The sequence below is a fragment of the Ochlerotatus camptorhynchus genome, unplaced genomic scaffold (genome assembly GCF_037179485.1).
Source record: "Ochlerotatus camptorhynchus isolate MF236.1 unplaced genomic scaffold, CSIRO-AGI_Acam_v1.1 ptg000247l, whole genome shotgun sequence".
Lineage (NCBI taxonomy): Eukaryota > Metazoa > Arthropoda > Insecta > Diptera > Culicidae > Ochlerotatus > Ochlerotatus camptorhynchus.
The window spans coordinates 488,035-735,162 of record NW_027040737.1 but is presented as its reverse complement, the minus strand read 5'-3'; the positions used below and the strand labels follow the sequence as shown (position 1 = coordinate 735,162).

Genomic DNA, 247,128 nt, shown 5'->3' with positions numbered 1-247,128 from the left:
TCCTCTCTTATACTAGACCCTCTCTAATCCAAACAATTTGAGGAATAATTCAATAATTTGGGTTATCATTCGTTTGTGGTATTTTTTTTATTAGGGAAGAAACTGACTTGGCACAATCCATTTAAAGTTAATATGTAAATTTCAGCTCTTGATCAGGGATGACTTTCAAGTTAATTTTGAATAACTCTGAGTAGCTCGTGTTGCTCAATATTCGTAACTTGCAGCAAGCTGAGCTTTATTGTTCAATCCTTAACTGACAGTGTAAAAACTGCAGTTTTGAACGGATAATTATTTTTACCTAATAGCTACAGCATCGTAATTCATGAGTCGTCCCAGAATATCCGTTCCGTACTGAATCATAGTGATTGGATAACGATATATCGACAGATCAATTTACATAAAGTCTTGTTTTTTTGCATCTGCAGCTGCAAGTATCAAACATTGGACATTGAAACAAAAGACACGTTAAAGCAGCATTGAAAATCGTCACAAATCACATTGAATTCTTAGGTCTACTTATAACATTTTTGTAAAATTGCTTCTAGATTGGATGTCAACTTGAAAATCACCTAACAGTGCTGCTCAGGCCTCAGGTCCTTCTATCATTTCCTGGGAGTGAATGACACTAGTGAATAGGGATGAATATCTTGTGCAATACTATATGTTCGTGGTGGCTGTATTATATTCAATTTATTGAATAGAAAACCTGCCTAAATTAGAACCTCTATATACGAGAATTTTTTATGATCGTAGATTTGAGGTTGTAAAGGACCGTTCCGTTGATAATCAGAAATAAGTTACAACCTGTAAATTACCAATGAATACGTACCTGATTTTGTAAGCAATCACTTCAATCGATGATTTGGCTTAACTTTGCTGTCAATAGTGAGGCTACTTTGATCAGTTTTGAGCAACTATGAGCTACTCAAATCAAGAGCCACATGTGAAAAGGGCATACAAGCTTTTTGTAAACAAAGCTTTGTAGGCCCTTTTCTCGCCAACCAAGGGTCGCCTACGCAAAGCAACAACATCATCGGGAAGAAGAAAGGTGTCATGTGGGTGGTGAGAAAAGGGCATAAGAAGGTTTGTTTACAAAAAGCTTGTATGCCCTTTTCACATGTTGTTCTTGAAATCTACTCTCTGTAGAAATATTTACTCTGAGTACAGCCATAGAGGTAGAGGTACAGCTGTCTTGCCCCTTGGGAAAATCCTAACTTTTTTTCCATGACCTTCCTTCCTTTTTTCTTATTGCACTTTTAAAATATACTACCCAAGTAACATTGAAAGTTTAATAGAGGTTTTAAAGCATGCTACAAGTCTAAATCATGGTCTACAGAATCCTTATAAAATCAAAATTGTTACTTGGACTATATTTATTCTCAGCTACAACTTTGCACAATATAGTTTTTATGCCAAAAGTCAATTTAAATAGTTATTAATTGTTTAAGAGACTGAAAATCTTATGGTATGATCAAGCAGCTGTTTTGTGGGCAACACTGTATTCTGCAGTGTGACATGGTAGCCATGATTTTTGTACTTTATTCTTCACGCCAGAAATACCGATGTTGCCTGCTGAACAGTTGATTAAGCAAACATTAACATTGACATTAGTGGCTCGAATCATAAATAACTTTTGATGCTTACATTCTATTAAAAAGTAGACTCTGTTTGTTTATTTACTTATTGTTTTGTGGTTAACAATTATTGTACATTTCAAATGATTTAGCCCGAAAGCTCTTCATCTTTGGTGATAATGTCTGTAACAAGTTACTGTTTGATTTTAGTTCTACATTGTAATAGTTTACATTTTGCTTTTAAAGAAAGCATGTTTGTTGATTTTAATTTGAAAATTTGATATTTTACCTATTTAATCTAGTTGCCTAACCTAACGTGTCAGAACCCTAATGATCTGTTGATAGGATCGCATGCAACCATCTCTGAACCTTTCACTGGTAGCAGTTCTCCGTAACGCCAAGGTCTGAAGACCAGTTTGGCGGTGAACCTCAGAATTTCTAGTACGCGGTGGCATCTTGAAGACTCAAACGCAATGACAGCGGACGCGGAACGGCAGCGGCAGCGGAAAAGCCCGATCTGAGTAAGCCTAATTGTCGGATTGAAAACTAGTTAGAACCCAATCGACTTCGATTAGGCATCTTGATGTCATTTGTGACAACTGTCAAACTTTTCGTTTCCGTTCCGCTTCCATCCACATTGCGTTTGGGCCTTGAGGATCATTCTCAGGATCTTTTTCTGGATCCTTTGTAGTTTAAGGTGATGAGAATTTGCGCTACTCTCCCAGATTGGTAACCCGTAATCTATGACGGGAAGGATTATTTGCTTGCAGACAGCAAGCTTGTTTTTCAGGTTTCAGCTGTTAATTACCGGGTACAGCGACCTTGTCAAGATGTTGCATTTTGTTTTTGTTTTGTTTTTTGTACCCTGAGAGAAGGCTGATGGGTCGGGAACTTGAAGAAGAGGAAGGATCCTTCCCAGGTTCCCAAATGGGGATGAACCTGGTGGAGATTGGTTACATTTTCAGTAACCTCACCTTCACCTTCGCGGCAGCCTTCTCTTCAGGTGTTATCAGGTGAACCACTGAACCGTCGGGACGATTCAGTGGAACCAGCGGTGAATTAGGCCTCGGTTTAGTTTCAAGGACTTTTGTTAGTTTCCAAAAGGGTTTTGCAAAATCTGGGAGGGAACGGATGCTATTGGCAAAATTCTCATTTCTGAGTTCCACCATTTTGGCTTTGTTAAGTTTGGTTAGACGGTTGGAATGGGTCTTCAAAGTAGGCAGTCCAGTTCTCTGGTACTGCCTACGCATGGCGTTACGGAGTCTGATTAGGCTTTTAGTATTCTGAAAGTTCAGAGAATTACTCACCCGTCAGGAACCGATCCCAGCTTTCCCGATGGTAATTCCGACGGGAAGCATGAAATCGATTAACGGAGGAGCCCTCCTCGGCCACCACCGGAAAGTGGTCCGAGCTTAACTCTTGGTGGGCTACTGGTTGTGAGATGTTCTCTATGTTGCTGACGAAGATGTCGACGATGGAGTGCACGCCAAACCGGCTTAACCGGGTGGGAGCGCCCCAAGCTTGATGTTCGGTGTTCAGGTCGCCAGCGATGATGAACTTTCCACGGCATCGTGTTATCTTGACAATATCCCTCCGCAGGTCTGTCCCTGGCGTTGGCTTGTTTCGGGCAATAGGCCGCAGTGATGGTGATGGGGCCGACGGGTGTGAATAATTCCACTCCCATCTTCTTCTTCTTCTACTTCTTCGCATTTCAAGCTTATTGCACATCGCATATTAGCTTATCGCGTGCTCTCAACTTAGTGTTCTAGATGCACTTCCACAGTTATTAATTGAGAGCTTTCGATGACCCATTTTTGCATCGGTATAATTGTGTGGCAAGTCCAATCATACTTCTATGCCCAGGGAAGTCGAGAAATTTTCCAACCCGAAAAATTCCTAGACCGAACCGGGAATTGAACCCAGCCACCTCCAGCATGATCTTGCTTTGTAGCTGCGCCTTTACCGACTGAGCTAAGGGAGGCCCCTCCCATGCTTCAATCATTTACAGCTGAAAACTGGGTGTGCATGTGTTGTTCCTGGTAGCGATGGCCACTCCACCATAGAGGCAACTCTAAGACCAGCAGGTCCCGAAGAAACGTGCTCAACTTTTTGGCTCAGCTCTGGTACTCTCTTTGGTCCCAAACTAATCGATGCACCCCTCGAAACATAGGAAAATTCACGAACCTCTCATTTTATCTGTCAAACTTTCATAGCGAATCAAAATAAACATAGTGTAGTACTAGAATTTCTACTAGAATGGGGTACGTTAAACGATTTGCTTGGGACCAATAGGCTAGTCAAGTAGTGAGCCAATTGAAAATCGTTAGTTTCCACTGGTTGACTCCACCACCCCCCGAGTTTGTCCGCTCCAGCAGCACGAGCCGGAATCCAGGAAGAAAAACTCCGGTTTCAGGTGAGTTTCGGTGATGATGGCGATGTCGATGCTATGTTCGTTGAGGAAGTCAACGAACTCGATAATTTTACTCTTGAGCGAGCAAGCGTTCCAGTTTGCGATTTTGATGAGCTCACTGTCCATAACTGAGCATGAAGGTAGCCACAGCTTGGAGGAAGATGACCCTTAGTTCCGCTGCGGTGAACCACGAACCATCGTTGATTTCGGGCTGTGGTAGGGACGGTCAATCCTGCCGCCAGTTTAGCCCAGGAGCTGTGGGGAGATCCTGCGGCTGAGGAGTAGCAGTTGTCTCTTGACCTTAGTTTGCAAGGGCTCCGGCAGTTTGAACTTGAGCGGTGGCGGCCGCCGCAGCAGTAGTAACGGCACAAGCAGCAGCCAATCGTTGAATGAGTGGCAGTTTTGGCACCACTGTAATCGGTCGTCGTGTTACCGGTGGGAAGTTCTGGTCATTAATTTCCGGTACTTTCTTGCAACCGGGCTGGTTTCTCGTCGATGCTTTCTTCCGGATCTCGATGTACTCGGTGCGCTTCGGGCAGACCTTGCTTGTAGCTTTGTGAGCAGCACCGCAGTTGGCGCAAATGGGATCGGCTTCATCGAGTCTGTCACAGGCGTCGGTTTTGTGTTGCTTGCCACACTTGGTGCAGCGGCTTCTTTGTTCCATGCCCGAACAGCAGGCAGTTCGAACATTGGGTAACTCCGCGGTTGTCCGGCTTATACCGCTCCCACTTCACCACGATGTTGAACTGGACAAACTTGTTGAGCAGCTGGACAACAGGTATAGCTGGTCTCGGTACTTGACGGCCTTGTTGTGGCGGACCATCATGTGAATTTGGACCGCCTTCAGTCCATTAGCCACCAGCTCTTCCAAGAAGACGCTTGTGTCCATGTCGTATAGTCCTCGTAGGACCGCCTCGATGTCGTGGGAGAAGTACTCCACCTTTGGTTGGTCCAGCATGGTCTGAACCGCCTTGTAATGGTTCAACGCCGGAAACATCAATTTGTATCCTTGCGTGTAGATTGTACAACTTTTCTATCCGGATAATTTTACTCGGATATTATCCGTTTTAAAATTATCCCGAGAGGGATAGGGATAAGATCATGCGATAGATTGGATAATGGATAATGGATAGGGATAATTTGGATGCCTGATCAGCTCAGTGCTGCACGACCTGATCAAAGTCTTCCCTGCGATCAAAGGCACCCCGTTTTACGGTAACTTTTTCTAACAACCGTTGAAAAAGCAAAATCCTTCAGGTGATATTAATCAATGAAATATACTTTTTTCTTCAGTTTCTTTGTAGGAAGGCCACAAAATTTGTGCGCTAGAACCGGAGGCTACTATTGACGAATCCAACTTAAACTAATGCGCGCCTGGTGACAGGAATAAGCACTATCCGAAGGTGATCAGATAGTGACAGCTCTTGGAAATTTCATTTTTTTTATGGAAATTTGTTAAATTACAGTGCTAGTTCGTGTAAATATGCTAATAAAATGAATGAATCTTGTACAAAACCTAAAAAACTATTGTGATATGTGTCTATCCTAAAATAAAAATTATTTGTTTTCAAATTAAATTGAAAAAACATGCTAATGTTATGGACATGGTTATGCTAACAGCCATACCACATAGATTAATGTTGACATGGAGACACCCTAATTAAAATGTTATGCTTAATTTGCTTTACGACGTGTTCAAGGTATCATCCAAACCATTTGTGGAATAGTTCAATGATTTGGATTATCGTTTGTTTATGGTAATTTTTTATTAGGGCGAGACCAACCAAATTAAATAAAAATAGAAGAGCCCCTTTGTAAAAAAATATACCACCCGATGCTGGTTGTTGGTTTAATACGGTAGGATTGTATTCGGATACGATTTGCAACCGTCGATCGAAGCATGCAGGGATTTAGTTGGTTTTATCATGTTTGTTCTACGATTTTTTTTTATTTCAATGCTATTTCAATAATTTAGCACTTAAATACCTAATTCTACTTACCAGAGAAGAAAGGGTTTCCGTTCGGCTATATTCCTTCAGCTATAGGAAAGATTCTGGTTCAGCTATAGGAAAGAATATGTTCCTGTTGTTTTGATTGCTTCAATATGTAAAATTGTTCTAACAACTCACCTCAAACAGCAAAACTAATTGATTTAATTCAATCTCCGATGGGATGATCCTGCAGGATTGCATTCTCAGTTTGAATCCTGTAAAAATATTGTTAACATTATTTGTTGATGTTTTGCTGTGAGCAACATATTTTTCATTTTGAAGAAATCTCAATAATTTTGCATATAAGTGAAGGAAATATAGGAAAGGAAAAGTGAATATCACGATTATCATCAATGATAGGTAAACGAATGTCAACAATACTGATTGATATAAAAATTGCTACTGAGATGACACTGACTACAAAGAAGAGTGTAAACAGCACGACTGATTGAGTGCGGTGAGTGACCAACTTTCATTGTCTACTGTCAAAAGCAAACAGGTACGTTGCTTGAGTTAGAGTCGGTGTATAGACGAGTGCACGGATGGATTTGAGTTCACTCACTCGACAAAAAGTGACACAACAGCGGGACTCTGTTTACTAAAAATGAACACATATGTGTTCATTTTTAGTAAACAGGGCCCCGCTGTTATGTCACTTTTTGTCGAGTGAGTGAACTCAAATCCATCCGTGCACTCGTCTATAATGAGTCACGCCAAGAGTGAAGCCAAGTCTACCTATTGAACTGTCAATCCGGTTACGTAAAAAGTAAACAAACATTACGATGCTATGAAAGGTCTACGAAAGGTATGGCAATAAAATATAAAATATAATTGAAGAAATAATCGTAAACACGCTGTGAGCATTAAATTGTCATGGGATACGTTTGATAATGATCAGAGATGAGAATTTCTACTATTTTTTGATAATATAATTTGACAAAATCACTGATTTAATGATTCACTACAGCCGCTATTTTTTTTTTCTCACTAGAAGTCATTTGAAGTTGATGTAGAAGTCCTTTGTGACCAAGTGAAAAGAAAGGGAATCTTTCGAAGACCGTGATGAGAGTTCAACTGTTTTTCGCTTGGCGTGACTCATTATACACCGACTCTACACAGAAACAAAATCCATTGGCAAAAATACTATATTGATGGTTTAAATTAAATACTCCCACCAATAGATTTGTGCAGAAACGAAATTCATTTAATTTTACTATTGTTTCTATCAAAACTACTATGCCGCTTGAGTAAGCATAGTAGTTTTGACAGAATGGCAGTAAATTTGATTATATTTTTAGTCAACTATACTGAAATCATGGTAGATTTAACGGCATTAAGCGTAGTTATACTGAAAATAAGTGTTTTCTGCAAAATAGTATTCCTAACTATGGTCTTTGTTTCAGTGTAGTTTGAGTGAGCGTCCGATTCGAGAGTGATAAAATCAGGAGACTGGCAACCCCATATCAATCCTATACACGGAACCGAAAAATTACCCAAAATTAAGTTCTTTTCACTCATCTCCCATGTTCCGTTCAATAAGCTAATTTTTAGTAAACCGCTTATAGTAGTTTACATTTGACTACGGCAAAAATAATTACTTACTCGTGAGTATTATCTACCCAAAATTAAGTTCAATTGACTCAAATTTGAGAATATCTCATAAACTCACTAGTAGATTATTGAACGATACACACCAAAAAAAAAATGTAATATCGATCAACGTTATTCAAGCTGATGTATGAAATAATGATGAAATAGCAAAAAGTAGATACAATATTACATCAATGGATGTAATTTTGTTCGCAAAATCGATGTACATCGTATAATATGATATTACACAACCGATGGATTGACCTGGTTGCAGCAGTTTCGATGTAATATTCAACAACTTTTTTGTTGTGTAGTCATAAGAAAGTCGAATCTCTCGTACCGTTTTTGACAACAACAAAAAGTAAGAGTGGGATGCAAAACTCAAAATTACCCTACATGAAGTAAAAAGATCTTAAATTAAGGGTAATTTTTTTTCTATGTGTACATTTGACAGTAGGCAAGATCGAGGGCCTTATTTAAATACGACCCGCCTGACGTATACATGAAGGAAAGGGACGCAAAATCGTGTTGTAAGCAGAAAGATAAGAGCAGATGAAAGCATCAAAACATGGCCACCAGCCAGGCCCTTGGCAATCATTTCGTGACTTCTACAGTGATAGTTTTCAAGACTTCTTATAACCGATAATGAACTATCGTCGGTCGTAGCTTGTTGTGATGTAAGGGGCACGATGGCCTTAGAGCGACCGTTTTTGCTTACTGAGCAGAAGATCGTGGGTTAGAACCCAAGCTTCTTTACATCTAAGGGAAGAGGTGACAATACGGGGGCGAAAATGAACCACTTTTCTGTCAAACGTGAACCTGCTTCTGATTGGCCGATTTCATGTGCGTAAGATAGAGATAGAGATAGATAAAGATAGAGATAGAGATAGAAATAAAAGAGGAAGAAGCCAATTGTCACCTCTTTCTTCTTAGCTTTACATTACTGAGTTGATAGGGTCGCGTCATTTGCTTAACAGGCTTTAAAAGATCGCATCACTTCCCAATGTGAATCCAGATCTAACTTACCCTCTCCATTAGCCAAGGGGTGCGACCAGGCATACCAAAAGTACCGCCTCATGACAGTATTCCAACGGCTGTCGCATTCTTTTTTCTACGACAGCCTTGAGATTGAGCTATAAGCGACAGCCCACAGTGAGGCTGTTATACGACATGCAACGTTGCCGTCTTGTGCAGTACACGACAGCTCGTTCTTAGTCATATATTTTGTTCGTTCGGCTATGACAGCCTCGGATGGTCATTCGTAACGTTCCTCGTACATACAACAAGCAGTCCGTCAAACTGCCGATTCGTTGCTGCTGTCTTTGAAATTTTGTTTGTATGTCGTAAGACTGCTACTACACTACCAGTGTGGCGCCGGAGCTCGTTCGGTTGCTATCACGTTCGTGCTGCCCATTGCAACATTTTCATCCGATATTTTTTTTAAAACGCGTGGTCTCCGGCGAAAAATATAAGCCTACCCGACACCAACCTGACTTCTACCAAACCCCAACCCGATGTTGGCCTGACATTGACCCGACATAAACACAGAATTTACCCGACATCGACCCAACATTTGGCCGACGTCGACCATAAATTGACCTTACATTGATCCAACATCGGGCCGACATATCTGTTCGGGATCATTATTCTGGGTTTCTTCCATACTCCACTGCCGTATATCAATTGTATATAACGTCTCGTGACAGCCTGTTCGTGACAGCCACTTGGGTAAGCTGAGGGATGTCGTCGGTTTGTGAAGGCTGTTATGACGACAGAAACATTGAGAACCTGGAACCTGGAAATGTATAAATACAGCCCATTCGGTTCACTACGCTCCAAGCACGATGATTTTAGCAAAGCGGGTATAGATGCGACTGTTCTAATACAGCTTTCATTCGTTCGTGCGTGCGCTGTTGCCAATACACTTCGAATTCAGATCTGAACGTACGGTAGCAAGCGGTAGTAAAGCACACAAAGCAACAGTCAATTCATGTATAAACCAGCTGTCGCGAGGAGGCTGTACTATTTGGAAGCCTGGGTGCGACACATCTATTCATTCATTCATTCATTAGATTCATTTACCTAGCATACGCTGCATCTACTTTTTCAACGCTGCCTATGGACGAGTGCACCGATGAATTTGAGTTCATTCACACGAGAAAAAATGTTTACTAATCATGAACGCTAAATGTTCATTATTCATTATTCATGAACATTTAGTGTTCATGATTAGTAAACATTGCCAGCAGCTTGTGTCACTTTTTTCGAGGGAGTGAATTAAAATCCTTCGGTGCACTCGTCCATGCTGGTGAAGATGGAAGAAGATTCGAGCAGGCTTGCTGAAACTCCTCAAACTCACTGCAGGTTTTAAAACAGTCTTGTCCTGCGAGTTTAGCTAGCCCTCACCTCGAGTGAGTGGCGGTAGAAATATGGAAGAAGTATACAAAAACTCCTCGAGAGAGAGGGAGAGTGAACTTCAGCGAGAGGATGATTTGACGTGAGGTGCGCTTTTCGAGACTCCGGATGGCTTTTTTGTTCGACGCAAGAAGCGCAGAATTCACCCAGAGTGAGAGTAAGAGCAACAATCAATACGAAACTAACGATTTAAAATTGGCTCACTACTTGACTAGCCTATTGGTCCCAAGCAAATCGATTAAAGTACCCCATTCTTGTATAAATTTCAGTACTACACTATGTTTGTTTTGATTCGCTATGAAAGTTTGACAGATAAAATGAGGGGTTAGTGGATTTTCCTATGTTTCGAGGGGTTAATCAATTAGCTTAATTAGTACCAGAGCTGAGCCAAAAAGTTGAGCACGTTTCTTCGGGACTTACTAGTCTTAGAGTTACCTCTATGGTAAGAGCGTGTGATAGAAAACATGAACATGAATGGCAGCAAACCTCACTCTCATTTTAGCTGAAGCTCAGTGGAATGATTTGGCAGTAGGCATGGACGAGTGCACCGATGGATTTGAGTTCACTCACTCGAGAAAAAGTGACACAAGCTGCAGGCAATGTTTACTAATCATGAACACTAAATCTAGATAAACATTTCAAAAGGTCCTATCTGCATTGATCGATTATCTTGATCGACTTTCTCTTTCGTCAATAACTCAGCTGCAAAACTTTCCCTGTTGTATTTGACGTTTTGGACGCTAGAGCCTTCTTATTAACAGGAAATCCAAACTTTGCCTGACGAATAAACTTCTAATATTTAAACAAGTTTTTAGACCGGCCATGCTTTACGCTGTGCCAATATGGTCTAGTTGTTGCACTACCAGGAAAAAAGCACTTCAAAGGATTCAGAACAAAATTCTGAAGATGATTTTGAAGTTGCCTCCCTGGTACAGTACTACCGAAGTACATAGAATTTCGAATGTTGAGACTTTAGCACAAATGTCCAACAAAATAATTAATAATTTCCGGCAAAAATCGTTACAATCCTCAATTGCAACGATTAATTCCCTTTATACTTAGATAAGATTTAGTTTTAGTTATTTAGTTTTAAGCTATCAATTGTTATACTGACATGCAGGTTTAAAAAACCTGTTTAAAATACATAATTGCCAAGACAGGAACAATGTAAAAACACTTAGATATATATCATAACAATTAAGGCTGGTAAGTTGCTGTAGTAACTGGAGCACCTAGGTTAAAAATGATATGTAATTTATTTTGAATTTGGAACAAATAAAGAGTTAAAAAAAAAAAAAAAAAAATACAAAAACTCCTCGAGAGAGAGGGAGAGTGAACTTCAGCGAGAGGATGATTTAACGTGAGGTGCGCTTTTCGAGACTCCGGATGACTTTTTTGTTCGACGCAAGAAGCTCAGAGTTCACCCAGAGTGAGAGTAAGAGCGTGTGATAGAAAACATGAACATGAATGGCAGCAAACCTCACTCTTATTTTATCTGAAGCTCAGTGGAATGATTTGGCAGTAGGCATTCTACTCCTCAGAAAAATGCTACGCTCGGCTCATTTCAAATTCGCGAGTGAATCTCCATCAAGCCTGGAGCAGCGAGCAAGGATATGGAAAGATGCTATGTGAATGACCAAATAAAAGCAAGAAGGAAAGGCAGCAGGCGAGACAATGAAGTTGAGTTTGACTGCAAATGAGGTGCAAACGTTTGTTTTAGATTCAATTTTCGAGGATTATTAAAAAAGGTATTAAGTAATCGGCTTCGATTTTTATAGTGCAGTTAGTAAGTGAATGCAAGTGAGGAAGTGAATGCTATTGTGAAGTCGATTTCTGATGCAGTCTTATCTCACTGGAGGAATACAGCGGCAGCGTGCGAAGTCCGGATGGCTCAGGTGCCATCTACTTAGACGAATTTACTAATGACCAACCAAAGGCCTTTGTGGTTACCGAAATAGCCGAACAGTTGTATGTTGCTGAACCGTGCCTGCACACAATGCTGCTTCATGGAAAACGTGTATACCTGATTGTGTATGTGGACGATATTTTGGTTGGTTGCGAAGATGAAGCGAAGATCGAAGCGGTATATAAAGTGCTGAAGCAGTATTTCGAAATCACCAATCTTGGAGAGCTCAATTACTTCTTGGGACTAGAGATTCGGAAGGAACATGGAAAGTACAGTGTTTCAGTGGAAGGGTACATCGATCGTGTTGCGGAGAAGTTTGGGCTCCGTGATGCAAAGCGGGCGAAGACGCCAATGGAAGAGGGTTTCCAGAGCACGGAAGATAAAAGTCCTCAACTGTCGGACGGGATGGATTATCCAAGTATTGTTGGAGCGCTTCTCTACATTTCCGTGTGTGCTAGGCGGGATGTAGCAGCTTGCGTAGCGATATTGGGTCGTAAAGTGAGTGCGCCTACGTAGGCGGATTGGATAGCGGCAAAACGTGTTGTCCGCTATTTAAAGGCAACGAAAGAGTGGAGATTGAAGTACAGCGATGCGGCTGGAAAGCTAATCGGATATTCGGATGCCGATTGGGCTGGTGACGTTGGTACAAGAAGATCAACAACAGGATTCGTCTTCCACTATGCCGGTGGAGCAGTATCGTGGGCTAGTCGAAGGCAAAGTTGCGTCACACTGTCTTCGATGGAATCCGAATATGTGGCGCTGAGTGATGCTAGTCAGGAACTGATCTGGCTTCGGAGCTTGCTGAAGGACATGGGTGAACAGCTGAGCGATCCTGTCAAAGTGATGGAGGATAACCAAAGCTGTATACAGTTCGTAACCTCAGAACGCAAGAGTCGTCGGTCCAAGCACATTGAGGTGCGGGGACATTTCGTGAAACAACTGTGTGATGACGGATGCATCGAGTTGCAGTACTGTCCAACTGAAGACATGGTGGCTGATGTACTCACTAAACCGGTGGGTTCAGTGAAACAGATGAAGTTTGCACGGATGCTGGGATTGTCGTCATAGGATGGCAGTGTTCGTTGAGGAGGAGTGTTGGTGTAACAACGGTCATGCCACCTTTAACTACACACCTTGATGCAAAGAGCTATCCTGTAGTGACAGTGATAGCGAAAGAGACGGTAGCAGAGCGAGAGCGCAGCATCAGCCTTCTGCTGTGTGCGCCATTTTGTATCATTCGCAAAAGTAAACTCGATGTGTGTACATCTCGTGTAAATAAAGTTTATAGCATCAAACATTAAAAAAAACTCGGCCTTTCATTCCGCTGGAACTTCAGTCCAAGACCCCCGCCATTAACAAAAACGTCCTTCCCGTGACAACCGTGGAGATGCAGAGGTATACTCGGTCTCTAGTAGCAACGGCCGTTAAAATAACAATCCTGTCCCTCCCCGATGACCGTAAGGACGTGGCCGACGCCGTTATTGACCTCAAAAATAAGGATTCTCCGGATTTTGTACACTGAGAATGGATTGCTAGTCCCAAACCCCATTCATATGGTTCTTTGTGCAAATTTCGCTTAATCTGATAAATCACGGAGTAGCAACTACTGAAATGTATGATCGTTAATGCTCATGCTCAGCTCTGCTTGTTCTTTCTTATAACCTCTGGTTAAATCCTTTGGAACAGTATTCTTATTGAATGAACTTTATTATATATTTTTTACAAGCTGATGTTGAATCAATCGGTGGAAAAGTTTATTCAGATTGTATAGTTCTTTTGCTATTTCCATGTGTAGACACTGAAAGCTAGGATTAGTCATTTAATATTTAACGTAACGGTCATTACGTCTGTCAAGTATTCTTTCCACTATTTGGCTTCACAACTAGATGTACCACCATTTGACCTTATGTCCCTCTTTGAATCATTCGACGTTTTATCCTTTCGACGTTTTGTCACTCGACCTTTTTTTCCTTCCGTCGATCTTGTTTTCCGTGCTGACCACCAATGCTGCCGACGTCAGGGAGGCAGCTCCCACACCTGGATCCTACCTATCGACCTATCATTCATGAACCGGGGACCAACGGCGTTACTTCCCTTCCGTAGGAAGGCGTGATCGGAGATGTTATGTCTCAGAACATCCCGGCGGCGCCGAGATTAAACCCAGGCCTGCTGGGGTGAGAGGTAATCACGCTTACCACTACACCACCGGCGCCGCTGTCTCGACCTTTTGTCATACAATCGTTAAAAGAAACGCACAATCAGTACACATTACAAGACATAAGATCATATTTTATTCACTATTTTAGAGAGAGTTTATTTTAGAGGAGTTTAGGAGAGTTTATTATAGGTTTTGCATTGTTCATATTTATTAGTATCGTTTATGTCATACTCGGTGTAACTTTCCAACAATCATTTTTCTAATGAATTTCCCAACCAATTGTCCACACCTTCTCATTCCCAATTCAAATTTTAAGCATTCAAACAGGTCGAAACGACACAGGAGATCTGTTTGCAAATACATCATCAATATGTTCGATATCACACAATTTGCTGTTAACCATCACACACACTCAGCGTGCTCCGCTGTGTCACTTTAGACCAAATAGTTCGCCTCATTCGAATCGAACAGAATGTGCTTCAGGCCCCCGTCACTCAGGTGCATATTCTCCTTGCGGAAATGGTACGGAATTTGCTTCGATCCCGGCGACGGGCACGGAATGGCCACCACGGCCACTTCGCGCAGCTTCGTCATGTGCACCAGATTCTTGTAGAACATCCGCACCACCATCCAAATGACGACATTGAATACCGTCATAACGGCGCAGAAGCCCCCTGAAAAAAATAAATTGTCGCAATCACACTCATGTGCCATTATTAATGTTCTGAAATTAGATTTTCTTACAATACTGCCACTTTCCAATGACGGAATAGGCCATCTTGTTGTAGCCGAATGCGATCATGACGGATGCCGAGATCAACGTTCCGAAAAAGTCCACCACCATCCACGGGATGAAGAACTCGTGCCGGTTGCGGAGCGTTCCGATCAACAGACCCAGACAGCTCAGAACGTAGATCGTCGCCAAGGTGGTCCCAATGTACAGCATACAAAGTGTGACTGAAAAAGTTGAAAATTAATAAATATCTCGGCATGCAAATCGCCTTCAGGGTAGACATCACGCAATGCACAACAAACAGCACGCATTTGAAGGGTTGCCAAAAAGTGGAAAATAGGGCAACTCACCCGACGCAAGGTTGGCAGCCGACTTGAAGCGCAGCTGGTTCATGGTCTCGCCTTTGGCATTGGTGGGAATGTAAACATACTCCTCCCGCTCCTTCTGATCGGCAATGTCCGCTCCGAGGATGGCACTCATCTCCTCTGCGTGGGCCAAACCCAGCAGCATGATGAAGAGCAAGACATGGGCAACTAGCTGTGGAAAACATTTTCAAAATTATCATTATTGTCTTTCGCTTGTACTTTTCCCTTCTAATTGAAGCAAAACCGTACCACTTTGTAAATTGCAATCAGAATGGTCGAGATTCGTAGGTACTTGGGCGACACGGGGACCGTGACGATTTCCCTGACTTTATCGATCAAACGCATTTTCAAAGCTTCTTCCTCGGGCGAGTTTCTAAACCTGCGAGCAGTCTTTTGTGCGATATGACAAAGGAAACGACACTTGTGCTGGCGATTCGCACTGGATTCGAGTTTTCACGAGGCTCTTACACAATGATTTACACTATTTTTCACACCGAAATGTAAGACAATATTCCGACCGTCGAACGTGGACTACATTCTGGCGTAATGGGAAACACGAGAATGAAAATTTCCTTCCGTCGTGTCGTGCGTTGTTTGTGCTACACACACGGAGGAAAACGTTCATAAAGGAATGGAAGAGGATTCTGCGCGATACGGGGAAATGGGATGTAAATAGAGAGCAAATAAGGGTGCTTTGGGCCATATTGGACTGTTGGGAACAACTGACACGGCCGTTGAAAACAACTCAAAAACTAAATAATGAACTTCATACATTTTAGAAAACGAAAATTGGGATTTTGATCTAAGTTTCGTCCTACTAAGTACAACCCGTGCTTAACCTCCCTTTTTCGAACGCCTTCGCTCCATGTTGTAAATATTAATTAGCCATAAATAAAACTAGGATGAAATAGATCTAATACATACGCAAAAAGCTATGCCTAAGGCTGATTTACTATAAAAATGGAATGCCTCGCGAGTAATGCTACTCGACCTTCTGCAATTTCTCCAATTTCTGAAGTGAAACCTTCGGGAAAAATGGGAAAAGAGATTAACCTCCTTAAATATGGCTCTAATCAGGATTTGGGAGGTGTTCAGATGCTCGAAATTTTCATACCAAAATTTCTGAGTATGAAATATTTCAAAATCCTTTATTTGTCGGCCGGGGGGCTTCCCAAACCTTTAAATCGATTTATCTCCTTAAATATGGCTCTAATCGCGATTTGGGGGGTGTTCAGATGCTCGCAATTTTCATACCAAAATTTCCCAGTATAAAATATTTCAGAATCCTTTATTTGTCGGCCGGGGAGCTGTCCAAACCTTTAAATCGATTTATCTTCTTAAATATGGTTCCAATCGCGATTTGGGGGGTGTTCAGGTGCTCGAAATTTTCATACCCAAATTTCCCAGTATAAAATATTTGAAAAACCTTTATTTGTCGGCCGGGGGGCTTCCCAAACCTTTAAATCGATTTATCTCCTTAAATATGGCTCTAATCGCGATTTGGAGGGTGTTCAGATGCTCGAAATTTTCATACCAAAATTTCCCAGTATAAAATATTTCAGAATCCTTTATTTGTCGGCCGGGGAGCTGTCCAAACCTTTAAATCGATTTATCTTCTTAAATATGGCTCCAATCGCGATTTGGGGGGTGTTCAGGTGCTCTAAATTTTCATACCCAAATTTCCCAGTATAAAATATTTGAAAAACCTTTATTTGTCAGCCGGGGGGCTTCCCAAACCTTTAAATCGATTTATCTTCTTAAATATGGCTCTAATCGCGATTTGGGGGGTGTTCGGATGCTCGAAATTTTCATACCAAAATTTCCCAGTATAAAATATTTGAATAACCTTTATTTATCGGCTGGTGGACTTCCCAAACCTTTAAATCGATTTATCTCCTTAAATATGGCTCCAATCGCGATTTGGGGGGTGTTCAGATGCTCGAAATTTTCATATCAAAATTTCCCAGTATAAAATATTTGAAAATCCTTTATTTGTCGGCCGGGGAGCTTTCCAAACCTTTAAATCGATTTATCTCCTTAAATATGGCTCTAATCGTGATTTGGGGGGTGTTCAGATGCTCGAAATTTTCATATCAAAATTTCCCAGTATAAAATATTTGAAAATCCTTTATTTGTCGGCCGGGGAGCTTTCCAAACCTTTAAATCGATTTATCTCCTTAAATATGGATCCAATCGCGATTTGGGGGGTGTTCAGATGCTCGAAATTTTCATATCAAAATTTCCCAGTATAAAATATTTCAAAATCCTTTATTTGTCGGCCGGGGAGCTTTCCAAACCTTTAAATCGATTTATCTCCTTAAATATGGCTCTAATCGCGATTTGGGGGGTGTTCAGATGCTCGAAATTTTCATATCAAAATTTCTCTGAATAAAATATTTCAAAAACCTTTATTTGGCGGCCAGTGCGCTTTCCAAACCTTTAAATCGATTTATCTCCTTAAATATGGCTCTAATCGCGATTTGGGGGGGTGTTCAGATGCTCGAAATTTGCATACCCAAATTTACCAGGATAAAATATTTTAAAAACCTTTATTTGTCGGCCGGGGAGCTTTCCAAACCATTAAATCGATTTATCTCCTTAAATATGGCTCTAATCGCGATATGGGGGGTGTTCAGATGCTCGAAATTTTCATACCAAAGTTTCCCAATGTTAACTATTTCAAAAATCTTTATTTGTCGGCCGAGGGGCTTCCCAAACCTTTAAATCGATTTATCTCCTTAAATATGGCTCTAATCGCGATTTGGGGGTTATTCAGATGCTCGAAATTTTCATACCAAAATTTCCCAGTATAAAATATTTGAAAAACCTTTATTTATCGGCTGGTGGGCTTCCCAAACCTTTAAATCGATTTATCTCCTTAAATATGGCTCTAATCGCGATTTGGGGGGTGTTCAGATGCTCGAAATTTTCATACCAAAATTTCCCAGTATAAAATATTTCAAAAACCTTTATTTGTCGGCCGGGGGGCTTCCCAAAACTTTAAATCGATTTATCTCCTTAAATATGGCTCTAATCGTGATTTGGGGGGTGTTCAGATGCTCAAAATTTTCATACCAAAATTTCCCAGTATAAAATATTTGAAAAACCTTTATTTATCGGCTGGTGGGCTTCCCAAACCTTTAAATAGATTTATCTCCTTAAATATGGCTCTAATCGCGATTTGGGGGGTGTTCAGATGCTCGAAATTTTCATACCAAAATTTCCCAGTATAAAATATTTGAAAAACCTTTATTTATCGGCTGGTGGACTTCCCAAACCTTTAAATCGATTTATCTCCTTAAATATGGCTCTAATCGCGATTTGGGGGGCGTTCAGATGCTCGAAATTTTCATACCAAAATTTCCCAGTATAAAATATTTGAAAAACCTTTATTTATCGGCTGGTGGACTTCTCAAACCTTTAAATCGATTTATCTCCTTAAATATGGCTCTAATCGCGATTTGGGGGGCGTTCAGATGCTCGAAATTTTCATACCAAAATTTCCCAGTATAAAATATTTGAAAAACCTTTATTTATCGGCTGGTGGACTTCTCAAACCTTTAAATCGATTTATCTCCTTAAATATGGCTCTAATCGCGATTTGGGGGGTGTTCAGATGCTCGAAATTTTCATACCAAAATTTCCCAGTATAAAATATTTGAAAAACCTTTATTTATCGGCTGGTGGACTTCCCAAACCTTTAAATCGATTTATCTCCTTAAATATGGCTCTAATCGCGATTTGGGGGGTGTTCAGATGCTCGAAATTTTCATACCAAAATTTACCAGGATAAAATATTTTAAAAACCTTTATTTGTCGGCCGGGGAGCTTTCCAAACCATTAAATCGATTTATCTCCTTAAATATGGCTCTAATCGCGATTTGGGGGGCGTTCAGATGCTCGAAATTTTCATACCAAAATTTCCCAGTATAAAATATTTGAAAAACCTTTATTTATCGGCTGGTGGACTTCTCAAACCTTTAAATCGATTTATCTCCTTAAATATGGCTCTAATCGCGATTTGGGGGGTGTTGGCGGACTTGAAATATTATTAAATGAAAAATTGGAAAATATGACTAGTTCATTTTCGAGAATTATTGCGGACAAAAATTTAGTTGCAATGAATAATAGCAGTGGATCTGGGCCGATTCCCTCTGAAGCGGGTCGAATCCCCGATGGTAATAGTAATAGTCATGACGAAGAGAATTCTACTAATGATAAAGTTAAATGTAGTTTCGCTGATGCTTTGAAAAATGGACAAGGGGACAGTAAAAGTAAGGATATCAGTAAAAATAAAGTTGAAAATGATAAAAGTAAGTTTTAAAGTAAAAAACTGAACAACCGTAAGGCTCGCCCGGTCATTGTGATTAAACCTAAAGAGTCCAAACAAGACTGCGAGGAAACTCGCAAGTTTTTGAAAACAAACCTGGATCCAAAAACACACAAAATCAGTAACTTTAGAAACGGGAAAGATGGCTCCATTATTGTTGAGTGTGCAACAGGATACAATGTAAATGAGGTGAAAAAGGGCATTGAAAGCAATTTGGGTGAAAACTACAACGCTGTTGTTCCCACATCGGTGCCAATGTTAAAAGTGGTGGGCATGAGCGATCAGTATTCCTCCGATGTCTTCAATGACTTCTTAAAAAGTCAAAATGAAGACATCGCAATTAATGATGTAAAAGTAGTTAACATGTTTGAAAATCCACGCTTCACTTACAACAAGTTTAGTGTTGTGATTGAAGTCGATATCGAGACGTATAAATGTTTGTTATGTGCGAAAAAAGTAAATGTAGGGTTTGATCGGTGCTCGATAGTTCCCGCGATTAATGTTTTGCGATGCTTCAGATGTGGAGAATTTGGGCACAAAAGCACGGATTGCAAAAATTGCGAACGATGCTCTAGATGCAGCAAACAACATAGCACCTCTAAGTGTACGTCAACTGTATTGAAATGCGTTAATTGTTTAAAAACTAATAAGGAGCGTAAATTAAATTTGGACGTCAACCACGCAGCATTTAGTTCTAATTGTTTTGTGTATAAAAAACTATATGATCAGAAAAAAAGCAGCTTACATTTCAATAAATAGCAACCAAGTTCCAGTAGTAATGTGAGTAAATTAGAGATTTTATATTTAAATATTGCGGGGTTATCTACAAACTACGTAACATTACGTCAGATTGTAGAAGAAAATCGTCCACTTTTGGTTTTGTTAGCAGAAACACATATTGTAGAAATTGAATCTTTTGATCAGTATAGCATTCCGGGATATAAAGCTGCTGCTTGTTTGTCACATTCGAGGCACACTGGCGGTGTTGCTATTTATGTCAAAGAATCAGTTCAATTCAATATTCGCCAAAACGAAGTTATTGATGGCAATTGGTTCTTAGGCATTACAGTTGAACGTGGCATGAAGATGGGTAATTATGGTGTTTTGTATCATTCTCCCAGTTCAAGTAATCAGCGTTTTATTGAAATTTTAGAGAACTGGTTCGAGACATTTTTAGATTCTAGTAAATTAAATATACTTGCGGGTGATTTTAACATTAATTGGCACGATACTAGCAATTCGAACCATCTGAAGCAATTAGCTGATTTCTTTAATTTAAAACAATTAGTAAGTGAATGTACGCGTATTTCCCGGCACAGTAGAACTTTGATTGACCATGTTTATTCTAATTTTGATTCTGTCAGTTCAGTTACTCAAGCTGATTTGAAAATAACCGATCATGAAACTTTAGTAATTAATTTCTTAGACAGTGTTAACGATAACGATAATTTTGTAAAATTGAAGTGCTGGAGGAAATATTCGAAGCAAGCTGTTTCGAATCTTGTTGAGAGAAGCGTGGATTTTCCATTAGTTACCGAAACTTTAGATGAAGATGCAGCTGTTCTTACTAACGTTTTGAAAACTTGTACCAATAAATTAGTTGAACAAAAGTTTGTTTCTTTGAAAAACTCGAACAGCTGGTACAATTTGGATCTTTTGCGTCTTAAACGTAAGAGGGACAAATGGTACAAAAAGTTTTGTAGATCTAATAGTGATAATCATTGGAATAGGTACACGGTCGTGCGTAATAAATATTCACAATCGATTAAGAAAACTCGATGTGAATATATTCAGAGGAAAATTGATCAGCATCAAAACAACAGCAAAGAGTTATGGAAAATTTTGAAATCTTTGATGAAGCCTAGTAATTGTAAATCGCGGACCATAACTTTTGATGGCATATTAGAACAGTCAGAACAAGTAATTGCTTCTAAGTTTAATGACTATTTCGTCGAGAGCGTTTCACTGATCAATCAATCTATTGAACTGATCAATGAACCGGACGAAATAAAACAGCCGATTAATAGTAATTGTAGATTTAATGGTTTTCACCCAATTACATTAGATGAACTTAAAAATATTTGCTTTTCATTAGGAAAAACGGCTGGAGTAGATAATGTTAATGCTAGAGTTATTCAAGATTGCTTTCATGTCATTCGACACACTCTGCGGGACCTTATTAATCAATCATTGCAATCTGGGCACGTGCCGCATATTTGGAAAGAATCTTTAGTTGTTCCTATACAAAAAGTTGCTGGGACGATTAAAGCCGAAGAGTTTCGTCCCATCAACATGTTGCACACATTAGAGAAAATTTTGGAACTTGTTGTAAAAGGCCAGCTGTTAGAATATTTAAATAGTAACTGTTTGTTGATACCGGAACAATCGGGATACCGGGAAGGCCATTCTTGTGAAACCGCGTTAAACTTAGTGTTAGCTAAATGGAAAGAAAATTTGGAGCATAAAGATACGATTGTTGCTGTGTTTTTGGATCTAAAACGCGCTTTTGAGACAATTTCTAGGCCCTTATTGTTGAGAACAATCAAGCGCTTTGGAATTTCGGGTTCTGCATACAAATGGTTTGAAAGCTATTTATCTGACAGAACACAAAGGACTGTTTTTAATGATTTTGTATCTTGTCCCGTGGACAATGACCTTGGAGTGCCTCAGGGAAGTGTATTAGGGCCCCTTTTATTTATTATGTATATTAATGACATGCGACGAGTTTTACGGTTTTGTGATATTAATCTTTTTGCTGACGATACTGTGTTATTCATTGCAGCTAAAGATTTAGAAGAAGCCGTTTCACGCTTGAATGAAGATTTGCGTTCTCTAAGTAGATGGTTGAAGTATAAACAATTGAAATTGAATATAAGTAAAACTAAATTCATGGTAATTTCGCGGAATCGTGTAGATGATGATGTCTCTGTTGTTATTGATGATGAGACACTTGATCGCGTTCAGGAAATTAAATATCTTGGCGTGATTATTGATGACAAACTCAAGTTCAATTCTCATATTGACAATGTCATCAAGAAAATTGCCAAGAAGTATGGAATTCTATGTCGCTTGAAAAACGATTTAACTATTGGTAGTAAAATACAGTTATACAAATCAATCATCTCCCCTCATCTAGACTTTTGCTCTTCCATTTTATTTTTGGCCAATGAAACACAAATATCGAGATTACAGCGTTTGCAGAATAAAGTAATGCGTTTGATTTTAAGATGTAATAGATTCACTTCCTCAACTTTTATGCTGGACGCTTTGCAATGGCTGTCAGTGAAGCAAAGAATTGTGTTTTTGACTATGGTGTTCATTTTTAAAGTAGTTAACGGTTTGCTGCCTCGATATTTGTGTGATCGGATTGAAAGAGGAAGTGATTTTCATAGATATAACACTAGAAACGCGGATGAAGTAAGAACACCACATCTTTTGAATAATGCTTCACAAAATTCATTATTTTTCAAAGGTATAAATGTTTTCAATTCGATGCCTAGACACATCAAGCGTGCAACTACACTTACAGAATTCAAGAGACGCTGCATTTCACATGTAAAAGCTGTTTATTGAGCAGTTAAATTTTTATGAATGGATAAATCATGTATCTTGACAAAGTTATCTCTAACGGATTATTTTGTATGGAGACTGTCATATAGACATTTTAGTAATTGGTGTAGCATATACAAAAAACTACATTGTTTGCCTCGATGGTGATGATGGATTTTTAGTTTTTTGATTTTGTAGTAGTAATAGTAAAAATAGCTTTGAGTAGTCTACGATGGTTTGAGCCTCGCGCGCGGAATACAGGTATAAATGACTAATACGTGGAAATTGTGGCAAAAGCCTTGAATTAGTAAAGGGTTGGCTGGAAGTCGTTTCCTTGGATATAGTCCTGGCACTGCGGAAGCTTAAACGTGTAAATCCCAGGTCACGTGTAAATGGAAGTATTGTCGAGGACTATACTTGGACTTTTGATAACTAGTTACACCTTTGAATGTTTTTGGTTGATGCCTATAGCATATTTAACAGGACATTTATATCTGTAATTGTAACCAGCTCGATTTTGTTTGCAAACCTGGTTAAAATGTTTATATTTAATTATCTTAAAGATAACTCGTCCAGCTCAAACCTTTGTAGGGGTAAGAGGTGGGACCATCATCATCATCATCATCATCATCCCTAGGAGTCGTTTGATAACGCGGCTTCACGTTGGTCGTTTCGAATTGTCTTAGACACAGAACGGAGTCCCACAACAACCGAAGTTACTGTATTTCCCAAAGGGCGCATCTATATATTTCTGTTCCTTGTGTATCCTTGATAGGCCATCCCAGCCAAAGACTGCCCAACTGCGGACATCTAGTCTACATATAGTGTGTGTGTGTGTGTGTAGGCTACATATAGTAGGCTGTTGTTGCTTGTTTCTGCTTCCATCCATTCGACTGTGTTCAAAATTGTTCAGGTGAGTTATGTCGGTTTCCATGCTGCCAGCAAAACCTATAGGTCCTATGGTCTACACTAGATAATTGTACGGTAAAATTGCTACCACCACACAGGAGTTGAGTAATTATTGTTGTTGTTGTTGTTGCTGTTGTTGTTGTTGTTGTTAAATGTGTTGGTAGATCTCTTAAAAAGCAAAGGGTATCTTTAGAAAGCCGTTGTTGTGTAAACCGCCCTTTCGGCGACCGCCTTTACTTCAAAACGTCAAAAACTGACGGTTGACCGTCTGTTGTAAGTATTGCTTGTTTTCCGACTTTTGGTTTTGCTAAATTTTGTTTGTTTGCATGTATAATGTGTATTGTTTTTTTTTTTATTATTATTTAAAGGTGCAGTCTATGTTTGGTTTCTTAGATTTTTTTTTCTGTGTTTTATAATACTTTATTGAACGGTATCTACGGTACTTGATTGATCAGTGATGTGTGTGCTATGCGCGTACATGTGCCAGTGTGTGGTTGTGTTTATATGTTGGATGCTTTGTCCATTTGGGCTTCCCAAACCTTTAAATCGATTTATCTCCTTAAATATGGCTCTAATCGCGATTTGGGGGGCGTTCAGATGCTCGATATTTTCATACCAAAATTTCCCAGTGTGAATTATTTGAAAAACCTTTATTTGTCGGCCGGGGGGCTTCCCAAACCTTTAAATTGATTTATCTCCTTAAATATGGCTCCAATGGCGATTTGGGGGGTGTTCAGATGCTCGATATTTTCATACCAAAATTTCCCAGTATAAAATATTTCAAAAACCTTTATTTATCTCCTTAAATATGGCTCTAATCGCAATTTGGGGGGTGTTCAGATGCTCGAAATTTTCATACCAAAATTTCCCAGTATAATATATTTCAAAAACCTTCATTTGTCGGCCGGGGGACTTCCCAAACCTTTAAATCGATTTATCTCCTTAAATATGGCTCTTATCGCGATTTGGGGGGTGTTCAGATGCTCGATATTTTCATACCAAAATTTCCCAGTATAAAATATTTCAAAAACCTTTATTTATCTCCTTAAATATGGCTCTAATCGCAATTTGGGGGGTGTTCAGATGCTCGAAATTTTCATACCAAAATTTCCCAGTATAATATATTTCAAAAACCTTCATTTGTCGGCCGGGGGACTTCCCAAACCTTTAAATCGATTTATCTCCTTAAATATGACTCCAATCGCGATTTGGGGGGTGTTCAGATGCTCGAAATTTTCATACCCAAATTTCCCAATGTACTCTATTTCAAAAATCTTTATTTGTCGGCCGAGGGGCTTCCCAAACCTTTAAATCGATTTATCTCCTTAAATATGGCTCTAATCGCGAATTGGGGGGTGAAATTTTCATACCCAAATTTCCCAGTATAAAAAATTTCAAAAACCTTTATTTGTCGGCCGGTGGGTTTCGCAAACCTTTAAGTCGATTTATCTTCTTAAATATGGCTCTAATCGCGATTTGGGGGGTGTTCAGATGCTCGAAATTTTCATACCAAAATTTCCCAGTATAAAATATTTCAAAAACCTTTATTTATCTCCTTAAATATGGCTCTAATCGCAATTTGGGGGGTGTTCAGATGCTCGAAATTTTCATACCAAAATTTCCCAGTGTGAATTATTTGAAAAACCTTTATTTGTCGGCCGGGGGGCTTCCCAAACCTTTAAATTGATTTATCTCCTTAAATATGGCTCCAATGGCGATTTGGGGGGTGTTCAGATGCTCGATATTTTCATACCAAAATTTCCCAGTATAAAATATTTCAAAAACCTTTATTTATCTCCTTAAATATGGCTCTAATCGCAATTTGGGGGGTGTTCAGATGCTCGAAATTTTCATACCAAAATTTCCCAGTATAATATATTTCAAAAACCTTCATTTGTCGGCCGGGGGACTTCCCAAACCTTTAAATCGATTTATCTCCTTAAATATGGCTCTTATCGCGATTTGGGGGGTGTTCAGATGCTCGAAATTTTCATACCAAAATTTACCAGGATAAAATATTTTAAAAACCTTTTTTGTCGGCCGGGGAGCTTTCCAAACCTTTAAATCGATTTATCTCCTTAAATATGACTCCAATCGCGATTTGGGGGGTGTTCAGATGCTCGAAATTTTCATACCCAAATTTCCCAATGTACTCTATTTCAAAAATCTTTATTTGTCGGCCGAGGGGCTTCCCAAACCTTTAAATCGATTTATCTCCTTAAATATGGCTCTAATCGCGAATTGGGGGGTGAAATTTTCATACCGAAATTTCCCAGTATAAAATATTTGAAAAACCTTTATTTGTCGACCGGTGGGCTTCCAAAACCTTTAAATCGTTTTATCTCCTTAAATATGGCTCTAATCGCCATTTGGGGGGTGTTCAGATGCTGAAATCCGCCACGCAAATGCTACGTCATTCATGTATGCTCCCTACGAGTCGTTTGATAACGCGGCTTCACGTTGGTCGTTTCGAATTGTCTTAGACACAGAACGGAGTCCCACAACAACCGAAGTTACTGTATTTCCCAAAGGGCGCATCTATATATTTCTGTTCCTTGTGTATCCTTGATAGGCCATCCCAGCCAAAGACTGCCCAACTGCAGACATCTAGTCTACATATAGTGTGTGTGTGTGTGTGTAGGCTACATATAGTAGGCTGTTGTTGCTTGTTTCTGCTTCCATCCATTCGACTGTGTTCAAAATTGTTCAGGTGAGTTATGTCGGTTTCCATGCTGCCAGCAAAACCTATAGGTCCTATGGTCTACACTAGATAATTGTACGGTAAAATTGCTACCACCACACAGGAGTTGAGTAATTATTGTTGTTGTTGTTGTTGCTGTTGTTGTTGTTGTTAAATGTGTTGGTAGATCTCTTAAAAAGCAAAGGGTATCTTTAGAAAGCCGTTGTTGTGTAAACCGCCCTTTCGGCGACCGCCTTTACTTCAAAACGTCAAAAACTGACGGTTGACCGTCTGTTGTAAGTATTGCTTGTTTTCCGACTTTTGGTTTTGCTAAATTTTGTTTGTTTGCATGTATAATGTGTATTGTTTTTTTTTTATTATTATTTAAAGGTGCAGTCTATGTTTGGTTTCTTAGATTTTTTTTTCTGTGTTTTATAATACTTTATTGAACGGTATCTACGGTACTTGATTGATCAGTGATGTGTGTGCTATGCGCGTACATGTGCCAGTGTGTGGTTGTGTTTATATGTTGGATGCTTTGTCCATACCCGACTTATACTAACAGGTTGTCGACGATAAGTTTATGCATGTATGTACTGACGGTTACGGTGTAACAATAAAGCGCAAAAGTGTTAATAGTAGTACACACGGCAACCAGTATCTAAAGGATTTTGTTCGTTTCGTTTAGAATTATTGTTTTTCCTTGGATGTTTGTGTATTTGTATTTACGAGTGTAACCTACATACTAAACAGAATGTGTGTAAGTGTGGCTTAGATTATATTCTGTTAACATTTGGTTAGTGTTCTACTTTTAGGTAGCAGTTTTTCCAACAGGCTTTTATAGTTTTACTAGCAAGTGTCTCCTAACGGACGAGTATCACTAAATATCCTACCATGGTGTGTTTTTATGTGTGTTTGTAAATATACATCTGGAAGACTATATAACAATAGATTCATTGTAGATGAAACGGCGTAGATTATTTAGGTAACACACAAAATTCGAACAGATTTCGTTTCGTTCAACAAAGAGGCGCTAGAAATGAAGGCTTTCCTAGTGGTTATGTGTAATTTTACACTTGTTTTGGCACATCTTACTTGTGTTGTTTAAAAGCATCTTCGACGCTTCTTGCAGTGATCTGATCAAGCAAAACATGTCCAATTCGGGTGTGTCATTCAGAATGATGACGCTACACTAGTCCTAATGAGATCAACATCAAAATCTGCTTGGTAAAATATTCCCCTAAAGATAGGCAACAACAGGTCGATAGATAAATCGATGAATGTGCTACTTATCTAGATAAGTGTTTTCCTCTTACTTATCAGTACTGATTCGTTTGTTTACAGGCTACATATTACGAGTGGTAATGATTGTTCAGCGCGTGATGAAAAACTGCAAAAACTTCAACAACAAAACAAAATTGGCAACCTTAAGGCTTTCTGGAGAAACGAAAATAAAACAACTAAAACGTCAACTCAATAAATGATATTTTCATGCTTATAACCTTCCAATAAGAACCACCCGAAAGCGGCGGCGGTGGTGTCATCGCCGTTTGTGTTCCGCACAGCACAGACGATTCACCTTTAGTACTGTTTAACAACATGTTTACCTCGTACAAACTTAACCACAATTCTGAAATCATCAATCATCTGAGCTAACACTACGACTCCACAAAGAAGCTCTTATACACTAAAATTATGCCTATCAACTCAACGAACGAGAATAGCCTAGCTTTCTGCAGTGGAAACAGAAAATTTCCCTACCAACATACGCTCCTTCCTTACACATCCCTGGCATTGGCACCGTTCTAAAAGCAAAACAAAAACAAAGCTTTGAGACAAAGAAAACACTTAATCCCAGTTCCTTAAACCTGCACTGCTCTAAGCCGACTTTTGATTGGTGTTTAAAGCGCTTCCGCTTCCTGCTGCTTGAAGGTGTGTTTACCACCGCTTGTCACCTGTCATTAATTGTTAACATACGCGCAGCTTGCTTCTGCTTCTGGTTTGTTTGTTTGTTAGTGTGTATGTGTGTGTGTGTGTGTTTGTGATTGTAATGATTCTTAATGCTCTTGATCCTAACCTCTCACTTGCTATTTTATAGTTTATAGAAAAAGTATGTTCCTAAATTCTAGGTAAAAATCAAAGGCGCGAGTGACTAAGTTCATTCCTTTTCTTGCTTCGTTCGACTCCGACCGCTTGTGTATGCAACTCTTACCTAACTGATGCAGGGGGTCTCGCTAAGGACCCCCCCTCCGATCTTCGCTACTGTTCGTCTTCTTAACTGTGTAGACTTTTCTTTGTTTTAGTACTGTTGCTGCTGCTGCTGCTGCTGCTGCTGACCCATCTAAATAAATAATAACTTTTTCAACAGAAAAAATAAACATTCAAATGCAATTTGGGTTTCACGTGTGATAGATGCTCTTAAATAAAACAAACTATTCTTCTTCCCGTCTCCCGCTGCGGGGATGTAGCACTTTTCCACTTTGACTTATCATTTGTAAAGTTTTTGTTTTTGTTTACCTTCTCCTTACTTGTTTCCGAACAGTCTGTTTTGCTTATAAACACTTAAAAAAATTGACTATAAATAAAGCAGAATTAACTAGAGCTTTGATTTTAGGACTTATCCGACGAACGAAAAAAATAAACGAAACACTATCCACAAATGTAGCTATCAAAAAAGAATTAAACTAGATAAACTAGATCTGCTAGCTTGACTGACAGTTGGCAGCTGTCATCGTCGTCCTCGTCCACAAAGTCGACGCCTACTTGGAGTCCTTGGTGCTGCCCTGCTCGGCACGATATTACCGTACCCAGGAGGCCTTCTTCTTGTACTTTTTGAGCATCTTCACCGAAGAGGACGAAGACGAGGACGAGGAGGTGGTTTTGCTCTTCTTCGGCGGTGATGGCGACGAGTACTGACTCAGATCGTCCGGCGTGTAATAGCTGCGGTACGGTTGTGGCGGGGGTTGAACTACCACGCTGTATCCGGAGGGTGGCGTGCTTTCCAACTGTTGCTGTGACGGCTGCTGATGGTACGGAGACCGTTGGCCGGCCGGTGAGTCCTCGTACGGTTCGGCAGGTCTTTTCAACGAGGACGCAGGCATGGGCGAGTAGTTGGTGATGCCGGCCAGGTTCAGCAGGGCGTCCACGCCGGTCAGGCGCCGTTGCTCCTCCTGGTCGTCGATCACCAGGTTTTGGGTATGGCTGTGTTGGGAGGGAACCAGCGTTAGACGAGGCAGTTTTTTGGAATGTGACGGTCGTGGGACTTACCTTTCCTCACTGCTTTCGTACGCCGCATCGGACGAAGTTCCGTTGCTGTTGTTGTCGCTGTTGTTCTGACTGGAGCGTTCGCTCAGGCCGGGAGGTGGAATGCTGCCTCCTGCAGAGTACGTGTGGTCCTCGCTCGGCGAGGTCGTGATAACCGGAGGTGTTCTGAAACGGGTTTAATTTAAGGTTAGCTTTCTGGTTCAACGGGCAATTACAGGCGCATGACTTCGGAAGGGCTTCAGGAGAATTTTGGAGGGAATTTGAAGGAAAATGTTAGAAGATTTTCGTGGAACATCTCAAAACCCTTGGAACTAATATTTTCAGAAGTCACATTTCAAAAATAAAGATTGAAAATAGTCCAACATTATTGAGTGCGTCGATCTACGAACCGCTTCGAATATGGTGCCTCCACGGTACGCCATTTTAAAAAATTGGACGTGGGTCAAAAATGGCCGAAATCCCTGCACAAACTTGGTTCACTACCCTTAACAAGGGATAAGTCAGTCTGCCACGTTGTGTAAACACACTTCGACACACTTAAAACACCCACAAACACCATTACGTTGCATGATAAGGATTTTTTTTAAATCCATTCTGGCACCACTGCAAATACTGTTTACATTCGATTGTTAATTAGGTGTTGAGAAAAAAAACGAGCAAAAAACCGTGGTACCATCCTGCCGGGAAAGAAAAAAATTCTGGATCTGGATTGAAATCCAGAGAAAAGAAAATCCGAAACCAGTTGGGATCCACGAAAGCAGCAGCATCAGGAGGAACAGATGCTGAAAAAAGGTAAATGTCTCGCAAGAAAACCAAGACAAACGCGACGGAACAGTTTCTCATTGAAAATCGTAGGTTCTCACCAGCAGTGGGGCTGATCACGGCCCCACCATTTAATTGCAAATTGCACCAATTGCTTGGTCCTTGTTCCTGGGTGGCACGTGCCCATTCGTCTACCACCTGGTCGTATTAGCTCCAAATAACCTTCCCGTCGGTTTTGCTTTTTTATTAAACAAATAACAGCAAAGGAGTCGCAGGAGGCTCTCGGCTCTAGTCATTTTCAGCGTTATGTTATGGTTGAGGATATGGTTGCCAGAAAGTATATTTTTTCGGTTGAAGTTTTGACAGCCCGGTCATCACAATGAAACACCCAGAAACACCTTCCGGCACTCAAAAACACACATGAAACACAGTAAGCACAGACACAAGGTGGCAGAGTGACTTAAACCCTGATCCCTAACGAACAATGAAGCGAAGTTTCATGGAATTCTGAGAGGTAAAATCTGAAATTCGTTTAATTTTCCGTGTGGATTTGCTCAATTGCAGGATTATTTGGAAACTACACGGATTTGGAAACGGACCCGGACACGAAATTCGGGCGCATTTTCAGTTGAAACGACAAACGGAATTCCTACATGACAAATGCGTAACAAGTGTCAAGCAAAAATCTAATGGGATATCAAGCGAAGCTTTAACTAAGAACTGTAATATTCCTAAGCAAATTCAAGCGAGTTTCAACACAAACTCTAACAGAACTTGAGAATACGATTTGAGAGATTTTAAAAAGAAGTTCCAAAGGAATTTTAGAAGAAACTTCAAGGGAATTCAAGAATGGAATTCCAACGAGAGTTCAAGATAAATTCGATTCCCTTCAGGTGAAACTCAATGGGAATTCAAGACCAATTTATACGGGAATCTTTAAACAAAATAAGGTAATTTTAGGTAAAGAAAAAACAAGGATTTCAGTTGACAACGGAAGGTACCGCACAATATGTCCACGTTTCATCCTTAAATCTTTGTTATATACATGCCCGATGTTTCTAAATCATCTTGCCCCTTAAATACTACATTGCAGCCGATTTGATATATGTTGCGCATCTCTGGTGTGCAAGATGTACCAAATAGAGATGAAAATTTATGGAGGTATATCAATCATTTCCCAGGATACTTTCATGATCAGGTTGTGTTGATGTTCCTAGAGAATTTAAGATAAAATTCACATGAAATTCCAGAAGAATAACCAAGATCAATTCTAACAAATTTCACGGTTATCTCTGAAATAGTTCCAACAAAGCTAAAAATAAATTCCATTGATATTAAAGCACAAATTCCGATAGTTCCTACAAAGTCCCTACACAACTAAAGTAGCAATTCCACATTGGGAGGGAACATCAGGGAACGAACCAACATAATTCACCAACAACACCTACCCATTATGGAATCCCTCGGTGAAAATTTTTGGTCCATGCTTCAGAGCCAACATGGCGGTCGCCGCGTTCACGTCGTCGATCGTATCCGCGCTCCAGTCCCGTCCGATGATCTCCCCGGTGGTCCCGTTCGGCAGGATCACAGCACCGCCGGGAAAACCCCCATTCGACAGACCATTTGGTCCGGCGGCGGGTGGTCCCACCGACGACGGCGGTGGCGGTGGATGGTGGTACGCCACGTGGTAAGCTCCTCCACCGCCGGCAGGTGCATGGTGATGCTGTTGATGGTGAGGATGAGCATGCTGCTGGTGGGGAAGATCTCCGTCGTAGTCGATCGGAGTGGACGACCGGCTGAAATCGTCCCCATCCAGATCGGACGGATGTTGCTGCCCGTGTAGGTGGTGCTGCAGGTGAACACCGTTTTGTGCGTCACCCGGTGCCAAACGACTAGCAAGGTACGGAAAGTTGTCCTACGAAATCAAAACGCCATAAGTAAACTGTTGCCAGATTGAAGCGAATGGGCATCGACCTACCTTGGAATAACTACTGCCAACACTGCTAGTGGGGCTGTCAGTTGAGCGTTGATGCTGTTGCGCTTGCTGCTGGGCCTGCTGTTGCATTGCTTTGTAGGTGGTCTTATCGATTCCGGACCCGGAATGGAACGGCGATCGCGACAGTGCCTGGATCAGATTGGGCCGGTACTGCGGTTCGACCATCCACAGTGAACCTTTGCCGAGATTCTGCGGAAGAGGCGTACCCTCATCAAGCCCTGGTTGCGAAGACATCAACTGCCCACTAGTTGTACTTACCGCTGCCTTCTCCACCTTCTGGAAGCATTTGTTCAGCGACAAGTTATGCCGGACGCTGTTCTTCCATCCGGCCGGAGCGGTCTTAAAGTACGGAAAGTGCTGCACAATCCAAGCGTAGATCTCCTTCACCGGCAGGGCCTTTTGCTGGGCGTTCTCGATCGCCATGAAGATCAACGAGCTGACGGGGAAAACGAAAACCGGTTAGATTGATCATTGCTACGAATTATCCAGAGCTAGGAAACTTACCTAAAGCTGAACGGCGGTTTGCTGTGGACGTGAACTTGGGGATCGTATGGCACATTGGTCGGATGCTTTGCCTTCGGAGGCGATAGTTTTGCTTGCTGCTGTTGCTGAGGCTGCGGTGACGATGGAGGGTGCTGTGGAAGCACGTGAACTCCACCGTTCATCGATGGCCCCTGCTGGTGGTGCTGCGGCGATGGAGGTCTCATGTTGCTGCCACCGCCACCGTAGGTACTGCTGTATTCGTCACTGCTGACGTTTGGTGAGGTGGCCATCGACGGGTACCCGTTCTTCATCGGTGCCGACGGATACTGACGCTCGTCGATGACTTCCCCTTCCTCGTACTTCATTGTACTGTTGGCGAAATTTCTGAATTTTAAAAATCGGGATTGAAGCGCAACTCTCATGAGAGGGAACTCACCTGGACTGCTGTTTGATCGGTGTCTCGTAGGAGCTGCTGACCTGTTTCAACTGCTTCACGTGCTCCTCTCGCAGGTACTTTTTGTGGAAGTGCTGATGCGGCGTGCTGGCTCCACTGATATTTCCATTCTGTGCCGATCCGGTTGGATTCGGCGACGGCGCGGAATTGTACAGCGAAGAAGTGGACGAAGCGGACGAGGCGCAGGAAACTGTGGACGAAGGCGACTTCAGTTCCTTGTCGTCGGCGGTGATCAGCGGGTACTCGATGATAGTGTTCCCGTTGATGGTGGTGATCGTTTTGTGGCCGCCTCCGTTGCTAAGCTGGAACGTGTGATGAGTTGGACCACCGACCGTCAGATGGCGCCCATTGGACTGGATCGTTTCCGTACAGTAGACACCGATGCTCTGTTGGTTCAAAGAAAGCAGTTAGATGGGCTGTATAAATTGAAAGATGAATGTTGGCCTTACATGATCCGAGGATGAATTGGCGGAGGACGTGTTGTCCTCCGACACGCTGGAATCCTCCACAAAGTCACTGGTTGGCGATAGGTGACCGCCTGCTTGCCGAGGACTGTCCGGCGATGACACTGGGACCTTGGACAGATTTATTCCTGGAAAGCGAAAAAGGAAAGAATCGAATTTAGCATGGAGTAGTGTCAACCCTCGACGCCGACGACACCCGGATCGCTAACATGTGCATCATCCCACTTAAGTGTTCGCTTTTGTTCGCTGATTTTCGCCACAATAAACGACGATCGTAAAATAAATCGCAACCACTACACACCGCCAGCCGTACACCCATAGCATGCCATTTCGCTAATAGATCAATAATAACACACTGCTACTGCGATGCGTCTCTTTTTCCCTCATCTCCATCCGCATCGAAGCATGCTTGCTTTGTACCGTTCAGATCCTTGACAACAGCGAATTTTTCCGTCGAGTCATTGACTGTTGAGTTATTGGGCGCTTCCCAAACAGACAACGCATTCTACAGTATACACGCCAAGAAGGAATCAGGACCATTCGGGCCAATAACCTTTGTCTATTTCGGTTGATACCGAAGCCGACAACATCTCGTAATGGTTGCTACGGAAAAGAAAACAATTCGCACAGAAACTATTTTTGCATCGCGCGATGCATGGTGGCACGCATCATGCCGCCCGTCGACGACGATGGACCGTGCCAAAAAGTGATCCACCCACCGTGCTCTCGCCATTCTTCCTGCTCACAGCGGGCATGAGAAGATGCTTCACCTCCACCGAAAGCGAAAACTATTTCAACCAACCGACTCCCCCCCCCCCCCCTCCCATCTGTCACTTCGGGAAAAACGCAAAGCACGCTGCGATCACCACCGCCATCTTGTAAATAAAAATAAATCAAAAGAGAACGCTCCGTTGTTTACACTAACCTTTCAGCAGGTTCTTATCGTGCAGCCAAGTGAGCGGGGTCAGTTCCTCATCGTTGGTGTTGACTACGATGCTGGTCCCGGCACCATTGGTTGCCAGCACGGTTCCATTGCGGATCGAGTGCTGCAGATGATGATGGGCGGGATGATTATTGTTGTGACTATTATGGCTGCCGGTGCTGTGGTGACTGTGACTGCCACCGCTGGTGGTAATGACCACGTTGTTGTTGTTGAGGAAGTCGTGCTCCGCACTGCTCATATCCATCTGTTCCGTGGCGAGCAGCACAATGTTGCCGACGCCGTTCATGCCGTCCGTGGTGGCTGCGAAGGGGGGAAGACGGTGCAAAGTTAGTTCATGTTTGTTTCGATTCTAGGATATGGCATTTTTAGGACTTGAAGGACTTCGGAAGGTTTGTGGACTTGGCAGCGGTATAGGCAGAGTAGTGCAAGAAAAGATCGAATTTTTATTAATCTATGCAGGGCCACTGAGGTTCTTCAGATTTGGATAAATGGACAGTGAGTCAAATGGATGGCTGACCAATGGCAGTACTACCAACAATCAATACGAAACTAACGATTTTAAATTGGCTCACCACTTTAGTAGCCTATTGGTCCCAAGCAAACGATTAACGTACCCTATTCTAGTTGAAATTCTATTACTACACTATGTTTGTTTTGATTCGCTATGAAAGTTTGACAGATAACATCAGGGGTGTGTGGATTCATGCAGAACATGCAGGGGTGAGTGAAATAGCTTGGGACTGCTTGGGACCGTTGTTCTGGTACTGAGTGAGCCAAAAATAATAATGATTTTCTTCGGGACCCAGTGGTCTTAGAGTTACCTCTATGGTACTACCATAGAGGTAACTCTAAGACCACTGGGTCCCGAAGAAAATCATTATTATTTTTGGCTCACTCAGTACCAGAACAACCGTCCCAAGCAGTCCCAAGCTGTTTCACTCACCCCTGCATGTTCTGCATGAATCCACACACCCCTGATGTTAGCTGTCAAACTTTCATAGCGAATCAAAACAAACATAGTGTAGTAATAGAATTTCAACTAGAATAGGGTACGTTAATCGTTTGCTTGGGACCAATAGGCTACTAAAGTGGTGAGCCAATTTAAAATCGTTAGTTTCGTATTGATTGTTGGTACTACCAACAATCAATACAAAACCACATACGAAGTGTCAGACGACTAACTGGCGAAGAAATCAATTACAATAATGTGGTTCGCTGTAATAGAATTTTCTTAGAAGCTTGTGCCATCAGCCACCAGATGGGCTAGTATTTTTGTTTTGATTTAAACATAGTTGATTTTGTGTGCAATATGATCTTTGACAGCGTGCAAAGAGTGTATCATTTTGTCATTTTTTTATGTATTTCAGTTTGGAGTAGAGTGAAAGAGATAGAACCAAAACATTCTAGTACATTTAGTGTTGCCATGTGGTACAATCCAGTAGTAGTGGTGTTGCCATGCGGTACACTGAAAAATTGCAATAGCAGGTGCGTCACCAAAGTTTTCGAGCCGCTCCGTCTGTCACTTCGTTTGTGGTTGAATCATAGAAGTAACTCTAAGACCAGAAGGTCCTGAAGAAACGTGCTAAACTTTTTGGCTCAGCTCTGGTACTATCTTTGGTCCCAAGCTAATCGATGCACCCCTCGAAACATAGGAAAATCCACTAACCCCTCATTTTATCTGTCAAACTTTCATAGCGAATCAAAATAAACATAGTGTAGTAAAAGAATTTCGACTAGAATGGGGTACGTTAATCGATTTGCTTGGGACCAATAGGCTAGTCAAGTAGTGAGCCAATTTAAAATCGTTAGTTTCGAATTGATTGTTGGTACTACTCTAATTGAGAACGGATTGTAATCCTATAAACAACGAAACATACGAATAATCAACCGGTCAAACGTAAAATTGACTAAATGGACATGTGTGGTCAATTGACAATAATCTCGATGGATGGTCACACAAAATGCAGATCTACCCAAATTGATGTCAGAATGACCACTTGACCAGTACCAGCCGAAACTAAACGACGACTGACAAATTGGACAACTAATAGACGAGTGCACAAATGGATTTGAGTTCACTCACTCGACAAAAAGTGACACAACAGCGGGGCCCTGTTTACTAAAAATGAACACATATGTGTTCACTTTTAGTAAACAGGGCCCCGCTGTTGTGTCACTTTTTGTCGAGTGAGTGAACTCAAATCCATCCGTGCACTCGTCTATGGACATGAGTTACTAAACAAATGGATACGACTGAATCGAGTGGACAATTGACTTAACTGAACAAACTGGCTGAATTGGCCAAATACAGAGCTGATGTTTCATTAGATAGAAACTTACCAAATCAAGCTGAACATTGGATTAGGTCCTAAGTAACATTGATCGATTCTCTTCGTCGACTTTCTCTTTAGTTAATAACTTGAGCACCTAACCGTTTCTTGTTATGTGTGTCGCATTAGATGCTGCACGCTATTTCAAAATTACCCAAATTTGAAGGTTGACAACTATCCATTTAAAAAAATTTGTATGGACAATTGTCTACGCAAGGGGAGGGGGGGTCAAGAATACAAAAAAAAAACTTTCTACGTAGTTTATGAACAGGCCCTTACATGACCATGGGGATACAAAGAGAAAGTCGACCAAGGAAATCTGTCCATGTTACTTAGGACCTAATGCAATGTTCAGCTTGAAATGTCTATTAGGTTCTACAGCGTGACGTCACAAATGAACTTAGTGTTAATCGGCTGAACCTTTTTGACAGTTCAGTGGTACTGTTTACAAGCACTTAGTCGTTTTTTTCGAAAAACAATATTCCAAAATTTCCGAATTTCAACTTGAAAATTGTCAAGGAACAGCGCGTTGAAAGGATGTTGGTCGTGGACATTGCAGAAGTGTGGTTTACATCTCACTGCAGAATGAAAAATTATCGAGACAATCCACCCAAGAAAAAATCAACTAAGTTCACGTAAACAGTACCACTGAACTGTCATCAGATTGAGGTTAACCCCGACGGTGCAAAACCTAATATATACCAAAGCAGAAAGAGACTTTTAAGCGGTGCCGTGTTTACTAAAAATGAACACATGATGTAATACTCGCGTAACTTTAGAAAAGGTCCTATCAACTTTTATAAACAACTTGTTAGGCCCTTTTCTCACGAGCCAAAGAACACCCACGCAAACCAAACCACTATCGGAAAGGGGAGAATTGTTGGTTTGCATGGGCGTACTTCGGTTCGCGCGAAAAATGTCTAACAAGTTTTGTGTACATAAGTTGATAGGCCATTTTTAAATGTTACGCGAGTATTATTCATGTGTTCATTTTTAGTAAACACGGCACCGCTCAAACGTCAAATTTGTTTATGCAGTTCATCCCGTGCATTGGTCAATAGGTGAAGGATGGACATCAATGATGACGCAATAGATAATTTCTGACAACTGGACAACTCTCGCGTAACATTTGAAAAGAGCCTATCCTCGTTGATCGATTATCTTCATCGACTTTCTCTTTGGTTTATCACGGCAACATAAACGAATTTTTTGCTATGCTCGCAGCACAGTTCGACAGAAGATGATGTTAACTTGTGCCTGAAACAACACAAATTTCATATGCAGTCGGGTTATTCGCGAAAGAGAAAATCGATGAAGAGAATCGATCAACAATTACAGGCTCTTTTCACGGTTGTAGGAAAAAAGGTCGTGGGACACGTGGTCAAAGTACAAAACGTCGATTGAACTCAGAGGACAAAACGTCGAATGAACAAAAGGTCAAACGGACAAAATCTCAAAATGGACAAGAGGTCGAAATTGAGAAACTGAATTGAGGTTTAAAGCAAAATATTAACTTCACTGTTTTTTTTTTTTCAATTTCGTGCGGAGTGTGAGGTGAGAAAATTCGCTGTCACTAGTGAGGTGACAGTAGTCACCGCGAGTGAGGTGACTCTCCGTGCAAATTAAATTGTGACTATTGTCACCTCACTAATGACAGCGAGTCACCTCATCTCATACGCCTCACAGAATAGGGGCCTTATTACGGGTGTCACTACACGGTGATAAGCAAGTGATACTCAGAATAAGAGCCGTGATTGCCATACAAATCAAATGGGAATCACTTCATCGTGACAAGTGACAAGTTTTCACCGTGAAGTGACATCCGTAATAAGCCCCTAGACCTAAATTACTAGAAATTATAATTTAAAATCCATTCAGCTGACACTGGTTCTAGGTCAACAAGGGCTTCGTAAATTCTAGTCTCAATGGCATTTGCGGAGTTTAAACTACCTCAGAAAAGCAAACGTATTAAGTCTGTGCTGTCCCACAATTCTTCCGGTGTCCACATACATTCCTAAGCCACCTCATCAAAAATCAATATCCCTAGCTCCCTCCCCTTGTAAATACTCCCAGCACAGTTGCACTCTAAAATGCGATTTCCCATCAAGATTATGCCTCGAACTATGCACTTCAACATGGCAGCAACAATTACCAGGTCTCCTCCACCTGCAAACCCCTTCCGAAGACGTTTCGTAGTTGACAAGCTATGCCAGCATTTTTCCTTCCTTCAACCACCACAACCACACGTCACAATGTGCCCAAGTCCTCAAGCCCTAAAATTAGCGAAAGAAAACAGCAGAGAAAGCAGGAAAAGCGGCCTCACTCACTTATATAATTCTCGCCGAGATGTCCTTGCTGCAGTACCACCAATTTGGACGTCGCCGACGACGCCGACGAGGACAAGGACGGGGGTGGCGCCACGACCGTCGCCGTCGATGACGCTGTCGCAGCGTTGCTATGGCCCGCCGTTGCTATGCTACCCGAATTCATGATTGTAGCACTGTTTGGCGCAGCGTAAAATTGCTGCTGCCCTAGGTGACCATGATGGCTGTGATTACCGCCGCCGCCTACTCCGCCGTTCAGTGCAGTACTAGAGCTGATGCTGCCATTGTTTACGGAGGTGGTGGTAGCGGCATAGCTGTGGATTGGAACCATCGCGTGACCGTTGTGACTACCACCACCACCGCCACTACTCAGGTTAATCGTGTAGGTTTGATGATTGTTACTGTTTCCACCGCCGACACCACTACCACTAATTATGATATTGTTGTTGTGATTCTTAAAGCTAGTGTTGTTGTTGATTATTATGCTATGATTACTGCCTGCGCCACCACCGTTGGTGGCGCTGCTGATTGCACTACTGTTCTGATTGGTGTTGCCGGTTGTAGCAATAATGTGATGCTGCTGCTGCTGCTGCTGCTGGTGCTGTTGAGCCAGGTGCTGCTGCAGGATAAGCTGATGATTAGCTTCCATGGGAATCGACGAGAGCACCATGCTGGAGCCGATGGACGCTGAGGTTGCGTCTACTGAATGTCCCGGACCAGGACTCGAAACGGGTGACGAAGTTTCTACTGTAACGTGACCACCGATAATTGTACTTATTCCGCCTCCACCGCCGCCACCATCACCATCGTCGTGCGAAGGATGCCGCTCTGGAGACATTCTGAAAAAGGGGAAAAGAGACGAACGAAACGGATCAGTCAAACAGGAATGCAATTTAAAAGCAATTCGTAGCGACAAAAACCCCAAGCAGAGTGTAATTAAACGCACAGATTCTACAGCCGTCATGCCACTCGACGACGTGTATTCCGCAAGACAGACAAGACAGGACAGGACGCTGCAGCTAAATGGGAGCTGCAAAAATCCCAATCGATTTAATAACAACAAGAATCTCTTTCTCCTTTCACTCTCTCGCACACTCTCTTTTCCCGTGCCCTTTTCCCCTGTCCAGCGCGGTTGTGGCTTCGTTTCCTTCGTCTTTGAGGCAGAATTTTCTACCTGATTTTGATTTGTTTGTTTTTTTTTTTCCACCCCTGCTACCGCATTTGACGTGTCGAGTCCAGATGCAAATTTCCTTACACCCGTGCCCCGAAATGGACCCCAATAAACAAATACAGGTAGAAGGTTGCCCAGGCAACGACCCTAGCGGTAAACAAAAGCCATCAGCATAAACCGTACGCTACTTGACCTTGACCTTCTTTGAAATAGCCCTTGTTTTCCATTTGTTCGTTGCCTAGGATAAGCCAAAATATTTTCGCTATTTAGCTACATAGCTTCCGTTTTGATGCATTGGTAGGAACGGCTGCAGGACTTGTTTACGTTGGCAACCGCGCGCACGCCGCCCGCTTCGGTCTGAACAAATTCGTAAAGTTTTTTTTTCTCTCTCAAGAGGCCCAATAATGGCTTCTGATTTGTGCGCGTGTGTTCGTCAAACCGGTTCACGCGTCCAATGGGTATTTCTTCGCAATTTTTTATGCTTCGCTTGCCACTCTCTGCCTCGACGAACGTCAAAAAAAGTAAACAAGTTGGTGAGTTTTTGTGGCTCCCTGAAACATCATGTGCGTGCCTCACTTTCTCATTCAAAGGGTGCGTCCTCTCGAGGATTCTCTGAACCATGGTGGGTATATAAATGGTGATACAGCTTTGTCAATATATAGGCGAGGAGGTCGCGGGGGGGAAAAGTGCGGTTTTAGAGCAAATTGTAAACAAACTCGGTCGCTGTCCCATACAAAAATCCAACATGGCTGAATCATGAATTTGACACATTAGAACACCTATATGTAGTCACCTTGCTCTGAACTGAACACAGAGAGAAGGTTGCCAAAATACTTGCACCTCCCAATTCTCCATTAATGTAATGATGCCGTGTCCCACATCTAACCGTTTTATATCCCATGTCAAATCCCCGCACAAGTTATTCCCAACCCTGGCCATGATAACATTCCACGAAACCCTATTATAGATACGTCAAAGCTTGTTTGCCATACCGACGGCCGACGAACGTTCAATTATAGGAACGTCAAGTCAAGGCCTGCCTTGTTGAGCATGGGACAGCGCAGAAGAGGAAGATAAGCTATTAATCCCCGGTGACAAATTCCGCTTGATTAAACTCACATATCGAAAACCGAGCAAAAGAAGACAGAGGCAAAGTCAGGAAGCATTAAAAAAATTGGGCAACTTATGACATAATTGGTGTCACCCCTTGATTCGCACCCATGGGCGCCGACTTTGGGGGAGCACAACATCTTGTGTGCCATCGATTGAACAGCTTAAACAGCAGTTACCCACTGAGTTCTACCAACAATCAATACGAAACTAACGATTTTAAATTGGCTTACTACTTGACTACCCTATTGGTCCCAAGCAAACGATTAACGTATCCCATTCTAGTCGAAATTCTAGTACTACGCAATGTTTGTTTTGATTCGGTATGAAAGTTTGACAGATAAAATGAGGGGTGATTGGTTTTTCCTATGTTTCGAGAGGTGAATCGAATAGCTTGGGACCGAAGATAGTACCAGAGCTGAGCCAAAAAGTTGAGCACGTTATTTCGGGACCTTCTAGTCTTAGAGTTACATCTATGGTTCTATGGTAAGGAAGTCTTCGCACCCGTGGCCCGACAAGCAACTCTGCGAACCTTTTTCGCGATTACCTCGAAGCGGAAGTTGATCGTTCGTCATCTGGACGTCAAGACGGCGTACCTCTACGGTAGCCTTGAGGAAGAAATTTTTATGCGGCAGCCGCCGGGATACATGAAGACTTAGTGTGCCGTTTAAAACGGAGCATCTATGGTCTTCGGCAGTCCGCTCGATGTTGGTGTAAGAGGCTCCAGGACGTCCTACTGAGAAACGGATTCAAGAGATCTAGCGCGGATCCGTGCCTGTACATTAAGCTGGTAGGAAAAGTCAAAGTGTTCTTCATAGTCTATGTCGACGACATTCTTCTGGCGTCGTCTGCAGAAGGGGAACTGGAGAAATGCATCGAATACACAGTTCGAAAAGTAGTGTAAATTTCTGTTCAATATGATGCACACAAATGGAGCGTCATATTTCATATAAGTTTACATTATATATCATGTAAAGTTCTAGCACAATTCATGCAATGTAGCAAATATTGTATACAAACCCCATCTTTGTAAACAATATTGTTTACAAGTTGCTCGGTTGTGTGAAATTAAATTTAAGTTTACGTGAATGAATGTTTACATCACAATTAAAATTCAGAATTTTTATCTGTGTACCTAAGCGCGGAGTTTGAGCTAACGTCCCTGGGTCAACCACGACATTTTCTGGGGATAGAGATAGTTATGAAGAGAGGCGTCTATCACGTGCGCCTGATGAACTATGTCGACAAGCTGATTGAACGGAACGGAATATCTGAAGCCAAGGAAGCAAAAACACCTATGGATGTTGGATATACGAAAACGAAAGATACAAGCGCACCGTTGAAGGACCCTACCGTGTACCGTAGTCTCGTTGGTGGGCTGCTGTACTTAGCAGTCATAGCCAGGCCGGATATTGCTGCAGCTGCGGCCATCCTTGGTCGAAAATTTGCAGAGCCAACAGAGAACGATTGGACCGCAGCCAAACGGGTCCTGCGGTTCTTGAAAGGGACGAGGTGGAGAACCCAATCAAGAGTTGGTTGGCTATTCTGATGCCGACTGGGCTGGAGACCTGGCCACCAGGAAGTCAACAACCGGATTTGTGTTTGCATACTGTGGTGGCGTAGTTTCTTGGACCAGCCGTCGTCAATCGAGTGTCACGTTATCATCAATGGAGGCCGAATACTACGCCCTCAGCGAAGCCTGCCAAGAAACAATATGGATTCGGCAACTACTCAACGACTTCGGTGAAAGGCAGGAACATCCGACCGTGGTTAAGGAGGACAACCAAGGTTGTCTCGCCTTTGTGAGATCAGAAAGAAGCAACAGACGCTCGAAGCATATCAACACTGGGGAGCATTTCGTGCAGGAGTTGTGCCTTAAAGGAGAGGTGGTGCTGGAATACTGCCCCACAGATCAAATGTTGGCAGACATCTTTACGAAGCCACTTGGACCACAGAAACATCAGACCTTTCGTGAGATGCTCGGGCTTGGCGTCGAGCAGTGAGGACATCGCATTGAGGGGGAGTGTGGAACGGGAGCACTGCTTGTTCCTCACCTGGTAAGCACACACCATGCACCCTACTACCGTGAGCGCACCTATCGAATATGCACATCTGGCATCCCGCCACTGAGTTTGACATCTATCCATGGCCATCTTTAATCGCAAACGTGTTTTTCCGACTATCAAGCAGCTAAATAAAGTTATGCTTTTAAATCGTATTTTCGCGTAATAAAACCGATTATTTCTTGTCCGAATCGACCATTCCAGCTTCCAATAGTCCACCTGAACTCTTGTCGTCACTCAGACGAGATTCGTTCCTACAGAGATACGTACTGCAAACGTGCTTAAACTGATGGTTTGTTTTTGAACTCCATGTACTTACAAAAACCTGTTTACACTCAACGATTTCGTCGATCGCATTCCGAACCAGATCTTCTAGCCATATGACCAACTCTCGTTGGAGGTAACCCGTTACGGCCGTCTTGACAAAACCACAAGCTGAAGGGGTTTTCTTTGCGTATCAAATTATATGGACTGAGTATTGTTAGTTTGATTGGATTCATGATGCAGAAAATACTTACAGATTTTCTAAATGAGACATGTCACAATCCACGAACTTATTAGGCTTTACATTGGAGTAAACAAAGGATTCATTCTTAGCAACGATTAACAAAACGTCAAAACTTGACAGTGATGCCATTTTATATTATATTTTTTGTGTGGTACTTGTCAACGTATGCCCTAACGTGCCGAAAAGTGTGCCATGATGTGTTTCGGCACAGTGTGCAGAGTTGATTACCCCTTGTTTCCGCCGGACAAGACATCAGTCTTGACAGACACGTTCTCGATAATCGGCCGATCAACAACAGAGGGATTTTCGAACATTTTAATTTATTCTCGAAGTGTGAAATTTAAGGGCAAATTCACCAAATGGACCCCTCTTTATTCTCAAAAATTCGGCGTCTCTGCTTTCTACGACATCTTTCCAAATTTGCTTTCGTTCCACGCCGAACTTTGCTGCTGCCATGTTGGTATCTCAGATGTGCCGAAAGCGAAAAACGATGGACTTGTAAAAAAAAGAATAACACACGACCTCCACAACGAGACCCCGCCTGCTGCACTCTCCTCCCTCCCCGGAGACAAAAAGGAGAAAGGCGTCCACTGCAAATTTCGATCAAACTGGTTAAGCACAATGTTGTCCTTTTTTTCCGCCACAACCGGAGTGGTTCAATAACCTCCCTCCTGAATTGCTGCGGGGAGTAATAATATTTTTTGGAATACAGCCCTGAATGGAGTGACGAGCACGAAAGCATATAAGCAAACTCCTATCGCGAGTCAGAGTAGAGAACTGTACCGCCTTATTAAAATATCAAAGGAACCCGTTCAAGTGCTGCACACTTTGTCAAGTGCACCGCGGGGCTGCTCCCCATTTTTTTTTTTGTAAGCTATGTTCACACATCTATACAGCAACAGCAAGCACTTATTCGGTCCTGCTGTCATTTGTTCCTGCAAGGTATGCTACGCTCGATGAACGGACACTCAAACTCACACCCGCGTCCGCTCCGCAAGGGATCAGCATTCAAGCTACATGTGCACTCCAAGTTTACCGTCTCTAAGCACATTGATATGCTAGCTTCCTAGCCTTGGTAGGTATTTCCTTGTTTCTTTTTTTTTCTAAAAAGTGGGAGGCTACTATGCCACTGCTGCCTGTATCCACGTGATGGGAAAACTATAAACAAAAATAGCTGTTTTTTCCTGTCCTTCAAATGGCAACGCTTTTCCCGGTATGTATCTACTGCCGTCGTCAGCATTGAAGACATTCAAAAGGTATCCAGAGTACACGTGTAAAGTAGGTATGTGGCATTTTGAAAAATCCATTATTCAACAGAACCTTGCAGGCGAAATGTGAGCTTCAATCAAGCACAAATTCAGCGCACCGCATTCTTTTCATTTCCCATGCGGCTTGGATATTATCCTTTCAATCCAAGATAAGCCAAAAACAAGGTTTCTAATTTACAATAACACCATTTCGATAACAAGCGTCATTCTGACAGTTCTTTACTGTTAAAATGCCAGTATGTTGCATGCAATCGGCCGGCAGTGCTGGTTTTGGGATGAAAATAGCAATACACCCGACCTCATTCTTCTCGCACGAGGCACGACGAACACACAAACACACACACACACGCCCATTCAATATGGCAACACGGTTCAGTGATCATGTAGGTTTTACTGAAAATTTCAATAAAACAAAAACACACAGAAAACTCCCCCATCGGTTCGCGGAGCCACCGTGCGTTGCGATTTCTGATTGTTTATAATTGGAAATCAATCGGACCAAACTACGCATCTGTTTATTGCTCTCTGTCGCTCTTTCTGTGCTCCCATTTTCCTCTTCCCCCCAAGAAGTAGACGCCATGCACTCACCGACCGACACTCACCCACTCGTTCGTAGGTCGGTAGCTGAGAACTACCTTCACAGTAGGCTTGGCAGCAGGTATTTACATGTTTCCATTTGTTTGCGGCGGCACACGGATTTTCCTTTCGGTTTATTTTTTTTTTTATCTGTTTCGATTTTTCCTAGTTGTTCGGAGGGAAGGCGGATGGGATTATTTGTCCGCATTTGCTACCGCTCGACTTGCGACTCACACAGCGCACGGTTGTTGATGTGTTGCCATAGCCGTCTAGTGACCTTCAGGCCGCCAAACAACATCGGGGGAAAAATCAACCCGACGGAAGTAGGCACCGAGTTGGTTTATTTCTTTTTCTTTTGTTTTTAATTTTCTAGGTCATTTGGTTACGATAGCATAACGCCCCCTATGGACTGAAGGATTCCAGAGGCAACGCGCTGGTGAAAGGAAAGGGCGTAATGGAACCGTAGTCAAGGGATACAGCCAAGTCGTTGTTGCACAATCGATTGAGGTTCTGGAGGAAAATGTGACAGGTGATGGAATTTGGTTGAAATTTTTAGCAGCTACCGGGATGGTGAGTTATTCCGCGTACTTAACGCGAGAGTTAAATTTTTATCTCTTAAGAAACTTGGGAAAAAAGAGAAAAGTTACCGTCAAATGTATCATTTGATAGGCTTTCCGTTAAGAAATATAAGATTTGTTAAAATCAGTACAGGAATTTACGTATTCCGGTCAATTTTAGCAGCTTCCGCACTTCTATAGTCAATTTCTCAGCATCACGCACACATGTGACGTGTTTGTTTGTTTACATTTATCTGCTGCTTGCTATTTTATTCATTCCAATCAATAAAATCATCAAAAACGGGTTGAAAACGTTTTAACAACGCTCCAAACTTCACAGGTAAGTGCAGCTATTGTCGGCAGCCTCTTCTCTTTTTCTTCGGCAACCTATCCCTTTGAACTGCCAGTTTGCCATTTTAAAGCCAGTTTGGAAAGTCTTGACCAATTTTACTTGTTTAATTTATTTTTGAAATCTCTAGGACCATTTTGACGTTTCAATAATAATTGTAGTAATCTGTTGCGAAAGAGAAAGTCGATGGAGAGAATCGATCAAAGCAGATAGGAGCATTTGAAATGTTCATCGAGAAATAATTGAAGCAATGCTCTTTATCTCTAATCTCTGTACAGTTGAAATTCACATCCGGAAAAACAGTGGAATTTTCAAGCTGTGCGACCTTAGCGTCCGAAGATCGCGAATTTTTCAAAACAACAACAATCTAATGTAAACATTATTAGCAGTGGTGCCAGAATTGATTAAAACATTTGCTTATCATGCGGCGGAAGGCTGTTTGTGGGTGTTTGAAGTGTGCCTAAGTGTGTTTTTGTGGGTGTTAGCACAATGTGCATTTCATCGTTTTGTGGCTCTTATTTAGATTTTAAGGTCATTTTGACGTTGCAAGTTGACACGGAGTGGCATTTTTGTAAAATATTTAATCGTTTTAAGGTGCGTTTCTAATTATATCGTTTTGATACTACCCATGTGGTTTCAATGCCTCTTTCAATGTTTGGCATTATTTTATTCTTTACTATTTTGGCATTGTTCGCATTGGGCTCGGACCAATTTACAAAACAAATTTCCACAGCGGCGTAGTATCAACAATCAATACGAAACTAACGATTTTAAATTGGCTCACTACTTGACTAACCGATTGGTCCCAAGCAAACGATTAACGTACCCCATTCTAGTCGAAATTCTAGTACTACGCAACGTTTGTTTTGATTCGCTATGAAAGTTTGGCAGATAAAATTAGGGGTTATTCGATTTTCCTATGTTTCGAGGCGTGAATCGATTAGCTTGGGACCGAAGAGAGTACCAGAGCTGAGGCAAAAAGTTGAGCACGTTATTTCGGGACCTTTTAGTCTTAGAGTTACCTCTATGGTAGTATTCTACAGCAGCTTGAAATTAAATTTATTGTTATTAATTTTAGTTCATTTTTATAATTAATTTCATCTAACATTTATTGTTTCCTAATTCCACTTCTATCTTTACAGGTTAAGTTCACCGTAGCTCAATCTTTCCACGATCCACTACTGCATAAACCCAAATGTTCATTTATTTTCTACCGAATAATCTGTTTAACTTACATCCGAATGTGTATTTATCAAACCAAGATGTTTTGCACCACGGACCAAACCATCTCTCGAATAACTAACTCGAAAACTATTCCAATTATTTGTTGAATTTCTTTACACTGCTTACAATCGATTTGCTAGTTACTGTTTATTTTTATTTATGCTACTCTCTCGCACTCTCATTCGCTTCATTTCCACCCGGTCCGTCATTGACGTTTAGGCGCAACGTTCATTGTGCTCCGCAGGTACGGCACGGCGCAAGGTTTGTGAACAGTGCTCGGCGGTGCGCACAGGCGTTTTCAACCAATGCCAAATTTTGCAGTTTGAATGTTTTATTTTTGGTGTTTAAAAGCCTTTTTTATTAAGTTTTTACGATCATTTTGGCCTTACAATATCCGTATTCAATATTGGTGGGTCGCGATCATATAAAAAAATATTAAAGTGAGTCGCAAACGACAAGAGTTTGAGAACCACTGAATTAAGATGCTAGAAGTTCTCTCTGTTATTGATCCGCCGATTTTCGAGAAGGTGTCTGTCATAATTGATTCCTTGTCTGTCAGAAATAAGTCTGCTGGAATCAAGGTTGTTCTATAGCTGTCAAACCCTTTACATTCAGGCTGTCTTCTGGTGTCTGGCGAATTTTCACTTAAGTTTGACACTTCGAAAATATACTTAAATTTTCTAAAATCCCTCTTTCGTTGATCGGCCGATTTTCGAGAAGGTGATAGATTCCTGGTGTGTCAGAAATAAGTCTGGTACAATGGCAGGTTTATTTGATTATTTTCCATCCGTCAAATTTAAGTGAAAATTCATCACCAATTTAATGAGCGCCGGGCGAGTTCGAGAGGAAACTTCAATTAAACCGTTTGTTTACATCAGAATAAGATTTTTTCACAACTCAAATTAAAGCATTTTTCATTGAACATCTTGCCAATTTCCATCGGTAGGGGAAAAATCTATTTCGGCCTAATGGCCCATTCCCGGCGCATCGAGCACAAAACATCAAATATGTGATTTCTTCGTGAACGTGTCAAACAAACGTTTGGTACAATGCTTCTATTCAATAACTGCAAGACGAAGTGTTGAAGAACGCAAAATAAGATCTCGAAAACAAAAGGCGCACTTGAAGTGTACAAAAGGCGCATGCGAATTCATTTTTATTTCCATTCGATAGGCCAAGGAGAATCCTAATGGCGTTTCAATGGCTAATAGGCCCAAGTAAACCCGTAGGCCGCCAGAAGCAGTTTTACATTTTCACCATGATCCCTTATCAGAACTAACGGTACACATGGAAAGGTAAATAAATTTGGAAACCATCTTTAATAATAACATTCCGTTTGAAGCTAAACTCCGCTAGATTAAGAAAGACTCAAGGCCGGCGCACAATGCATACGTTTTCGGGTTTTTTGACAGATAATGCATGGGCTAACTGTCAAAAAACCTGAAAACATATCCATTGTGCGCCGGTCTTCAGTGCAACTTGTGCTAAATAGGCCGGGAATGGGGTAGTTAACCCTAATTGCCTTATTTTAGGTTTTTTCACTGAACTGATTCGTACCTTAACTATTCACACACAAGAAATCCGGAAGATCATAACCACTAAGGCACTATTCTAATTTTCTATTTTTCTCAACAAAAATATTCTTGAGCACCAACAACACCAAAACAATTGGCAAATCAAAGTTGGCGCTCGTGGAGAATAGAAGAACTATGAAAGTGATGATGGTTTCAAAATTTTCTACGGGGAAGTATACGAGTGCAGCCTTAAAATGCTTGTATTTTGAAAATGGAGCATTTCATTTAAATCTAGTTGCTGCTACAGTGGTAGAAAAGCTTAAGTCTATGTCTACACCTAAAAATCTGAAAAGAAATTATGTTTTCTGTATTATATGTCTATTGAGTAGTCCTGAAGTTTTCTACTAACGTAGCACTAATCAGATTTAAATAAAATGCTCCATTCACAAAATAAAAGCATTTTAAGATTACACTCGTATACTTCCCCGTGGAAAATTTTTAAACCATCATCACTTTCTTAGTTCTTCTATTCTCCACGAGTGCCAACTTTGATTTGCCAATACAGAATTAAATTTTTCAACTATAGATCAAGTTTTGGAGCTTCTCAGATAAATCAATTTATCAGGAAAAGTGAAAAAGGGGTCCGCTTCCTATGTCTCACGGCAAACATTTCTGCACACAGCACTCTTTTTGACGTTCTCCCATTCACCACCAGAGGCTGAATCGATCGCTTAGTTTCTACTAAAAAGGCGTATGGAACACAGCCTCAGTTTAACCACAGCAAACAGACGTCCATCTTCGGTCAGAAACTTGTGTAAAGATAAGTGGGAACCCGCCACACTTAGTTTTTGGGTCAGCCACACTTAGTTTTCAGGTCCGCAATTACAAAAATGATAATGTACTGAAAAAAAATTCATGCAATTTGACAGATATCAAAACGTCATTACCATTTTCACCCAGAGCTTCCGCCGTTGGATGAATATAATTTCCTCTCTAATCTCATCGTCGACAGCGCACTTCAAGCTCAAACACGACCGGTGCCGCGATCGTCTATAGAGATCTCCAAGCACAATCTCACGAATACTAAAATCCAACATCCATATATAAAAATTAAAAAGAAGAAGATTCAAAAAGGTATTGCGATATCACAACTACTTAAAAAGGTAGCGCGCGGTCTCACGCACACTTTTGTGCATCTGGAGAACTCTATTCGTAAGAAAACACCATCGCTCTGGTAGGATCAACAATGCACGGAGGTTTACCGTAAAAAGTCTGACGCGTTTAAACTTTTTCGGAAACGCGGAACACGCGAGTATTTCAACGCATACACATCTCTTGAACGCGAACTCAAGAGCCTCATCAAGGTTAAAAAACGGGGTTACTGGCGGCAGTTTGTAGACGGATTGTCGCGCGAAACGTCTATGAATACGCTTTGGAGTACGGCGCGAAGAATGCGTAACCGGTCTACTAATAACGAAAGCGAGGAATGCTCGGATCAATGGATTCTTAAATTCGCGCAAAAAGTGTGTCCGGATTCCGTGCCGTCGCAGTTGATTCCTCGCGAAACCGCGAATTCGGTAGACGAAATCAGTCAGATATTTTCAATGGTCGAACTTTCACTCGCTCTCCTTTCGTGTGGCAATTCTGCCCCGGGATCTGATAGAATCAAGTTCAACTTGCTGAAAAACCTCCCAGACGTCGCTAAGAGGCGCATGTTGAACTTGTATAATCAGTTCTTGGAGCTCAATATTGTTCCCGACGATTGGAGACGAGTAAGGGTGATAGCCATTAAAAAGCCTGATAAACCCGCGTCGGATCACAATTCGTATCGGCCCATCGCGATGCTGTCGTGTATTCGGAAATTGATGGAGAAAATGATCCTTTTTCACCTCGACAAATGGGTTGAGACAAACCACCTTCTTTCAGATACTCAATTTGGTTTCCGTAGGGGTAAGGGAACGAACGACTGTCTCGCGTTGTTTTCCTCGGAAATTCAGTTGGCTTTTGCTAAGAAAGAGCAAATGGCTTCTGTGTTCTTGGATATCAAGGGGGCTTTTGATTCAGTATCCGTTGAAGTTCTTTCAGAGAAACTCCACGCTTGTGGATTGTCTCCATTAATGAATAATTTTTTGTACAATTTGCTGTCAGAAAAACATATGAGCTTTTCTCATGGAAACTCTACAGCTTTTCGATTTAGGCCGATGACATAGTAACGCGTTTAGCGAAGCGTGCGCGTGCGCGTGTGCGTGTGCGTCTGAGCTGCTTTGATGAACGTCCATGCAAAATGCTTCGTGAAACGCTTACACATGTCATAGTACACGCGTTGCGATGCGTCAGCAATAGCGTCAAAGCACTCCTTGAAGTGTTTTCACGCGCGTGCACGCAAAAGACTATTGTAGTGCCATCGAATTTAAATGGTGATCGACTAGGAAATTGTGATTACGTATAAAAAGCATCGGTAGATCGGACGTTTTAAATATAGCCGTTGTTGTTTTGTTTAATAATACATGTTAAATGTTAAATAAACTGTTAATAAGAAATTGTTAAATGTAAAATGTTAAATATTAAATGGTGATCGTTAAATGTTAATTTTTATATGTTAAATGCTACTCAATAAATTCTAAATTTCAAATGTAAAATTAAAAATGCCTAATGTTAATTGCTAAATGATGAATTCTAAATGCTGAATGTTAAATGTTACATGTTAAAATTTACATGATAAATGTTACATGTTAAATTTTAAATGTTAAATGTTACATGATAAATGTTGCATGTCAAATGTTTATTGTTTAATGTTAAATATTAATTGTTAAATGTTAAATGTAAAATTTTAAATATTTTTTGTTAATTGTTTAATGCTTAATGTTGAATGCTCAATGCTTAAGGTTAAATGCTAAATACTAAATGTAATATGTTAGATTTTAGATGTAAATTTTCAATGTTAAATGTTAAATGTTAATTGTTACATTTTACACGTAACACTTTAAATGATTTATTTTAAATGTGAAAAGTTAAATGTTAAATGTTAAATTTTAAATGTTAAATGATAAATGTTAAGTGTTTAATATATAAATTGGTTATTGTTAAATGTTTAATGCCAAATGATAGATGGTAATTGTATAAATGTAAGATGATAATTGTTAAATGTTAAATGAGCATGTCAAAGTTTATTTGCTAATGCTTGCTGTGCAATTACAAACAGAGAGTAACAATTTCAAATTTGTATGTTTTGTGGGAGCTGACATTTGTGCCTTTGAAGTTTCACGCTAAGGCTTCCTTAGAGTATCACCTTGATGTTAGACGTTAAATGCTGAATATTAAATGTTACATGTTAAATGTAAATTGTTAATTGTCAAATGTTACATGTTCATTTGTCATCTTGTTAGTATCAATTTTGAGTAGCCCTAGTTTCGACGGAATTTGAGTAGATCGAAACTAGAGCTACTCAAAATTGAGTGCTAAAAGTTGGTACTAACAAGAAGACAAATGAACGTGTAACATGTAACAATTTAACATGTATCATTTAACATTAAGCATTTACCATTTGACATACACATTCAGCATTTAACATCTAACATTAAACATTTAACATCTCTACTCAATCTCCTTTACTGAAAATTGGGTAGTTTAGGATTAGCGTAAAGACCAGTTATTTTAACTGACAACAATGCGAGCTGCGCTTTCAAAAACGCGTTGAGTATATCATAGCACGCATCACTCGACGCTTTATTGAAATTCAGAAAACGCGAACAACACGCGTTGCTCGACGCTCCGCGTTACTATGTCATCGGCCTTAGCTACATGGGTCTCCCCCAAGGCTCATGTTTAAGCCCCCTTTTGTACAATTTCTACGTTAGAGAAATTGACAATTGTCTTAGTGACAATTGCTCGTTGAGACAACTTGCAGATGATGGCGTAGTGTCTATCACAGGGCCAAAAGAGGTTGACCTGCAAGGACCCTTACAGGATACCTTGGACAATTTGTCTACTTTGGCTATTCAGCTAGGTATCGAATTTTCTAGGAAGCATAGCCCAGCACAACCGAAGCTTCAACTTTTGGGTAAGCCGATCACTCATTCCATGTCTTTCAAATATCTCGGGGTCTGGTTCGATTCCAAATGCACCTGGAGATCCCACATTGAGTATCTGAGACGAAAATGCCAACTAAGGATCAATTTCCTTCGATCAATTACCGGAACGTGGTGGGGAGCCCATCCACGGTACGGTAGTTTTTGCTTCCAGTCGGCAGCTAAAACGCACATCATCAAGCTGGAACGGATCCAGTATCGTTGTCTTCGTATCGCGTTAGGATGCATGCACTCGACTCATACTATGAGTCTCGAAGTGCTGGCGGGCATGTTGCCACTATCCGTCCGTTTTTCAGAGTTATCTCTGAGGCTCCTCACCCGTTGCGAAGTAATGAACCCACTGGTGATCGAAAATTTTGAGAAGCTTCAGTAATTACAAAAAAAACCATTTTCACCCACTCGCCATTTGTGAGTCAATCGTCACTTTGATTCTTCAATAGGCATATTCTAATTCTGTGGAAAAAATTTATAGGTTGCTTCGATAGTCCATCAACATGAATGTTTCAAAATGTGCCCCCTGGCTGGAAAAACAGGTTTATTTGAAAGTTTTCCTTCTGTCAAATTAACGTGAAAATTCTTCAGATGGAATACAGCCTTAGGCCGTTCGCAATGCTGAGTTTCAAATTTGTTTCAAACTACTCGACAGTTCTAAAATTTTAAACTGTCAAAAATTAAACTGCAACACGATCAGTAACGCTAAATTTTAATCGGTGTTTACTACACGGTAAGAAAAAAACTCAGGTTATCATGACAGATCCTGGTGCAGTAGGTCTCTTTTTCTCATGCGCATTGTTTTCAAAGATCGTAATGTCATGATTACCTGAGATTTGTCCATCATGTAAATATTTACACGTCGTGTATTGAAGAATATACAAATTCATGCATTGGTATTGGCATCGAAAGCTCTCAATTAATAACTGTGGAAGTGCATTTTAGAACACTAAGTTGATAGCACGCAATAAGCTAATATGAAGAAGATATAAAATACAACAGCATTGCGAACGGCCTCAGTCTAGAGAGCAACAATTCCTTGTCTAGAGGGCGATATCCCCTCCATTATGCATTATGCCTTCCTCAAGAGTCAAGAGCTAAAGGGGGACAACACTTTGGTTATACCATAGAGGTAACTCTAAGACTAGTAGGTCCCGAAGAAACGTGCTCAACTTTTTGGCTCAGCTCTGGTACTATCTTCGGTCCCAAGCTGATCGATGCACCCCTTGAAACATAGGATAATCTACGAACCCCTCATTTTATCTGTCAAACTTTCATAGAGAATCAAAACAAACATTGTGTAGGACTAGAATTTTGACTAGAATGGGGTACGTTAATCGATTTGCTTGGGACCAATAGGCTAGTCAAGTAGTGAGCAAATTTGAAATCGTTAATTTCCACCGGCTCTTCTTCTTCTTCTTCGCATTTCAAGCTTATTGCATATCGCATATTAGCTTATTGCGTGCTCTCAACTTAGTGTTCTAGATGCACTTCCACAGTTATTAATTGATCGTTTGATTTTGTAACCTGGCAACCTAAATAATAAACAAATTCGCTAAGAGCAGTAATGTAAGGTACCACAGTCATCTCAACTAAGTACTGACATGTTTTCTACATCAAATGGCCAAGATTATTCTCAAATCACATAGAAGGCTCACTCTACCCATAAACAAGACGGAAGACCTGCCAGAGCCTGCTGAAAGCAAAAGCATTACATTATTTGCCGAGCAGTGTTGCCATCAATCAAGCTGTCATCAATCATCATTCCTCCTCCCCATTGGGATCCAGTTTCCCGCGAACGAAGGAAATCCTTCAAGTTCAAGTGAATATGAATGCCCAATGACATTGTGTCCATTTCCTTCTCCCGCCATCGGTCGTAACAGCACAATTGGATTACGTAACCTACTCGAAGGGAATTATTCACATTCGGGTGAAGAAGAATAAGAAAAAGAAGCAACTCATGGCAAAATGGTGCAGAAAGCCAACACAGACACAGTAAAAATAGACAGAAACCATTAATCTTTAACGAGCTAAACAAGCTGGCTCGCTGGAAGTAATGCGATGTGTAGGTTGGAAATATAGCTAAACATCCCATCGCATTGTACTGCTCCGTTAATATCGTTAGCAAAATGAAATTTCGCGCTATCATTATGCAGTCAGTCGGAGATGTGACACACACGTTGGTGTGTATGCATATGGCATTAGCGCCGCAGTTTTGTTACCATGGCGGCGCACTAATAACAACCAAACAGTCAGTGTGGAGCAATAGTAAAAGGAGCAACAAATCACAAACTAGTTAAGTGGTGCGGCTATTTTTAAAACACAGTAGCATTATTTTTTTATGACAGCTCACTGCGGCGACGCTGACAGCGATGCCATTCCTGTAGTTATGTCATCACAGGTGGCGCTGCATTCTATTTCTTGTCGTTTTCTTACTGGGGATATTCTCCCGACTTGCTGCTTCGGTTGTTGCCAAAGCGACGCTTTCATGTTAAACAAATAGTAAATTGGTTCCGAACCTCTGCTACCGATGAACTAATTAGGGTGGGGAATGGAAATTGTGTCGCATTGTTGTTGTTGTTGTTATGGGATACGCTCTTGATGATTGAAGTTTTTTTAAGGGGTGTGTGTGTATGCGTGTGGTCGCGTGATGAAAGGTAGTAAAAGGCATCGAAATTTACCCTCCGCATGGGGGAATGGGGTTGAATTTTGATGTGCAAAGCCTGCCCCAACCGAGTTTATGACTTTGCGCTACATTTCCCTAAAGGGTCTAAAACCCGAGCAAGCAAACACCCAGTTTCGGTAACATGTGTCGGTTGTAGCAGATTGATGTTAACTAGCGATAAACGGAGGAAGGAATTTTCAGTTCGACACTCCACTATCAACAACAAAGAAGAACGGTAGGGAATGGTGTACTGTACACACATTAAAATGTGATAAGAGTGTGAAGGCATCGTTAAAAAGGCATGGAAGAGTGTCGCCTTCCCACCGAGATAAGCTAATAATAATACGTGTATACGTACGATGCTACCAACACGTGTGACATCCATAAGTACCGTGCTGTAGGACTCTTGCACGACTTAACCTATATTTGAGTTTAAAAAAAAAAGACAAGAGACACCTCGGTAATAAAAAGAAGCTTCTCTCGTTGCACTCGCCTACTCTAATGAAGTCATAAACGACACATACACCGATGATTTCATACACACAACAGCAGCGTGACACGTCCTCTCATCGTAGTTGCCTTCGTCATCGACATGGCAACCAGCGTGACTCGAAGCAGTCCTTTTACCCCATCAGTGTAATGACGCTCTGTTGATGCAAACACAACAACATGTATATTCGCTTCGCGTTAGGTAGCTTGAATTCGGCTCAGGCTGTTTTTGGGAATTTGTTTAATTATTGACAATTTTAAGAATCGGATACCCAAGGTTGAGTTTTTTTTTCCCGGAACTAGAAATTGATAAGATCTACTGAGGGCGGGACACCTTGGATATTTTCATTGCTTGACTTAAACTTAACAAAAGTATCCGTAGAAAGGCATGGACGATCATTTGTAAATTGTTTTGCCTAATCTCGGCAATTTTTAACCGGGATTCGCACAGCCGAGTGCTCGGCAATCTGTTTTACTGAGATCTCAACAACGTCATGTTTGATGAGATCTCAGTAAAATTGATTGCCTAACACTCGGCTTTTTAAAATCTCTTCCTGATGTAAGCAAAAAAAACTAAATTTGATACACGGCGAATGAGAACGACTCAAATTTGAGTTTAGTTCACTCATAATCGCCAAAAGTGCAGGAACTCAGCGATGAGTAAATTTGCCTCATGTTTTCCCAGGTTTTTCTAGGATTTTCCAGGGAATAATTCCCGAATTTGAGAAATGTAAAGATTGCATTCACTCAGTCTATTGGTACTACTCCGAGACTGAATAAAATTTTCGTCAATTTCCTCATTTTCCGGCAGATTTTTTAGGTTTTCCACAGGAAACCATGAGACAAATTTTACTCATCGCTGAGTTCCTGCACTTTTTAGGATTATGAGTGAACTAAACTCAAATTTGGGTCGTTCTCATTCGCCGTGTACAACTTGATAGAATGAACGAAATGAATGCAAATGATTTTCCATGCCTGTCTGTAGAACAAACATTGTTCAGGACAAAAAGCTCTATCTTTTACATATCTACGTTACGGTCGGCCAGCAGATGGAAATGATGTGAAAATGATAATGACGTTTTTCTAGCTGTCAAATCGTATGGAATATTTTTTAGTACATCATCACTTTTGTGGTTTTGGATTTCAAACCTAGGTGTCGCATGCACTGGTGCAGTTTCGCGTAGATTAATCAATTAGTTTTTGAAAATACTTAAATATTTTCGATGATATTTAGATTTTTTTGCTGATATGTTCAGTTGTCTTGCCCCTTGAAAATCTACCAATATTTCGGTAAACTTTACTCCAACCTCCAGAAAAAAGTAACTCAAATATGAATTAAGCTTCCCCAAAAGTGGGTGGGATCACTAACTAATTTTTCTGACCATCCATTTCATCCATATTCCAAATATTACCCTATTTTTTCGATTCTTTCATAAGCAATACTAATCTTAGCGTGCAGATGACGAAAGCCAAAATCAACAGGGAATTTTCAAATAGCCGTATCTGCTTCTGAAAACAAAGGTTCAAACGTCAGTATGTCAAAACTCTTTGTTTACGAAAACAGATAGGACTATTTGAAAATTCACTCTTGAAATGCTCTCGTTTTGCCACCCGCGTGCGAGCACAGCTTAATCCATCCAGAGCCAGTGCAAGGTGGGAGTATTCGGCATCCGGCACCGGCCGTCCCTCTATCACACCCCGCCTATATGCATCCATTGCCGCCAGCCGCCACCGATACACAGGGGTTATTTTTGGCTCACCCTGGTTGATTCATAACTCTGACGAACGGTTTCTCCTAGACACACGGATTGCTTTCTTCTTCGGATCTCTTCCTTTTTCGCCACACATTCTCTTCTGCGCCTACTTTGATCCAAGCTGGCTAGTCACTACACCTCTGCAACCGTTCCGCAACGCTTGGACGCGTCGCGATCGCGTATTGTTTATCTTTTGTGCGGAGCAGAACCAAATCGCCATATCTCTAGCCTAGCAAGACGCATCGTCCAATCCGCACCTGTTGGCCATAAACAACCCCGGGGCCGAGAACCATGCATCAGAAGCGCAGGGTTGCCAATTTCGTAACGAGGTTATGTCATTCAAGTACGGTCGGTGACAAGAACGTATGCCTCCATAAGGCTGCTTGAAGCCAAACAACGCAGAAGAAAAAGCAAATCAATGATGTCACATACCCGCCAAGCTAAAGCTCAAGAGTTATGGCCGCGGGCGGTTTGTCAAACCGTGCGCTGATGTAAGTCTAATATGGAAGGTTGTTTGCATACATTTTCCCCCGAGTGTGTGGAATCCACGTGTTCCACCACCGTAAAGTGTAACGTTTTTCTGCCAGGTAATTTGTAGATTAAACGTCGCAAATCATTACGTCGTAGCCGCCGTCGCTCAGCGTGTTTACATACAACAACAACATAGCAAGCCATCGAACCTTGCGCGTACCACAAAGCCAACGACGAGACTGCGTCAGTGGCGACGAGGGGTGATAAGCCAATGCTTGCTTCGCGCAGTAAGCCATGAACGCCTGCCATTTTGTGCAAACAATACAGTACAGCCAGAGAAAAGCTTGCTCGATTAGAGACGATACGGATAGTCAGTGGTAAGCCACATCGTGCTCATCATAATCCCCCGGGATTGATGAATGCATTCCTGACGTAGTCGGGTAAATCCACCACCGCCACGTTTTCATCACTGCTCTGTAGGTGGTTCGCCACACGGTTGTAAATTGTTAGTTTAGATTCTATTAAATTAGGGCGTACGCCGCCCTTCCCACCTCTCGAAACACCCAATTTTCGACCCAACCGTGTTTGGGGGGACAACGGAAGGACACGAACGCAAAAACCGGAAAGTGAAATGTCGATTATCATCATTATCACCATAGAGTGAAAACGATATCCAATAAACAAAAACCAACACATTGAACCGGCGAGTGAGTGAGTGAGTGAACGAAAAGGGAGCACACCAATACAGCGCAAGTACGGAGAGCGAAGTGAAGCGCTCACCACTACATATCTCCGTAGACGATATTTGCGGATGCGGGTGATTGGATTGCTGAAAATAGAGCCCTACTTCGGGGGAGAATAGAGAAGTAAACAACAGATTCCACCACTACAATAGGCTAATTGAAAGAGTTATATCTGGTTCTTCGTTCGTTTCATCCGTCCGTCCCTGTGCTTCACGCTTCGTGTCATCCCTGTGTTCTTCATACGTACTCACATTCTTGGAGTTTCCTTGGGCGGCGGAATTGCCACTGCGGAGTTTTCATCATCTTTACCGTTCTCTGATTCCGGCTGTTGGTGAGTGTATTTGTTTACAGAAATATGTACGGCGCTGAGCAGACGCCGACTTAACGCCGTAGGGACGGACATGGAGAAGAAGCAGGAAAGACGCTGCGGCCGTGATTCAATCCGAGTTTGACCCAGTGATGCCACTTTTTATTTCACGTCTTCTGTGTTTTGAGTTTCAAACATCTGTAAATGCTCAATAATCTCTTAAATCTGTGTAAATCTTTGTGCTTTTCCAAAAATCTGTATCTGTATTTTCAGATTTATGCATCGAAAATTTTCCAAAAAAAAGTCTGTATATCTGTATGTTTGACATCACTGGTTTGACCGTTGTTTACATGCTTGATATTAGCTTCTGGAGCCGACTGCTTGCTTGAATGATGATAATGGACCGAGCATGTGTTGGCTTGTGATGGATCAATGAAGTTTTATCAATTGACTTTTTTTCTGCTTTCGGCGGATGAGCAGAGTCGGACTAGTTCAGCCGTCAGTCCACTTCAATCAAAGACGGCTATGCCCATTTGGGCAAATCATATGCATTACATCATACATGTCACCTTCGCCAACCGTTCTGACACAAATAGACACGCACACAGACAGCAGGCCGATTGAAAATTTGCAAGAAATCAGTATGACGTGTTTGTTTTTTTCTTGCCTGTGCACCGAGCACCAACACCTACATGCGCCGCTGGCGGCGAGCTCTAATCGTGCACCGTGCTTAAACTAGTGAGCAATTGGTTATCGAAAAAAATATGCCTGCGAAAAAAATGGTGATGGTTTTCAGGTTGCATTTTGCTTCTCTACTCATACTGCAGTTATGAGCAGTGGGTACTCGATAGTGCTCACACCGCAGGAGAGTGTGTCAAAATTAGCATAAATGACACAAGTAGCAACGACTGCGATCTAGGTCACACTTGTCGACTGCACCTTACCGGACCGGGGCAGCGCACAGGTAGAGAGGTTGCGGTAGCTGAGGCTTCTCGATAGTTGCTAATTAATAACTGGCTACTCGCTCAATCTCCCTCCCCCCTCCTCACGAATGGTTGCCATGAGCTATGAGCTCTATGGAACAACAACAACAACCAAACATGCAAACACGTGCCACGTTTCAGCTTTTACCATCCATCCCTATCTCCACTTGGTTCTCAAAAGCCGAGTGTTGTTTATTTGCTCGCTAGCAGCACCGTAGCTCAACCATAACTTGTCTTGGGAAAACACGTTTTTCGGATAGACTAGTACCACTAAGTGGAAAATCGTTGAATTTTTTCATACACTGATAATTACCGTTGTCATACTGGGGATCCACGGGGAAATCGTTTATCGCGATATAATCCTGTCTGGCGGAGACTCCGTTTAAGCAAACTTTCCAAACTGCGTCACAATATTAATCACCAAACATTCACACACAGAGTCACAAACGAACGAAAGTACAACAGACAACAATGTGTAACGAAAACAAATGTCTATTTCAATCAATTAGAAACGAGAAACTGTAACGCACTCCACACAAACCGAAGTAGGCGATTCACAGACACTGAAAACACCCAGACACGGCTTGCTTAGTCGCCACGGCTAGTATTCCCTATATGGCGTCGCCGTCGTCGTCGTTGTTGTTAGCCACCACCGATGGAACAGAAGGAAAAAAATGTAACACGTACTCTGGCTCGAAAAATAGGTCTTTGACAGCGTACTTCTTTCCGTTTTTGTTTTTCTCGACTGGTAGCGCTGCTCTGCTTTTCAATTATCTAAATATGGCCGAGCCGAAGGCACCTCTTCCTCCTGCTGGAGCTTGTCTGGCTTGTGTGCCTTCTAATTTTCACTGGACACGATAGCTCCTGGTTTGCGTGCTTCCTTCTTTTTCCTGCTTCACTCTTTCTTCTCACACTCCGATGTGACAAGTGTACATATCATAAACCACTCTCTCTCTCTCTCTCTCTCTCTCCCGTTCAGTAAAAGGTTTCATGGGAAAAAAAAACCTTGAACTGCGTCGCCAACACCTCCTGCAAAGTTTCGATTACTCAACACTCTTCGAACAATTCCTTCAAATTGGCACGACTTCCGTTCTGCCTTGTGTAAGGTCTGGCTTGCAAAGAAAATACTCTCACAATCGGGGAACAAACTTAACCGTAGCGATGCGTAACACTTAAAATTTCTAATAACATTAACGGAAACTCATTAAATCTTCTCCTCTTCGTCTCACTGCGAGGAAGCACCTTCCTCTGTACTCTGAACCGAACGGCAGCTTCTTCTTCTCACATATTGATTCCCTCCCTGCTCCCTTCTTGCGGCCGTCAAACCACCGCACCAAAAAATGCCTATTCAATGAGTCTAACGGAGCGCGCAGATATATCGCACGGATGCACTCGCACTCGGGTACGGCCAAAACTGAAATGAATTGAAAAATTTATGTTTACCCTCGACTAGCTCGCAAAGATCCAGCTCGTTCTACACCACTACCAACGCCAGAACACACCAAGGTAACTCACGTCCGCTCTCTCGCCAAAGAGAGCGCGTTGCTTCGTAGTGGTGGTGATGAGTGCCAACCGGCACACAGCTGACAATCGTCAGTCATGTGAAAATCAGCTGTTGCTATAGCTACCGGCTTGTTTACACTCTTTGTCGCACTGATATTGGTGCGATGCTGTGCCGGACTGCTGGCTGTGCGGGGAAGTAAACAAATTTTTGGCTTACACGTATGCACTTCCGAATCGGCAGCAGCGCCGCCGTGCTAGTGTTTGTGTGAGTTCGTCCATCCGTCCGTCTGCTCCGAGTACATAGCACCTGTGCCGAATCCTTCCTAAGCTACGCAACGTGACCTCGAAAAATGGAAGCTTTTTCCATTCCTTGCTGCGCTGCTACCACCGCGTCCTCTCACCACCACGCACACAGAGAAGCAGAATGTAAACAAACCAGCTTTTATTTACCATGGTTACGAAATACTTGCACCGGACAGCGCCTACTACAGCTTTCCCGATCTGGTGACTACTCACTGCTCATCGGACACCGTTTTGCACGCGAGTTCTTACCGCATGGTTGATGTTTTTATTTTTTCTTTAACGTACCTACTATATTTTATCTCAGATGAATGTAGTGGTGAATTTTCGTTCGGAATCTCATTTGCAAACGATTAGCAGGCAGACTTTCTCCCCCTGCATGCGCGTCTGAGCCGCCGGACTAATAAACTCGGACAACAACGAACAAGAACGAAAGTCAATAAAAGATAACGGAAGAGAGAACCGAACCGAACCAAACCGACCTCATGCTCAAACTCAAGCAATGATGGTGGATGATGCTCGAGTGTGAACAGCACTTGATCCGAGGAAAAAGAAAAAAAAAACGTGTCCGGGAGATTTGTCAGCTTCCCGGTGGGGTAATTAAAACCAGGTAGCGTGCTTCGCTCATTTGCGGTTGAATATTTTGTTGTTGTTACTAAACATCTTCCCTCAAAGTGCCACATTCCACATTGCGTAGCTTGATGGCTGTCATCTTGGTAGGTACCTAGTTGTGAAATTCGAAACTTTATTGTACCACCCCAGTAGATTTCCCTAACCGTCGGATTACTCCCAAACGACTAAACTGCCGAGATGAACAATGATTGATGAGGTTTTAAGCGAGCACAAACAATCACAGGAGGCGTGGAGCTTCTGTTCCGATCGAGGGAGGAAAATTCTTCACATCACCATCATCGTTTCCAAGGAGCCTAGGCCTACTACGCTACGTAGGATGATTGTGTATGTTTTTTTGGATTGAGTGTTTTACACACTCACGCCAGCTCATGTTTGTGATGCTACCCGGCTGGTTTGTATATATCGCTGAGTCATCCACATGGTTGCGTTATATAACCTTTGCTTACTTTTGCAGCAGGGACCTGCACTTCGGAGCTAATTTCATCCCAGTCTCGATAGTCGGCGTTGCTCTACAACCGATTTTTTCCGAGTTTCATTATCACATTCTCACTTAATCGGTACGCTAAAAATTATAACCTACACACACACACACTCACATGAATCAAAACACAATAACGATGATGACGGCAGCAGTAAGTAATAATGCAAGCAATCTCTCGCCCGCGATATAGACGCGAATTCTAACCTTGAGATAAAAATTTGATGTTTTCGTATGGGTTGTTGTTCAGTTTTAAAAAGCACACCGCACCCTCGTGTTGTTCATGCGAAGGTGAATTTCTGATCGGCAAATGACTTCCTATTTCTATACGCGGATGATTACCTTTTCTACGGTCCACAATGCCAACCTGTCAAATCGGCTTTGATTGGTTTATCTGTAAATAGATAGAGAAGCAATTCAGTTGGTTAGTTTTTTTTTACAAACAGATATTTAAGATCATCGGTAAATGTTTACTCATCATTATGAGCTCAAAGCACTACAGAGGCAAACAGACCACGCCGCCTGTTGGCCGCACTGCCTACTACACGCTTAACTTTTTTTTGCTGAGATTCCAACAGCCGAGTAGTTCTGCAATTCAATTTGGCTAAGATTTAATAAAACAATTGCCTTGAGTATTAGATTTTTGCAGAGATCCCAGCTAACAAACAGATATTTTTCAGAGATATCAGCAAAAGTAAATGCCGAGGCGAACGATTTTTATTGCAGTTAAAAATACTCACATTGTTATGTCTATGGCACGATTCTACCGTAAGTAAACAAAAAACCAATCCACAAAAGCCTACTTCGTTCGCCTTGATGACCTAACAATGAGATAGAGGATCTGTCATATCCATACCGAAAACCCGTAAGCATATCATGGCATGCTGAGTCGTTCGTCGGTCGTCTGCCCATCAAACCACTCTCACATGAGGAACGAGCGCGTCAAACAAGCTGTTGTTAATCATAATGATATGATAACTCATATCACCGACCTTCCAGGCAATAGTCACCAGCCAGAGGGTGTGCTGCTTTGTTCGTATTGGGGCGGATGCTTTAGCTTACCGACGGCGTTTAAGTCCGGTTTAGATGCCTCCAGTCGGAGTTCAACTCACTTGAATCGGTATCCAACTTTGTCATTAATTCAAATTTTGAACGTCGACCACCAGATCGGGAGTGAGTTGGATCGAAATTCCCCTGCCCCGTGTAAACCGGGCTTAAGGCAAAGGGAGCGTATACGACAAAAATGTGTGAAATCAAATCATGAATACTCGCTCGGAACGTCGCTCAGCACGCGCACTCACACAAATGCGCGTACTACACCAAGCAAAACAAAAACATAACCGATCCGTTTCGAACCGAGTTCAATTAGCGGTGTGTTGTTTCTCCGAATTTAACGGCAGAGAAATCGAACCGAATCGATCGATCAAATCTAGATTAAAATTTGAAAAGGGCAGAATTCCAATATTAGCATACCGAGAAAACCGCTTCCAAATTTTGATGACCTAAAAATTATTTCCATTTCACTACTTGCCATTTTCTGGAAGATGTTATTAGCTTGACATATTCAGGCATAACATTTGATAACGGCACAAAAGCATTTGTAAACAAACTTTCTAAGGCCCACGCAAACCAAAGTACGCCCACGGGGGTCCGCACCTTTCAAATGTTAGTCTAGCCCGAGGGGGACGACTCTATCTACGATGCAAAAAAGAATGTGTTTTGCTGTAGCTAGCTGGGCGCACGCTGAGTAGATAGAAAGAAGATTTATGACGATTCTGAAGATTTCCTGCAAAAAATTGATGAGCGGTGCAAGTAGATGCGACAAATGAAAGAAGATTGTTCGAAGATTAATTCGCTAGTGTGAGATTTGTTGACCATCTAAACTTGAGATTTAGATGTGTCGCCCCCCTCGGTCTAGCCAAGGGGTGGTTACTCTACATAGAGTCGGTGTATAATGAGTCACGCCAAGAGTGAAGCCAAGTCTAGGGGAGAATGGTATACAACGCACCCCCTGGGCAGAACGCACCAGCTGACTTTCATTTCAGTGCCAACATTTCAAAGGGGCGTAATTGCTTTTGTAAACAATGACTTTAACCGTAAATTTCTCGCGAATGAAATCTTACCTCTACAAAATTACATTGCTTGCTGATAGAGGAAACATTCCTCTACCTGCTGGTGTAATTATTTTTCATGAGAGAGATTTTATTCGCGAGAAATCGACGACTAAAGCCATTGTTTACAAATGCAATTACGCCCCTTTGAAATGTTGGCACTGATTTGTGTTTTTCATGGCTTTTGCGTATCTTTTTTGTTGTCTTATCAAGCAGCACTTCTAGCATAGCATCTGAACTCAAAATCCTGCATGATAAATCCTAGAATTAGATTAAAACTTCCAAGAAAAACTCAAAATAAAATGAAAAAGTGCGTCTTACCCCGGGGGTGCGTTATGTACTGTTCTCCCCTACCTATCGAACTGTCAAACCAGCTACCTATCGTGCAAAGCAAACAAACATTACGATGCTATGAAAGATCCACGAAAGGTATTGCAATAAAATATAAAATAAAATCGAAGAAATTATAATAAACACGCAGTGAGCATTCAATTGTTACGTACGTACGGAAAGGTAAATAAATTTGGAAGCCATCAGTAATAATAACATTCCGTTTGGTGCTAAACTGCGCTAGATTAAGAAAGACTAAGTGCGGGTTGTGCTTAATAGGTCGAAAATGGGGTAGTTAACCCTACTTATCTACTGCTTGCTTCTCTATCCATTTAATTTAGACAAAAATATGGCATAAGGGGATTGCTCTGTCGTAAAACTGAAATCAGATCGAAAGACTAAGGAATAGTGTGAATACATTCAGCGAAGTGTTTTGACGGGAAAATACGGTGAAATTAACGTTTAAATTTTGGTGTCCGAAAATACTCAATGGGTGGCGAAGCCGACATTTATCATACCTATCTCAAAATGTCCTTGTCCGATTTGTCATTTTTCAAAGAAAAAAAAACTGCAAATATTTAAAATTATGAACACATAAAAATTGTCAACTTTTGGTCAAGTTTTTAAAGATTTTTATAAGAACGTTTTCGATGTTATTTCAGGAAAACAATGTTTGAGACATTCTTAATCATTTTCTGTGAAAAAAATACCCAAAAATGTGTACAAAAAGAAAGTTCAAAAATTTGACCAATAGTTCTTGTTGTACGATTTTTGACAGTTTTCAAATGTCCATGGTATTGAACATTCCAAAATTTTGAAGATTTCATAAGCTTTTTTCTTTGATAAGAAAGAATCAACAACCAGCAAGGACATTTTTAGATATTTCGGATCATTTTTTGAATTTTTCTTAAAATAAATTAAAATATTTTTTTTATTTTGTTCCACAACGACATTATTTTTCACTACAACTTTGTCTCAGACGTAATGTGTATCAGAAATGCCATTTCCTTGCTACATTTTTTTTTTAAATTTCAAGGACGCCAGAGATCTAAAATGGCCGAATTTAAGCAAAAATTTGCCCACAACAAACAACTATGAAAAGTTTCACACAAATCGGAAAAGGTCGATTCAAAAAAAAATGTTGCTTTTTGCTGTAACTACTTTATTTTTTCGAGAAAACCATTATTTGTCTACAACTTTGTCTCGGACGTCAATTTGATCAGAAGTGCCATCTCCGTGCTTAATTTTTTTGAAAAAAAAAATCAAAGTTTGTTGTTTGAAAATATTACATGATCCAAAATAGCCGAATTTTAGCGAATTATGGCTGTGTTGCATTTGACTTAAATTTGACAGATGAAAATTTTTCAAATAAACAATTTTGATAAGGGGCTGTCCATTAACTACGTAGACAATTTTTTTTTTATTCTTGACCCCCCCCCCCTCCCCATGCGTAGACAATTGTCCATACAAAAATCAAGCTGAACATTGCATTAGGTCCTAAGTAACATTGATCGATTCTCTTCGTCGACTTTCTCTTTCGTTAATAACTTGATCAGATAACCGTTTCTTGTTGTCATTGTTCTATTACTTGCTAGATAAAAGCTTGTTTTATCGATCTGTGTGCTGAAAATACCTGGGAATGCCTTTACATGGCCATGGCGATTCAAAGAGAAAGTCGACGAAGAGAATCTGTCAATGTTACTTAGGACCTAATGCAATGTTCAGCTTGAAATGTTAAAATTTGTATGGGCCGTGGCACAAAATAAGTGTGTAGAGTTAGAGTCGGTGTATAATGAGTCACGCCAAGAGAAAAACAGTTGAACTCGCATCACGGTTTTCGAAAGATTCCCTTTCTTTTAACTTGGCAACAGAGGACTTCTACATCAACTTCAAATGACTTCTAGCGAGAAAAAATAATAGTGGGTGTAGTAAATCATTATATCAGTGATTTTTTTCAAATTATCTTAACAAAAATAGTAGAAATTCTCATTACTGATCATGACCAAACGTATCCCACGTATCCCACAATTGAGATATTGTCAAAAGTCTAACACTGCTTCTTGACGCCAAACTCGGCCTACGGATTCTAAACTCGGCCTAACGCATTGAAACGCCATTGAAACGCCAAAGAATTCACTTCGGCCTATCACGTGATATACGCTGTAATGTGAACGGTGTATAAGTGATTCTACTTTAAAAACCCTTCAACATGGACGGTCAAGAATACTCAAATCTTGTTTGGTTGTGGCGTAATCTCAAATAATAAAAGGCATAATATCTAAAAATCTCATAAGTTCAGGGTTGTATCCCACAGGGAACCAAGCACTTTAGAACAAACTCCCCAATCTAATCTTGTCTAATCTTATCTAATCTAATGCAAACGCAGCTAGTATGTAAAAACATCCTGGAAAATGATTAGGTTAGATAACGCATAATAATTTTTCTTGTCAACATTTTTTTTTTAATCTTTATTTAAGAGATTTTTAGCCATAGGCCAGTTCATCTCTAATCTTGTCAACATTGATGTTTGCAGCATATTGTCAGTTTATTAGCATTTGGTGTCAGATTTGACAACCAAAATTGACAATCGTCACTGACAGCTCCTTTTGGGATTTTCGAACACTGAAACAAAATCGTTCCTTGAAGACGGAATTGGAGACCTTGTTCGCATGACAACACATACAACATTCAAGACAACATATAAAACAACAAGTCAGATGACCGCTATCATGGCGTGATCTTGGGCATTGATGATATTTGATTTTTTGATATTTTCAACATCGCCACGAAGCTTATATGCAGGATGAAAAGAAACGTCATGATGTCATTAAGAAGGGCTAAGATTGTCCCCAACTGCCACCAATCGAATATCTCCGGGTACAATCTGAGCAAGGCCTCGGTGCAGTAAATCTATGAGCTATCTTCAGCAACACAAAGATAAATCTTACTAGGACCGCTTAAGATGGGAACAATGGCGTTGCGAATATATCTCAGAAAAACTACGACCATGGCCCTTATTACCGATAAAACTTCACGGTGAAGTGACAACTTATCACTCACGGTGAAGTGATTCCCATTCGATTTACACGGCCATGACTTCACAACAGCAGTCCCCGAGGAGAATTAAAACCTGTCTGAGCGATCACTTCAAGTTCCAGGTGTTCAAAAGGCTACTATCGATGAGATGTTTGTCTCTTTCAAAAAACTGCCCACCAACAATTCGTCCGAAGCGATTTCCAGGTTAGAAGAGCGCTTCAAGTCACACTTTCTATGGCTTATGGGATATCGTCAGAGTGGAATCGCGTGCGCCTATGTAGCTCAATCTAACAGTAAAGTACAGGAAATCAAGACATAATTTCTAAAGTTTTTTTAATTGAAGTATTTAATAAAGTTAAAGGCACAGTTAGGTTAATAATTGTTTGAATGTTAGTATTTGTTTATATAGTACAACAATTAGTTCTGCCGCACACCCGTTCTGGTCTAAATATTGTACGTATTCTACCACTTCTAGCACAAGATTACACTTCCTTCCAATCTCCTTTCAACGACTTCTCGCCAACCCATTCTTGATGGCGTCCCCGGTCTTGTTCTTCCAATGGTCGCGACTAGTTTTGGATCGCCACTGATCATATTTACGATCAGATAACATTCTTTCCCACTTATTACTTTCTAGATATAAAGAACTTTCTCGCCGCATACGTCGTCCTGTCGTGGTAACCAGCCCTTTGATATAACGTTTCAGTAGATATCGTATGGTTTATACTGGAGAGGGTCTAGTATAAGAGAGGAGCAGATTCAACACAAACTGCCTTGGCAACCTATGTCAAGGTTAATTCTAGCAACACTGCTAATGCAATCAAGATACTAAACCCTCTCTAGTTTATACGCTCTGGTTATGCATCCAAACAGAAACTAATACACCAGCTGAAGTTCACGAGTCGAGGGTAGATTACTCCGTCATCACCTAGAAAAAAAATGCTTTAGCTACGATAAATCCTGTTTTATAAGAATCAAATCCCTGTTCACGATACCTTGGCAACTAATGTGGATAGATGTCACATAGCACCGATCAATCTGTTATCAGATATGAGCGTGATCTCATAAAATTTTATCGGTTACTAAATTTAACAAATGCATGATTTCAACTCATATAAATAAAATCTCGAGAAGGTAAGTTTCGACTTTTCATTGAAGGTTTGTAAATGCTGAACAAAGCGAGACTACTTTGATCAGTTTTGAGTAATTGTGAGTTGCTCAAATCTACTCGCTGCGAAACTATTTGCTCCGAGTACAGCTGACTTGCCCCTTGGAATTTCCCTTATGCTGGGTTTAGACTAGGCAAGTCAAATGATCAACTCAGTTGAATTCAATTGGCTTGCAAAGTTGAGCCTGGTTCAACTTTTTTCAATTCAAGTGAGTTGATCAAGTCAGTTGAATGGCATGGTTTACACGTTCAATTCGCGTTCAAGTCAGTTGAATTCAACTGACTTGATCAATTGACTTGCCCTATCTAAACCCAGCTTTAGAGTGATTTCCTTTCACGGAGTTTATTTCTGAATTATGCTAAAATAAGTTTGAGATTCTCTTTGCGAGATCCTTGAAAATTTAATGATAGGGTAATTATGCCATTTTTAATTGGCCCTATTTAAAGTTGATCTTTTAAAATTTATTTTGATTCAGAGTTAGAACACAGATTTTGCCATATATAACCTATAAAAACTATTAAATAAATGTGTTTAATTCCTAGGCCAGAAAACTCGAACACTAGAGCCAAAACTGCTACACTTACTCTAACAGTCTTGAAAAATCAGAAATGTTCAGGTAGTTGTCCTAGAACGCTGCGATTTGTTTCTAAATCAATTGGGATTGATGTACAAGAGCAGAGATGCATTATATCATGACACTCACTCGACACTCGTCAACGAATCAACCGACTATCGCTCAAGGAACGTTTTGTCAAGCAGTGAGAGGTAGAGCCGTGGCAAACAACAATCACCAGTAATGGTCGCTGCTCACACGCAAAATGTGACACTTGCTTCTGATGATATAAAGCATAACGAAAACAGTGAAGACTTCTGCAGTACGATGATGAGAAAAAGGGAAACGACAGAGGAAAATGAAAACAATGCCGACGCATTCCAAGTTCACTTGGACACGCGGAACTGTGTGAGTTACAAACAAAGCTGGCAAAATTAAACGTAAGCTGTTGGTCTCTTTCACCAACACATTCACATAAGCAAGCAAAGCAGCAACTGCTTCAAAACGAGCACAAATGAGTGTCGTGATTGTCGGGAATGACCAGATCGGTGATGGATCACCACCGAAGATGCCATTCACCAGTTGCTTTTTACTTCTTTCGTCAACTTGAAGGATGGTAATGGAGAGTGCTTCGACAAGCACATGGATAGGAATGTACTAAGCGTTACTACCATCAGCTGTTTCACGATCGTGATTGTGATAGGTCGCAACTCTGTACAAGAGCTTACAATAAAGGAAGAGTTGGATCACAAGTGGTCGTAGGCTGGCTTTTTCCTAATATTAAATAGCGGAAACAAAAATCCATTTCAAGGAAATCGTTCAAAAATCCTATGATTTGTTTTGTTTAACCATGCATATGCCTAAATCGAGCTGTGGACAGTCGTCAGAACAAAACGAAAAGTAACCATTTCACGCATGTCTTCCTGAGGACCATATTTCTCCGGGTTTTTGAGGTGGCTAAAAATTTACAAAGTCCCATATCTTTACAAATGTCCATTAAAGGGATCTTAGGAATTTATGAGGGGCCTCCCTTAGCTCAGTCGGTAAAGGCGCAGCTACAAGCAAGACCATGCTGGAGGTGACTGGGTTCGATTCCCGGTCCGGTCTAGGAATTTTTCGGGTTGGAAAATTTCTCGACTCCCTGGGCATAGAGTATGATTGTACTTGCCACACAATTATACTAATGCAAAAATGGTAGCAGGCATCGAAAGCTCTCAATTAATAACTGTGGAAGTGCATCTAGAACACTAAGTTGTGAGCACGCAATAAGCTAATATGCCATAAACAATAAGCTTGAAATGCGAAGAAGAAGAAGAAGAAGAAAAAGTAGGAATTTATGAAAACTTTTGTTAATTTGTTTTAAAAACTTATTTCATAAACTAGAGAAAATGTTAAAGTTCAAAGTCAAATAATACTTACAAAACTCATCGGAAATTCTATACAGAATATTTATAGAATCTCCCATGGGTTCTGTAAATATTTATTGACATTGAAATTTCTTATGTACAGCAAGTACAGCACACTTGATAAGTTTCAAGTTATTAAATCGAAAGAAGGCAGCTGAAATCCCCTTCGAAGTGTATATTTTACGTAATCTACTGATCTGAAACCCTCCCAATGCACCATGTACACCTAAAAGACGATCGTCAAATCATTGTCTCACTTCTCATATTCCCAAACAATGTTCACATCATTCATGCGATCCAAAAAAAAATCTTCAGGACTTCACAAAAATTGTCAAAATTTGGACTTCTGAACCTATGGAAAGGTTACTCCAATCATCATCAGCCCTCGATAACTAATACAATATCGAGACGCCCATCAATCCATCACTCACATTCGTACACCGCTGCTGCTGCTGCTGCTGCTGAAGTTGTTTATGCGTGACCAGCTTCAGTTCGATCGACCAACGACGACGTTTAGTTTTATTTTTAACTATCTAGATCACATGTTTTGAGATGTCGCGGAAAGCGCTTCACTGCGCTGCGTTGCAAGCAACTCCAACCGTCGTCGTCGTCGTCGGTCTTCAGTGCAACGAAGATCGAAGTAAGCTGCAGCTTCCCAACCGACCGACCCACAATAGTTTAGCGGACTAGGTATGCCGTGCCAAAATTCCTCGGCTCTAGTTTTTGACTGCTGACTGGCTTGGTGACGAAGAGCAAGCCATGGATGTGGACGATGGTCGGCCGCTCGCTGTATAGGAAGCCCACCGCACAGAAGTCGACATGGTTCAGATGGTCAAAAAGCAGAAGAGCGTTGGGAATTTATTTACACACGGACGGGCTGCGGACAGTAGACGCCCTAATGTCTTTTTATTTTCGAAAATAAATCTCCACCCGTTGTTGTTGGCGAGGGGCCGGCGAAAGGGCGATGGGTGATCTCGACCCAAACGACTGAACTACTGCCATGTGAAGGTGAAAAGAAGGAAGACTAGACTCTTATTGAATGACAAATCGTTTGCGGGAGGGAGAAATGTTACAAACAACCATGCGTCTCCACCGAGACGGCAGCGGAACAGGGGGTCCCGTGGTCGTTTAGAAAAAAAATTGACAGAATGCTATAGATTTCGTCATCGGCTGCCAACGATTTCCAGTTATAAACGGTCGCACTGTACCGCCGCGCGGTACAAGACGGCAGGGAGCCGAAAATTTAGCGAATGAATTTGCCACCGATACGTGCCAAATTAATTGCCTCGCATATGGGGAAGCAACGTGGCCGCCGCCACCGCTGCCGCCGCACATCGTGCCGGAATGGTGTGAGGAATTTGTCTAATCGCGCGCACCGCAGTGCCCAGTAGTGCCGCTCATTTGAAATGATTGATTGTTTGCAGGGTGTTTTTCGGGGTTTGGCTTAATAGTGCAGGCAGTTTTAATGGGCGAAATGGGTGCAAAGACTTCATCGCCATCTGAGATCGCACATTCGGAACCGTTGTCGTCGTTGCCCGACATCACCGCCTACTGCTGCGGGGCAGAATGGGACAAATCTGCGATCTCTCTATGGGCCGACTATGTAACATGTAGATTAAAATGTTGTTTAATTTTAGAAAAAGCAGTTCAGCTGTAAAAGTGTCATCCGCCTGCTTTGCTCAGCCTTTATTTCAGCAGCAACGTGACTACGTGTGGCGAGTGGACAGTAGCAGTCACCATCGCTGGTTGGGACGCAACCATGTAGAATGCCATTCGATGGTTGGGGCGATTTTGAAGTTGTCAAACTGAAGTTTCTTCATGAAAAATAACTCGAGAATGATCGTTCAAGCATCAACAATGAAATTTCATGGCAGGTTTGACGCAATTTCTGACAGATATCTGAACACTCCTATCAGCAGCACTCAAATGAGCAAATGATTACTGTAGGGGACAAATATCTGCTAGACATGGTGAGCAATGCCCTTTCAATATTGTCGTGCTACCATTAAACTGAAGGAGGTGTCAAAATACCAGGTTGCCAAACATGCCATGCGACAGCCCAATTACTGACACTTTCGGCACTGCCGGCCAGGGATGCCAGGTGTTTTTAATAAATATTCACGTGTCTTCACCGCTACTTTCCTAATTTGAAAGTGTGGGAGAGTTTGCAATATGTCAGATGTATATAACTGAGTCTTTACAGACGTCCAGGCAGCTTCTTAGAAGTCAAGTGTAATTTGTAGAAGATAAGACAAAATCATTTGATTTTGGAGAAATTCGTAAAAATTCAAGCAACTTCGTAGATGTTCATGAAACTTTCTTAGAAACTTCAAAAAAAAATTCAAGAAACTTTTCCGAATATCAGAAAACATTCTAGAAGTGCAGTCCCGAGCAAGAACCAATAACTAACCGATAACATATGAATATCTTAATGTGGTATGATACCTTATTTTGGTATGCTTGTGGTATAAAACCTTGTTTTGATATTATTCAGTTATCGAAATACTTTGTAAAATATCAAATAAATATCAAAATAACAAAATGTGATCTCTCAGTTTTTCAACAATAACACCTCAAAGAGTTATTGTATTGGTATTAGAAGACCTTTCAAATAGCAATTTATGGTATTCTGGCATAAAAAAGCGTCTGTTATCCGTCAGTTATTATAATAACTAAATTAATTATTAGTTCGTTAGTCGTAGAACATTTTTGAGGTATTATTTCTGGTATTTTACCTAGCTCTTATGTCAGCCTCGTCAATACCATATTTAGGTTGCCAGTTATGCTATTTTCATACCTGAATTTGGTATCCATAAGGTACTTTCTCCTGCTCGGGGTGAAGTGTGAAGTTTGTAGAAGTTTAGATGGCTTTATAGAACCGCATCAAGCTTTGCAGTAATTTAACGAACTTTATGAAAGTTTGCCGATTTTCGTAGAAATTCGAGGAACTTCGATGATGATCAGGGACTTTTTTTTACTTCAGGAATCTTTGTAAAACTTTAAGGTCTTCGTAGATGTTCAGAAAACTTCGTTGAACTTCAGAGAACTTCGTAGAAATTCAGAGTAAAAAGTCGGGAAAAGCAGCAACTTTGTAGCTTGGGGAACTTCTTAGAAGTCAATGGAACTTTGTTTCATTTCAGGGAACTTCAGAAAAGATAATGAACTTGGAATAGGTCAGTGAATTCTGTAGAAGTTCACGAAATTTCGCAGAACTTCAGGGAACTTCACAGAAAATCATTTGCACAATTCATCAGTACTTGCCGCATCCACCGATCATGATCATCCGAAAACGTAGATAAATGTACAGAATGTCTGAACAACTGGCCCAACTAGCAGCGCATCGTTGAGACAATGCCCGGTACTAGTTTTTGCTGAACAATCGTACATAACTCGAATCGTGGTCGTCGTGCTCGATTGCTTTACCACGGAAGATGGCAACTGGTTGAACTATTCTCGTCGTCATCGGGAACCATATGGCAGAGACTGATATACTCGTCCATGAAAGCGTGATACTGAGACTTTAGTTCTTCATCCTTCTTCAGTCTCTTGTCCAACCACTTCAAACATCGCATCGACATAAGGAGACTAACGACCTTTGATTCACCGATCATCTGATCGCATTCGGGATGCTTGGGCATACGAACATCATATCGTCCGGAGGAATCACGGAAAACAGTTGCCTGGTAGAAATCTTCACATTTTTGCTCGTCGACCGAGTAGTTTGAGCCGCTTACTTCTTCGATCTGCCAAAATCGCTGCAGCAGCGGCGCCGATGGTTTAGTGGTAAGCGTGACTGCCTCTCACCCCAAAAGGGCTGCGTTCAATCCCAGTCGGCGCCGCTGGGGGTTTTCTGAGGCATAACAACGCATGATCGAACTTCGGTAGACACTTCGTGCTTGGCGCTCATGGCGGTGCCATCTACGCCGGCGATTAGCACGTTGACGGACCTAAGGCTCAGGTGAAGTTGCTGACAAAGACGTTCGTTCTTTGGATTCGGCTGGGATCCAGTATCCAACAAGAAACTGGAGACGTGCTCTTGACCGTAGGCGTCTACTACGATCAATACTACCCAAGTAACCATAGGCACGTTATTTCGCCACTAGCTGATTGTAATACTTCTTTCATGGACGGGACGCCGTCGGTGGGACTAGTGGAAACGACAGTGAGAACATTCGAAGGACCTGAATCGGCATACGGATGATCGTAATGCTGCATTATCTTCGATGATCGTCGAATTGAGTTCGTATGGTCCGGGGTAAATCATAGAGTGGTGACGTTTCGTGCACTTCTTGCAGCTGTACTTCGATCGACACGCGCAAGCGAAATGATCGCTTCGAAAGCAGTTGCTACAAACCTTCTTCTCTGTTAAACATGGCCTTCAAACGAAAGTTCGGATTCATGCTGCAGAAGGTGGGACGGCGAGGCTTCAGTGGCTGCGTTGGTACTCACGCTCAACCTCGCGTGGAACGCTTTGAGGCAGAAGTATGATTCACCGACTTCATCTGGTTGTGGTGTGGACGGTTGATCGAGATCGTCTCCAATATTCGCGCTCGCCTTTGGAGGAAACCAATCATCTTTCTGAAGGTGGGTTCATTATCAGTTGCAATAGATTCTTCCCACGCAGTGAGACAGGCATCGTCTAGTTTGTCCTAGAATGAAATGCTCGACGGGCTCCGAAATCTTGGTGTGTCGTTGGAATTGATCCACGATTTCCACGAGGGTTTCGACGGACTGGTTCGAAATCTTTGGGTACTTCAGTAAAGCACGGATGTGCTTCTTTCACAAAAGGGGTTTGTTTGAATAAGGTTGCACCAACGTGTCCCAGTTGTTGTAGTTGTTCGCAGTAATCGCAATCGATTGGATTAGGTTGGCAGCTTCTCCCTTCAGTAGTCGAACAAGATCTCCGTGGATGAGTGGATCGTCGACAGGAAGGTCAACCAGTTGTTGAAGTCTCCATCAAACTCAGGGAGAGTGATCGTGGGAAGCTTCACGTTAGTTAAAGCTGGTCATTCACGAACTACCGTAGAAGCTCGTGGCACAATGGAAGCAGCTGGTGGTGGTCCGACACCAAACCTGCCTTTGCTTGAAAATACTTATCCTCCATCTGGGCTCTGCATCGCAAACTCTTCGCTTCAAGTTCTTCACTGTCGTTCTATTTTGAAGGTGGCCCAAATCTTCTCCCAGGTGTTCCAGTCGATGAGAAACTTCAGTTTGATGTACGGGATCATAATTCTGATGGAACACGATCATCCTGTTCATGGCGTCGACCACATTTTTTCGCTTCTGCTCCTCCTTTGTTTTGTGCTTCTTATCGTACGGCATCTCTACGTGACGATTTTACCTGCGACTAAACAAGCCCGACAAAAATGGCCTGGAAATGATAACGATAGAGGAAAAATTCCCCTATCTGAGGGTAGTGTTAGAATGCGTGGGCGAGCAACCAGTTACGCCAAATTGTCGATCAAATGCATTGTTTACAAAACCTGATACGTCCTTCGGAAAAGTAATCGAGAATTCTTCCTTCTATGGGTCCTGTACATAAGGCGCCTAGACCCTGAGTGATGCCTCATAGCTTCGTCCAGCTCGACTGTCTGGCGGAGCAAGTGGAAGCGATTTGACAGACGTGATGAAGATTTTCGTTACTCTTCCTCTCTCTACCCCCACCGCCCCTTTGTTAAATGTTATGACGGAGCTCCAACTTGCTCCACTGTCGGGCTGGGACTGATGGTAGCGGTGGATGCGATTTGACAAAAGCATTTTGGAAACGACATCGCTTTCCGCTGCTCTTCCTTTCCCTCCGACCAGCTCAACTATTTGGCAGCAACTGATAGTGGATGCGAGACCCTTTTGTAGAAATTTCGGCTACTCTACCTCTTTCACTATTCTAACGTAATCAGTTTTCACCTCGCTCCGATCAGATCGATCGCAACGTTAAATGATTGTGTGGCTTCGGCTTGTGTCGTTAGGGATCACCTTTCTGAAGGCTGTGTTAGGGGTGAGCACCTTGAGGGCGAAGAAAATGTATGGGAAATTTGAATATTCCATATTTCTTCATTGTTATCTATTTAAATATTTAACAATTATAATGTGTGACATACCACACAAATTTTATAATACTGGTGAATCGATCTAAATACAAATCATCAAAATCCATTGATTATTGGCCAAGCTATTAGCATTTAAAGTCTGACCAATTTTCGTTGCATTTCTCTGAATTGGCACCCTTCCCGAAAGACGTCAAAAGAAATACGGAGGATTTGGACAGATTTGGATTTGTGTCATACGACCGGAAGGTGTATGCTGGTCACAAATGCCTCGACAAATGCCGTGCCAAATTGATTTCACGCGAGGTGGATTGATTATAGCAAAACTTACCATATACAATCGTCATAGTTCATTTTAGTAAACAAACTAACACTTCTTCCTTCTGTGGCACCTGTACATAAGGCGCCTAGCCCTTAGATGCAATGGGTCAGGATTCGGTTAAGCACGACTATGCGACCATAGTAATTGTTTTGTTTTGAAAGAGCTTGGGAGTAAACTCACGATCTTCTATTCAGTAAGCAAAAGCGGCGCCATTAAGCTAGCCGAGCTCCTCAATTTAGATTCCAATCCTGTTCAAAACAAAATCAAACCAACAAAAAAGAACGCGTCAAACCCGAATGATCCAATTATAACTCCAGCCATGTGCGATAAAAACACTTGAACACTTTGGGGGCGGTCGATCGTCGTGAAGATTAATTCGCACTCGTGACGATTTATATCCTTCTACAGTTAAACAAAGACTATTTCAAGAAGCTCCACTATTAAAAATATGCATAAAGGGTGATACGGTCAAAATTTGGTCAAGGGAAAACGCGTGTAAATCGGTGAAATCGTTTATTTAAAAAATCAAATTAAATTTCTTTTTCAAGTTCAATTAGTATAAAATTCAGGAAAAATATTCAGTTAGGCTTCCGCTTTTCCAAATCCGAATTGCCGGGCCTTACGCTTGACCCCTGCCATCAGATTTTGTACAGCCACCTTGTCCACCTTCTTCGCCGCAGAAAGCCAGTTTGCCTTGAACTGCTGCTCGCCCTTAGCAGTTTTTTTGGTCTTCTTTAGGTTCCGCTTGACAATAGCCCAGTATTTCTCAATTGGGCGGAGCTCTGGCGTGTTGGGAGGGTTCTTGTCGTTGGGAACCACCTGCACGTTGTTGGCGGCGTACCACTCCATGGCCTTTTTACCGTAATGGCAAGATGCCAAATCCGGCCAAAACAGTACGGAACAACCGTGTTTCTTCAGGAAAGGCAGCAGACGTTTATTCAAACACTCTTTCACGTAAATTTCTTGGTTGACAGTCCCGGAAGCTATGAAAATGCTGCTTTTCAAGCCACAGGTACAGATGGCTTGCCAAACCAGATATTTCTTTGCGAACTTTGACAGTTTCATGTGCTTGAAAACATCTGCTACCTTTCCCCTTCCTTTTGCCGTATAAAACTCCTGTCCCGGAAGCTGCTTGTAGTCGGCTTTGACGTAGGTTTCGTCGTCCATTACCACGCAGTCAAACTACCGGCAACTCTCTTTGTCGTCTCAGCGGCTTCCGGTTTTCGATTTCCCCCCGATCCAGACTTCCTGGCTGTCGACAAACGTTCCCCAAACACTTTAATTACATTTGTAACGGTTGATTTGGCAACTTTTAGCGATTTTGCCAACTTTGCGTGCGAGTAGCTCGGATTTTCGCGATGCGCGAGCAAAATTTTGATACGCTGCTCTTCTTGCTTGGACGGCATTTTGACAACTGAAGAGTGAATTCCAAAATCAAAATAGGAGCAACATTCTACACACACACACCTTCAAAATGAGGGGTGTTCAGGTTTTTTAAATGCAAAATTGAAAGAAATACGTCAAGTTGATATTGACCAAATTTTGACCGTATCACCCTTTAGTGGCAGTACGAGCGAAAAAAAAATACGACCGGGAAAACAAACATGTCCGCGAGCATATCACACATATAGATATTTCAAAAGATAGTTCCAATTAGGGAACCTTTTGGGCCAATAACTGGTTCAAAGAAATTATTTTTCCCTCCAACTTTGTCTCAGACGTCATTTCGATTGAAAGTGACGTTTTCGAGTTATGATGTATTGAAAAATCTCAAATGCGCTATTTTAAAAGTTTTGACGTAGGACTACCGGGAAAGGTTCCAATTCATGGAAATGCAACGAAAATTGGTCAGATTTTAAATGCTAATAACTTGGCCAATAATCAATGGATTTTGATGATTTGTATGTCAATCAATTTTGCAGTTTTATAAGATTTGTATGATATGTCACACATTATATTTAAATAGTTAATAATGAAGGAATATGGAAATATTCAAATTTCCCATACATTTTCTTCGACCACAAAGTGCTCACCCCTAACACAGCCATTAGACAGTTGATCCCTAACAACACAAGCCGAAGCCGCACAATCATTCAACGTTGTACGTTGGACGGTTCAACCTCGGATTTGTTCGTTACAGCGTGGACACGTTACAGCAATGAAAAACAACCAGACGCAGACTCAAGTCGGTCCAGGGAAATAGAAAAGCTGTACTTACCGTCGTGAGATAAAATTCCTTCGAACATCCAGCTCATCGGAGTAACTGTGATCCTTCGATATCAGAAGAATTTGAACATTGAAATCAGTAGGAATTGTTCAATTCATCAGTCACCCATAAAATGTAGTGAAAACAAACGGCCTTTTTCAAGGCCAGCAATAAATCTTTACATAAGAGCTCTAGTTTATTGTAAATAAACCTGAACCGTTGTCAAAAGTGCAAAACTTGTGTTATATTGCGCGATTAGCTTGTATTGTTTTGATGCGCTCTGTAAGCAAGGAATAAGCTTCGTGCGACCCTTAAACGATTTTGACAGAATTTACACCTACCAGAACGTGCTCCGGCTGGAATCCAATTTATTTATTTATTTCATCAACCGATGTAGACTAGTACAAATACATATACAAATTTGTTTTTCTTAAGAATATTAAAAAATATATTGTCAGCTATTATATTTTTACTTCCTACGAGTTATGATTCCGTATGGAGTTAAAATATTGTTTTAGTTTATGCCGAGACATTGAAAAGTCAATGGTTTCGCAGTATTGATTGTAAGACGCCATCATGCGATTTAATGGCCCAAATTTTGCATAATTTGTGCGATGATGGGTTACGGCAAATAAATTTCGACTCTATTTGTATTCTGTGAGCGCTTGTGATTTGTTTGATACAAAGATGCTAGTTGGTTATTAATGGTTAATTATTGAAAATTGATCAAAGTGCTTAGCCGTAATCAACCAATCACGTGCTCGCTCGCTATGATTATCGAGAGAATAGAGAGACGAGCTAGTACCACTCAATACTCAATATAATCTTTTGCCTGCTTTTTTCTATTCATTCACCTACATCACCAAAATACAGAAAAAAGGAGGGGCATAGAATACTAATCTAAATGCTTAAGTAAGGGAAACGTTGAAAGTATAACTGCAGTCATCGTTTGAATGCCGAGTGATAAACAGGAGTGTTCAATTTTTCAATAGTTAATCATTGATAAACAACTTTCTTATTTATACCAAACAAATCTTATAATCAATCCGAATAAAATTATGTAACTAAAATAGAATTTCATTCATAAATGACCACGTTATAAGCAACAATCAATAAAAACTAACGATTTTAAATTGGCTCACCACTTTAGTAGCCTATTGGTCCCAAGCAAACGATTAACGTACCCTATTCTAGTTGAAATTCTATTACTACACTATGTTTGTTTTGATTCGCTATGAAAGTTTGACAGATAACATCAGGGGTGTGTGGATTCATGCAGAACATGCAGGGGTGAGTGAAATAGCTTGGGACTGCTTGGGACCGTTGTTCTGGTACTGAGTGAGCCAAAAATAATAATGATTTTCTTCGGGACCCAGTGGTCTTAGAGTTACCTCTATGGTAGAACTGGCAGTTTAGTCTCATATAAATTTCTGCTTTGTTTATGTTTACATTCAGCGCCATTAACACCAGATCACTCACACACTCTAGATTTATAGCTGTGTCAGTTTCACTGAGAAACGTCCCTTGGATCACCTTATGCGGTCGTGTCTTGTACACTAAGGAGCCTGGATTTATGAAGAGACGACTTGTCAAAATTGGAACAATCGATTATCTGTCAAAGTCATAGGAAAAGTTATTCCAATCGAGCAGAAGACCTGTCAAATGGATAAGATGTTGTCTCTTGATAAATTCAGGCTCTTTATTGTACATTTCAGCTTACTCACCGGGTGAGTCGACCGTACTCACTTTCGTCCGATGTATCGAGTTGTCAAAAACTGAGTAAACGAGAAATGTCAAACTGAGTATAAGCCACTCAGTCAGCAAAATCCTGGACTTAGAAAAAATGTCAACCATGTTGGAGGAAATTTCCTAGGAAAAGTTACTCAAAACCGGCTGAAATGCCTTCGGGTAAGAAGGAATTGCTTAGGGAAACGGTGTTGAAGCATTTTCTGCTCCGGTAGAATTAATCCGGAGCAGGAAATTTCCATTTCCTTGAATAAAAATCAAAACAAAAACACTCCCTGCAACTGAAAATATCGCTGAGTGGATTTGACTCAGTCTACGTGAGAACATAGTTTACTCAAAAGTGAGTCAACATAAGGCTACTCAATTTTGAGTAGCCTTGCTTGCCGCTGAGATGAGTACATTCGACTCAATTTTGAGTTGACCAGAATAAGCGTGTACACCACCCTCTAATTGTTGTTTTGCTAGATTCAAAATGGCCGAATTAAAGCAAAAAATGTGAATGATTTACCATAACAACCAATTATGCGAAGATGCATGCAAATCCGAGACGGTCACATCAGAACGCATCGTCATTTGGCGTGGAACTGCTCTCTGGCTCGACACCACCTAAGTTTTCCTCGGCAAAAAGGTTATAAATAACATTAGATCGATATTCTAGGATAGTTTTACTTGTTTTGAAAGTTTTTACGACATTTTACAGTTCTCCTATCTAAACAACAATTGGTTTTGTCAAATTCAAAATAGATGGACTATAAAGATATATAATGAATGCACACGGCTATTTTAACACCAATACTAATTCAGCCGACTCAATCTTTCACCCATCATTTGTCATCCGGCGAGAGAGCGGAAAGCCGGGGTTAGGACAGGACACGCAGTGCGTCCCCCTAGTCGGATCATTAACGACTTCTTTTCAAACTGTGTTTACAATGTTCTTCAAACTTGGATGTCCGCGGAGAAAAACCAAGAAAATTAAGACATCAATGAGGCAGAACTAATTTCAAAGCAAACAAGGAAAAGTTAGCTTCATTTTTCCGACCAGCCACAGAACGTCGCAACCGGCGGACGACATCCAAGGAGTTCGTAAATGGGTCCTCTGTGGATGCCCGGTAGCGTCACCAGCAGATTGTACCTCTCTTTTTTGTCTGCCCACTGTCGCTTGTTGTGTTGTGTCAAACCTGCGCACGCTTGACACCACTTGGCCTCCACTACTGTCGGTTAGGGACGTGATGCATTGTATAGAATCGCCTCTAGCGGGAGGAAACCTCTTCAATGGGTTGGGTTGGGTGGAAAATATTAAAATTTGAAAACGGAAAACGAGCAGAACGAACGGTGATGAGCTGATGAAGGATGTTGACTGTAATGAACCGGTGGGAGGTGGTAGCTCATCTTTCGGCATCTTAGTAGGCGGCTGGGATGCGTTGTTCTGTATAAATTTCGACAAACTGAACTAAGTAGGCCAGAAATAGGGTCATTCATAACTTTTCCGAATGACCCAGTCGAATAATGCGTTTGTCGTTTGGTTAGGAAATCGGAATCACGCAGAGTGTTTCAAGGCTAACTGTCTGTGGAAGCGGAGACGATACGCCTGGTTAAATTTACTGTTTTGAAAATAAAATCCCATAGAATAAACAAGAGAGTTAAACAAATTCACATGCACATGGCCGGGTAGTGGAAACGTGCAAAAGAGGCGATGGCGTCGTCGGCCATTATTGAAGCGACGCTAAATTTACTGTGAGACAGAATGCGAAAAGTAGCAATTATGCCGGTCCGTGGCGTGTTGTCTAGAGGCCGGTATTTCGGGGACACACGGGCGGCAAACAAAAATTGAAACGTATTTCGCACTGTGATTACACTCGCTACGATTTTGGCCGGTGGTTCGAAAGGTAGTTTTCTTTGTTGATAGGTGTTGTTTGCCGTCAGTTTTGTGTGAATCTGTTTTTTCGGTACGGAGTTCGAAGGTACTGCTAATAGGTTAGTCATCGTTTGACGTATTGGAAAGTTATGAAACTGGGAACACCGCCAACAATTTCCAACTAAATAAAGTGCACATGAACGAAGGGAACAGACTTCCCTGCAGGAAAATGTTCAAACATCGTGAGAGTATCGAATTTGTTGTATTTTTTTTCGTGTCAACTGAATCCCACGAAACGGTTGGAAATTCTCCATTTGAATAGGTTTAATGGACGATGCTTGGCAGCTCCACGAGCAGATTTTGAAGGGAAGTTCTCGGGAAAGTTGTCGAAGTGGTGAAGAAAAAAGAAGAGTATAAGTGGAACAAACCGCAGTAGCAGCGAAGTACATACACGTAACCATGGCAATTTCGGCTTCAATTCGAATACTCTATATTTTTAGATTCATTTGCCGTTGTGCCGCAGCACATGCCGTTGAATTTTTTCTCTGCCACTCGGGGCTAGGCTGCTACGATAGATGAAAGCCACATCAACTCTTTACCAAAAGCCACTATCGGCAACGGAGAGCACGAAAAGAAGCAGTAGCCGTGTGTTTGACTTCACATGGCATATGCTTTTTGATTTGTGTGTTTTGCTTCGTACACACACACACAATCAAAACAGAACCGCAAACATCACGAATCGGAATAGATTTCAATAAAAGTGGAACTTTCCCGAGGGATCGAAACCCGTGCCCAGAGAAGTGGCAGTGAAAGTGTGAAATAGCGTCCCCACGGCAATTGTCAGTACTGTCAATCTGTCAACAACTGACCAACATACTTCCAATATGACCTGTTTGTCAGTTTGAAGTATAATCTAATTAGCCTCCACACATTTAATATTTGTGCTCTACTTCGGCTTTGGAGGTTTCTGTTCTACTGCAGCCTTCATCGGCCATTATCGTCGACTGCAGAGTGTGTGACGGCAACTTGCTAATTTGTAGAAACTATTCCACTCCATTTCGTAATTCTCATCTGCTCCATGTCGCTAATCAAAACTCGCACAGTATTGACGGTTTCAATTTTAGCCTCCACACCCAGTCGAACGAGATGCACGGCATTTCCTCTCGTTCCCTGTACTTATATGTTTAACCTTGTACCGGTAGACGGCGGCCGGTGAGCTCCCCGTTGTCAAGCTTCGTGAAAGCGATGGGTTTCTACAATCCCCTTTCGCCGTTGTTGCCCAGAATATCCCTGCTATCTCGCAAATAAAGTCACTTAGTTATATTTAATCCGTAGCCCATCATCATCGCCATCATCATTATCACCGCAAGAGGTTGCCATGACAACCCGTATTGACTTAATCCTACCGTCTGTCGTCGTGTGAGGAATCGTTTTCCTCCCTCACAGCCTGCTTCGCTCGATCGACGGCGGCCAAAACGAAGCGCAACAATTTTTTGTTTTCGCTCGCTTCCCTCACTTCCGAATCGACGCATAAAACTTTCGCAAACGACGGAGCATGAAAAATGGCAGTAAATCGCTTGCTAACAAATTCTTGACAGTGGTAATAAAAGTTAAAACGCTAATCGTCGAAGAGTCTGCTGCTGCGGAGGCCTCGTCGCTTCTGTTCGAGAGTTAGGGCGCTTAAAGAGGTCGGCGGACTAGAATGTCGTAGAGACGAGAATTGATCCGATTGGGTTGTAAACAACAGCGACCAAATAGCGTTCGTTCTGTCGAAGAAGCGGCTGAACGGGGAAAGGCATTTTAATGCTTTTGGTTTAAAAATGGGAGTACGATGTTTGGTTATGTCTGTGAATTTTCAGCGGTATAGTTGAAAAGTATGATACATTATTTGACGAAAACCTTACTTGTTTAACTTTTCTTAAATTTATTCAAAAGAAACCCATATTTCAATGCATTTAGCTATTTTAAAGATCACAATCGCAATCACAAGCAAATGCATTCATGCAGACATACCAGATGTATTTATTAAAACTCGCTTCAATCGAGTATCTAGAATTACCTCTAAATGACAGACAGGAGCGGCTCGAAAATGGCAACACTACTACTCGATTGTACTAGCATTTTTTTTTTCAAATGTATACTATACTCTACACTGTATACTCTATAGAGTGTTTTGGTTCTATCTCTTTCAATCTAGTCAAAACTGAATGCATAAAATAAATTGATCACTGCACACAAAACCAACTTTGAATAAAGCGCTGTACAGACTGAGCAGTTATAACGTGTTATAACGGTTGTCAAATAATTGCAAAACAGAAACCACCACCAAGATAGCGCTATAACATCAAGGGGTAAGTCACTCTCACTCAGCACAGTGTGCCGAAAGAAGATTCGCCACAGCTTGGGCACATCCATCGGTACACCTTCCACACAATCTCGCAGGCATTGGATTGTTCATTAAATAAAATGGGAGCACTGCTGGACAGCTGTCATTGAAGTTGTTCACAACATTACGTGCTATTTGACTGTGTATTTCAGAAACATACTCTAATTGAATATACTAGAGGAACTCAGACCAGCAATTCACTTCTCGGTTCACATTTAAATTCAAAATGTATGCTTCCGAGGGCTGTCGATTGCTATCGATGCCGGTCACAAATCTTTTAGCTACTAAGCAAATGGAGTGTACTACGAACCGGAATGCAAGAACAATTTGGATGGATGGGATCATGCAGTGGTGGCGGTTGGATACGGAAAACTCAACTGGTCCAACTACTAGGGCAACGATGGATATGCTTTAATGGCGGTGAAGGGTAACAACTGTGGCCTTACCACCGAGGCGACGCATGTACGTAGGACGTAATTTGTCAATTTCTTGCGAATTAAAGCTCAATCTAAAAAACTAACAACACTAGCAGGTAGAGGCATGGTTCCTGTATCATTTGGTATAGTTTGTTCGTGAGATTTCTCTTTTATACGCGAGAAATCGGCGATTCACGTGTTTGTTTACAAAACCAGGCAGGCCTCTTGATGGTGATAACCTCGGAGTCCTCCTTGGAGCACAAGATGTACCCGATTGGGATGCTGATGTCCACCGTGTCGAATCTTTTGCCCTTGACGAAGGCTCGCCACGATCCACAGAATTCACCCTGGAAGTTGTCCTTGGAGAATACGCCCAACGTTTTGCCATCCTTGGATTTCTTGATTTCCTCCAGCAGCTTTTCAAAATTGGCCTTGTCTTTGTCGTTTTTATCTCGAACCAACAGCTTCACCGACGGAATGTCCTCCTCACCGTCCTTCTCGATCTGCTTCCAGAAGTCGATCTTCTTGCTGGTGAGGAAAAAGATGGACTTTTCGCACAGCACCGCAATCATATCGGTCACTCGTATCCCAGCAGCCAGTTCTGCAGCGAGGTTGATTTACTGTAGATGGTTTCCTTGTCTACGCTAACTGCCGTCAGAATGCAATCTACCTTCTGCAGCGAATCATCATGGGAAAACTCTGGTTTTTCCAGTTGGCGTAAAGACGTTTTATTCGCCGGTAGAAGGAATCCTTGCTGAGCACGATATTTGACATTTTCGGGGCCGTTGCGAATGCAAACCAAAACATTCAAGCTGTCAGAAATACCGGGTTGCCAAATATACCATAATATTCGTATTTTACAAAAAAATCACAGCTTGCTCTATTTCCGGCACACTTGAGGCACCCTGAGGAAAATGTTGACCCAAGATTGGTGTGCAGAGTGACCTACTCCTTGTATAACATGTCATTACTCTGTAGTCTGAACGTACTACAAATCAAAACAAAAATACTAGCGCATCTGGTGGCCTCTACACACTTATTTTGCGCCAAAATTATGCTCAGTGTGGCTCAAGTGTGCCGAGAGCACCGATGAACCGACATGCCACACAATTCGAATTGCCAAACGAGCGATTCGAACTTTCAAACGGGCGATCAGATCTGTCAAACGAGGTGAGACGCAAACCAAGGCAATATACATTATTCGTAGGTTCGTGTCCTTGCTCATGGTATGACGCGATCAGATGAGTAGATGTCGGTAGTGTTTAAAGTATTTTAAATATAGCGTATTGGGCACGAATTTGAAAGTAGTTTGTATGAGCTCCGTAATAAAATAGTTATGGTTATTTTGCTTAACGACGTGTTATGGATATAATCCAAACCATTTGTGGAATGGTTCAATCATTTGGGTTATCATTCGTTTATGGTACTTTTTATTAGGGCTGGCACGTCGGTTCGTCGGTGCCGAGAGTTCCAATCATTGAATTGACTTCGTTTGTGAATAGATCTAGATAGAGCTGGAATTAGGGCGTAACAGCCTTTGTAAGCAATGACTTCACTCGATGATTTCTAGGAATTCAAGGCACGCCTACATAGAGCAACATATCCATCGAGTAGGGGAAGTCTTCCCCTACTTGATGGAGATGTCGATTTTCCATGGAGAGCCATGACTTTCGAGAAATCATCGAGAGAAGTCATTGTTTACAAAAGCTGTTTCGCCCTAATTTCAGCTCTATCTACAATTATTGTATGTTTGGCAACCCGGTATTTTGATAATTCAAATGTTTTATTTCCCTTAATGCAATGTTGCAAACTGAAAGCGAGCGTATAGGAATATCGAGAGTACACCGATCGAAACTAATACATGGAACTGGAAAGAATTGTTTATGTCAATTGTGACCGACGCCGCTAGAGAATACTGTTCATTCATTTACATTTAGAGCAATTCATGGTGTGCATCCATCAGCATCGAAAAGTTGTGGGAACCAATAAGCCGAGGGCAATTAAGAAGTTGATCTGGTGCATTCCGCCATAGCTGACAAATCACTCAACCTGGTCCCTGAACCAAACGAACCAGTGGCCTATTCAGTTTGATCATCAGAAGTTCCGTGACGGAAAACCTGCTCTACCTGGAAAGCAACAGCGAGGACAACCGAAATTACGCCAACGGCCAGTTGCAATGCGTTGAAATCGGTCACCTCGGCAGGTGCCAAGGAAAATCCCCATTGGAAGATTGCCTGAACATTGTCGATTGTGACCTTCTAACATCCGTTAACGAATGCTTGAATCTGTTCAGTGGCAAAAATAATATAGCTTAAAGTCCATCGACCTTGGAAGCCCTCTTCTATCTTGTTCAAGAAAGCCAGTTCAAATTGAAGAAAAACAATCCGGCTTGCAGTGTTTTCAGTGGATTGTGATTCTGACAAAGCAGCACTGTTCCAGTGGGAGATGCTCTATAAATGACCTAGATTGAGCATGTATGCCAAGATCCTCAAGCCCTCCCGGAACATCAGACTCCCGACATTTACCGTCATCTATAGGGCATCTCCGTCTTATAATTTGAACAGGCTTGCATTGGCAGGTGGCGTCTCTCAGCGATTTTCCAACTAGTCTAAAATACTCACCCTTAAATCAATAACAACACAGATAAACATTCTGAATTATAATTGTGATGTAAACATTCATTCACGTAGACTTGAATTTCATTTCACGCAACCAAGCAACTTGCAAACAATGTTGTTTACAATGATGGGCTTTTGTATACAATATTTGCTACATTGCATGAAATGTGTCAGAACTTTACATGATATATAATGTATACGTATATGATATGTGACGCTCCATTTATGTGCATCATATTGAACAGAAATTTACACTACTTTTTCGAACCGTGAAGTCCTCGCCCTTAAGTCAATCACAAGTCCGATATCACCCAACTACTCCCTATCGTCTCCAAGCTATTCATCGTCGCAAAACATATTTTCCAACATTTTCATATCGACTCTTAAGCTACAACCTTCCCCAACTATACACCAACTTTCCTCTGCATGTCAAGTAACAAAACATACTTCCTTCATAAGTTTAATCGTTCAATCCATTTCTCCAGCTTCTCATTATTCACCAATCTGCCATAAGCAGAAAAATTTGACAAATTTCATAGAAGTTATGGACAACTCAGATGAGCTTAACGAACTTCAAATAGCTTCAGTTGAGTTTTCTAAATTACATATAACATCTGTAATTAGATGCTGCATGGGTGCATTGCTTGACAGCCACCGTACACCGCTAATTATTTTGCACACAAAAGCTGCTGAATATCATCCGTCACATTGGCTTCCGCTAAAAGCGAATGACAGGAGAAAGCAAGCAATCGCGCAGATTGGCAAAACGTTTGCTTGTCCCGTACCGTGCGCGGGTGTTTTCGTCTCGTGCGGGGAAACAATCGGTCGGTGGTCCCAAAAGCGGGCAAAGTGGAATCGGATTTGTACCTTGACCGTTCGCCGGACAGTGGCGCAGGCAGAAAAAGTGACACCAACTTCGCACGGGCAGAGCCATATTGGGGCTACCTGATTGAGGTGCAGTACAGGCACGAGAACGATCAAAATCGGATCGGATTAGTTCGATCTATCGGAACTTACGGAGCGAACACGGGCGGAGCCGAGAGGGTGAGTGACATACAACCACTTGAAAAGGCTAGACGATGAACCAGTGCTTTTCTCTAACCTTGCAGTGATTCGGAAGTTTTCCCCATTGTTTTGCGAATTCACGAGATTGGCACTAGCACACGCTCAAAGACACGCAGCGCATTGTCAGTGCGCAGGCTTAACGCGCCGCTTGAATTCCGAGAGAAACTAGCAACCAGAAAGGCCTTCGGAAGAAGTAAGTCACCATTGCTCTTGAGGAGATGAACCTGATTCTAACCCCGATGGGCCACAGGGCCTTTCTTTTGATCTCTTCTGATTTTCCAGCGCGCCGGAGAACGGTTTGCACAGAACGAGGATCGAGGATCCGCGCGTGTGAGCAGAAAAACGGCTTACGGCTGCGAGTGGGACAAGCATCGGGCACAACCGGGACAGAGCATCGTGCACTGGCCAAGCGGACGGAAGTGACGTGTGTAATTCACGGAAGGACGGCAAAGGCAAAAGCGTGTTGGCTACGAGTACCTACGTACACGGTCGAGACGAAGAACCGTGCGCACGTGATCCAAACGGGAAGCCAGCGGTAGAATCCAACCTGGAACCCAGCAGTTCTCTGGTCGAGCCCATGCATCGAAGTCGATAGAGCCCCGTAGAGAACAACCCGCTCTCATATGCAGCAGCAAGGTTACCCTCGGCAGCTTCAGCAGTAGATAGATGGGCCCATCGTGAGTAGAACTTTCATAAACGTAACGTTAAGAGTACAAGGACGAAACAGAGTAGAGAAGATGAACAGATAAGGAAGCGGTATGAGGCAAGGAAGAATGAATAGGGGAATGTGGGGTCAAGAGGAGGTGTGAATAAATAAGTTAAATAAAGTTCAATACCTCTTTATAATTTGTTGGTGCAAAAGCCTTTTATGTTCTAGTTTTGGATATCCTAGGTAGTCACGCTCTATCGTCACTTGGGAAATCTGCACAGCTAAAAAAAAGTAGTGTAAAGTTCCGTTACTATGATGCACATAAATGGAGCGTCATAAATCATACAAATTTACATGCAATATTCCATATATTGTATGCAACTTTCCACCTTTGTTTGCAACATTTCTTGCAAGCTGCTAGTTTACGTGAAAAGGAAGTTTACATGCATGGATGTTTGCATGCATCGATGTTTACTTCACCAGTAAAATTCAGATTTTTTTAGTGTGTGGAACACATCCCAAAACTGTTCTGCACACATCAAAGAAGTTCAGATAACATCAAAGAAGTTCAGATAACATCAAAGAAGTTCTGCGAACTTCAGCTAAGAAAAGTCCTATGCGTTCTGTTGTATGTTGTATGCTTCTACATATATTTTAACTTCAGGTCTATTCTGGTTATGTTGCACGTCACCTCAACCTGAAGATCACTAGATTAAACTTGAAGTTCGCAAAATTCGGAGAAGTTGTCAGAAATGTTTGAAGTTCGAAGAATTTCTCTGAAGTGAAGTGCGCTGAACTTCTTTAGGGTTTACAATACTTCCTTGAAGATCGCAGAACTGCTCCGAAGGAGCTTTATGGAGTTCCTATGCAATTTATGAATGATTTGATAAGGTCAAAGGAAGTTCTCTGGACTTTAAGCGAATTTCTCTGAACTTCAAGCGAATTTCTCTGAAGTTCAAGCAAAATTATATGAGCTTAAAGGTAAGTTCACAGAATACCCAACGAAAAGATCACAGAATTTTATTCGAAAAATTCTCATAATTTCGGAACAAATGTTCCCTGAAGTTTATACCTCGTTCACATTACAGCCTATATCACGTAATATAGGCTGTCTTGCAATGAGCACTCATACATCTAGTTTTCACTGGAAATCCTATGTATGAGTGCTCATTGCAAGACAGCCTATATTACGTGATATAGGCTGTAATGTGAACGGGGTATAAAGCTCCCTGAAGTTCCGACGAGAAGTTTTAAAGAACTTCCAACAAGAAGTTCGGATAACTTCCGACAAGAAGTTCACAGAACTTCCTTGAAGTTTCGTGAAAAAGTGTACAGAACTTCCGACGAGTAGTTCACAGAACTTCCGAAGAGGAGTTTAGAGATCTTCCTACAAGCAGTTCAGAGAACTTTTGATGAGATGTTCAGAGATCGTCCAACTATCAGTTCGGAGAATTTTCGACGAGAAGCTCAGTGAACTTCTGATGAGAGGTTCAGAGAACTCCCAACAAGAAGTTTACAGAACTTCCTTGAATTTCCTACGGAAATTTTACAGAGCTTCCGACGAATGTTTCAGAGAACTTCCGATTTTACAGAACATCCCTGAAGTCCACAAAACTTCAGTAGAGTTCCTTGAAGTTCCGACGAGAACTAAATTTCCGACAAGCAGTTTAGAGAACTTCCGAGGAGAAAGATGCCTAACCGAAGTCGATTTGGTTCTAACTAGTTTTCAATCCGACAAGTAGGCTTACTCGGGTCGGGCTTTTCCGCTGCCGCAGCCGTTCCGCTTGCGCTGTCATTGCACTTGGGCCCTTAAGAAGCTCGATTGTCGGGTCACAACAAAAGAGCAGTTTATCCATCGGAAAATTGTGTCTTACTAGTCTTGATACTTGAAAATGATCTAGTGAGCTGTTTTGCATGAAAAACAACACTTTGACAGCTTCAAAACCGCCCCGACTAACGAATGGCATTCGGTAGATGGGATGAGGTTGCGTCCCAATCAACGAATGATGAATGTACATCCTCTTATTTTAATATTTTCATTGTCTTGACCTAGACTTAAAAACAAAAGTGTCCGTAGAACAAACATTATTTAGCACAAAAAGCACTATTGTGTACATGTCTTACTTTTTGCAAATACTTACATATTTTCGTCTATATTAAGAAAATTTTGACGATATTTTCAAATATATCTAAGTTGTCCTGCCCCTTGGTCTACATACAAACAAAACTTTGTTTGGAAAATTCGTTTCGATCAAATTGGGGAATATGATTGTTAGGATCATGCCTACCGCCACCCGGTCTCGATTCGGTGAAATGGTACAATTTCCATTGCAGAAACGTACACCAAATTGCTGCACTCTCTAGACTTCATAAAATGATCCCGAATGCGTCGTGCGAAAACATTTACTCACTGGAATGACAAAATAAACAACCAGAAGCAAATTCTACACTGCAGCAGCCGGCCATGCCTGCAGTTCTGCGGCATGGTAGAAATATGAAGATGCCAAGCGGTAAATGTCGGTGAATGCACCTACCAACAAACATTCACGCCCAGTCCAAACAAAAACAAAACCGAGAAGAGGAAAGCACAAAACTGACAGCGGAAAATGCGAACCGTGCGTGCGTAGGTGGGAAAAGCGGCATTTAACGGATGAACTGACGTGGGATGATTGTGTGTGTCGTGGGTTTTCCACTGGAGTAAATTAAGATTTCTATTGAAAACGTCACCTCCTCGTAGACAACCGGCTGTTTCTCCCCTCCCGGTTTGGTTGAGAAAAGGTATAGTAGGCCGTCATTGAGCGGTAGCCGTGGCGACTGAGTGGGAGGAAATAATTAAGAGACTTGGCTTGACTTGGGTCGCCCAATGACATTTCTGCACACAAAGCAACCCTTTGTTGAAATCTCCACGCTCTTGTGGTCTAATTATAAATTTGATAGAATATTTATAGGATACGACTCAAAATGACGCTTTTTGAGATTATAAAGAAATGTCATTGAGTTTTCGACCCATACCAGTATAGTTGTAGATCAAAGAAGTGGAATTCTATCTACAACTGCGTTCCGCAGAAGTTCAGAACAACTTGTGAATCATCACAGATCAATCCGTGTAATTCACTTGAAATCAATTGTCACTACAATGTTTACATCATCTCACGCGTACATTGAAAATTGCACCACAGTCAATTGAGTCATCGATGGAGATTACTTACTTTTGATTGGTAGATTGTGTTCCGAAGAAGCAAAAACACATCCCAATGGCCATTATTGAAATTGCATCCACTCTGATGGTGGTGGCGAAGGCAATAATAATTTGTTTTTATGCCATTCCTCTGCGCGTGTCATACTAAGTAGGCCGTTTTTGGAAAGGTTGTATTGGTGGCAACCGGTGTGCCATAGTGTCATAGTAAGCTGTGTTGCGATCGCGCTGAGGACCCAAAAAGGTCAAACCCATATGATCGCTCTCATTGAAGCGCTTCGTTTGACAGAACACACATCTTGATATCTCGCTAAACTCACCAATTTATGCAACCATTCTACCGTCCCGGCCCGGCCGGTGCAAGGGTCTGTCTTGCGCCGGCCGGTTTTTGCATATATTTTTATATGACACACGAAAAAATTCCTTCGCCAAGAAACGCAATCTCACTTATTCATACTCCTCGGGCGCTCAGAGTCTTTCGAATATTGCAAGGTAATAGTACAGCCAAGAGAAAGAGAGGATATTCATTTTTCAAGTGAGTGTGAGTTTAAGTACGGGTACATTTTATACCCGGTGCATATTTGAAGCGTAAAATGTAATCATCATAAAATTAACCCGTTTTTAAAAGCGTCGTCGTCGTCGTCGTCGTGATGTCGTTCTCGACCGGCTTGTAGAACCTCGCATCGCACTGAGCACAGAGGCAGGAGAAGCATTACTGGGGTCGTTATATATCTATCTGAAACGGTTTCGGAATCGAATGACGATGATGACGATGGCGGAATATATGGGGAATTCTCGCTATGTTAGGAACGAGAATTTTTTCAAGAAAAACAGATGCTATTAACACTCGGTAGTTAATCTGTTAATTGCTTCTGTTTGCTAACAGTTCAATTAAGTGCTATTTTGTTGTGATTTTAGAGGGAGAAGATGTTGAATGGGAAGAGGAAGTGTAACAGAAAAATAAGCACTATCTATTAAGTCTTCTCAAAAATGTTAAATGGAACAATCAAGGCATAAGGAATTAATTAGCAGCACTAAAAGTAAGACCACATTATTTTACAACGTGACGATATTTCACTTTCGAGCTTTTGTTTGGTGAACCAGCTCAAGGCCATGGTTTTAAAACCTTATGAAAAGAGTGCCAAAGTCTCTTTAATAAAGAAAACTAACTCACTTTCGTCCGTTTGTGTTTTCGATTAAATAGTCTTAACTAGAGAGGGTCTAGGATAAGAGAGGAGCGGATTCAAAACAAACTGCAGGCCACCTATGCCTATGCCTAGCAACACGGCCGATGCAACCCTCCCTGAACCTCCCATAGCGCAGTCGGTAAAGGCGCAGCTACAAAGTAAGACCAAAAATCAATACGAAACTAACGATTTTAAATTGGCTCACTACTTGACTAGCCTATTGGTCCCAAGCAAACGATTAACGTACCCCATTCTAGTCGAAATTCTAGTACTTGTTTTGATTCGCTATGAAAGTTTGACAGATAAAATGAGGGGTTAGTGGTTTTTCTTATGTTTCTAGGGGTGAATCGATTAGCTTGGGACCGAAGAGAGTACCAGAGCTGAGCCAAAAATTGAGCACGTTATTTCGGGACCTTCTAGTCTTAGAGCTACCTCTATGGTAAGACCATGCTGGAGGTGGCTGTGTTCGATTCCCGGTCCGGTCTACAAGAAGAAAAAGTCAATGTAACCAAGATAGACGTAGATCGATTGGCTCTAGCGTTAACAGTTCGTTTGGCTAAAAATCAGTCTGCTCCTGTCTTATACTACACCCGCTCTAGTCTTAACATTCCTCGGGTGTTAACTTTCAACGTAGGACTACGTCTGTAATATCTATATGGGAATACACTTTGTGAAAACCAAAAATGGAACAAGTAACGAAATTATGAAAGATTTTGAACGTTAATAACTCAGCTTCCCCTGGGCCAATTTCAATAATTTTATCACCAATCGATCAGAAATATTTCTACGCATCGATAACAATTTTCAACAAAAAACTATTGAAAAAGTTATAAATGTCAAGTTGGACAAAGCGTCGAAATAACTAACAAATCCACCAATTACGTACATGCATATGCTGCTTCCCCAACACTGTCATCAGAAAGTCGCTAGTAGTCGAAGTGCCATTCGCCTCCGATCGGGCGTATACGAATAGGGAGGATGCAATTGCGTAACATTTTGCACACTCACTGCCATATTCAGCCCCCAACGACCACACAAAATACTTTCCAGAGTTGTAATCTTGTAACCAAATTTGGAAGCTGTGTTTCAAGTAATTTTGATCGATTCTCTTCATCGACTTTCTATTTCGTTAATAACTCGACGGCAAACACATGCATTGATACGTTTGTTGTTCTGGATGATAGAAGAGCATAGCAGAAATAGTGCGAAATAGGTTAGTGAAGCCATGGTCTTCAAAAGAGGAAATCGATGAAGAGAATTGACTTTCGCCCCTCTACTTCTAGGCCCCTTTTTATTTTTTTTTTTTTTTTTTTTTTTTTTTTTTAACTTTTTATTTGTTCCAAATTCAAAATAAATTACATTTCATTTTTAACCTAGGTGCTCCAGTTACTACAGTAACTTACCAGCCTTAATTGTTATGATATATATCTAAGTGTTTTTACATTGTTCCTGTCTTGGCAATTCAGTATTTTAAACAGGTTTTTTTAAACCTGCATGTCAGTATAACAATTGATAGCTTAAAACTAAATAACTAAAACTAAATCTTATCTAAGTATAAAGGGAATTAATCGTTGCAATTGAGGATTGTAACGATTTTTGCCGGAAATTATTAATTATTTTGTTGGACATTTGTGCTAAAGTCTCAACATTCGAAATTCTATGTACTTCGGTAGTACTGTACCAGGGAGGCAACTTCAAAATCATCTTCAGAATTTTGTTCTGAATCCTTTGAAGTGCTTTTTTCCTGGTAGTGCAACAACTAGACCATATTGGCACAGCGTAAAGCATGGCCGGTCTAAAAACTTGTTTAAATATTAGAAGTTTATTCGTCAGGCAAAGTTTGGATTTCCTGTTTATAAGAGGATACAAACATTTTATATATTTGTTACATTTGGCTTGAATGCCCTCAATGTGATCTTTAAAAGTTAATTTTTGGTCAAGTATTAATCCAAGATATTTCACTTGGTTTGACCAGGAAATAGGAACTCCGTTCATAGTGACTATGTGACTACTACTAGGTTTCAAAAAGGAAGCCCTGGGCTTATGTGGAAATATTATAAGTTGAGTTTTGGAAGCGTTGGGAGAAATCTTCCATTTTTGTAAATAAGAAGAGAAAATATCTAAACTTTTCTGAAGTCTGCTGCAAATAACACGAAGACTTCTTCCTTTAGCGGAAATGCCTGTGTCATCAGCGAACAAAGATTTGTGGCAACCCTGAGGCAAATCAGGGAGGTCCGAAGTGAAAATGTTATACAATATAGGCCCAAGAATGCTACCCTGAGGAACTCCTGCTCTAACAGGTAGTCGATTAGATTTGGAATTTTGATAATTTACCTGCAGAGTTCTGTCAGTTAAATAATTTTGAACTAATTTCATAATGTAAAGTGGAAAATTAAACTTTTTCAATTTAGCAATCAAACCTTCATGCCAAACACTGTCGAATGCTTTTTCTATGTCTAGAAGAGCAACTCCAGTTGAGTGGCCTTCAGATTTGTTTGAACGAATTAAATTGGTAACTCTCAAGAGTTGATGAGTAGTTGAATGCCCATGGCGAAATCCAAACTGCTCATCTGCAAAAATTGAGTTCGTATTGATGTGAAGCATCATTCTATTCAAAATTATTTTTTCAAAAAGTTTACTTATTGAAGAAAGCAAACTTATTGGACGGTAGCTAGAAGCTTCAGCTGGATTTTTATCCGGCTTCAAAATTGGAACAACTTTTGCATTTTTCCATTTATCAGGAAAGTAAGCCAAATGGAAACATCTGTTAAATAATTTTACCAGGAAAGACAAGGTACTCTCTGGGAGTTTTTTGATGAGGATATAGAAAATTCCATCATCACCTGGAGCTTTCATATTTTGAAATTTTTTAGTTATAGACCTTACTTCGTCCAAATCAGTCCCCCAGGAATCATCAAAAATATTTTCCCGAGAGAAAATATTCCGAGAATCCCGAGCAACCTGATTCTCAATAGGACTAGTAAGACCCAAACTGAAATTATGGGAACTCTCGAATTGCTTAGCAAGTTTCTGAGCTTTTTCCAAATTTGTGATCAAAATTTTACCACCTTCTTTAAGCGCTGGAATTGGCTTTTGAGGTTTTTTCAAAATTTTTGTGAGTTTCCAAAAGGGTTTGGAACTCGGGTCTAATTTAGAAACATTATTTTCAAAAGTTTTGTTCCTCAGGGCAGAGAATCGCTTTTTAATTTGTTTTTGCAAATCCCGCCAGATAACTTTCATGGCAGGATCGCGTGTTCTTTGATATTGTCTCCTACGGACATTTTTAAGACGGATCAAGAGCTGAAGATCATCGTCTATTATAATTGAATCGAATTTAACCTCGCATTTTGGTACTGAGGCAGCTCTTGCTTCAACTATAGAAGTAGTCAGAGATTCAAGAGCATAATTAATTTCATCTTTGGTTTGCAAAGGAATGTTTGGATCGAAGTTATATTCCATAAATGTTCGATATTGCTCCCAATCAGCCCTATGGTAATTGAAAGTAAAGCTGTTGGGATTAGAAATTATTTCTTGGGATATTTCAAAAGTTACTGGAAGGTGATCAGAATCGAAGTCAGCATGGGTAACCAATTGGCTACAAAGATGACATGAATCAGTTAAGACCAAATCAATAGTTGAGGGATTTCTTGCAGAAGAAAAGCATGTTGGGCTGTTTGGATATTGAATAGTGTAATAACCTGCAGAACAATCATCAAACAGAATTTTACCATTGGAATTGCTTTGAGCATTATTCCATGAGCGGTGTTTTGCATTAGAATCACCAATAATGAAGAATTTAGACCTATGACGGGTAAGTTTCTGGAGGTCACCCTTGAGAAAATTCTTTTGCTGGCCTACGCATTGGAATGGCAAATAGGCAGCTATAAACGTAAGTTGTCCAAATTTTGTTTCAACAGAAACTCCCAAAGTTTCGAAAACTTTGGTTTCAAATGAAGAAAGAATTTTATGCTTGATTCGTCTATGAATAATGATGGCAACGCCACCACAGGGTCCATCAAGACGATCATTTCTATAAATCAAGTAATTTGCGTCCTTCTTAACCTTATGGTCAGGTTTAAGGAACGTTTCAGTTATAACGGCAATATGCACGTTATGAACTCTCAAAAAATTAAATAGCTCGTCTTCATTATCTTTAAGAGATCGAGCATTCCAATTTAAAATGTTTAATGCTTTAAAATCCATTACTGAATTTTAAAGTCATGACAATATTATTAGCAAATTTTACTCCAGTTTGAATAGCATCAAACATGGAGTTAGATTTAAGCATATCAGAAATCATGTCAATTAAGGAATTCTGTAAAAATTCCATTTTAGGAGCAGTAATGCTTCCTAAGTCAAAATTGTCAAAATTTCCGTTAGAACGTTGGTTAGTATTTTGATTTCTACCCGCTGCAATAGCAGCATAGGTAGCTCCATTAACTCGCTGAACATTGTTAGCAGCGAGGGGAGTAGGTACAGATGAAACATTTGAAGCAGGGGTGATATTTGTACCTACGGGTACGAATGTAGAATTTGTTCCTCGCTGACCGTTGTTAACAGCAGAGGAATTTGTACCTGGTCGGAAACGTGGAGCGTTTCCTACCTGTCGGTTAGAACGAGATTGTAGGATCGCTTTGCGAGTCTTACATTCCCAAAAATTGGATTTGTGGTTTTCACCACAATTTGAACATTTAAATTTCTTAGGATCTTCCTTCACAGGACAGTCGTCCTTTGCGTGAGAGGAATCACCACAATTCATGCATTTAGCTGGCATGTAGCAATTTTTAGTTCCGTGACCCCATCCCTGGCACTTACGGCACTGAGTGAGGTTTTGGAAATTTCCTCCAGTCTTCCTGAAGTGTTCCCACTTCACTCGGACATGGAGCATAAGGCTAGCTTTTTCTAAGGCCTTAAGGTTGTTTAGTTCACTAGACTTGAAGTGAACTAAATAAAAATCATTAGAAATCCCGTTGCGCGAATCGCCAGGACGGGATTTCATTTTCATTTTGATTACTTGGAGTGGCACAACTCCAAGTAATTTTGCCAGTTCATCTTTGATCTGATCCAGGGATTCACCACTGGGCAGTCCTTTCATGACAACCTTGAACACACGTTCAGTTTTGGTGTCGTAAGTAAAAAATTTGTGCTTCTTCTCAGTAAGATACTTGAGAAGACATTTAAATCCGTCCAAGGTTTCAGCCAATACACGGCATTCACCCCGACGTCCAATTTGTAGTGAAAACTTAACTTTCACGAAATTCAAAAGTTCCATGCGCAGAGCATGGAAATCGGTAGTGGTTATCACAATAGGGGGAATCTTTTCCTTCTTGGCATTAAGCCGGGAAAGTTTACTAGAATTTTTCTTGGATGATGGATCATTCTCATCATCCGTGAGCAAATCAAATTGATTACTCAAATTAATTTCTTCAGAAGGGGGGTCAAGAGTTTGCCCCTTTCTTTTGCGTTTAGGCGCCATGGCGGCAGTAAATTTTTTATCCAAATCGACTTCCAAGCAGATTACTATAAGAATCTGAAGGATCGAAGAGGAATTTTCCAAATCGATATCCAAGAAGGATTACCTCGGGTAGGGTCCAAACAAGGATCGAAGAGGAATAAGAGGAGTTGAACAAGGTAGAAAATTTTTACAGGTTGAGCACTGAAAAGTGCGATTATGCGATTATCCAAATCGACTTCCAAGCAGATTACTATAAGAATCTGAAGGATCGAAGAGGAATTTTCCAAATCGATATCCAAGAAGGATTACCTCGGGTAGGGTCCAAACAAGGATCGAAGAGGAATAAGAGGAGTTGAACAAGGTAGAAAATTTTTACAGGTTGAGCACTGAAAAGTGCTGTTTAAATTTGTTGTAGCTTTAGGTAGTAGTAACACTTCCTTAAGCAAAAAGCAAATAGATCCGCACGGCAAGAGAGCACGATGCGGACTGACTTCTAGGCCCCTTAATTCAGTCGTCGTCATAGCAATGAAAACTAGCATCGCACCGCTTGTGGTTCTTGGGATACACTTGCTGGTTGCTATTCTGCTGTTCGACATTTTCGAAGGACCACCAAAAAACATGAAATTGCACTATTTTCTAGGGATTCCTTAAAGATGGTAAAGATTTTTCAAATTTTCAATTATTCGAGCGCGTAGCTTATTTCTACTCGTTTGATTCAGCGCAGTAGAGAAAATAAATAAAAGTACTAATTTATCTGAACTGGCATAGAGAAGAACCATTTCTGCTAAAGGCTTAGATTTACCAACTAGTTGAGAGAAGGAGTTTAACGAGAAAAACTAAAAAGGGAAGGAGCTTTAGCTGGGTGGACACTGATATTCTACCGGCTGTTTCTATACAACGCATAATTCTCGCGTAACATTTGGAAAGGGCATATCCTCGTTGATCGATTCTCTTCATCGACTTTATCTTTGGCTTACCACGGCAACATAAACGAATTTCTCGCTAAGCTCGCAGCACAGTTCCACAGAAGATGATGTTAGCTTGCGCCTGAAACAACACACTCAATGGGACATTCATTTGCAGTCAGGTTATTCACGAAAGAGAAAATCGATAAAGAGAATCGATCAACAATGATAGGCCCTTTACTCAACAATCAATACGAAACTAACGATTTTAAATTGGCTCACTACTTGACTAGCCTATTGGTCCCAAGCAAACGATTAACGTATCCCATTCTAGTCGAAATTCTAGTACTACGCAATGTTTGTTTTGATTCACTATGAAAGTTTGACAGATAAAATGAGGGGTTATTGGTTTTTCTTATGTTTCGAGGGGTGAATCGATTAGCTTGGGACCGAAGAGAGTACCAGAGCTGAGCCAAAAAGTTGAACACGTTATTTCGGAACCTTCTAGTCTTACCTCTATGCTTTTCTCGTGTTGCGCGAGAATTTAGTGTAGAAAAAGGCGCAGCAGATGGAGTGTATGATAAAATACCCAAAATGGGTGGGGCATGATTTTCTAGCTCAAATTGTATCTAACGTCAGCTCCTGCTGCAGTTATCAAATAACATTTATTATATAAGACCACGTAGTCCTACGTCACCATTACGTGAAACCATAGAGGTAACTCTAAGACTAGAAGGTCCCGAAGAAACGTGCTCAACTTTTTGGCTCAGCTCTGGTCCTTTCTTCGGTCCCAAGCTAATCGATTCACCCCTCGAAACATAGGAAAATCTACTAACCCCTCATTTTATGTGTCAAACTTTCATAGCAAATCAAAACAAACATAGTGTAGTACTAGAATTTCGACTAGAATGGGGTACGTTAATCGTTTGCTTGGGACCAATAGGCTAGTCAAGTAGTGAGCCAATTTACAATCGTTAGTTTCGTATTCATTGTTGGTACAACCCCATAGGACTGCCCCTGGTAGTTTTTCTTTGAGTTTGGGTAAAACGTAAGTATTGTGACGTACTTCTGATTAGCGTATTGTTTTTGTTGTCACTTTTTCTTCACAGTCTGAAACCAGTTTTGTCAACTTGCACCTTGTTATTGTTTTTACCCGGTGAAAATGGACGAGTAAAGGCTCAAGTTTGCACTTGGCAGCGGGAGCGAAACGGCAGTGGCAGCCGCACAAGACTTAGCTTGTTGCGGACATTTTCCAGCCATAATCGTAGTAACAACAGGAACATTATACTTAGGGGAGGAAAAGCCATCGTCAACAGTAAAATCTTCTACGGAATTGAGATTTTCTGTACGGCTAGTAACCTCTTCGTTGCGCGGCTAGGTCCCACTTATAATCAAGCCATCCGTATTGCAGCTGGGCTCCTACCGTCCACTCCTGCGGACTCGGCATGTGTTGAATTCGGTGTCCTGCCTTTCCGGTACCAAGTTGCCGAGACCCTGATAAGCAGAACAATAAGCTATTTGGAGAAGAATGTTGGAAACGAAGAAGTCTGTCTCCTCAGAGAGGGGAACAGAACTCTTGAGCTCTAAAGAACCTGGCCCATCAGGAGCTCCCCCCAGTGTCGAGACTACATTGGACCGGAACCAGAGGATGGGCAGAACCAAGCCTTCACGTTGACCTCTCGGTTGCTAGACGATTCCAGGCTGGTAACAACTCGCGAGAAATGCACGCATACGTGACAGAACTGCTTCGTACGAAATTGAAATACTCCGACCACCACCACAGATATACGGATGGCTCTAAGACCTTGGAATTGCAGATCCCACTGCCAGTTTTTTCTTCCGACTCCTGGACCAGTGCTCTGTGTTCTCTGCGGAAAGTGCGACAATCTTCCACGCCATTACCATGCACGCCAGCAAACCGCTCTGAATCCTTTCGGACTCTGCAAGTGTTCTAACAGCTTTGGATTCCCAGACATCCAGACATCCTTGGATCCAAAGGATCCAACTGGAAGCTCCGTCGAACACTACATTCCTATGGATCCCCGGGCATTGCGACATCCGGGGGAATTGTGAAGCAGATCATCTTGCGGCTACGGGCCGATCTGGAAAGCTCGCTACTAAAACCGTTCCAGAACCTGATATCAAGACTTGGATGAAGTTCAAACTTCGGAATGTTTGGGCCCAGGAGTGGGCCAGCAAAAGGGATCCGTTTCGAACTTCGTTCCGAAAACACTGTGATATTTGCAACACAACGATGACGGTAGAGCACCTTTTAGTAAATTGCCCAGGTTTTCAGGCGATTAGGGATCTTTATGGGATCCCGACGAACATTAGAAACGCCTTTGCCAATGACCCTTCAACCGAAGCAGCTGTTATATGTTTCATCAAAGACGCCAACATGTATAAGAACATCTGACCTAACTCACTGACAAGAACCGACCCACTGCATCGAACCAGTACCAACTACCAACCTCTATAACGGATCCTGAATACACCACCATAAAAATTAGCCGACCAAATGCACCAAACCAGGAACATCTACTAACTACGACAGCACCGCGACAGCCAACTCTGATAAACAAATACTCTGTTACTAGGGAGGTCTCTTCTGGACTGTCCACTCCTCTTAATTAGTGGGTCCCTTCTGGATACCCCACTTCATTAGCTCTATAACTAGGGGTCTCTTCTGGCTCCCCACCGCTATTTTAAACTCTGTCACTAGGGGGGACCCCTTCTGAATTCCCCAATATTCGTCAAGAGATGAACCAGCCTCTGGCTGAAAGTCTCGCTAATAAAGATAACCTAACCTAACGGCAGTGGCAGCGGAAACACCCGATCTGAGTAAGGCTACTTGTCGGATTGAAAACTAGTTAGAATCATGATCTTGATGTCATTTGTGACAACTGTCAAACTTTCCGTTTCCGTTCCCCTTACGCCCACATTGCGCTGGGGCCTTAAGTTTGTTAATAATTGCCTATTCAATTTCAGACAATTAGCTTATCGTAATGTAGGGTTTATTTTCACAGTTCGTACGGACCGGAACAATACCTTGAGGAAGTAGACGGTTATCAAGAAGGGCGACCCATGTCGAGGGCAATGTTGCGCGAGATATTGAGGATATGGACATGCCATCAGTTGATCAGACAAAGATCCACACACTCGAAGGTATCAGCAACATCGAATCCAGTGCTGGTGGAAGTGTTGACGATACGAGCATGGCATCAGTACATCGGACAACGAGTCAGGAAGTGAACTTTGACCTGGAGTTTTCTGGATCGGATGATGAAGGAGTTTATATAAGCCAGCTGCGGCCAAAGGAAGTAACACTTGTGAATGGGAATCTCTCGAGGAGATACTGCAATGCGTTTGAAAACAAGCTTGCAAACTGGTACGTCGCCAAGTGATCTTCGAACAAGAAGAAGTTCCCGACTGGTCGGAAAAACTAGATTCAGGATTTAAGGTATCGATAAATTCGTTTCGCTACAAGATACGGCTGCTGACGTCATAGAGGAGCAAATCTATTAAGAAATACGTGTGTGATTATTCAACGAATATTGAATCATTAGGTCAGTATCAACTAGTAATGCGAAGATTTATTGCACCTCAAAACCCTGATCGCTCAGGGGCGATGACTCAGTATTAGCTAGTGAGCTACGAAGCAATCATTCCCAAATTGAGGGACACTTCAATTCCTGGATGCTGTGGGCAAACTCGATCAATTCAGCTCCAGCCCACAACCGTGGTCGAATGCTGCAAGCTGAATCTCCTCCTATTGAGTTGTCAAAATACTTTAGCTTGACTGGTGTCTCGGAAGCGGCTGGAGAAATCTATTCATCGGAGTATGGTTGCTGCCCAAACAAATAATGATGCACGGTGCCGTGCTATGACTGATCTTTCGAATGACCTAAACAAGGACTGAAACAGAAAATATCCGCCAGAGGATCGGTGAACTCAGAATTATTTACAGCGACGGAATAAGTCACGCAACTGGAAGAATCAAACCTTAGTCGTGATAAAGCCGAGAAGGTGACTGATTGCGAGGATGTGGATCATGCGGGATGATTAAAATAATAAGTTCGTTTTGTAGAATTATCACACGTGCTCTTTTTTATCTAAATATAACAAATATATTTTTTTAATTCATCAAATCTACGACTTCTGATGACATTGAAATCCATATATTTAGGGTCTTCGTCAAACATAAGAAAGAAACCCTAGCATAGGGGTAACGCTAAGACCAGAAGGTCCCGAAGAAACGTGCTCAACTTTTTGGCTCAGCTCTGGTACTATCTTCGGTCCCAAGATAATCGATGCACCCCTCGAAACATAGGAAAATCCACGTGTAGTACTAGAATTTAGACTAGAATGGGGTACGCTTATAGATATACTTGAGACCAATAGGCTAGTCAAGCAGTTTCCACCGATTGACCGTAGGCTTTCTACAGAATTCCCCGCGATAAATAAGATTCTGACCAAAAACGCCGTAGCCTTTTTTGCGCAGCATATTCTTACTGTCAACACTAACCTCGTCCAGGAAAACCAGGATAAACAAGTCCCATGGAACTGCAAGCATTTCCTTAACAAACCTGACTATCTCATCCTCTATGATTTGGATGGTCTTCCAGGTCAGTTCAGATTCATGCAATATTGTGCAAATAGATGACACACTTATCAATGGCAAAAATCGCTGTTAGAATCGCTGTTTCGCTTCGTCCAAGACCACGAATGGCTCGTTTTGATATAGGTTGACAAGCCAATCACGCATATCGGTGCTGAATTTCTTCTTCTTAGATATCCCGAGAGAATAATAGCCGTGAAGCGCATGACAACAGTAGTCCCATTGTAATCGCCTAACAAAAACCGTCCAAGCTAGGATGGTGGACCTCAGAAATCAGAACTTTGCTAACAGGATCCGCTCTCTCCCAGATTGTGCAAAATCCTTTTGGAAACTAACGAAAATCCTTAAAAATAAGCCAAGACCCATTCCACCTCTAACCCCACTGGATAGTCCCGGCGACCCAGTGCACTATGGGCAAAAATGGGTCCAAAATTACCCAAAATTCAATATCTCAACAGCACGCTGAATTCCGGCCATGAAAAACGACTTTTCCGAAGGGAAATCGTCCGGGAAATCGATTGCACGTAGTCCCATAGACCGGAGAGCCTTTTATGTATGTGTTTTGGACCATTTTACCCCATTTTCCCCTACTTTTTGGAGGAAATTTTTTTTCACAGCTCTATTTTTCGTAAAACATAAGCACTTTATGCATGGTTTTAGAATACTATGTCTTTAAACAACAGTTCATGATATATTAGGGGAATACGGGGTACACTTTATAGGGGAGTAAGGGGTAAAAGTGAAAAAAAAAACAATCAATGTTTTTTAACACATTATCCTTTTTTTTTAATATCTTAATATTTTTTTCTTAAATTTTTTTTTAATTAACTTTCATTTGGTATTTTGAGTTCCGTCATCGGCCAAACAGTTCAAAAGTTATAAATTTTTGAAAAAAATCGAAGGAAAAAAAATTTTTTTTGAGCGCTCTAATATATAAATAGTCACCCTAATGACAAAATAAAAAATAAGGGTCTAATGTGTTGCGATTAGGAACAAAACTACCAATTTTTACAAAATTCTGAGAACCACTATATCGTTTTGCTGTATACAGACAAAAAAAGTGAAAACTCTTTTAAAACAGATAGCAGCAAATTAAAACTTATTTAACCCCAATTAACCTTAAAATTTCAAAAAAAATCTTATTGTTGCAGGCAACCTTTGGGTTCATTCAAACAATCGCATCGTTCAACATTTTTATGAATTAAAATAAATTTAGCGAGGGTTCACTTTAACCCCTTACTCCCCTATAAAGTGTACCCCGTATTCCCCTAATATCTCATGAACTGTTGTTTAAAGACATAGCATTCTAAAACCATGCATAAAGTGCTTATGTTTTACGAAAAATAGAGCTGTGAAAAAAAATTTCCTCCAAATAGTAGGGGAAAATGGGGTAAAATGGTCCAAAACACATACATACAAGGCTCTCCGGTCTATGGGACTACGTGCAATCGATTTCCCGAACGATTTCCCTTCGGAAAAGTCGTTTTTCATTCCCGGAATTCAGCGTGCTGTTGAGATATTGAATTTTGGGTAATTTTGGACCCATTTTTGCCCATAGTGGCAGTGGTTCATCTGATAACTCCTGAAGAGAAGGCCGCCGCGATAGGTCAGCACTTCGTCAGGTCCCATAATCTCGAACAAAACATCGTCAGCCCTCACGAAGCTGAGGTTGCTGTAAACGCAACCAACCTCCATCTGATTCATAATACTTTTCCCGAGGAATCCGAGATTACGGTTGACGAACTATTGGCCTATATCAAATCATCTAAAAACACGAAGGCCCCAGGTTTCGACAACATGCTGAATCTGGAAGTCAAATACTGGCACTGATTTTTAATCTGTGCCTCAGACTTGGCTACTTCCTCTCGTGTTGGCAGTCAACTAAAGTCATACCCATCCGGAAACCTGGGAATGATCCGTCCTCTCCTTCAAGTTATCGATCAATCAGCCTTCTCTCAGGGTCATCAAAACTGTTCGAAAGAGCAGTCTACCACCGGCTCCTAACATGTGCCGAAGAAAACAACTTGTTACTCGAGGAACAGTTTGGTTTTCGTTCGACCGTCCACCAGCTGGTGGACTCGAGTAACAAACATTCTCAGACGGAACAAGTCTGTGTCGAAAATGTCTGCCATGGCGTTTTTGGACGTTGAAACAGTGTTCGACAATGTCTAGCATGATGGCCTGGTGTTCAAATTGCAGCAGTACGGTCTTCCAATCTTCCTAGTGAAGATAATAAATAACTATCTATCGGACAAGACGTTCCGAGTATCTCTGAATGGCATCACATCGGATGCTTTCAACATCGGTGCCGGGGTTCCGCAAGGAAGCATCCTTAGCCCCATGTTATTCAACCTGTTCACCTCCGATATGCCGGCTCTCCCTGATGGTGGATCGTTGTCTCTGTTCGCAGATGACACATCCATCGTCTACAAGGGTTGGGTCATCGGAGCTCTGACTTCCAAACTTTAGAGAGGCCTGGACGTCCTGTCTGAATAATTCAACAGCTGGAAGATCCGTATCAACGCGGCATAGACCCAGGTCATCATCTTTCCACACTCAAAATCTCCCAGACTTGTTCCGTTGGACAATAATAACATCTGCCTGAATGGTACAGTGGTGGGTCGAAAGAGGTAGTCTACCTCGGGTTAACACTAGACAGCAAGCTGATTTTCAGGGAGCACGTAGATAAAACGAAAACCAAGTGTAACATCATGATAAGATCCCTGTATCCACTAAGGGAGGTCTACCTGTCCCTGAAAAATAAGCTCTACCCTGTCCCTGATAAGTCTACCCAGTCCCTGAAAAATAAGCTTGCTAAACAGTCGCGAACTGAGATCCACCTCCTGGTGGAATTCAGACATTAAAAGAACGAAGAGTTTATCCTGGAAAGGTTCAGAGACACTTGTCTGAGATCAACTCATCAGATCATACACGGTTAGAAAATAGTACCCAAAATTAAGTTCTTTTCACTCATCTCGGCACTATAGTGCAGGAACCCAAAAGTAGGTAAAGCGGGTCAAAGTAAATTTCATTTACTTGTGTGCAGGTCGTATGGAATTTTCCACTGGCTTTTTAACCAAAAGTAAGTTAGTTGTACCCAACAGTAGGTAAATATGATTATACTCAACGTTGGGTTCCCACACTTTACTACCCCTGTTGGGTGGTTTTGCCCCTCCGTTTTTGACAACATTAGAAGGAGAAAAGGAGACAAACTAGTCAAAAGTAGGTAAAAGTGAACTGGCCGTTGGGTACTTTTTTCTTACCGTGTACGTGATCTAGCACGTTAGGCTAAGTTATACTCGTAGTTAGGTAGGTTATCACTTTTTTCAATTCAAAAATAACACACCCCCCACAGTAATGACAGAGCTTTGACATTAAGACGTCAAACCGCATTGTCGTGACTGAACGTCGGGTCACAAGTCGCGCTAGCGCGGTCCGGTTTAGTTGTAGCCCAACAATATACATCCATGTTGACGAAATACACATATTTGAATCATCTCGTCCTGTTATTTTGGCAACCCTGGCTAGTAAAGCTGTCAGTTGAGATTACATATTCTTGAACACCTTTAACGACCCCGTATTTGTCAATAAGTGGCAACGTAGATCAACGCTTTACAGCATGATTTATCTCCCCTCGGTATACGGAACGAACTGTTGTGCGTTGCGCTATTCACGAGACGAGAGTACGGTGAACTGTCAGAATGTCTCGCCAGTCGGCGTCACAGCTTACGTCTGTGACAGATGGTGGGGGGACGGACATTTTTCATCTTTTTTTTTCTGACCTATTTATGTTTTATGACTGCCGGTGTTGTCTTTCCTGGTGGTGGCACGAAAAAAAAGTAAAAATGGCGAGGAAGCGTTTATTTTGGCGTCCCGGGTAAACCCACGCATTTTCCCCGATGCGACGACAAGTAGTATGCAATGTATATACTAATGACAACAACAATCGCGGATGCATCGCGCGGGCCGGGAACCCAAAATGAATCCGCTTGCTGATAGATGTTTGCCGCATATTTCAACCAACACACTCGCGGCTCGTCCCTGAGTTGGTAAATTGGTGGACGAATTTCGTCGCTGCCAAAGATCGCGTCATACAAAAACATTTATGACAAACCAAAATGGCCACGACCGAGCACAGCAAGCGGCGAGATTGTTCAACAATAAAATAATCGTGCTCGGTAGTATAATGGAGGAATACACCCGATTCACAGCTGCGTGCGCTTCTCCCGTTTCAATTCCGAGGTGCGATAAATTTATCAAACAATGCCATAAATTTAAAAACAGTTTATTTAGTCCGCTGGCAAGCGAGCGAGCGAGTCACACAGCAAGTGGCAAAGACAGTTTGTGCGCCAGAGCAAGCGCTTGACTCAGTCAGATCGTGTTGCATATACATGGCTGACAACACAACAGAAATGAGCCGCTAAATGTTTCAGGATTTTATCCCGGGTCGCCTTAATTATTTGGCCGGCTAGTGACGTGTGACATAACTGGGTGTAAATTTATGCTACCTGTAGTTATTATCCGCACCTTGACGCTATCTCACATAAACACGTGTTTACTACCTAATATGTCACTTGACGCATCAAACCACGCGCAAACAAAGCCATCTTGGATCGGCACGGAAAGAAGGCGCATGGTTGTTTACTCAGCGGCAGATGCGGTGGGGGCCTCGGTCGGTCGAAGGTGGCATTGGGAAACGGTGCGCTGTGATGGTTGATAATTGGAGCGTTGTCATGGCTTCTACTGCCATCCCGTGACAAGCACGAGAAAAGATTTGAGCGATTGCGAAATGGCGTCCGGTTGGGAGAGAAGCGGGCACCAAGCACTCATACAAATATCATATCAACTGATTGGCAACGAATAAAATTGACACCGCACCATTCAATGATCAAACGTGGAAGCCCTCGTCTGGCTTACTGCGGAGGTGATAACGAAAGTATTTCGTTGGACGTCAGCGCCTGCTTGGAAGGGGCATTACGAAAACACAGGCTGAAGTCTCCTGTTATTCTTATCCCTATCGAAACTGTGCGAAACCGCAAACTTATTTCCGCCAACTCTCAATGTTGTCGCGGGAAAGTTGAACGATCGCTGCTGAATTTATTTAGTTTCACTTTTCTTATTTGGTGACCGAGGCTGTGCAAGTTGTTTCTAGAGTCTATTTGTGCCGAATGGGATGCATGCTTGCAGTGGACCCAAGCCAAAAGTGCGTAACGACGGCAAATGAAGACAATCAACATGGCAGCAACAGCGTGTGGGCAAGCAAAACATACAGAACAGACATTCGTCGGGTTTTATTTTTCATCAATCTACCGAGAGTTGTTTGTTCCCAATTTGCTATAAATAGTCATCAGAATGCGTTTGCTTGCTCTATCTATAAACTTTGATTCGCGCAAACAAACGCCAAGTGGTTTTTTAGATTTTCGATGGTGCTTCTTTGGACACCCGATGAGGGCCCACTAGTTTAGGTTGCAACCGCGCGAGGCGCTGCCAATCGGATTGCATTTTTCTACAGTTGAGTTGCAGTTTTGACGGATTGTAATCAAATATGGCGTCCATTCGATGAAGGTCGAGTGGCGTCGCATGGGCTTTCTTATCTTGGGGTATAATACGAAACAAATTTGAGAAGTGATGCAAACGCTGCTGCTGCTGATGATGATAATGATGATGATGGCGTCCAAACAATTTAACCACGGCGTGGTGTGGTCGTCGTCGCCTTGATAAGCAAACGAACTCGTGAGTTCACAATCACAGGGAATACTTTATGAAATGGTGAAGAAGAGTAAGGAAGTCGAAGAAACCTCAACTACCCAGCGCCTCCGCCGCCATTGTCGACGTCGTCAGGAAGATAAGGGGTATATTATATTCCTCGCAATGTATAGCTGCGGCAGCATCATTCATTGAGAAATAAGAAGCAGCGGCAGTAGTCCTATAGACAAGTTAAACGACAAAACACCTTGTACACTTGTTGATTGTGTGTGCTCCTCTGGGCGTGTGTTGTAAATAACGCGGACATTGCTGATATTTTCGTGCGCTTTCATATGTTTTGGACAAAAATAGGCTTCGAAGGAGGAGAAAGATTGTTTGAAAATGATAAGTCATTCATTACCTCCTTTATCGTGATTGAATAAGGCTGTCCACGAGTTCTCCCTTTTTATGGCACAGACCTGTTGGTCCATATTAAATGCTGTCCACGAGTTGTGATCAGCTGACTTTTTGTTTACCAAGAACTTTTGACAAGTAGAACTGGCAGTTTATTCTCATATGAATTTCTGCTTTGTTTATGTTTACATTCAGCACCATTAGCACCAGATCACTCACACACTCTAGATTTCTAGCTGTCAGTTCCACTCAGAAACATCTCTTGGATCACCTTATACTCAAACCAACCAATATCCTGAAGACCGTGCTTTTCTTCTTTTTGTTCAAACTTTTGCATACAGATCAAAACCAATTTAAATAAGCTGAATTTTTATAGATTACAGGCATTTTCCTAATCTTAGACATTGATAATTCCGGAGTAATTCGAGATTTGCGCACAATTGCTTTATTGTAAACAAGCACGTCCATTGCCGATTTCTTGAGAATGAAGGCTCAGTCTCGAAAACATAATCAGGTAAAGGAAAGATTCCGCTATTATCTGGTTTCCAGCTTTTCACGCTCGCCATAATTTTACCGAGGGGTGATTCATCTATGAGATTAGACGCTTACCATTTTTATGGCATAGTTGTACTCGGGCTTAGTTGTCCTTACAAAATATGTTTCGGCCTCCCTTAGCTCAGTCGGTAAAGGCCCAGCTACAAAGCAAGACCATGCTATGCTGGAGGTGGCTGGTTCCAGGTGCGGTCTTTTCCAGTTTGGAAAATTTCTCGACCGCTCTCGAAAGCTCTCAGTTATAATTGTGGAAGTGCATCTAGACAGGGTTACTTCCACTGATTGCTATAAAAATTATTTTTCGGAATTATGAAATCATTAGATGAGATAGCCATAGAGGTAACTCTACACAGAAAAAAATTCAGAATTTTAACTATAGCGTAAAACCTCCCTTCGTTTAATTTTGACTTATACTATGCATAAACAGCGAAATCTTTTTCAAGCTTGCATACAATATTGCTAATTTATGCGATATTGCGCTTAAATTTACACGAAATATCGCGTAAATTTATGCCAAATCTAGCGTTAATTTTATATGCGCTATATCTCGCAGAAATTTACATGAATTTTTCAAACGGTGTAAGACTAGAAGGTACCGAAAAAACATCCTCAACTTTTTGGCTCAGCTCTGGTACTCTCTTCGGTCCCAAGCTAATCGATGCATCCCTCGAAACATAGGAAAATCCACGAGCCCCTCATTTTATCTGTCAAACTTTCATAGCGAATCAAAACAAACATAGTGTAGTACTAGAATTTCGACTAAAATGGCGTACGTTAATCGATTTGCTTGGGACCAATTGATGAATCTACGTTAAGGTCGACCAGCAGATGGAAATGATGATAAAATGAAAATGACGTTTTGCTACCTGTCAAATCGTATGGAATATTTTTTAGTACATCATCACTTTTGTGGTTTTGGATTTCAAACCTAGGTGTCGCATGCACTGGTGCAGTTTCGCGTAGATTCATCAATAGGCTAGTCAAATAGGGAGCCAATTTAAAATCGTTACCGGTTGATATAACGATATGTTGTACTCAGTCAGTGAGATATACATACAGGAGTGGTACATGATAGTGTTTGTTTGTGTTTGAGAGCAATACTACGAAACATTTTCGGAGATGAAAAGTGGTGACGACACAAGAACCAACTCTCCGATCAAAAATCGTGATTGTGGCGTCGCAACTTTATTGTCTCCGGTGCCTGATGCTGCCTCACCTATAGGTAAAGCACATAGGTACTCAGTGTTGGCAAAATCATCAATCAAATGATATTTTTCCGCTCTCATACGCTCTCAATATCACGCGTGATATTAGAGCAAAATATCATGCTTGATATTGATTTTACAAGCTCCTGATATTGCGAGAATAATCACAACGTGCAAAAATCAAGCTTAGAGTTGACTCGACACAAAAATGATTCCGTTGCACATCGTTTTCTTAGAAAGAGAATGTATAGTTTACTATCGCTTTTTATTCTACACCGATCGCAGACACGAAGTGACTGCTGCCAGCCGTTGTGGAAGTTTCCCCAAATAGTACCCCAAAATATAGTTTCCACATTAAATACGCTTTGATCTCTTGATTCTGAACAATATCGAAAAAATCACATGGTTCTAGGATCATTTTTTATAATGTGGCCACTTTATCGGTCAATCCAGATTATCCGGAAAACCAGAATATGGCCACTAAACCCCAAAACATAGTTTTCATATAAAATACGCTTTGATCTCTTGATTCTGAACATCGCAGAGAAAATCGCAAGGTTCTAGGTCAATTTTTATAATGTGGCCACTTAATCGGTCGTTCCGGATCCTTTTTTAGGCCAGTAGATTTTACCTGAGGGCGTATTTGGTGTCTTTACACCATATATACTTAGTACTATCAATTTCCAGTAATATACGTTAAGTAAAGTCTAAAATTATGTCGATAGATAGTGGCATTTCTCTATCTCTATTTCCGGTCAATGAGACCACCACCAATCGATTCAGCTGAATTTTTGCTTTGAGAATATGTATAACATGTTGACTGAAACCGTTTGGCAGCCGAGATATTCAATTTAGTCGCGGTTTTGTCAATTTTTGCCCACTGTGCACTGGTTGTACATGTAAGTAACAAGCAGAAGGTGTAAAGTATGTGTTTGACTCATAAAACCGTCAGTTTCTCTTTCAGTGCGTCACAATCAGCGATCTTATTATTCGTGAGCGTTCACTCAGAGTGAGCGCTCACGAATCGTAAAATTGCTGATTGCGACGCACTGAAAGCAATATTGACAGGTTTTATGTGTCAAACACATACTTCACGACCTCTTCATGTAACTTACAAGTACTAATTATCATTATAACATCTAATGATTTCATAATTCTGAAAAACATTTTTTTTTTATAGCAAGTGAGTGGAAGTAACACGCAATAAGCTTGAAACGCGTAGAAGAAGAAGAAGCACAAAATATCTTTAACTCTGAAAATATCCTGACGTTCAGATCTTGATGATCTTTAGACTCAACGAGCAATTGTACTATGTCTCAACCTTATTTTTGTACCCCAAGAGCTTCATGGAGCCCTATTTCAAAACAGTGGCTTCATTCCTTTTTTCAATCAATGTTTTTGTCAAGTGGACCCTACACGATTGCTTTTATTGACAATAATCGTATTGTCAATACATTCTATATTGACGTCAATATATCGAGATTGACTATATTTCTGAATTCACATCATCAATATTATTGTCAATAATTCCCCTTCGCGTCAATATATTGATGCGTTGTGGAGTTTGCTTCACGGGTCAATAGAGTTAACTTTGCGGATGTGAACTCTGGCAACACTGAACACAAGATAAAAAAGACACTGTGGTAAAAACTCAAATCAAGAACAACATGCGAAAAGGGCATACAAGCTTTTTTTAAACAAACCTTCATATGCCCTTTTCTCGCCACCCATATGTCACCAACGTACAGTGGGACAAAATCAAAAATAGTGGGACATGGCTATTTGCGACGAAACCATTGAGTGTAGCATTTTAATGTCTTTTAGAATGTTTTTACATACTTTAAATTTGAAAAGTGAACATTTTTGAATAAGGGAGGTATACACTAAGATAAAAAATAACTTTTGACGTAGGACTAGGTCTGTGATTTCTATATGGGGTTACACATTGTAAAAATCAAAAATGGAACATGTAACAAAATTATGAATGATTTTGAACGTTAATAACTCAGCTTCCTCTGAGCTTGAGCTTGAGCTTGAGCTTGAGCTTGAGCTTGATTGACCGCCCACGGTTGCTACTCTGTTATTGCCAGATCAGCTGTAATTACACAGAGAACCAATAGACGATGCTTGGGACTAGCAATCATCCTCAATGTGTAAAAACTGGTGATCTTAAATTAGGCAATACCAGCGCCGGCCGCGCCCGAACACAGGTCAAGAAAGGAATGGGAAGGATTGTGTTGACATGACACTCGCTTTGATGGAAGCCGAGAACACCTCTGCACTTCCACGAGGAATCACTGGGATGTTGGATAAGAGGGTTGGGTTTGCAGCAGGGTTCGTTTTGGTAAACGATAAGCTGAATTGATGTCCTAACGATCATATAACGCGAAGGAGCTTGGGACTAAACCCACGGTCTTCTGCTCAGTAAGCAAAAACGTTTGCCACTAGGCAGACGAGCACCTTTTTAATCACCGAGTTGCTGTTATTACCATGTAGTCATATTAACAAATAAAACGATTGACGAATCTTGATTGTGGATGGGCCTGAGAATAGACTCATGATGTTCTGCTCAGTAAGCAAAAACGGTTGCTCTAAGGCCACCGAGCCCCTCATATCACATAATACCGTTGCTCAAATTTGTGTATCCATTCAAACCCGGAACCAACGACAACAACGAGTTTCGCAAAATACACAATGCTCAGTAAGCAGGCTACTGTAACCGACGATCTTTCAAATCCGAAAACTAAAAACTACGAAAAAGTACTTAGGCCTTCATTAAGTTCCACTTTCACGCGACGTACAATGTTTCAATTTGCTCTTTACGTATTGTTCAGGCTAGGCCCTTTTAAAAAATTTACGTGAGAAATACGCACAATCGTCACCTACCTCGCAAAACTGGTTCCAAACGACAACAAAGGCATAAGCAACGATGGATTGTTGAACTTTGCTGGCTCCGGTGGTGTAGCGCACAGCAAAAAAAAAAAAAAAAAAAAAAAAAAAAAAAAAAAAAAAAAAAAAAAAAAAAAAGTGTAATATCGATTAACGCAATTCAAGCTGATGTATGAAATAATGATGTAATTGTAATTTTGTAATTTATCAGCACACACCCTGGTCGACCACTGTAAACCAATCTGCCGTTCAGCGTTTTCGGTTTTTGTTCCTGGATCTTTAGTTGCCTCTGTGATATACTTACTTGCGGCATACTATTTTGGGAGTGTATATGAGCGTGTACCATGTACGGTAGCTCATCTCTCATCGTGATGGTGGGACATAGTAGACAAATTAGAGAGAAAACAAGGAGGTATTAGTATTAGTTATATGTAAACAAACAAAACAAAAGTTAGATAATGCGGCACTGTAACTACTACTATTTTAGAGGTATGATTCGTCATGTTTAACTCAATGTTTCAATTGAGGCAAACTATCTATCTTACAATTACAAAAGCAAACCTAAACTTACAATTATATGCAAATGCAAAATGAAACTTGACAAATCATCGTCAATTCCCTTATTCCAGGGCAGGGCCTGACGATTTGAATCTAATTTTGATCAGTGAACGGGCACCATATGGTACATTTTCTCACCATGAACCTATCATTTCCAGCCTATCTGAACTATTTAATAAATGGAAGCCATAACATGGGTTACGCTCCCCCTAAGCGGGCCCTCCGCATCCTGTCTCTGTCTTATCTCAAATACAAAATGCCAATGGTATGAATGTATCTATGTAACTTGGAAATGACGTACAATCAAATAAACCCGTAACCCACTCACTTGGTCAGGCTTCAGAATCGTCCAGTGGGCAGTGCACTCTACACTCCAAGTTCCCTTTTTTCAAATTTACCGCAAATTTGATATTTTACCCATTGAGTGTTGATTAGTCACAATGAAACATTGTGACAGAAGTTGAGGTTACTAGTGTATTAAATAATCTAGGTCCTATTTAGGATTATCACCCCTATTCTGTATTTCGTTTCGAACGAAACTCTCATACAAAAAAATATTTTTTTGTATGAGAATCTCGTTCGAAACGAAATACAGAATAGGGGTGTATATCTGAAAAATCCAAATCTGGCCAACGCCCACCCTAAACCTAAACCTGTTCTAATCCACCTGAAATGACTAACGAATGGAAGACTTTGACTACCCAGCCATGCAATAGTCTCATTCCGTGCCTTATGGCAACTTGATGATTCTATTGCGCTCATCTTCTGGCACCACCCAGGGGAGACTTGGTCCTGTACCCAATGCTTAACTTATCTCCATTCCACTCATCTACTCGCAATTTCTTGTGATATAGTGGGCGGAATATTATTATATGAGACAATTCAATGCAGACGTCTTTCCAAATTTGGCAGATCGACAGGTAATCGGTGAGTTACCACGATAGTTGCTATTCAACAACTCGACAACGTCCCATCGTCAACGCCTGCTATGAGAATTTCCCATAGCAGACGCCAACGAAATGACGTCATCGAGCTATCGATCAACTACCCTGGTTATCGCCTGGTACCTTATAGCACGATGCTAGGAGGCGAACCGGAAGAATCGATGAGCTACCTCCCCCCGTTAATAACTCAGCTTCCTCTGAACCAATTACAATAATTTTATCACCAGTCGATCAGAAATATTTCGACGCATCTTTTAAATTTAGGACTTTATCATTTTGTCGCTATAATAATTAATTTTATCACGGATTACCTACGAAAAGCGATTTCCCTAACACAGATTTCAAAGTTGAATTCCATCCGTATTTATTCAATCACCGCGTGGTGAGTGGTGGTGTTCTCCAGTACACAACGAGAGGCTCCCCGCAAGCAGCTAGCTATCAAGGATGGCCTCCAACGCTGATAGGATTCAGTTCCAATCACCGTGTGTGGTGGTGTCAGGTCGTCGGCATCATCAGCAGCAGCAGCAGTGTTTTCGGCGCGTGTTCTCCAGTACACAACGAAACGCTGCCTGCAAACAGCAAACTGCAGCCCACATGAGCATCCATAGAAGGAGGAAGAAGCCGTACTACTATTGATCGGAATCAGTAGCTCTTGGTGAGTTTCTGTGGGCCATCTATGTCAAGCGCGTCATACTAAAGACTGTACACATACAGAACCCCGCTCATATTCCTATTCCTACACAAGACACATGCTCCTGCTGCAGTCAACAAATAACATTTATTATAAAAGACCACTCAGTCCTACGTCACCATTGCGTACAAAAAAAAACAGTTAAAAATGGAATACTAACGCTAGTACCCCCTTAAAAACCTTTTTTTACGATAAATTTTTAGTTTGAATTTTTAAATTTTTCAAGTATTGTACAAAGTAATAAGTGCTCTAAAAATGCATATTTTTGCTCAATGAAGCAAATCGCTATCTCTTCATGTAAAGGATTTACATACGTAATTAGAATTTTTCAACACTAACTTTAATTGGGTTTATCTTGCAGGTTAGCAAGTACTAGAAGCTAAACACGACGTAATTTCGTTCACCAACTTATACCCTACTGTTACATATACAATTCCTAGGGGGATCCAAGGGAATGCCTAATGAATTTTCTACTTCAATGTTTTGTTACGTTCTGGTGTTTTCATGACCATTTTTCCAAGTATGTACATTAGAGTGGGTTGTATATAGCTTTGAAAAAGTTGTTCGGTAGAGTATTCTCAATCTAAGTCCGAGTTTTGGGTGAAATTTGAGCAATATTTAGATTTTTGGTAAGCAAATGAATAGGATCGTTCCGTTTTCCATACAAAATTAAAATTCTCCCGCAAATCGAGATTATAACCAATTTCGTTCAAATTTTGCCCAGCTATTGGAGACCAGCATAAGAGCAGTGGGAAACCCACTCTAATGTAAACACTTGAAAAAATGGTCATGAAAACAGCAAAACGTAACAAAACATTGAGGTACTTTTTAGAAGATTCATTACGCATCCCCTATGAATTTTATTTGTAACAGTGGATGATCATCAATTTTAACAAGACATAAAAAAGTTATTTTTTTTATCTTAGTGGATACCCCCCTTAAGCAAAAAATTTCACCACTGCAATAAAGTATTTAAAAATTGAAGAAACATTACAATACTCCACTTAAAAATTTCGTCTCAAATGGCTATGTCCCTCTTTTTTTCATTTCATCCCACTGTGCAACGTAAACCATCAACATCGTTAGGTAAGGGGAAGCTTTCTCCTTCTCGATGATGTTGTTGGTTTGCGTGGATGATCATCGGTTGGCGAGAAAACGGCCTACAAAGATTTGTTTACAAAAAGCGTGTATGCCCTTTTCACACGTGGCTCTTGAAATATAGTGTTGTTTTTTGCTAATATCCGGAAAAGTTGTGGACGGTTGTTTTAAAACGTTCCTGTTTTCATTAGAAGTGTTGGCCGTATTCTACGCCGTGGAAAAACAGATGTTTCATTGTTTTTCATCTGCTTACTAGCGAAGTAGATCCTACGTGCTAGTTTGTGTGTTGAAATGTCAGCGTGTATGTGTATCACTGTTTCCAAATCATGGTTGACATTTGCGGAATCTGCAATGGTGGATGCCCACCGTGCAAAAGCAAGACGAAGAAGAAGAAGACAACGCAGATCAAATAGATCGGCTGCGATTCTTGCCTGACTTAGTTTCATGCTGTCAGCATATGAATCACGTATGCGTCTAACTCCCAGTACTACTGCGGAAGCTGTTGTATTCGTGGATCCCTAGTGCAAAAATGGTCGTCACCAGTTGCATCCACCTGCGATTAAGCTGTCATGCTAAAAACAACTGTCCAGGATCTCGCATCACAATGGAGAGTTGACAACCTGGAAGGAGCGGAATACCTAGCTCTGGTCCTCACAAGTTCCTACTTCACGCCTCCCCGAGTCATATGATAACCAAAGACTACCAGCTGAAACATGGACAGAGCTGGGTGGCGTCGCCTGGGCAATGTTGCCAGTCCGGCAATAGCAAAGTGAAGAGGTGCGACGCGAACACTGGCGCGGTAACCATAGTACCATAGAGGTAACTCTAAGACCACTGGGTCCCGAAGAAAATCACTCAGTACCAGAACAACGGTCCCAAACAGTCCCAAGCTATTTCACTCACCCCTGCATGTTCTGCATGAATCCACACACCCCTGATGTTATCTGTCAAACTTTCATAGCGAATCAAAACAAACATAGTGTAGTAATAGAATTTCAACTAGAATAGGGTACGTTAATCGTTTGCTTGGGACCAATAGGCTACTAAAGTGGTGAGCCAATTTAAAATCGTTAGTTTCGTATTGATTGTTGATAGTACGGTGATAGAGGAAATGCTTCACCAAACCCGAGCGTCTGTCCACCATGGAGGTGCGGTTCAAAACGGCGTCTGTTCTTCATGTTAGGAGCGGCTGATCACCGTCCTAGTGCCAGCGTGGGACTCTAAACAGAGCAGTGCACGATGGTCCCCCGGCGAGACAGGGGGTTGGGGCTGGCCCAACAAGCCACCCTAGAAAAAAACATAAAGTTGCAAATACTGAAGAAAGAAATACGGATCGCAACAATCGTCACAGACCTACGCGACGAAATAAGGACTACGATTGCAAACTCAGAACATGGAACTGCAAATCGCTCGGCTTCCAGGGCTGCGATAGGATACGGACCCTTCGCAGACTACGAGGCTGGCGAAGTGTGGCCATGGATCGAGTAGAGTGGATACGACTTCTTCGGACATCAGAGGACAACAAGGCCTTATCCTGATTGGTAAGGTAAGGTAAGGATCTCGCATCGCAAATTTCAAAGCTGCAGGTTAAGCTCCAAGCAATCGTATCGCAGATTTCTAAGCTACAGACGGAGCTGGACGCAGTTAAAACCACTAATAAAAACAGCTGGACCGGTTACAGAGCAATATTCATAACATTGACCACGGCAATAATCAAAACGTTGCATAGAATCGCCTTGTCAACCTAGGTGAGAAACTCAAGATCATCGAATCAGGAGCAAAATTGTAAATGTCAGAGGTCTGGAACATCACATGAATGGTGTTAAACTTTTACTAGAGACCAACCAGTATCACCTTTTTGCCGTTAGTGATACAAAATTGAAGGGACCAGTGCGCGTCCCAGGCTACAACTTCATCAAGTACTCGCTGCCTGCTGGCCGCGGTTGAGGAAAAAAGTCCTGTGGTAGCATCGGGATCTATGTCAGGAAGGGAATCAAAGCCACCCCAATCATAAAATCCACCCATGACAACAGTCAACCTATCGCTTCGAGGGTTGAATATTTAGCTATCCAGATCAATATTGGAGAGCTGAACATCGGAGTGGTTGTCCTCTACAATCCTTCGTGTGCAAATCAATCTTTCAGTCTGCACTACGAAAAAGTTTTACTCGAACTGCTTGATTTTGGCTTTTATAAGACTTACATCATAGGTGACTTCAACGCTAATGTTGCTGCTAGCCCACCTTCCGCTAATCTTACCTCGTTAAGACGAATGAACGCAACTTTCAACCTAATAGGCCTACCCACCGGCCCTACCAGAGTTACTGACACATCTTCATCAAGGATCGACCTATTAATCACCGATTGTCCTCAATACATCAAGAATGATCATGACGTGGTATACCTACTAGCAGATATCAGAGTGCAAAAACAAAGGAAGCGGAAGATTCGCGCAAGAAACTTCCGGACATTGACTCGTTGCAACTACAAGCAGCCTTTCAAGCCAGAGATATACAGCAGTTCTTCAACTCGGATGATATTATTTAACGCTAAAACCACCATTCTGACCTCTGAGTTGAAAAACCTTGATGGATGAACCATGTCCGTCCGCGATGAACGGACCCCATGGATCACACAACCGATCAAGCAAGCTATTGCGTTAAGAGATCTTTCCTTCAAGCTCTATTCACGCAATACAAATAAGAGGAAAGGCGATAATCAACGACTCGGCTACACACGGAAGCGCGATCGCGGGAGTTCACTCATCTTCGCTGCCAAAAAAAAGTTACGCGGAGCGGCATTTCGGTCGAGATCTTCCAGCGAAGAAATTATGGTACAACCTTAAGAAGGAAGGCATCCACAACTCGTCGAAACAAATCCCACCAGCAGACGGGGTCAACGAAAATGAACTCAACCATTTCTTTTGTGATGGCCACCGACAACGCGGCACGCCTGGTGAGCCGAACCACAGATCAGCTGTAGACCATGGTGCAGACGAATTCAATTTTCGTCACATTAACGTTGATGAAGTCTGCCGAAAACTCTTCAACGTACACACAAATGCTACTGGCTCCGACGGTATCCCGATTTCGTTCTTCAAACTACTATGTCCTGTGATCTCACCGTCACTCGCCCATCCCTTCAATGCCATAATCGATTGTCGAACATTCCCAGCTAAATGGAAGACCGCCATCATCACACCTATCCCTAAAACATCCAGCCCTACTCTACACTCGTCTCTTGGCACAACATCATTATGGATATAGGAAAGGATTCGGAACGACGACGGCTCTGGCAAAAGTGGTTCACAACATCTATGACAGTATCGACAATGACCGCTGTACCGTAATGCTGTTGGTTGACTTCTCGCTGGCATTCAACTGTGTCAACCATCGCCTACTCGCGGTCGAACTCAACGAGAAGTTCCGGTTCTCTGAAGCTGCTTGTGGATTGGTCTCGTCGTTCCTCAGACAGAGGTTCCAGTCAGTTCAACATGGAAATGTAACATCCACTATGCGTGGAGTTACTGACGGCACTCCCCAAGGCTCTTGCCTTACTGCATTCTTGTTCAGTTTTCCAGCGGCCCTAAAATGCAACTGTCAGCTGTATGCGGACGATCTGCAGATCTATATATCGGGACCCATTGCCAAGATCAACGGATTGATCCGGAACAGCAATGAAGACCTTGACACGATCACACGTTGGGCCACCAGAAACTATCTACACCCGAGTCCGAAGCTATCGTCTTTAACAAGACTGGTACTGTGGTACCGTAAACGGAGATTGTCTTCAGCGGAGAGGTTGAGCCACTCTCAATTTTCGTAAATCTGAGACTTAAAACTAGTTGCGATATTCCAAACTAAGCAAAAATTTAATCATATATTTTAATCAAACGGACCGTTTTTATTGGGATTGTGTTTGTAGGACGCCTCCCAAGTAACATTTTAAGTTTTATGAAATACTACAAAGCAACTATAAAACAACATTCATAAAACCCTGGTCAAGGCTATTTTGTCATTAATGCATCCACCAAAACCTCATTAAAACTAGAATATGTCTAGTTGACCCACCCTGGAGAAGGTTCTGAAGGGTGTATTCTCGAAGCTCTTCAAGATTGATTTACTGCAAAAGGTATGACGAACGCTATTTAGCAACAATAAAAAAACCCTTTCCGAGTCAGTTAAATTCACTAGGAAAGCATCAATCAAGATAGAAAAGGATCCGATCTTATCAAAATAATTAAAATAGAAACTGATGGTATAAAAATCTTGTTGAATATCCAAATTTATTACAATTGTTCTCATTGAGTGACCTAGTTTTAAGTGCCTTATTAAATGTTATGTGAAATGTACGTGAAAACATCGAAAAAAAAATAAGTCCGCCCTCGTAAAATGTCGATTTGACCAATTATTTTACATTGAAAAAAAAACTATTCTTCAGATCGAGCAAGGCCGAGATTTTTTAAATGATTTTCACATTTAAATGTTTGCTCATTGCTAAATTTACCAAAACATAGTTGTATCCAAGGAAATATAGATTGCAATTCGAAGATTGTAAAAAACAAGTAAACTAATTGTAACATGGCGGTGGCAAAAAAGTTGATTTTCATGGGTCATTTTTGAAAAAGTTGTTTTGCTTTCAAAAAAATTCTTAACAAATTCATAAGGTGGGTGGCTTTTATGAAGAAAAATTGCAGGCTGAATTGTATTTATCTAAAGCAATTTTGCTTGATCCTAACCCGTTCAGATTTATGGCAGCATTTATGGAGGCCAAGTAGCCTGCAAAAAGTTAAACTCAAACTTTGTTTATCTTTCGAAAGTTGCGCTGTGGGATCCAAGATTCTTCCAGGCGGTTTTCTCTCGATGGATTGGGAGCAGTTACTCAGATAGTTTGCGATACTGTTTTACAACATTTCGCATTTCGAAGAGCTGGAAACGCAATTGTTCCCGAAAAAGATCCCTCTCTTCCGGATGGTAACAGAAGTGCACCATCCAACGATGCAGGGATGTACGCTTGAATGAAATTTTCAGAGTTGATTCTTTCGCCGAATAAAATTGCTGCTATGGATCGGAAACCAGCTGATCTCAACTAACTATCAGTTTCAGTGGTTTGCTGTGGGTTATTTTGACTGTCATTTATTCGCAAGATCTGGAGGAGGCTGGTATGTTTTTAAACTTCGACAATGTTTTATGAATTCGAGGGCCACGCTCACTTTAATCTTCTCCACCAGATGGTCAGTAGGGTGCTTCATTCTGAAAAAAGTGATGAATTTCTGATGGGCCACCCTCCAGTTCGATTCATAGCCCCAAAATATGAACCTGTGCAAAAATTGGTAAAGATTGATGAAGGTTTAGAGGTCGCGCCAATGATTTGAAATTTGTATGGGAATTACTATGGAAGAATTTAAAAAATCGCTTATATCGCTATAACTTTGCTTCTACTTGTCCAAGTGTCGAAAAAATTTAGTATGTTATTGCTATGGCAATAAACAAAAAGCCTACAGTTGCTACGCTCAGTTTTGCAGCGTATCAAGAATTATAAAAATGTGAAAAAATGGCAAAATAGGGTAAATTGACAGATGAATATGTACAAGGCAACAACGCCAATTTCATCGCAACAACAACAGGCTTGTTGATCATTGTCATGACAACCACATATTTTTTTTTTTCAACGTTTGGACAACTACAACCAAAGTTAGAGCAATGTAAACGAAAATCAATAATTTCCCATACTAATTCACCAAAATCTCCATACAAAATCCAAATCATTGGCGCGACCTCTAAACCTTCATCAATCTTTACCATTTTTTGCACAGGTTCATATTTTGGGGCTATGAATCGAACTGGAGGGTGGCCTATCAAAAATTCATGACTTTTTTCAAAATGAAACACCCTAATGGTCAGTCGTTGATGGTGTGCTGGTTCTGCTAAAGAAGTAAATTTTGTTGAAATCGACTTGAATTTTTTATCCTAGACGAATCCTTCGAGATTTCCTTATCATAAATTTGGCTTTTATTGACTATAAGAACCATCTTTTAAGCTCAATTTGTAAACAAAGTAAAGTTGTGGAGTTTATGATGCCTCAAAAGAAATAATAAATGCTTTTTTCTCTAATGCAAAACCTAATGGTTTTATGGTTGCTTTTATAATGATATAATACGTTTATAAAGAATTTTATCAAGACATTAATAAAAAATTGCTAATGACGTTTATGCTTGAATAACAGCAAAAACCTGAATTATTGGAAGGAATGTTTTACACTTTGAAATACTGCTCAATTGATTTTTCATTGCCGTTCCATAATAAATCAGAGTGGATGCCAAATGGTTACTGAATTGTTATTTGGGCTGGTGCACCCTGTGCAAGTCAAATAAAATTTAAAATTAGATTACATTCGAATGAATTTCAAAAATGACACGAGAGTTAAAATGGACAAATTACAGTACATATATATCGAACAATGATGCTAAGATTGATGAAAACCGGAAGAGGTTCTATAGATCCTAGACTTAGAAAAACATTTCTGAAGACTATGAAATTGACAATGTCAAGATCAAGGATGTGATCATTTCCAGTCTTGGTAAAATTTATCTGATCGGATTGACAAGATAGTCAGAATTAATGGACACATAAATGCCGTATGATAAAGTATAAATGAATAATTAAATTTCAACCTAGCGCCATTTTCAACAATCGGTATAGTGTTCCATTCTGCCTGATAGCGATATTTTGAAAAGTGACAACTTTATATCTGCTTGTTTTTCGATCCCTGCAAACGATACCGGACGCTTTAAGGAGAAATATGCAAGAGCTTTAACATACCAACAAACGCTACCATTTACGGGTGCAAATATAGTCAAAGCGTCAATCACTATCGTTGTAATCGTCTACAATGATGTTGAAGTCATGTGTTTCGTGAAATTCCAATTGTCACCAAAGCTTATGCGCAGTAGCACGACGGTGATATAACTTGTTTATACCACCTATAGTTAAACAAAGATCAAAATGGCGTCCATCAACGGTGAAACCAAATCGCTCAGTACTTCCTTGCTTTTGCAGTGAGATTCCGCTATCTGTTCTAATCAACTGGGCCACAAAAACTATTCTCCTAGCACCAACCTTGGCCTCAATACGAGCCGTCCGCATTGTCGCTAGTTGATCTCCGGTGTACTCCAACCGTCTCTCAAGCCCGTATACATCGAAGCACGTAACGTGACTTCCCAATGCAATCCCAACACATGACAACCAGTAGCAGCGTGGTCGCCCCGCGTTCCGGTTGCGCAACCTCCAAATAAGAAGATAAATATCTGCTGTGCCACTCAACGAATCTTAATTGTTTACACAACAGACAATGATCTGTTCTGGACGGACGGCGGCATTTCCTTCCACTAGATGCCGCCCGGATTCATGTGTTTGTGTTTGTTGTGTTCCCAATCGAAGCAACTCACAGTTGCACAATTTTTTTTTCGTCTTGGATTGCTTTGATTACCAATCTCACAACTTTTCACTCGCCTACTTCAACGCGAGATCTGTAGCTAGAAATAACAATGGCCTACACTACGTTGTTTGCTTCATGTCGCTTCCCTCAATCTAATAATTCTTTTCCTCCACCGTCGTCGGTGGTTCGTTCGTTCAGAGCAGCATCGCTTCCACACATTCACATGACTGGTATCAACTTTTCGCCGCTTTCGTGTCGATCGTCGTTGTCATCGTCGTCTCATATAAACTATACAAGCTAAACCCCCCCGAGAGTCCGAAGGCCACCTCGAACAACAACCTAACTCGATTATTGATTCATATTTAGGTGTTTCGTTCCGTGTTAAAAACACACGCCAAATGGCAGTAACACAGAAAGCAAAAAAGAAACATGTGCTCGCTTACCTCGAAGAGCCAAAGTCCGGATAACGCTCGTCGGCCGGTAACGGCCTAACGCCTTTCGCTTCCCCCGTCCGGTAATCTGATATCAGCGATAGTCCTCCGCTCCGTTAAATCGAGTGTCACAACAACACACCGGAATGCTTCCACCTTAATTGGATAATCGCAACACTAAACGCACACACAATGGGCCGCGACAACGACGACGACGATACTTATCTGACCCTACCAGCTAACTACACAAAACGATAGATCACCGTTAAGAACCAAGCGGACTAAATAGTTTAACAACACCTCATCAGTGCGAGCTCGAGTCAGTGGCGTCCATCGAAATGAACCGAAAAAAATCCTGATGGACGCGGTTTGCCATCCATATGTAGATATTTAAATCTAGCGTTTACCCCGACCGAACCAATATTAATCAGAACAACAAACGCGACGACGACGACGACAATACAAAACCGTGCACATATACGCGACACGGACGGGGAATGACGACGACGACGACGACGACGCTAAAATACCGTCGTCGTTGTCGCGGCGATGATGTTTGACTCGAGTGGGCACCGACAGCGTCCTATGTGGAGGTTTTGGTTTGTTGATGTAGAACGGTGTGGACGTGCAATGCACTGTATACTACCTACCCACTGACTGCGGTGCGAATGGAGCTTCTTCGATTTGCTGAGTGAATCAGCGAAAGGGTTGCAGTGGACTTTGCTTAATGGGGTGTTTACATCTGTGCGGATTTACTCGCGCTAGTGTACTCGCCAACTACTAGCATGAATTTCAGTTGCTCCTGATATTTCATGCTGGTAGACGCTGATGCCCTGTTTACATTATTCTGGTGAGCGTTTTTGCTAGCAGCGAGCTCATTGGCGCTAGTGAACCAGCCTAAGTGTAAACACCACATAAGTGTAAACACCACATAATGGATTGAATGACTTTCAGCACTGCTTAATGGATCTGCTGGGCATGGTCTTCTGAGCACGCGTTGGGTATGGTTCAAAAGTGTTTTCAGGAGGGATGCCGCGTGAATTTTTGAAAAATCTGATTTGAGAATATTAAATAGCTATTCCAATAAGGGGCAGATTCCATCCGACTAGAGGGGGTCTAGGATAAGAGAGGAGCGAATTCAAAACAAACAGCCTTGTCAACTGGGTGCTTTCTAGCAACACTGCCAATGCAACCAAGATAGGCACTGCTCGATTGGCTCTGGCATTGACAGTTTGTTTGGCTCACAACCAGCCAGTCCTCTCCTCTCTTATACTAGACCCTCTCTACTTCCGGATATAGATACTATAGCTTCTATAGAATCTATACTTCCGACTACTCCATCGTCTCATAACCGCATCGGAACTCCATTTTAATTCGGCCTATCGCGTCAAGAATCGTACATATGATACGCACCATGGACCGATGGCTATTGGACGAATGTATCTTTCTCACCAATGCTTGGTAGTAACGAAGGACTACCATATTAGAGAAAGAGATCCACCCTACAGCCATCGGATAATTGATCCTATTGTGGTAGTTTACGGCAAATCAGTCAGTTAACTCATGGGTTGTCTGTAAAATTTGCGTAAAGTATCACAACCGGATCAATTGTACGTGGCATTTGACACTCTTGACATGGAGCATCCACAAATTCGCTTTCAAAATACACAGATAGCTCGTTTGGTTTAAAATTGCCAAGTTGTAATTATACCGAGAATACGACAATTTGGAATAACAAGTTTGAATTAGTTGGAAAAATCCTTAGAAACATTGAGAGTTCCGTAATTAGTAAAAAAAACGTAAAACAGGCGCATGATCTATGAAATATCCAGAACTTCCGATGGACTTTTCGGAGGTTCCGTGTACTTGTCGTAAAATCCTTGAGCGTGTCGGAAGAACAAATCGGAAAAGCTATATTTTTTCTGAACTTCTCTGAACAAAAGGCTTGGTCAAACTTGCCATATGTTTCGACTTATTCCTTGAGCTGCCAGGGAATTGCGGAGATGTTGTTTGAGATGTTGGAAATGGAAGCTCTGTTAATTTTTATTTTGAAACTTGCGAAGTCCGAATAAAGTTCGAGAAGTTCATAGGACGTCCGGCAAGTCTGTAGAATATCCGAAAAATCCGTAGAATTTCCGAGAAGTTTGTAGATTGTAATCGAGCCTTCAGGTAAATTAATAAACGGATTCTTCAAACGATGTTTTTAAAAAGAAGGTACAATTGAGACTAAGCTTTATTAATTGATCCAAATTAATTGAAACCTACCAAGTGGCTCTAAAAGTCCTAACGTTGAATTTCTCTACCCAGGTAGCGGGGGCCATAGTCCGTGTCGTTGTCCTATGTCGTTGTCGTGTGCTGCGTCTGCAAGTCCGAGGTTCACTCGAGGCTAGTTGCTGTTGTTGTCAGGTGTCCACGATGGTTCGATAGTGCCGATGTTGAATATGCTTAAGCCGGCAATTTGTTTATGATGCTGATGAGCTGTTCCTTGGTCACCGGTGTTTGTGTTGTTGGAAAATGTAGGCTACCGCTGTTTACTGGTATATTCAAACTATAGCAGTGAAACCTACTGGGCAAACGAAACGGCCATGCTTAACGGACGATTTCTGAATTAAGCGTGCATGTCCGTAGTAAAACGGTAAAACGGTGACACGGAGTCACGGGGTGATGGGCTGAAGGGTTCTACGATACTCATCAAACGACCATCGTTCACTTTTAAACAGGCCAGCGTGTATAAGTGGAATAAAATTAATACCTAGGGAATGTTGAACACCGATTTCACCGATTCAGGAACCGATCACCCATCCGATCCACCGATCCGAATGTTTTTCAAACCGGTTTCTGGTTGGCGAGTCTTGGACCGCCATTGTACGCTACTGTAGAGGTGACTTTCTAGTCACGGATATCTAATTACCAAGGACCATTGTTCCTCGTGAAGGAGGACACCACTCTCGGGCAGACGGCCCTAATCGCTAACGAGAGATTCTCTTCCCGGTTTGACAGAGGACGGTCTTGCCGTCGTCGACCGACTTCGTCTGAAGGAAGCACCTGTGCAATAGCACCAGCTCCACAATCTGTCAAACCAACCTACCACCAAAACACCACACCGCTAATGTGGTGTTTAAATCTGTGCTAATTTGCTAGCACTAGTGTACTAGAACTGCATAATACAAACAAGGCGTCAGCATTTACCAGCATGATATTTAAGAAAAAACTGAAATTCGTGCTAGTTGGTTGAGCTAGTTGAGCTAATGAACTAGCGTAAGCGTAAACAGCCCATAAACCAAACCACCATCGCACGATAGACGCGCTAGTCAGACCGCCATCGCTGTAGTTGTCGGTAGACCAGTCGGTGGTATTGCCATCTTGCTGACAAGGTCGGCCTTTGATCGTCTGCCATCGCCAATATCGTTGCGAAATTTCAGCGAGCGCTCGCTGGACTGCATTCGTCGTCCAGGTACGTGCCAGAATATCCGACACACCACACTCCTGAGTGTATCGAAGAATCTTTGGACAATAGTGGTTAAGTTGATCCGCTTCGTGTTGTAATTCATATGAAAGCTTGAGTGCTCTTTTTGTACGCGTAGCCTCACCAGTTTACCCGGTAGTGCGCCGGCTTTGAGACACAGTTCGCAAAGTCTCGTGCTGTTCAGTTGTTGTCGAGAAGTCCGGAAAACTACCTAAGTCCCTAAAACTTGTGAGAAGTCTGTTAGATGTCCGTAGAATATCCGAGACGTCAATAGAGCTTCCGAAAAGTCAATAAAGCTTTCGCGAAGTCCATAGAATATCCGATAAGTTCGTAGCCCATCCAAGCAGACCGTGTAACTTCCGAAAAGAGGTCTACGGATCTTCCGAAAAAAAACCTTGAGCTTCCGATAAATCCGTTGAATTTTTCTGTAGTCCGTAGAATATCCTAGATGTCCGAAGCACTTCCGAGAAGTCGGTATAACATCCAAGAAGTCTATAAGACTTTCACAGACAAACAGACGTAACACTTCATTCTGGATCATCGGTCACACATTTAACGACTGGCATCGGATCACTTTGACGTTTCTATATATTCTGCTTACCTTTCATGAAACATTGTTTGCGACTTACATGGTAAGAAAAAAGTACCCAACGGCCAGTTCACTTTTACCGAAGACATCATATCGAGAAGACTGGCTACTTTGCCAGAATCCAAGCGACAGATACAATAGCGCTGCGCTTGAGTGAAAGTGGAAGCAACGCATAGAAAAATGAGCAAAACCACTCAACAGGGGTAGTAAAGTGTGGGAACCCAACGTTGAGTATAATCATATTTACCTACTTTTGGGTACAACTAACTTACTTTTGGGCTAGCTAGTGGAAAATTCCATACGAATGGCACACAAGTAAATGAAAACTACTTTGACCCGCTTTATCTACTTTTTGGGTTCTTGCATTAAAGTGCCGATATGAGTGAAAAGTACTTACTTTTGGGTAGTTTTTTCTTACCGTGTAGCTTATTTTCCGCGAGAAGCTCGAGAGATGTCGTTACTGAGGTCCTGTTTTTGACGTACAATGAATTCAAGAAAAACTTATTCAAAGCGTTACGTGTGTTTGTCAGTGGAACTTCAGTCGTTTCGATTGGTTCAATTCACTTTTTGTCTTTCGTCGAAGAGGTGGAGAGATTGCGTGATGTAAGATTGTCGAGGAAAATGTGACAATCTTTAACAAGGGGGAAAGGGGGCTAGTTTTTGACAATTTTCACGTGACGTAATTAATTAATGCACCCTAAGAGCTATTCATAAATTACGTAGGCAGCTTAAGCACACGGCGATTTTAGCGACGAACTTGTGTTGCCCAAAAATAATCAATATGTGATCTTTCCAACCTGTTCACACGGGAGACAATTACCGGCAACAAATCGCTTGTGTCGCTCATAAAATATTATGTTATAATAATTCTCATTTGGTGGCGGTCGAATCGCACCGCTCGTAAGTGCACTGCAACCCCACCCATAGGGATTCATGTTCGTAGCTTAGATAGTATTTTATGGTAGCGGCTTGAGGTGCGAATCCTGGATAAAGAGCATTTTGAGAAATTATCCTGCCACACACAATATTCACGTAGAATTGGCGTTGACATGGTGGCCTTTGAAATATCTCTATACTCCACCGAAAATTCACATAAGAAACTGTAAATTTTTGCTAGAAGAGACGATTTTTCAACGGTGCCGTCAACGCCAATATTTTGAAGCGACTTTTTTATAGTGGTGTTTGTCTTGGCTTGCTGTTGTAATTCCACCGACGAACCGACATCCCACTGGAGCATTTCGTTTGTGTGCAATTCTTTTTGTCAAATGAGCGATAAGGTCTTTCAAACGGGCAATCCAAGAGAATGGTCATTCAGCACAGTGTGCCATACACAAATTTCGGCACATCTCATTGGCACTGTTTGGCACTCATGATTAAGCAAATTTATGTTATTTAAAGTGTCCGCGGGCACAATCCAATTTTTGGAAACCGCGACAACCGTGAATTTCGCCTAGTCCCACTACGGATTCCTCAAAAGACAGTCAGCTCAGCGCATATCCTAAAGCATGTCCGAAACAGCACATTATTTCGCGTAAGACTTATTACACTTAATCAATCCCATATTCCAAACATCACCGATTCTGATATGAAAAAAAAATGTTCCTTCAAGACATCTAATCGCTCTAATTCTCGGTAAAACGATCATACCTTCCGGATGCATGATACCCTCCATGTGCTCTTTATATATGTGCAATTTATCTAGAGAGCAGCTGACTGTTGAATAATGTTCAGAAGGTCAATGCTCAAGCTAAAACATGTTAGCAGTCAGAAATACCATCAAGCTGGAGCTGCTCGTCATGATTCTGTGCTGTTATTTTTCACTTGATCACTTCAACAACGGCAGCAGCTGCTGCTGCTATACCAGCCATCCAACATAGAAAGTTGCTACTAGTGTTGGGAAAATCTCAAAAAATCAAATCTCACCAATTCCCAAGATCACGCTTGATCAAAAATCAACAAGCATACAACCAACAATCAATACGAAAGTAACGGGTTTAAATTGGCTCACTACTTGACTAGCCTATTGGTCCCAAGCAAACGATTAACGTACCCCATAGTCGAAATTCTAGTACTTGTTTTGATTCGCTATGAAAGTTTGACAGATAAAATTAGGGGTTATTGGTTTTTTCTATGTTTCGAGGGTGAATCGATTAGCTTGGGACCGAAGAGAGTACCAGAGCTGAGCCAAAAAGTTGAGCACGTTATTTCGGGACCTTCTAGTCTTAGAGTTACCTCTATGATACAACTGCGGTTGATTTTGCAAGCTGTGATGATATCGTAGCACAGCATATCAAACTAACTATACTCACCAGCTGCAAATCTCAAAAAACTGTGGTGTGAGATTGAGTTTCATGATTTTTACTTTAAAGCATACCCCACACGGTAAGAAATATTGTCAATACTTACAAGTATTGACAATAATATTGATGATGTGAATTCAGAAATATTGTCAATCTCGATGTATTGACGTCAATATAGAATGTATTGACAATACGATTATTGTCAATAAAAGCAACCGTGTAGGGTCCACTTAAACCCGAACGCAACCGAAACTTCCATAACAGCTGGCAGCCACTTCGTTTTTGCCATCGGTGAAGAGTTAAAATAGATAGTAAGCTATACTTTCTCTTTCTATGAAAACGATGTGCAACGGAATCATTTTTGTGTCGAGTCAACTCTCAACTTGATTTATGCATGTTGTGAATAGTTTCGCAATATCGAAGGAGCTTGTAAATCAAAAGCAAGCATGATATTTTGTTCCAATATCACGCGTGATATTGAGAGCGTATGAGAGTGGAAAAATATCAATTGATTGATGATTTTGTCAACACTGGTTTGCTGCAACGTTTCGCAAATCTTGTCAAATTCCGAGGCAAATTCATCGAACAGCCTGTTCCGCAGCTTAAGTACCGTTTCTCCCGGTTTAGCATCCGGTATTATCTGCTCGGAATGAAAAACAAAACATTCAAGCTATCAGAATACTGGGCATCTTATCAATTTGACAGGTCTTCTGTTCAATTGGAATAACTTTTTCTATGACTTTGACAGATAATCGATTGTTCCAATTTTGATCCCGATGAACGCATTCAATATCGTTGTTTACGTAATGCCCTTGGCTGTATGCATTCAACATACAATATGAGCCTAGAGGTCCTAGCGGGCGTAAAACCCCTGCAGAACCGTTTCTGGGAGCTCTCACTAAGAATATTGATCAAATGTAGTGTCAGTAACAACCTTGTGATTGAAAACTTCGAAGAAATGCTCGAATTGAGCATCCAGTCTAGATTCGTGCGAACCTATCTTAATTATATGTCATCGGATATTAGCCTTCCTTGCTATAACCCCTCTCGTGTATGCTTTACTAACTACAGTTCCCCCATTGACTATGATCTCTCCATGAAACAGGCTATTCAAGGAGTTCCAGATCAACTTCGACCTATTGCAATTCCCGTATTTTTGCTGAAAAGTACCAACAAGTCAATTGCAATAGAAGATTTTTCACTGATGGATCACGCATTGATGGCTTCGCACTGGCTTCGGCGTCTTCAATGAATACTCAACCGCCTTTCGGAAACTTCAGGAACCTTGTTCCGTTTATGTTGCTGAGCTATCAGCAATCAACTTCGCATTGGGGATGATTTCCGATATGCCCATAGACCATTACTTCATCTTCTCGGATAGTCTCAGTTCGATTGAGGCTATTCGGCCGATGAAACAAGGTATGCACTCATCTTATTTCCTTTCAAAGGTAAGGGAGTAGATGAGTTTGCTGGTCGAAAGATCATATATGATTACCTCTGTATGGGTCCCCTCACATTGCTCAATCCCAGGCAATGAGAAGGCAGACTCTCTCGCAAAGGTGGACGCACAACAAGGCGAGATTTATGATAGAAGAATTTCACATGATGATTTTTTCCCATTAGTACGTCAGAGTTCTCTTTTAAGTTGGCAAAACGATTGGACAAGTAATTCTCTTGGGCGGTGGTTACATTCCATTATTCCAAATGTTTCTTCGAGAGCGTGGTTCAAAGGTCTGGATGTAAGTCGGGGATTCATTCGAGTGATATCAAGACTTATGTCCAACCACTACTTGCTAGACGCACATCTCTATAGAATAAACCTCGTTGACAGCAATATATGTAGGTGCAGAACCGGTTATGATGACATCGACCACGCAGTTTGGTATTGCCCGGGTAATGACGCCTCCAGAACACGACTATTGGATACCCTAGTGGCCCGAGGCAGACAACCCTTCCGTGAAGTAAGAGATGTATTGGGAACACGTGATCTTCCCTACATGCAAGCGATCTACGAATTCCTTTGTTTGTCTGATGTTAGAGTTTGATGTGACCATCCCCTGCTTTCCAAACAATTTCCCGCCATTGTGTCCCAGTCTTATTATCCTCCTGTTCCTGTGCTACTTGCCCCTGTCCAGCCAGGATTTGGTCAACCGTCCGAGAGTAGTTTCTGAAGGAGGCTTCAGAAACCAGTTTCCTACCTAGCTCCTTCCAATCGAAATTGTTACCCATTAACCTCGAGCCCGCCACGAGTAATTGGTACCCAATACTAACCTAGAACTACTGCTATTTAAAATGTAAATTCAAACATTACTGATTTTGGCTCCGCAAAGTGTCACACACGACTGAGCCTAGTAAATAAACGAACTAGTAAAAAAAAGCATGTAATTATTCACTTTAAGTCAATGCGATTAAAGAGGCTGAATTTATGAAGAGACGACATCTTATCAATTTGACAGGTCTTCTGTTCAATTGGAATAACTTTTTCTATGACTTTGACAGATAATCGATTGTTCCAATTTTGATCCCGATGACTGGCACTGTCAGCCCTGCCGACACAGCGTGGCTCACTTGAGGTACACTGAGAAAAAATTGGCGCAAAATAAGTGTGTATAGTGACCACCCCAGAGCTGTTAAACGAGTTGAGACGCAAACCAAGTCAATGTAAATGTTACGTGTGTTCGTGACCTTGCTCACAATATGACGCAATCGGATGAGTAAATGGCGGTAGTATCAACCGGAGCCAAAAAGTTGAGCACGTTTCTTCGGGACCTGCTGGTCTTAGAGTTACCTCTATGGTAGTATTGAGCGTATTTTAAATATTTTGGGCAAGAACTTGAAGTGCTTCTATGAGCTGTCACGTTGGTTCGTCGGTGATAATTCTTCGGTGCAAACGATGCAATTTTTTACGATACCGTGGACCCCCGTTAATCTGACCGTTTTAAATCTGAACACTTTTTAATCTGAACCCCACTAATCTGCACGCTTTGCAAACTAAAAATTGCTCAAACGACATTCAGCATATGGAATGGAGTAAAAAAATGAAACTTAGCGAAACGGAACGCATAATCAAAACAAATTTTAATTAGCATAGCAACAGTTGCACATTAACCTTTTGAAAACTTATTAAGTCAAGACCAACAATTGAAATGGCCTTAACTCCATTTTGTAAACAAACCTTGTAAGGTCATTTTCTCGCGAACCGAAACCTTTATTCGCAAACCTAAACCACAATCGGGTAGAGGATAATTTCCCCTACCTGTCCATTATGTTGGTTTGCCTTTGCGGACTTCGGTTCGCGAGAAAATTGCCTTACATCGGTTTGTTTACAAAATGGAATTAAGGCCATGTCAATTGTTGGTCTTGAAGTCTTTATTAGATTCGTAGAAAAATTGCCTATCTATTGACATTTCTGACGATTATAACACGCACACTTGCGTAATCCCATTTTCAAGTGCGAAGTTTGTTATCCTCACTTTCGCTTCAGCCAAAAAATGTTGGTTTGTTATTGTTATTCTCACTTTCGAACCATCAATACTCGTGCGCATAGAATGGACTATTGGTGTATTAAGAATTTAAATCCATCATCTCTGGATCAAAATCAAACCACTTTCAAACCGCGACCGACTTTGGTTTAGAAATTGCATCCCCATTTTCCTTAAAAATACATGGTATGTTAGATTTAAACTTATGGGAGTTGACGTGATGGTTGGGTAATGCTGAACTATTAGGGTATTCAACACAGATGAGGCTAGTTAGCGAAAAGCTACTGAATCCGATCAGTGGCGATGCGGCTTCTTCCTCCTTCGTCGGTGAATGGACGCTCATGTGGGCTGCAGCTCGCTGCTTGCCTTTCGTTGTGTTTTGGAGAACAATGTTCAACGTCACGCGCCGAAAGCACTGCTGTTGCTGCTGATGACGACCGACCGGACACCACCACACACGGTGATTGAATAAGTGATGAATAAGCACCGTTCGGCGAGACCGGATGGAATTCGATTTTGAAATCTGTGTTAGGGAAAGAGCTTTTAGCACGCAAATGGTGTAAATTTTGGACATTTGTGTAATTTTCAATAGTGTCCTATTGAAAATTGATAAAGTATTCATTTTTGCAGATTTGTAGGAAAAATTCCAATCGATTGGCATGTTTAGAAGTAAAATCCAACCACTATTGACAGAGTTATAAGTGGTCAAAACCTAACCACTTTTCTTGACACGGTCGATTTTGGATTTTTGAAATTGCACCCCCAATATGCTGCCGAAAGACGTAATCCTACGTCAAAAAAGGTACATTTACCGAATTCCCTATAAAATAAGTCTTCTAAAAATGGCATCTTAAAGAATTATCTAGTCGCCTTAGCGATCACTACCAATACGTGACAGTAAAACGACAGACGATTAAAACGGTTTTAAGAACAGTAAAGTTAGTATTATTTTGCTACGCTATCGAATAAATACGAAGCGAAGCAAATGAAACACACCACCGCACCACCGATAGAGATAGTATAAATAAAGATTCGCCGTTTCGACCTGCGAGTCTGAACCGGCACGGTACGGAGTGAGTAGGTGAATGCCGTATAGAGATTTGTACACAACTTTGTTTGAAACAGTGAAATTACATACACTATTTCTGTACCTACACTGAATGAAAGCCACTGACTGTAGGCGAGCGTCGGCGTCTTCATGCCTGTTTTGCGCTGTCGTCGTGCCAGTTTCTGCGGAAACACATGCTCATCTTTGTAATAATAACACAATAATAGTAGACCGAATGGAAGAAGATTTACTTCACGATACATTTCAAACGTGAATCTCATCTGACATTTTAATCGATTGAATTTGCCGAAGGAACCGCTGATACTGGTCTCCAAAAATCTATTAATTCTACAAGCAAACAACGGCAAAACAAAAAAAAAACAACTAAATCCCAAACGGCGTCAAACGGCATTCAATTAGATTCAACAAATGCTAAATTTACATAACCCCCATACAACATCTTGAGTCGATGAGAAACCAGCCGATTTCCTACCCGCCCGCTGGTACAACCCGCTAAACACGGCAATACGGGTCATGACCACCGAACCTAACCAAACAAACATGAGGCGATCAGAACTAGAAGATATATACCGTTCGTTCGGCGGAATATTTATTGCAATCTCATCGACGGACGAAGCGCGTTACCTAACTCACCTTCGATTTTACTGAGCTTTTTTTGCCATGTGCAGCACTAGCAGCACTCACCCAACTCGCCACCCATCTCTCCTCAGTTTTCCCTTGTCCCTGAGCGCCGCAGACTGCAATTAAACTGTTGAATACAGTTGAATACGAATCAAGCAGCAGCACCAGCGGCGGTAGTAAAGCTGGGTTTAGATAGGGCAAGTCAATTGATCAAGTCAGTTGAATTCAACTGACTTGAACGCGAATTGAACGTGTAAACCATGCCATTCAACTGACTTGATCAACTCACTTGAATTGAAAAAAGTTGAACCAGGCTCAACTTTTCAAGCCAATTGAATTCAACTGAGTTGATCATTTGACTTGCCCTATCTAAACCCAGCTTAAGAGTAAAAACAAGACCGGCAAATATATATATATATATACATATGTACATACGTCATTCGTACGTGGCTTTTTCAAACAAGCGCTTCTTCGTCGAACAGATGAAAATGGCGTTTGAAAGCCCCTCGGATGAAGACATTGGCCGATTCGATGCGTAGTAGGCATAGATTTTTTCTCGGTGCCACCTGAAACACAAACGACGATCTGTCACAAATTGTGGAATTCATAGCTTACTGCGCTCGCAATCCATGTCCATCAACTGACAGCATTGCAATAGTACCCGAATAGAAATCTACATTATTCTGACGATAAGTTTCAATGTTGTTTGAAATGTATCACCCTGCATTGAGCCAACAATTATGTTGCTCTATAAAATATCGTATTTTTTAAACGTTATTAAATTTTACTCGGGCACCTCATTTCGGACGCCATATTTTCCAAACAAATAACCCCGTCTTCTAATAACCGAACACAGCGATAACAAGCGTGTAAGCGTGGAAATAACAGAACCACGCGTCCACAAATCATGTAACTCAGTTTACTGTTCCACATTTCAGTTTCCATCTCCGCGTCTGTCTTCGCTCTTCGCATATACACAACCATATGTGTAGAACGAACTAGGTTCGACTTGACTCTGACGACTCTATCAAAACGTGTCAACTCGGATTTGCGTCAAAAAAGAAGGTTCATGCGTAGCATTCCTGCCGCCTACTGTATTGTTGGACCAAAAGCTTCACAGGAAGCAACCAATTGCATGCCTGCTATGTTAAAATAGAAAACAGCAAGAGACGAAAGCTTAATGGAACCAACAACAATAACAACAACAACAACGAATGGTCCGACAGAAATCAGAAAACTGTCCGCAACCTGTCAAGCAGTCGTCAATCCGGGAAACGGAACTAGGTTATATGCGCATACTACGTCAACCGAACCGACGACGATGGCCAAACGATAAGCGAAGCGACAACTGATGACTACCTACATACATTTCCAATAATAGCCATATTTGCGGCCAAATATAAACCCGCGATCGCGTACAGTGATCGATGATCGATCGATCTCGCCGTTGTCACCAATTGACATTAAAGCGCATCTGTGTCGAAAATACTTCACATCGTATAAGTGATACCCAACTATAGATATTTTGCAAAATAACAATATGGCTAAATGGTCAGTAGGTAGGTATCTACATTCCATCGAACCGAAAGGGCCCATTTGCTCACGTGAACGCGAACGAGCTGAACTTGTTGGTGTTTTCATGCTTTCGACGCTCATCGACTGTTCGGTGTTGGTGAGTTCCCATACTGGCAAGTGGAATTAATATAGAACCAGCGTTGTCATGGCAACCGGCAAGGCGACCGCTACGCGATGCAATTTTGCGGCCACTCGCTCACGCACACATACTACCGACTATATACTGACCAAACGTGTCACATGTGCCGTTACGTTACATCGCACTCACCATGTATTGGTGGATTTGTTTTCACCGCATTCGCACGGCGACGGAATGCGTCGTTTGGCTTCTGTTTGGGTCGGATTGTTTATTTTTTGGTAAACAAATCCTAACGGTCGGTAACTCACGAGAGAAAGAAAGAGCGAACAAAGTGAATGTGAAATTTGGTAAAAGGGAGAGTTTGTGGTGCACTCTCTCTTGTTCTCCGAGGTGCAAACCAAACACATACTCTTCTGTGCACATTTGCGGTGTGGCTACTAGATCGCAGGCGAAATTGAATTCACTCACACCCACCCATCAACACACGCTTCCTTGGGAAGATTCATATGGAAAAATGATGTGATTTTGCGTCGCACGATCATTGCTTCTTTAATTGAACATTAATTTGATGGAAAAGAAAATATGTTTGAATGAACTAAGTTCTTGGTGTAAGGTAACTAAGAAAAGTACGCTCAATTTGTCCATATAGGATTCAGTAACAGTAAAATTCAAACGGAAGTCAAAAACCTGTCAAATTACTTCCTCCTAAAGGTCGAATCAAACTCGTGTCAAATGAAGGCATACGGCGACGTTGGAAATTTGCATTTTATGATTCCGGTGCGGTCGTATAATAACGACGCGTGGTTCGGTTTTCGTTTGGATTCCCCTTGGCCTTATACGTATGTAACAATAACAACAACAACATAACATACCTACTATGAGAGCTGCGCTGGTGTGCGCTTGGAACGTGTGATGTTTATTTATAGTCACACACGTCGAAAATGCCAAGGAAGGCTTCACTTTAATGACCGGTATAAAGTGAAAAAGTGGATCTTTTCACACGAAAATTGCCATTCAAGACAATAGGCCAGTTCCATAGAATAAGAACAACACCCCCATTTTAATACAATTTTTGATTGATTTTTTTTATTCAGAACTAAACGGTTCCTTCAAAAACTGTCCTCATTATAAGAAATTATCGGCAACACTGGCAATCTGCTGATAAATTGAGTTTTCAAATGATTGTAGAATTTGTTTACAAGATTTTTGGTTCCGAAAAAGGTTTTATTAAGACAGTTGCGCCAGAGAAGAATACTAAGATGAAGCAGTCGAAAGAAAAAACTTTCTATTTTAGTGTTTTTTTTTCGGTCCCTTTCATCCAAGGAATACCCCCCGTATGCAAGGTGTTTTTGTGTTTATGCTGCCCCCTCGGTAGAGTTGACGTTTAGTGCGTTTTCATCAAAACAATCACACCAAAAATCAGTGATTTTTTAATTACTCGATTAACAACTAATCGATTATTTTTTGTTCGCTGTGCTGTCATTTTTCCACCAATGAGAGTGCATAACATGTTTGAAACGGTGTGATGATCCTCTGGAGTAGAGTCGGTGAGTCACACCAAGAGAAAAACTTCAAGGGACAGCCCTATAGCACAGACAAACAGACGTAACTCTTCATTGTGTATCTTCGTTCATGCATTTAACGGTTGATTTGAATATTATCAGTTCCGCGAACTACTCGCCGCAGCGCTGGCATCTGATCACTTTGACGTTTCTATACATTCTATAGAACTTTTATGCAATATTGTTTACGAGTTATCGAACAAGCTTGTTTTCCGCGAGAAGCCAGATAGATGTCGCTACTGAGGTTATATGTTTTGAGATACTATGTTTTCAAGAACAAGTTTATCAAAGAGTTACGTCTGTTTGTCTGTGCCTATAGGGTTGTACGCAATGGTGACGTAGGACTATGAGGTCTTGTATAATAAATGTTATTTGTTAACTGCAGCAAGAGCTTGTGTTTTGTGTAGGAATAGGAATTTGAGCGAGGTTCTCTCTGTTTACACTCTTTAGTATGACGTGCTTGGCATAGATGGCCCACAGCGACTCACGAAGCGGTGCGGCTTCTTCCTCTTTCTATGGATGCTCATGTGGGTTACAGCTCGCTTCTTGCCTTTCGTTGTGTACTGGAGAACACCACCACACACCACGCGGTGATTGAATAAACACCGTTTGGTGAGACCAGATGGAATTTAACTTTGAAATCTGTGTTAGGGAAATTTTAATTATCATAGCAACAATTGCACATTCGTTAAATTTTCAATAGGTAAATTTTGTAAAATGATAAAGTCTTAAATTGATGCGTAGAAATATTTCTGATCGAATGGTGATAAAATTATTGAAATTGGTCCAGGGGCAGCTGAGATATTAACATTCAAAATCTTGCATAATTTTGTTACATGTTCCATTTTCGGTTTTCACAAAGGTACCCCCATATAGAAATCACAAACGTAGTCCTACGTCAAAACAGTTGAACTCGCATCACGGTTTTCGAAAGATTCCCATTCTTTTCACTTGACAACAGAGGACTTCTACAACAACTTCAAATGACTTCTAGCAAGAGAAAAAATTTTGCGGCTGTAGTAAATCATTATATCAGTGATTTTGTCAAATTATCTTAACAAAAAATAGTAGAAATTCTCATTACTAATCATTACCGAGCGTATCTTATGACAATTTAACGCTCACTGCGTATTTATGCTCATTTCTTCGATTATATTTTATATGTTATTGCAATACCTTTCGTGGACCTTTCATAAAGGGTTATACGGTCAAAATTTGGTCAATATCAACTTGACGTATTTCTTTCAATTTTGCATTTAAAAAACCTGAACACCCCTCATTTTGAAGGTGTGTGTGTGTAGAATGTTGCTCCTATTTTGATTTTGGAATTCACTCTTCAGTTGTCAAAATGCCGTCCAAGCAAGAAGAGCAGCGTATCAAAATTTTGCTCGCGCATCGCGAAAATCCGAGCTACTCGCACGCAAAGTTGGCAAAATCGCTAAAAGTTGCCAAATCAACCGTTACAAATGTAATTAAAGTGTTTGGGGAACGTTTGTCGACAGCCAGGAAGTCTGGATCGGGGGGAAATCGAAAACCGGAAGCCGCTGAGACGACAAAGAGAGTTGCCGGTAGTTTCAAGCGAAACCCTAACCTCTCTCTCCGAGATGCCGCAAATAAGCTGGGTGTATCGTCTACAACCGTGCATCGAGCCAAAAAACGAGCCGGACTATCGACTTACAAGAAGGTTGTGACTCCAAATCGCGATGATAAACAAAATACGACGGCCAAAGCGCGATCCCGGAAGCTGTACACGACGATGCTGACGAAGTTTGACTGCGTGGTATTTTTTTTTTTTTTTTTTTTTTGCTTTATTAGGGAGATTTTCAGCCTTGGGCTGGTTCATCTCTTAAGACTGCGTGGTAATGGACGACGAAACCTACGTCAAAGCCGACTACAAGCAGCTTCCGGGAAAGGAGTTTTATACGGCAAAAGGAAGGGGAAAGGTAGCAGATGTTTTCAAGCACATGAAACTGTCAAAGTTCGCAAAGAAATATCTGGTTTGGCAAGCCATCTGTACCTGTGGATTGAAAAGCAGCATTTTCATAGCTTCCGGGACTGTCAACCAAGAAATTTACGTGAAAGAGTGTTTGAATAAACGTCTGCTGCCTTTCCTGAAGAAACACGGTTGTTCCGTACTGTTTTGGCCGGATTTGGCATCTTGCCATTACGGTAAAAAGGCCATGGAGTGGTACGCCGCCAACAACGTGCAGGTGGTTCCCAAGGACAAGAACCCTCCCAACACGCCAGAGCTCCGCCCAATTGAGAAATACTGGGCTATTGTCAAGCGGAACCTAAAGAAGACCAAAAAAACTGCTAAGGGCGAGCAGCAGTTCAAGGCAAACTGGCTTTCTTCGGCGAAGAAGGTGGACAAGGTGGCTGTACAAAATCTGATGGCAGGGGTCAAGCGTAAGGCCCGGCAATTCGGATTTGGAAAAGTGGAAGCCTAACTGAATATTTTTCCTGAATTTTATACTAATTGAACTTGAAAAAGAAATTTAATTTGATTTTTTAAATAAACGATTTCACCGATTTACACGCGTTTTCCCTTGACCAAATTTTGACCGTATCACCCTTTAGCACCGTAATGTTTATTTACTTTGCACGATAGGTAGCCGTTTTGACAGTTCAATAGGTAGACTTGGCTTCACTCTTGGCGTGACTCATTATACACCGACTCTACTCTGGAGAAGTTAATGCTTACTTGGCATAGACCTTTTTGACGTTTAATCGTCTTTCTCTATCTAGCACACAGGAATGGTTTGTTTTCACACTAATCTTTGTTCCTCTGGCTCTCACTGCAATTTAAATGGTGCATTATACCCTGTTCACATTACAGCGTATATCACGTGATATACGCTGTCTTGCAATGAGCACTCATACATCTAGTTTTCACTGGAAATCCTATGTATGAGTGCTCATTGCAAGACAGCCTATATTACGTGATATAGACTGTAATGTGAACGGGGTATTAGTGTGCGGTGATTAAACGTCATAAACCCTTTATTGATATAACCGATTGCAAATATTCTTCATTTCGGTTCGTTAATCGGTTAATCTATTATTCGAATAAAAATCGGACATCACTACACGGTAAGAAAAAAGTACCCAACGGCCAGTTCACTTTTACCTACTTTTGACTAGTTTGTCTCATTTTCTCCTTCTAATGTTGTCAAAAAAGAAGGAGCAAAACTACCCAACAGGTGTAGTAAAGTGTGGGAACCCAACGTTGGGTATAATCATATTTACCTACTGTTGGGTACAACTAACTTACTTTTGGTTAAAAAGCTAGTGGAAAATTCCATACGAACTGCACACAAGTAAATCAAAATTACTTTGACCCGCTTTACCTATAGTCGCTATATTCATAGTCTGGCGGATAGAATTTCGGGAACCAATTGAACTGTCAAATAACGGAACCAATCGAGCATATCACGACCAACAACAGAAAAGAGCACATCAGGTTTTGTGACCTAAATTCTGGAAACACTTTTCTCGCGATTCAAAGCTTGCCTAGGCAAAACGACATCATAATTTACTTGGGGAACGTTTTCCCTATTCTATGGTGCTTTTAATTTGCGTTCAGTTTGCAAGGAATGAACTATCTTAGTTTTGATTATAAAATTTGAGCCCCTTTTCATTTGTTGGTCTTCAGTATCTTGAATTGGTTCCCTTTTTTGCTAGATGGAATTTCTCTCCGCCAGACTATGAATATAGCGACTATAGCTTTACCTACTTTTGGGTTCCTGCACTATAGTGCCGAGATGAGTGAAAAGAACTTAATTTTGGGTACTTTTTTCTAACCGTGTAGATGAATATGAAACGTCATTTCAAATATAATACCCCGTTCACATTACAGCCTATATCACGTAATATAGGCTGTCTTGCAATGAGCACTAATACATAGGATTTCCAGTGAAAACTAGATGTATGAGTGCTCATTGCAAGACAGCCTATATTACGTGATATAGACTGTAATGTGAACGGGGTATAAGGGCTGTTCATAAATAATAAGACGATTTTAGAGGGACCGGGGCAAATCACAAATTATATCACAGCGATAGCTGAAAAAACACCAGTGCTTACCGGTTGGTTGAGCCTTATCAAATAATCGAATGCAAACACAAATACTCACTCTGGAAATCGTGGCCAACTTAACTCGAGTAGCGTCATATTCCATAATTTGACAACTCTAGATGAACATTTTCAAATGTCTTATCTGCATTTATCTATTATCTTAATCGACTTTCTCATTTGATAACCATGGCTATGCAAACTGATTTCGTGCCATTTTTGTCACATAATTTGAGGTTCTTATCTAGTAACCAAAACGTTAAATACAACAGGGCATGCTTTTGCAGCAGAGTTATTAACGAAAGAGAAAGTCGATGAAGAGAATCTATTAAAGCAGATAAAGCCTTTTGAACTGGTCATCTAGAACTATCATAACAGATAGATTACAGTCGAAATTCGCTGTAAACAATTCAATCACAGCGGATTGAAGCAAGTTGCTTCAAACTGAGTGGAAAAACCAAAAAGTAACCCGCATAACGTTTACATTAAAAAAAATGACTTTTTTCGGATGGTGATAAAAAAGCTAAGAAAGATAATTTCTTTTGATAAATTTTCCATGGAAGGTAATTATTTAAGCTTACTTGCAAAAAAATCTACGCCCTTGGCAGTTAACCGGAACATTCGCCATGGCGGACGAAAACATGGCATGTTTTTGAGTTCTTTCTTCATTTTATTTATCAATACCTCCTAAGTTTTCGCGACAAAATTGTTGTAGTAGATCTTACGCTCCATCTCCTCCAACGATCGCTTCGAGTAGTGGGCCGACGCCAGATCCGGCCAGAACACCGCGTCTTCGCCCTTATGGTATTTCTTGATGAACGACGCAACTTCCGGCAGGCATTTCGTACTATAAATTTCCCCGTTCACGGCCAGTCCGGAGCGAAAGAAGAGCGGCTTCTTGGGGAGTTTGGTGTGTGAAATGAACTTCACATCGGAGCTCACTTCCTTCGTGGGGGAAGTAAAATACGAAGTGCCCTGCCAGTCGTTGCCATCCAGGGTGAGATAGGTCTCGTCGTCCATCACCACCGCCACTTCGCGATTCGCCGGGAAAAACGAGTTGACCATCTTATTCAGCCGCTGCCGCTGCGTCATTGCCTGCAGCTCCGAAACCAGTGGACGTGACTTCCGCTTCCTGACATGTATGTTCATGTTCGACAGGTACTTTTTCACTGTTTGGCCGGTTGCACGCAGCCAAGCGCACGCAGCGATGTAGCCACTTTTCCCTCGGTCTTCCTCTTCTACATCCTTTGGAGCTTCTTGTCGCTCAGGGTCGTCGCCCGTCCGGAACCGGGCTTTCTTTCGATGCTCTGATTGTTGTCTAATAGTGCCAAGATGTTGTAGATGCCGGAACGGGCGTATCCGGCGTCTACAAAGTTCCGCACGATGTCCGTTTTCGACGCGGCGGGGTGCCGTTCTTTGAACGCGCACACTTCTGAACGGAGTTGCTTCACTGTTTTTGCCATCACGGTTAGAGTTCGACTGATAGAGCTGTCAAATTTTGTCTGCTGACTCATGGATTACTATGATTGATGCTGCATGAGTAGTTTCGTTAGTGCGGGTGAAGGTAAACCCATGAAAAATCGACAATTTTTGCCGATTTTTTTTAAATGCAAACGTTAAACCATAGCCAAAGGGTGGTCACTCTACACACTTATTTTGCGCCAACATTTTTCTCAGTGTACCTCAGTGTGCCGCAGCTGTACGGGCAGTGCCAAGAAGTCATTGAACTGACTTTTATTTGCTTGTGAATAATGCCTTGCTTGGTAGCCCGGTATTTTAACAGCTCTTGTTTTTGTTTTGTTTTTCAATGTTTTCAAAAACGGCACGGACTCGCGTTGGGGCTATACACTGGATGCATCTGTCTCCAAGGATGCCTGCAACGGACGAGCTCCGTTGCTACACGATCCTTCCATCTTCGGCGGAAGGCCGACCCCGCACAACAAACGTCAAACATTAGTCAACCAGCCCTTCTGGGAGCTGGCGGAGGAAACGGATTTGCACTGCCCGAGTATCATCCGTCGGAAAACTGGAAACCAACACCGGCCGGAACACACGTCGAACTGATAAAGGACGCACCGCTGACCCGAAACGGACCAGTCAACTTCATTCAACCGGCACAGCAACAGGGCGCAGTGATGATGGTCTACGGACTCGATAACAACACAGCCAACGCCGATAAGCTGTTCAATCTCTTCTGTCTGTATGGAAATGTTGTCAGGACTTCGGTCAGGATAAAGTTCCTGAAGACCAACGAGGGTACCGCCATGGTCCTGATGGGAGACGCCATCGTAGTTGAACCAGTCGAACACAGCATCCAGCACTTGCACAACATCCAGCATTTGAACAACATCGAATGAATGGAAATGATGGTAGCAAAATTCAAATAGCATTTTCCAAGCAGAACTACTTGTCAGAGTCCACCAACCCGTACACCCTGCCAGACAATTCGATCAGCATCAAGGTCTACAGCGCCTCCAAGAACAATCGCTTCCCAGGCCAGCAAAAATCGCATTCTCCACTTCTTCAATACCCCACCCGTATGCCGTCCGAGGATCTGCTGCTGACTGCATACACCACCAAGGACTGCCACCCGTCGCAAGTACGAATGTTCCCGCTGAAATCGGAAAGTTCCTCCACCGGATTGGTCGAGTTCTCAAGTAACCCTGGCGAACGCCATCATGAAGTACCACCACAGCGCGGTCGATCCCGAAATTCCCGTTCATTATGAAGTTGTGCTTCTCCTCCTCCTCCAAGAAGATGAACGGTGCGTGGAGCAACGAGAACATCGAAAACACGTTAGCTTTGAAAGAGCGGAAGTTTGTTTTTCTGAGAACAGAAAGGATTTTCCTTTTTCTGTGTAGTTAATTTTATAATTCGTAATTATAGGTAATTTCTTATTGTGTTAGTTGGAAGTGCAAAAAGTCAAGAGAGTAAAAATAATTTGTTGAACTATTTGAGATTTTGCCAAGACGGTTCTCCAACATTATACGTTGAACGATGGAATGGTTGGTGTAGCAGCCACCGCCATGGATGTATTAGAGCAGTTCGAATGGTCAGATCACAGAAAAACAGACGTAACTCTTTGAAAACAATTTTCATGAAAACATAGGATCTCAAAACATAGGACCTCAGTAGCGACATCTTTCAGGCTTCTCGCGGAAAACAAGCTTGCTCGCTAACTCGCAAACAATATTGCATAAAAGTTCTATAGAATGTATAGAAACGTCAAAGTGATCCGATGCCAGCGCTGCGGCGAGTAGTTCGCGGAACTTATAATATTCAAATCAACCGTTAAATGCGTGAACGAAGATACACAATGAAGAGTTACGTCTGTTTGTCTGTGGTCGGATGGTATAGTTTTTGTTTGGTTGTTGACTTTCCGATTAAATCTCAAGCACCGCTTGTCGAGACCGGACCGAGATTTCCAGCGTCGACCACGGCTATACGAATTAGCTATGCAACTCCCGCAGCTGCTTCCAATGCTGCTGCTACTGCTGATCCTTCTGCTGGTCCGTGTCCTCCAAAATTCGCCAAAAAAGAAGGACCAGCAGCAGCATCGGAAGCAGCCGCAGCCGTGGGAGCTGCATCGTGTAGCGATGACCGGAAACCTCGGTCAGGTCAAGATACCGATGTCAGCTGTTCTTCGTCTGGGAGGAAATGTGAATGCGACTGCCGTCACGAGTGTAACGATTTTGAGAATCCATGGCGAGACTTGGTCGAGATTCACGGTTGTTTTGAAAATAATTTGATTAGATTGTGGCAACATCAATAACAAATTTTGACACATGCACACTGCGCAAGCACAGAAAAAGTTCACTGTTGCCAGTAACTTTAAAGATCATTAAAATTGTAACCATGGGTGCCAAACAGCACCAATGACTTCGCCCGGGTGTGCCCAAGTTTGATTTTGGCACACTGTGTAGAGTGACCAACCCCTTGACCATAGCCATAAGAAGCACCTAACCATTAATTTGGGATATCATCCCAACTCTATGTGGTATGGTCGCACCATCTACGGTATCCTTTGTGTATGGTACCCATTTACTATATAAGGGAAGATACGCTCAATTTTTGTTTACGTTCCATTCTAGAATTTAAAATAAAACTCAAATGTTTTGAGCATAAACTAAATGTCGAATCCAATTTGACATGAGATTTTGACATCCACACGGTAACCCAAAATACCCAATAATCACAATAAAAGACTCGATTTAGACTTCTCTGACGGTTGTGAAATGCACAAGTATTAATGCAGAACTCGGGGTAAATTATAAGTATTAGTGCAAGAAAACCTTTGAATTTACCCAAAATTTTGCACTACTACTTGTGCAATTCACAAACGTCAGAGAAATCTATTGACTACAAAGTACACAGAGAATCAAAAATAAGTTCTTTTTACTTAATTTTGGGTAATTTTAAGTGTTGCATCCCACTCTCACTTTTTGTTGTCAAAAACGGAACGAGAGATTCGAGTTTCTCATGACTATCGTCACATAACATATGTCGAACTCGGTCATCAAAAATCGACCCCATTTCAGTGATTTTAAGTGGTATAGAAAGACATCAATCTGTCAAATTGATTATACCAGCTGTAAAATGAGTAAGGGGATCAAGGAGGTAGTCAATTTTATAAAAAATAATTCTAACGTTGTTTATAATGATATGTCTTCTTAGTACTCCTGAACTCATGTCTTAGTATTTTCCTAGGTATTTCCTTAATCATTTACGTTCTTTATTTATAATTATATAGCTAGCTTTAACAAACTCATCACCTTGCTTCACACAGCAAAATATTAACGTTTGCATTAAAAAAGCAAACATTATTTGCCGATTTTTTATGCAATGACCTGCCACCCAACTATATGCAGCCCCATTTTGAAACCAAAACGTGCTTTTTTCTGTAATTATGGCCAAAAAAGTGGGGAAGCTCTAAATTTGCGCGGATTCATGTTTTCAATCTTTTTCTCTGTGGTAAACTAGTGAAAATATCCTTTGAAAGCCCCCTATTGGAAGATTGCCGCAAAAGCTCAACGCAGATGTCGCCACTGCATGATGATGATAATGTTGACAGACTGCATATAAAATTCGTGAAAATTAGCATTAAATTATAATTTTCATCAAGCCTACGTGAAATCCTTCCAATATAACATTCGAATTGAAGAAGAAAACGTTTTTACGATCAGACTGATGTGCATCTTTGACTTTTTCAGGTGAACTTTCAAAAGATATATTCATTTCATTTCACAGCTCCATCAATGCTGCATCGTAAATATGATGGTAAACAGAAGTAAATTGCTCAATTACTCAAAATAAAGATGATTTGTCATCCTGTTATCACTTTGAAGACCATCTAGCATCATTTTATAGTATGGTGCGTGTTAAGTAAATCAAGTTCCGGTTCGTTTTCCGTCGAAAATTGTTAGTATCAATATGTTTGCTTAAAAAAGGCCAAAATGAACATTTATTTAATATTGGCGTCCTATACAACCAATTCTCTATTACCACCAGCATGATACAACCTTCCCTAAGTAAATTCACTTAATTTCCACTTTCATCTTAGTGAAAATCGCACATATTTACCATTTTTTGAAAAATGCAGCTGCGCAGGAGGTAACCTCTCCCTGTGGGTGCAAACTTGTTATGCATAATGTTCCATGAAAACATCTCCGATCCATACCGAAATAATAACAAATAGTTTTCAAACACGTTTTCTTACACGATTCAAGCAAAAGTTTCCACGGGAAATTATTAGTTTTTCTTTATGGACCGATTTGCCCCAAAAAGCGTCTGTTTTACTTGGGAAATTTGGAAACTATCCTCCTTCTAGTAGTTCTCACTTCGAAATGTAGGTGGCGAAAGCTTGGAAAAGTTTCGCTGCAAGACGCCAATAGAGCTAGTCGAAAAAAATGGCCGCATTATTAAATGGGCTGTACACAACAGGCTCCGTCAACAATTTAAACAGCGGAGGAACAAAAGAGACGATGAATTATCTGGGCCTCACCTCTCAAATTAGCAAACATCAGTCTGTGCGTGAACCATGGTGAACATTTCCTTACCCTTTTACTCCTATGAAAATCCCATAAGATACTGTCACTCTTCCCGTGAAAAGACGGCGGCTTGCTGGTACCATGGTTGAATGAACAGATACAACAAAGCCCGCTAGATTTCAAGCATAGATTGTCAGATGCATATGAGATTTTACCATAGGAGTAAATAGTTGCAGAGTCGCCGTCAACATCAATGCTTATTAAGGCTCTGAACCATTTGGTGGATTATTTTAACTTTTGGTTAAAATTTGACAGATGGAAAGTTATCGATTAACCCTGCTATCTGAGCATGGTTATTTCTGACAAACAAGAAGTTAAATTTTGACAACCGTGGCTCGAAAACCGGTCGATCGACAGCACAGGGATTTTCGAACATAGAAAATAACTTTCGAAATGTCACTTTTAACCACGAGTTAATTTTAACTCGGCAAATGGTTCACAGCCTAAGCATGCAACCATATATCTGGATAGAGCTGGAATTAGGGCGTAACAGCTTTTGTAAACAATGACTTCTCTCGATGATTTCTAGAAAGCCAAGGCTCGCTCACTCAAATCAACGTCACTATCGGGTATGGGAAGACTTCCCCTTCCCGTTGGTTATGTTGGTTGGCGTGGGGGTGCCTTGAGTTTCGAGAAATCATCGAGAGAAGTCATTGTTTACAAACACTGTTACGCCCTAATTCCAGCTCTATCAAGATATCTGCTTTTCTTTAAGGGCCAATGCCGCAAACGTAAATAATTACTTTTTCGGCGAATTTCTCGAGAATGAAAACTCACTTAAGTAAACCACCACGATGATTGTGTAGAACGAGTGTCCTTCTATCCGATAGAATTGGTGGCTTATATTGATTGAATTTGAAATACGAGAAATTTACGAAAGAAGACATTGTTTACGTTTTCGACATTGGTCCTTATGAACTGTCCAACTATGCCAGTTATACCACTGAGGCAACACAAAAAAGGGGTCAACTTTTAGTCAGCTATTTTGCATGAAGTTCCACATATGCTATGTGCTATCGTTCAATAACCTACTGTGAGTATATGAGATATTCTCAAATTTGAGTCAATTGAACTTAATTTTGGGTAGAAAATACACACGAGTAAGTAATTATTTTTGCTCTAGCCATTTTGCAAACTACTTTAAGCGGTTTACATAAAATTAGCTTATTGAACGGAATATGGGAGATGAGTGAAAAAAACTTAATTTTGGGTAATTTTTCGGTTCCGTGGGATTACCCATTAAATGAGTAAAAATGTTACTCATTTATGAGTATTTGTTACTCACAAATGAATATTTCCTACTAATTTTTGTAGTTGTAATTACTCATATACGGGTAAAATTTTACTCAATTAATGGGGTATAGGGTATTTTGCGGTTACCGTGCAGTTGCGTTTTAATTGGGTCATGGCCCAACTCAAAAGCAGCCCCAAAGCCCAACCAGCAAATTTCGACTGTATATGGACAACTGTCAGGTGAACAGGGTGACATGCAAGTTTGATAATCACTTCTCTCAAGCCTATGAGCAATCCTCGCAGCAATCTGAACTGGACTACATATCCCAAAATAATATCGAAACACTCTAGACATGTGCCAAAATTGAATCTTACTGAACATTTGTAAAGGTCCTATCTGCATTGATAGATTCGCTAGACAGCAATCTCTTTTATCAAACTATGTGGCGAAAATAGCTCACAATGCGTTTTTATAGCCCTATCATAACGGAAAGTCAATAAAGAGAATCGATCAATACAGATAGGACCTTTTGAAATGTTCATCTAGAAATAACCCGATTTAATTAATTCGAGTGCACCGGAAAAGAAAAGTAGTTGCCGTAACCTACTACGATTGGTGGTGATTGATTTATGTTTCATTGAGAAGATCGTCTAGAGAAGACCAGCTTGGTGATGGCAGCGGCCAGCGGTACGAGAAACATTAATTAAATTATTAATTTGGCATGTCCCCGCCTTGTGGCACCAAGCTTACCTCTAAAATCGCTGTTGGCACACAGTCATCTTACGAAAAATTGTCGTCATTGATTTTTACTATCTATCTAGCCGACCCCTGGCTTCACTTCAGGGCTGAACACAATGATAGCGGTAAGCGCAAATTTTCCATTACACTGAAATCCGTTTGAAAACACACAATGTGCGCGTTGTGGCAAAAGCGGTATTGTACTAAAACCGAGATAAAAACGCGTTTTTTTTCTAAAATTTTGAAAAAAGCCGGTGCGGCTGAGCGGCAACCTGAGATATGATCATGTTTTTTTTTGTAATTTTGAATTAACCAGAACCTTTAAGGCGTGAACCAAATAATCATCCAAGGTCGTAGTAAGTAGTCAGAACCATGCATCCGGCATGTTCTGGGTGCCCCGGGAAAGTGGTTAAATTCTTCTTGAACCAACACCTATACTGCCCATAATCGCATATCAGTCCCATATGGATAGGAAATCAAGCAAAGATGGGACTGATATTCGATTATGGGTAGTATATGCGACACATCAAATTACATAAGAATTCAAAAATATGATCATTGGTGGCCATATTAAGTACTGAACACCACGTTAGCCTGTTCCGGATACCCCCAGAGAAGTGAACCTTGAACCTACATCCTCATGTGACACATCAAACTACATGAGAATTCAAAAAAGAACATTGGTGGCCATATTAAGTTTTCTGGACCACACTGACCAGACATGTTCCGGGTGCTCCCGGGGAGTTTCATAAATTTCCCGAAATTTTCCAGAGGCCAATGGAACTTCTCTGGAGTTCTCGAAACTTCCCTGAAATTCTCATCAGCACTACTTTAAAGGTCTCCTCCGAACTACTCTGTACCTCTCCACAGAACTACTCTGAAGTTCTCCTCAGAACTAAGTTTATTGGTTCAAAATGATGGAGGTGACTCAAGCTTCATTCGTGTGATGTCTTACCTCATGTCGAATCACAATTCGTTAAACGCTCACTTGTTCCATGTTGGACAAGGGGGACAGCAATCTCTGTGTATGTGAACAAGGTTAGCAGGATGCAGATCACATTATTTGTTCATGTGTTGAGTATCGTGGAGTCAGATCTGAGCTAAACGATTCCCTTCGGGCTCGAGATAATTACACTGCTGATATCAAAGTAATAAATTCATAGTTGAAGATGCTAATTTCAAATAACAGACTGTAGTGGTAATTTTTATACGATAGATGGAGTAGATGAAAGCATAGAGTTGATAGTTCCGTTAGAGTACGGCAGTGTGAAGATTGTATATAGATATTAGAATAGCGAACTAGGACAACTTTTAAGGAAGGTACAAATCGGTTTTTTCATCTCTCTTTACCAAACTCCCCCTTTGGAGAGGGATGGTGAGGGGTGTCCCCCCCGCCACCACTGGCAAAAAGAGATGAAAACCGACCCGCTCAAGTACCAACTGTGTGTTTGAAACAGTTCTACCGATTTTTACCGCACTTCAATTGTTATTTGAAGGAAGGCATCCAGTCGTAGGTTTGGAAATTGCAACTATTGTTTACCCCTACCACGATATGTGCTCTCATCTCTTTTTGCCAGTGGTGGCGGGGGGGGGACACCCCTCATCATCCCTCTCCAAAGGGGGAGTTTGGTAAAGAGAGATGAAAAAACCGATTTGTACCTTCCTTAAAAGTTGTCCTAGTTCGCTATTCTAATATCTATATACAATCTTCACACTGCCGTACTCTAACGGAACTATCAACTCTATGCTTTCATCTACTCCATCTATCGTATAAAAATTACCACTACAGTCTGTTATTTGAAATTAGCATCTTCAACTATGTAAATCGTTGACTTCACGTAGAAGTAATACTAAAAACATATAGTCAAAGTAATAAATTCATGTTTTAGGAACAATGAAATATTTGTATCGTAAATCATATTTCAAACCTCATTTTCTCTCTCCCCATTCATAAAACTGTAAATCTCCACTAAGCTCGAAACGACCGGGAGTATTCGAATCAATTCGTTTAACTCTAGTTTTAAGACAATAATTATAACGCAAATAATAACTTGGCTCCGTAAAGTTTATTCGATTGAGCCTTAGCAAATTAATTAATTCGTAAACAAAATTTGACCATATTGCGCACCGCATAACTAGCCCGAAGATGCCAAGGAACTGCTGGCCAAAAGTTAGAATCATATGCACCAAGCCTGGACGCGACGGTCAACACAGATCGGCCACAGTAATGACATCGACCGGCATTTACGAACGTCCGGTAGCCGTGTTAGACATGCGGTGCGAAGCGAAGTAAGCTGACCGGTGGTCAACGTACCTGCAGGGGAGTGTTGGCGAGTTCTTGCCAACGCGCCTCTACTGTAGTTCAATGTCGACCACCACGCAGCGACTGCAGCTCGGGTTCAACCATAGCAAGCCTGAAGCGCACAGGTCTTGACAGTTATTGTATTGCAGTAGTTGAGAGTAGATGAGATTTGAAAAATAGGAAGGGTTCAACAAATAGCAGGGAAAATTGTAAATTGAAATTATCTAAAGGACACATCATCAGACTCTCGTGCTGCAATGTATTAGTAATTAATTCACTGACCAGACTTGTGCGCATAAAGCTTGCTGTGGTCGAAACCGAAATACAGTAGCGGCGCGTTGGCATGAACTCGCCAACAATGCTTGATATTAATTTTACAGACTCCTTTGCTTCTCCGTTACAAAATTTATTCCGGTATACATAGTTTTCTTAAAAAGAGGTAGAAAAGTTTTTCTATCTCTCTTTATCTTCACCAATGCCAGACATGACGTTACTGCCAGAGTTGCGACCTATCACAATAACGAGCATCAAACAGCTGATGGATTTTTTTTTAATGCGTTTATTTTCCAGGCTCATTTGCCGTAGCTCTGCGGAGCCGATATTCATCGTTTGGGTACAAAATTACTTAAAACTAACGTTAGTAAAGCGGGGGCCGATTACTCGCGGCTTTCTCGAGGTTAGGGGTAACAAATTGTAACAAACGGGTGGCAGGGTAGGGATTGAGAACACAAGGTTTTTTAGAGCAATGTGCTCTTGATCTAGAACTAAGCGACATACTGGAGAAAAAGACAAACATGGGGGTACACCGATGGAGACCTAGCAACTTGAGAGAACACAAGATGACACTAACTACTAAATCCTCAGATCGATCCGTTTTAAAAACACATAAATTAAATTAAAATATTCGAGATCTCGGCTCGCCAAGATGTCTCTAACGGGCCGCATAGGTTGTTTTCCTCGGGCCCTGAGGGATGCGGATAACTCGGATCTAGAAGCACAATGTAGGGTGCATGACCAAAGCACGTGGTCGATATCGTGATAGCCACTACTACAAGCGCACAAATTGCTGCCTGCGAGCCCGATTCGGAAGAAATGCGAGTCTAACGAGTAGTGATTAGACATGAGCCTTGACATGACACGTACAAAGTCACGGCTCATGTCCAATCCTTTGAACCATGGCTTGTTCGATACCTGTGGGAGAATAGAATGTAACCATCTTCCCAGATCACTCTCATTCCATTTTTGTTGCCAGTTGGTGAGGACGTGCTGACGGGTAATTGAAAAAAATTCCGCAAAGGTGATTTGTCGATCAAAAATATCGCCTTCCATAGCGCCCACCTTAGCTAGCGAGTCCGCTTTCTCATTAACCGGAATTGAGCAATTAGATGGGACCCAAACTAAGGTATGGGATAGTATGGGAGCAGCTAGATAAAGTACTCAATTTAGCTCGGATTTCGATCAGGAAATACGAGGAGTGCTTCATCGGCCTCATCGATCGAATAGCCTCCAACGAGCTAAGGCTATCAGTAAAAATAAAATAGTGATCAGATCGTAGTGAGGTAATTTGCTCTACTGCGTAAAATATGGCTGCTAGTTCCGCAACGTATACGGAACAGGGTTTTTGCAGTTGATATGAGGCGCTATGAAATTCGTTGAATACTCCAAATCCAGTGGAAGCGTTTATAGTTGACCCATCTGTGAAAAAACTTTTATTGTTACTAACATGGTGGTACTTGATTGCAAAAATTGAGGGAACAACCATCGACCGATGGTGATCTGGTATTCCATTAATTTCTTGCATCATGGTCAGATCAAAATTTACAGAGGAACTATAAAAGGCTTGAAAGCAATCACGATTGGAGATTAATGAAGAAGGGCCAACCTCCAGCGTCATGTACTCATAGTACAAACTCATGAATCTTGTTTGAGGATTTCGGTCGAGCAGCTTCTCAAAGTTTTCTATTATCAATGGGTTCATTACTTCACAACGAATAAGAAACCGGAAGGACAGTTCCGCGAAACGATCTGTCAGTGGGAGAACACCCGCGAGTACTTCGAGGCTCATCGTATGCGTCGAGTGCATACAGCCAAGCGCGATTCGGAGGCAACGGTATTGAACTCGTTGCAGCTTCAAGATATGTGTTTTCGCCGCGGATTGAAAGCAGAAGCTACCGTACTCTAGAACCGACAAGATGGTTGTTCGATACAACCTGATCAGATCTTCTGGGTGTGCTCCCCACCAAGTTCCAGTAATTGTACGAAGGAAATTGATTCTTTGTTGGCATATTTGTTTCACATACGCAATATGTTTTCCCCACGTGCTTTTGGAATCGAACCAGACACCTAAATACTTGAAAGATTTACTTTGAGTGATTGTTCTACCCTTTGGTTGAAGCTGTAACTGTGCAGGATGATGCTTCCTAGAAAAAACAACCAACTCAGTTTTCTCCGGAGAGAATTCGATACCCAGCTTCATAGCCCAAGTAGACAAATTGTCTAAGGTATCTTGCAATGGTCCTTGCAGGTCCGGTGCACTTGGCCCTATAACGGACACAACTCCGTCATCTGCAAGCTGCCTTAGCGAACAATTTTCATCAAGACAACCATCAATGTCTTTTACATAAAAATTATAAAGAAGGGGGCTTAAACATGAGCCCTGGGGGAGACCCATGTAACTAATTCGTGAAGTTGTCGAGTTTCCATGAGAGAAGCTCATATATTTCTCAGACAACAAGTTGCTCAAATAGTTGTTCATAATTGGTGAAAGCCCACTATCGTGGAGTTTATCCGAAAGGACATCGATACAAACAGAATCAAAAGCCCCCTTAATGTCCAAGAAAACTGAACCCATTTGCTGTTTTTGCGCATAGGCCAGTTGAATTTCAGTTGAAAGCAACGCAAGACAGTCGCTCGTTCCTTTGCCTCTCCGAAATCCAAATTGCGTATCTGAAAGTAAACCATTCGACTGGACGAAAAAGAATCATTTTCTCCAACAATTTCCGTATACAGGACAGCATCGCGATGGGACGGTACGAGTTATAATCCGACGCGGGTTTACCGGGTTTTCGAATGGCGATAACTCTTACTTGCCTCCAGTCATCCGGAACAATGTTGCGCTCCAGAAATTGATTGAATAAGTTCAACTAGCGTCTCTTCGCGACGTCTGGGAGATTTTTAAGCAAGTTGAACTTGATTCTATCTATTCCTGGAGCTGAGTTGTTACATGAGAGGAGAGCAAGTGAGAATTCCACCATCGAAAACGGGGAATCTATTTCGTTATTATCCGACGGACGATCACGAACGTTGGTTTGAACCGGTATCGAATCCGGGCAAACTTTCCGCGCGAAACTGAAAATCCATCTGTCCGAGTACTCCTTGTCTTCATTTATCGGTGATGACGCGTTTCGCATTCTCCAGCCGACATTCCAGAGTGTTCTCATGGAAGTCTCTCGTGAGAAACCATCGACGAACCGGCGCCAGTAACCGCGTTTTTTGGCTTTGGTCAAGCCCTTAAAAGTTTTCTCGAGGTCGGTGTACCGCTCGAAATCCTCGACCTTACCGTGTTTGCGAAAGCGTTTAAACGCGGCGGACTTCTCGCTGTTTGCGTCGGTGCATTCCTTATCCCACCACGGGGTGGGAGGTCGCTTGCGGACGGAAACACCCGGAACACGTTTCGTCTGTGCTCGCAGCGCACAATCGATGATGAGACGCGCGAGAAAGGAGTACTCGTCCAGCGGAGGAAGTATGTCGACCGATTGACTGGCATCAAGAACCGCGGTCGCGAATTTTCGCCAGTCAATGTTTTTCGAAAGATCGTACGCGATGTCGACCGAACGAGTAGAAGATGAACCATTGGCAATAGAAATTTTGATTGGCAAATGGTCACTACCGTAGGGATCTTTAATTACTTTCCACGAGCAATCCAACGATAGTGAACTCGAACAAAAAGGAGAGGTCTAATCTGCTTATTTTTGCTGGAGGTTTGGCTACTCGTGTTGCTTCCCCGGTGTTCAGAATTGTCATTTTGAAGAAGTCGCACATGTCGTATATCAAGGTTGAGCGGTTGTCGTCGCACAGTTCCCCCCAGCCTGTACCGCGAGAGTTAAAATCTCCCAAGATCAACCGTGGCTCCGGCATAGCCGTGCAGATATCCGCGAAACTTTGACGAGAGATCGCGGTTTTCGGTGGAAGATATACTGAGGCAATACTGAGGCATTTACCTCGAATATTAACCTAACATGCAACTACTTCAATGTCTGTCACCGAAGGCAGATCGATTCTATAGAAGGAATGGAGCTTATTGATCCCCAGAAGCACCCCTCCATACGAATCTGCGCGGTCAAGGCGAATAATGTTGAAATCGTGGAAAGCAAGATCGTTGTCTGAAGAGAGCCATGTTTCACAAAGGGCAAATGCATCAGAAAGTGAGCTGTAAACTAAAAATTTAAATGTGTCAAGTTTTGGCATAAGACTTCTACAGTTCCACTGAAGAACAGAGATCATATCCCCGACCTCATTCGGAGAATTATCCATCAAAGGATATGATCGATGCAAGGAAGGACCACCTAGAAGTTAGTTGCTTCAAAAGAGTTTTCACCATTGGCAGCACTAAATTAATAATGCTCCTCGTTGAGTCAGAGATATTGAATACACTGAAGAAGCTATTAAGAGCTGAACTAGCCTATGGCTAAAAACTGGAACATCTGGGGTTTTAGATGATCCTGGAAGTGACGGAAAGTTCTTGTCATAATTACAAGGTTTAAAACCCGGTGGAATGGGTTTCGGTGCATTTCCGTTACCTCTTGGTTTTTCCAAGGTGGAAGGGTGGTCCGTACGAGTGGCCTTACGAGGCTTTTCGGTGTTGTGTTTTTTTGCTCGTTTTCTCGTATTGCCTTTAAAGGCAAACGGACTACCCTCACCGACCTCTGAGTCAGAGTCTAGATCAACTGGTAAAATGGAGAACGTGTTAATGCTTTTTGGTGTGGTCTGAGAAGATGGAGCGGTATTCTTCAAGAGTTCAGCTATAGTTCTCTTGGAGCGAGCTTGCAGAGACCGCTTAATTTTGTCTCCCTGCTGTTTATCACCCCTATTCTGTATTTCGTTTCGAACGAAATTCTCATACAAAAAAATATTTTTTTGTATGAGAATTTCGTTCGAAACGAAATACAGAATAGGGGTGTATACCTCGGGCGGTCAGGGTATGCAGGCTCTCCTTGCAGTACTCGCATTTTGGTGGAGCACCTCAAAGGCCCTGCTTGCTGATCGCAGCGTGGTTTGTTCGACCAGTAGTCCAATGTGTGACCAAGTTGCAGCGCTGCCATTTATACAGATTTATCTGTATTATACAGATTTTTTAATCTTAATACAGACCCGATACAGAATACAGATTTATCACAGATTTTTAAATTACAATACAGATTTATACAGATTTTTATAAAATGCTTGAGAAAAAAAAATCTATATCAAAATAAGTTATCAAGCAGTACTCACTAATATCAATATATGTTATAATTTTGATATTCTTCGCATATCTTTTAGCTCTCATTTTTGTTCTGTTAGCCATCAACTCCATCAAAATGAAATCAATTTGAGTTATCAGGAATAATGAAAACAACATAATTCTTGTTTTCATTTTGTTCTCACCCTTTGCTCGGGAACCTATCAAATTTCCATCGACAATTAATCATGTTATGGTGTTTTTGACAGCATTCACAACCAGAGGACCAACCGCTTTCGGATGCATATAGAGCTGGTACACAGAAAAAAAAGTTGTTGAATATTACATTCAAACTGATGCAACCAGGTCAATCCATCGGTTGTGTAATATAACGTTGTACGATGTACATCGATTTTGCGAACAAAATGACATCCATTGATGTAATATGGTATCTGCTTTTTGCTATTACATCATTCTTTCATACATCAGCTTGAATTACATTGAACGATATTACTTTTTTTTTTGCTGTGTAGTAAACGATTTGAGATTGTATGGGGATTTACAGTATTAATTGAATATTTCCAATATAAGCATGTATGTTAAATACAAGAAAAGTGCCCGAGCACATTAAAATGGTACAAATACAAGTACTCGTAAACATTTTACTTGCATTGAAAATGTATTTCGTAAGAAATTGCGGATTTTCTGATATTCTCCATACTGCAAAAATGATTTTACCAGCACTGGCGGGGCGACATCTCTCGACTTTTCGGTGTAACTACCACACAAATGATGTAATTAATTGTATTCATCTATATTAAAAATATCAAATAGTAATGAACTCGTGCACTTTTTTGCATTTAAAACTGCTTATCAGGGAGATAATGAATAGAAACTAAAATCTCCATACATTTTCAAACGGCTTCATATCACTCTTATAAATAAGTACGGACGATATCACAAATGGCGCAATTATATCCCGTATGGTTAGTACGATAGCCCGAATAGGTGGTTAAGCACTTTTTATGGTTATTTTGTATGCACTGTATTAGAAACACTGGAATAAGAGACCAGCGGAGACACTGTTATGATTCCAATCGAACTGTCAAAAGCGGTTCCAATCTGCAATGTTTACAAATGGTTTGCTTCAATTAGGGAGGAGTATTAACATCGTTTAACAATCACTCATGAACTCGCTCATCGGTGCATTGGCGAAGTCACTCGCAAGCAGTTACAAATGCAAGTGAGGCCAGGATTGCTTTGATGTCTATCTTGTTGCCAAATTCATGTTTTTTTTCTCCGCTGGTCTCTTATTCCAGTGTTTCTACACTGTATTTGTAAAATAACAAAACATGATTAATTAAGAAAAAAATCGTCAATACAGAAAATACAGATTTTTTAATAGAGTGGATACAGATTTTTTATAAAACCACCTGGCAGCTCTGCCAAGTTGTTTACATTTAGAGCAGTTCATTACCCGAGGTACAAACAGACGTACAGGCAGTCGAACCTTGCCTATAGCGACGTAGTGAGGTAACGCTGAACCCGAAAAGGTCACACGAAACGAGTTTGACAAGGAATAAGTTTTTTTGGAGCCTACTCCGGATACTGACTGCATTTGAAGGCAGTCCAATATCTTCACCTTCGGCAAAGCGTCTTCCCGACAATTACGACTCTCATTTGTACTCGTTTTGAAGCAGTTGCTGCTTTGCGTGCTTATGTGAGTGTGTTGGTGAGTGAGCCCAACAGCTTCCGTTTAACTTTGCCAGCTTTGTTTGTAACTCACACAGTCACGCGTGCCGAGTCGAACTTGGAATGCGTAGGCATTGTTTTCATTTTCTTCTGTCGTTTCCATTTTTCTCATCTGCAGAAGTCTTCACTGTTTTCGTTATGCTTTACATCGTCAGCAGCGAGTGTTACGTTTTGCCTGTGATAAGCGACTATTACTGGTGATTGTTTTTTGCCATGGCTCTACCTCTCACTGCTTGATAAAACGTTTTGTCAGCGATACTCGGTTGATGCGTTGAAGAGTGTCGAGTGAGTGTCATGATATTTTGCATCTCTGTAACTTACTGCTGCCGGTGGTGATGGAAGTTTTGAGTGGTTTAGGGTCACGTTAGGGTGTATAGCAAAAATCTTCAAACTTTGCAACATATTGGGTGAGATCTTTCCTGTATTTTTATCTTAACTTTCATTCAATTATTATATGAAACATTAAATGCTGGGTACGAGAAGGTTCACCAGGGCACCCGTTTGAAGCAAAATAGATGGGGATAGTGGATCGTCAAATCCTTGAATGTTACATTTCAATCATAGAGAGCGGGCTGTTCTCCCTACTCATTGAAACATCCTCCTGGCCTGTTTTTGACTGGTTGTATGATCCGTGGAGATGCTCATTTATCCCGTGGAAGCACGTGGACGATGTTGCCCACGGTTTTACCCAAACTTTTTTTGGCCCTTCATACAACGGCAGGTTGAGTACAATTAGAGGTTATTAAACAAGTCGAACAGCGAGGATAGTCCACAGTCTACTGACAGTTGTCTTGTTACAGTGAGCAGGGATGGAAAATCATTTACATTCATTTCGTGCATTCATTTACATTCATTTGCCTCTAACTTTTTTCATCAACAGAATTCCATAAAATAGTGTTTGAAGGTTTTGTAGGCTTTGATATTAGCTGCATCTTTTGTAAACAACTCAAATCTGTACCTCTTATGCATGATTAATCAGAGCGATAAGAACCCACCATTGTTTTTTAGTGAATGTAAATTGCATTCACTGAAAAACAATGACATGTTCTGCCAGCTCTATTTCGTCATGCATAAGAGATACAGATTTAATTTATTAGCAAAAGTTGTAGTTCATATAAAAAACTACAAAAGCTTAATACATCATTTTACGGTATTCTGTTGATGAAAAAAGTTAGAGTCAAATGAATGTAAATCAATGCACGAAATGAATGTAAATGATTTTCCATCCCTGACAGTGAGTGGTGGTTCCATATCATCATAGCCAAAATCTTTAAACTCAAACTCACCACTGTTTGGTGATAACACTAGTTTACAAATAAAAGTTAAAAAAATGAACTTCAATGTTTGACCAATGATCCTCATGTAAATTCGTACACTGAATCCAAAAAGTAGTCAGAAAAAATTTCAGTAGGATAGTTTCCTAGATACAGCTAAAAAAGCGATATTTCACTTTAAAAAAGTTTGTTTTCTAAAATACAAATATCTCCAGCTGTAATAAAGCTAAATCAATTATTTTAACACGTTTTCGAACAACTGAACATCATTTTTCAGTTGAATTAGTGGTATTGTTGTAAATTAATAGTTTGTTTATTTATTTATTTTTTGCATATTTCCAAGGCAAATTTTATTTCAGCTAAATTTTTAGGCAACGTAAATAATTGTTTTTGTCTTACATTTAATTTGGCGTTAAAATAATTGATATAGCTTCATTACAGCCGGAGATATTTATATTTAAGATCAAACTTTTTATGCGTGACATTTAATGTTTTAGCTGTATTTACTGGCCATAGCGCACCTACCGTTGGGAGCCTACCTCGGAACATCCCTTCAGTGAGTGACAGCGTGACCTGTCACACCGGGTGCGTGACGATGATGAAGAGAATAAACATTATCCAGATAACGATTACAAGTCCCACGTTGATAAGTAAAAGTGATTTTGTGCATGTATTTCTAAAATTATCTTAGTTTCTTAAATAACCTTACATTAGTGATAGAGCTTAAGTTAAAAACTTTACCATACTATTTGAGCCGGTAAGCAAACTTAAATGTAACTAAAGGCTATTCTCGCGTATTAGGTTACCTGCAGTGCTTCAGCTGTAGCTTTGATAATAGAACCCAGGTTTCTAAAAGGTAGTGAAAGGCAGCTTTCTGGCAGTGAATCGACTCCATAGTCGGTGAGAAATTACTGAACCTTATTGAACTTTATACCACAAATCTAAAACTGTTTAGAATATTGTCGCTTAGAGGTCGCGTAAGGAACGAATCTTAGCCTACGAAGCTACAGATGAATATAAATAGGACAAACACAGTAATCTGGTCGAGAACCTACTCGAAGCTCAACCGAGAGTTATATGTGAAAGGAACTAAACGTAAGTCTAGCTAGAATTACCATTTAAATCAATATCGATAAACTATAAATGAACTTAAAATACCTAACACTAAGTTCATTATGAAATATGCTAATGATCGAACACAGTGAATTATTTACCGAGTTATGAACTCTAAAATCTATATAACATTAATGTCATCCTACAGGAAAATTATATTCTACCAAAACCGAACATTCGCGTAATATTGCCGTCCGGCAGAGAATACTTTTTTGGAAACTGATTCCGTTGAAACGACTTTCAACAGCGGAGAGCTTGAGATTTGATTTTTCGATATTTTCTAAACACTAGTGAAAATAAACTACGCCCTACAAAACTAAATGATTGTTTTCACTTGCAAATAGAACTTGAGTACTTGAGTTCAAGCCATTTCCGGTAGCTTTGGATGTACAGTGGGGTGAGGGGACACAATTGAATAAAAAACAAGTTGTTCGGATAAGCAACCGTAGTTTATCGACGCGTATTTTAGTAGGCCCTCAACATCTATGCCAAATTTGAACGAATTTGGCAATGATCTGGATTTGCGGGAGAGCTCTAATGTTTAGATGAGAAAATGTGTGGGCAACGGAACAACACTATTCAGATGCATGTCAAAAATTTGAATAAAGCTCAATTTTGACCGAACCTTGGACTAAGATTGGGAATACTATGTACAACAACTTTGTCGAACATTCGCGTGATGAGTAGACTTATGTCCAATCACTACTCGCTAGATGCGTTTCTCCATAGAATAAACCTCGTGGACAGCAACATCTCTCGCTGTGGAAACGGTTACGATGACATTGATCACCCAGAGAGCGACTTTTGAATACCCTCGAGGCCCAAGGAAGATAACCCTATGTTCCTATCAGAGACGTGTTGGCAACCTACGATCTCTGCTGTATGCAGTCGATTTATGAGTTTCTGCAAATGTCTAGTATAAGAATTTAATTCCTTTGTAATTTTGTCTTGTCTTTTAGTTTTTGTTTATCTTGTCCTCCCGTATCGATGAGTATCATCGTCGCCCACTGGTCACCCTAGCCGGTCAAACTCCAGACGATTCTAGAACCACACTACCGTTCATACTAGCGACAACGCTCTGATGAGACAACAACACCGCCCCCCCCCCTCCCCCTCCCAAACTCCTTCCCTGATCCTATCCTTCGACAATGTACCCCTCTAACCTCGGGTAAGCCACGAGTACTAGACATAGAATTAAGTGAATTGTGTTACAAAAAAAACTATAAGGGCCAGCCAGTGGTCTTACATAATGGCCCTTATTACGGGTGTCACTTCACGGTGAATACGAAATGAAGTGACAAGGTATCATTCACGGTGACGTGATTCCCGGGCAAATCAAATTGGGAATCACGCCCAGAATAATCTTCCTACATCTGAGCAGTTCATGGCGATCAGCATCCTCTTACACTGCTGCTTTTCTCGTGGTCGCCGTAGAAAATATTTGTTCTTTTGCGGTCACATTTGCAGACAATGTCAGTAAGTATTGTCATTATAAACAGGTGGTTTCTAGCTTCGAATTTCTGAACCATCGATCATATTTTGAGGTAACTCGAGCTACTCGGTCCATTGAACCAACTCTTAGTAGTTCTGTCCTATCAACCTATCCCTTTTCAGGGCCACCAATGAGTAACTTCAATCAGCGATTCAACCGGCTCAGATGTTGCAGGTGAGCAGAAATCAGCGACACGCTGAAGGTAACAAACAGTTTGTTACCAAGTACCCGAATGCGATTCAATAAATAATACGGCACTGGACATCGAACAAAACACTAGATGCTAACGACACCACCAAATGGGAGGAGCTTCGGTCAGCTACTGTATGGACGAAAGCAACAAGTAAGGGCATATCAGCTGAAATTCCTCCTCTTTTTACGGTTTTGTCGCTTGTCAATCGGACATGAAAGATTAATCATTTTTGGAATGCTAGAAAATCCTGTCCCACTTATTTTGGGTATTTTATCATACACTCCATCTGCTGTGCCTTTTTACACTAAATTATGCGTTGTATAGAAACAGCCGGTAGAATATCAGTGTCCACCCAGCTATAGCTCCTCCCCTTTTTAGTGTTTTTCGTTAAACTCCTTCTCTCAACAAGTTGGTAAATCTTAGCCTTTAGCAGAAAGACGTTTAACACTTTTTCGGCGGATTTATTATCTTGTTTCACGTCATGGTTCTTCTCTATGCCTGTTCATATATTTATTTATTTTCTCTACAAACAAGTAGAACTAAGAAGGAATAACGGTTACGCGCTCGAATAATTAAAAATTCGATAAATATTTAATCGAATAGCCTGAAAAATCTTTAAGATTAATCGTTAATCGAACAATAATTGGATTTTTTTTGCTCCCTAGAAAAAAGGAAAAATTCATGGTGGTCCTTCGAAAATGTCGAACAACAGAATTGCAACCAGCAAGTGTAACCCAAGAACTAAAATCGGTGCGATGCTAGTTTTCATTGCTACAACGACGACTGAATTAAGGGGCTCAGAAGTAGACCATGGCTTCACTAACCTATTTCGCATTATTTCTGCTTTGCTCTTATATCATTCAGAACAACAAATGTATCAATAAATGTGCTTGCCGTCGAGTTATTAACGAAACAGAGAGTCAATGAGGAGAATCGTTAAAAATCACTTGCACCCCTGCATCCAAGTTTGGTTACAAGATTACAACTCTGGAGGGCATTTTTTGAGGTCGTTGGGGGAGTGTGTATCTGAATATGGCGATGAGTGTGCAAAATTTTACGCAATTTCATGATCCCTATTCGCACACACCCGAAGATCGGAGGCGAATGTCACTCTACTAACGACTCTCTGATGACAGTGTTGGGGAAGCAGCATATGCATGTAAGTAATTGGTGGATTTGCTAGTTATTTCGACACTTTTGGACAATGCTTGACATTTACAACTTTGTCAGTAGTTTCTTGTCTGTGTCTATGTGTCGTATGTGCGTTGATGCGTAGAAATATTTCTGATCGATTGGTGATAAAATTATTGAAATTGGTCCTGGGGTAACTGAGTTATTAACGTTCAAAATCTTTCATAATTTTGTTAGATGTTCGATTTTTGGTTTTCCCAAAATGTACCCCCATATAGAAATCACAGACGTAGTCCTACGTCCAAAAAACAGCAATGAATTATTGGCTCCGTAAAGCTAACGCAATTGAGCCTTCCAAATAAACGAACTGGATAAAATTTTAAAATACTTTGTCGAAGCCTACAAAGCTTAATAACTATTTGCACAGAAGTCGAATCAATTTGTGATCTTCGACCAAATTGCTCTGCATAATATAGGGGAAATGGAAGCAAATGTCGGCCTTAATGCCCCTAATTTGGGCCCATACATAAATTCAGCAATCGACTAAATTTTCAATAGCGACCAAAAATATCCATAAGTACCGTCCCAATGACGCATTCATCTAGATAAAATTGATAAATAGCAGATATTTAGCGATGGGCCCAATCTTAGAGCCATTTCCCCTATCAATCTAAGTCCAAGACTGGACCAAATTTGAACTATTGTTGATTGTTTGGTAAGCCAATGAATAGTTTCTAATTCAAAATGTTCTCGCAAATCCAGATCGTAGCCAAATCCGTTCAAATTTGGCACAGTTGTTGGGGACAATACAAATCGAAAAAAGCGTTGCGGAGAAGAGGTTGTGATCTGTCATATAAACTTGACGGATGTTCATATGCTCATTTCTTACGAGAAAGTTAAAAATGAAGGAGTTTGGAGTTGTCGACCAACTTTTCCTGTGTACATTCTTCATAAACTCATTAGGATTCTGCGAAAATGCATCGAAGACCATTTCTTCAAAACTCAACAGCCAACAGCGCATCGTGTCTAAAATTACGGCAAATCGCAGAGTATTTAGCTCTACCAAACAAGCCGAAAAGAAAACTCTAACCGGGTTATTAGATTTTTGCCCCATCCTCCTGCGGGTCCTGGGGACAACGCAGAGCAATGAACCATCGTTTTATGAGTGTGCTCGGTAGTTATTGGCAGCTAGCTAGTCTCAGGCCCACCGAAAAAGAAAAAAAATGCAAAATTACGAACATCTTGTGCGCTTCGAACGGGCAGCAATTTCACTTTTCATGTCTAATAAAGTGCGGAAAAATACTGCTACTACCGGCAAACGCATTCGATTTCAGCCGGCAGCCAGCCATCGACTGCGCCATACTGACTTGGGTGGGTGTGTTGATTTTAGTACACAAACAGAGAGATACAGGAAGTGCTAAGAGCTTACAGATCTTGGTCATACATACCTGAGCTGAATTTGGAGGAGGTGCCTGGAATAGAATACAAAAAAAAATAAATTCAAGTTTAGTCCCATTATCAATCAGTACGATCGGAAAGGTTAATCTAGAAGCGCTAAAGTTCATGACGACATCCTGAATGGCTCCAAATGTCACCTTTCCGGTGTGCGGGGTGTTCCATCAGAACAGATGTTCCCAGCTCCATCTACCAACAGCGGATTATTTTCGATATCTCCTCTGTTTCTCTCCCTGTGCCTCCCTCTCTTGCTCTTTACATTAGAGTTGCTTTTTAATTTAATGCTTCCTGCAATTCTTCACTTTATCTAACTTCCCGCATAAATGCATTTTACACGGGCGCTTCGTTCCTTCGCATTCTCGTTCCGCTGTTCCTTCTCTCACTCTCTGACCAACCAGTAGAGCTTCTGTTCATCTGACGTGTGTTAGTTGATGTAGTCTAGTTGTTTTTTTTTATTCATCTACTGTGATGATGGGTTACATAAAAAAGAAAACAAATATGGCGTCGTCGTCGCCGTCGTCGCCGCATTGCTACACAGCGTTACCAACCACCATAGTAGTCTATGCTACTACACATGCCAGCTAGTAGTGATCGAAGAGAAAGAGTGCCGGTATTTCTCACACTAATCGTTTGATATCGCACCAGAGCATAGAGTAGCCCGTGTAACCATAACGACATGACAGTCCATTCTACACAGTTCAGTTGTAAATAGCCCTTCCCGTTCACACACTCACACTCATTGTACGTTCCAAGTTTGCCCTTCCGACAGCTTCATTACCATTTTGTCTATTTCCTCGAATAAAGCAAACCACGTGGTCCCCTACGCGACCGAATATGTTCGCCGACCTGAACGAAAAACGTGGGTGCTTTTGCGAGCCAAGGCCGCTCAGTTTGAAAATTTCAAATCATACAATGCGATAAGGAACAGTTTAGTCAAGTGTAATGCAGAACGCCACCGTGCATCCCGGCAAATGAGGCGAAAAATAAACTCACCTCATCGCGCTGCCTTCTTATCTTAACCTGCGGCCCCGGGAATTGACCCTCCCTACTCGCCGGCATGCGAAGCCAAGTTAGTTCATTAGCCGACCGGCCGCCAACGGAGGAACGACTGACTGGGGGGAAAGAGACGCGAAATGAAATCAAAAAATTTCAAGGTTGATTTTTGTTTATATCAACGAACGGACGCCTGTATGATAATCATTTACACACAGTGTAGCACTTTGTGTATTGTACACTGAGGTGGGCGCTGACCATCAACAACGCCATCGCCATCAAGATGACGGCTTCTCTGCGAGGTCAAAAAATGTTAATAATACAACATTGATGGGTAAAAACCTGTAAAACACAAGATACACATGCAGATATCATAGATTCAGCTACAAAACATAAACAGGCATAACATTACCACCCTACTGCCATCTGTTGAGCAATTGAGTTGGGCCGTGTTCTCAACAGATGGTGGTAGTTTCTAGATTTCAATTGCATACACATTTTTTTTTTTTTTTTTTTTTTTCCTTGATTTGTTTTCCGTCGATCTTGTTTTCCGTGCTGAGCACCAATGCTACCGACGCCAGGGAGGCAGCTCCCACACCTGGACCCTATCTATCGACCCATCAACTCATGAGCCGGGGACCAACGGCTTTACTTCCCTTCCGAAGGAAGGCGTGATCAGAGATGTTATGCCTCAGAACATCCCGGCGGCGCCGACTGGGATTGAACCCAGGCCTGCTGGGGTGAGAGGTAATCACGCTTACCACTACACCACCGGCGCCGCTACATACACATTTTTAAATTAAACAAAATTCATTTATGGTTTTGCACTGTTTTGTCTGTGGTTATAAAATACGGTAGTTTTTCAAGTTAGAAGTTGAAATCAATAAAGGTTATACATTTTCTGTGCTGCAGAGGTTGATTTCCAATGCAAAATCGTTAACCGAAAAATTAATTAATTAGCGGAATATTTTGAATTGGGAATCAGGCCTGTCTAAACTTTCTAAACTTGCATTTTTTGATTAATGGTTTAATCAATGGCGCAGCGAAGGGGTTCCCCCCCAGAGTCTTCATACAAATATAAAATTGTCTTTTTATAAAACATGTGGGTAAACTTTTAAATTTTTTCATATGTACAGAATGTGAATCAATTTGAGCGATGTTTTATGTTCAATACTATTGTATGAAAAAATATCAATGAAAAATGTGTTTGTTCAAGATCCCCGGGGAAAATTTTCAGTACAACTAAATATTCATAAAATCCAAAAAATTTCTTCTGACTTCTCTGGAAGATTTTGATTTCACAATGTTCAAGAAGTTTTATCCAACTTCTCCAGGGAGTGTCATCCGACTTTCCAAGATTTTTTTTACTCTCCCGAATTCTACTGACTTCCTCCTGGATTTTCTTCAGATTTCTATTGATAGATTCTTCAGACTTCCCTCGGAAGTTTTTTTTACCTTTCTCCAGAAGATTATATCAACTTATCCTGAAAGTTTTTTCGGTATTCCCTGATACTGCCTTTAGACTACTTTCGGAATTGTATTCTTGGAATTTTCCCCTCAACTTTCTTCCACAGAAGTTTTGCTCTACATTTATTAGGATTTTTACGACTTCCACGGGAAGCTTCCACCGGAAGATTGCTGCAACTTCTCCTGGAAGTTTATTTCGATGTTTTCCAGACTTGATCAGAAAGTCTAAAGAGGTCGGCTTGCTCCGGAAGTGTCTGACAACTTCTTCTGGAAGTTTCTCTAAACTTTCTCTAGTAGTTGCTTCTCCGATTTGTCCTGGAAATTTCTTCCGTCTTGGATGTTTATCTCGCGACAGAGTCGGCTAGCTTGCTCTGGTAGTTTCTTTTGAAAATTTCAAAGGTGCCATTTGCCTAAATATTTGCAACACTGTGAATCATTGCCCATAACAAACCATAACAAGCAAAGTTTCATGCAAATCAGAGAAGGTCGAGTTTTTCCACTACGTCATTTCACTACAGGTATACCTCGATATAACGTAATTGTAACTTTTGACTTCCATCGTCAATATCTCGCCAATGACAATTGAATCATACAAATTAATTTTACCAATAAATAGGGAATTATTTTATCTGTCCGTGTCATGGTGTTACTACTTTGCTTGTTTGAATGATCGTTTACGAAAAATCAGCGATGGAAATTAAAGGAATACGGTGCGGATGGGGCGGACAGGAAATAACCAGGACAACACTTAACAATGAACAAGTTTTATTAACGATAAAGTTATCTTGGTATGACTGCTCTATTCAGTGTCTTGATATGGAACCACGCTAGAAAATTGATTGGAGTTTTCAAGACAGCAATCCAACGTCTACTTTGTTAACACCCCCTCTCGTTTGGATACTCCTAGCTTCGTCCTTAATTCCTCGAATCGGCCAGCGTCCAAGGACTTGGTAAAGAAGTCAGCTAATTGGTTCTCACTTGCAATTGGTTCTATCAGCAGCTTCCCAGCGGTGACAAGATCCCGAAGAAAATGATGTTTGATATCAATATGCTTCACTCTCTTGCTCTCCACGTTCTTAGCCATGCCGATGCACCCACGATTGTCTTCATATATGGCAACTGGCTCGATCTGCTTTTCACCCAAATCGCCTAGGACACCAATCAACCATATTGCTTCCGATGCTGCAGCGCTTAACGCCACATACTCTGCTTCACTTGATGAAGTGGCGACCGTCGTTTGTTTTTTACTAGACCAGGCAACAGTCGATCCAAACACCTGGAAGACAAATCCGCTCACTGACTTCCTGTCCTCGGTATCGGTAGCCCAGTCTGCATCCGCGAACCCAACTAGTGGATTTGCTTGAACATCCCGGGTTAAAGTCAAGCAATGATCCATCGTCCCTCTCAGGTAACGCACTACTCGCTTGAGCGCGGTCCAGTGCTGTTGTCCGGGTTGAGCTTGGAATCTCCCCAGGTACCCGACAGGATAGCAAATGTCCGATCTCGTTGATACCATCACGTACATTAAACTTCCCAGTAGCTCACGATACGATACTCCATTAGCTTCGGAAACTTGACGATAAAGCTGCAACCCTTTCTCCATCGGGGTCCTTGTAGGATTGCATTCCAACATGCCAAACTTCTGGAAGATCTTTTCTAGGCTTGCTTCTTGAGACAGCATCATCTTTCCGTCTTGTCGATTGTAGCGTATCTTCATGCCAAGGAAATGGCTAAGCTCTCCACAGTCGGTCATGGCGAACATCCGGGATAATTCGTTCTTCAATTTCAAAATTGTTGACAGCTTCGCTCCCGCTATGAGAAGGTCATCAACATATAGTACGATGAAAATGGCATCTTCCCCCCTCTCGTCGGTACGGGTGTACAGGCAAAAATCGTGCTTGGAACGAATAAAACCTAACTTCAGCAGCGCTTGATTGAACTTCTCGTTCCAGCAGCGAGGGGACTGCTTCAAGCCATACAGACTCTTTTTCAATTTGCACACCGTGCCAGCTCTCGCCTTGACGCCGCTCGGAACCGCCATGAATATTTTCTCTTGCAGCTCACCATGAAGAAAGGCCGTCTTCACATCCATTTGGTGGAAATGGAACCCTTTTTGAACACCGACAGCCAGCACAATACGGATTGTCGTCAGCTTCGCCACAGGTGCGTAGGTTTCGTTGTAGTCCAAACCGGCTTTCTGCAAGAAACCTTTGACGACCAACCTTGCTTCATAGCGCACAGGGTTTCCTTCTTCATCCTCTTTCGTGCGGAAGATCCACTTTGACTGCAGCGGTTTGACGCCGGTTGGGCATGGCACCAATTCCCATACCTTGTTGGCCTCCAGGGATTTCAGTTCTTCATCGATTGCATCCAGCCACAGTTTTTGGTCATTCCGCGCGTTGATTTCATCGTACGAATCCGGGAAATCTGGGAATGTTGAAATTTTTCCAGCAGACGTTGCTCTGAACCCAGTTAGAAAGTCAAGAAACTTACCTGGGAGCCTGCGCTCCCGTTCACCACGACTAGTGTTTGACTCTGAACAGTCTTCACCTCTTGATTGTGAAGGGAGCGCCCCAGGTTTTTCAAGTTGCTCCTCAGGTTGTTCGTCTAGTTCAACCTCATCCTCGTCATCACTTAGCACAGGCATCGCGTCTTCGAACTCAACTTGCTGGTCATCTAGCTGCTCTTCCAATTCAGCTTGCTGGTCATCTGGCTGCTCTTCCAATTCAGCTTGCTGGTCATCTTCGACGGCCGGATACAGCATTGGAATCACCAACGGTACCCTTGAATCTTGACTGTCTTCAAAAGCGTACCGTAATGAATTCTCGTCAAATTTGATGTCACGGGCTACGAGGATTTTTCTTGACGTTCTATCCCAAAGGCGGTATCCGTTGGGAGCATAGCCCACCATCACCGCCTCGCGACTCTTGTTGTCCAGCTTTTTCCGGAGTTGACCTGGCACCCATGCAACCCAACTAACAATTTTAGCTGCAGACTAGCTTATACAGCCGAAAATTGACTTATGCAGCTATTTTTTGTCTGTATAAGCTGATCTGCAGCTAAAATTGTTTGTTGGGAAATGCTTTGCATCCGAAAATCCTCAATTTCGATAGATCAGGTTTCACACCGGTCCAATACTCAGCAGGCGTACGGTTGTCCGATAGAGCAGCAGTAGGGCAACGATTTAATATATACGTACCGGTAAGCACTGCTTCCGACCACATGTACTTGGGCATATTCGAGTCGATCAGCATTGTCCTTACCTTTTCAATTAGCGTTCGATTGAACCTCTCGGCAACTCCGTTCTGTTGCGGAGAATATGCTACGGTTGGCTGGATTTGAATCCCCTTTCGCTTGTAGAATGCTTCTTGTTCCTTAGAGCCGTACTCCGAATCCGATAGCATTGACCTTCGGACCAAATCCTTCCACCACACTATACCGGGCCAACGTGTTCATCGTGGTCTGACTGGCGTGACCCAAACGATGATGCCAGAGTTTTCCAGCGTCCGATGCGCATAGATTTGCGGTAGCTCCTGACACGTCCAAGTTTAAATCCAATTCGTACAAATTACTGAGTCATTCTTTTTCATCATCGCTTGATGCTTTCCACCACGGCTTGTGAATAGTACGTCGATTCCCGCTTGGGACATCTTCTTCACGGATAGCAGGTTCCCTCTCAGCTCGGGCACGAAAATCACATTTTTCATTTCAAACTTCACACCTTCTCTTGATAGTCCAGTAACTTCACCTTCGTAGTTTCCGATAATTGAAACACCATCTTTGGCTACATCGATCACGAACGGTTGTTTGAGTTTCCTCACCGACTGCATGCATTCCAAAGTGTTCACCAGATGGTCGCTGCAGCCAGAATCCACAACGAAAACTGACCTCTTATGTTCCGTCTTCGTCGGCATCTTGTTCACCATGAATGAAACTGATTTGCTGTTAACGGCCGCATTCACCTTACCTTCTGGCTTCTTAACATAGCAATCTTTTTGCATATGTCCCACCTTTCCGCAACGATGGCATTTTCCGGTAAACTTTTTGGTCTTCTTATTTCGTCCTCCGACAAACGCTGCACTCCTATCTTCACAAGAATCTTCCATCCGATCATACCGCTTGGATTCCTCCGCCAACAATCGTTGCTTCACGGTTTCCAACGTCAGGTCCTTTTCGTTTATATTCTCTAAAGCTGTTACCATGGAGTCGTAGCTGTCGGGAAGGGTCAAAAATAACTGTGATACCGTATCATTCTCCTCCAATTTCGCACCAGCGGTCTTGAGCTGCCGTACGATGTCGTCGAACTGCTGGAAATGATGCCGCATTGAAGTACCCTCCTTCATCCGAAGTCTTGCCAGTTGCTACCGTAACAGAGTCTGACTTGCCACAGACTTCTTCGCGAAGGTGTCTTCGAGTGCCTTCCACATATCGCGAGCCGTCTCCTTGTCCCGTACTATGCCAAGACATTCATCGGAAAGGAATCCGACCAGTAGTGACTTTGCTTTCCGATCTGTCTGCATAAACTTTGCTCTTCCAGCATCCGTTGCACCAGGAACTTGCCCCGTAAGCGCTTCTGAAACTTCCGCCGCATCCAGGTAGAGTTGAACGCGAAAACGCCGATCCGTTTAGCTGCGAAATTCCAGAGCCTTCCTTCGTAGACGAGCCCATAACCTAAAGGAATACGGTGCGGATGGGGCGGACAGGAAATAACCAGGACAACACTTAACAATGAACAAGTTTTATTAACGATAAAGTTATCTTGGTATGACTGCTCTCTTCAGTGTCTTGATATGGAATCACGCTAGAAAATTGATTGAAGTGTTCAAGACAGCAATCCAACGTCTACTTTGTTAACAGAAATCAAAAGTGACAGTTACGTTATATGGAGGTACTAGCATCGCTAAAATTGGGATACGTGATTTTTGATGAAATTGATCCACAGGAAATCCCTGGTATTTCAATTAAAAATTGAATGAAGAATATGAGCACAAATATCATGGCTACTACACGGTAAGGAAAAAGTACCCAACGGAAAGTTCACTTTTACCTACTTTTGACTAGTTTGTCTCCTTTTCTCGTTCTAATGTTGTCAAAAACGGAGGAGCAAAACCACCCAACAGGGGTAATAAAGTGTGGGAACCCAACGTTGAGTATAATCATATTTACCTACTGTTGGGTACAACTAACATACTTTTGGTTAAAAAGCTTGTGGAATTACTTTGACCCGCTTTACCTACTTTTGGGTTCCTGCACTATAGTGCCGAGATGAGTGAAAAGAACTTAATTTTGGGTACTTTTTTCTAACCGTGTATGTCACACTACAGAATACAGTGTTGCCCACCGAACAGCTGCTTGATCATGCCATAAGACCATTTTACTTTTCCATTTTACTATTTCCACATTTCATTTTCCATATTCAATTTGCCGTATTACCTCTTCAGTTGTTTATTTCCATTTTCCTATTTTCATTTTGGATTTCTAAATTTTTATTTTTCATGCTCCATCCTATTGCTTTTTACATTTTCCTTTCTCATTTATCTCTTTTTCATTTCCTCTTTTCCATTGTACATTATTTTTAGTTTTTAATTTTCATTTTCCGTTTTTCATTTACTATTTGATATTTACCGTTTTCTTCTTAATATTTTCCATTTTCTATTTATTATTTTCCATTTTTCTTTCCTATTGTCCATGTTTCTTTATCACTATTCCATTTTCTAATTTCTATTTCCTTTCTTCAATTTCCATTTTTCAATTTCCATTTTCCAATTTCCATTTTCCAATTTCCATTTTCCATTTTCCATTTTCCATTTTCCATTTTTCAACTTCCATTTTCCAATTTCCACTTTCCGATTTCCATGTTCTAATGTCCATTTTGCATTTCTCGTTTTCAAATTTCCATTTTGCCAATTCCATTTTCCAATTTCCATTTTTCAATTTCCATTTTCCAATTTCCATTTTCCATTTTCCAATTTCCTTTTTCCATTGTCTATATTTCTTAATCACTTTTCCATTTTCTAACTTACGTTTTTCAATTTCCAATTTCTAACTTACGTTCCAATTTCTAATTTCTATTTTCCAACTTCCATTTACTTATTTCCTTTCTTCAATTTCCATTTTTCAATTTCCATTTTCCAATTTCCATTTTCTATTTTCCATTTTTCAACTTCCATTTTCCAATTTCCATTTTCCGATTTCCATGTTCCAATCGAGGGGAGCGACACATCTAGATCTCAATTCTAGGTGCTCAACAAATCTTACACTAGCGAATCAATCTTTGAAAAATCTTCTTTCATTTCTCGCATCTACTTGCATCGCGCATCATCTTTTTGCAGGAAATCTTCAGAATCGTCATCAATCTTCTTTCTATCTACTCAGTGTGCGCGCAGCTAGCCACAGCAAAACACAATTTTTCCTGCATCGTAGATAGAGTCGCCCTTCTTGGTTCCAATGTCCATTTTGCATTTCTCGTTTTCAAATTTCCATTTTGCCAATTCAATTTTGCTAATTCCATTTTCCATTTTCCAATTTCCATTTTTTAATTACCAATTTCTTATTTCCATTTTCCAATTTCCATTTTCCATTTTCCAATTACCATTTTCCAATTTCAATTTTCCAATTTCAATTTTCCAATTTCAATTTTCCAATTTCAATTTTCCAATTTCAATTCTCCAATTTCCATTTTCCAATTTCCATTTTCTAATGTCCGTTTTGCATTTCTCATTTTCAAATTTCCATTTTCCAATTTCCATTGTCCATATTTCTTTATCCCTTTTCCATTTTCTAACTTATGTTTTCCAATTTCCGTTTTCCAATTTTCATTTTACAATTTACATTTTCCAATTTCCATTTTCCAATTTCCATTTTCCAATTTCCATTTTCCAATTTCCATTTTCCCATTTCCATTTTTCAATTTCCATTTTCTAATGTCCATTTTGCTTTTCTCATTTTAAAATTTCCATTTTGCCATTTCCATTTTACAATTTCCATTTTCTAATATCCATTTTGCATTTCTCATTTTCAAATTTCCAGTTTCCCATTTACATTCTCCAATTTCCATGTTAAAATTTCCGTTGGACATTTCCGATTTCCCATTTTCCATTATACATTGTCCTATATCTTTTTACATTCTAAAATTACCAAATTTTCATATGACATTTTCCATTTTGCTCTGTCCTATTCTAGGTCCTATTTCATTTTTCATTTTCATTTATCTTTTCTCCATTTTTATTGTTTTATTTTTCATTTTTTGTTTATAATTTTTCCGTATTTAATTTTTCCATTTTTCATTTTCATTTTCCATTTTTCATTTTCAGTTTTCATTTGACATTTGCTATTTAATATTTTCCATTTTTCTTCGCCCGATTTTTTTTTATAAGTCATCAACTTTTTTTCCATTTTCGATTTCTAATTTCCATTTTCCTTTTTCCTTTGTCCATTTTTCTGTATCACTTTTCCATTTTCGAACTTGCGTTTTCCAATTTCCGTTTTCGAATTTTCATTTAACAATTTGTATTTTCGAACTTCCGAATTCCACTTTTCCAATTTACAATTGCCATTTTCCTTCCATTTTCCAATTTCCGCTGTTCAATTTCCATTTCCAATCTCCAGTTTTCAAATTTCTATTTAATTTTTCACTGCCCATTTTTTTCATTTTCATTTTGATTCCCCATTTTTACAATGTCCAATTCTGTTTTTCTTTTTCCATTATTGCATTTTATTTTTTCCATTTTCTATTATTCAAATTTCATTTTCCACTTTCAGCTTTCCTTATTTCATTCCATATTTTTAATTTTCAATGTCTTCTTCCCATTTCCCATTTTCCCTTTTCCATTGTTTATTTTTCATTGTCCATTTTCCAAATATCCATTTTCAATTGTTAATGTTTTCATTTTGCATTTTGATTTTCCATTTTTTCATTGTCTGATTTAATTTTCCGTTTTCGAGTTTTGCTTCTTTTTCCATTTCTCCATTTTACTTTTCCATTTTTTAGTTTCCTAATTTCAATTTTTTTCCATTCAGTTTTCCATATTCTTTTTCCCACTGTTTATTTCAATTTTCCAATCTCCATTTTAAATTTTCCATTATCCATTTTCCATTGTCCTATTTTTTTTCCTTTTCCCAATTTACCATTCCGAATTTTCACGTGACATTTATCATCATTAATCTTTTTTTTTTCAATTTTCCTTTTCCATTGTCCTCGTTTTCATTTTTAATTTTCATTTCCATTTTCAATTTTCTATTTAATATTTGTAATATTTATATATCAATTTTATTTTTTTTTTCTATTTTCCATTTTCCTATCTCCATTGTCATTTTTTCTAAATTACTTTTCCATTTTCTTATTCCCATTTTCCAATTTCCATTTTCTTATTTCCAGGTTGCATTTTCGAATTCTGATTTTCCGTTCACATCATGCATTGTCCTATTTCGTTTTCCATTTTCCAACAACCAGCTATTCATTTGACATTTTCCATTTTTCATTGTCCTATTTCTTTTTCCATCTTTATCCATTCAATTTATCCATTAATTTATCTTTTTTTCATTTGCCTTCATCTTTTTTTCATTTGCCGTTGCCTATTTTTTTCATTTTTCATTTTCCATTTTCCATTTTCTATACAATATTTTCCATTTGTCTTTGTTCGATTTCATTTAAAATTATCAATAATAATAATAATTAAATCAATTATAATTTTCTTCTATTTCCATTTTAGATTTCCAATTTTCATTTTCTTTTTTCCATTGTCCTTTTTTCTAAATCACTTTTCCACTTTTATATTTCTATTTTCCATATTTCCATTTTACAATTTTCAATTTCCGATTGCCATTTACCACTTTCCATTTTCCAAATTCTAATTTTTATTTCATTTTTCACTGTCCATTTTTTCTTTTTGTATTTTCCATTTTTTCAATGTTCAATTTGTTTTTTTTTTCGATTTTGTATTTTTCAAATTTCATACCTATTTCATCTTCAACTTTCTATATTCCATTCCATATTTTCCATTTTCAATACCCTTTTCCCATTTCTCTTTTCCAATGTTTATTTGTCATAGTCCATTTTCCATTTTACAAATTTACATTTTCCAACATCCAATTCCCAAATTCCATTTTCCATTTCGAATTTTTTTCATTTTTCATTTGGATTGTTTCATTTTTTCCCCTTTTTCTCTTTTTGCTTTTTCTATTATCTTTTTCCATTTTTAAATTTTACTTTTTCCTTTTTAACAATTTCCAAATTTCAATTTCCATATTCCATTCTTCATATTCCATTTCCTATTTTCCATTTTTCAATTCTCATTTCTCATTCATCATATTTCTTTTTCGATTGTTTATTTGCCATTGTCCAATTTTCATTTTCCAATTTCCAATTTGCATTCCCGAACTTTAATTTGTCATTTTCTATCTTTCATTGTCCTATTTTTTTAATTTTTATGAAGTGTCCAACATGAAATTTTCACAGAAGATATCATTTTTCGCAAGCTTTTAAATAAAAAAATTCAAAAAATGTTGAAGAGGATATTTCTTTGCGTATTTTTCCTGAACAGCAATCATTGTATCCAACAACTTTGTCTCAGACGTCATTTCGATTGAAAGTTCCGTTTTCGAGTTATAATTTGTTGAAAAATATCGAAAATGCCATTTTGAAGTTTTTGCAGGGATTCAAAATGGCCGAATTTTAGCCCAAATGTAAATGATTGACCATAACAAACAATTATGCAAAGTTTCATGCACATCGAGTCTGAAATTCATTTGTTTGTTATTTGGCCTGGAAATCTTCTTCTTCTTCTTCTTCATTCCTTTATTTAACGTCGGTCTCTGTTCCGCAATCTAGTGCCAATCACCGACGGACATCGATTGCCGATAATTGACGGCAATCGAATGTGCAGGAAGGCAGCTTCCACACCTGCGTAGGATATCGCACCCATTCAACACACATGGGCCGGGACCAACGACTTTACTTCCCTTCCGAAGGAAGACGTGACCAGAGATTTTTATGCCTCAGAAAAATCCCACGGACCTCGGCTGGGATTGAACCCAGACCCATTGGGGTGTTAGAAAGCAGTCACGCTTACCACTACACTACCGGCGCCGGCTATTTGATCTGGAAATGTTCTTTTCTATTTTCCTATTTGCAATATGTAATCAATTTTATCACGGCCGTAGAATCTGACTCGTATCTAGGCTCATATTTGAGTTCCATTTACTCACTTTACTAAAACCTCCGTTACTCGTAGACTGATTAAAAATTTACCCGAATTTGATCAAATGTCAATCACATTCATGCATAATTTTGACGAATATGACTGACATTCAAAATGACGTCGGACATCGATTTTCATCCTCTAGTCATCACCTCGTTTCCAAAAATACCTACATTGATGGGTATCTGACAGTATTTCCAACTTTTTCTGAAATCGGGAGCCGCCATCTTGGATTTCGAAATGGCGTCGGACATCGATTTCTAGCCTGTAGACATCATCCCGACTGGTGATATTTTTTAAGCATTCAGAGAAGCGTCCCAAGTGAATTTCTTGAATAATTCCATTAGAGTTTCGGGAGAATGAAAAGCAAATGCTGAGAAGAACTCCAAGGGAATTTTCATGAGAAATCTTCGTTGAATATGGAATGGACTATACTGAAGCCTTCAGAACTACTTGAAAGCTTCCATCATTTTCATGAAGTTAATCAAACTGCCTTGATGTTCTTTTGTAGTTTGAGAAACTAGCCTGATGCTCACAATATTTCTCATCAAATTTTTAAACTTCCCTGAAATTTTTCGAACTTTCTCTCAAGTTCCCTTTCCTAACAAACATAGATCTTCTCTAAAATTTTAATAATTCGCTGAAGTCATCGAAACTTCTTTAAAATTTGTGTAATTTCTCTAATGTTAACGAAGCTGGTCTGAACTTCTCTGTTCATTCCTGAAGTGTGTGCTCTGAATGTAATTGAACTATCCTAAAAATGTTTAAACCTCGGTGAACTTCTGAGCTTATGTGAAGACTTCAATAATGTCTGAGGTCCTCTGAAAATCTGGGAACATCTTAAAATTTCGCACTAATTTTCTGCAACTAATGGAACTCTGGTATTCTAAAGTATAGCTAACAGAGAGTCCACAATAAATCAAGTTACCCTAATTATTGCTCAAAAATTTGACACAATTCTATCCAACAACCGAATGTCTGCCGCATTTCACCCCAAAAACCCTGCCCACACCATTTGCATTCGAAATACATTGTAAGCAACCATCATCAGAAACGCCATGATCGTCGCTACCACCACCACCACCACCTCCACTCCCACCCATGCATAGAGACGCTCTAAATACTTTCACTGCAACCGGTGTCTATTTTTGTAAGCCGACGCTCGAAGGAAATCGGGAGAAAAAAAAAAGTTTGAATCAGCAAATATTTGGCACTTTTCGCCGAAAAAAAAGGCATCTCATCTTAACGCGAGATTGCGAGACGAACATCTATGTACCCTGTCGGGAAACGCTTTTCCCGACAGATTTGGCAGCCACCGCCCGCGCTGAGGCAAATATGGGTCAAATCACCGACCGACGACCGACCCCGGCACATCTTCTAAGCCAGCAGTCAGTGGGGGTTTCGAGTTCCTCCTGGTTCCTCATCGGTCGACGAGTGACACATGTGCTCTCCGATGGTGATGAGTCTGTTGGCGAACGCTTTTACAAACTACTTAACCATTATTGCAATGGTCGATACTTACTCATACAAAAATAAGCTATGAAGGGAAAGGTGAAACAAGTGCAAAAGAGGCTGTGCGAAAGAAGGCACAGCGGAAGGAGGGGCGGAGCATGATCGTAAGTTAGCCAAACGATTGCATGGCAGTCATGTGAAGAAATTTGTTCAACTAATTTTAATCGTGGCAGCAATTCTTGTTGCTAAGCACCGCAAGGTGCACCGATTTTGACGGAATCGATTCTTCCAAAGCTAATCAATATTTCAGGAAAATCACCGCCTGGTTCTTGTCCATGGGGAGTTTGATTTAAAGCCTCTAGAAGCCAAACACGGGACACAGGAAGTCGTCAGAATTTGCACAGACATTATTGCGTAAATCGTCGCTGGAGCAAAGAATGTTTACGGTTTTTCAAAGAGGCTCCTCGGAAACAAACTCCCAAATGTTAACCTAGTTTCCACTTACCGTCTGCAGATTTTCACTAGGTATAATATCCACCGAAAAATTCAATCAAATAACCAGAAAATCGGCACAATTTTTCACGGCACTAAAACGCTTTCCTTCGTGTTTGCTCGAAGTCGAATAGTGATGTGTTTATGAGACGAGACGCGAGGCGAGTGCCATGTCAGTATACACACATCATAGCAGCCCGTCGGCTACGTACAAACATGTACACATCGGTAGACCTACCTACATAGTAGGCCTCCCCATTTGGAGGAGGGCAGGTTCGGTGTGGAGGGAAAGCAAACGACGGCAGCATGCGACGGAAGTGGCCAAGCAATGGCTGGCTGCCGGCCACGGGGAAGGAATCTCTATTGAACATTCATTGAGTGTGTAATGCTTGCATGCATACACGCTAAGCCACTCCGTTGCTGTTGGCTCTAAAGTAGCTACCAGGCTAACTGCGGCGATTCGCGATTATTTTTGTTGATGTTGTACAACAACATTCTTTTCGCTTCCATACAGTAGAGCACAAATACTGTCGAAGTCATACGATTGAATGTTTGAGAGCGAGAGAAAACAACGTAGTGTGCGTTGAAGAACGCGTGGTTCGTCGCGAGAAAATAAACAACAACAAAACAACAGCCATCAGCCAGCCGCCGAAGCACCGTGGCTTTTCCGCATATCGTTCGTTGATTCGTTCGTTTGCTCACTGTCAATTTGACATCGTTGTCAAATAGGGAGGAACCGCGTGTTTTTTTTTCCTCCATTCATAAGACCATTGCGGAAATTAAACATGATGCTCAACCCATTGCCTAGTGCGAGTGATGGAGAAGCATGGTGGTTTGTTTACATTCAACCACCCACCCACCGCCCGCAGACGCGGCATCGCACGTGATGTGAGGTGATGACCGACCCCACATTAAAGGATAATGACGATGCCATTATAGGTAGGTAGGGTAGGATGGTCTAAAACGCACCCCTGGGGTAAAATGGCCGTGCGCTGTTTTTCATAGCTTCCTGATTGTCAATTCGGGAATTTAACGAGCAACATTGCGAGTTCAGTACTTCAGCTAGCATTATGGCACATAAAATCTCAGATTTGATAATGGAAAAGCAAAAACCGCGTAGGGCCATTTTATCCCAGCAGTGCATTATGAACTGTTTTCCCCTACATATGGTACAGGCGAACGCGGACGGGCGTCGGATATTGTATCAAAACAAAACGTAAAACGATCGTGCAACTTTGCAGGCGTGAGAAATATGTTGCACGACACAGCGCCCGATCAGATACGAAAATTGAAATGAACGTTAGCAGAAGGTCTGGCACAAGGGAAGAATGCTGATGCTGCTGCTGGCACCAAAGTTTATTTATTTTTTTTTAACGTAGGACTACGTCTGTAATTTCTATATGGGGGTACACTTTGTGAAAACCGAAAATGGAACATGTAACAAAATTATGAAAGATTTTGAACGTTAATAACTCAGCTGCCCCTGGACCAATTTCAATAATTTTATCACCAATCGATCATAAATATTACTACGCATCTGTTAAAATTAAGACTTTATCATTTTTCAAAATGTCACTATTGGGAATTGCACTAATGTGCAACTGTTGCTATTATAATAAAAATTATCACCGATTGCCTGCGAAACGCGATTTCCCGAACACAGATTTCAAAGTTGAACACGAGACGAACGTTAATAAAGAAAACTAAACTAAACTTCAAAGTTGAATTTCATCCGGTCTCACCAAACGGTGTTTATTCAATCACCGCGTGGTGAGTGGTGGTGTTCTCCAGTACACAACGAGCTGCAGCCCACATGAGCATCCATAGGAGGAAGAAGCCGCACCGCTATTGATCAGAATCAGTAGCTCTTCGTGAGTAGCTGTGGGCCATGTATGTCAAGCGCATCATACTAAAGAGTATAAACAGAGAGAACCCCGCTCAAATTCCTATTCCTACACAAAACACAAGCTCCTGCTGCAGTTAACAAATCAGAGTTATTATAAAAGACCATGCAGTCCTACGTCACCATTGCGTACAACCCCATAGGGCTGTCCCTTGTAGTTTTTTAATTGCTAGTGGGTAAAGCCCAATGTTTAAAAAAAAAATTGCGGAGCCGAAAGTCTCTATTGCAAATTTTTGCCGGAACGCAAATTGCATGAACCTTGCAGACAGATTGCAAGTTGATCGGTACACTGAAAATATTTGTTCGTTAATTCTAGTCCTTGTTACTTTTTATACCGTGTTGATAGTGAGAATACTCGGCTTTGTCCACCGGGGATGATCTTGAAACAAGGAAAAATTAGTTAGTTAGTCTTCATTAAAGAGCCTGCCAGACGACTTGTCCAAATTGGAACGATCGATTATCTGTCAAAGTCATACGAAAAGTTATTGTGTGTTTCTCAAAATGGGATTATACCATCCGTTCTGTTTTATGGCCATACGACTGCGCCCATTGATTTAACATACGGCGGCTCTTTATCCAGGCTTCGCTCCTCAAGCCGCTGCCATAAAATACCTCGTAAAATACTATATAAGTTGCACACCTGTGTAGAATCCTTATGAGCGGGGTTGCAGCGTGGAGCCGTCATCAAATGAGAATTTAACATAAGCGCGACAATATTCGCTCGATTGGAAGACCTATCAAATGGATAAGATGTCGTCTCTTTATAAATTTAGGCTCTTTAGTCTTCATCTATGTGATTCCTAATCTTCTATAGAGATTTTCACGTCCGGATGTATTGGTGCGATATGTGAGAGCGTGTTAGTGAATATCCGAGGAAAATACATAACAAATCGATGTCAAACTCATTTTGACAGATCTACTTTCATACATTTTTAGGTTAGCCAGAGGAAAATAATAAACAACTTTACACGGCGTTTCTCCCTCTAGTGTGCGTGCGTTAAACGTCACTAATCTCTATTCGTTATTGTCTAGTTGGAAGCATATGAACACAATCTTTCCCTTACTAGCTGGTGTTGTTAGTTTCTAGACAAACGAAGTGACAGCTCTAAATTTGATTTGACGCACTTACATTTGAAATTTTCGAGTGTACCTCACGGCAACACTATCTACTCATATGTACTAGCTTAAAGTAGATGATACTATTGGGGTTCCGCCTGTTATATCTTTTTCTCTAACGAAAATTGAAAGGGAGAGCCTGTTGTCAAACAGCATGTCACAATGTCATTTTCGTTGTTGTCTGCACTTCTTTTGTATAATGAAAGACCATAGGCCAAAGTGATTAGGGGTGAACACAGCGGGTTAACATTTGCTTACAAGTACTATCATATATTGCTATCATATATCATTGGACACAAAATCAACTTTGTTCAAATCAAAACAAAAATACTAAGCCATCAGGTGGCTGATGGCACAAGCCTCTAAGAAAATTCAATTCCAGCGAACCACATTATTTTAATTCATTTCTTCGCTAATTAGTCATCTGTCACTTCGTTTGTGGTTTCTGTGAGTGAACTAGCAGTTGCCACAAATCGTCGATTGAAGTGATTGTTTACAAAAGCAGATACGTTGATTTGAATAGTTACCATTCATCAACTCTAAATCACTCTAGTAAAAGCACAAACGAACTGGCAGACGACTAACTGGCGAAGAAATCAATTGAAATAATGTGGTTCGCTTTAATAGAATTTTCTTAGAAGCTTGTGCCACCAGATGGGCTAGTATTTTTGTTTTGATTTGAACAAAGTTGATTTTGTGTACAGTGATCTTTGACAGTGTGCAAATCAAGGGGTAAAACAGCTCGAAATCATGAGCAGTTTCAGAGTTGCTTTTGAGGCACCTCGAGTAACTCACATTGGTCAGTGAGCAAGATCACTGTTATTTGCTTTCTCACTTTTTGCATCACAGCAACATTTGAAGGTTCACCTTCATGCGATTTGATTATCCTGCATCATCTCAGTTTAATAACCTGAAAAACTCGATCTGCCTGACCAAATACTCAAAATACAGAAAATTACGTACCCCGCACGTATTACTATACTCGTCGAAGTAATCCCGTTCCCATCGCTTGACAAACTGCCGCTGGATGAAACTGGGAACCGAGCTCTGAATTACCACGGTACCGTTCTGCTGACGGTGGACATCCATCCTTCCGCTTTAGGTATTTCTCCTTTGACGTTATTCGGTTTCTCGTTGGCTAAGTCCATAGCGGTCTAAAGGGTAGAATGCACAAACGAAGTGACAGACGGAGCGGCTCGAAAACTTTGGTGACGCACCTGCTATTGCAATTTTTCAGTGTACCACATGGCAACACCACTACTACTGGATTGTACCACATGGCAACACTACTACCAACAATCAATACGAAACTAACGATTTTAAATTGGCTCACCACTTTAGTAGCCTATTGGTCCCAAGCAAACGATTAATGTACCCTATTCTAGTCGAAATTCTAGTACTACGCAATGTTTGTTTTGATTCGCTATGAAAGTTTGACAGATAAAATGAGGGGTTATTGGTTTTTCCTATGTTTCGAGGAGTGAATCGATTAGCTTGGGACCGAAGAGAGTACCAGAGATGAGCCAAAAAGTTGAGCACGTTATTTCGGGACCTTCTAGTCTTAGAGTTACCTCTATGCTACTACTGGATTGAACTAGCATTTTCACCAAATGTACTAGAATGTTTTGGTTCTATCTCTTTCACTCTACTCAAAACTGAAATCCATAAAAAAATGAAAAAATGATACCCACTCTTTGCACACTGTCAAAGAATCATTGTACACAAAATCAACTTGGTGCAAAACCAAAACAAAAATACTATCCCATCTAGTGGATGATGGCACAAGCTTCCAAGAAAATTCTATTACAGCGAACCACATTATTTTAATTGATTTCTTCGCCAGTTAGTCGTCTGTCACTTCGTTTGTGGTAGAATGTGTTGTTCGTTTGCATCTGTTTTATGATCAGCTCTGACGATATCGAGTGATTGGTAGCGATCTTGTGAACTTGATCACGTCTCATGCCCATCCTGTACATATACTGGCTGTTAGAATTCAAAGAGAAAGTCGACGAAGAGAATCTGTCAGCTTGATTTGTTCTTCGTCTGCCTGACCGGTTGTCATTTCGATTTCGTCCGGTAGATCGTTGATGGGTTTGTAGTCCGGACGAGGCTCGCAGGCACCGGAAACATTGGCAGCGTTGACTTCATCGTCCTCCACCTCTTCGGTTTCGGAACTGGCGGAGGCTGCACTGATGCTCTAGCTGATCATTCCGCGGGGGTTGTTGCCCCACTGGGGAGATGTTATCTATACCGGATACTGTGGCGGCGGATGGGCCACGGTTGTAATATTGCTCACCATACTATGTTTGATGTCCTGTGATGGAATCGTTATACTGTAGCTAACTTGCATGGTGCCAACGAGAATGTTAGTCGGAATGGGATCGGAGTTAGTTATTACCACATTGACTGGTGGTGCCTTTTCTACCTTTTCATGATTAATCGAAGCTGACGGGATCGTTGCATTATAGGTGAAATTCTAGATGTTTAGCAGAATAGCTGTTTAAAGAGCATGTTTGATCAGCGATGATCCTTTCGGAGTGACGACTGGGACTAAAGGGTGATACGGTCAAAATTTGGTCAATATCAACTTGACGTATTTCTTTCAATTTTGCATTTAAAAAACCTGAACACCCCTCATTTTGAAGGTGTGTGTGTGTAGAATGTTGCTCCTATTTTGATTTTGGAATTCACTCTTCAGTTGTCAAAATGCCGTCCAAGCAAGAAGAGCAGCGTATCAAAATTTTGCTCGCGCATCGCGAAAATTCGAGCTACTCGCACGCAAAGTTGGCAAAATCGCTAAAAGTTGCCAAATCAACCGTTACAAATGTAATTAAAGTGTTTGGGGAACGTTTGTCGACAGCCAGGAAGTCTGGATCGGGGGGAAATCGAAAACCGGAAGCCGCTGAGACGACAAAGAGAGTTGCCGGTAGTTTCAAGCGAAACCCTAACCTCTCTCTCCGAGATGCCGCAAATAAGCTGGGTGTATCGTCTACAACCGTGCATCGAGCCAAAAAACGAGCCGGACTATCGACTTACAAGAAGGTAGTGACTCCAAATCGCGATGATAAACAAAATACGACGGCCAAAGCGCGATCCCGGAGGCTGTACACGACGATGCTGACGAAGTTTGACTGCGTGGTAATGGACGACGAAACCTACGTCAAAGCCGACTACAAGCAGCTTCCGGGACAGGAGTTTTATACGGCAAAAGGAAGGGGAAAGGTAGCAGATGTTTTCAAGCACATGAAACTGTCAAAGTTCGCAAAGAAATATCTGGTTTGGCAAGCCATATGTACCTGTGGCTTGAAAAGCAGCATTTTCATAGCTTCCGGGACTGTCAACCAAGAAATTTACGTGAAAGAGTGTTTGAATAAACGTCTGCTGCCTTTCCTGAAGAAACACGGTTGTTCCGTACTGTTTTGGCCGGATTTGGCATCTTGCCATTACGGTAAAAAGGCCATGGAGTGGTACGCCGCCAACAACGTGCAGGTGGTTCCCAAGGACAAGAACCCTCCCAACACGCCAGAGCTCCGCCCAATTGAGAAATACTGGGCTATTGTCAAGCGGAACCTAAAGAAGTCCAAAAAAACTGCTAAGGGCGAGCAGCAGTTCAAGGCAAACTGGCTTTCTGCGGCGAAGAAGGTGGACAAGGTGGCTGTACAAAATCTGATGGCAGGGGTCAAGCGTAAGGCCTGGCAATTCGGATTTGGAAAAGCGGAAGCCTAACTGAATATTTTTCCTGAATTTTATACTAATTGAACTTGAAAAAGAAATTTAATTTGATTTTTTAAATAAACGATTTCACCGATTTACACGCGTTTTCCCTTGACCAAATTTTGACCGTATCACCCTTTAGTTGCTGAGGAGGAAGAACAACTGCGGAAAGCTGGTTGAAAGTGCAGGTTTTTGTTGGCAGTAAGCAGGCACTGGCACAGGTTCTTCCATGATATTCAAGCTATTCAAAAGCCTCAGGATACACTTGGGCTTACTTTGTTTACAAACAAAACTTACGTCTAATATGAGACGCATATTCTTAAAGGGAGTAAACGGTGTAAGCAGAGAAAAAATCGATGAACGTGGATTAAATATTGAGGTACATTGAATTACTCGCTAGTTACTCGCTGCAAAATAAGCAACTCAGAGTAAACTGTCTCACCCCTTGGTGCAAAGAGTTTATCATTTTGTCATTTTTTTTATGCATTTCAGTTTTGAGTAGAGTGAAAGAGATAGAATAAAAACATTCTAGTACATTTTGTGAAAATGCTAGTACAATCCAGTAGTACACTCTTAGAAATTAATGCCGATTTCGGTAATTTTTACCGAAATCTGAACAGCTGAACTGTTCGGTAAAATTTATGCAATTCATTTCAATTGCTTTTTAGCTACTTTGAAACTAAATCTCTACTAAAATGAAAAGATTTGATCATTTAAACAAGGTTGAACATGTTTGAAATTATTTTCAAATTCAATAGCCTTTAAAATGAAGGTCGAAGTTTTACCGAACGTTCAGCTGTTCTGATTTCGGTAAAGTTTACGAAAACAAAATCTTAGTGTGTAGTGTTGCCATATGGTACACTGAAAAATTGCAATAGCAGGTTCGTCACCAAAGTTTTCGAGCCGCTCTGTCTGTCACTTCGTTTGTCGTTTAAGAGCCTGAATTTATGAAGAGACGAATTTTGGTGAATTTTCACTGAAATTTGACGCTTCGAAAATAAATTATAATGATGGAAAATTCCTCTGTTGTTGATCGTCCAATTTTCGAGAAGGTGTTTGTCAAAATTGATTCCAGGTCTGTCAGAAATGACTCTGGTAGAATAGCAGGTTTATTTGAAATTTTCCATCTGTCAAATTTAAGTGAAATTTCCAAGGGGTACTCAACATATAGGGAACATATGATTTGACGTTTGGGTTGTGTCGTTTGACGTGTAAACGTTCACATTTGATCGTTTACACGTCAAACGACACAACCCAAACTTCAAATCTTATGTTCCTCCTAAGCGATCGTAAAATACTGGATAGGCTGTCTTGCAATGAGCACTCATACATAGGATTTCCAGTGAAAACTAGATGTATGAGTGCTCATTGCAAGACTGCCTATATTACATGATATAAGCCATAGTCTGTACTGGGTATTACGTAAACTTAATATTATAACCCATATTCCCGTCCCATATCATAATCCTATTGCCGACACATAAAATTCAAATAAGTCAAATGTATGTAAGGAAAACACACCCCGGAAACAAATTGAAAATATGGTTGTATAGCTTCACTGTAACAACTACGGCTAATCATCGAAAGTACTTGCACCTTTCTTCTGAGGATGTAATCTTTGCTATCAAATTCGTTCGAAGCATTTACCTTTCAGCGGCAGAAGACGCGATTGTATCTGTCTCATGGCGTTCGTATGAGAAAATGGAAGAGTTGCCAGTCTTCTTGATATGTTGTCTTCGATTTTACTCAGGCACTATTGAGCAAACTGCAATCACTCTCTCATACTCGAAATCTCTCGAAATGTACCACGACCAAATTGGCACAACGATGCCTTCTATACGCACTCTGACCAAAGCACATGGAAACTTCGTCGAAAACACCTGGGGTTTTGACCGCCTTTTTTCAGAACGGTCCCACGGTCATTCGGCATTCATCGACATATTAGGGCAACTATCTCAAAACATTTTGTCAACTTTTATTCATCTAACAATGCATACATTTTAACAACCTTACCTCTCAAACCGTCCCCCGCCCTACTTGGCATACAACCGCACCGCATTCGGGACCTCGTAGTTGTTCACTTCGAGCAAATCGATCAACTTCCTCGCAAAGTCCCCACTAATCTTGAAATCGCCGTCCTCGGCCTGCAGTCGATTGAACAGTTCCACCGCCGCCTCGCAGTTATTATCCCTGACGTACTGTTTCATAATCACCGCCAGGAAGTCCGCTTCCCGCACGTTTGCCAGTCCCCGGGAACACTTGGCCAAGCGTAGAACCACGTCCAGCTTGCCGGAATTCACCAGAAACTCGCACTGCGTCAAGATGTACTCGTGGTTCACGCGCGTTTCCGGATTTATAAGGATCCGACGGAGTTGTGCTTCGGTGCCGGCTTCCGCCAGGGCCACAATCAGTGTGTTGTTCGTGTTAACCGATCCGTGAATCTTGGAACCGATCTGGATAACTTCACCCAGCAGGGCTTTCGCTTCTTCGGGGGAAATTTCCGGATCGGTTGCATTGGTTAAACGGACCAGGGTGGTGAAGATTTCCAACTGAAGAGGAGTTCGGCGTTTCTCGGTAGCTATTCTTCGGTATTCGGTAACGGCGTTGCGGGTTTGGTTTTTAAGAAGGTACTCACGTATGACCGGACCGAGAAGAGCGTTGTCAAAGGTGCAGTAGCCCAGGTCGACTAGGAATTTCAGCATTTCGCTGGTGTGGTTTTTGTCCGATTTGTAGTCGTTTTCGGCAGCCCATTGGGCCGTGTTGGTCAATAGGTTCCAGATGTTTTTGTTGGAGTTTCCGGGCCGGAGTTGTCCGGAGGATGCTCGCTGTTTGATGACCTTCTGAGCGTTTGAGGGGAAGCCTTTTTCCGCTAGGAGTGCAGCAAAATCAATCACCTTGTGTTCGTCCAGCAGAAATCCTGGGAACATGGTTTTGATCTGCTCCAGGGTTTTTCCGGCTTCGTCTACATTCTTGCGCTTGATGTGTAGGTCAAAAACGGAAGCAAGCATACCGGAGCTTAGTTCGACTTTGGATTCGTCACACTTTTGCTTGATTTCCAAGGCACGATCCAGACGATTTTCACGAACGCAAACCTGCAGTAGCCGCCGAAGGACTCCCCGAGAATTGAGTTTCTTCTCCTCCAACTCACCCAGATGACATTCCAGCTCTTCGTAGCTCATGTCTCTCGGATGCACGATCATCGAGTCGAACATTTCCCTCGAAGGGATCGTAAGCTTATCTTCTACTAGGGAGTTTATCAGCTTATCGAGAGCTGCATTAATTTGCTTGGCCATCGAGAAGTGATTCTTCAGTACATTGGCACTCATTCGGCTGATTCGAATCTCGAACGTTGAAAACTGCTCCAGCAGTGACTTTATGGTGGAAGCATCATGCTTGGTCTTCTTGTTGCTGATCAGTTCCATCAGCAGCTGACCGGCTAGATCGTGCTTCGGATTCTGAGCCTTGTCCTTAAGCTGACGAACGACTTCCGACATAGTGTTGAAATGTTGTGCCGTTTTGTTAACCGTCATTTGCAATACCAACGGATAGATCAGTGCTTCTGTGTCCACCTTGGACGAGTACAGCTTGGCGACCTTGATCGCATCATCGAAGCGGTTCTGATAAAGCAAATGAGAAACTAACGGAGTCATCAGAACGGACATCTTGACCCCACGGTCTTCGAATTGCTTCAGCAAAGTTCGCACGTCCTTTAGCGAGATTGCCAGCTTTGGAAGAACGAAAACCGAAATCGTCTCCACGTCAATCTCGGTTCTGTACCGTTTCATAAGCTTGAGAACGTCCAACACTCCGGCTTCACCGTGTTTGGTGAAATTATGAACAATCAACGGCCAAAAGTAGTGCGGCCGCAAATCCTCCTGCTCCTTCAACATTCCCAGCAGCTCCGGATAGATGTCGATGCAATGTTTGGCCGCACATTCGCATGCCACATGCAAAGCCCGCGTGTTTCTTTCCGTTTTGATGAGTAAATCCACCAACAGGACAAGTTCCTCCAACGGAGCATTGGCTTTGACCATTTCAAATATAAGTGAAACTGCGTAGCTGTCGTAGTTTTCATTCAGATTAAACTTTGGCACTGGAAGCTCGTTTAGCAATGCTCTTACCGATTCAAACTTACCCTCGCGGAAGAGGTCCGAGCAAATGTTCCGAATAACTGGATCTATACTCGAATCCTGAATCACATCTACCGGAAACAATCTCACCAACAGCTTGATAGCTTCCTTGTGATCCCTCACCAGTGCTTCCTTCAATGCCTCCGCAACGTGATTCTCCTTCAGCAAACTCCCCTTCTCCGAAATCAATTGCAGTGCCTTCTCCATCTGATTGTTCCTCATCCATCCAACAACCAGCTCACCGTAGACTCCCTCATCCGGTTCGATATTTCCAGCACTCATCGTATCCAGAACAGTCCTCATCGCTTCCAGGTCACCTGCCTTTGAATGCCCCCGCACCAAAGCGGCCGCAATTCCCACATTCGACCCCAATCCTTGCACCTTGAACATCTCCATTACTTCCCACATCTTGGGCACGTCCCCTCGTTCGCAAACCACCCCCAAAAGCAGCTCATAGAACTCCTGGTCCTTCTCAACCTTAACCCCCGCCAAAAACTGCTCCACCCCTCCATCGAAATCCACCGCATTTTCACGGTAAACCCGCAACCATGTCTTCCATCGATCCAACGGGACTGTCTCATCTCCACGATTGGCCATGAACCAAAGATTCCTGAAAAGTTTCATCCGAGCTTCCACCGGATGATCCAGCAGCAATTTTCCACAACAGCTGAGCAGAAAATCGTACGATTCCGCCGGGATGTCTTCCGGCTTTGCCAGGATCTGGTTCAATCGATCAAGGTGAACTCGCCGGTAGGCGAGCACGTCAGCCTTCAACTCATCTAGCGGATTGATTGTTGTTTTCGCTGGAAAAACATTTGATGAATTGTGTTATCTTCTTACTAAAATATGTTAAAACACCTACCTTTCTTGAACCGGGGTTTAGCTTGCGAGGCAAACGAGCAGGAACCCCACTTCGACGGCGATGAATCGTTCCGCGTAAACAGCTGACTGGGCATCGGCCGTAGCGAAGGAGGAAAAGTCGATCGCATTCGGATGACGGCACTTCGACACAACACCAAACGATGCTGCACCTGGAGGAGGCTTCGAACTATGTTCATCGTTTCACGGAATCTGTTAACTTTTCCCGAAAAATCCACTTATTTATTATGGAAAAAATTGTACGACGACGCGACCGTACAGAAAAAAAATGTTACATGAGCACGGCACGGAGTGTGCACCGTTTTGTTTTGATTACAGTTCGCGTGCCCGCACCCGGCGGAATTTTGACAGTGATACTTCTTTGCCTCATCGGCCAAAATTTGGACCCAAGTCAACACAAACAATGTTGCCAGAATAACAGGAATTCATCAGCGGGGGGAGAAGAGATCGGACGGCGATACAACAGCCCGGATAAAAATAACTATAAAATTACAATAAAATACATTCATTTCAGTGCCAACATTTCAAAGGGGCGTAATTGCATTTGTAAACAATGGCTTTAGCCGTCGATTTCTCGTGAATAAAAACTCACTCATGAAAATTAATGACACCAGCAGGTAGATAAATGTTTCCTCTACCAGTTAGCGTTGTCATTTTGGAGAGGTAAGATTTCATTCGCGAGAAATTGACGGCTAAAGTCATTGTTTACAAAAGCAATTACGCCCCTTTGAAATGTTGGCACTGATTTCATTCTTTTGTTGAGAATTAACCCTATTGAAATTGTATTGTATTGGTCAAATGATCAAATTGTCGTGTTGACGAAGTAATGAAATTGGGTTGTTAGCGGAATGCTTAAATAAAACAGCAAAAAAGGTAATCTCCCATTTAATTCCACTTAATTAATTTTGGTATCCATGACAGATACGTTTTTCGACTACAATGTGCAGTCTTCATCAGTTTCATTCCCACTAAAGAACTTTTCAAAATCTAAACCCCTTAAGTACTCATCCCATAGGTAAAAAAGTCAAGATCACAGGTATAAAAATGAAACTACAATGTGTTGAATCGGAACCTACCTAACTAATAAAAACCAAAGTAAACTAAAGGAGAAAAATCTATACAACTCCCAAAGGCTTGGTAGCCATCATGCTTAAATAAAATGATGATCAGTACTTAAGGGGTTAGATTTTGATAAGTTCTTTAGTGGGAATGACACTGATGAAGACTTCACATTGTAGTCGAAATACGTATCTGTCATGGATACCAAAATTAATTAAGTGGAATTAAATGGAAGATAACCTTTTTTGCTGTTTTATAGTACAAACTACAGAGTTATAACATGTTATAGCGCTATCTTGATGGTGGTTTCTGTGTTGCAATTATTTGACAACCGTTATAACATGTTATAACCATAGAGGTAACTCTAAGACTAGAAGGTCCCGAAATAACGGGCTCAACTTTTTGGCTCAGCTCTGGTACTCTCTTCGGTCCCAAGCTAATCGATTCACCCCTCGAAACATAGGAAAAACCAATAACCCCTCATTTTATCTGCCAAACTTTCATAGCGAATCAAAACAAACATTGCGTAGTACTAGAATTTCGACTACAATAGGGTACGTTAATCGTTTGCTTGGGACCAATAGGCTACTAAAGTGGTGAGCCAATTTAAAATCGTTAGTTTCGTATTGATTGTTGTTATAACTCTCCAGTCTGTACAGCGTTTTATGATCAAATTGTCACCACATACGGTTTACAATCAATTCTATGTTTTTTCCTTGATTTTTGTTTTCCGTCAATCTTGTTTTGTGTACTGAGTACCAATTCTTCCGACGCCAGGGAGGTAGCTCCAATACCTTGACCCTACCTATCGACCCATCAACTCATATACCGGGGACCAACGGCCCAGGCTTTTTGGTGTGGCTGGCTGGCTGATCAATTCTATATTATCAAAATTTTGAACAATAAATAAACAACAAAACAACTTTGTCCGCAATTCTTGTTGAAATTAAGTTTAATTCTCCTTAGAATTCCCATGCAATTCAGAACCTCAAAATTATCTTGAAGTTCTCCTCTAAATTCTTCTAAAAAAACATTTTGGGGTGGTACAAACAATTCAGAGTCGCAAAAAAGCATATATATTGAATAAATCTACATAAACATTTCAAAAGTTCCTATTTGCATTGATCGATTATCTTCAACGACTTTCTCTTTCGTCAATAACTTAGCTGCAAAACCTTTCCCTATTGTATTTGACGTGTTGGACGCTAAATAAGAGCCTCCTTTATCAAACTATGTGGTAGGGTAGAATTAGCGCGAAATCTGTTTGCATAGCAGTGTTTATGAAAAGAGAAAGTCGATTAAGAGAATCGATCAAAGCAGATAGGACCATTTGAAATGTTCATCGAGAAATGCTATAAAACAGTGTACAATGCTGAATAAAACGAGTTGTCGAATTATGTGCTGAAAAAGCTCATTGAGATCGATAGATGTGTGTGTGTGTGTGTACAATCTAACCCCCACTGTCCGGCAGTGTTATTATGGAAGAAAACTGCTTTTTATTATCCTTTAATTAAAGCAGGTTTAGTCCGGGAGTTAGAAGGTGTTAGCTCTATTGCAGCTCCAGTGACCCATTTCAGAATGCCTGGTAATTCACGACCACTCCGAGGTCACTTTTACTTGCAATAAGCCCCGCATATTCACTCTACCTTTATCAAATGGATAATGGTATCATAAACACACTTCCAGATTCAAAAAATATTATTTCCAAATCTGGCACGTATATAGTTTTGAAATTTGTTCAACTGTATTAAATCGATTTGAATGGACATTTCTTACCAATTTTGTTTCGAATACCTCTTGATTCATCTGCTGGCAGCACTTACTGGCCTTACCGGCGACCAACTCGTCTGCCCGCAAAAGCAACAACGCCTAAATCTCAAAGCTCTCCGGACGTCCCCTCGAAAATGCAATCGAGATATGTATAAGAACAATCTTCAACTGGAACGTACTCACCAAATCAATACATCCGGGAGCACATTCCCGATGCTTATTTTTCTCTCGCATGTCCGTCGTCGTCTAACGGCAAAAAAAGGGAACTCGGTGAGCAATTTTGTGGTACGGAATTTTCACTGAACATAAACCGTGAATTCACGAATTTCATCAAACCCAACTGCGAAACACGTTCAGAAGAATTTTGGTACACTTTCGATCAATTTCTTTCGCAAACACTTTTTTTTGTAAAGAAAGTTGCAAGCGAGCCAACATCAACACCGATTGTGCCGAAGCTCATTGAGATCGATAGATGCACATTTATTCCACTGTTTGCTCTGATTTGATTAATTTACTTATTATAAGCGTTAAGTGTCTTCCCAATTCAACGCCAGAAGTTTGATCTAATAACAAACTGAATAAGTGTAATTTGTACATACATTGACACTTTAATTCGACTGTTTTCAATTGATTTAATAACATGCTTTATTAGACGTCTAATAAATGTTCTCTAGCTCCGTTATTAGATTTCACTGCATTGCTTTACAATATTTCTGAATAAAGGTGAATGCAGTCAGCATAATAACGACATGACACTTAATTCTGACTTATGTCCGAAAATCGTAAACGACTGATTTAAATGTGCAGTGATCCGAACTGGCAAAACCATAGGATTTTTTGATCTAGATAAAAATAATTTGTCCAGAATAGATCAGACACGAGCCAATTCATAACTTTTGCATGCGGGTTCATGGCTTAGCTAAATATTTCCCGCGAACACGGAGCCAGATGTCAGTAGTGGGCTTTGGTCAGAAATTTTATTATTTTTGCTACGGTCATTCATGTCGGTTTGTCGGTGATTGGAATATGAGCGGCTGAGTGGCTTAATTAGGCGGTTTATTTGGAAGGCTCAATCGCGTTAGCTTTACGGAGCCGATAGTTCATTGTTCATTGATTGTAAAAAAAATCACTTAATTCTATGCCTAGTAGGAGTTGGGCCGAATACTCGCGGCTTACTCGAGGTTAGAGAGGTACATTGTCGAAGGATACTATCAGGGGAGGAGCTTGGAGGTAAGGTTTCGTTGTCTCATCAGAGCGTTGTCGCCAGTATGAACGGTAGTGCGGTTCTAGTTTCGTCTGGAGTTCGACCGGCTATGGCTAACTACGCACTGTACTCTCATTTTAGTATAGACACTCTTCTTAACACCGGTCGTTGCTATAGCGGGTACCAAACAAGTTGTCCCATTCCGTATCGGTAATGAATATTTTGGCAACGAAACCATCTGTACGTCATCAGTTTTCGATTTGGACAAAACAAAATAGATAACTATTCCTCGAACTATTCACTGTGTTTTTCGGATTCCAATGACGACGATCTGGACTTGGTAAGCAGGATTTTATTTCAGGCGCAGGCTATCGTAGCAGAAACCGAGGCAGAAACGACATGTACGCAAGAAAGAAACAGACGTGTCGGCGACACAACGCTTATAGATTGGCGCAGGAAGAAACTGAACGCCAGGTGTCGGATTATTTCTCGATAACTAAACGTTGACTCAATTTGAACTTAACTTGATTATATCTTTAACTAATTAACTTAGCTGTAACTTTAACTAAACATAACTTTAACTTAACGTTAACTAAAATTTAACTTTATGTTGACTTAATTTTAACTTAACAAGAACTTCCAAGAAGTGTCAAGTTTCAAGGAGTTCCAAGAACACCCAAAAACTTTCAAAGAATCCAAGAAGATATACAGAAAAAAAAGTTGTTGAATATTACATCCAAACTGCTGCAACCAGGTAAATCCATCGGTTGTGTAATATAACGTTGTACGATGTACATCGATTTTGCGAACAAAATAACATCCATTGATGTGATATTGTATATGCTTTTTGCTATTACATCATTATTTCATACATCAGCTTGAATTACATTGATCGATATTACATTTTTTTTGCTGTGTATATGAATCTCCAAGAGATTTCCCTGAAGTTCATTGGAAATAACTTTAATATAACGTTTACTATACTTTAACTTAACTTTAATATATCTTTAACTTAAGTTCAACTAAACTTTCTTATTTACTTAATATAACTTTAATTCAAGCTTTAAGTATAACTTATCTTTAACACAGTTTTAATTTAACTTTATCATAATTTTTACTTAACTTTAACATACCATTAACTTTAACAAAACTTTTAACTTAACTTGATTTTATCTTTAACTTAATTTTTACTAAACTTTTACTATAGTCTATCTATACTATCTTATAAGATTGGCGAAAAATAAGGGCAGGAAAACTGAAACAAGGACCATAGTTAAGGCCCAAACGCAATGACAGCGGATGCGGAACGGCAGCGGCAGCGGAAAAGCCCGATCTGAGTAAGCCTACTTGTCGGATTGAAAACTAGTTAGAATCAAATCGACTTCGGTTAGGCATCTTGATGTCATTTGTGACAACTGTCAAACTTTCCGTTTCCGTTCCGCTTCCGCCCACATTGCGTTTGGGCCTTTAGGAATACTATTTTGTAGAAAACATTTCAGTTCCAACATTTCAAAGGGGCGTAATGGCATTTGTAAACAATGGCTTTAGCCGTCGATTTCTCGCGAATAAAAGCTTACTCATGAAAAATAATGACACCAACAGGTAGAGGAATGTTTCCTCTACTAGCCAGCATTGTTAATTTGGAGGGGCGAGCTTTTATTTGTGAGAAATCGACGGCTAAAGCCTAGGGGTAAGACAACTGTACTCAGAGTTAATATATTTGCAGTGAGTAAATTTGAGTTACTCATATTTACTCAAAAACAAACAAAATAGTCTAATATTTTTCATCAAATAATGTTCAAACAATCCGCGTCTGACAGAATGTTTTGATTTCAAGATTTAGTTTTCATTCATTAAAAGATCCAAGTTAGATGGCTCTTGTCCAGGCCAGGGGATGTTTAGGTCTCTTTCGCTTACTAGGATGGCTGGCTAAAGTGTAATGTCTTTGAAGTTCTTAATGTTGTGGTGGTGTTAGTGTTTCCATATTTCAGCCATTTCTAACTATCCGGGAATCTTAAAATAGCTGAAGACTCTTCCCGGGAATCGGGAAATATTTTCGATAGTTATTTATTAAAACTTGAACTTCGTCAGGATTTCCCCCGGAAGATGTTTCCGACAATTTCTGGAAGTTTCTTCCAACTTCCCCGTTGAAGATTTCGACCAGCTTCTTCGGAAGGATTCTTATGATTTTTAAAACTTGCCCTAGAAGAATCTGCAAATGCAAATTTCGTCATTTGTTCAACGGAAGTTTCATCATCTTTTCATTCCAACAGTATCAGATTACAATCAGAAGTCCTACCGCTAGAAGTGGAAACTATTTCCCATTTCATCCGGACTTCCCACGGAAAACTTTTCTGAATTATTCTGAAAGTTTTATCCGGCTGCCTAAATTTGCATGGAAGTCTCTTCTAACTTCACCCGGGAATTTCTCACAGATTGTGTCAGAAGCGTCTACCGGTTTCGTTTGGAAGATTCTTCGCCAGGAAGCTTTCCTGACTTCGCACTAAAGATTCGTCAAACTTTCACCGGAAATTGCTATCAATTTTCCCCAAAAGCTGTGTGGTCATTTTTAAAATAAAATATGTTTAACATGGTTTTCGTACAAAAAAAAAACTGCTTCTCGGGAAGTCAAACTAGTTTACTGGGAATCGTGAAATGATAATTCTGGTAAATTGCCCGGGCAGGAAACACTAGATGGTGTGATTTCAAGACTAAGGAAGTAAGAATTTGGCCAAATGTTTTCAGAAGATTAATTTAGCTCATGAAAATTAATAATCAATCTCACAAAATCGGTCAAAGAGGTTTCATATTCTGTTGCACTACATGCCTGGAATAAGGAAACTCATCATTAATAATTACGGTCTATCGTGATAAGCAACATTTATTTACCAGCATTCATTAAGGAAGAGGGATTTAAATCTTCGAGAATATTTAGCTGGAAAATGTCAGAGTTAGGGTCAACTCTCTCCAGAAGCGTTCGTTGTTTTCCCTGATACTCCTGCAAAAAGACATCAATAGACAAGAGTTGAAAAAGGTTGAACAGGAACAGGTTGAATTTTCCTCGTCTGGTGTTGTTGTGTTGATCGATATTTAGAACAAAAGGAGCATTGTTGAATAGGGTCTTTTGTTTAACTGTTCATCCCAGGTCAAAATAGGTTAATTCTGGCCAACTTCATAGTTGATTCTATTCTGAAACTCATATGTAGTTTGTCAATGAGCGATCGTCGAAAAGATGTAGGAACCACCACATACCATGTTTTCATACTGGGATTGTCTAGAATCTACCTTAGGATTGACTGGATTATTTGGAATCCCCCCTGGACAGTCATTAATCCCCCTCAATATTAAGTGAAATTCTTCCTGTGATTGTCCGGAATCCTCCCTGGGATAGTTCATATTCCTTCTTTGGTTTTTCCGAAGTTACCTTTGATATTGTTGGGAAACCGAACTGGGATTGTCTGAAATTCCCCCTAGGCTTGTTCGGAATCTCTACTGAGACTGTCATAAATCCCCTTTGCGATTGACTGGAACCCTCCTAGAGATTGTACAAAATCCCCCTGTAATAGAACGTCATCGGCATGGCAGTAAATCAAGACAGCTCTGACTGTTCCGTAAGGTCACCATAAAAATCTTCCATCGATTTTGAGGGGGCAGCTTGTAGTTCCTTTCATACACGTGCAATTTCCCTTTCATTGCTGAAAGATCTTCCCAGTAAAGCATCCCTAATAAAATGTGTATGGTTATTTTTCTTAACGACGTGTTCAGGGTATCATCCAAACCATTTGTAGAATGGTTCTACCATTTGGGTTAAAGTTCGGGTATGGTACTTTTTTATTAGGGATTGCAAGCGCACCGTTCAAAATGTTGTTGCTTGCTTTGCTTGACAGTATCGGTTGCTATGTGTATTTTATGTTGCGCAACGCGAGTTACTCAGAGTTACTCAAAATTAACTCCGATTTTACTCATGATCAAAAGCTGTCTTGCCTTGTTTACAAAAGCAATTACGCCCCTTTGAAATCAAGAGCAAATTTTCATTACGTCGAATGTAACAAAGGTAAACAAAGTCGAGCTATCAGTGTCAATCGATGCTCCTACTATTACACTATATACTGTCCGAATATAGGATCACATCCCATTTTTAAATTTATTTACCAGTCGAATTGCTTTTTGACGTAATCACCTTCCGATCAAAATAGTTTTCGATGTTACTTAAGTCACCCGATTTCTATGGAGATGCCGTTTGCCTTAAGTAACAGCACTGAGAAACCCGTGAAAAGTGTACTTTCGTCGTTTCGCTTTCTCATTATTAAAGTGAATAAATCGAACTGTTTGTTGCTAAGATGATTTCGGTGGTCCTAAGCACGTAAGGAGACGTAATTGATAATTCTCCCGAATATCCTGGTAAATACACTTTGACTTAAGTAACAATAGGGGCCACCAAACGACGTATAATAACTTTTGACTCAAAAACCAGTATTTCTTAGCATGAAAGCTAGCGATTTGCCTTTGTATGATTAAAACCCGGCTAAATATGTTAAACATTGCTATCACTATGAGATTATATGTGTTTAATTGGAAATAGGAATAACTTTTCGGTCATCAAAACAAAACTTTATTTTTCTCGGATCGGTGCGAATGTTACTTACGACATAATGAAAATTTGCTCTTGAAATGTTGGAACTGATTTATTCTCAATTTAACCACGCTTATTACTGTTAAATCTACTATGAATTCAGTAAAGTTGACTATGAATGTTATCAAATTTACTATTGATGAATCTACGTTACGGTCGGCCAGCAGATGGAAATGATGTGAAAATGATAATGACGTTTTGCTAGCTGGAATATCGTATGGAATATTTTTTAGTACATCATCACTTTTTTGGTTTTGGATTTCAAACCTAGGTGTCGCATGCACTGGTGCAGTTTCGCGTAGATTCATCAATAGCGTGCTGGTTTATTATGATGCTGATTAAACGAATCCTGGGAAAGCATCATTGTCATCGTCAGAGAAACTTCTGAAATCCAGGATGTTCAGATAAGCATAGCTACTTGAATCGCTGAGAGTATCTTCCGAGTCTCCGTCTTCTGATTCCACGATTTCAGTGAACAATCTTGTCGTGGCTGTTTTAAAATAACATGATGTTCTATGTTTGTTTATCATGGCCATATGTTGACCAACGGGGGGGGGGGGGAGGTGTCAGTCAAATACGAACAATCGTCACCTACCTCGCATAACTGGTTCCAAACGTAAACAAGCCATAAGAAACCTACAGTGTTTGTTTACGTTTGGAACCAGTTTCATACAAGAATGATCAGTAGGCTGATTTGACAGCACGTCCCTCCCCAGATGTTGACCCAGCGTGCAGGTTTTCAGTTTGACAGTTCTACAATTCGATTTGAAAGTTTCAACTCAAGACCAACAATTGAAATGGCCTTAACTTCATTTTGTAAACAAACCTTGTACACAATCGGGTAGAGGCAGGGGGAACGACACTCATTTGGATGTATTTTTTCAGTCTAGTAATTACTTGGGATTTTCAAAAACATTTTCATTTTTAGTAAACAGGGCCCCGCTGTTGTGTCACTTTTTGTCGAGTGAGTGAACTCAAATCCATCCGTGCACTCGTCAATATAGTCAGCTGACATACATGGTGTTTGTTGTGGAGATTGTTGAAAAATGACAGTGAGTATTAGGTTCTGCAGCGTGACGTCACAAATGAACTCAGTGTTAATCGGCTGAACCTTTTTGACAGTTCAGTGGTACTGTTTACAAGCACTTAGTCGTTTTTTCGAAAAAACAAATTCTAAAATTTCCGAATTTTAACTTGAAAATTGTCGAGGAACAGCGTGGTGAAAGGATGTTGATCGTGGACAATGCAGAAGTGTGGTTTACATCTCACTGCAGTCTGAAAAATTATCGAGAAAATCTACCCAAGAAAAAAACGACTAAGTCCACGTAAACAGTACCACTGAACTGTCATCAGATTGAGGTTAACCCCGACGGTGCAAAACCTAATGGCAGAGTGCTTCGCGGTCGACCTGAAAACTTCGAGAAACTGCATGGCTTGCTTGACAATTTGTGTGCATGCAGAAAGGATAAGTTGGGAATAGAAAGAATAGATAGGATGGATTGAAATTTTGTGCACGTTGAAAATTTTATGAGAGGTTTTGGTAAAAATGGGATAATCCTGAAGAGTCGTTTGAGTGAATTTCCCCTACCTGTTCGTTTTGTTGGTTTGCGTTAGCGGACTTCGGTTCGCAAGAAAATTACCTCACAAGGTTTGTTTACAAAATGGAGTTAACGCCATTCCAATTGTTGGTCTTGAACTTTTAAAAGTAGAAAGAGAGCTACTTTTGAATTGACAGTTAGGGGACTTTAGTTTTGAATGCTAATTACTTTTACCAAAAAGAACCAACGCTAACTTTTAATTTTACCAATGGTTTTTTTGAATTTATTAACGATTATTTTTTGTGTGTAGTTGATCGTTATCGTCCTCAAAACTTCAACGTCATCATCTAAAGAAAAGAAAATCGCCACTCGATCGGATCAAGTCAAATTCAAAAGTTTGATGCAAGGACGTCGAGTCTGAAATCAATTTTGTTTTGTTATTTGTCCCGAGATTTGTCCTGGAAATTCTCAATTCTAGCTAGAGCTGGAATTAGGGCGTGACAGCCTTTATAAACAATGACTTTTCTCGGTGATTTTTTACCCTACCCGATGGTGATGTTGATTTGCGTGTGCGATCCTTGACTTTCTAGAAATCATCGAGAGAAGTCATTGTTTACAAAAGCTGATAAGCCCTAATTCCAACTCTATCTAGGATTATTTTTCGATTTTATTCAGAACTCAATACGTTCGAAATTGACTTGGAGTTCTCATCATAACAATCTCAGAACTTATTTAGAATATTCATATGAAATTGATCTGGAAAGAATTCTCATCACAATCGTCATGGATCTTTCCACAGAACTAACAGAAAGTTCTACCCTGAACTCACACAATTGACTTGTCATTCTAGCCAAACTTTCTTAGAATTTTTCCCAAAACTCTGTTGAAATTTTTGCCTGGAATACCTGGTGCTATCCCTTGAATTAATTAATCGATTTAAATGGATGAAGTATATTATTCTCCCAATTTAACATCGAAATACACGGGCGATTTCGAATTCCGAACTTTTTTCCCTGAAGAATGCTCTATTTTGATTTTCCGCTTGATAGAGTTGCTCTGTTGACGGTCCGTTCAAGAGATAAACGCACAGATTTCTTGCAATGGCACGCTTTTATTGGCTTTGGGATCCCCCCAGCAGCAGCTTTAATGTATTTATCTCCGGTGGGAGATCATACGGAGTTATTCAGATATGCGTCCTTCATGCCTTGTTGCGACTTGAACTTGATGAAAACCGCGGTCTCCTTTGTAATCCTGTAAGTTGTTTCCATCTCAAGCACATGCTTCCATAGGGAAGACTGTCATCAAAATCGAACCGTGGACTGTCTATCACCTCAGCTTAAATCTTAAACCAGGTTTACTCAAATATGTAGGTAAACCTGGCATAAGGTTTAAGCGCACGTGAAGAAATCAACCCTAACAGAAAGAACCGCATTTTAAAAATGTAAAGAAATCATTTTATTATACGGAAATATTAGGTATATTTATTTTATATTCAACGATACTTTTGTTTCTTTACTGCATGCTCTAATTGGAAAGATACATATCCTTCTTTTGCGTCTTACAATGCCTATATTCATGTTTTTCTCACCATAATATCAAAGATTTGCGTTCATTTAGATTTCCATGCTTCAAATAATAATTGTTGTCGTGCTGTAAGCCAATCAACACTCATATTAGAATTAGTAAGGAAGAACCAAAAACGTCCAGTCTCTCAAAGTTTCACCAAATCGCATGATCTTTTCCTCTAGAATTTGTGCTAGCTACGAGCATTTTACGTTATACAAAAATAAAGAACAAGCAATAATAAGAACGTCATAATCAACTATCACAATCGAGTTCCTTCTCTCATTCCGAATCGCAATCCTCCAGAAACGACACAAACGAAAAACCGCAAACGCCACCCATTCAATCTGCACTGGAAAAGCATCCGTTGCACACGCGAACGTCGCTGAGCCAGCCCCGTATCGGCACGGGCCGCCGATGTTCGGAGCAGGCCGCACAGACGGCATTGCCACACGCTCGGCAGTGGTGCCGCCGCCGATCGATAACCAGATAGGAATTGTTATGTGAATGCGAGGGCGATACCGTTGCAACGGTCAAATTGGCAGCACCGCTGTCCCCGCCATCCGATCCCGACGACGAGCGGTGACGGAGGACGAGCTTCCCATTGACTGTGGAGCCGGCCCGAACCAAGGGTGTCGTAGAGTTGATTTCCTCCGGAGTACCGAAAACCAACTCACAAATGTGGCACCGTGGAGCTTCGGCGTCCGGGACCCAGTACGAGGGCCTGGCAGAGTCTTTGATGAGGTCTGTTGGAAGATTTTAACAGGTTATTAGATTTGAAGGTTTCGCATGTATCGGGTTACCTTTTGGATACTCTAGCACCGCACCCAGGTTGCTCAACGTGTTGATGACAACTTCGCCGTACTTTCGGGCCAGAACGTCCCCATCGCCGGGGTTATTGTTGCCTGTAGAAGACGTCAGATCTTGTTCAGTTTCACTTTCAACGGCTGTTGAATCATCAGTTTTAATTTTGTACCGAGCCAATAGGTTGATTACGATTGTTTGGAACGAAAGGAATTTTTTTGTCAAAGTTAGTCTAAGTCGAGTATATGAAGGACCTACCTTGAATGCCGTTCGTATCACCATTGATCCTCTGTGCCCTCAGTAGTTCTTCGCGGCAGCCATTGCACACCCGAACCGGATTGTCCCAGCCTCGGCTCATCACGGGCATCCGGTGCTTCGAACAGCTACTGCAGAATCCCTCTCCGCAGCTACGGCAGTGATGCTTTTTGAGGTCCAGTCGTTCGAAATTGACGGTGCAACCCTTACAGTGCTACAAACAACAAATGGTTAATCTCCCCGTGCACGGAAATGGGCAGGAATTAATGGCTTACGATAATCTCACTATCCGGTCGCCAATAGGCCGGTCGTATCTTGTCCGTTACCCAGGATTTGAGCGTCTTTGTCGGTTGGGCTCCAACGCTGGCGAAAGCATCGGTAAGGTACGCAACCCCGTCCAGCACCAGCTGAGCCGAATGGGTGGGACCGCAGACCGCCAGACCACCGTCGTTCCATACATGCACGATTTCGGTCCTGGATGGCGGAAGATGGAAAACTTTGCTACAACAGAGTTTAGCACCCAGTTTAGCATTAGCATGCAAGTTATAGGTATACACAATCTTTGGTTACGGCCTGGATTATTTATCATAGATTCATAGGTCTTTCAGCAGTTCTTCTCGTTTCTTCTGGGGTGTTCTGACTGAATTCTTAACTATAGCCATGACCACTCGGGATTTTTTATTAGGTGGGGTACTCTCAATTTTGCGGCGCCCCTGTCTTTTTCACTTTTACGATGCCCTCATCACATTCCATGACGGTATTTGCAACAAATTCTCTTTTATTTTAGTTTAGAGAACTTCATTGAAGTTCAGCCAAAATTTTCACGAAATTTCGTAGAAGTTAACGGAGTATCGTAAAAGTTCAGTGAACTTCTTAGAACTTCAGAGTTTGATTTGGGAACATACTGGAAGTATTGGGAATTTTGTTTCACTCAAATGTTTAGGAAAATTCGTAGACAAGGATCAGGGTCTTTGCTGGAGTTTGGAAAAGGTCATGAATGTTCTGAGATTTTGGTTGAATTCAGAGAACTTGGAGCTTCGAAGAAGTTGAGAGAATTTTCTAGAAGTAAAAATTAGGGAACATTGTAGATGCTCATGGTACATTCTATGAGTTATAGGAAATTCGTACAGGTTTAGCAAACTTGGTTGAAATTCAGTTGTAGTTTATATAAGGTACAGAAAAATCATATAGGCCTACACTGCGCGGCACGTGACAGTGAAGTAATGGTGCGCTCAAACTGTAAACATTTATTTCTATTAACTTACAAATTTGATTAATAATTAATTTACCTACAAATAAAGTGGTTTCCTTTGAAAACTTCCTTTTAGCATATCCAACACCGCTAGATTCATCACACTTTCCATTAGCAGTTCTCACATCTGCCGGTCGTATTCGTCCACCCAATTCCTTGTTCACCACTTCAATAATACCTCGTCTCCAACATTTCCAATTTTTCCCGTCAACGAACACCAAGTCGCCCTGTTTCAGCCCTTGTCAAACCATTCCGTTCATTGGTTGATCACCGCTCTCATTTCGTCCGAAAAACTGTTCCTCTGTGCCGATGACGATGAAGTTCATAACGCCAGCCGTCATCCGCAACAATATTGTCCACCAAGAACTTGCCTCGACGTCGATCACATCGTGGAACAGCACACAGTGGCGTCCCGTAATCTCACTTTTTACCTGTGCATCAATTTTTAAAAACCAGATTTAATGCCATATTCATACACGAATCGGTTGAAAAATAAACTTAATCTTCTAGTTTACTCGATATCTATCAATTGCAAGCAATATTTTGATAATTGTTTATGTTTTGAGAGCTGGTGCACAGGTAGATTGAGGTTAAGGAAAAGCCACTGAGCACAACACCTCCGGTCTCCTCGTCGGCTTCTTCGAACGTCGACTTCTCCGATGGCGACTGATCCTCCAGCTGATATAGGACCGTTGGTCCCTGGAATCTTGCCCCATCGCTATATAGGAACATTTCCGTTGACGACCGGTTGCACAAACACCACGCATCCGAAAGCGTGTTCGCTGGCATCGATAAAGATTACTTCCAGCGAATCGATTTCAGCGCGCTTAGCATCACCAAGATAGCAGTGCGGAATTCCGATGACTTCTATCTCCGGTAACAGACTGGTCCACCGCATCCACAGCTTCTAGCACTTGACATCGATGTCCTGATCCCAATTGCAGTTGCAACGCCTCCGATCTTGAATGTTTATTTTGCCGTGAGTGATGCCGCTTGGAATAGATCTTTTCGCAGGTCGTTTCTCCTCGAAAAGGTACGCCAACAACTCCCAGATTACTCCTAGAGCTCACTCCTTGTTGTAGCTTTCAGACTCTTGGGAATCTGGCAAGTTGGACGCTCAGTTCCGCCGAAGCTTGTTTTCCGGTGTACCACGTGTAAATCCTGCCCTGACTTGACTTCCTCTGCTACTGTACCGACACTGTCAAAGTTATCGTCGATTTGTTTGCAGACTTTCTTATGCAGCTCCGGCTTCTTCTCTAGTCGCTTTATGTTTCGCATGATGCTATGTCTTCCACGGTAACCCAGTTTCGAAGCGGTCGTCGATTCGTTCGGTAGTCCGTTCAAGTATTTCTCGTGCGCGTTTCTCCTGTTCTGATTTCTGTCGGGATGGTCTTGGTCCGTATACCATCCATCCGAGTTTGCATCGAACCGCAATCGGTTCCACAGGTGCAGCAACCTTCGTATCTATCTGAGCAAATGAATGAATGTATTTCAGTCCGATAAGCAGTTCCGGATGCCCGTCGTACGACTCGATTGGCAGCCCCCGCACGTGTTTGTATTGTGCGGCAAGTTCCTGGCAGTCTAGTATTTGACGTGGCAGCATCAAGTTTCCAACCGTGCGGACACTATGCAGCAGCAAGCTTGTTGGTTGCATTTTCACTAACGGAAGCACCTTCGTCGAGGAACGCCAATACCGTGAGGCTGAATCACATGTTCCAGCGAGTCAGTCGTGAATAATTTTCAAGTTTCCAACGAGGCGCAAACTTAAGCTACACCCGAAATCCTTTTGGAACTACGTGAACGAGCAACGCAGGGAATCCGGCCTCCAATCGTCTATGGAATTCAACGGAGAAGTTGCTGCCACTGTTCAGGATATATGCCACCTTTTTTCCGAAAAGTTTGCCAGTGTATTCACTAATGAGATACTAACTGACGACCATATTAACCTGGCTGCCAGGAACGTTCCAGTAAACGATCAAACGCTGGGTGCAATTGATGTTAATGCAGAAATGATTTCTAAGGCCGCGACTCTGCTCAAGTCATCCTTCAATCCTGGACCTGATGGAGTTCCATCTGTATTTTTGAAGAGACATATTGCTAGCTTGTTAATTCAGCTTCTTCGCCTGTTCCGAATGTTTGCGCACATGTTTCCCGTCCACAAAAAAAGGAAGGAAACGAGCTGTGGATAACTATCGAGGAATTACATCGTTAAGTGCCGTTTCGAAGCTATTCGAGCTAGTGATTATGGAACCGTTGCTGTCCCATTGCAAGCAGTATTTGAGTGCTGATCAACATGGGTTTATTGTCGACCGCTCTACAACCACCAATCTGCTGTGTCTCACATCGTATATAACCGAAAGCATGTCGGATCGGGTTCAAACGGACGTTATTTATTCAGACCTATCCGCAGCATTCGACAAGTTGAACCATGCTATTGCGATTGCTAAACTCGGCAGACTCGGTGTATGCGGTAATCTTCTGAGTTGGTTTCGATCATATCTTACCGGTCGGCAACTAAAGGTTGCCATAGGATATTGCAGATCAGCTAGCTTCTTAGCCACATCAGGTATACCTCAGGGAAGCCACATGGGACCGTTAATTTTTATACTGTACTTCAACGACGTGCATCTGGTCATCGAAGCTCCTCGGTTATCATATGCAGATGACCTCAAAATCTTCCTACGAATCTGTGCTCCATTGCTGACTGTCACTTTCTTCAACGTCAGCTGAATGTATTCGCTAGTTGGTGCAGGTTAAACAGAATGGTAGTGAACCCAGTCAAATGCTCCGCTATTACGTTCTCACGAAAACAACAACCGATAATATTTAGCTATATGACCTGTTTGGCTCGTCAATCGAACGCGTGAATCAGGTGAAAGACTTGGGTGTGATCTTGTGTTGGAGATACAACGTACATCGGCTCACCCCTCATCCCACCGGCATCACTGGACTTGCCGTAGCAGTCGAGAAGTCTACACTAATATCGTGGCTGCTTGTAGAGAAGAAGCTTTTTTCATTCGTATGTGAACTTTTAAACGACGCGGTCACAATAAAACTAATGCTATAGTTTTTCGCTAAAAAACTGAGTTTTATTTCGTTGTTGTGGCCAACAGGTTATGGGCCCAGAACGGTATCCGCGACGCGAAAGTAGTGAAAGTGCTTGATTGAACAGTATCCGTCTGAAATAGTGTTTTTACCAGAAAAAAAAATGTGCTAGCGCGAGAAAAGAACATTCAAGATGGCGGACGCAAAATTCGTAGTGGAAAAGTTGGGTGACGCCAACTATGCTACGTGGCGTTTTCGCATGGAGATGATTTTGATCAAGGAGGAGTTGCACGAGATGGTTTCTTGCCAGAAGCCGGATCGTCCGGATGCCGTCTGGCTGGCAAAGGATGGAAAAGCTCGTGCAATAATCGGACTTGCATTGGAAAATAGTCAGCTTACGCACGTAATGAAAGCTTTGGAAAGTTTTCACCACCAGTCGTCATTGGTGAACAAAATTCATGTGCTGCGGCAGCTGCTACGCTTGCAGCTTGAGGAAGGTGGAAACATGGCGGATCACATTGCACGCGTGATGGAGTTATCACAACGTTTAGAGGCGATGGGTGAATCATTGAACGGAATCTGGCCGGCGGCAATATTATTGTCCAGTTTGCCACAGTCTTACGATGGCTTAATTGTCACACTGGAAAGCAGAAAGGACGATGAGTTGGATTTGGAGTACGTCAAAGGAAAGCTCTTGGATGAGTGGAGGAGGCGGAACGAACTTGCAGCTCATCAAAACAAAGCTTTGAAAGTGGACGGCGGAAAATTTTCTGGAAAGCCGGAAACGAAGAAAACGTGCCATTATTGTAAGATGGAAGGGCATTTTCGTAAGGATTGCTGGAAGCTGGCGGAAGATCGTAAGGAGAAGGAGCGGAAGGAAAAATACCATAAGGCGAAGCTGGTGAAAGAAGACGAAGAAAGCGAAGAATTTTGTTTTATCAGTGGAAGTCAGAGTGGCGGTACTACGTGGTATCTGGATTCGGGAGCCACGTCCCATATGGCGAGCGATATTTCGAATTTCAAGACAACGGTGTCAAGTGTTGGTGCGTCGATTACGCTGGCGGATGGAAGTAAGGTTTCATGGAGCGGATCTGGCGATGCACGGTTGACTACTGTCGATGGAGAAGGAAATCCTCGGAAGATTCTGGTCAAAGGAGTTCTGCATGTGCCATCTCTTAAGGGAAATCTGCTTTCGGTCAGTAGAATGGCGGATGAAGGTTGTGTTATTATTTTCAACAAAGTTGGGTGCAAAGTGGTCAAAAATGGTGATGTCATCGCTGTTGGAGAACGAAAGGCAAGTTTATACCAACTAAAGGAACATGGGAAGGCTATGTTGGCTGCGGTTCAACATCAAGACAACTGTCAGCCAGTGATGTCACCTGGAACGAAAGCGAGCAACGAACGAGCACCCTGCGTTCGGTTGTGATGCACTACCTCTTCGTTCAGCACCTATAAACCGAAACAAAAAATGACAGTTGCACACCCTCCGTTCGGTTCTCGTGTTGCGAACGTAACCGAACTATGTGTTGAACGAGTGCAAACGGACCGAGCGAATGGGAGAAACGAACGCTTCGTGTCTACGTAGAAAACGCTTCGTGTAGGTTTTTCCATTGTCAAAACTTACGAACGGTGTGTGCAACTTTTCGAACGGCGTTGATGTACTGCACAAAAAAATTTAAACTTATAGAACTGTTTAAGATCTAAAACAATTTTAGCATGATGTGAATATTACATGTATAAGGATGTTGAAGGAATACGTCTTTGTCTAAACGGAAATTTACAGAGGAAGAAGTCAGCAAGATTTTAAACCAGTTCGAAAGCTTAGAAACGCCAAAAGCGAAATGTAAATTATGCAGCAGGATGTTGAAAACGACATCAAAAAGCAATCTTAAAAGACATATCAAAGACCTGCACCGGGAAAATATTTCAGAATTTGGTGGGTGGTTTGGACCCCGATGATGAAGCGGAGGATTCATGCCTGCGCGAAAAAAAAATATGCCGAGAGTTGGTATGCACATTGACTACAACTTCTACATGACCTCCTGCATCAAAATGGTGACAGAAGGTGAACTTCCATTGTTAGTCGAAATACCAGGGATTTACGACATTATGACAAAAATCGAAGGAGCTCTCAAGGCGAATCCCGTTACCCAGAAGAATATTCGCGGAAGAATAGGAGAGGTAACTAAAAGGTTCCAAGAACCAAATCATCCTAGCTAAGTTTTGCGACACTGACGTTGCTAACGAGTTGGTTCGGGAGTCACGAACAAAACCCTCTGGAATGGAAGTAAGCTTGGATGAAGGGAACAGGATTCAGGAACGGAACCTTTCTCAGGAGGAGCAGTCCATGTTGGATCTTGCGGGAAATGACATCGTGGAGGACGTAGAATCATCATATGACGGTGCGTCAAGTGAGGAGGAGGATTTCGTGGGATTCCCACGACGATCATCTCGAAACAACAAAGGAATTCCACCGGCGCGTTTTTGCTATGAAACGAAACTGGCCAAGTCGGATGAAGTCGAGCCAGCAAGTTTTGAGGACGCTATGACGAGATGGGACAAAGATCTGTGGATGGAAGCAATGAACAGTGAAATTAGTTCGCACCATGCAAACCGGATCTGGGAGTTGGTCGAGCCGCCAGAGAAGAAGAAGGTCGTTGGTTGCAGGTGGGTATTTAAGCTTAAACGGAACGCTTCTGGGGAGGTTGTTAAATACAAGGCGAGATTAGTGGCGCAGGGATTTAGCCAACGTTACGGCTACGACTACGATGAAGCCTTTGCACCCGTTGCAAGACAAGCAACACTTCGTACGCTTCTGGCTGTAGCCGCTCATCGCAACATGTCACTCAAACACCTGGATGTGAAGACGGCCTATCTATACGGCAATTTGAAGGAGGAAATTCATATGCGTCAGCCACCCGGTTTCGTACCTGCAGGAAAGGAGAAATTAGTATGCCGCTTGCGAAAGAGTGTATACGGTTTGAAGCAGTCAGCGCGTTGCTGGAACAAACGTATTCACGAGGTTTTAGTTCAAGCAGGATTCCAGCAAGGATGAGCAGACCCCTGTCTGTACTTTAAATTCGTTGACGGAAAGCGGATTTATGTCTTGATTTACGTCGATGACATTCTTGTCGCCTGTGAAGATGGAAAGCATATTGAAGGAGTTCACCGTGAGCTGAAGAAGCACTTCGAGATAACCGAGCTGGGAGATCTTCGCAATTTCCTGGGAATGGAGATAGCTGTTGAAAATGGAGGGTACTCAATTAGCCTCAAGGGTTATATTGAGAACCTTGCTGGAAAGTATGGCCTTTCAGACTCGAAACCAGTGAAGACGCCGATGGATCCGGGATTCGCGAAGGATGCAGGAAGCAGCAAACCTCTTGAAGGCGACAGTGATTACCGAAGTTTGGTGGAGGGCTCTTCTCTATGTTTCCGTGAACAGCCGGCCGGACATCGCTGTGAGTATGTCGATCCTCGGACAGAAAGTAAGTTCTCCTACACAAGCGGACTGGTCAGCAGCCAAAAGAGTTCTGAAGTACCTGCACACAACGAGCAGTTCAAAGTTGACTTTTGATGGAAATAATCACCGCTTGCTGGGTTTTGCTGATGCTGACTGGGCGGGTGATTCAACAACACGCAAGTCTACGACTGGTTACGTTTTTCTGTATGGCGGTGGTGCAATTACTTGGTGCAGTCGCAAGCAAACATGCGTTTCATTATCATCAATGGAAGCTGAATATATTGCACTCAGCGAAGCGTGCCAGGAAGCGGTGTGGCTTCGGCAGTTACTACGGGATTTCGACGAAGGACAGAACAGTGCCACCATCATAAATGAAGACAATCAGGGGTGTATTTCCTTTGTAAGTGCTGGTCGGACGTCGAAGAGATCCAAGCATATAGAGACACGTCAGTTCTTCGTGAAGGATGTTTGCGATCGTGGAGATGTGAAGATGCAGTATTGCCCGTCGGAGCGGAATACAGCGGACTTATTCACGAAACCGCTCGGCATATTGAAGTTGGTGAATCATAGTGAATCTCTGGGTTTGTCGTCAGCATAGAACAGCCGATACGTTGAGGAGGAGTGTTGGAGATACAACGTACATCGGCTCACCCCTCATCCCACCGGCATCACTGGACTTGCCGTAGCAGTCGAGAAGTCTACACTAATATCGTGGCTGCTTGTAGAGAAGAAGCTTTTTTCATTCGTATGTGAACTTTTAAACGACGCGGTCACAATTTTCGCTAAAAAACTGAGTTTTATTTCGTTGTTGTGGCCAACATCTTGGATTCGCAGCTTTCATTCAAGCAACACATTGCACATGTTGTTGATAAGGCGTCAAGAACTTTAGGGTTCATTTTTAGGATAGCTAAAAACTTCACTGATATCTACTGTCTAAAATCTCTCTATTGTTCGCTTGTTCGATCGACGCTTGAGTATTGTTCAGCGGTTTGGAACCCAAACTACAACAACGGTGCCGAGAGAATTGAATCTGTTCAACGTCGCTTTCTTCGTTTTGCGTTGCGTAGATTGCCTTGGAATGATCCGTTTCGATTACCCAGTTACGAAAGCCGTTGTCAACTTATCGACCTAGAACTTCTCCGGACTAGAAGAGACACCAGCAGAGCCCTAACCGTGGCCGATATCCTGCAAGGAAGGACAGATTGCGAGGCTACCCTGAGGCAAATTGACCTAAATGTTCAACCCCGACCGCTTCGTAATAACCTTATGCTAAGACTGCCTCTACGTCGCAGAAATTATGGAGCGATTTGCGGACTGCAGAGAACATTCAACAGAGTTGCATCTGTTTTCGACTTTCATCTCTCCCGTGATGCGCTTCGTCGAAAGTTGTCTTCTGTTTTTCGCTGGCAGGAGTAACTGACTATAAGATATATGTTTTTTAATGTTTTTTTATGTAATTACCATGCTTGAATGTATTTTTCTTTTTACCATAGTTGATAAGGTTAACATCATTGGGGCTTCATCCAGCCTGTTGATGTAAAACAACAATAAACAATAAACCGAGATTGACTTTCCACCACAGTACAACTGCACCAGAAGCATCCGGAACATTACCGTACAGTTGGACCGGATATGAGCACTCATTCCGATACCGTTTCCCACGGATTGTGGAGCTCCTTGTATCATCATGTTACAGCAAATCCTAAATTTGCACTGACCACCATATGATCGTTGAAACACACGCTGCAAAGTTTTTCGCAGGTTACCAGCTTCAGTCGGTCAGCATACGACAGCACCTTGAAGTTTGCGCAGTGTCGAAGACGATGTTCTGAGCTATCACACAAATTGCACGGCTTTATCCTCTTCCGGCCGATTGGCACCCGAACTATTCACTTCGCTGTAGTACAACGCACCTTTCTCCATCGGCTGCTTTTTCCCGGTTGGTGGCTCACCTTTGGGCTGATACACCAGCTTGAACTCCATGTCGACATTTGCCTCGCAGGCGTCCTCGACTATCTACGTCAGTGTTCACAACGTTGGTTCTTCCTTGCTTCTCTTGTACCGGACCCATTCACGCGTCTCACGATCCGGAAGCTTGGCGATCCGGGTTGGCGAGATGTTGACTGATGATGACTGCAGAGCTGCTCCACCATATTCCCAAAAGGAACGAAACTCCTCAGGTTGTCTGGCTTTGGAGGCTCCAACTGGTTAACTTTGTCCAGTCGATTCTGGAGCAGTTTTTCCGGACAACCGTAGTGCCGACGCAGCTTCTCGATGACCCTTGGAATCGACTCGGGAAGAAGCAGTTGACCGGACACCAGCTCGAGAGCATCGCCTTCGAGGGATTTCTGCAGACTTCCCATGAGTTCAGGGAACTTCATAGAGGCTCAAACTTGATCAATAGATTGGAAAGATGTTCAGGGAGCTTTGTTTGAACTGAGTATAAGCTCAAGAAAGTTTGTGCTAATTAAGGATCCTTCGTAAAAGTTAAAGGAACTTCGTAGAATTTTAGAGAACTTCGTTCATATTCACGTATTTTAAATAAGATATAAATGAAATTCTCTGGATATGTTTTTGTTTGATCCTCTATTATGGTGAAGATCTTCACCTGTTCAAAGATTCAAACGTGGTCCCTCAGGTATTCTCCCAAAATGGCTTGTTGATCAGCAAGTATTCAAAAGATTCCCAGCTCCAGATGTTTCAGTTAAATTCTGTGAACATTCAGGTCGAAAAAGTATTACACTAAATAATTATTCTTCTTCTTCGCTTTTCAAGCTTATTGCTTATTGCATATTAGCTTATTGTGTGCTCTCAACTTATAGCGAATTCGTTTATTATCGGGGTTGGAACCAGTTCCAACCCAGTGCGAAACCGAACTTTTTGTCAGTTCGAACCTGAGCTGGGTTTTAAAAACAAACGATCAAACTGACGTTTGTCAGAAAACAAGCAGACCCAATCTTGATACCCGATCCAGGTTGGAATCGAATTCACTATTAGTGTTCTAGATGTACAGATTAATTGAGAGCTTTCGGTGCTCTTTTTGCATTAGTATAGCCTTTTTTTAAATTTAATTTAAGTTCATCTGTTGTTTAACTAATGATTATTGTTTATTTGTTTTGTTTAAAACGTTTTAGGTCATTCGTGACTTGCCCGGCGTGAGATTTGACTCTTTCAGCCTTTCAGTCATTCAGCGTGAGAAGCATGGATGCTAACCATTTACGACAGGCCCGTATTCAGTTAAACATTATGAATGCAAAATGAGTAATCAAATTGATTTCATTAAAAAGCAGGATTAGTTTTCCATTTGATTCAACAGTGTAAAAGTTTGCTCTCATTTTTCCTGTGTTAACCGTTAAGTCAACCAAAATGAGATCAACTGGAGTATTCAAACTAAGTTACATCATAACAGTAAATTTTGATTTCAATTTGATCTCCAGCTTTGCTCGGGTAGTCTAGTTTTCCTGAATAATACGGCCCACCTGTACCACAGTATACCTCCGTTGTTGACCTACGTCAACTGTGGCGTCGACAACAAAAAAAATCATAGTAGGCATAAGCATCTGAGTACCAGAAAAATAGCTCATTATCATTCGAACCATCCCGGAAGGAAGTCAGAACAGCCAAATCAAAGCTCAAGACAGAATCAAACCAAGCTCACGAAGCCTTGTGGAAGCACGAATCGAGACCGAACTTCAACTTCTCTGCAGAACCAAATTTATCAAACCCAAAATGGATAGAATGGTAAGTCAGCCAAATCACCGTTCCCCGCTATTCCCGATTTCGATCGAAACCAATTATGTTGGAAAATCCGTTTCAATCGATATTCCCATGGCAACCGACCTAACGGACCATTTCTCAACCCCAGCAACAATCCCGCCAAGGTCGTTCGTCGAGAAATGATGACCAGGAAACCAGCCATGCGATGGGTCGTCGCCGACGTCGTTCCCGCTCACAAAGCCGAACCCATAGCCGAACCCGTACCCCCTCGCGCACCCCCTCGCGCACCCCTTCCCGTCGACGCCGCAGCAGCAGTCGCCGTCGCCGTTAATTTAAACAAAAAAAAAGCAACTCCCCGACCCCATGCCGAGAAGCTGAGTTCAACGAAATTGAACTTCATTTGTAAAACACCCAGTGATCCAAATAAAAACCTCTAGTGAAATCTGAAACGCAAGAGTGTTCTTTCTCGACTTACCTCACAGCCGCCTGTTCCGGAGATTTGTTGCCGTACCAGTGCTGCCGGGAACGGTAGATTTCGCCGCAGTGAGGACATTCGATTACCGATCCACTCCAGGCGTACTTGGCCAGCCCCAGCCAGGACGAATCGTTGCTGGTCTGTGTTTTGATGTTGACGACCACCTGCCGTCCGTTCACATGGCACTTGTTGCACAGGTAGACCTTGTTCTCGTACTGATGCTGATACTTGCAAGGTCCGGCACACCTGTGATCCTCCTTCGTTTCCAGATGACCCATCGAAAGCTGACACCGCACGTCGCAGGATTTACAGAACGTGGTACAGGTAAAATACTGCTCTGGGAAAGTGTTGTTCGGAAGGGACGATAGCTCTCCATTAAATTTCCGATTCAAGGCCTGCAGGGCCTCAAAGACCACCTTGGGCTGCCGGGGAGACCTAACGGTGGTGTTTCTCAACTCTTTCTCCAGTGCCATTTTCAGCGGTTCGTAGTTCGTCGGTGGTTGAGTAGTCTGTATTCCAACGTAGCGCAGCGAGCTGAACGCCTGCAGTTCCAACTTCTGTTTGGCAAAACTTTCTCTCAAAATATCCTCCTCGGTTTTCCCTTCGACGTTTTCCTTCAGAACTTCCGTATTCTGCGTTTCGTGGAAAATGATTACTGCCGGACCAAGGGATTGTGGCGTAAGTGATAAGCCCAGAGATTGCAACGCCCCCGAAAAATACTTGGAAAATGCCTTCGAAGCCGTCCCCAAAAACTTGTACATGTCCGTCCGCAAACGCTCCGACCTGGTCCTATAAATCACGATATCCGATACGGCAAGCACTTTCAGCAACATTCTCATCTGCCGGTTTTCGTTTATCGTTTCCCCTAGCAACCCTTCGGTATCCAAGCACAGGACGTTGTAAGGCCGATGGAACGACGCCCAAATACCCATCGTGCACGAAACTTGCTCCGCTGAAGTTTTGAACACTTCCGTTCCACCGAAAAATGCATGGTTCATGGTGTGGCTTTTGCCGTCCCCAGTATTGCCGAAAATGGAAACCACCTTGATCTTTGCCTCCGCCGGTGCTCCCAGCTTCTTGCAGAAATGTTCAGCCGACTTCAGCTGTATATTTTCCTTCTCATCCATGAGCAGAAAGCTGTTGGCCTTGCCGTCTACTTTCGAACCATTGCCAAAGCCGGAGGCATGGAACGTCAAGCTGCCAAGCTCGCCGCTGTCGTCTCCGTTGAGATCCAGCGAAAACAGCTGCGTCGCAGCCGCAATCTCCGACAGAACATCCGGTGGATGGGGGGAAAAGCTGCCCGGTGAGTGCCGTGGGGTAACCTGTGGGTGGGATAATAAACATTGAAAGCGTTATCAATCAGTGCCAGTGTTTGTTTGTTGTGTCGCTCGATCGACGTCACGACGGATGAGGGGTCTGACCACCGTTATAGCAGAGGCGATAAGGAAGAAAATAAACTTGTTTTCGCACACCGCCGATCGCTAGAATAGCCACAAGCTTGGGACGCAAAAAGAGCTCAAGATACCGGAGAAATGGGTCACACTAGCATGTCGTGTGAGATTGCGATAAGATAGAGAATCTGATGTAATTTGCTGACCGTGTGTGCAATATCACGGGGAGCGGAATTACGCCGTAGACGACCTCGGGGTTGATTTTTTTTTTAATATTTATATCTGACTATAATTTTAGTATTTACAATGCACGTACCGTTGATACCATTTTGCCTGACAAAGTGAAAAGAGAATACCTCAGAACTCTATAGCGAAAGCTTTGCACCAGCGCGAAAGACGGCTGGTAATCTACTAACGAGCCTTGATAGGAATTGAACTTGATAATGTGGAAGCGCAGATTTTTTTTTTACAATCAATGCATTTGTCTAATCTACGATTAATCAGACACTTGATAACGAGCCAGCAGATACCGGGTTTGTGGGGCAATGCATCATTTCGCAATGACCTTCACATTTGCTCAAGAAGTATTAAAGCACTTGTCATTTACAGTTCCAGAACAGCAAGTTCAGAGGACTTTGGAGTCAAGTGCGATACTCTTAATATACATCTTGGGTTCTCTGGAGTTAGCCTAGCTTAGTTGCCTAATCACGCCTCTTGTCAAAATTTAAATGCAACCGAGACGCACTGTGGTAAGCTTGATGGAAGCTCCTAATCCCAGGTTATCAGGAACGGAACAATAAATCCAATAAATAAATCACCACAACACAGTGTCACCTACCGCAACCTCCGTTCTTCTTCTTCTTATTTCCTTTATTTAACGTCGATTTCTGTCCCGCAAGCTATTTAGTGCCAATTGGCGTTGACGGCACCGTCGAAAAAATTGCTCTTCCAGCAAATATAGGCAGTTTCTTATGGGAATTTTCGGTGGAGTGAAAGGATAGTACATAGCCCACCATGTTTCACGCACAGTCTGACGTTTGCTTATGGATTTTCTCATAGGAGTAAAGAGCTACAGAGTCGCCGTCAACGCCAATCACCGACGGACATCGATTGCCATCCATTGACGGTAATCGAATGTGCAGGAAGGCAGCTTCCACACCTGCGTAGGATATCGCACCCATTCAATCAAACACACATGGGCCGGGACCAACGGCTTTACTTCCCTTCCGAAGGAAGACGTGACCAGAGATTTTTATGCCTCAGAAAAATCCCACCGACATCGACTGGGATAGAACCCAGACCCATTGGGGTGAGAACGCAGTCACGCTTACCACTACACCACCGGCGCCGGCTAACCTCCATTATTCACAGATGTCTCCGTCCTAAAGTTGTTGGTGGGGATGATCCCAAGTAGAGAGGGTCTAGTATACTAGACCCTCTCTAATCCTAAGTATCTTTGTAAGGCCGCTAATTCCAGTTTCTCATTGTGTGATGAGCTCTCGCGAACCCAGAGTGTCAGGAGCTTGTCGGAACATAAGGAAATGACTTCGGTACCAACCACAGTACGGAAGAATCGGTATACTTTCTCAACCAGGGCGCATCGTACTGCCGTGTGACGTACGCACCAAAACCAAAATTGTTCTGGAGAAGCTTTGTTCTGTTCAGGCATGGTAAATAGGTAAATTTGCACCGCAGTTCAATTTCAACCGATAATTCAAGAGCAAATTTTTTAAGCAATTGTTGTTCGCCTATACCCTTCCAGGTATTTAGCACCTTTCTGGATACTGGGTTCACCATAAAGTTGCGCCAGCTCGTAATTCATCCTTCTCCTCCATACACCGTTTTCATATACCCCACCAAAGATGGTCCTAAGAACACGTAGCTTCGAAAACTCCCAGTGCTTGCAGGTCCTCCTCAAGCATTGTCTACCTCTCGTGTTGCTTTCTAATCAGCATCTTTTGCATGGTCCATTTTTAGTACGGGGGTGAAGTTTACCAGACCTCAAGGTCTTGTGCCGTATGCTTCTCAAAATTTCTCTACTGCAGTTGTTATCCGACTTCACTAATGTCCCGAGGTACACACATTCATCTACCACCTCCAACATGTCTCCGTCGATAATCACTCTTCTGCCTACGCGACCTGTATCGCGCTCGGTTCCTCCATCCAACAGATACGATATCGACTCTCACAAAATATTGTACAGAAGAGCCAACAACAAACAAACAAATCCCAAGAATGACACAGTCCTGGCCATCTGCCGCCTCCGCTCACCACAGACCTTCCGGACCTGCGCTCGGTTGCGCAGAGGGGGTCTTCCAACCCGTTTGCTACCTGTCGCCCGTGATTTCCAAGGACATCGCCTAGCACGGATATACGCCGAAAACAGGATATCACCACACCGACAAACCGACATGAATGATCATACAAATTACAAAGAAATTTTTGATCAAAGCACAAAACTGACATCTGCCGCCGTGTTCGCGAAAATTGTGTAGCCTAGCCACGAACACGCGTACAAAATTTATTAGTTGGTTCGTGTCTAATCTATTTCGGACAAATTATTTTTATCTAGATAAACACATTTCTATGGTTTTGACAGATGGGATCGCTGCACATTTCAATCGGTCGTTATGGATTCTCGATCAAGAGTTAAGTTTAAGTTTCATGTCGGTTTGTCGGTGATCACCATATACTACTAAAAGATGAATGAACTCTGACGTTCATTCCTGTATCGGACCGTTGCTACGATGAAATAATATTAACCGAGACATAACTAGATTCCTGAACGCTTTCCAGCCAGGCGTTCGGATGTGAATACGAGGTATTTCGCTGCGATCGAAATCCGAACAGTAGTCAAGTCCACTGGTGGCGGTGTTCTGATTGCTGTTCGGTCCGAGATGAAAACGAGAGCCATAGAGCACGACATGTGGAACTGCGTTGAACAGGCATGGGTCGCTGTCAAGTTGAGCGATCGCACACTGTACTTATGTGTGGTCGGGTGCGATGACCGATTGCGACATTGAACTTATCGAAACTCATTGTCGATCCGTTTTCACCATAATGGATTGTGCATCACCTATTGATGAGATTATTGTTCTGGGCTACTTTAATCTTGCCGGTGTTTCGCAGCTTTCTCTTTCCGGACCCTGCAGGTTCTGCTTTTCATTCTAGCCTTTCAATTAGCCTTCTCGACAGCTATAGCGCAGCGACGTTATCTCAAATCAATTCCGTGGTTAGCGAGAACAATCTTAGCCTAAACCTTTGTTTCGAAGGCGCTCATGATACGGCTCCATTGATCTCGTCGGCTCCTTTTCCACTCGTAAAGGAAGTTGCTCATCATCCTCCTTTGGTTATTACTGTTGAAAACAATCACATTCGGGATTTCGAAGTCATCTCCACTACGGTTTCTTACAATTTTCGGAAAGCCGATCATCGTAGCATTGCCGATATGCTGTCAAGCATTGATTGGGAAAACATACTTGATTCTGATAACGTCGAAACCGCTGCTCAAGCGGGTACGTCCCTAAGGCCTAAGAGCATTCACCAGATTGCATCGAACCTCCCTTGTTGGCAGACGAGCGAATTATTGAAAAAGCTGAAATCGATCAAAAGAGCCTTCCTCAACGCGGATGTCGCTGAAACGTCACTACGTTTATTTGTTTATTTGATTCTACATCAACAGACTGGGTTTAGTCCCAATGATGGATTGAGCAATACTAGGAAATACAATATAGTCTAGATAAACCAGCTGCATAGGTCGTGAAGTCCAACTTAATTCCTAATTCTAATGAAAAATACATCACGGAATCTCTGACGCAGCGTCTCGCGTGCCAAGTGAAAACCAAATAAGGAAGCAACACGATTGAAAACCCTTTGTAGCCCATTGATAGCACCATACGAACAATAGTTTGTACGACGAAAAGTTATCCTTAGCATTGCGTTGTTATGGAGTGCTCGTGGTTGAACTTTAGCGTCGATTTGTTGTAGAATAGAAGGACAATCGATTCTGCCCTGTAGAATGTCTGCCACAAACAGGGCCCTTGTCGTATCTCTTCGACTCCACAAAGGATCCAGGAGAATTAACTGGCACCGACTTTCGAAGCTTGGAAGGCGATGAGGATCCCTCCAAAGCAAACGTCGTAGGGCAAATCAGATGAATCGTCGTTGAATAGACTCTACTCTTTGTACACTGTTTTGGTAATTTGGATTCCATACAGGGCAGCAGTAGTCTATAACACCGACCGGACGAGGGAGAAGTAAAGCGACTTCAAACAGTAGCTGTCCGTGAAACTTTTAACTATCCTGAAAATGAAGCCGAGCGTTCTGGATGCCTTGTCGATCACGTACGAGATATGCTGGCTGTATGTGAGTTGACAATCTAAGATGACTCCTAGATCCTTAATGGTGATTCACACGATGTACGTCAACGCCTTCTAGGATATAACTGAATGTAATTGGATGTTTCTTCCGTGAGAACGTGATTACTGAACATTTTGTTGGATTTACAACCATGCGGTTCAGTTGGCACCAATTAGCAAAAGCGTTGAGTTAGAGTTGGAGAAGGTGGCAGTCAGCGATGGCTCGGATTCGGAGGTAGATTTTCATGTCGTCTGCGAACGACAGTCGTGGACCGTCGAGGACGAAGTTGACGTCGTTGAAATACACAAGAAAGGTGGCTACCTTGCGGAATACCCGAAGTGGCAGGGAACGAAGGAGATCGGCAGTCGTCGATTGCAATTTCCAACTGACGATCAGATAGATAGCATGCGAACCATCGTAGGAAACTGCCGTTTATACCGAGCCTACACGGAGAAAAAATACTACCCAAAATTTGAGTTCTATTTACTTAATATTGACTTCAGCCTCTCACTTGCACTCGTTTATTGTTGTCAAAAAAGGAACAAGATATTCGACCCAACGATATAGGTCAGCCCAATAAATTACTTTTAAGTAAAATGTATATTCTCAAATTTACGTGAATTAAACATAATTTTGAGTAGAATATACTTAAGAGTAGGTAAATTTTTTTGCTGGTGTTAAATGGAAACTACTATATGCGATATACTCAAATTTGGGTTATTGGGGTGAACCCCGGAATTGAGGGAAAAGTACTTAATTTTGGGTAGTTTTTCATCTCCGTGTATCCAGTTTGGCGATCGCTATAGGATGGTTCAACTTGTCGAAGACGGCTGATAGTTCAGTGTAGATGACATCTGTTTGCATATGGTCTCTGTTATACTCTCCGTAATGTACGAAGTGAGACACAGAAGGTTGGAAGTAGTCGACCGCCCTGCCATGAAACCATGCTGGTCTTCGCTCAAGTGCTGCTTGAGCGAGAGTCTAATGGTTCCATAACGACCAACTCGAACAGTTTAGATATGGCACACAACGATGTGATGCCGCGATAGTTGTCGATGTTTCTTTTGCATCCCTTCTTATGCACTGGAAACATCTCAGCTGATTTCCAGCAGGAAGAAAATACCCCACTGGAGAGGGACATTTCGAACAGAAGGCAGAGAGGAGCCACCAGGCTGTCAATGTGTTGCTTGAGAAAGACGGAAGGAACTCCGTCAGGTCCAGGCTTAAATGAAGACTTCAGTTGCGAAGCCGCCCTAGTTATCATAGCGAACCAAAAATTGACCAGACATTGGAACATTACTGGCTGCTGGAGAAACGTGCTCGTCAGGTAGGTTCTCATCCGAGAATACACTCGCAAACTTGGTTGAGAACAGACGGCAAATGACAAAACGTTAAGCTCAATTATCAGTTCAAGCGAGCCAGCCGTCGATGCTACTTGCATTATCTGCGAGAGATTCAAAGAAAATTCAAGTCGCACCCGAAGTCTTTCTGGAAGTACGAGAAGGAGCAGCGCAGAGAGTGCGGTCTATCTTCATCCATGATATTGAACGGCGAAGTCGCTTCCACTTCACAGGAGGTCTGCCGCTTGTTTTCCAAAAATGTTGCAAGTGTCTTCTCTGACAAAAGCTTAACCAACGAAGACGTGGCCCTAGCAGCAAGCAACGTTTCACTTGCCGGTCAAGCTATGGTTGGAATTGTTGTCGAATGTGCCGAAGTGATAACGACTACCGCACTAAAACTAAAGCCTTCTTTCAACCCTGGACCGGATGGTGTAACGGTGCAGTAGTAGGCAATGCCATTTCGATGTTTTGTAGTGAGGCAAAACAGACAGTTACCTTCGACTGTATGAGAGTCTAGAGAGTAAGAGAACGTAAAGCTCGGGTCTCTACTCGAGTAAAGTGTTGTAAAATAAACCGATCAGAAGTACTTTGACTAAAGATGACGTGTTTTTTTTTTATGTAGGATTACGTCTATCGGCAACATATTGCAATTTCAAAAAACCAAAATCAACCGCGTTACGAAAACTGGTCAGGTTTTGAACAGTTATAACTCTGTCCATAGCGGATGGATATTAATTCTAAACAAGCTAATCGACTGGAATGTCATCTACGAATCTGTTAAAATGAACATTTTATTAATTTTCAAAAGGACGCTATTGACAATTGCACGAATGTGCAACTGTTGCTATAATAATGAAAATTTTCACCCATTGACTGCGAAAAGCGATTTAAAGATTTAAAAATCGAATTCACTCTGGTCGCACCGAACGGTGTTTATTCAATCACTGCGTGTGGTGAGTGGTGGTGTCCAGTGGTCATCATCATCAGCAGCAGCAGCAGTGCTTTGCGTTGTACACACTTAGATTTTTTGCCGAGATGGGCACCACCGAGCAGCTCGGCATTTTATTTTGCTGGAAATTCAGCAAAAAATATGTTTGTTAGCTGAATCTCGGCAAGTTTATCACTGAGATCCAGCAAAATAATATGCCGACCTGCTCGGTGGTGCCCATCTCGGCGAAAAAATCTAAGTGTGTAGATTGTTCTCCAGTACACGACGAAAGGCGCAAGCAGCAAGCGCGAGCTGCAGCCCACTGAGCGGTCCATTCGCCGAAGAAGGAGGAAGAAGTTGCACCGCTACTGATCGGATTTCAGTTGCTCGTCCTGAGGCGCTGTGGGCCATATCTGCCAAGCGCATCACTGTTCCAAACAACATACATCTGCGTTGAACCCCTTATTACTCAACCATCACGACAAAACGGGCCTTTTCAGGACCGCCATAAATTTGTTAAAGAGTATTTTCTGAAGCACTTTTCGCGTTACCTTTCAAATAATAAACCAATCTACATTGATCGATTCTCTTCATCGACTCTCTGTTTCGTTAATAACTCGGCTCCAAAAACATGTTCAGCTGTTATTATCGTCTAATACGCTTAATAATAGTTTCTGTTAATAGATTATGTAGAAAAATTAACCCGAAATATGAATGAACGAAAGAGATAGTTGATGAAGAGAATCGATCAATGTAGATTGGTCTATTTGAAAAGTGACGCGAGACTTGTCAAGGTCATTAATCGGATCTCAGTTCCAACATCGGGGGTGCAATTTCAAAAACCAAAGTCGGTCGCGGCATGAAAGTGGTCTGATTTTGATCCAGAGATGATGGATTTTAATTCCTGGTACACCAATCGAAAGGTTTTTTTTTTCTTAAAATCTGTTAAAATTTAGACTATCAATTTTCAAAAGGTCTCTATTAAAAATGTAATGTAATGTGTAACTGTCGCTATGATAATTAAAATTATCACCGATTGCCGACCTCAAAACAGAACTCTCAAACTCAGGGCTGATAGCACCAAATATACCCAAAAATAGTGATTTTAGTGACTAAAATGAGTAAAAAAGGGACCATTAAGTGACTAAAATGAGTAAAAAAGTGACCATTAAGTGACTTTTATGGAACAAAAAGTGATTAAAAAAGAAGACCCAAGTAGAACTTATTGAGATCCAATTTAAAAATGTATAAGAAGGTTTTAAGCATTTTGTCATTATTAGTAGTATTTGTTCTTGTATGATCGGTATCTGTTGTAAACAGACATGAGTGATTGATTTTTACACTAGCCTGCTGCTGGCTACTCTTTCATTTTGTTCAATTTTCAAGATAAATCCTTTTTTCAGTAAACCTGTTCCAATTCATAATTGTTGCCCAAAATGTGTGTTACATTTTAAACATTATGCTATGAAAATTCATTATAATTATCGTTAATAAAAACAATCGCTATTGTATGGTTTTTTGCGTGTTTTATGATACAACAACCTATATAATCCGTCTTCATCTGCAGTAAAAAACACATCTAAATTTCAGCTGTTCGATGGAACACAACGTACCAAGAAGACTGGCAATTCTACTAGCTTTCATGCGCAACCATATAGTATTTCATTTGAACAAATATCCTCAAGCTTTGAGCGTTGAATGGCGAGACTGTGACCCTGGGTTGGTATTGTATACAAGCACTTATATGTTGTCAGTTTTCTTACAGGCAGGGCTGCACATCAGTCCCATATGAGTTTTTGTCAGCTTTGAGTTCGCAATACTATTCGTTATCTAATGGCATCTCCTAATGCATTACGCCTCTTATTAAATTTGACCGGTTCGTTTAGTGCACTATTGGTATTATTGTAATTGGTAACTGGAGCGATTATCCGGTAAAATCCATTTCCTTTCACAACTCTTCGGTATCTATTTTATGAAAAATATTGATTAAATCAAACGGAAAATTACCAATTACGGAAGCACAGCAAAATCTAACACATAGTCAGATGTTCCAAATTAAATCCCTAAAGCTTTCAGCATCCCATAGTGAACCACTTGTTTTAATTAACATTTTTCGCAAAAAAAAAATGTAAAATAAATGTCTATTTCTGGGTTGAATTTAATGTGATTCAACCTTATCTTATGCTTCTCGCTGAATAATTGAAGTTTTTGTTCGGAACTATTCCAGAGGACCCCGCTTCTTGCTCTACGGTTAGATACATTTGGTTAGCACCGTGTTGAGCGATCCATGCATCTCTATGTTTTGCGGACCTCGCATGTTGATCGATGGCCTGGAATCCTTTCGTAATCGAAAATGATTTTCTACAGATTTTGCTTAAAAAATTAAACAACTTTTAGAATCTGCCAGCATTTCGAAGAAGTCTAAACTTTTTTTTTAATCCTTTGGAATTTTTTTATAATTTCAATAATGTTCAAAGCATATAAAAAAGTTCCCTGAATCTCAAAGAATTCCAAAGAACAAAATATTTCAAGACCAAACTAACTAAAGAGAGGGTTATAGTTTTTCATTCAATATCGCAGAACATCAAGGAAGTTTGAGGAACTTGGCAGAGTATGTCAGAAGTTTATTGATTTTAAGGACGAAGGGGTAGGGGGTCTTGAATTATTAAAAAATGCTACGCTAGAAGAATGCTCCTTTAGAAAATGTGAGAATTCAGGAAAAGTTCATAGAACTTTAAATTATTTCCCAGAACTTCAGATAGTTTCCTTGCACATCAATTTTGTTTTTCGGATTGAAGTTCTAGTTCAATTAGTCCAAATACTTAATATAAGATCACCAAGCTTCTCCAAAGCTGCTAAAAATCAAAAGAAGCTCCCGAAGAATACGAAAAATCTCACAAGAATATCCCAGCATTTTAGAGAAGTTCTCAAAACGTCATAGTACCTTCAAGTACTTCAAAGGATTTTCCAGCATATACCAGGTTCAAAATAATGCACAATATATCTAGCATAAACCAAAATTTACAACACCGGTGTTGTGGTTTTTTTTATAGTTCTAAATAAACCGAAACCAGGATTTAGGACTACGTTGAAGAAGCCCGTAGAAATGATGGAATCGAAAACAACCAAAAATACACTAACGAAAAACCAAAAGCAACATTTCGAACGCTAGGCAATTTCCGGGACACTTGATAATGTGGGACGTTTTGCAGAACATTTGGTAATGCGGGACAGGAAGGCGAATCCGGGACGTCTTGTCACTTTAGCGTATTCCTTACGAGGCAAGGAAAAAGTGCGCCGAACACCTCAAGCCGATGCAATGCAAAAGCGCAGTTTTACGACCATTTCCGCCATTTGGAAAGCTACCGAAAAAGTAGTTTAGTTGGGTGAGAAATGCACAATAAAAAAACGCACTAGGTGGGGTTATGTTTTACACAGCAAAAAAAATGTAATATCGATCAACGTAATTCAAGCTGATATATGAAATAATGATGTAATAGCAAAACGCAGATACAATATTACATCAATGGATGTAATTTTGTTCGCAAAATCGATGTACATCGTACAATGTGATATTACACAACCGATGGATTGACCTGGTTGCAGCAGTTTCGATGTAATATTCAACAACTTTTTTTGCTGTGTATGAAATTTCTCTTGTCGTTGTTTTCACTACGAAATTTTATTTTATTAACTTACCTCGACTCACTAATGGCATACAATAATTACAACATCATTTATTCAATCACAAATCACAAATTTTAGCACTTGGACTCACAAATTACAGCATAGAAAATGCCAACCTGAGATCTGCCAACTTGCGAATAAAAGAAAGCGGACACCTCATTGTTGGGCGGTATGTCTGGGCGAATTTTTCGCCAGAAAGAGTAAGAATAACATTAATCTCACTCATCTTCATCTAAGAGAATCTTCATATGCTAGAACTCTTTACTCCTTGTGTGAATGTGAATCATTCGTATTAATTCACTCCACAGAAAATCCCCATAAAGCAAACCCCACACGCATCAATATATTGACGCAAAGGGGAATTATTGACAATAATATTGATGATGTGAATTCAGAAATATTGTCAATCTCGATATATTGACGTCAATATAGAATGTATTGACAATACGATTATTGTCAATAAAAGTAATCGTGTAGGGTCCACTTAACGATCTATCAACCTGTGCGCCATTGGCGTTGACGGCGACTCTGTAGCTCTTTACTCCTATGAGAAAATCCATAAGCAAACGTCAGACTGTGCGTGAAACATGGCGGACTTTGTACTATCCTTTCACTCCACCGAAAATTCCCATAAGAAACTGTCTAAATTTGCTGGAAGAGCAAATTTTTCGACGGTGCCGTCAACGCCAATATTTCGTAGACCCGAATAGAAGTGAACTTCAGTCAATATTTAACCTGTCAAAGCGAAAAAGAATTGACCGATATTCCTAAACAGAGCTGAGTGCTATACATAGGTGCACTGAAAATGATTTTATGGTTAAATAAACATTTTTTTTTCAAGAAAAATATTTTGCGTTCTTTATTGAGCGCCTCCTTCGCTTTAAAAAAAAAAGTGACTTTAGTGACTTTTTGACGAAAATAGAGACTTTGAAGTGACCACCTTAAAAAAAGTGACAAAGTCACTAAAAAGTGACCCGCTATCAGCCCTGCAAACTGCTTCCGAATTTCAACCTATCGAACTTTTTCACTGATAACGAGTTAAGAAATCTATTTAATATTTACTATACTTTTGCTGTAACATCAAAACTACCTTTCGTAATACTCCGTCAAATCTACGTTCGATTCTTGTATACAACCTCTTACTTTGGTTAAGCTAGACGTATTTTTTTAAGCTCTCGCTATCACCGGCTAAATACTAAATTATATCACTTCAGTCTTTCTGAAGAAGAATATCGCTAACATACTGTTACAACCGCTACAACATCTGTTCCGATTGTCCATCTCGTGTGGCATTTTTCCATCAAATTGGAAATTTGGGATAATGTTCCCTGTATATAAAAGGGTAGTAAACGAGATGTGGATAATTATCGTGGAATTACATCGTTGTGCACGATTTCGAAGCTATTCGAGTTAGTAACCATAGAGCCTCTGGCTTCATTTCCGGTCGATCTAATACCACGAATCTTCTGTGTCTGACATCGTACATCACGCAAAGTATGGTTCAAAGGTCCCAAACAGACGTCATCTAAACTGACTTGTCTGCTGCCTTCTATAAGATAAATCACGCCATCGCGATGGTCAAATTGGTAGACTCGGGGTGAACGGAAATCTCTTGAGATGGTTTCACTCATAATCTCATCGCCGATCGTCAGTTGGCGGTAACCTATGATGACTGCTAGTCCGATAATTTAACTACGGCAGGAATATCTCAAGGAAGTCATCTGGGATCGTTAATGTTCTTACTTCAATAACGTGAATTTAGTTATCGAAGGTCTACGACTATCGTATGCAGACGATCTCAAAATCTACTCACGGATCTGCTCGATACATGATTGTCAATTCCTCCAACGTCAGTTTGAAGCAGCTGGTGCCATTTGAACCGAATGACGGTGAATCCTACGAAGTGTTCAGTGATCACTTTTACTCGAAAGAAAGAACCAGTTATTTTCCACTAATGCTCTCCGGGACACCATATGGAACGTAAAAGATCTAGGTGTCATCCTGGACTCTCAACTTACATATAAGCAACACATCTCGTACGTCGTAGACAAGTCGTCAAGGACATTGGGCTTTATCTTCAGAACAGCTAAGAATTTCTCCGACAAGTCATTGCATTGCTCGCTGGGTACGTTCCATTCTAGAATATTGTTCTGTGATTTGGAGTCCAAACTACAACAATGGAGAGTCGAGTCCATTCAACGCCGCTTTCTGCGATACGCTTTGAGAATGCAATAAGCCAAATGATGTCTATATTAAGCAGGTTATCTTCCATTTAATTCCACTTAACTAATTTTGGTATCCATGACAGATCCGTATTTCGACTACAATGTGCAATCTTCATCAGTGTCATTCCTACTAAAGACTTATCAAAATCTAACCCCCTTAAGTACTCATCTAGGTATGAATGTCAAGATCACAGTTATAAAAATAAAACTACAATGTGTAGAATCAGAACCTACCTAAATAAAAAAAAAACAAAGATTTAAGTAAAGTAAAGGAGAAAAATCTATACAACCCTCTAATAAGGAAAATGTCTATAGTTTTTGTCTTCAATTACTTCAATTACGATATGGAACTTTGAAAACTGTGTCCAGATTTACTTTCAACCAGGCTTTAGCTTATTTGGAATCTTCTTTACAATCTTCTTTACAATTCACCATAAAATTTCTCATGCGGCCTCCCTTAGTTCAGTCGGTACAGGCGCAGCTACAAAGCAAGACCATGCTGGAGGTGGCTTGGTTCGATTCCCGGTCTGCCTTAGGAATTTAACGGGTTGGAAAATTTCTCGACTTCTTTGCATATAGTTTGATTGTACTTGCCACACATTTATACTAATGCAAAAATGGCACAGACATCGAAAGCCACGTGAATAACAACTTCAAAACTACCCATATTTGAGTAAAATCCATACGATGGGAAGCGTATGATCGGAGACGGATAGTAATTAGCAACAACCGACATGAACATTATCTGTTACCCATTCTCAAGAAGTGATGTCTCATTTTGGACCCTTTTCTAGAGTCTTATTTTGTACTTATGGTCGGATTAGGTTCTATAAGTACCGTTCGGGAAAAAATCATCTACCTCACAGTGACTGATTTCCAGCTCTTTCCTGTTCATTCCACACCACAACAGCTGGTTTGAATAGACAGGGAATCCCAATATTGAACGAAATTTCACCTTCTCGGTTAAAAGGAACACAAGAACCCAGTGAACTTTTTATTACAATCAAGATAAGATAGCCGCTTCATTTCTTGCCTGGTGTACGTGACGCTTTGGCAACACTTGTACTAGCTTGAACAAACGAATTTGGGAGCAAATATTGTTGCTCGACTCGGAAAATATTATAAACGCTTTGTTTTCAACGTGCAAATGTGTGTGAAAATGGTAATAATTAACGCTTCCTCTCAGTCAATCGCATTTACTAGCACGTCCGGAATGCAAAGACCCCATTTCAAGGATCCTAGTTGTTGCGGAATTGAATCCAATATGATACAATGTTTACCCTTATAATACGCATACAGTCTGATTTCGGAGGGGTACAAACGCACAGCAAATATGTATAACCAGATGTGATTATCGCTATTCAAATGTAATCGACGCGACACGCAAGGCACAATAACAACAAGTCCGTCGCAGAAGGGGGCTCGTGCTCGTGCTTTGATGGAAATGGCACCAACACAAAATAAGAGCACCACCCGAGAGCTGACTGTTGCAGAATTTTGCTGAGATAATACTTCTATTTTTACAAATCTTCCACTCGTTTGCCTGAAGTAAATGAAATTAATCCATAATCCAAAATAGAGCCAACTCATTGATATGCGATGAATTGCCTCATAATGTGGCTGTTATTCCTTTCCGTTTGCTACTATTTTTTGCTACCTCTTGATTCTTGAATGGAAGTAAGCCGCGCCACGTTAGTTCAGCACCTTGAAACAAAATGAATACCATTAGAGCTAGTCCGATGGTTATTAAATTACGTAGCAAAGGAAGCAACTACCTTGAGTACTGCTGCATGTACTGGTAACCGGGACCGGAAATGGACCACTTTTGTCTTCAAGGTTACCCGCACCTACTAACACCCAGATCGCAGAACATATATACCCACATAAACACCCGGAATCCAAATTACCTTATCTCCCCCAAGGATCGCGAAGCTGTCGCCATCATCTGCTTCCTCCATCATGGTGACGACGCCCTTGCTGCCTGCCGGAATTGTCACAACACACAAAGGTCTTTTTGCCACGGCGTTTACCTTGCCCTTTCCGAGGCGATCAATTGATCGCTAACGCACTGCACTGTGTTCCGTTTTCTTCCAGAAAGGAACTACTCTACTCCATCAACAAAGAAAAGGCCCTCGAAAGGTAAACAAACCAAGAGATCCGTCTTCTCCAGCCTCCCTCACAATCAAGTTTATTTTTTTCTTCTCCTCTTTAGTCGCTCATTCGCCACCGTCTTCGTACAGTCACCTTCAAAACGCGAGGAAGGCGAGAATGCGAACGTAAGCTAAAAAAAAAACAAGCACACGATTCCTTCAATCGAATTTTCAGCTACTTCCCGTCCAAGTTCCGCCTTCAGTCAACACGCACAAGGTCACCCACGGGCTAAAGCCACTTTTTGCACTATTTTCACCAGGTTTCTCGCACGAAAATACACGAAATTTAAAGTTTTCATACGCACGACACGGCCGACATCGCCCGCCGCGAGTAATAAGTGCCCTGAACAACAGACAACAGAGGAAGGAATGATAAGAATTTTTTCCACCGTCGCGAGCGAGTCTTGTTTTCTGTTTTTTATTTTCGATCCGTGTTGAGAGTGATCTTTTGTCCGAATGAGCTCGCATGCACGCAGAAAAGTGAAAGGGAAGCCCGATCACGTAGTACGAGATGTGAGACGATATGATACAGACTGGCAGTTGAATTGTAACGGAGTGTAACGCATATGTGCTAAAATTGTCCACACACTGAGGGGTCAAAATATTGGAATTATATTTATAGCGTCCATTACACATGTCAATATATTGACAATAAATTGACATACTGACAATATTATTGAAAAGGTGATATTGATGATGATGATTGATGACAAGTATTGACGAAAAGCTGATTTTCATTTCACTTTGTCAATACTCAGAATATATTGACAAAAAAAAACAGTCAATTCTATCAATATCATCAATATACGAATATTGACAACATCAATGGCAATACGTTTGAAGCCTTTTAACCTCAATGTATTAAAGTCAATATTACTTTCTTAATTTCCCCACACAAGAAACATGGATCAGCGGGTCAAAAGAGAAACGTCCTTACTGGACCTATGCACTGAAAAAGTTTTCATATAGTTTCCATTGGGAACGCACATGATATTTTTCCAATAACAAAATTAATGATTTTTATCTGAAATTCAAATAACGTTCATACGATCACATGAATTGTATATGACAAATCACATAAACTTCATTGGACACATAAGGTTCATGTGGTTTTGTGATGCGATTCCCAATTATGAGATCACATGAAAGTTAAGTGAAATTCTAATGGATATTTTCCATTGGAAATGTGATTTATTTTTTGAGTGTGGAAAATACTAACTACACACTGTATTCGGATAACCTGAGTCGGTAAAATTTTACCCGGTTTTTGTACTACTGAAAAAGTCGGTAAAATTTCAAATTACCATCACTCGTAAGAAAACAATAAAATCGACACATTATCATTGAACGGTTTTAAATAGGTCCGTACAATTTCGTAATAAATTTCAAAATTGTTGAATTGGTTGGTACTAGAAATACTCAGAGGAAGAGATGGGCGGAGAGAATGTTTTGAGCCAAATAAACTGTCAAAATCTGAGCCAATCGAACATTCCCATTAGAATTTTTCCGAGGATTTCTTATTCTTTCTAGAATAAATTTGAAAGTATTGCAATCGAACAGAAATTCAATCCCCTTTATGTTTTGTGTGCTTCTCAAATTCAACTAGGTTTTGGAACCAAAAACAATACAAAATGATCTTCGTTGGTTAATGAACGGCACCAAGAAATGTGCAAAATATTGCGATGCAATCAATTATTATTTTGCATGTAACTCGAATCAAAAATAAAAGTAATTTGAAATGCTAGCTTCTAGCAAGGGTTGCAAGATAATTAAGGAACAAATCCTTGCTGCCGTATTGTATTTTGTTTTCTCCGCCTATCACACCCTCTGAGCATTTCTAGTTGGTACTATCCTTTCACTCCACTGAAAGTTCTAATAAGAAACTGTCAATGTTTGTTAGAAGATATGATTTCTCGACGGTTCCGTCAACGCCAATATCAAATGTTGTAATTTTTTGACAGGACACAGAAAATACACAGGACAACATGATAACAAATTAATGGAATTGAATCAAATCGATTGTCGACTGCGTGGAATTACCACTCGTGTTGAATAACCCACGTTCATGGTATGCAGTTTCCCATACATAAACTATTATGCTGATGTTTTGGTAAACATTCCTAAAGGAAAAACTTGCATATATTATTGAATTTGCGTTACATGTGAAACACAGATAGTATTAATTTTATTTTAAAGTAAAAAAAACAAAATTACATGATTATGCTTGTGATTTTGTAGAAAATGAACATCGATATAGACGAAGCCTGGGTAGTGATTGGCGACTGTAAAATGAAACTTTTTTTATTTAGTTTGATATCCATTTTATATCACACACGAAGATTTAAACAAAATGCCAACACTGCATGCGTGAAGGTGCATTGTGAGTCAGTCGGTTTAAATGACGTACGTTCTCCCTCCTCTTGGGTGGGGGAAGAATTTTGAGAAAGTGAAATGAAAATCAGTTTTCAACAATACTCGTCATCAAACCATCGTCATCAATATTATCTTTCAATAATATTGTCAGTATGTCAATTTTTTGTCTGAGTAACAAACGCTTTAGTGTATTGTCATTAATGTTGTCAATATTTATATATTGATTATATTGTAAGGAAAATTGACAATACGATGTTTGTCAATATATTGACATATGTAATGGGCGCTTATAGAGATTAGTGATGTTTAATCTCGCGTTTAATGCACGTACACTAGCGGCATGGTGGGTATGTAGATGGTGATACCAACACGGCCAATACCAACACGGCCATACCAACTCAGCGACTGAGAATAATTGACTCAGATAATTTTCTTTTCATACGAAGATTACTCAGATTTGGAAGAAACTGCAATTAGCTTATGAGTCACTATGCAGTGTCTTCCAAATCTGAGTAAATTTCGTATGGAAAGAAGATTCTCTGAGTCAATTATTCTCAGTCGCTGAGTTGGTATGATTGGCCGTGAAAAATCAATACGAAACTAACGATTTCAAATTGGCTCACTACTTGACTAGCCTATTGGTCCCAAGCAAATCGACTAACGTACTCCATTCTAGTATAAATAAGCTATTTTACGTGACGTCTTTGTCGTGAACCGGGGGTAACGGCTTCACGAATCTGCCGGGTTGCTGCTCGTCAGCTGAAATGAGGGTCGGAATTCTCTTCGGCCCTCGCTGATGCATGCGGTCAATCGCACTGGCAAGAGCGGTCCGCTGCCGTTGTTCTGCTTCTGCTGCTGCTTCCATCCTTGCTGATACTGTTGTTGTTACTGCTGCTTGCTGCGTCATCACGAAAACGTGTCACAAGAATGAGCTTAGCGATCACAGGTACCTCGTATTTATACCCCATCTAATTTCGCCTCTATTTGCTAATCACCAATCAGGGAGCTTTCTAATTTCCCCTCTTTAGGCAGAATAGGTATTCTCCGCTTTCAGATAAGGTCGCATGGAATGCAAGGTAGAAGTTCTCAAAAAGGCTTATCGTGATAATAATTCATCATTAGCATTTATTTTTCTTTTCTTCTCTTTCTTCTTTTTTTTTTTTGTTTTTGTTTGTTTACACAACCAAGCTTTAAGTTGATGTGTTATTTAAAGATATTTAATTTGTTCTTGTTTATTCTAGTATATTCTACATCTCTCTCCTCCCCTACTCTTACTCATAAACATTATAAAGCAACATGTCATCAAACTTTTTTGGTTTACTATTCTCCGCTTTCAGATAAGGTCGCATGGAATGCAAGGTAGAAATTTTCAAAAAGGCTTATCGTGATATGACAGTTCCTGGCGGGCCACTCGAACGCGCTCGAGGCATTGTTATTGTTTACGACTGTTGTTTTTGTTTTGATTTTGGTCGTGGTATGTCAAAAAACATCAAAATAGGTAAACAGAAAAAAAACAGCTGACTTGAAACGTCTCGTAAAATACCTTATTCCAGCACTACACTGTTTGTTTTGATTCGCTATGAAAGTTTTACAGATAAAATAAGGGGTTAATGGATTTTCCTATGTTTCGAGGGGTGAATCGATTAGCTTGGGACCGAAGATAGTACCAGAATAAAAATAACCATAAAATTAACGACGTGTTCGGGGTATCATCCAAACCATTTGTGGGATAGTTTACCCATCCGGGATACAGTTGGTTTATGGTATTTGTTTATCATGGGAGCTGATCTAGAGTTAGCTCTATGGTGATACCACAGACAAACAGACATAACACTCACAATCACATTCATCGCAAATAATGTTTTAGTTGGGAATGTGCTTGCATTTGTCATGGTGGCGCCACTGAAGCATTGAGCAAGCCACCACATTTCTAACTTGTCAGGGATGCCAGTTCTTTTTCACGTCTAGTTAGTAGATGTCAGCTCTTGAAAATGATAAGTGGTCAAGGCATCCGCCTGGAGACACATACCACATCTGACGAATACAAAAAAAAAGTTGTTGAATATTACATCAAAACTGCTGCACATTAGTCATTCAGTTTCTACACAGTTTGTACACAGAATTCGAGAACAAATCATGTTGATGACTGTAATATTCTATCAACTTTTACCAGTTATTGATGTTTAATACTTCACCATGAATATCATTGATTATGTATCATGTTACATTGATACATCTACATTTAGAAAAGGCACTAATAAGGCATGCATAACCTTGTTTAAAAACTTGTTTCCAGCAAAAGAAAAAGCACAATTAACAAACAAAACAAATTCCTTAAAAAAAAAGTCTTAGCTTCTGTGAATTTTTACCTACGGATCCTAGTACGGATCCGTATTTCTGCAGAATTCAATCAATTCTATAGATCTACGAAAAATTTCGTAGAACCGACATCACTGACTTCCATCTGTTTTGTTTTTATGCAACACAGCTGACGCGTTGACAGAACAAGGGAAAAGCAACTAGTGAAAAACTTGCATGAACGAGGGATACTCCGGTTGCAAAACAATGCTTGGGAATGTGGATGATAGATGGTGCTAGTGCGCATGCAAAATACGCTTGACGATATTTTTTGAAGAATTTTCATCTAAGTGTTATGTCTGTTTGTCTGTGGTGATACCATCCCTAATAAAAATACCATAAACGAATGATAACCCAAATGATTGAACTATTCCACAAATTGTTTGGATGATACCCAGAGCACGTCGTTAAGCAAAATAACCATAACAATTTGATTAGGGATAGAGACCAGAAGGTCCCGAAGAAACATGCTTTATTATAGACACTATATTAAATGTTGAAATCTACACAAAAAAATAATCATTCCTAAAATTAAAAAATCCGTTGGTAGAATTAAAAGTTTGCGTTGGTTCTTTTTGGTAGAAATCGGTAAGCTTTCAATACGAAAATCAGCCAACCGTCAAATCAAAAGTAGCCTGCTCACTGCTTTTAAAAGTTGAAACTATCAAAATTAATTGTACTACTGTCAAATGAAAAGTTTGGCAGTGTTGGAAATAAAAACAGCTTCGTGTTATTTCAAAACAAACTTTTGGATTGAACATGAGATATTATTAAAACAATAAGTGCTATTTTGAATAGAAGAACACAATATTTTCAAATTGATAACGAAGATTTTTAACAAAATTACTTAATATTTTTAAGATATAATTAATTTTTAACAAAATTACTTTATATTCTAAACAATCTTTTGATTGTTTAGAGTATAATATGCTCAAATATTATTTATTTATTTATTTATTTTTATTCTGGTTTACAATATTAATTTAACGTTATGCAACGAAAGATATAAAAAGTACTCCTGCTGCTAGGAGGTCAACTTTTACATTGAAGGCAAAGGTTGCGTAGCGCTTCCGTAGGGCTTGAAGAAAAGATGCTGAATGGGAAGAATCACTCGAGTTGCTACTTCTGAGCTGGATGTCATATTCACAGCAGCCAGACTCGGAAAATTCGGCAAATGAGATTTCAGTGCAGCCAGTAAAAACATCGATGAAGGGGTATTTTTGACAGTTGTACAACTTTTGTTTTAAAACTATGCACTTTTAAAATCACGGGTCAAAAGTGAAAGAAAAACTTTCCATTTTAAAAACTGACTTTTATTTCGAATATTTTCATTGTTGAAACAAGGAATTCAGGGACACTTTCAAGTAAAAATGCATTATTTTTATTGATACAATTTTTGTTGTTTGTGTGTATGACATACACAATATTAAAAATTAATCAAAACTCACGCGCATTCTTCGTCATTGCAAATCAATTTTTGAACGAATTTCAATTTTGTCCTACCGGTCCTACACAGCAAAAAAAAATGTAATATCGATCAACGTAATTCAAGCTGATGTATGAAATAATGATGTAATAGCAAAAAGCAGCTACAATATTACATCAATGGATGTAATTTTGTTCGCAAAATCGATGTACATCGTGCAATGTGATATTACACAACCGATGGATTGACCTGGTTGCAGCAGTTTCGATGTAATATTCAACAACTTTTTTTGCTGTTTACCTCAACCTGTACAATAAGTGACTCTTAAGCAATAAAATCTTTTATTAATCTTTCATATCTCACTCAATGCGGTAACTCATAAATATTATTCATAATGCGGATATTTCGTTCTACTCCTCGTCAAAAGATTCCTCAATGACGTCGATCAAAATATCAACTAAAACGTTCAATATAGTTACGAATAGATCACTCCAAAATTCACGCTTGATTCGTCGGGTTTTAGATTTCAAACTTGCCAAATATTGACTAATACGCACTGCCAGTTGCTCGTTGTTTCTGATTACCTGCCCAGTAGCGTGAAATTCTTCCAAAACCTTCGCAATATCCCCACGCAAGTCATCCGGAATGTACTGCAGGGACCAATCAAGCATATGCCGACGAATGCGTTTCTCCAAACCTTCAGACAAGGTTCCACCATCGGCTCCATCTCCCAATTCACTGGCAACATCTTGGCGTAGGGATTCCGGCAAAGAAGCAACGATCGACTTTCCAATGACCTCTAAAGTTTCTCCCTGTAACGGTTCCTTTGCCGCGTCGTAAATAAATGCTACAAATTCAGTTGTTTGTCGACGGACTGCTTTGTCCACAGCGGTGTTTAAGTCCACAAAGGCTTCTGATCGTTCTGGTTCCGGGTAAGCGATTACAGCAGCCACAACTACCACCGTCATGAAGGCAATAACTGATTCATACTGCTTCATCGCTACTTAGACTTTGCTCGTGCACTCGTCAGCGATTGAAGGTAGTTGGAAAGGTTTATACTCGGGTTTATATAGTACTGTATCAGTTACAGTCAAATTGACAGACGATAACGACTGTACCTAACCTCCCCTTTTGAACTTTATGGATATTCCTTTCATTTTCCATCAGAATGAAAGAGATATCTATAATGCAACAAATGATTTACTATTGATGAAGAAAGTTTAAAATTCTACCCAAAA

The 247,128-nt window shown here is 41.2% G+C and overlaps 4 protein-coding genes across 13 annotated transcripts; all 4 read right to left on the bottom strand.

Moving 5' to 3' along the window:
* Positions 1–14,154: 14,154 nt before the first annotated feature.
* On the bottom strand, positions 14,155–15,719 carry Fie (Fire exit). Its single transcript, XM_065226215.1, has 4 exons — positions 15,392–15,719; positions 15,128–15,314; positions 14,789–15,001; positions 14,155–14,718 (listed from the first exon to the last, which is right to left on the bottom strand). Exons 1-4 carry the CDS (start codon positions 15,485–15,487, stop codon positions 14,480–14,482), a joined length of 735 nt encoding a protein of 244 aa, XP_065082287.1. The 5' UTR covers positions 15,488–15,719; the 3' UTR covers positions 14,155–14,479.
* A 12,359-nt stretch (positions 15,720–28,078) lies between these two features.
* On the bottom strand, positions 28,079–187,270 carry LOC135704755 (putative uncharacterized protein DDB_G0277255). Of its 8 annotated transcripts, XM_065226239.1 has the most exons (12): positions 187,150–187,270; positions 172,527–172,550; positions 64,718–64,769; positions 39,634–40,469; positions 34,959–35,276; positions 34,019–34,161; positions 33,552–33,955; positions 33,137–33,499; positions 32,615–33,068; positions 32,085–32,551; positions 29,878–30,039; positions 28,079–29,811 (listed from the first exon to the last, which is right to left on the bottom strand). In XM_065226239.1, the coding sequence occupies exons 4-12, from the start codon at positions 40,466–40,468 to the stop codon at positions 29,409–29,411; spliced, it is 3,549 nt and encodes a 1,182-aa protein (XP_065082311.1). In that variant the 5' UTR covers position 40,469; positions 64,718–64,769; positions 172,527–172,550; positions 187,150–187,270; the 3' UTR covers positions 28,079–29,408. The 8 variants fall into 8 exon arrangements, with proteins under 8 accessions (XP_065082311.1, XP_065082312.1, XP_065082316.1 ...); XM_065226240.1 differs by lacking the exons at positions 172,527–172,550; positions 187,150–187,270 and adding an exon at positions 129,564–130,046; XM_065226244.1 differs by lacking the exons at positions 64,718–64,769; positions 172,527–172,550; positions 187,150–187,270 and adding an exon at positions 61,775–62,892 and having other exon boundaries at positions 32,615–32,821; positions 32,891–33,068.
* Positions 187,271–195,868: 8,598 nt separating this feature from the next.
* On the bottom strand, positions 195,869–199,116 carry Lrpprc2 (Leucine-rich pentatricopeptide repeat containing 2). Of its 2 annotated transcripts, none has more exons than XM_065226258.1 (2): positions 198,856–199,116; positions 195,869–198,802 (listed from the first exon to the last, which is right to left on the bottom strand). In XM_065226258.1, the coding sequence occupies exons 1-2, from the start codon at positions 199,055–199,057 to the stop codon at positions 195,903–195,905; spliced, it is 3,102 nt and encodes a 1,033-aa protein (XP_065082330.1). In that variant the 5' UTR covers positions 199,058–199,116; the 3' UTR covers positions 195,869–195,902. The 2 variants fall into 2 exon arrangements, with proteins under 2 accessions (XP_065082330.1, XP_065082331.1); XM_065226259.1 differs by having other exon boundaries at positions 198,862–199,116.
* Positions 199,117–210,569: 11,453 nt separating this feature from the next.
* LOC135704762 (zinc finger FYVE domain-containing protein 1-like) lies at positions 210,570–240,116 on the bottom strand. 2 transcript variants are annotated; one of them, XM_065226262.1, is made up of 6 exons: positions 239,491–240,116; positions 223,654–224,975; positions 211,980–212,178; positions 211,708–211,918; positions 211,449–211,592; positions 210,570–211,391 (listed from the first exon to the last, which is right to left on the bottom strand). In XM_065226262.1, exons 1-6 carry the CDS (start codon positions 239,542–239,544, stop codon positions 210,988–210,990), a joined length of 2,334 nt encoding a protein of 777 aa, XP_065082334.1. In that variant the 5' UTR covers positions 239,545–240,116; the 3' UTR covers positions 210,570–210,987. The 2 variants fall into 2 exon arrangements, with proteins under 2 accessions (XP_065082334.1, XP_065082335.1); XM_065226263.1 differs by lacking the exon at positions 239,491–240,116 and adding an exon at positions 225,361–225,437 and having other exon boundaries at positions 210,571–211,391.
* Between the last annotated feature and the right edge of the window lie 7,012 nt (positions 240,117–247,128).

Bases quoted from the DNA above. Each gene is read 5' to 3' on its own strand.
- Fie (XM_065226215.1), bottom strand. From the start codon at position 15,487: ATGCGTTTGATCGATAAAGTCAGGGAAATCGTCACGGTCCCCGTGTCG. The intron at 15,315-15,391 runs GTACGGTTTTGC...TGTTTTCCACAG, and splicing joins TGATTGCAATTTACAAAGTG to CTAGTTGCCCATGTCTTGCT. The intron at 14,719-14,788 runs GTAAGAAAATCT...TATTTTTTTCAG, and splicing joins CATTGGAAAGTGGCAGTATT to GGGGCTTCTGCGCCGTTATG.
- Lrpprc2 (XM_065226258.1), bottom strand. From the start codon at position 199,057: ATGAACATAGTTCGAAGCCTCCTCCAGGTGCAGCATCGTTTGGTGTTG. The intron at 198,803-198,855 runs GTTTTAACATAT...ATGTTTTTCCAG, and splicing joins CCGGTTCAAGAAAGGTAGGT to CGAAAACAACAATCAATCCG.
- LOC135704762 (XM_065226262.1), bottom strand. From the start codon at position 239,544: ATGATGGAGGAAGCAGATGATGGCGACAGCTTCGCGATCCTTGGGGGA. The intron at 212,179-223,653 runs GTAAGTCGAGAA...TCCGCCATCCAG, and splicing joins CCGGAACAGGCGGCTGTGAG to GACCGAAATCGTGCATGTAT. The intron at 211,392-211,448 runs GTAACCCGATAC...ATCTTCCAACAG, and splicing joins GGTGCTAGAGTATCCAAAAG to ACCTCATCAAAGACTCTGCC.
- LOC135704755 (XM_065226239.1), bottom strand. From the start codon at position 40,468: ATGTCTCCAGAGCGGCATCCTTCGCACGACGATGGTGATGGTGGCGGC. The intron at 33,956-34,018 runs GTAAGGCCAACA...TTGAACCAACAG, and splicing joins CCAATTCATCCTCGGATCAT to AGCATCGGTGTCTACTGTAC. The intron at 29,812-29,877 runs GTAAGTCCCACG...CTCCCAACACAG, and splicing joins TACGAAAGCAGTGAGGAAAG to CCATACCCAAAACCTGGTGA.